General features: G+C 35.8%; 8 protein-coding genes and 1 long non-coding RNA gene across 13 annotated transcripts; 2 read left to right on the top strand and 7 right to left on the bottom strand.

Moving 5' to 3' along the window:
* Positions 1-11,189: 11,189 nt before the first annotated feature.
* Positions 11,190-20,303, top strand: LOC123556649 (uncharacterized). Its single transcript, XM_045347536.2, has 7 exons — positions 11,190-11,325; positions 11,606-11,626; positions 12,591-12,766; positions 12,967-13,062; positions 15,984-16,139; positions 18,616-18,796; positions 20,163-20,303. Exons 2-7 carry the CDS (start codon positions 11,624-11,626, stop codon positions 20,241-20,243), a joined length of 693 nt encoding a protein of 230 aa, XP_045203471.2. The 5' UTR covers positions 11,190-11,325; positions 11,606-11,623; the 3' UTR covers positions 20,244-20,303.
* Positions 20,304-53,976: 33,673 nt separating this feature from the next.
* Positions 53,977-59,564, top strand: LOC123556648 (skin secretory protein xP2-like). The gene is made up of 2 exons (XM_045347535.2): positions 53,977-54,124; positions 58,286-59,564. Exons 1-2 carry the CDS (start codon positions 54,073-54,075, stop codon positions 59,089-59,091), a joined length of 858 nt encoding a protein of 285 aa, XP_045203470.2. The 5' UTR covers positions 53,977-54,072; the 3' UTR covers positions 59,092-59,564.
* Positions 59,565-65,383: 5,819 nt separating this feature from the next.
* LOC123556646 (uncharacterized) lies at positions 65,384-107,894 on the bottom strand. Of its 2 annotated transcripts, none has more exons than XM_045347533.2 (10): positions 107,720-107,894; positions 102,550-102,664; positions 93,915-94,050; positions 92,115-92,724; positions 91,761-91,918; positions 90,236-90,368; positions 89,782-89,968; positions 85,295-85,562; positions 69,383-70,138; positions 65,384-69,108 (listed from the first exon to the last, which is right to left on the bottom strand). In XM_045347533.2, exons 2-10 carry the CDS (start codon positions 102,616-102,618, stop codon positions 68,816-68,818), a joined length of 2,610 nt encoding a protein of 869 aa, XP_045203468.2. In that variant the 5' UTR covers positions 102,619-102,664; positions 107,720-107,894; the 3' UTR covers positions 65,384-68,815. The 2 variants fall into 2 exon arrangements, with proteins under 2 accessions (XP_045203468.2, XP_045203469.2); XM_045347534.2 differs by having other exon boundaries at positions 85,295-85,559; positions 107,720-107,893.
* Positions 107,895-113,248: 5,354 nt separating this feature from the next.
* LOC123556644 (uncharacterized) lies at positions 113,249-156,573 on the bottom strand. Of its 3 annotated transcripts, none has more exons than XM_045347529.2 (18): positions 156,341-156,573; positions 153,106-153,225; positions 150,829-150,964; positions 150,262-150,507; positions 147,220-147,345; positions 143,923-145,201; positions 143,540-143,697; positions 140,237-140,369; positions 139,791-139,983; positions 139,171-139,226; positions 138,705-138,957; positions 135,662-135,760; positions 129,932-130,057; positions 128,892-129,068; positions 124,201-124,744; positions 119,717-119,983; positions 115,937-116,686; positions 113,249-115,636 (listed from the first exon to the last, which is right to left on the bottom strand). In XM_045347529.2, exons 2-18 carry the CDS (start codon positions 153,172-153,174, stop codon positions 115,344-115,346), a joined length of 4,905 nt encoding a protein of 1,634 aa, XP_045203464.2. In that variant the 5' UTR covers positions 153,175-153,225; positions 156,341-156,573; the 3' UTR covers positions 113,249-115,343. The 3 variants fall into 3 exon arrangements, with proteins under 3 accessions (XP_045203464.2, XP_045203465.2, XP_045203466.2); XM_045347530.2 differs by having other exon boundaries at positions 119,717-119,986; positions 124,219-124,744; positions 156,341-156,572; XM_045347531.2 differs by having other exon boundaries at positions 124,219-124,744; positions 156,341-156,572.
* A 3,593-nt stretch (positions 156,574-160,166) lies between these two features.
* On the bottom strand, positions 160,167-184,973 carry LOC123556643 (uncharacterized). The gene is made up of 14 exons (XM_045347528.2): positions 184,106-184,973; positions 176,579-177,629; positions 174,056-174,210; positions 173,420-173,552; positions 172,848-173,028; positions 172,221-172,267; positions 170,523-170,862; positions 170,045-170,143; positions 169,243-169,368; positions 168,167-168,343; positions 165,959-166,412; positions 164,581-164,787; positions 163,549-164,301; positions 160,167-162,301 (listed from the first exon to the last, which is right to left on the bottom strand). Exons 1-14 carry the CDS (start codon positions 184,137-184,139, stop codon positions 162,012-162,014), a joined length of 4,047 nt encoding a protein of 1,348 aa, XP_045203463.2. The 5' UTR covers positions 184,140-184,973; the 3' UTR covers positions 160,167-162,011.
* Positions 184,974-203,932: 18,959 nt separating this feature from the next.
* On the bottom strand, positions 203,933-208,862 carry LOC128556924 (uncharacterized). Its single transcript, XR_008370913.1, has 4 exons — positions 208,123-208,862; positions 207,626-207,726; positions 207,086-207,153; positions 203,933-205,164 (listed from the first exon to the last, which is right to left on the bottom strand). It is a non-coding gene; the product is annotated as an uncharacterized LOC128556924 (long non-coding RNA).
* Positions 208,863-210,914: 2,052 nt separating this feature from the next.
* On the bottom strand, positions 210,915-280,573 carry LOC123556639 (uncharacterized). Of its 2 annotated transcripts, none has more exons than XM_053542906.1 (17): positions 280,240-280,573; positions 272,135-272,270; positions 232,474-232,728; positions 231,509-231,634; positions 227,200-228,250; positions 226,575-226,732; positions 225,031-225,163; positions 223,461-223,656; positions 219,681-219,727; positions 218,761-219,064; positions 218,388-218,486; positions 217,767-217,886; positions 216,457-216,633; positions 215,769-216,105; positions 215,295-215,543; positions 213,814-214,560; positions 210,915-211,883 (listed from the first exon to the last, which is right to left on the bottom strand). In XM_053542906.1, exons 1-17 carry the CDS (start codon positions 280,306-280,308, stop codon positions 211,588-211,590), a joined length of 4,500 nt encoding a protein of 1,499 aa, XP_053398881.1. In that variant the 5' UTR covers positions 280,309-280,573; the 3' UTR covers positions 210,915-211,587. The 2 variants fall into 2 exon arrangements, with proteins under 2 accessions (XP_053398881.1, XP_045203458.2); XM_045347523.2 differs by lacking the exons at positions 272,135-272,270; positions 280,240-280,573 and adding exons at positions 233,008-233,143; positions 238,799-238,958.
* LOC123556640 (uncharacterized) lies at positions 246,853-255,923 on the bottom strand. Its single transcript, XM_053542907.1, has 5 exons — positions 255,724-255,923; positions 251,410-251,728; positions 250,943-251,191; positions 249,067-249,807; positions 246,853-248,319 (listed from the first exon to the last, which is right to left on the bottom strand). Exons 1-5 carry the CDS (start codon positions 255,772-255,774, stop codon positions 248,024-248,026), a joined length of 1,656 nt encoding a protein of 551 aa, XP_053398882.1. The 5' UTR covers positions 255,775-255,923; the 3' UTR covers positions 246,853-248,023.
* A 4,564-nt stretch (positions 280,574-285,137) lies between the features above and the next one.
* On the bottom strand, positions 285,138-285,899 carry LOC128557270 (uncharacterized). The gene has a single exon (XM_053544481.1). The coding sequence runs from the start codon at positions 285,897-285,899 to the stop codon at positions 285,138-285,140; it is 762 nt and encodes a 253-aa protein (XP_053400456.1).
* Positions 285,900-288,358: the final 2,459 nt, after the last annotated feature.

Raw genomic sequence — 288,358 nt, 5'->3', positions numbered from 1 at the left:
TCTTGACCCAAAACAAAATTACATTTTCATTTGGATAACGTCGGATGTTAACATATCAGTCCAATCAATTCGTACAGAAGACACCAAAATACTTCAGAAAATGGGAAAAGCACCAAATTTGACACAGATTTTTATCAAAGCATAAGAAACTGTTTTTTTCATGGGACCCAATTGATATATGTCAAGATGGCCACCAAAACTCAATATCTACCGTACAAAATTCTAATTCTAATAAAAGGTCATTATATTTACATTCGATCACAAAAGGCACCAAAATTTAAATGTATATGATAAATAAATCTTAAATTTGAATCAAAAGCACAAAATAACAATTCAAATGCTGTTATTTTCTTCCTTTTTCCATGGTAACGGCTAAAATATATACTTTGAAACTCAGTTTAATATTATCATAGCAAAAGCTTTGTAATTTCTGTCATATTTTAAAGCTTTTTGTTTTACTATATATAGTTTGTATTATATTACTTGTATTCCCTCCGTGACAGCATATTAAAAATTGTTGTTAATCCACCACCAGTGTTTAGCCGGAGAGGGCTTATGTTTTGCTTTTGACATCTTCCTCGACAGCCTTTTTCTAGGTTGTACCTGCATTTGATACTTGCAGGAGACTGGTGCTAGAGGCAAGAACTACCAATTTATCAAATACAATGTTTACCTCTGGTCAGTCTCATTTATCTTGACTTGGAATCTTACGAAATGGATATTATATCAGACCCCGTATGTGCCCCACCTGATAGGCAACCTTTTCTGGTATGTTGAAGAGGTGTAGCAGACGATGCAGGAATGCATGCTATAGTCCTACTCTTTGCGTGAACAGATGCTTGTGAGCCTCACTGACATCGGCTACTTGACACGTTTTGTTTTCAAGAAGAGTTTCGAAAGGCTCTATCGTAGGCATTTGATCTAAGTTAGGCTCAAGGTTAGAAGAAAAAAAAACAAGAACAGAGGATGCTGCTGTGAAATCAAAGAAACTGGTCAAAGTTTCTCAAACTGGTTTTTTGCCTTGACCACAGATGCCCATGTCTTGTCACAACCTGTGAAGACAAAGCCTTACTCTAAGCGTTCATGAAAACCAAAAATATTGACTTCAAATCTAAGTGTGACAGATCAAAAAAGAAACTTGGGGAAATTGCATTCTATCCGTGACTGACACAAATTTAAAAGTGAGCAATCCTTGGCAACAAATGCACGTTGCATTAATACAATCAGACAACAAGCTGTCACTTGATGTGCATCAAAGACCCTGCCAATATTAGACGCCTGAAGTCTGTTTGTCTGTAGGTTCATGTACAAATACTGTGCTAAATCCGAAATTGTCAAATGAAAGAGTCAATATCTCATAAAAGAAAACAAAATTATATAGCAGCGGTGTTCGATAAATACCCGAAAAAGTGCTCTCATTTATTCACACTTCATCAAAAATGGATGAAACTGTTATAACATGTAGAAATGGGAATTTAGTTGATGTGTAAAAATAGTATTTTCTTTGCACAAAATATAATTGCCCCATGTCAATGTCATGTGACGTCATCCGGCCCACCTTTTTTTGTAATTTCCTATACCGCATTCGCCAAAACATTACTTGCCACTTATTTTTTCAAGCTACATGTTTTTAAATCGGGTGGATATTTATGTGAAATGTAAGTGTTATGCCAAAAAAGTCAATTTATAGATATAGCATATTGTCTATCTTTGCCCGATAAACAGTGTTGAACAGAGGTTTGCAATACAATTTTTTTTTTGTAATGAATCAAGAAAAGAGACAAATGTATTTTTATGCATAAGGTTTTAGTAGGGAGGGGATAACCTAAAGAAAACAACATTTTATCAGTGGTATGGGAGGTAAAAAAAGTTGCTAGGACAGTATCATTGACGGCTCGCAGTTCAGACGTCAGGAAACAACGACGTTCAGTCATATTTTAAAAATTAATGCACTCCTTGATATGGATCGATGTATCAAAGTTCAGTGTCCCATTTCATAAATACCACAGAAATAAAAGTAAAGTAAATGTAAAGTGTTTGTTTATTATAGCGTCAACCCTACTGAAAGGGCCAGCCAAATTAGCTTATGAAACAATTACATACATTGAACAGCAAAACTTGCCGATTGATTTCTTTTTATTGTTTTGATTGATGTTTTTAATGCCAGGCACCAGGCAGGTAGGCAATCGGTAACCATTATTTAACTAGCTGGCGGCTCACCAACCGGTCTCTCTTCAGTAACAAGACCCGCCTCTGACAGGGCTCGAACCTTCGACCTCCCGATTGCGGGGCAGGTGCCTTATCCATAAGGCCACCGCAGTTCGACTATTATTACATGAACAGTTTTCATTTGTTTGTATGAAGGTGTAGAAAATGCATTTAAAAGTTTGATTCACCAGTAATCACGAGTTGTACTGGTTAGTTTTGTTTGACAGGAATGCGTCATTCTTACATTGACCGCTTAATTGGTAGTGACATAGCCTTACAAATGGTAAATAAATACTAGTAATGTTCATGGTCTGAAAAACTGTAGTTTAAGTACTCACATAAAATATGGCCTTATCTATCATATTTTTTATTTCAGCAAAAATGTCCAAAATTAGATATTATGGCACTTTTCTTGGCAGAACTGATGGATTCTGCTTCTAACTTAAAACTGTACATTACTAGTATATGCTAATGAAATTATACTATAAAACTAATGTTATGACAATTTGCTTTAATTTGACAAAAAAGAGAGAATATTACAGGAACATGCAAATGTAAATTTGATTAGGCTGATCTAACGGCAATGACTTTTTCCCAAAGAAATATTGTCTGACGGGGGGATGTTCACATGTACGATGTAGAAGTCACATGCTCTATCGCACAAACATATTTATATATTTTTCTAAGTGTCTTCAATTCTCTTAGTTTAAATAGATTTAATTGAACGCAGAAATACTAACAAAATTCTGAGTCGCGAAAACTAATGACAAAACGAAACATGTCATTTATTCACTAATATACACTATTTAATAAATTTTACAATTGTTGTAAAGTTCTACATAAGACTGTTACCATTTTAAACATTTTTGATATGTCAGTAACCATTGTTTACTTAATTCTAGCTTACATAAATGCATTCCGATTTTTCTTCTGCTTAATAGCAAATTTTTATCAAGGGGAGACTACTTTTTTCACTTTTGTTGTCAGTACAGTATTTTTGATAATAGAATATGTTTGAATTTAAAGAGGTTGTCATGTACTTGAAGAAAGAAACAACACCGAGTGACTAGCTCTAGAGTATATTATATACTGACCAACATGTAGTAAGTGTCCTACATGCTTGGTCAGTATATAATATACTCTAGAGCTAGTCACTCGGTGTTGTTTCTTTCTTCAAGTACATGACATGGTGTCAGAAAAGTAAAAAACTGATTGTTTGTTAATTCACCATTATAAAAAGATGGATGAATATAAAGTGAAAACATCTTCTATCAACTGGGATTCTAGAGACTTAAAAACGGAATTTAAGAAGTTCAAAACGCACTGTAATTTTATGTTTGGTGGACCTTTAAATTCAAAGTCGGAAGAACAAAAAGTCAATTATTTGATGTTATGGGTAGGAGAGAAAGGAAGAGATAATTATTCTACATGAACTCTAAGTAATGATGACAAAAAGAAATTGGAACCCCATTTCACAAAACTAGAAGAATATTGTGAACCAAAGTCGAACGTTATCTATTCACGATATCTGTTGAAATCAAGAGTACAGAAACAAGATGAAAATTTTGAACAATTTGTCACAGATTTGAAATTATTGATAAGAGATTGTGGCTACCCAGAAGACAGATATGATGAAACTGTGCGAGACCACATAGTGTTTGGAGTAAAATCGATTAAAATTAGGGAAATTTTAATTAGGAAAGGTTCAGATTTAAAACTGCAAGATTGTTTGGACATTGCCAGAACTCATGAAATATCTCAAACACAAGTAAAAGAAATGGAGTCGGAAGACAAATCCTTGCATGGAATCAAACGAAAACCTTCAGTATCAAAGAAAAAACCATTTCAACCAAAACAATCAGGAGCAAAATACTTTCAACCAAGGATATGCCTTAAATGTGGATAACAGTATACCACAGCTGCGTGCCCTGCTAATGGAAAAACTTGTAGGAAATGTAAGAAACCCGGACATTTTGAGAAAATGTGTAAATCAAAATCCCACTTCTGACACCATGTCATGTACTTGAAGAAAGAAACAACACCGAGTGACTAGCTCTAGAGTATATTATATACTGACCAAGCATACATACAAACATACAACTATATTATGAGTAGATGTATATACCAACTTATAAGACAATACATCACAGAGTTGATTTTAACTAATTATAGTGATGACTGTAAGTGTTTATATCAGCATTATAGATGATATTAGGTATTTCTTAAAAATATGTACCTGTATGACGGCCATCTTGGATTTTTCTGTCATATTGGATTTTTTTTGGAGTGGGTCTCATGTTCATTTTTTTCGTTTTGCCCTAAAGTAGATATGTACCAAGCTTTGTGCTTTTCCCATTTTCTGAAGTATTCTTACACGATTTTACTGGACTATATGTATCTAATCTCTCTATGTAAAGTCTACAAGAAATGTTACAATGACGAGTTTTAGATACAGTGAATAACAACATGCACAGTAATATTTACGAATATCTCTCTATTGCTCTTCTCTTTTTTAAGGAAAAAAGCTTACTGGGACCGTTACGTATTTCATGAATTCCTCCTTTTTGAAAGTTATAAAACAAATGCAGATTGAAGGAAATGCAAACTTGATAATTAATAAATTTAACTGTATTAAAACATATTTTGCAGGCACGAGACATAAAGAAGTTTATGTATATAATTATGCTAATGCAGACCATGTTGAACAATTCTCCTCTTTGGCGATCTTTAACATCTACGGCACATATTCTGATAAGCCACCAGACATGCAGCGCAACTGATAAATCCTATTCCTAAACTCACATGGATATATATAGGAAAATGATACATTTACTATAGAAAATGTCATAAATTACACATTTCTATTTATTTTATTATACCATCCCTGATATTTCCTTAAAGAACAATTCAATACCTTTACTATGGTATATTTTTTTTCAAAATAAGTCAATATTTGGTTGCTTCTAAATTCGTTTGAAAAAAGTCTCTCAAATTCAATATACTCTCTATATATATTTGGCAGAATTACACGATAACCCTACTTTTACTAATTATTTTTGTTAGAAAAGTTAAAGTTAAATTTCCATCCCTGATATATTTGGAAAGTTTTTGTCATGCACATTTTAGACATATATTTTATAATAAAATAAGTTATTTCTTTCTTGCTTTTAAATTAGTTTAAAAACAGAGTTTCAACGCTTTCTGTATATTGACAAAAAACGTGCTAAGTTTTACAATAAGATAGAGCCGTATCGGAATAGGAATACATGATTGTATAATTATTTAACAGAGTTTAGCATGATTTTTAGGTGCGTTCCGTCTGACAAATGTTCTTTTAAAAGTTTTTTTTTAAGTTATCATGGCATTTTCCTTTGAAAATACTGAGATGTGTTTTACATCTACATACCTTTGCAGTATTACCATTTGAGGTCATAGGCACCCGATAATATATAGGTCCCTTATTTGTATAAATGTACAGTTCTACGCAGCAGGCAGATTTTAAGACAATACAATAATCTAAATATCAAGGTTATGCTAAAATATCTAAAATGAGATTAGAAACACGTGTTACAATAATAATCTCCGAAAGATGTAAATCAAAGAGCGCGCTAATCCGATTTATATACTATCTTTAGGATTTATTGTTGTTCAGTCAAATGAACCATAACCACGGAAAAAAGAGTTCGTGCGATATTTTCAGTTTATTATTTTAACTGTCTTTGGATGAGACAAACTTTCTAGACATGTTTTCGTAAGAATGAAAATATAAAGTACTGGTATATGTACAAGCCCGTCTCTACAATTTAACTACATACAGCCGCCTGCCTCGTAATTTTTCGCCTATGATTGAATAAAGTATTGGAAATTTCAGACAGAACTATTATCTTATATATTTGTAGTTCTTGTGCTGTTTACATAGTGAGCGGCTTTTACCTTTTTTCATTTTCATTCTTGTTTAAAAAACCCTAAGTTATCAGTTATCCTTATACTGCTTCACATTGGCCTTTCTTTGAAGTAATGCCTAAATCCTTTGTACATATACTATCTTAGACGTGGTAGTGTGGAGTAGAGTGATCACTTTGTGTTTAGGCTATAAAATCTGTAAGAAGATCCTTTGGAAGCATAGAATGCAACCAAGCAAAATAATAGCACACTCAATTTGATTGAGTCTGTTCATGAGAGGTAAAGGAAAATGCACATTTTTGTAACAATTAATGATTGCAGTTGAAAAGATAGAAAGCTATTATAAGCACTCGCGTTATTGCCATTTCTTCACCATGCGAAAGATACTATAGAAAGTTTTGTTTAGTTTGTTGGGTTTTCAGTCGCAAGAACGTAATTTAGATCATATGGCGACTTTTTCAGCTTTTGACATTGGAAGAAGACCCCTCCGGGCTATTGTAGAAAGTACCTTTACCGTGGTTTTTGCAAGAGTAAATGCTTGCTTCTGGTAGTCAATTCTTTGAAAATATGTTTTGATAAAATAAGTATTTAACTCTTTAATGCATTTCTACCTTTAATGTTGATATTTCTCCTGACGTATAGTGAAAGAGAACCTGTTATAACCAGTATTGAAGTTCTCTGTACTTAAACTTCAGTTGAATGAACGTACAACAAATGATTTTTAAATCAACATATAATGTAATAACAATTTACAGTTCCTTATATTTTTCTTTTCTTACAATAATTATTTGGGGTTCTTTTACTGTAGACCGATCTTCGTTCACCCCTGTAGAGGTTAGACTTCTTTTTTTCTGTTGTAACATGTCGTCGTTTGAAAGTGATAGAGAATAGGTGAGAGCCCAAAGTGCGACCTTTACGTTCAAGCAAGGGAGCTGGGTAACATCGTTTTACTGAGGTAAACATTTGTATAACATGTTCTAAAATCCCTCAAGGAATAACAAAGTCATGCTCCGGAAAAGGAATATTGCTTTTTCAACCTACGGAATAACGTAAAGATATTTGACAATTTGTCCATGCATGTAGAAATTACAAGTCCGGTTACAAAATACTTGTACTAGTATTTAGCCCTATGTAACAGATTTTGAGCCGAAAATCGGTCCATAGATGTAGAAGTTAGAGCACAGAGAAGGATTTGCATCATATCTAGGTATCTGTAAATGTGCATACTGAATGCATGTGTACACATAGCTGTGCACAAATAAAAGACGAGATAAAAATACAGTCTGAGATATTAGTAGGTTAAACAGATACAAAACATACACAAGAAGGGACACAGTTAGGCATAAAATAACAAGAAGACAGTTTTTAAAACTTGCATACACCTGTTCTCGATAGCCAACTTCCGAGTTCAACGACTGCCACTTGCAAATACTTCTGACCGTTTTTGACAGTTATATTTTTCTACCCATACATGTTAAACGGCTAATATTGTTTTTTTAGAAAGAACGTAGAACCAGGAAATTTCACACAGATGCTCAGAAAAGATACATCTGTCAAACCAAATGATTGAAGTTTTCACAGATTGTTGATAAAAACATTTGCATAAACCTTTGAAATTTTAATAGATTTTTAAGACTTGAGTAATTGTAAGGGAATTTCTAAAACAATAACGATCGTTTTGAGATGCAAGAAACGTCCATGCCAAGTTGAATTGCATGGATTGACTTCCTATCAATAGATATTTTATAATAAAAGAAAAACTCAACCTACTCATTTACAGCGGGGTAATTATTTGTCCAGCGGGCGTCAGGATAGCCGGTAATCCAGTGTTGGAATGTTAGTTTTAAAAATTTGATTGTGATTTTAAAAAGATTTGTTTCGAACGACGCCTTTTTTCTTTTTCATGTTAACGCGGTCGGATCGCACGTTCAGTTTCATTCTAAGGACGGCAGATGTGATCTCTCATGTCAATTATATATAATAAACGTATGTATCATTTGGCAGACTTTTCCACACTCTGACAGCCTCAACCTATTTAATGAATTTTGGCTATCCTGACAGTTTTCACCCTGGGCACTTCTAACGTACTTACATATCTAAAATTGAAAGAAGAATCTTTAACACTGATCAGAGATCTAAACAATTTCTGATGACATATTATATATTAATTTAAATGCTTCTGAACCTATACCGAAATGAATAGATGTCATATGAACTTTGTTTACCATTGCGTCATATGAAGAAGAATAATAATCAAAAACAATCCTACGTGCTCTATATTGAAGGTTTTCCATTTTGTCTGTATTAATTTTGCAACAAAATGTCTAAATTAGAGGACAATAATTAAAGTTGGATTTAATGAATAATAACTAATCTAGTATCCAACAATAAGAAACTATTTATTCTTTGCAGGAATGTTTTGCTGCCTTTTGACATGAATTAAGTAACTGAACATATTTTATTACCGTGTTTGTTTTCCTCCCTTCGCAAAAAGACTGAATTTCTTCTGGATTTGCTTGCATCTAATTAATGTCAAACCACTTTCCGTTTCTAAAGTATTTTTGAAGGTGTGTAGATGTACTTGACTGAAAGACAGGGTACTCACATCTGCATAGTTGTACAAAGTAGACTGATGTACAAAATGAAACAAAGAGTCATTTATGAAAATATTAACAATAAGAGGACCCAGAATTGATCCTTAGCACTCCTATATTGATTTCTGACCAGTCGCTTTTAACATTATTAGTTTTAACTCTATGTCTTCTGTTTGACAAGTAACTATCCATTTATTTGCATGCATTATCTGAAAGAATATATGCTCTTAGCTTTAGTATAATCGCAGTATACTAATTTAGTTCCTTCTTTATTCCATATAAACAATTAAATCTTGAGACCTCATTTTCAATAACTTAGAGCATTTCAATGATATGAAAACCATATACAGCAAGTTAGTATTACATGTCTTCTTACCAAAAAATGAAGAAATTTTAACATGTTATGTTACATATAAGAAAAATCTGTTAAGAAAAACTACACCCTCTGAAGTGTCCAACGAAGTTTGCTTTTAGCAATTACGCGTATGTAGACATTTTCTTTTCTCAATAAATAAAACTAAAACCTGGAAACTCACAATGAAACTGGTTTAGATCTTTTCTCAGTACAATAACCAATCAAACTAAGCCAAATATAAAACTGCCACATCCTTATATATGCCTAATAATACCACATTTTATCAACAACTTGGAACTACATTTTGGACTACTACACATGTAACAGAGTAGTCACTTCCTATGTGGTGTAAATAGTCCTAATTAGACTATGGGACAGACAGTCAACGGCCTTAGACAGATCCATTAGCATCGCTCTCACATATTTGTTCTCATTAAGGGCCTGTTTCAAGTCTTCAACAAGCCGCAGGGGAGTTGTCCGACAGCCAAAGGAAGTTCGAATTGCTGCTATGAAAGGATGAAAGAACTGAAATGATCATTAAGTTGGTTACTTATAATGCTTTCATACAATTTTGGCAGTGTGGACACAACGCTAACGGGTCACTTGAAAGGGGTCACTTGAGCTTGTTTTAATTTTGTTGGGAATCCTCCTTTATCTAAAATTGTGTTCGAAATGGAAGCAAAAGGGGAGGTGAGACTGGCGTTTCCGGTCTTGATTATTTTGGGGCGAATGCCATCGACACTGCATGGTGGCTTTTTAACAGTCTAATTATTTAATGCAGGTTGCAATATCTTTCTCCGTAACCTTAGCCAAATTGAAATTATGTGTACTTATGTTGTCATTAATTGTTTTAATACTAGGATGATCCTTATTTACTGGGGTACTATTGTTCATACCAATGTTTTTGCAATGTAAGCAAAGGGCATTCAATTTGTCTACAACTATGTTTTGATCAGATATAAGTTATTTTGTTCTTGATCTTTAAGGATGATTTGGCTGTCGGACTTCCTGATTTTTGAGATAGGAAAGGCTTGGAAGTCCTTGGACTTCGGGCCACCATCAAACATTTTCCTAATATAAACCGTAATAGATTCGCGTTTTTTTCTTTTAGCATTTCTTAACTGTGTGTTATAAAACTGGTAGTGATTGGATATATGACCATTAGGTTCATTTAGGTTAATGAAAATATTAATTGGTAAATCACAAACATGTTTTCATGACTAATTATATAATCCAGAGGAATATTTATCTTATAATAATCTCGTCAGCTCATTCCCGCGTATAAACAGAAGACATTATAAGTGTTGTATTGGCCCACATAGTTTAACATGTTTCGCATCTGTTACTTTAAATATAAGTAAAGGAACATATGTTACAAAGGATTATATACCAAACTTAATAATTATTCGTTCTTACATCTAGGAGGCGCGACAGAGTTTTGCTATTTAGCTGTTTTTGATACGTGAATACTATCACTGTTTTTTTTGGGCCCTTAATGGTGTTCTTCCTGCTGTTATGTCTTCTGCACAGGCATTGAATACAAACGAAAATGTTTTGAGGTTTGATTTATATATAGTTTAAATATCGTGCATTGTATTTAATGTGTTCTATAACTTTCGAACAGGGTAGAGGTTAAGCGTATCACCGATATGAACTGCCTAGTAGCGTTTTTGCCACGAACCGTTGGAAGGCAATGGTCAACTATATCCCTTCCTTTGTTCGTTTTGCTTGCGGGTTGGTATTGGTGGATTGGCTGTTTTGTCAGACTCTATTATGTACATGTATTTACAAAGAAACTTGGGCATAATTTTTCAATTATTTTGTAACTGTGGCGAGACGGTAATTTATTAAGAACAAAACTTGCATTCATAATTCAGTTTCAAAACTTAAATCGCTTTATACCTTTTATGATTGAAATTTTGAAGAGTTTGGTATATATATTGTACTGGCTGAACAGAAGCAAGACTGTGGATACGAAAATAATGGAATAGTTTGTTGCGAGCGATGCGAATATAATTGATTTGTAAGTTTCGAGGATATCGTTGCTGGAATCGAGGTCAGGTTGTCTATTTACTTTGTCGTCAAGGCCAGATTATTTATTTGAAACTCAGGCTAGAACATTTATGTACTTTTCTGTCAGCCATTACCTCCTGTGAATTATAAACACCCAAGACGAACCTGTATCTCAATCGTGTTGTGAAGATCGTTATATAAAGAGAGAACATAGAGTACTTTCGTCAACGGAGTCTTGTTGACTTAAGGCAGGTAAATATATTCTCTTTTATAAAGATGAAACGAATTTAAGCACATTGTAGTTAATTGCTGTACATTACTCTACTTAAATGTTGGCATTTAATCAAACAGGGAGTTATTCATATTAATTTAAAAACACACCGTTGTAACCTACATTATGATAATTCTTTAAGTGTAATTTACTTTAGCATAATTTTTGAAAACATAATCCGGAAAGAAATATCACATATATTACATGGACAGTTCCACTATACGTAAATGGTGAAATATTAACATGCATGTTTATTTATAGGAAAGAATTGTTATCACCATGGTATGTAACTTTTTAATTATTCAGATAATCTTAACTAGAAAATACTTTTTTGTTACTTCTTCTCTATTTATTTACTATTATCCTAATATATAAGATAGTTCAATCTTAAGACACCAACTATATAACAACTCCCTTTAACATTTTCCGTCTAGTCATCAAGCAATTTAGTTCTGTTGTTTCCATTTTTCTTACAATATTCAATATGATGCCATTAAAACAAAGCAAATAAAAAGGAACACATTTAAAAATTCTCCAATTTCGATATAAGATATACTATTTATGTTTTACTCTGACTGAGAGTCTTCTCTTGTGGAATCAACGATTCTATTCATGAGGGGTAATGAAATCCTCAACACCCCTCACGCTCTACCAACGGCTTAAGTGGAATTCTATAACAAAAGTGATATATCTCATTTAATGAGTTGCCGTTCAATAAAAGCATTGTTTAGAGTTCAGATGCGAAGGAAATATAATCACGGGTGCGCAGTCCGAGTGATGAATAATACGCATCTGAAATACAAATGATTATTCTATTAATAACAATTTTGACTCAATTTCTGAATCGATCTATATTATTACAACAGCCGCGTGACGGCTGTAAAATTTGCTCCATACTTTTCTGATCCGTTGTGTCATTAGAGATCATGTGATTATACTGTGTAACAACTTCTCCTATGATTAGTGTTCGAGCCTCTTACGAACTTTTCGGGCTTGATATTATTTTGCTAGGTTGTGCGGTTTTGCTTGCGACTAGTCAGGAGTTTAACTTTTTCTCCAGTTGCTCAACAAGTATAGTATTTATTCACCATGGAATCATGTAAAATATTTATGAATGCAAATTATCAATTGCAAATACATGTATTTTGTTTAAAGTAAGTAGTTTCTTGTACTACGGCAATCCGTGTCAACAATCAAACGCGTCTTACGTTAGATTGTGTTGAGGTAACATTCTTATCATTTCCAGACAAATCTACTTCTGTTTGCAATTTTACTCCTGGGCGTAGCATCTGCGCAAGAGGTCAAGGAAATCAGTCCTACCTTAACATTGTTGGACCCTACAAAGATTGACCCGTGTTTTCCAAAACCAACGCCGAAGCCTCCATTCCTAGATTGGGACGGAACGTATCTTAGTCAAGAATGGTTTGAACTGTTTACTTGTTCTACACTGATAATTTCCGATATATATTCATACAGCATAGCATAAGCCATTGATAAAATATTTTTTTAATAAATCAGTTCGTTAATGCCCGAACATATTTTGACTCGCATGCACTAATAGTAGATTGTTCAATGAATGCGAGTGAAACTTGATATCATTCTGTTCTGTTTTTGCATGACAGGTGGGAATATGTGAAGCAAACAAAGATATTCAAGAGATCTCGAAGTTTAAAAAGCCGTGCCGTGAAAAGATGTACACAACCATGGAGTCCCTCTAAGTGAGTTATTTTTGTATGAGTTAATTACCCTGAAACAGTTTCAAACCTTCAATGATTTTCTTTTAATTCTTGAACAATATGTTGTATTTATTTCATAGAACTGTGTAATCTATATATATAACTTCAACACAATTTACGGATGATTGATGTAAGCGGTGGCAGATTACTCTTTGTATCGTAAAATTACTTTTATATCGTAAAATTACTCTTTATATCGTAAAATTACTCTTTATGTCGTTAAATTACTCCTTATATTGTAAAAAAGACAATTACAATTCTAGTTTGATATGCAAGACTGCAGTTTACGTTTTGTTTAATGTTATATATTCTTAGAGTTTTAACACAGACTTGCTATTCTACATCCGTTTAAATTTCAGTATTATAATAATATGATGTAGATTGCTGCTGGTTTCGAATAGTACCAATTTATTTTAGAAAAAAGTAAAATAATAACGTACATAATGAATCATGAGAAGTGAACGTCTTAAAAAATGAAATAGATCGAGTCATGCGCATACACTTTTCAGCGTTTCAGACAACTTCATATCCGCTTTGGTAACTTCATTCATGTAGTTCAGTCGAAAATGGATTTTATTGAAAGTGATTATTAATTCAATCATACATTTGCATGTTTTCCAGTTTGAATATGGTCCATCAACATTATAATCACAGAAATGTAAACTGCCCTTAATGTCTTCTTATGAGTTCACAGACTTGAAAATTCCATCAGAAATTATCATTTAATCTATATGTTTTAAAAGGAATGTATTGAGCCGTGCCATGAGAAAACCAACATAGTGGGTTTGCGACCAGCATGGATCCAGACCAGCCTGCGCATCCGCGCAGTCTGGTCAGGACCCATGCTGTTCGCTTTCAAAGCCTATTGCAATTAGAGAAACTGTTAGCGAACAGCATGGATCCAGACCAGACTGCGCGGATGCGCAGGCTGGTCTGGATCCATGCTGGTCGCAAACCCACTATGTTGGTTTTCTCGTGGCATGGCTCATATATTTTCTTCGCAGTTGTCGCAGTTGTCTCTAAATTATGCTTATACATGTAAATATAAAATATTCTGAAATATCTATATCAGCTTTACACAAATGTTATAATGTCGCAACGATGGCAGAAATCTCGTATACTGTGTTAAAAAGTCTCACCACCATAATTGTCATTTGAAATAGTAGAAAATACTTATTTGCAATTTCTTTTTACCCCCAAACTATCTATTGACCACCTTTTTAACGCTTGGGTGGTATTTGGAGCTAGAAACAACCATTTTAGCAGTACAAAATGTTTCGTCTTTCGCACACTGCACTATTATTATACATTCTATTACGCTGTTTCAATAAAACTTCGTAAAAAATGATGCATAGAATTAGATTATTATACAGTTTTAGCATAAATTATAATACATTTAATGTGTTACGATTAATACATATATATTCAGGGGTTCGTAAAATTGTTTTCACTTTTTTGACTTTGGTTGTGACTTCTAAACAAAAGTGTAATTTAAGAGAACATTTCTTTTAATATTCATTTTTCCTAAGTTTTAGCATGTGTATAATGAATTTCAATTATAGTGTGTGTTCGCAGGTGTAAGAAGTCAATCACATTTGTAGCATAAACATTTATTGGAGGGTTGCAATATTAGCATATAAACACAAAACAGTAAAATGAGAAACATGATACTAAAACGAAATACGACATAACAAAGCAAAATTGGAAATACCATGCTTTCACAAAGCAATACACTCGTTTAGAAGACCATAGATATGACTGTCTACAGCAAAATGTGTTATACTCGTTAGATAAAATTATTATTATTATTACCTTTATTATTATTTTGTCAGTATTTTAACCAAGTACACATACACACTTTTGTTGGCATTTTAATCATAAATATTTCTCAGCATTTTAAATAACTGCATTTTTTGGGGGGGAAATGTAGATAATTTATTTTCACAATATAAAATTACTTTGTTGATATTGTATGAGAGCCGCGTACATAGACGATATTTGTTTGTCTCAGCGTCAGTCAGTCTTTAAACCATATCTTCTATGTTCACTCGAAGCGAATACCCTTCACTCGTGAACACAAGATCTTATATTTCCACGGGTGGTGAATACCTTTTCACTGAATAAACACCAGATGTTATATTTTCAGTTCCCCGAATACCATTCAATCGTCTGTGAACACTAGGTATTACATTTTCACTCGAGGTGGATAACCTTGACTAAGTTAATATCAGTTCTTATATGTTTATTCGTGGCGGATATCTTTCTACTGAGTGAAAACCAGATCTTATGTTCACTCATGATGAATATCATTCACTGAGTGAATATCAGAATTTACACGTCATTCTAGGCAGATATCTTTTAATCATGGACATCAGATCTTTTATGTACACTCGTTGCGAATATGTTTTCACTGATTGAAAACCAGATCTTATGTTCACTCGTGGTGAATATTCTATATCTTGGGGATATCATTCAATCATGAACACCAGATACTTTATGTTTACTCTTGGCGAATATGTTTTCACTGAGTGATCCTAGAACTCCAACTCTTATATGTTTACTCTTGATGAATATCTTTCAACAAACGAATCAGATCTTATATGTTCATCCGTAGCGATTTTCTTTTCAGTGACACCAGATTTTCTACATTAAATCAAAGCGGAATACTTTTTACTGAGTGAATGCTGTAGCTCATATGTTCACTCATGGCGAATATCTTTAACCGAGTAAACATCAAATGCAAAAAAAAAATAAATAAATAAATAAATATAGTTTTGGATCAGCCACTGGTAAAAAAATGTAAGATCTTATAAGTTCAAGAGTAAAAGACATTTTGATTTTTTTCATATAGAATGAATTTTATTATTCATCATTCAAATGAAACCAACATTGCATGTTTACAGGGATATGAGACAATATTACTGGCAGATCTCATGCCCGTACCAAGTGTTTTGGCTCAGCAAATTTAGAAGGACAATTCCTAAAAGTCCATCACTGACAGAAACGTGTTATGTTCTCTTCCCATGTTGGGAACAAGTCAGAATAGTCAACTGCACAACGTACGTATTTGTGTTTTTGTCCCAAGCTTCACCATTTTATTGTTCTCTGTCCGTTGTTTGGTATCCTCTGTTTTAAAAATTTTATGGAGAAATCAAACCAGATTGAAAACAACCCTAACATGTAATCTAAACATATACCAGTTTATTAATTAACTACTTGATAAGCTTCTAATGGGCAAAAATATACATAGTTCCAAGGACGTGTTAAGTTTCTAAATATCTAACTACCAAATGTATACAATGTAGTAGGTTTTACATTTTCTTTTGTCATAATACATAACGATTGAAATGTTCACTCTTTTGACGGAAGACCGTGAATACCAACTCCGCTCTTATGTATGGCATAATTAATAGTAAATCATTGAAAACTATTATGGACAAGCGCAGCATAGGATTAGATATTCATTTTGCTCTTTCGGTCATCACAATTGGAATGTACACAACACATTGAATAATCATCTGCTCATTTGTTTATTTTGTACATGCTGATTGAATGGGTGTTCTGTTTTTGCTCTGGTAAAATGACTCATTGCATAGAGTATGATATTGAGGTCTGTTTTTGCTCTGACAAACTGACGCGTTTAATGCAGTCCGTATTTACCATGTCTGTATTTGCTCTGGTTTTGACTCATTGAATAGAGAATAGGATGTTCTGTATTTGCTACAGTGAAAGGATTTTGTTATAGTAATGGGACTTGCTAAATTGTGAACTTTGCTCTTGTAAAATTATTCATTGAATTTGGGAACGGTGTAGTCAGTATTTCCCCTTTTTAAATTGACTATTTGAATAACATGCTCCTATTTGCTCCGGAGAAAGGTCAAATTGAATAGGGAACGGGGTGTGATATATTTTCCCTGTTTAAAGGGATGTGCTGTAATTGTTCTGGTAAAGGATTCTTTAAATGGGGTGTCCATTATCTTCTATCATTAAATGCCTCTGGAAATAATTCATTGAATATGGTATCTGTATTGCTTGGTATAGGATAATTAAAAGGATTAGGTCTGTATTTGTTCTGGTGAAAGAACTAGGTAGTGAGGGGTTCTGTATTTGTTCTGGTGAAAGGACTAATTGAAAAGGGAATGACGTGTTCTGTTTGCTTGGTGAATGATCTAATAAAGGAATGAGTGTTCGTATTGTTTGGTGAAGAACTAAGTAACGGGAATGAAGTGTTTGGTTTGTTCTGGTAAAGGACTAGTTAAAGGAACTACGTGTTCTGTATTGCTCTGTGAAGGATTAATAAAAGGAATAAGTGAAGTGTACTGTATTTGTTCTGGTGAAAGGACTAATTGAAAAGGGAATGACGTGTTCTGTATTTGCTCTGGTGAATGATCTAATTAAAAAGGGAATGAGGTGTTCTGTATTTGTTTTGGTGGAAGAACTAAGTAAAACGGGAATGAAGTGTTTTGGGTTTGTTCTGGTAAAAGGACTAGTTTAAAAGGGAACTACGTGTTCTGTATTTGCTCTGTTGAAAGGATTAATTAAAAATGGAATAAAGTGGAAGTGTACTGTATTTGTTCTTGTGAAAGTTCTAATTAAAAAGGGAATGTGTGTTTTCTGTATTTGCTGGTGAAAGGACTAATTAAAGGGGGAATGAGATGTTCTGTATTTGTCCTGGTGAAAGGATTAGGGAATGAGGGGTTCTGTATTTGCAGTTTTGAAAGGACTAATTAAAACGGGAATGAGGTGTTTTATATTTGTTCTGGTGAAAGGACTTATTAAAAGGGGAATGAGGTGTTCTGTATTTGTCTGGTGAAAGGATTAGTTAAAAGGGGAATGAGGTGTTCTGTATGTGTTCTGGTGAAAGGATTTATTAAAAGGGTAATAAGGTGTTCTATATATGTTCTCTATTTTTTCTGATGAAAGGTCAAATAGAAAAGGGAATTAGGTGTTGTATTTGTTAAGGTGAAAAGTCTTTTTAAAAGTGGAATGAGGTGTTCTGTATTTGTTCTGGTGAAAGAAATTATTAAAAAGGGAATGAGGTGATTTGTATTTGCTATGATTAAAATACTCGTTTAGAAGGGAATTGGATGTTATGTATTTTGGTAAAGGGACACATTGAAAACAGAAATGTAATAAATTTTAATTAGCTACATTTATGGCATTTAATATATGCCCAAATTTAAGAAAAGCCTTTTCTTAATTACTTCTGGGCATACTTGAAAATATCATCGCACACAGTAGACATATGTGAGATGATATTTTATAATTATATCCTATTTCAAAATAATTCGGATTTTACAATCAACATCGCCAAGTGTAACTTTGCGTTAAAAGAAGAAGTCAATATATATAGCCGATTAATGGGTATGAACTTTGCTGACGGTGGATCCACATTGTCTGTTGCTTTTTGACACTACTTGTAACACGTTCCAAAGAATGGCTAAATAGATTATAAACTGTATATGTTTTGATGATTTAACAAATCGATATGATTTTAACACAGACATAGCTCTTTTATTCTTTTATTCCCCAAAGCACTTACTGCTCGATAAGATGCCGAGAACAACATCCTCAGATAGAAAACTCTGTTTGTTTGGAGAACAACCTCCGGGAGTACGAAAATGTTTGGGTGTTCTGCACCCACACCCACAAAAATAGACGCGGCAAGTGGATAGATGTGGACTGTAAGAAGAAACCGCATTGGTGCATAAAAAAAGCAAGTAGATTTTATTGATCAGCTTTATGACAGTGGACCTGTTTTGGCAATTTCCGCCCTATTTCAGTGTTTCGTGGTGGTTAGTACGGAACGCCATGAGATACATAAAGACCGAACAATGCTGATACAATACGTAATCTACGCTTATTGTCGATTGTAGTTACGAACTTTCTGCCATGATAGAATCAGAAATATGCTAATTTAAGCTAAAGACTTTCATAATGAGTGAACAAGTTGTTCCGGTACCAATGAAATAAGTATCTAAAATGATTAAACATCGCTAAACCCTTCACAATATTGTTTTGTAGATTGTATCGTGTATCGAAATAAAACGGTTTATACTTAATCCCAAAAAGGTTAACAAACATTTGTATTTTTTGCGACGCATTCCAATATACATGCATTTCAGTTTTATTCACATCCAGATTACATAGACGGAGGCGCATCGCAATTATTGATTGTTTACACCTTTGTTCGGACAAAAAACGAAAATTCTACACAATGTCATATTTCTGTTAAACACTGTGATTTTAACCATTTGAAATATGCACTATTTTCCGGTGGAAATATTTTAAAAGTTGCGTAAATATAGAATTTATAGTGAGAAGGTACTGACAAAAAGTCTCCGCAAGTTGTTCATTACAATAAATATTTTAATCGGACTGTGGTGGGTAAGAACAGAAGAGAACCGAACATTTCCTTAATCACTTGTCCGTAGTGCATCCCCAAACTTAGTTTTACCAGTGCAAAAGGTAGCATTCAGGTACCTGGGGACTCCTCATGCCTGTATAATGCACTGAACGGTACCTGGGGTCTCCCAATGCCTGTGTAATGCCTCGAACGGTACCTTCCTGCCTTCCCCTGCCAACGGTGCCTGGGGATTACCCATGCCTGTATAATGCCCTGAATGGTACCTGGAGACTCCCCATGCCTGTATAATGCCCTGAGAGGTACCTGGGGACTCCCCATACCTGTATAATGCCCTGAACGGTACCTTAGTTCTCCCCATGTCAGCATGTCAGCGTAATGCATGGAACGGTACCTTGGACCTCCTCATGCCTTCATAATGTCTGTTTGATCTGTGTCTCCCCATGTCAACGTAATGCCTTGAACAGTACCTCTAACCTTCCCTTGCCTGCATATTGCCTGGAACGGTACCTTTATTCTCTCGGTTAGCAATCAATAATAACTATATCAAAACAAACTTGTTACTGTTGACAAAATAAGTTGAACATGATAAACATACATTCAATTCTGAGAAATACAATACGAACAGAAATGAAATATTTAAGCTTATTGATAGACTGTTGTATACACGTTCTGATGGAGCATTAACTTAATAATGAATTTTTGTATATTTGAAAAGGTGACGCTAAATGTACCACAGAGCTGTGAGTGCTGGTCATGCTGGAATATGAAAGTCACGATGCCGGACCGGAAAGGCTAAATGTAAACATGTCTTGAGTGTATTTGACAGATACATTAAATTGAAGTATGTAACATTGGAGTTTTGTATTTTATAATCAAGGTGATTAAGAGTAAATAAGGAAAGAAATTAAAGATGCAACACGGAGATGTACAGTAGCAAAACAAATTGAGTTATGTTGTGTTGACGTATATTTCATTCTTTTTTCATTTCTTGGAATTCTCATCGAAATCTATTGCGAGAATCATACCTTATTACCCCCTATGTATCGACAAAATGCCTTTAGTTAATATTGTTTCTTGAGTATTGTGTAAGAAATGAAAAGTGTAGTTGACAAGATGATGCTATTAAGATCTTCTTTTGATAGTACATGATCTAAGAGCATGGACGCTAAGTAGAATTTTAAGCTAAATATGCACGACATCTCATTATTATTATTATTTATTTGTTCAACTACATTATACAGACAATTATGTCTCTCCCCCACTGGGGGAGACATATTGTTTTTGCCCAGTCCGTCCGTCCTTCCGTCCGTCCATCCGTCACACTTAATTTCCGATCAATAACTTGAGAACCACTTGACCAAGAATGTTAAAACCTCATAGAATGATTGGACATGCAGGGAAGATGACCCTTATTGATTTTGGGGTCACTCTATTCAAGGTCAAAGTCACATGGGCCTTAATTTGAAAAACCATTTCCGGTCAGTAACTTGAGAACCGCTTGATCCAAAATGTTAAAACTTCATAGGATGACTGAACATGCTGAGTAGATGACTTCTATTGATTTTGGGATCACTCTATTAAAGTTCAAGGTCGCAGCAAATAGGAAATGGAAATGAATTTCCGGTCAATAGCTTGAGAACCATTTGACTTAAAACCATCGAACTTCATAGGGTGATAGGACTTACAGAGTAGATGACTCCTATTGTTTTTGGGGTCACTCCATTAAGGTCACAGAGGGCTGAACATAAAACATTCTTTCCAGTCAATAACTCTAGAACAACTTGACCCAAAACCTTGAAACTTCATAGGTTGGTTGGCCATGAAGAGTAGATGACTTCTATTGATTTTAGGTCACTCTATTAAAGGTCAAGGTTGCAGCGGACAGAAAATGGAATTAATTTTCGGTCAATAGCTTGAGAACCATTTGACCTAAACCATCAAACTTTATAGGGCGATAGGACTTACAGAGTAGATAACCCCTATAGACTGAAATTAAACACACTTTCCAGTCAGTAACTTTAGAACCACTTGACCCAGAATGTTGAAACTTAATAGGATGATAGGACTTGCAGAGTAGATGACCCTTACTGTTTTTTGGGTCACTTGATCAAAGGTCACAGGGGCCTTAACATAAACAACCGTTTCCACTTCATAAGTTGAGAACGCACTAGGTCTAGAATGTTGAAACTTCGTAGGATGATTGGACATATACGACTATGCTTTTAGCAAGTTAGAAATAACCCGACTATCACAACCTTTGTATATTTTCAAAAGTTCCGGGCACATTTAAGGCGCTGTTTGCTCCTCAGTGAGCAAATGAGGTACCCATCTGGGGCAAACCTTTCTCAGGTCCAAACGATTTTTCAGAATTGTTTGCACACTGCCTTCTGATATACCAGTACAACTGGCTATATCTTTCACCGACAATCGACAATCGCGCATCTTGTTCGACTACAACTTTTACAGCAGCGATGATTACCTTGGTAACAGAGGTTTTAGGCCTACCAGAACGGGTATAATTTTCGACAGATAATTTCCCAGCTTTAACCCACATAAAAACGTACAGAAATGACCTGAGGTCCATATATACCATATAATTCGTCAAATATCTGCTTTGAATCTATATCAAGCCTAATACGGTATTTAATATAGCTACAAATGTTCGCCCATTTTACAATGTGACAAATGAATTGGTCAGTGTATATGACTGCATGTATTACAATTTAAAATAACTCGGTCATTTGAAAAGCAATTTGCACGAAATAAACGGAATTAGCCATTGAACACACCATTCAAGAACACACCATTCAAGTGCAATGAAGCGTTTTGAAAATATCTGGGACAAAACTACGGAAGCCCATTAGTGACAACGTTTTGCAGGACCCTGGTATAGGTAATTTTAACAATTAACTGACATTTTAGGTAAAAAGGTATAGCAGTCCAACATTAGTACATTTTTGCGTTACATGTGTTTCACTTAATTTATTTGTATAGTCGTGATGGTGGAAACTGTGTTCAAAATTGCTTCATTTAAAAATGTAATCTTAATCTTTTGAAAATTAATACATTGACACTAATGACAAAGGTAAAGTTAAAACAATCCGGCCTCTGATTCAAAACTACAAGCTGATTCCAGCTCTGATTTTCTATAATGAATGTCCCTTGAAGATTTGTTCTATGTACAATCAAGTGACCCCTAGGGCAGGGTCAGTTTTGACCCCGGGGTCATGATTTGAATAAATTTTGTAGAGGTCCACTAGGCAAGCTACATGTCAAATATCTAAGCTCTAGGCCTTCTGGCTTATTTTTAAAAAAAAAATTGAAGATTTTTTCTATGTACAATCAAGAAACCCAATGGGGCGGGGTCAATTTGATCCCGGGGGTCATGATTTGAACAAATTCTGTAGAGGTCTACTAGGCAATGCTACTTGTGAAATATCTAAGCTCTAGACCTTCTGGTTTATTCTTAGAAAATTTTTGAAGATTTTCCTATGTAAAATCAAGTGACCCCTGGGACGGGGTCAATTTTGACCCCAGGGGGTCATGATTTGAAAAAACAAAATTGTAGAGGTCCACTAGGCAATGCTACATGTCAAATATCTAAGCTCTAGGCCTTCTGGTTTATTTTTTAAAAAACTACAAGCTGATTCCAGCTCTGATTATTTTTCTATAATGAATGTCCCTTGTATGTACTTGTTCGACATGGAACAAGTATAAAATTTTGGTTTGAATTTTGCCATACAGTAACTTAAAACTTTGTGAAATATAATAAACTAGGTATTTTTTAGATAATGAAAACTTTACGCGTGTACACTGTTTCACAAAATATGTATTTATTCCGAAATTGCTAAAATAAATAAGATTAACATCCAATTATTGCTATCATTTGAATTTGTGGATGCTGTCAGTAGTACATTTGGAATACATAGACCAAGGATTGAATACTGCCCCATTCTACGGTGCCCCTAAAGTGACATGTTACACACTTTTTTTCCACTTAAGTAATGTGAGACTTTTTTTTCGTTTAAACGAAATCATTTCGTTTTAACGAAATAAGTTTAAACGAAATGATTTCGTTTGAACGACATAACTGTTTCGTTTAAACCAAATGTCATTTCGTTTAAACGAAATCATTTCGTTTTTACGAAATAACTATTTCGTTTAAACGAAATCATTTCGTTTTAACGAAATAAATAAATGTTATTTCATTTAAACGAAATAGTTATTTTGTTCAAACGAAATGATTTCGTTTAAACTTATTTCGTTAAAACGAAATGATTTCGTTGAAACGAAATAGTTATTTCGTTTTAACGAAATGATTTCGTTTAAACGAAATGATTTCGTTTAAACGAAATAACGAAATGATTTTGTTTAAACGAAATAAAAAAGTCTCACATTACCTAAGTGGAAAAAAAGTGTGTAACATGTCACTTTAGGGGCACCGTACCATTCCGTAACTGTAAACGTTTTTTTTTCTTTTTTTTTTCTCGATCTCGTCCACCAACAGGATTTAGAAGATTATAGTAGTCCCCATTTGCAGGAATGAAAGAAACGACACCATTCTAAAGTGGTATGAACTTATTTATCATTCTTAAGAAATATCTTTAATCGTTTTGCGGCCAATAGGAAACTCGCTTCATGAGACTAAATAACACTTTCGAAAACAATTTATTCTTACAAAGCTTTGCTTCCCTTTCAGTTAACTGTAGATAACTATAGAGGTTCAGAGTTTCTTCTTTTTATGCAAGCCCCCACCACCCCCACCCCCTCCCCCGAAGGTGGGCATATCAAAATCGCACTTCTGTCCGTGTGTTTCTGTGCGTGCGTTCGTGTAAATTCTTGTCCGGGCTGTAATTTTAACATGCATTTATGGGGATTTGTAAATAATTTGACACGAATGTTAACCATATTGAGAAGGGGTGTCGCGCTTATGTCCCGCGTCTCTCAGGTCAAGGTTAAGATAAGAAAATGATTTTGTTTCGTGTCCGGTCCATATCGTTTTGGCACATGTAGGACTTCTAATCTAATCCGAAGGGTTAGTCGTGTCAATGACCCGGTTCTCTTAGGCCAAGGTCACAATTTAACATGTCAGTTTTGTGCTGTTTTCGTGCCCGGTCCATATCATTTTGGCACATGGAGGGATATTAAAATAAGTTTACCCATATGTTCATCTAATCCTTATGGTATATTGTGTCAATGACCCGGTTGTCTTGGTTCAAGGTCAAGGTCACAATTTGACATATCGGTTTTTTTTTTGCATTCAGTCATTATTTTTGTTTTTGTTGTATATATATGGATTTAGAAGTCATTTTGTGCAGACAACTTTAGCCTGAGAACAGGTTGTGTGCATGATTCGGGTCTCTCGGGTCAAGGTCAAGGTCATTTTTTAATTCTTTATTTATTTCCTTTCTGGCTCACATCTCTTTTAACCATGAAACAATATTGAAATGACTAATTTTAAATGTTTGTCTAAGCCCAAAGGTATGTAGTGCCTGTGACCTTGGTCTGTCAGGGCAAGGTCGCAATTTGATTTCTGCATTTTGCCGTGTTGGTCCATATCGTTTTTAGCAAATAGAGCATTTTAAAGTGTCATGCTTATTGCTTAAAATTCACACCTACACTATTCTGCCATATTTTGCGCAGACAACTGTAGCATTCTTGGGCACGCTTCGGGGGTGGGTTGTGGTGGTGGTGGGGGGGGGGGGGTGTGCATTTGTCACTAAAAGTAACAGCTCTAATTAATTCAAAAAGACTACAAAAATGGAGCCGAAATTGCAATTAAAAGATAGTGCTTGAATAGGCAGAAATTACGAAGAAATATGCAATATATAAAATGCTTTGATGATAGATTCAAAAATACTTATTTTATATTATTATTACAGTGATTAGCATGCTAAAGCCCTGTTAACTTGTTAAGTAAACGGTGAATAAAGCATTATGAATAATCATGAACGGTCAAGTAATGGTCCTTTTTTGAGCATCTGTCCCTGAACCTGGTAATAATAATCATGATTTTTATTCAGTCTAATCTGACCCTGACCACAAGTCTGTAAACCAAATGGTTTTTTTCTGCACAGCCTCTGCAAGTGTGAGACCAGCTCTGGACATTGGGCACTTGACTTCAAGACAACCATAGCTCTCTGTTGATTTATCGTAAACTTGCCATCAACACTTGCCCCTAGAGAGGGAAACTGTTCGCATATCCGCAATCCCATTTTTTCAACTTCTACTGTTTGCCCAGAGTCTTTCATTTTTTGTTCATATGCCCGGACTGCACTGTCCTCGTGATCTTTCCCATATTTCATCGCGACCGATGAAAAGTTTGTGTGCAGTAATTGCTTAATTACACCGTCAGGATTTTTTTTACATTTAATTACTTTACCCAAGTTTGATGAAGTTAGCATTGTCTTATGGAGGTCATTCCAAAGTTTACATTGTGACTGGTCTTTTGTCCTGGTTTCAATGGCATCTATTACAGAGTTATCAACATTCAGTTTTTTCACATAATCATTTACGGCTGACTCCATTTCCTCACTGTCGATATCGATGTTCTCTGGGACATTAATACCCTCGACTGAAAACATTTTTACCAAATTTTGTTCAATCCTGTCTGTTTTAGCACTGTCACTTTCACAATAATTTAATGCTGCGGTAACCTCAACATTTTCATTAACAAGTATGCTCTCTTCAAGGGTTATCTCCTCATGTTGTATATCTTCTGGGTCATCATGAAAGAGAAAGAAGCCGGATGCTGGCATACAGTCTTCTAAATCATCATACAGAGTCCTCAGTGCAGGAACGTCTACAAAACGGTCAACCGGTGCACGTGGATCATACAAGGTTACGGATGGTTTTGTGTCCTGCCTCTTTCCGTGAACTAGCTTTTTTATTTTCATATCTGGAAGTTCAGCGGAAACTAACTTTCAGGTCTCTGGGCACATTCCAGCTGCTCAGCTTCCCGGTGCATGTTACAGCTTCAGAGGCTTTCTGTAAACGCTTTCTACTGAAATCTTCCACACAAAACAGAAGCCCACCTATATGGTTGCACTTGCCCTCCCCATTTCAAAATAATCTTATTGAAATAAAAACATAGCCCAGAATAAACAGCAGATAGATAGGTAATAAATGTACATAAAAATTTTAATACTGTAGGCACAATTTACGCCTAAGTTTTTAAAACTGTAGGCACAATTTACGCCATATTAAAGTTCCTTCATCTATATTAATACTCCTCGCAATAATTCATCGGTAAAAATGGTATAAATTAAATTTTACGGTATAAGTTAAGGTGAGAAAAACTGCAGATTCTTACCCAGCAGGACATTCACATGCTGCATGAAGCACATCTGCAAGTTCACTGTATACAACAACAACATTGTATTTAACCTTCTTCATTGAAGCAATCACTTTTGCCTTTACTAAAGTTACATTTTTGTTTGTACACACTTTGATGTCACTTATATGTCCTTCGTTATAAAAGTTAAAAGATCTCTGCTTTTTGTACACCGACCCTTTCATTACACTGTCACCAAATTTCTGAGTTTTCACAACCAAGTAATCATACAACTGGTGAAAGTTAACCTCGGGGAGGTTTCTCAAGTCAGACGTCCAAACAGCATCTCCTGCTAAAACTGTCAAATCGCTAAACGTACTTTCCTTCGGAATATTAATGTCAATTTGTCCTTTGTTTACTTCCGCGAGTTTTGGGTCGTCAATTCCACTACTGTTTACTCGGCAAATATGAGCATATAAGCGTGAAACTAAAGACGCTTTCTTTCCAGAAGTACTTTCATTAACAGTCTGGAGTAATTGCTTCAGTTGTTTTACGTTTAATTCCTGTAAATCGTGTGTAGAAAAGCTCAAATATTTATCAATAACACTCGCCATTGTTTATAATGTAAAACAGGAAACTATCACGTCGAGCCTCGTTTTGGATATTTCGGGTCACGTGAAATCTATAAATAGTACGCATAAACGTATTGGGAAACTGGTCTTTTCTAAGATCGTGAAATTAAATTTCTATATCTATGTTTCATGATGACCAATTGATTAAGTAATGCACGTAAATGCATAGGATGGACACCACCCCACCCCATAAAAAGACAACAAAACAAAACGAACCACTCATGAGAAGTGCCTCTATATTTTTAAGGTCTAGCTAAGGGTCTATTATTATTAATATTTTTTTTCATTCTTTTATCAGTGTTCAATTAGAGCTCATCGAAAATAAGATTTGTATGTTATGTATAAAATTTAATGAGTTTTAACCTCTTTAAATAAAAAATTTATTATTATTATTATAAAGGTACATTATTGTAAAAGGTTATTTATCATAAAATTAAGAGCTCTAAACAGACATAACCTCAATTTTCATATCTTACTACCTATGAACTATTAATGAATGCTTGTTTAGAGCATCTGTACCTGAGATAAGATAAAGAAGGTGCTCATGCTGTATCTGTTCTATAAAAAAGTAGTTCTAACTCCTTCACTTAACAATCTTTTTGCATAATTACACTATCATACTTAACCTATTCGAGACATATCTAACAAAGTGTGTATCATATAAAAACCGTGAATGCGTTTAATGTCGGCAATATTTATTAAAAAAGCGCAATAATACAGCCTTGTGTGCTAAAATAAACTTGTGGGCTGAAAATAACCAATACGGAGATTTGACACGAATCGTGTGCTTCTGCTTTTCTATGTAACCGAATTACAATGCTGTTATCCCTTGAAACTATAGGTATCATTACCGTGCATGTGTATTGCAAATTATGCGTTTAGCCGAGACGAATTCTCCAATGCAAGATTGGAAAAAGCCGGTTGTGTTCTATTAACAGAACATATATCAGTTATACCACAATGCAATGCGCGAATTGCTTTCTATATACATGTATCACTCTCAGTAAATTTCGAAGAGTGCTGCCTGACGCACTCGTTAACAGAATAAATAACACGCGGAAACAATAACTAGTTAAATAAATATATTGGAACAAACGTAGAAAATATACAAAATAAATTATACAGATTATTTTAAGGAGACCAAGGTCTTTTCAAACAGCGTAAGCAAATAAAAAAGAAACTTTTAAAAAGTACGTTGCATGCACATTGCACCATATTCTGCAAATGATATTATTAAAATCTAGCATCAGAAGAACAGTTTTAGAATCTTGATATTAACAAAGCACAATACTTTCGGATTCGAAACGCCGAAGAAAAGCACTTGCGGTTAAAACATTTAGTACAAAATACTTTTGATTCACGACTTTCAAGCATATATCAGCACAGTCACAGTCATAACTTCTATTTCATTTTAAACAACTGATTCTCACAACAACAGATGATTGCTGATGTCAGCTGTGGTCGGGGTCCGTCAAACATTTCCTTATTGAAAATACATAATTGTGCATGATTTGATAGAAAAGTATGGTGTTGCATAAGATTAGCAACAACATCCAAAAATTATTACCGAAAGTCAAATATCTACATGTTACACTAAGAGGTCATTTGTAATAAACAGAACATACGTATATCTCAAAGATGCTAATTATTTCAACGAAGAACTGAATATGCGGCCGCAAATAATTATGTATGACAGTATATTTTGAAAGTATACATGTTGTTCAAGACATTTCGAAATATTTCAATAAATTCAAATTATGCGATCATAAGAATTTATTTGCATTTTACAAAATTTATAAGCGTTAAATTCATAAACACGGACACACATTACAAAAAATAATGATGGTATATAACGATTACTAAGAAGAACAATTTGGTTTTTTTGCTGTTCTGTGAATACATTTAACGCTTTCGATCAGTCTCAGTGAGTATATTTTTTTCTAAAACATTTTAGAAAGTGGGATGTGTCACAAAATGAACAGAATGATAGAAAAAACATAATCCATTCATATATTCATGAAAAATCGGTATGTTACTGCTAACATGGATATACAATTTCAAAACTGTACAGTCTACATTTTTAAACAATTTGGCAAAGTGCGTAGTTCAGTATAGATAAAGCGTTTCTCGGTCCAGGTAATAGAAATTAAGGAATGTTTTGTTTGCGATGTGAAGGCTAGAAACTTAAATTTAACGAAATGAATGCAAAATCTATTATTTAATTATGTTTATTTATTTATTTCGTTGGGTTTAACGTCGCACCGACACCATTTTCGGTCATATGGCGACTTCCCGGCTTTGATGGTGGATAAAGACCCCAGATAAATGTGCTATTTTTAGATAGCAGACCTTATCGGTGTCGTCACATTTCCTCAGTATTAATAGATCTACGATCTCGTATTACAGGTTACATTCTACCAATTCAGTTCCTTCTTTATTTCATATAAACAAAGAGCTATAAAAATAAAAAAAAAACAAAAAAACTTTGATATAAACAATAAAATATTCAGACCTCATTTTCCCCACTTTAGAGCATTTTAATGATATGAAAACCATAATGGTCATTTAGTATGACATGTCTTCTTATCAAAAATAGAAAAATATGGACATGTTACGTTACATATAAGAAAAATAATCTGTTCTGAGAAACATCACCCTCTAAAATGCCCCCATGAAAATAGCCGTTTAGCAATTACGCGTATCCTTACAAATGAATTCGACATTTGTGCCATAACTGAAACATGGCTCGGTAGCTCTGTTGACAAAGCGTGCATCGGCGAACTCGTGCCCGACTGTTACAAAATGAAACATGTCCCTCGTAGTGGTAGGCGCGGCGGGGGCGTAGCAATTATTCACAAGAGAGCCATACAAGTGAACATTGTCACATCAAGCAAAGACAACGAATTTTCCCAATTTGAGTATATGGATTGCAATGTAGTTACAGGCGGACACTCCATAGGCCTACGGCTTGCCATTATATACCGGCCACCCCCTTCCAAAGAAAACGGTTTAAACACAAATATTTTCCTGGAGCAAGAATGGCCCAATTTCTTAACTAAATATGCTACAATTGACAAGACCACCATCATTGTAGGGGACCTTAACTTCCATCTTGATTTACCGGAAAATAGTGACACAAAAAAGTTTACAAGCAGTCTAGATGCATGTGGCATGCGTCAACATGTACAAGAACCAACACATGTAGCTGGGCACACGTTGGATGTAGTGATAACCAGAGATAATGATGTCACGGTTTCAAATATCGAGGTCATAGATCCTGGACTCTCTGATTCAAATGGAAAGATGTCACGTGATCATTTTGCTGTGATATTTGACGCTAAAGCTTCCAAACCACCCCCAGTACGAAAAACTGTGTCGTACAGGAAATTACGTTCGATCGACATTGACTCATTTCGAGAAGACATACGAAGAATAGATTTCTTTAACACACAATGCACTCCATCTGATACTGATATCGATGAATTTGTGGAGGAATATTCAAATCAGTTAATTTCTATAGTAGACAAACACGCCCCTTTGACTACCAAGACTATTGTGTTAAGACCTTCATGTCCTTGGTATACCGAGCAACTCCACAAAGCAAAACATCAGAAACGAAAATTAGAACGGAAATGGCGTGAAAGTAAGCTCACAATCGATCACCAAATTTACCGAACACAGTGTGCTGAAGTGAATAAGATGCTAAAACAAGCTCGTGTTGAATACTATACAGGCAAAATTGACTCATGTGGCAGTGATCATAAGAGTTTATCAAAGATTACCAAAAATCTTCTTGGCGATACAAATCAGGTGATTTTACCATCACAATCATCTCCACAGCATCTCGCACAAGATTTCAGTGACTTCTTTATTGGAAAGATCGAAACAATCAGAAACGATATAGCATCTCAAACACAATCTGTATCTGATTTAGATGACATAGAAACTGAATACACAGGTGTCAATTATGTAGAGTTTACTCAAGCCTCAGAAGACGAAGTGAAATCAATTATCAAAAAGTCAGCGAACAAATCATGCGAACTAGATCCTATCCCAACATGGTTATTAAAAGAATGTCTTGACGAACTAACACCAGTGATAACAACAATTATGAATGCATCTCTAGATGCTGCGTATGTGCCCAAAGCGTTCAAACATTCACGAATAAGACCTCTTCTAAAAAAGCCAAGCCTAGATTCTTATGTCCTAAAAAACTATAGACCTGTGTCAAACTTGCCGTTTCTGTCTAAAATCTTAGAAAAAGTGGTAGATGTTCGAATTGAAAATCATCTGAGGAACAACGAACTTCATGAAGTTAATCAATCTGCTTATAAAAAATTCCACTCAACCGAAACCGCCCTATTAAAAGTTCAAAATGACATTCTTCAATCGTTGGATAAGAACAATGTGACTATTCTTGTGATGCTTGATCTCTCTGCAGCATTTGACACTATTGACCACGGGACGTTGATTCATCGCCTTGAACGTCACTTTGGTGTTACAGGCAAGCCACTTGCATGGATGATGTCATACCTCAGTGACCGCTACCAGACCGTATGCATAGATGGCGAGCTATCACAACCAGTGCTAATGAAGTACAGTGTACCCCAAGGGTCTGTCCTGGGGCCAAAGAACTACACAATGTACACAAAACCAGTCGGAGCTATCTGCAGAAAGCACGGACTGAACAATCATTTCTATGCGGACGATTCGCAGTTATATCAATCCTTCAAACCAATAAGTAAAATGTCTATTGAGGAGACCATTCATCGCGTTGAAAGTTGTTTAAAGGATATAGTAAGTTGGATGAATACTAACATGTTGAAACTCAATGCTGAAAAAACAGAATTAATCATATTTTCATCTGAACACAAGACACAATCTGTTTCAAACATATCTGTGAAAGTGGACGGCTCTGAAATCAAACAATCAGGCAGTGTCAGGAACCTCGGTGCTTTCCTGGATTCGAACATGAGGATGGAGCAACATGTGAATAGTGTGTGTAGGAATTCCTATGCACAGTTGCGGCAAATTAGTCACATCAGACAATATATAACCGCAAACGCAACCAAATCTCTAATCAACTCTCTTGTTACATCACGTTTGGATTATTGCAACTCTCTTCTATATGGAATTCCAAAACGGTCAATGAACAAACTGCAATATGTCCAAAACACGGCAGCTAGAATCGTAACCAGAACATCCAGATACGACCATATAACGCCTGTTCTGCGTGAACTCCATTGGCTTCCTGTGCAATGTAGGGTAGAATACAAAATTATAACACATACATATAAGGCACTCAAAGATCAATCACCAGCTTATGTAGCGAACATGCTAGAAATATATACACCATCCAGAAATCTGAGATCGCAGAATAATGCATTAAAACTAGTGGTGCCCAAATGTCGAACAATACGATTTGGTGACAGGAGTTTTCAGACAGCTGCTGCGAGGTTATGGAATGCCCTCCCATCTGGCATAAGAGAGTGCAAGACCGTGCAAAGTTTCAAAAAAGCGCTAAAGACGCATTATTTCATACAATTCTTTGGCAACTAACATCTCACTGATTACCTGATTTATAATGTAGGTACTTTGCCGGCCAATTAATTTCTTTAATTAAGAACTCCAGTGTGACAGAATAATGTTGGAGGTGTTTTTTTTTCTGTGGGATGTATCGTGGATGTTCTCCGGACCGTTTAGGTAGGGATTGACCCAATCATCCGGGACGGTTTGCATGCTGTGATGCATTTCGCAGACATCATACCGTTTAATTCTGTCTGTTCAAAATGTAAGATATCTTCTGTTCTATTCTGCTCTGACCTGTGTCTTTGATAGGTCAGTTAATGTTTTATGATATTGTATTTTTGTTTCATGTTTTGATCTGCCTACCTTCCAATTTAAAATGCTTGGTATCTTATTACCGTAATGTAATTTTAATTTCTTCTATAATAGTTCAATTCCCATTTTTTATTGAACATTATATAAATGTTTTTATGTAAAGCACTTTTGAACGTATTTTTATATGAAAAGAGTGCTATATAAATGTGGTATATAATAATAATAATAATAATAATAATATGTAGACATTTTCTTAAAGAATAAAACTTATTCCAGGAAATTCACAATGACAATGGTCTAGATCTTTTCTCAATACAATAAGCAATAAAACTAAGCCAAAAATATAACTGTCACACCCTTATATGACTCATTATACCAGATTTCATCAATAGCATGGAACTGCATTTTGGACTACTTCACATGTAACACTGAGTAGTCACTTCCTGTTTGGTGTAATCAGTCCTATAGGTTACACTTTACCGATTAGTTTCTTCTTTATTTGATATAAAAAATGAAATCTTGAGATCACATTTTTAGTTCTTTAGAGCATTTCACTGATATGAAAACCATATAATGGTCATTAAGTATGACATGTCTTCTTATCAAAAATAGAAAAATATTGACATTCTATGTTACATATAAGAAAATTAATCTGTTCTGGAAAACATTACCCTCTGAAAATGCTCCCATAAAAATAGCTGTTTACCAATTACGCGTATGTAGACATTTTCTCAAAGAATAAAACTAATGCCTGGAAATTCACAATGACAATGGTCTAGATCTTTTCTCAATACAATAAGCAATAAAACTAAGCCAAAAATATAACTGCCACGTCCTCATATGACTCATTATACCAGATTTCATCAACAGCATGGCACTACATTTTGGACTTCTTCACATGTAACACTGAGTAGTCACTTCCTGTTTGGTGTAATCAGTCTCATATGCTGTTGGTAAGCCGTTGAAATGTTTCTCCGTATCCAAAGGACAATTTCAGTCTTTCAGAAAGCTGTATTTCAGGAACGACAAAAAACCCTAAATCAACAATAATTTTTTATTTTATGCTTGCTGGTGAAATACTGAAAAATATCAGTGATATATTTCTCTGTATCACTCACAGTGCCGAACTTCTTTTTTTTCAGATAAAATTATCTCCCTTGAAATATATTCTTTAATTAACTCCCCTTGTTGCCTTTATAATTGCTGGTATCCTATTATAATCCTAACATTCAAGCCATACAGGAGACATGTACAGCTAGACAATCCTAAATAGGACAAGCTAGCTATAATAAAATTTGCAAAAGAAATAATAATGCTACAGAAATGTTACCTTCAAAGTTGGTTGCTTGCCTTGCCATAGGTATAATAGATACGTTTTTCTTCCACTTTTCACCGGTTCCTCACTATCGTATAGTAGATTTTACTGGCGACAGCACATTTAGTTAGTTGTTGTCTTAGTTTATTATCACAAGACATCAACTCAACCTTGCGTAATATGCCAGCATTTTCGTCGAAATTCTTCCCCACCCAGCCAGTTGTGTTCCAAATTCCATCCTATTGTGAGGCTATTCGTTATGCTATACAGCTCCTAGACCAATAGTTCCATTAAATCCATGATGATATTTAATTCTGCAGCTTGATTTTCCAAGGACTTTCGGATATTCCCCAGTTGTTTACGTTTTTCGGCTTGTTTTTTTTTAATTTGACTCCGCGTTTGTAAACAAAGCAAGCTTCCGGTTATTTAACGAACTGACGGCATTGACCGAAAAAGTTTTAAATATGCATACGTAATTACTGTCTGTTGGCCGCGGATTGTGCATTTCTTTTAACAAAATATTTTAAATGCAGTTTTTGTTTTCAAAAACAAAATGGCGTCGTGTTGATTTCACGGACCTAATGACCAATATTCGATATCAATGTGCCTGAGTGTCCATGGTAATTTAGCGGATGCATCATATGTAACACGGTAGCCTAAACAAATCCTATTATCATCATGAAGTATTGGTCTTATTTGAACATGTAAGCATGTAATAAACAGAAAATTCGTTGATCTGCACCAATTAGCATAAAATAAAAAGAAAATTTGTTTGTTTGCAGTGTGATATCGAAATATATCTTCACCGATAAGGGAGACAATTCTGATATTTTCACTCAGGCTCCGCCTTCGTGAAAATATTCCATTGTCTCCCTTATCGGTGAAGATATATTTCGATATCACACTGCAAACTAACAAATATCCTCTATGTCTTTAGAAAAAAACTATTAGGAATATTTGTAAATGAAAAAAGACACGCAAATTCGCTAGTGTTCAAGTCAGTTTACACAAAATTCATGAATATAATACCATTTAAAAATATCGTTTCATCTGTATAACCATAGCAAAACAATTGCTCCGCCCCATCAGGTTTCTGAAAGCTTTGATTTATTCAATATAACCTAAATGTAAAACATTGTATATACCGTACTGAATTGTTCAGTTTCTCTTCTATATTATTCTAACTGACTAAAATCCTCATCTCAAACTCAAAATTGTAATAATATCTGCATAAAACACTCTTAACAACAATAATCTATTGTTTTCTGAATAAAGTTAATCCTGGCTATGAACTAATTGATACATGGTATGATGAATAGCGGCATACATTTTAAAGTGTAAGAGAAGTTTGAACAAGTAATAACGGAGGTTGACCTTTAATTTTTATCAAATAAAAGCACACGCAGATTGAGTGACATTAATAGCGCGACTCTGGCACGGCTGTCGTAACCACTGCTTGAGGTAATTTTTAGTAGTATCGGTCACGTTTTCCGCGTTGTAAAATGTAAATGGAGTGTTTCTCATACATAATTAAATAGTGATAAATGTTTGCATTTTTGACAGGTGCAATAAAACACGAAGCTGAAGAAGCAACATTTGCATTGTGTGCTGAAAACCTCATTTCCCCACTTAGCTTATTATTATGGTGGCCGGTAGCGTCCATTTTAAAGCCGCGAGAAATTTTACCGTCAGTTTATAAAATGTCGCGGGCAACTTCCAGATCCGCGAGATTTTATGTCGAAATTGTATAAAATATCGCGGCCAAGAGAAATTCTCGAGTTTTTCTGTAACACTCCTGTCGTGAAATGTCGCAGATTAAAGACGAAACCGCGACATTTTCTGTCTACAATGTAGAATAAGCACGCAAACATATTCTGAATTTAGGTAGCCGATTGCAGCCATTTTAATCCGCGATATTTTTTCTGATGCGTACCTTATAAAAAGTCGAGTTTAAATATTTAAACCTCGAGTTTTTATGCCAAGAAACGTCTCATAAAATGTCGCGGCTTCTTTAAAAAAAAGTCGCGGATTTCCTACCCGCGACTTTTTATGAAAATGTGAATGCAAAGCGTGATTCACCCGGAACTAAAACGGGTTTTAAAAGATGTATAGGAAGTTAACATAGCAGTGAGCAGTATCAATTGCAGCATCAAAGGTACAAAATGTGTGCAGTAGCAGCAGTGACAGTAGTATCAGTAGCAGAAGCAACAGTAAAGTGGCTGCAGTAGCAGTTGTAGCAGTTGCAGTAGCAGCAGTAGCAGCAGCGGTAGCAGTAATGGTAATAGCAGTTGTAGCAGAAGCAATAGCACATGTTTTATTACTACTGTTTCTACCACTATTGCTGCTGCGGATTTCATGTATTTGCTACTGCTGCAACTTCTACTACCGCTGCTGCTTCTGATACTGATGGTACTGCTACTGCTACTGCTACTGTTACTGCTACTGCTGCTTCTGATACTGCCGGTACCGCTACTATTACACTGCTACTACGGCTACTGCTGCTGCTACTCCTGCTACTGCTACTACTGCTGCTACTACTCCTACTACGGCTACTATTGCTTCCCTGCTACAGCTTTTCTGCTATTGCTACTGCTTCTACTCATAATACAGCTACTTGTACTACTGCATTTACTACTACTGTTTTAATGCTACTGTTGTTACTGCTACTGCTGCAGCTGTTGCTACTGCTACTGATGCTACTACTGCTAATCCTTCTGCTGCTTCTGTTACTACTGCTACTACTGCTAATCCTACTGCTGCTTCTGCTACTATGGGCCTCCGTGGCCGAGTGGTTAAGGTCGCTGACTTCAAATCACTTGCCCCTCATCGATGTGGGTTCGAGCCTCACTCGGGGCGTTGAATTCTTCATGTCAGGAAGCCATCCAGCTGGCTTACGGAAGGTCGGTGGTTCTACCCAGGTGCCCGCTCGTGATGAAATAATGCACGGACTGGGGTCTTCCTCCACCATTAAAGCAGGAAAGTCGCCACATGACCTATCATGTGTCGGTGCGACGTTAAATAAAAAAAAAAAAATAAACAACTTCTGCTACTATTGCTACTGCTGCTATTCGTACTACTGCTACTGCTACTGTTTCTGTTATTTCTACTACTGCTGCTATTGCTACTGCTGCTACTACTGCTGCTGCTACTGCTGCTATTGCTACTGCTGCTACTACTGCTGCTACTACTGCTGCTATTGCTACTGCTGCTACTACTGCTGCTACTACTGCTGCTGCTACTGCTGCTATTGCTACTGCTGCTACTACTGCTGCTATTGCTACTGCTGCTACTACTGCTGCTACTACTGCTGCTATTGCTACTGCTGCTATTGCTACTGCTGCTACTACTGCTGCTACTACTGCTGCTGCTACTGCTGCTATTGCTACTGCTGCTACTACTGCTGCTACTACTGCTGCTACTACTGCTGCTATTGCTACTGCTGCTACTACTGCTGCTACTACTGCTGCTATTGCTACTGCTGCTACTACTGCTGCTATTACTGCTGCTACTACTGCTGCTATTGCTACTGCTGCTACTACTGCTGCTGCTACTGCATCTACTTCTGCTTCTGCTGCTCCTACTGCTGTCACTGCTACTGCTGCTACTGCCTATTTCACGTTTTTGCTACTGTTGCTTCTGCTACAGCCAACTTCATATCAATTTTAAATGTAAAAAGGACAGGTGTATTCAAATCACTCTGCATTAAATGTCGCAGCTATAAAACTCGCTAGTACTCGCCGCGACATTTTATGAGACCGTTGTTGAGGAACAAAAAGTCGCGGCTTTTAATTTTTACCCTCGACTTTTTGTAGAATTTCTAAAACAAATGCAAAAAATGTCACGGATTTTTTTCTGTTCCTCGACTTTTTATAGGCAAACGAGGGATAAAATGTAGAGTCAAACCATGGACGCTACCGGCCACCGGAGTCAAAATGTTCCTTGCTGTTTCCAACAGCTGTTATAAAATATCGCGGTTTATACGTTCCCCGCGACATTTTGTACGATTTCGACAGAAAAACTCGCGGATTTGTAAGATGCTCGCGACAATTTATGCTCAAATGGTAAAATTTCTCGCGGGTTTAAAATGCCCGCAACCGGCCACCATATATTATAGAGTACAAGTGAAAATCGTCTCTATGCTCCATGTCAATGAGCCCAACACTGTCAAACTTATCACTCTTATTAGGACACATAATTTTTCCATAATATATAAAAACTTCAAAGAAATCTTATTTTAGAGGGCATTGTCTGTCTGTATTGTAATCTATGTTCCAAGTTTATATTTCAAGGAACTAGATCTATTTTTGTATTTGCAAATATTAATAAATTTCTCTTAATAAACTTCTCTTTATCATATGCTTACTATTTAAATTTGATTAATGCTTACCTTTAACAAATTATTCAAGCATCATGTGATTGTTACAAACCTTTTAATCTACATTACAAAATAATTTCCATATACAAATATATCACATTTAATAGTGGCATAGGTCTACTTCTGGGTTTTGAATCAAACTTCTTTTGTTTTCATATCTAGATAATTTTCTCGCCTTTTACCTTGTGGCATTTGTGTTTTTATTGTGCACAATATATGTCAAAGGTTAACGAAATTAAAGGTACAAACTGCAACTTGGTGAAAAAGTCAAACTTGACATTTTTACACAAAACAGGCAATAACGACTATTAGTTTCAAATATTAACAAAATACAACAACTGCTCGCATTCTAAAACGGAACACCTGATCAATCATCCATGTAGATATAACATCATTTAAAAGTAAAGGAATTGTTATGGTAAAAGTATTTTGTGACCGAACGCTTTGTAATGATAGCAGAACAGAACAGAACAGAACAAGCACTTTATTAAACTCACACCATACATAAAGGTATATGAGTATACAAAGCAATTCCAACTTTACAAATCGGATCACGTGACAAAATATCGTGAACATGAAACAAAAAGAAAACAACAACAACAAAAAAAATACACTTGTCATTACAGAAAAAAAAAGAATGAAAAAAATAAAAAGAAAGAAAAAAGGGGGTATCTTGGTGGGGACATTACTACTTCTCGTTGTAAATATTGATTTTACATTTTTGAAAGAAACTATAAGTGAATGTGTATCGACAGTTGACCTTAAAACATTGCTAAAATCTTATTGGTTACTTTGGCACGCATCTGTCTAGAAATAAACTGTGTCAATTTCAATGTGTGCAAAACGTGGGTGACCTTTTATGTGTTATTTGTATTCTTATCGGATTATCTTCATTGATTGTATTGTGCTAATTTCGGCAATTATGTTTTCAAAGTAAGCTTTTATATAAATGTAGATTAATACGTTTGGGGTAGATTCTAAATAATGCTCAAACATGTGCACTTGCGTACACTACTGTGACTGCGTGTAGAATGTCATTGGTTGACAATTAATGTGACAGTTACTTTTGCATATTTTTTGTAAACTGATAATTGTTGTGTTTAAGGTAAAAATGCTGGGTTAACCTGAGGATATGTACAGAATATGTACATTTTAAAAATAGAATACTTATCAGTAAACATTGCATCATGCACTTAAAAAAAAGGGGGGAGGGGGAGATGATATTAACCTCGCACATACACGTCCTTATGTACACATATCCTTATATACACATATACAAACAAACATGCATATAGAGCTCTACATATACAAACATATATACATATACAGTGCAGCTTTTTTCACTTTGTAAATAAAATATGTTTGCTTATAAACATACAATGGCATGAAAAGGTCAAATGTCAAAAAAGTAGTTGTAAACAGATGTAGCAAGGTTTGACAGCAGCAAGATTTAATAAGTAAAAGTATAGCTATTTCAAGTTTTAACAGTTTCGATTAACATTTTCATAAATTTAGAAATGGAACGCAATTTCTTGTTTGACACTGTGGACAAGAGCTCCTTAAATCAAGTTGAGAATATTTGGTCTTCTATAATAATATGGTTTTACATACAATTTTCTAGAATAATCAAAAGTAAGGGTATTTAAGTAAATAATGATATTCATCACTAACATCTAGTGTTGTACAAAGAGAGCAATTCCTCTCATAATTTGGTCTTTGTATCCATCTCCCAGTTTCACATGGGAAAAAGTGGTTACCAGTTCTAAATTTCAACGGAGAATTCTATTCAGTTTTATTTAGATTTAATAGGTAACCTTCTAGAGAGATAGAACTCTTAAAAATTGAATAATTTAGTCCTTTTGTAGAATTCTGAAGGGATGAGTGCCAATTTTGATAACAACAACAACGTCTTGGATATATAATAAAGCTACCTCTCAGGGTAGAATCTGACAACGTACTGTATGACAATACAAAATACGGGCTGTATACAGCTGTATGAAGAGAAGTTACTAAAGAAGTTGGATTTATTTCTGAATGAATAATACGAAATGATGACACTCCAAAGTCTCGAAATCAGTGTATGAAGTTTTTGACCGGTTATTGCTCGAGGCCGCGATCGTTTTTATGAAATTATTAACAATCTTGTGAATACGCATCCTATGCATGTGTTTGGTGTTTAACCCTCATATAGTTGGACGCCCGGATGTCCTCTTTAATTGTGTCTGAGGAATTGACGGTTCTAAAGCCCACCTGGAGTGAAGCGTTTCGATATCTGTCTTCAAACCCTTAAAGGTGTTATTCGCGATGCTCTGTCTTCTTCAAAGGCATCGAGTACATACTTACGTTCTTTAACCTTGCTTTTTACATACATTGAAACGACCATTTTTGTGTTTACCATTGCATAAATCAGGGATTCACTTAGCGGGGGTACCTTTAAGTTACACATTTCCACTGTCTTGTGAACTAACAGGTCGGTTATATTACTGGAAACGATGTCAGAACCTTAAACTAGTTCTAACATAAAGTTTTATTGATGATTTGTAATCTTTAGTTACATATGCAATACAAGAAAAAGTCCACAAAAGAAATTCAAGCCAAACTCTGAAAATGAGGTGCTATTTAATGGCAGATTCCTCGAGATTCTAATTAAACAAAGTGTTGCATTTATTTTGTAAAATAAAATCAGTTACACAATATATCATATATAGATCATTTCTTTATTCATATGGATTCATTACATAATAAAAAGTTCAAGAAGCATTTCATAAATAATTGCTGTGTTTATGAATTTCGAGCACATAATTGCTGATATCTAGTGCATCCATCTATAATAACATTGTGAATACACTTTTCCCTATGAATGTTTATTTCTGGCTTCTGACTTTAAGATACACATATTTGGCGGTCAACCCCTTTTAACTCCAATGCCGACGAGTTTTTATTATTTTAGAAATATGTTCTGTGTTCCGAATTTTGACACCTATGTTCTGAAATTTGACACCCCAATGCTATTTGACAAAGATGATAAAATACTAAGCGTAGCCTACTAGTAATTGCTAGAAATCTCATATATCTTTTTTCTGATATTAAACGCAAACATTTATGCTACAGTATACCAGTAGTAGAACAATACAGCATATGGTACACAGTACCGGCCACAATATGTATTAGACATTACTTCAGTATTCCAGATGCAATATCTCAAAAATGTGCCATAATATTTTGAGGACTTTTTATCTGTGTTTCATTTCTTTACGTACTACTTCTCAAAAAGTTCACGTTGGAATTAGTTCAACACCAAAAGTTAAAATGACCAGTCTACTAGTTAAATTTGAGGTTTTGCGCACAGTTAAGCCTCAGTTCATAACTGCGCTGTCATTTCGTGGTGATACATATTACATAAAAACTTGTCAAATGTAATATCAAATGGGTCGTTATCTGGTTATCTGTAACTGGACGTATATGCCTAGTTAATATGCAAATTAGTGTTTTTACAGAGTGTAAAATGTAATGCAAAATATAATGAGCTAATTCACGTCTTAATTCATGATTCAGACATTGACATTTTAAAATAGCTAATACTAAGTCCGTATTTCTTTTATCCGAATACCTATTTACATACTCTTACATAATATAAATTTGTAAGTACTGCTGAGGTTGAAATCTGTTGCGATCTGAATCAGGTGAATGGCAAGGTACTGGTGATACAATTCGTAAGTACTAACATTAAATGCTTTGAGATTATCGGAATTCTATATTTATGCATGTGAATACCTTGTCTATATGTCAAAGCAAGCCAGGCCCAGTAGTTGATATAAGACGCTATATGTCAATGTGTTGCAAACTGGAATAAAATGTGAAATAGAAACATTTTGCTTCAAACTACAAGCTTTTCCGCATTTTACCTTTAATTTTGATGTCGAATTTGGTTTAAGATACAAGGATATTGTTTTCCTATTACTAAATCATTTTGCGCTTAACAAACCCTTAATGTAGAGTAATGCGATGTTCAGTACAAGTTATCTGATCATGATGCTTTTGGGCGATTCATTATAAACTGCAAATAGCAAGTCATGCAAAAGTTTAAACAGACACTTTCACTCCAAACAAGGCAGTCTGAAAGACAGCTAAATCCCCCGCCACTGCTATGGATAGTGAAAGGGTAAAAGCTTTGATTTTAGCTGTGACCTTGACCTTGAACTGACATGGCTGACTCATGAATTCTGCACAACGTCTTGATGAGGTGATCATTTGACCAAAGTTTCATGAAAATCCTTCAAGGGGTTTAGGAGATACAGAGCTGAAACCTTTGACCTTCAGTTGTGACCTTGACCTTGAATTGACATGGCTGACTCATGAGTTCTTGATGAGGCGATCATATGACCCTAGTTTGATGAAAATCCTTCAAGGGGTTTAGGAGATACAGAACTGAAACCTTTGACCTTCAGTTGTGACCTTGACCATGAACTGACATGGCTGACTCATGAATTCTGCACAACGTCTTGATGAGGTGATCATTTGACCAAAGTTTCATGAAAATCCTTCAAGGGGTTTAGGAGATACAGAGCCGAAACCTTTGACCTTCAGTTGTGACCTTGACCTTGAGTTGACATGGCTGACTCATGAGTTCTTGATGAGGTGATCATTTGACCCAAGTTTGATGAAAATCCTTCAAGGGGTTAAGGAGATACAGAGTGGACACCAAATGGAAGGCTCAAACCTTCGACCCTTAGTTGTGACCTTGACCTTGAGCTGGCATGGTTGACTCATAATTTCTGCACATCGTTCTGATGAGGTAATCATTTGATCCAAGTTTTATAAAATTCCTTCAAGGGGTTTAGGAGATATAGAGCGGACACGAAATGGAAGGCTCAAACCTTTGACCTTCAGTTGTGACCTTGACCTTGAGCCAACAAGGCTGACTTATAAGTTCTGCACATTGCCTTGATGAGGTGATCGTTTGACCCAAGTTTGATGAAAATCCTTCAAGGGGTTTAGGAGATATAGAGCGGACACAAAATGGAAGGTTCAAACCTTTGACCCTAAGTTGTGACCTTGACCTTGAGCCGGCATGACTGACTCATGGGTTCTGCACATCATCATGATGAGGTGATCATTTGACCTAAGTTTTATAAAATTCCTTCAAGGGATTTAAGAGATATAGAGCGGACACAAAATGGAAGGCTCAAACATTTGACCTTGAGTTGTGACCTTGACCTTGAGCCGGCATGGCTGACTCATGGGTTCTGCACATCGTCTTGATGAGGTGATCATTTGACCCAAGTTTTATAAAATTCCTTCAAGAGGTTTAGGAGATATAGAGCGGACACAAAATGGCAGGCTCAAACCTTTGACCTTGAGTTGTGACCTTGACCTTGAACCGACAAGGCTGACTCATGGGTTCTGCACATCGTCTTGATGAGGTGATCATTTGTCCCAAGTTTCATGAAAATCCTTCAAGGGGTTTAGGAGATATGGACCGGATACGATTTTGTTACGGATGGAAGGACGGACGGAAAGACGGACGGAAGGACGGACGCAGACCATTCCTATAATCCCTCCGCCACGGCGGGGGATTAAAAAAGTTTACGGCCGTCTGAGTTGAACATGCATACCGTCGAAAAGACCTACCTGCAAAACCTGATTTCAGTCATTAATGCAAATCCTTTATCTTTTGAAACTACAACAAATATAAAACTATAGTACAAAATTTACGTGGTGTGTATTTTGTCATCGTTTAGTTACAGTAATGATTTATTGTCTTCCGAATAAGTTAAATCCTCGCTATCTAATAATTCAACGACTTTTCCACATAGAAAATATGACAGATATATGATTCATTTTATAGTGAACAATCTAAAACATACATGATTGGTCTATATCAAACATGGTCTATATATTCATTTTAAGGTCCTCTCCAAAATGTGTCAAATGTGTCAAATGGCGGCGCTTGGTCCCTTCAAGGAGCAGCTAACACTAAAAAATACAAATACCTTTAAATGACATCTCAAAAATTGCAGGACGGATCTTCATCAAAGTTGGTATTTGGTATATATACAAAGTCTTCTCCTAAATTTATTTAAATACGGGCACTTGGTCCATTTTAGAGAATGATATAGAACTAATACATTTAAACGACTTCTTCGCATAAACTGCTTTATGGATCTTCGGCAAACTTGGTCTGTGGCTTCATTATTAGGTCTTCTCTAAGACTTCATTTCATTCAAATTGGGGCACTTATCCCTTTTTAGATGCCACTATAGCTAAAATAGTAATACTTTTAAACAATATCTCATGACAAACTTGATGGACCTTCATCAGACATAGTCTGTAGCATTTTAATAAAAGCCCTCTTTTAGTTTTCTTCAAAGGAAGCAACTGGCCTCTTTTAGGGGCCACTGCAGTTACAAAATAGCAATACATTTAAAGGACTTTTCCCTTGAACTACAGATTGGATCTTCATTAAACTTGGGCCATAGTATCCTTGTCCTCTCTCAAGTTTGTTCAAATGGGGTACTTTACATGTCTTATGTACTTTTATACTAAACACAAGTGTTACCATTTATGGTTCAGTGTGTCATACATATATTCAAGGGCCAGATGAGTTACTTAGGGCAACTGTGGTCCTCTTTTTGGTTGTATTTTCGGTAACTTGGGTCAAGGTCATTGTTACTAAATGTCGGAAAACGGTTTTCGATCAATAATTTAGTTTTGAATGAGAAATTGCGTCCAAACTTTGTAGAATATGTAGCTTTCATGGAGACAAAACTTATTTGCATTTTATGTTGGTTTGGTCCAGGTCAAGGACAGAGTTACTTAAAATAGAACAAAATATTTTTGGTAAATAACTTCATTTCATATGGGAATGAGATACAAAACTTGGTACTTAGTATCTTGCACGAAGGCCAAGGTTCAGTTGCATTTCGGTCTAATGGAGTCAATGTCATTCTTATTCATGTACTTAAAATGTTCAACATTTACCCAATATTAAACTTCTATTAGAAATGAGGTACTTCTATAAAAAAACCTGTCAGCTAAATAATTTCAGTAAGATGAAACATTTTTCAAAATGAAAGAAACCATAAATGACCCCTAGCTGGTATAGAAGAACAAACAGCCCTGGGCCCAGTTGTTCGAAACTTTAACCGGCTGTTAAACTAACCGGTGGTTAAATTTTGATTCAAAATATAAATCTTGGTGGGAAACATTACTTTAATGTTTTAATTTTACTGTAAAGACTTTTTAGTGTTCATAATCCTTAACTCGTACATTTATTTTACCATGTCTTCGAACATGTTGGAATATAACCATGAGTTAACGTTAGCTTAATCGCCTGTTAAAATTTTGAACAGCTGGGCCCTGGTAGCTTTTAAACTCAAGTATACAAACTGAAACTTATGTACCTTTGAAAATCCTTTTCGCAACGGTACTGTTATTACATAAATATGTGTAATATCTTTTATTGTTTTTTTTTCAGGCCCCCGTAAGGAGGTAACCCCATTTGTTTTCTCCGTCTCAGGCAAAGAAAAGGTCTGAGAACATTCCATACTTGCTTTACAAAATCACATTCATGCTTTATACTGTGTATTTATTTACCATATTAAATGTACACAACAGGCATTAATATACAAATTCAGTGGAACTAGTCTGATTCTTCACAAACACACTGTAATAAACAATACATATTATTTAATGTTAAATATAACAAATTGTTAATGACCCTATATCTCGCTCCATAGTCTTTTAATTGTTGAGTATGAAAAATGAAAGAACTATATATTAATCTTAATTCTAACACGACCAGCTAATAACCTCAAACTTGTACAGCAAAATCTATCTCGGGTTATTCTGCAATAAACCGACCTTAAAGCCGAAGGCCTCCAAACTCGGGTTATTCTATGATAAACCTTATTTAGATACTTATTATTTCGATTCTAACACGACTTACTTCAAATAACGTTAGACGAGAATCAGAGGACTATTTTCATCAAACGTAAATTACAACTGCGTGCCACACCGCAGCATTTAGCCAAAACACGGTGCGCGCGCAGCATAGTTCAAGGTCGGTTTATTGCAAAACCTAATTTTAATACTTATAATTTCTTAAATAAACGCACGTGAAGAATCAGCCATTGGTATGGTTGTCCTAATCACTGCATGAGGTTTGACACGTTTCCGCGTTGTAAAATCTAATTAACAGTAATTATTCTACAAAATGTCATTAAACAGTAGTAAATATATGCATCGTAGTCGGCATTAAAACGACAATCATATTATATGAATATCATATTTGAATTAATTATGATCTAGCCGGACATATTAACTGTGCATAATGGTAATTAAAATCTAAAATTGCATCTGAAGTTTGAATACGGTCTGTACAGCCAGACAACGTTGACCTACTGTTCTCAAAGTATAGACCTTTTTACTCCGTGCTAATTCCTTAGCAACGGGAAACAATTTTCGCGCATGCGCACTCTACGTAGGGCAAAAAGACATGACTGCAGAATATAAATTAGAGTTATACAGTATTTCAATCTATTCGATCTCAATAATGAGTTTGTTTTATAGTAAATATCTACTGAAAGACATAGGAAAATATATGTAGATCTTTGCAAACCCACAGCTGATATAGTTTAACTAATGCGCATTATCTTTGACGATTTTGGATTAATAAACATGTTTTCAGCAATGTTGTTCTCGACAAATTCAGGCTAAGAAAAATGGGGAAAAAAAGGTATTTTCCATGATTTAATAACGTTTTTCTTCTATTTCCTGATTTCATGATCTCACATAACTTACAACCTGTCGCAATTAGCTTATATGATACTTAAAATATAATTAAATGTCGCAGATGAAAATAACAAAGTTCAGCCTTTGATCTTTTTTTATCCAATCATACTGACCAATTCATTCCGAATTCAAAGAAAAAAATAAAATTAATAAAGAAAATCATAAATATAATAATAATCATTTTAAAACTGTTATTTTTTATTTCTATTGATTCTTCGATTTGAAAGTTTTTATATGACACTGTCGAATTGGTTCGGACGCGGTCAGATTTGATAGAGGGGTGCGTGTAGCGGGGAGGGGTTTTCTACATTTACATTCTCTTCTATTTTTTGCGGAATTCAAGTTTATCATAATTATTCTATTAAATTACGGACAATGACTTCTGCTCACGATACATTTTCGATATGAAAATGACCTAGCATGTAAACATAAGAAATAAAATAATTAGAGATTTATATTAGGTGTATTCCTTCAGTGTGTAGTTATAATCCTGGATTTGATTCATATCTTACGCATTTAGATTTTTTGTAACTACACTTTTATAGTTTTAAATGAAATTGTCCATTTAAGTTCCAAAATATATTCTTATAGAACTTAAAATACCAGGTACCTCATAAAATGTTTATTTTTGATTCACAAAACGGCTCCGCAATGTGATATATTAATCCGAGTGCGTTCTTATATTATGGCATTGATGACCGAATGCATTAAAGTCCATCTCATCAAAGCCATCTTATATGCTTTAGTAAATTTTATGATCCGCTCTAATTAGGGGACGCCCCTGAAAGGATCTTTATTACCACGATGTCCGATGTTTTATCATGTCATTTGTATAATAGTTACGTAACGATTTCCGGTAGATCACTTAAAACAGCAACCTCAGTGACATGGAGCCGCGATCCCCCAGGTATGTAGATATCATTCAGGTCGGAGAAAAATATATACAACAACTATTTGAAGTTGTGGGAAAAATATATATAATGAAAAAATATGACAATTTTAAATGTAAGGAACAAGTTTTATATTAGTATGATGTGTGGAAATGGACTGGAAATGATTGTTCTTTTCTGACGAAAATATGAATAAAGCAGGCTTTTCAGGTAAGATATGATTAAAAACATACATGTCTTTAATCAAAGCATACTGAATAATACATTACTTGACTGAAATCAACCTTGTAGTAGAAAAATAATTCGAAATAAAATGATGATTTTGTGTAGGTTTTCATAGCGTTGAGAGTTGCTTTGCCACACGTAAAGAGCGCATGCGCGTTAAAATCAAAACATACGTGGAATCTGCTTAGTTACCGTAGCTTGGGTAAAAAGGTCTATACTGAACAAAACAATTAAAGTGTCATTTGCCACATTGGAAATATTTTACAAATTCCTGAAACTTTAAATATGTGTTTAAAACGAAGTGATGTAAATAAAATATTAAATTTCCAGAAATATGAAAATTAGGCAAAGCTATATTTTATCCATTTTACTACATCATCCAATTTGTTAAAAAAAGATAGAAAAAAAGAAGAAAAAAAAAGTAAAACGCTAAAATAATGATATATATAAAGGCTGCGTTTTCAGGGAACAAGTGATTACCATTTTATGAATACAGTTCTAAGTGTTACCAACTGATATAAAATTTGACATGAGAACGATATTATATTGTTTTTATAAGGTATAACCCTGCATAACGTCTTTCGGATGAGCTGGGATTCAAATACAAATAACCAGGCGTTTCCATAAATATTCAACCCATTACAACTGGAACCAGCGGCAGTACATGTATTATATGAGGTTCTGCCCAAATACAACGGAACCCTGCACTCTACTGACCTGTGTTCTACGACTAAACATTATATATCCGCGGTTTTATGATTTATGCGTAACGAGTCACATCATCATGAAACTCGTGAGTCACGCGATATTTCCTCTGTGGAAAATGTTCAACACAGAAATTTACAAATGAAATGACAGACATTTCCGATCTACAAAACCAATCACAATTAGCGGAAGCGATCGGAAACTCATCATGTGGAATTACTCCACATTTACGGAGATTGATAGATGTTAAAATCTACATGAATTTGACAATGTAAGTGTTTCTTATGCAGGCCCCTATGTGGATATAACATGTAAATTAAATATTAGGATTTTCATGTGTTATCTGACAATTTTTATTTCATATTCTGAAGTAATATGCAAATCTGGATTTATACTTCTATTCCAATTGTTTATTTATTTTGATAAAATGTTAATTCTTAGGTACAGTATTTTAGGTAATTTTACCCTTGTGGCATTCAGAGCTATGGTCAACGATTCGTCGAATTTATGGTGCGAATCTTTTCCTGCTTACAAGAAGCCAACGTTGTATATGTGAAACAATCGGTATCGTGAAACAGTGTATGAAGTGTCAAACACAGAGACTTTTAAGAGTTTACTACGATTGATAACTGTTGTTATATATATACCATAATGTGTCACCGAGGGCATAACGTTTTATTTTGTAAATAATGTCGTTACTATACAATGTTTACGGCGTTCCGATAGGGCCAGCGCCTGCTCCATGTGAACGCGAAGCGCGAAGGTTCGATAGTACGATGGCGAAGCGCGACTCTACGATGGCAAAGCGCGACAGTACGATGGCAAAAGGTGACAGTACGATGGTGACACTACGATAGCAATGTGTGACAGTGCGATGGCGAAGCGCGACATACGACGGCAAAGCGCGACAGTACGACATACTGTCAACATCGTACTGTCGCGCTTCGCCGCCATCGTACTGTCGTGTTATCGCCATCGTACTGTCGCGCTTCGCCATCGTATTGTCGTACCTTTGCGCTTCGTGTTCACAGGGAGCAGGCGCTGACCCTAACGGAACACCGTTACTGTATTTATTTTTCTACGTTTGCCTTACATTTAGGAAACTTTGTCATACATATACCATATTTCACTTTGATACCTATCAGTGAAGATTTACTTTGGTTTTTTAAAATGTTGTCGTAACATTTGCCTTTAGACTTTCTTTATATTAACGCAGACGCATATCTGGAGATGGGAGAGGGAGAGAGAACTTGTGCGCAGCATTAATATGAATTGTGCCACTATAGAGAGTTAGTTTGATTATTATTTGAAATAGGAGCCTGGAGGTTTAACAAAATTAAGTAATACTGTGTAGGGATGTTTAAATGATCCAGCTTTTTTTTTTTATAAGTGATGCAATGCATGAAGGGATGGTGGAATGATGGGGACCAATCAAAATCCAGGACACAAAGAACGTGATATCAGTGTTATCTGGTCAAATCACAAAAGGGTATGCAGTAGTAAATAAATTCGCTATATGTTCTGTACAAAAATTAACAATCTTCTGAGAGTTGTGACACATAGCCAGGCCCATTTTAAAAAGGAACACTAGTCTTATGTTTTTAAGCGACCTATAAACCATAAAAAAATAGAGCACCGAGAAAAGTAGTGGTCATGTATCTTCTAAGAAATATTTGATTTTTTTGTTTGACAGGTCAACACTATGGAATTTCTTTCAAACTGAAATGAAATGGGTATGAACATAAAAGCAAATACAATCGTTTTGAAAATGCTACTAAAATATCAAGTATAGGTCTGTAATGAAATAAAAAACTTGAACTAGCTTACAAAAACATGAAAGTGCCACTTTTACTGGAAAAAAACTATTATTCTTTCTTTCCACAGAAGCCTAAAAATAATTGTAACATGCTCTAAAGATAGGGTAGGTAGGTCATTATTTTTTTTCCTTTTTTTTCTTTTTTGGTGATGGTTATTAAGTGGGACTTTTCGGAAATCATTTTGTGTCAAAAATGAACACAAATAAGGGGTTATGCCTTTAGAGCATCAGTACGTTGATTTTTAACATCTCTGACCATGTTTAAAGCATAAAAAGTGCAGTTTTGCAACTTTTAATTAAAAAGTTGAGAAAAGGACATTTAGAATCGGGCTAAAAATTTAGGGTAGGTCAGGATACCGGAAACAATCCATTTTTAGGCCTAACACATTATATGCTGTTACACGGACTTAAAAAGTAAGGGCATTTGCGAAGAATTGGTTCAAACAGGGGCTTTAACACAGTTGCCTCCAATAAAACAACGTATAGACCAAAATGGCTTTTTTGGCACTTACAATGCAAACAAATAGTTACTTCGCTCAATACGGAACATTCTAGAAGTTTACCAGTTACTTACTTGTTTTCGAATAAAATTTACTTAAAAACCAGTTAACAAAACAGTAGTCTATGATAATAGAAGCAAGATATTTGAGCATTGTCCTTGAAAACACAAAATTCATGTGCAAATATTCCTAATAAAAATGACCTAAGGCTGTATTACACATATGGTAAATACTGCTTTGTAAAGTGACCGGTGTCTGCATACCAGAAAAATTGTACGTAAAATTTCCAGCTGTTACAATATAATTAGCTTAAGAAGTTGCTTAAATTTGTGTCCTTACATTTATCGTACGAGACGGATAATCAGGCGTCTCCTTAAACACTCAGCCCGTTACACTCCGCATATACATTGGCAATAAAACAACTTGGGGGTTAGCTGTTTTGTTCAGTAGCATTTGAAATAGGTAATTTACACATGTAACTCGGAGGAGAGGAGACAGTAACAACACGAAACTTTCCCCAGATATAAACAGCATGAAAAATGTACGGTGTTCCGTTTGGAAAATCGTGACTTTTTATTTAATACTAAACCGCGATGCACGATGGTACGATGGCGAAAACGCGATGGCGCGATGGCACGATGATGAAACAACGATGGTACGATGGTGAAAACGCGATGGCACGATGATGAAATCGCGATGGTACGATGGTGAAATGTCGATGTAATATCGCGTTTTCATCATCGTACCATCGCGTTTTCACCATCGTATCATCGTACTATCGCGTTTTCATCATCGTACCATCGCATTTTCACCGTCGTACCATCGCATTGGTCATGCGCAGTGGTACAGTATATGTGTCAGTAAAATACAGGCTTGATACAATCTCATTTTCACATTGCACTATCTACCTTCTACATCCTAACAAGAATAAGCTGAGTTTGAATAATACCATATGACTATTACACCCAGCTTTTTATTTACTTTCATGCATACACAAAATACGAAGGACGTGGCCTTGAAGATTTTAGAGTTTTAATGAAATGAGCACTGAACACTTTGTAAAACATTTTGCAAAACAACAGAATCTAAATGGTAAATTTCTTTTCAAAAAATACATTGAGATACATTCATCTATTATTGACAAAAATACAAGTGTACGGGACTACGCATTTCTAACCGGAAGGCGATGGTATGATGGTGAAACCACGATGGTACGATGCTGATAAGGCAATGGCAGATGGTGAAAACGCGATGGTACGATGGTGAACACGCGATGGCACGATGGTACGATGATGAAAACCCGATGGCACGATAGTGCGATGGTGAAAACGCGATGGTACGATGATGAAAACGCGATATTACATCGACATTTCACCATCGTACCATCGCACCATCGCGATTTCATCATCGTGCCATCGTGTTTTCACCATCGTACCATCGTTGTTTCATCATCGTGCCATCGCGCCATCGCGTTTCCGTCATCGTACCATCGTGCATCGCCGTTTAGTATTAAATAAAATGTCACAACGGAACACCGTAAAAATGTCATGACACTTAGACGTTACTTATGTCAAATTCAAGATATTTATGAATAATGCGCAATGCAAAAAGCTATATTTGAACTATGGTATTTTCAGATTAATGTTGAGGCTTACCTGTTATATGAAAGTATGCAGTGTGCTAAGTTGTACAGACAAACTTCTTTCAAAGATCAACAATGATCGCAGTTGCTTTGGGATATTGAGGTTCAGCGTACTCCATCATGCTAAAATGGGGTATCAGTATCAGTATGAGTTTTCTCCCCTTTTAAAGTTCTCTAATCTCCTCGAAGTCAACAAAGTACGACTCTGAAAGAATTTGGGCGATAGACTAGTTGGAGGCCATCACACGAACGTGGTTCATTACAGTTGGTAATTGCGTTTCTATAAACATTGTGCGTTTTGTTCAATAGTTTTATTCATGTTTATGTATGAATATATAAAATAATTTTACCAAACGTTTTGAAAGAGGATGATAATTCATCAGCGTTAATTTTAAGTGAGTTTTAAGTACACGCATAAATAATATGCAATTATACTGCAGTTTTTTGTTATAATTTATGTATTATTTCTTCTTTCCTGTCATGAATGTGACTGAAATGGTAGTAAAACTACAAATTATAAAGTAATGAGAGAGAAATACACTTTAGTTATGATGCTCGTTTAATATTCTATAAATGGCGTAATATGTGTGAAAATAATTCACTATTTTTGAGGACATCATGGAGAAAACAGGGATTATAAGCTTTACTTTCTTGTGTGTTTTCATAGCAGGTAAATTTCTTTCTTCCTTTATTAACATTACCAAAATTTTAAGCTGATGGACTGATTTTAAATTTATAATATAAATTGCAAAGACGCACATCGCATTCCACGAAAATATATATTGAAAACGTTCGTTGAAGTGACTTGGTTTGTTTTGTAAATACATCGGGAAAATAAAAATAGCTTAATCCACAATTTTATCTAAAATTTCTGTTTGAAAGTATTTTCTAAAACGCTTCCATAAAGCAATATCGTTATGTTTGGACTGGAAAGGTTATGGTTTACGTCTTTTTAGAGAAAGAAAGTACGTATCATAGAATTGCGTTTTCCGTTCGCCTGTCAACACATTCGATTTCCAAACTGAAAACGTATCTACAGATTTTTTTCTTTGCATGATGACACAAAGCACCATTTGAGGACGACCGCTATTGTTTTTTGAGTCAATAGATCAAAGGTCAAGGTCATGATATTTTTTTCCGGATTGAACAAGTCATAAAATGTAATAGCTATGGCTTTCAATCTTCATACAATGGCTGAGCACTACTAGAGGAGTACCTCTATTGGCTCAGCGGTAACGGTCACGGAACCCTGACTTTATTTCTGATGTTGTTGTTGTTGTGGTTGTTGTTTTTTGTTTTGTTTTGTTTTTCGTTTTCTGGCTCAACATCATAAATACATTACCTACAACTTTTGAAAATTACAAGATGACTTAGCACCACTCTGGGAGAATTTTAGAGTCAATAGGTCAAAGGTCAAGGTCACAGTGACATACAGACTGACTTAAAGTAAAAAAGAAAGCTTCGGCTTTTAAATTTCACACAATAAGTACTCCTAGAGGATGATCCTGGTTGATTTTGGGGTCATTGGCTTTAACGTCAAGGTCTATGTTTGCATTTTCTGTTGACAAATCATTATATTAATTAAGTCAATGGAATAACAGACCAGGCATGACAGCGGACTTTTAAGCTATTGCTCAAGAGAAAATATGTACATTCGAGTGCGTGTGCATGCATGCGTGCGTTCGTGCGTGTGATACTAAGATATTACAAAAAATGAACTGAACGTAAAGAAAATGTTAAAAGTATAGAGGCAGAAGTGGCGTATATGTGAGGGAAGGGGACTGGGAGTGATGAGGGAGGTGTGCGGGATATGAATGAGGGATTCTAAAATACAATGTCAAAGAACTAAACCGAAATAAAAAAGAGGCTACGGTAGGGGATACCCCTTTGACCTTGACCGCTGAGCCAGTCATCCCAAAATCAATAAGACACTTCCTTTAGTGATTAACTGTAGCTATTAGGTTACAACACACTACATAGCTGTCTTTATTCTATACAAATTTGACATACATGTATTTCCAATGGCTGCAGCAAACATAAGGACCAGTTACTTACATTGTCTTGAAGAATAATGTCAGTGCTGAATAAAAATCGAAAGAAAAATAAAGATTATGTTTGATGCAAGAAAAATACTTTCAGTCAAACCTACAAACTGCACAATTACCTAAAATATGAGACCCCAAATTGGAGAGGTGGTGTATGATTTAAGTTTCCGTGACAAATTCTGTCATGTTATTATTTCATTATGAAAACCTACATGTCAAGCATAGATCCGTCACGTCATTTCAGCAGAAAAATGCAAAGAAAATAAGGAAAATAGCTCTATAGAACAAAAAACCAAAACAACAACAACAACAACAAAAAAGCCTGAGGACTATCTGAATCCGCCATTATGCGGCTACCATTTTTGTTTCGCGCCATTTTCCCTTTTAGTGTCTGTATGTCTGTTACAGCCCGGAAACAAAACAAAACAAACATGTACAGAAAGGAACTAAGGATTCCGTTGCCTTGAGCTATGAGTCACTGACCTCGAAATTGACAAGGATCTTTTTTTAGAACTTGGTCATTATGTAAAGTTGAAAGATGTAGCTACTTATACTGATTTAACCAACAGTCCGCAAAACAATTCAGTCTCCGTATACTGTGACGTTCGCCTTTGACCTATTTATACCAAAAAATATGGACCCTCCTCAAATTGTGTTAAGTCACCATGTAAAGATAAAAAACTACAGCTATTACACTTTTTGTGTTATATCCCGGTAACAAAAACGCTATGAGCTCCGTATGAGTAGGTCTTTAGTCGAATTTTGGCAAACTCGTACGGCGTCCGTACGGACATAACTGACACGTTCGAGCGCCGTACTGATTTTGTGAAGTCGAGGAGAACTTGGGATCACAATGAAATATATTCCACTGAGCTTCCGAGTTCTCTACGAGCTCGTACTGATTTTCAAAGCCGGGAGCAGCTCGCAAGAGTCCCGCATAGGAACCGCACGGGTGCGTACGGATTTTGTAAACTGCGAGGCTTGCCGATGCTCGAACGACTATCGCAGGGGACGTGCACGGTCAACGTACGATGTCCGTACAATATTAAGTACACCATGCAAATAACGTGCGAGTACCGCGCGAACGCCGTACGAACCCACGAGCACCGTACGAGGTACGGCCGAGCTCCTTGCGAGCTCCGCATGACTTGTCTGCGATGTCCTTACGAATATCCTACGATTGCATCATCTAAAGATCTTTCGAGGCCCGTAGGTACTTTGACCAGACGTTACGATTGTATAGAGATCATAATGATTCTGAAATTGTGGACTCGTACCAATTTTTAAAACCACTTATGATACCAACGCTACGAGCCCCGTACGAGTAGGTTTTCAGTCGAATTTTGGCAAACTCTTACGGCGTCCGTACGGACATCGATGACTCCCACGAGCGTCTCACGGACTTTTTTTAGAGGGCTCGGGAACTCGGTGAAAATGTTTTAGCGAGCTCCCGAGTTCTCTACGAGCTTGTAGAAATGTTAGAAGTCGGGAGCAGCTTCCAAGAGCCCCGCACGGGAACCGAACGGGCCCGGAAGAGCTCGTACGGGCGTCACACCAAGTCCGTGTGGATTTTGAAAACTGCGAGGCTTGCCGATGCTCGCACGTCTATCGAAGGGATCAACGTACGATGTCTGTACGATATTAAAGACACCGTGCGGAGAATTTACGATGTCCGCAAGGGGCTCACATGGCGTTACGATAGCCGTATGTGCTTCGTGATTTAAGGTGGTATAAAAATAGGAATATGCGAAGACCGTACAAGTGCCGTGTGAACGCCATACAAACCCACGAGCACCGTAGGAGTACGACCGGGCTCCATGAGAGCTCCGCACGACTTGTCTGCGATGTCCGTGCGGATATCCTACGATTGCATCCTCTAAAGACCGCAAGGGGCCCGTTTGTAATTTGACAAGACACTACGATTGTACAGAGACCATAAGGATTCTAAAATTGGTAAACTCGTACGATCTATTAAAACCGTACGGACATCGTACGGTTTTGTCCCCGAGGCATGAGACATAAGGGTAAATGTTGAGGGACGGACAGAAGACTTATGGACGAATAGAAAACGCGATCTCTGAATCTTATTGTAACACATCTGTGTACTAAAATGAACACAATCTAGACCTCCGTTTAGGAGTTATTACAGGTGCTTGGACGCACGCACCGGCATGATGACTCCGTTTACTTGTTTACGGGGATATCATCATTGCTTGTCTTCAGATGCATTTTGTATTATCACACGGACTGCATCTTCGCGGTAATCAATAGTTGTAATCAACGACACATCACTATTATATATCTTTTTTTGTCTTAAATAATAACGTAATGAACTTAAAGTACCAGAGCTTACACTTTGTGTCATTCTTTTGAAATAGATCCTGTACGTGTCTCAAGGTTTATATAAATGATCTACAAGATAAACATGCTTTGGATTCTCGGTTCGTTGCCAGTTAGAGCTCTTGTACGGTTACAGATATACCTTAACTACCCAGCGTGAAAAGATCTGAGCTCTTTTTACTTGTTTTTATCATGTTGCATTTACTTCGTCTGTGTATTTGTTTGTCAATCTTCTTTATATCTATAAATACTACTATAAATAGGGTCTAATTTCGCAAAGGCTGCGTTCGTGCAAATTGACTATTTCTCTTTGATGTTTATTCTTGCTTTGATATGTCATTAGGATCAAAAGTTCAGGGGTTGAATCCACTACCATTGCCCTACTGAGGTCGAGAGCAAAAGGATGGCTTCAGTGCTATTTCATCAAACCAGTTTTATTTTTGCAGGTACACTTGTGGTAGTTTCAAGCCATCCAGTAGGGAAAAACAATGGTTATCCGCAATACGTGATAAAACAAGCACCAGCAAACAACAAACCGTCACCACCTGTTAACACACCAAAGCCAGCACCAGCTACCAATGCACAAACGCCAGCACCAACTAAAAAAACACCAACGCCAGCACCAACTACCAATGCACCAACGCCAGCACCTTCTACCAAAGCACCAAAGCCAGCACCGACTACCAAAGCACCAAAGCCGGCACCACCTACCAAAACACAAAAGGCAGCACCACCTACCAAAGCACCAACGTCAGCACCACCTACAAATGCACCAAAGCCAGCAACTCCAAAACCTGCACCATCTCCCAATACTAAAGCACCAACCACCCAAGCGGCGGAAGTAACAGAAGCCGCTGAAGTAGAACCACCACAAGAGGGACAACCACCACCTTCCAAAGCACCAGCGCCAGCACCACCTACCAAAGCACCAACGCCAGCACCACCTACCAAAGCACCAAAGCCAGCAACTCCAAAGCCTGCACCATCTCCACCACCAGCCACTCAAGCGCCGGAAGTAACAGAAGCCGCTGAAGTAGAACCACCACCAGAGGGAGAACCAGCAGCGGAAGGAGAACAGCCGGCAGAGGGGACAGCGGAAGCAGGTGCTGAAGCTGAGAATGGTGAGATGGCAGCTGAAGCTGGGGCTGAGGCTGGTGAAGCTGCGGCAGCAGAAGCTGGTGAGGCTGGTGAGGTGGCAGCAGGAGGAGGTGAGGCTGGCGAGGCAGGAGCTGAGGGAGGAGCAGCACCATGAGTAAAGCATCAATACATATTGCCAACTATATGAACATTTCGCATTATTGTCTTTGTTATCCATACCAAAGGATCCATTTGACTGGAAACTGAAGTATGTCAGCTATATCTATTAGGAATTTACACATCATTAGTACACAAACATGTTCTTATCTATAAACGTGTACTTGTACACATAAGAAAAAAACTATAATCTAGGTGAAATCACTAGAAAAAATGCATCCACTTACTCAGAAAGTATGGCTTAATATATTTCTGTTTTGTGTTGAAGATGTTAATCGAAGTTTGTATTTCCCTTTAAACAAAGAACCTATGTGCTTTAAACATTCCATTTGTTTACTGTATTACAATACTGTTGTTTGTGCTATAAATTTCATTTGCATGTTTGCATGTACATATATCAGCATATGCTGTGCTTTATTTAATTCCATTGTAAACAGAATTTATTATTTTTAAATAAAATATTGCTTTGTTCTATGTTTTCAGTTGTCATTGTGAAATGTTCACGCATGTTGCGATTCAAAGTCCTTTTATATACACACAACACTTTTAGAAACGTAACACATTTTTTTGGCTAAATACAAACAACAAAAAAAAAAAAAACAACAACCAAAAACAGCATTGAATATTAGAAGCTGTATTCCGATAACGACATCAACATTGTTAAGTATAATTCCAGATTTTAATTTTGTAATCTCTTTGCGTAGAAAGAAAGTAAATAATTTAGGGTTTTAATAAATGCTGTGGTCAGTGTTTCCAGGGAGTCTGCTTTTGCCTTTAATATTTTCATCATGATTTCCAGTCTGCGATAAATTCGAAACATGTATGAGGTCAATATTCCCGCATTAATACTAAAAGCAAGGAAGAATATTCAACAGGGAAAACCACGTTCCAAAAACACAGCCACCCCAAACGCGCAAACGATCAACACAGGCACAGAAGTCGTCCTAGTTTTAATTAAGTTTTAATGCCGTGAGTGCTTATTTGACTTACAGTTTGTAAATAATTTCACTCCCCAGGTAACTGTGACCGTGGCCACTGACATATTGGCCCTACAATAACAAAAACAATAAGTGGTGGTAGTTCATTAAGTAAAGTTTGAACGCTGTGGCTAACATACTTCTTAATTAGAGCTCGGAAACTAAAAAAAATAATTACCAGAAATTACGTCAGGTCCTTGTCACTTTTACCTTTAAGCAACTCAGATAAAGATCAACCGGGATCTTTGTCCAGTGGTACTAAGCAAGTTTAAGAAGTTGAAAACCTGAAGCTTTTAAATTGTATGAGTCCGGAAACCATTCTTAGTTTCCAGGTCATTGTGACCTTCACTCCTTGACCTACTCACCCAAGAACAACTTGAATCCTCCACAAGTGGTGCGTAGTCGTCATTTAAAATTGAAAAATTGTACTAAATATACTTCATGACTTACAGGCTTGGGACGAAACAAATATCAAAGTTAAGTCAGATCCCATTGACCTTGACCTTTTGATCCATTTACCAAAAGGGTTATAGGGACCTTCATATAGTGGTACTTATTTAATGTATATATGCCATCATTTTGGTTTTTACCATTCAATCAAAATTTATTACTGCTGCTGTACTTTATTTATTAAAAAATCTTTGTTATATTCAGCATATGTTTCAGTTAAGAAATAATACATATGTTCCTATAATTTATCAGTTAATAAAATTTTGAGAAGTATTTATAAACTAGTTATCTCTAGTTAAAAGTCTTCTTATCTGAAAGTTCAAGGCCTAGGGCTTTGATAATTTGCATGTAACATTGCCTGGTGGTCTTCTATTATAATTTGTTAAACCATATCTCTGGGGTAAAAAAGAGCCTCGCACGGGGGTCACACGTATTACATAGACTATATTGGAAAAAGATAACAATTATCTCGTCTTAAACCGCAAGAACAAGGCCTTTGATATTTTGTATGTAGCATTGCTTTGTGGTCCACTAACAAGATTTTTAAATTATGCCCCTTGGGTAAAAAGAGTTCACTTCCTGGGTCACTTGCTTTACATAGATTAAAAAGCCCTTATATCCCGGCAATACTTGGGTCTAGGGCTCTCCAACAAATGAGGTTGGACCTGATGATTAGATGACCCTGAAGTCAAGGGTCAAAGTTTTTGTTACCTTTATTTCCAAAAAAGCTTATAACTCTGCAATGTTTATGACTAGAGCCCTCATACATAGAAGGGATACTGGTCCTGACCAGAAGATGACCCTTAGATCATAGGCAAAGTCACCATTACCTTTTGTACCAAAAATGTCACTGACATTTAACATGGCCTACTGACCTACTTTCTGTATTTGAAGCTGCAGCAATGGAATTTTGATCACTTGTACTCTTTTTGCATAAGAAATGAGTTACAAAAATCTCCTTGGCTCGACCTGAATTTGAAACTTGGACCTTGCGTTCTCTATGTGGACATTCTACCATGTCGCCATTAAAGCTAGCTGATAGGCAAAGTAGTACAAGTGCCGTATTATACTTACACTTCACATAACGGTCTTGCTATATACAGTACCTTGATATCAGAGCAAAACGTATTTTGCCTTTCGGACATATCTATTGCAGTGTGTCATTTAAATGTCATCTTACTTTGTGTCCTGCATATCCTAGACACTACGTTTTGTGCCCCAGCCACTCGATATTAAATTTGGTCTTGTCCTTGCGTGCAATCCTAGGGTTCCACACATTGATGACAAATATTTAAAACAGACATTGCAAACAAAATACAATATGAACATTATATTTTCATACAGAAGTGCCCTAGAAGGAACTTTTGTTATGCTTTAAGTTGTACCTGTTCGATTTGCAAAAACATAACTGAATTACGCATATAAAAGTGTTGTGTAATATAATGAAATAGTACATTACCTTAATTATTGCATTTAAAGTCTTTAATTCTTTAATGCCTTTGCTTAAAATATTGCTGACACATTTTTCGTTATGAATATAAAATATATTTATCTATTGTTTATCTTATTTCCAATAATTGTTTTCCATTATACCTGTCAATGGTGTGAATATTGATGAGTACAGTTGAAAATTTTATTGAATCTATTGTTTTTTTTATTACTTCCCTTTATGGCTCTAACTGAAACAGTTCATGTGCAATATTAGAAGAAACAATTTTCTAACCATGTAATTATGCATGATATCTATTTAGACAGTTGGTCCATCTATTTTAACATAAAATTTGACGCCTTATGGAACTTTAAATGAATAGACAGCACTCCCTCAGCACAAGTTGGATACTATTGAACAGTGAAGAAAACATTTATAATATACCAAACGGTAAAATGTTTACTGCAAAAGGCCTTATTATAATACAAAATTAGCACGATTACCTTACAAGTTAAAAGATCGAACTACTTTTTCTGACGCAGAACATAAATTGATGTTAAAACATAAGACAGATTCTTCCAAAAAGCGAATTTTATACCCCGCCAAGTATTAAGGTAATTTTGAGACTAAGGTAACTATATGCTGAAGAGCGTGTGTTAAGTTTCATGAAGATCCATCCATGGTTTTGTGAATTTTAAAGCAATTAAAGGACAATGACTGTACAGTCATCTAAGACATCCTGATGAAAAATGGGCATGAACCACCGCCATAGAGTAACCTATATTTGTATCAAGTATCATGAAGTCCAACAATAGATAAAGTTGTTATGGCGGAATATATGGATTGTAAAACAACTAATGGGTAATAATTGAAATAAATGAATTGATCCTGACGAATGTCGGGAGTGCAACACCTTCACCTATAGTGACTGATCTACATTTGTGAACAGTTTCAAGAAGATCTATCAAAATTCTACTCCGAACGGTACAAAAAATCTTTTATCAAATCAACTGGAAATTTCTGCTCTTACTTGGTCAAGGAGGATTATACTGTACATGAGCAAAGGTTAGTAGTATGTTCTAATCAATAATCATCCACAGTTTTATGAAACTAGCTAAATACCCTTTGAATTATAAGCATATTCAATTTCAGATGGACAGACGGACGCACACAGGTTACGCATGCAAGTTACGTATTTTGTCTTGTACCTTGGCAGAGGTACTTTCCTTTTTCCTCCTCTTTACATCTCCAATCCATCTCTCGTAATTACTTAGTTAGGTAAGGTGCCCACCTTATAATGGCTAAAGCTCTCAAGTGGTGATTTTGCCATCGGCCGTCCCTGAACGGTGTCCCCTTATGGTTCTTTGTTTGTTTCTTTTTCATAGTTGTGTCTTTGTTTGTTTATTTTGCGAGCCTGCATTGTACGCGCCTATGCCTCCACTATTGTAGTCTTGGGAGGCTGCAGTTTTAGAGCGTGGCGTTGACTATTGAATTATTTAATGTATCTACCATTGACCTCTCCCCTCCCCCGGCCTTGCCGACAACACCGTCCCTACGTTTTTCTTTCATACCATACATTGTAATTGTGGTTTCATTTTTATACAGCTAATCCGGTATATTTCCAATACAGTTTCTACTTGTGGCGGGCCTACTTTGTAATTTGCAGTTCTGGCTGTGTTGGCTTGTCTCTGTTTTCTACCTTGAATCAACCCTTACCGTTTAATTTTGTTTCATTTATGCATACTCTTAGGTTAAGTTCATAGAATCATAGAATTAAGGAAAATGCATCGTTTGTTAGAAAGTCCCGATATTTCCTTTCATATTTTTTTTACCAGTTCATGTTAAAAAGTCAGGCTTATCCATCAAAATATTTTACACGTCATTGTGTTATCTCATCTGAGCAAAAATGCTCATGTTCAGCTTTTAGGATTGGGCGTCCGCCGATCATTCGCCGTATACAATTGCTTAAAAAAAATATCGTACTATATCACTAAGCCATTCTCAACCATGTTCCTCAGAGGTTCCCTTTAAGATTATTCAAATCTAGGTCACCCGTGCTGAATTCGAACTGCTATAACCAGCGAAATGAAACCTTCAAAAGCATGTCTCAAGACCGTTGGTCTGAATTTAAAATGATCCTTTGGTGACCCCCTTTAGTCATTCAGCTTCCTTAAAAGCAAGGCACATAGGGGATAGGGATACTTCTCCCCATACCGTATGACTTAATGAAAAGTATCAAAAATCTTCTCGCCCGAAACTGCTTTCTCCAACAGAAAATAAATTTTTAACAATATTCTACGTGTGACCCTGTATCAAACTCTTTCGAACATTTTGGTACCTTGAAAACACAGCAACCTGATGGTGGGGATAGTTTTTCCCTTAATACTTAACTGAAAACTTCAAAATAAATTGCCAGCAATGTCATTTGGGTGACCCTGTCCCAAATTCATACCATGTGGATTTGTTGAGAATCCTGGCTGCCTGTAGGTGGGTTAGTTTGCTGGTTAGTTTTCTTATAAAGCTGTTTAATCTTCTCTCAAACCGCTGTTCAATTTTCAAATGATATTTACAGCAATAATGGGTGACTCTGTACCGTTTAATTCCTTCAGGCCATGTTGGTTTCTTAAAAACATTGCTTCCGAGGGTTGGAGCTAATTTTCTCTAAATGACTAGATTATATGGAATCTCCTCTGAAGTTATTGACCCAAATTCAAAATAATTTCAAACAAATATTCTTTTAGTGATAATCTACCGCTCAAACCACATCCCCATTCCCTACTACTTTTATATTGTCTCTTAGTATTCTTTGTCATCATTCCCCTCCCGACCCAACATACAGATTACCCCCTCCCCCATATTTTCTAAACACTTATATGAAAACACTAGCTATTTCATAATAATTTCACAGATACTTTCCTTACACAACCATCTGCTGTTCAATCAAGCTATGCAACTCAGGTGAGCGATCTAGGGTCAGCATATCCATCTCGTTTTATTTGTGAGGGATCTGGAAATGGGTAGAATAAGATGCCCCGTTAGGGCCAGCGCCTGTTCCCTTTGAATGCGAAACGCGAACGTACGATGGTACAATGTCATAGCGCGACAGTACGATGTCAATAACACGACAGCTGAATGTCGGGAGTATGTCATACAGTGCGCTTCGCTATCGTATGATTGCGCTTTGCCTTTGTACTGTTGCATTTCTCCATCGTAGTGTCACCATCAAACTGTTGCGTTTCGCCATCGTATTGTCACGCATTGCCATCGCACCTTCGCGCTTCATCATCCTTAATCGCCTTTAAGCTCAGTTGTTTTCAAGTCAATTGAAGTGTATTGAACTGAAAATAGACATTTTTGAGAATACTGAAATTCTTTTTCAAAAATGAATGAACTTTTTTCAAAGGGTAGTTTTCCATGATCATGAAAATGCTACAAATGTTGTATTACTTTACTTTCAGTCTTTTCCTTGTACATACATGAAGCATACAATTGAAATACAATACAATTAAATACAATTCAATTCAAATATTTTATGTCTCCCCATACGTACAGCATAAGTAAAACAATATATATTAAAACAGTATGAAATACGCCTGCATTTCTTTACAGAAATAAAGGAGAAATTTTATTCATTGTTACATAAATAAATGTTAAATAAGATCTAGTATTTAGGTAAAAAAATATATATAGATCTGATAAAAAGAAAAGTTTTGCTTGTAACAACTTCTTTGTTACATATAAAGTGGGTTTATATATAACACCAACAAAATATGATATTCTGTAATCCGCCCGCTCGAGTGTATTTTGAAAATCTGGCTCACACGTAGTGAGGAGGCGCCGAGAGTAATCCGGCCAGGCGAAATCGATGGAGCCGAATATATATAATCCCAGAGCAAGCTTCTGTTACAATGACCCTTTTATTATACACATCCACCTTTCTTTTCTTTTGTTGTATGTCTGTGTTCCCTTTGTCTATCTCTGTTCCGCAAAAAATATTAATTCCGAATCTAAACACTGCTTTAAAGCTTTTTGTTTTAGGTAGATGAAATATCCCACCATTTATCAAATGCAACTGTAAAACTAGAAAATATATTGAAATCAAAAGAAATTTATTATATATTTTACATTGAAGGGAGGTAATTACTAAATTTCATAAAAAGTAACAAAATACAAAAATGTATACATTTCCAATATGAATCTAACTCCATGTATGTGTTCTATTTGTTCCTAAAATATATGAAAACTTAAAAATGTCATTAAATGTTCCAATGTTACTGACAGCCTTTAAGAGGTACATTGGTAAGAGACTTCTCACAGGCCTATCATTTGACTCTAATTGGAGCAGTCAAAATGTGCAGTGTATTAAGCAATACATACTTATATCTAGATTTGCAATGCTTGAACATTTTTTTTCATTTTGTCAATAAGTGATATTGATCTTCTAGCACACATTTGATCGTTAATGACCCCACATGTTCATCGAGATGAGGGTTTTTCCGGACAGTGCTATACTGTCGTTTTAAGCGTGATATGAGCCGCGCCATGGGAAAATCAACATAGTGGCTTTGCGACCAGCATGAATCAAGACCAGGCTGCGCATCCGCGCATATGGTCTTGATCCATGCTGTTCGCTTTTAAAGTCTATTGCAATTAGAGAAACTGTTAGCGAACAGCATGGATCCTGACCAGAATGCGCGGATGCGCAGGCCGGTCTGGATCCATGCTGGTCGCAAAGCCACTGTGTTGGTTTTTTCATGACGCGGCTCATATGTATATTCTAGAGCATTCAAACATGTTTTGCCTATCTCTATACGTGTATATAACAGGGAGAAATCTACAGATAGTGTCAACAATAAGATATCAAAGTCTTTAAATAAATTTTGAAATCCGTAATATTTTTACTTCGGAAGTGGGGAGGGAGACGGGATGTGAAATTATAGTAAAGACCTTTTTTCGTAAATAGCAACTGGTAGATCCCGTCAAAACAAATCATAGCTTAGAGAAAATAAAGTAACGACGGCTTTATATTATTCTAGCAGAACACAACGCGGTCTATTCAATGAATTTAATTGACCTTGTATTTCATGTATGTTTTCATTTATTACAAAATCGTATTTGTAAAGGATTTAAAACGGTTAACGGTTTTAATGGATTTATAATGCTAAATGTACAGAACATGTTATGAAACAGGACAATACTTGTGAAAAGTTTTAACAACAGTATCAATATACAAAGCTATTTCCAACAAACCCAAACACACTTACTTCCCCTTACAGGTAGAGAAGACACGTTAAAACATATTGGTAAACGTGAAGGAGCAATTCTAAAAACTTCCATAAAAATACTTCTATTTTATATGTAAAAGAAAAGAACCTTAGAAAATCCACGGAAACCAGGTTTTCAAACTTAGCATCATGCCATTGTGAGGTTCTGTTTAAAGAAGTCATTTTCAATTATAAATATTTGACTGAATCCAGTCATGCTATTCAGACTTACAGATATACAAGCATTTCATTATCATTCCCGATTCAGATCATTAGTTTACGTTAACAATGTTTTCTATTTTTTATAACGGTGACCTTGGTCTTGACATTAGCGGCACAATTTTCAATCATCAACATTATATCCATCCAAGCTACCTAAATACCAATTATCATAACAACTGGTCGCGTCTAACACAAGTAACTGAGTGGAAACTGGTTTTCTACTTTAGGTTACAGTGACCTAAACCAGGTGACATCTGAAAGACTCCTGTTCAAGCACACAAAAAAGTAAAACGTAAAGCCAAAACTAGGATTTGAACCGCATTCAACAATTCAAAAGATAAATATACCAACACTTCAGCCTACAGCGTAAGGTATGAACTATTAATTATCTTATCTCTAACTAAAGTTATTGAGCAGGCATCTTTTTTCTATTTGTCAGTAGATCTAACGTTGAACTTGACCTTGACCCAAATATATTCCCAACCTTTGTCTTTGATAACAAGCTACTTACACACAATGTTTGCTGACAACAGGTTATCAAAAATTTAAGGTATTAGATGAAACCATTTTTTTAGTAACAGTGACCACAAATACTATCTAAAGCCATTTCTTCATATGAGCTTACTATATAAGCTAACTATATATATGCTTTTAGATATCACAGTTTAAACTAGCAGTTTATTTTCAGTAATTATTGGCATTTACCCTACGGCATTAGAATTACCTTTCTATTTTTTTTTTAAAGTGAGGCCTCGACCATGATTTGAATGACAACCCTTCTGTTCAACATTACAAAATGTAAAGTAGACCAATGCGGTAGACCACTACGTAATGGTGGATTTCTTTGTTATATACACATTAATCAAGTAAAGCTGATCTTGAACCTAAGTGACCCCGTATACATTTCTACCTTGGTATTTTCTGTAAGCTATATTTAGCCCAAGGTCATTTAAAATACATCAATGCAAACTGAAGTTATTGAGCGGAAACCGCCTTTTTTTCTATCTTTGGTAGCAGTGACCGGGACATTAATCCCTATCTCAAACTGGGTCTTTATGCATATAACTAAGTTTTATTAGTATCGGCATCTCCTAATTTAGGTTACTTAGCGGAATACAAAAAATAACCCTACGACATTCGCCAATTCAATAACTAGTTTGTATTCAACAAAATGGTTAAAACAAAATATAACGAGATTTGTTTAGTTTTGGGCAGTTTAAAATATCAGCCAATGATGGATTCCTTAGTGGCGTCAAAATAAACTTTAATGCCTTATCATTTAAATAAATATCAGTATAAATGATTTTCCCAATCACAAAGTTGTATACAATCTCATAAAATATACATGTATAAAAGGCAGTCATGAAGCAGGCGAACTCACTAACGTCTTTCATATGTAATGAGATATTCAGGGTAGCACAAAGCATTGTCATACACCACAAATTCTCTAAACAGCTTCCCATTATCGGCAACAACCGAATCAAACATGTGGCCATACTTATGTCTAGCGTGCTTGGTATCCTTGCAATCATCCTTGTAACACGACGTGCATGGTGGTCGTCGATATTTGGGTGGATTCAGATCATTGCACAAGTACGAATTGCCCAGAACCATCCGTATCAGGAACATGTTCCTTGGAATGCCTTGACCAGCTCTCCTAGCTGTCTTTTCATCTAAAAGGAAGGACAATTTCAGAAACAGATGAAAGTAGGTTTTTCAAATAAAAATCTAAACAGGACTGCACGAGATTAAACTAACATAATTACAAAGTTACTTGGATGCTGGAATTTTGTCCCTGTTAAAACATAATTTGTAGAGAAAAGAATCGTTGTTTATAAAATACCGGTATACGAAAAATATTTTAATGACTTTAAAGTTCAAACGTATTTCTCCTCTCTAGGCAACTGTTATTTAAAAACGCATAACAAAACAATTCAGTATGTGTACCTGCGTACTGGTCTGCTTTTGTTGAGCACTCAGCCCCATAAATTCCAGGCCCAAACATAGCTTTACGACTTCCTAGTCTTTGATCAAGACCACTGGTGCAAATAGTTCCAATATTTTCATCTTTTGTCCCATGAAACAACAGAACTTCATTGATTTCCGTATGCAAATCTTTATCCAACGATGCATTCAAAAACTGACTGGTTTGGATTTGACCATTGCAATCAGGAAGTTCTTCAACCTTTGGAAATCTTTCATCACCAGATTTTAATAACTGGAAAAACACTTTCTGTCTTGCGGAAGTAAATTTTTCATATAACTCAATGTTCTCTATCCTTTGTATGTTCACCACATACAACTGTGAGTAATCTAACTGATCGAGACCTACCGCGTCCTGGCCTTGTCCTATTTTACTGCTGTCGAATGTCGAAGTAACCATTTTAACTATGGTTTTGAATGTGTCACCATTACTGTCAAGCTGAACTTTTTCATACTTTTGTTGTTTGAAAGCTTGTTTGACTTCTTTGGTCAGTATAGATTCTAGTGTCCCATCCGGTTTGTATTTTGACCAGTATGGAGGAATTGTATGAATTTCCTCTACCATGTGCTGAATAAATTCTCTTGTTCCCCTTTTAGCATTTTCTCTGCGTTTTCGTCTTTTGTCTGTGTTGACCTTTTCTTCTAACAAAACTTCTAATATCTTCATACGAGCTCGGACAACGCTTTCTTTATAACCTTTTAATATATATTTATCTTTTTCTGAAAACAAAGTATAAAATGTATCAGAAAATGTTTTACTAATATAAAAGTTTACAGACAAAAGACATTGAAATTCCTCTAAAACGATAGTTTTTATATGTTTACTAACACTTGCTTTGACCTAACAGTGACCGAAACAGAAAGGTAAACCTGGACCGGGATTACAACCATTTCTCGTCCGTCGCTCTTCAAAAATCACAACAGTAAAAAAAAAAACAATAGCCCAACGCATTAGTCCACTGCAATACGGTGGAATTTTCTAAGTATGCACGTTAGATAAATTATGCTGATTTTGAACTTGATTTTACTGACCCCATATGCAGTCCTAACTTTAATTTGTCTACAAGCTACCTATATGCCAAGTTTAATTTCAATATATCGATCAAAACAAAAGTTATTGAGCGGAAACTGTTTCTTTCTTTGTTTCATTTAAAGCAGTGAAGCTGACATTCAATCCCCTGACCTCAATGACAATCCAAACTTTGGTCTTACTTTAAGCTACCTATAGGCCAAGTTTCATTTCTTAATCCACACCAAGGTTATCGAACGGACATCAAATTTTCATGACGATTCTAGCAAAATGTCTTGTTTTAGTAACTGTTACATTGACTTTGACTCAATAAATTTAAAATGATATTTTATCCCAAAGAAACGTTAGGCGCAAAGGGATTTGAACCGCGACCCATCTGTTTCACAGCACAAAATTTAGGTTAGGCCCAATGCTTTAAACCACAGCGCCACAGTGGAATTTCCTAAGTTTAATCAGTCATACTGACCTTGACCTCACTGATCCAGTATGCAATCGCAGCCTTTGGATTTTGGTAATAGTGACATTGACCTTAATTCTAGTGACCCTATATTCAATCCTTACATTGGTCTTACCTAAAGCTACCTTTAGACTAAATTACACTTAAATATCACCAATTCAAAGTTTTTTAATGGACACCAAAGCTTGACGCTGCCAATTCATCCATTCATCCGCCCAACGACATTGCCAGTCTAATACCCAGGTGTTCAACTTTGAAAGATAAAAGCGAAATATTAGTAATATCATGATGAGACTTCCGGCCATTCGAAACGTAAACAATGAAAAACTGCTCTGAATGATTTTACGAAATACTGGAATGATCTAAAGTGTTAGTGAAAAAATTACTTGTCATACTGGATTGGAAAAAATAATGGATATGAAAAGAGTACGTGAACTTGATTCAAAATGTGGTATTTATTGTAAAATTTGAACTTTTCCCTACTGCATTATATTTCAACTGGGAGGAGAGAGGGTCAGTTGGCGTACCGTCCTAGACAGATTTAGCAGTCACGCATGACTGAACCGCTCAACGATTACCGCCACAGGGAATTATAATTATAATTAGCTGGTTATGCACTGATAATAAGCTCAGGGCAAAAACGACAAAAAAAACAAAACGGCCCCGTTCATCAACCAATAGTAAATTAGACATAAGCGCATCAGACAAATACCCAGTTTATCCCGTTTTTAAATGGAAAAAGAAAAAGTTATCTAGTACAAGAAAAGAACAAAAAACTGATCATTATACCGTTGAGAAAAACTCAACAGACGATGGTACAGATGGTGGTACAGACGGTGGTAATGAAAAAATGCCTGCATCTATTACGGGTTCAGAAACTGCTAAGGAAGAGCATCATGCCAGCGAAAACAGTACAAATAAACAGCCGAAATCTCAATTAGATCAAAATATTGAAAAACACCTCTCTGAAATTAGCAAGAAGCTTTCAAAACTTCTATCCAAGGATGATACATCCTTCATAAAAGCATTAATCCGAGACACACTTATTGAAATGAAGGACAGTATACTCAGCTCGGTTAAAAGAAGGACAGAGGTGCTTGAGAGCGATCTACATGATCAGGCAAACACTGTCGAAGTACTGAAAGATAATCTTATGAAAAGGATAAAGAATTACAGAGTCTGACAGATAAAAACCGTATGTTATACGAAAGAACAGAGAAAGACGAAAATTACAAAGATTGGGAATTAAATGAGATCGAACAATATAGCCGTAGGAATAACGTCCGTATCTACAGCATACCGGGTGACGAGAATAAGCAGTCGTCAGAAGCTGTAATGACGAAAGTTATTGAGGAAATCAATAAGAAAACTGTCCATCAAATAGACCCAAGAAGCATTGACATATGTCATATAGACTCGGGCAATACAAAGAGAAGAAACATCGGCCTATTATAGTTAAATTCGTAAGGACACAGTCAAAAATCGACTTGTTCAAAGTGCCAAAAAACTCTCCGAACGCATGGCATTTTTGTCAATGAAGACTTAACCAAATTTAACGCAGAGGCTTTGGCTTCATGTCGAGTCAAAGACAAGTCTGTAATTGAAAGAGCGTGGTCTTTTGAAGGAAAGATATATGTTATGTATACTGGTGAGAGAAAAAAAGCTACAAGGCTTGAGTATAATCAGTATCACTCCTGGTTACGCAAACCTTGGCCAGAAGAGAAGAAAAGGCCTGCTTTAGAACAGCATCCGGTGATCAAAATCCAAATAAAAATCTTAATAAGTAGCTCTAGCTATATGAAACTAATCGAGACTTGTGTGTATTTCTGAAAGTAGCATTAACAAATAAGGTTGTCTTTCTTTTACTGAGCTATTACTCAAATAGTTAAAGATGATGGACGCACAATCATAGGTCAAAAAGACATAATACACGAAACTGCTAATTTTTACGAAAAGTTATACAGATCACCAAAAAAAAAAAAAAAAAAAAAAAAAATAATATTGATGAATTTTGTCACAGGCATTAGATTTACAACAATTTCTAACAAAGAGTCATCCGCCATTGAAGGTAAAATAAGAAGCTTCTGAAGTTCTGAAAAATATGGCAAATAATAAAAGTCTTGGATCATCTGGTTTTTCTGCCGATTTTTACGAAGTGTTTTGGAGTAGAATAGGTGTCTTTGTCTGAAGAGCTCTGGATCATGCATTTATTACTGGGAATTTATCAATAACTCAAACACAAGGTATATAACATGCATTCCTAAAGGAGATAAACCAAAGCAATACTTAAAATGCTGGCGTCCAATAAGGTGACTAAATACTGTTTATAACTCTGGATCTGGCTACATAGCGAATAGAAATAAAATGTACTTAAACAATTTAATTAACAACGACCAAACAGGATTTATTAAAGGAAGATTCATTGGAGAGAACACAAGACTCATTTATGACTTAATAAATTATACTGAGGAAAATAATATTCCTGGTCTACTACTTTTAACAGACTTCGAAAAGGCATTTGACCCGCTGTCGTGGCCCTTTGTTCATAAAACTTTATCCGTTTTCAACTTTGGTTATGATATCATAAGATGGTTTAATATATTTTATAAAGATGGAGTATCCGCAGTTCGTCAAAATGATTTTTTATCATTTTTTTTTCCCGGTTCAGCGTTGTTGTCGTTAGGGTGATCCTTTAAGTTGTTACATCTTTATCTTATGCTGAAATACTGTCTCTTTAAGTTAGGTCTGACGATAAAGTTAAAGGTATAAAAATAAATGACTTAGAACATAAGCTATCACAATTTGCTGACGACACAACTATAATTTTGGATGGATCGGCCTCTTCCTTAAATGAAACGCTAGAAACCTTATCCACATCCACTATTCTTTCGAGCCTTAAAGTAAATTTTGATAAGACAAAAGTTGGCTGGATAGGAAGGGAAAAATACAGTTCAAAGAGTATAAAAACCAAATGGAAATTAAATTGGAACCAGAATAGTTACTAGATTTCACGTTGATCTAAAAAAAATGGCTGATCTTAATTACAAAAAAAAACAAAACAACAACAGGGTCATGATGACCATGAATCGCTCACCTGAGTAATATGAGCCACATGTTTAAAATGGCAAACTGATGCTAAAATATTAGAAAGTAGGTCAGTAGATCACATTCTTGATCACTGAAAGTCAGTTTTAAGATCGGTGTGAAAAACTGTACATGTCATCCAAATTTCAAGTCTGTATCTTAAAAAACAAGAAAGTAGGTCAGTAGGTTAAGGTCACAGTCAAGTGACCCCCTAATCACTTTGGGTCTTCAGGTAATTATAATTAAGGAGTCTAGGAAATATAATCTGCTAATTTTTTAAGTATCTATTTCTGTATAACTCATATAACAAGTAACCCCAGGGGCGGGGCCTCTTTTCACCCTAGAAGGCATAATTTTGGCAATCTTGATAGAAATCCACTAGGTAATTCTACATACCAAATATCAAAGGCCTAGGCCTTGAACTTTCAGACAAGAAGATTTTTTTCCCTATAGATATGTCTATGTTAAATCTGAGACCCCAAGGGCAGGGCCTCTTTTTAAACAAGGGGCATAATTTGAACAATTTGGTAGAGGAACACAAGGCAAGGCAACATACCAAGTATCAAAAGCCTAGGCCTTGCAGTTTCAGACAAGTAGATTTTTAAAGTTTTTTCCTATACATTAAGTCTATGTAAAACTTGAAACCCCCCTGGGCAAGGCCTCTTTTCATCCCAGGGGCATAATTTGAACAATTTTGGTAGAGGACCACAATGCAATGTAACATACCAAGTATCAAAAGCCTAGGCCTTGTAGTTTAAAACAAGAAGATTGTTAAAGTTTTTTCCTAAATAAGTATATGTAAAACTTGAGACCCCCGGGGCAGGGCCTATTTTCACCCAAGGGTTATAATTTGAACAATTTTGATGGAGGACTACAAGGGAATGCTACATACTAATTATCAAAGGCCTAGGTCTTGTAGTTTTAGACAAGAAGTTTTTTAAACTTTTTCCTCTATAAGTCTATGTAAAACTTGTGACCCCCGGGGCGGGGCCTCTTTTCACCCAGGGGCACAATTTGAACAATCTTCATAGAGGACCATTAGATGATGTCACATGCCAACTATCAAGGCTCTATGCCTTGCGGTTTTGGACAAGAAGATTTTAAAGTTTTTCCTTTCGGTTGTCATGGCAACCAGAATTCTTCATGGAATCCAATTCTTTGAAAAGTTTTGAAAGGGGGCTACCCAAAGATCATTCTTGTGAAGTTTGGTGTAATTCTGCCCAGTGGTTTTCAAGAAGAAGATTTTTTTTAGAAAATGTTGACGAACGGACGGACGACGCACGACGGACGACGGACATTGAGCGGTCACAACAGCTCACCATGAGCCTTTGGCTCAGGTGAGCTAAAACACTTACAAAAACGGAGTCTATTTTAAAAAACTGGAAAAGGCGGATCATTACGCCAATTGGTAAAATTCTTGTTATTAAAACTTTCATCCTTTCGCTTTTTAATCATCTTTTCGTTGCATTGCCAGACCCATCAATTACCTATATCAAAAGTATAAATGACCTAATCTACAACTTTGTTTGGCAAGGTCAAAGCAAAATTAAAAAAGACATTTTATAAAAAAAGAAGATGAACTTGGCATGGTTAATTTCTTTTATTTCAGCTTTAAAAATCACTTGGATAAGGCTTATATTAAAACATAATGGAAAATGGCTTGATATCATACACAAATTTTTCAATAAATTGTGGTATTCATTACGCTCAAAATATTGTAAAGACTATTTCCAATATATTTTGGAGAGATACTCTGAACGCTTATATAAAACGTTGCAATTGCCAAGATTTTGACAGTAGAAACTTATTAAATTATCCTTTGTTTTATAATGCAGATATTTTAATTGGCGGTAAGAGTGTTTTTTTAAGTCATGGTTTGATTCTGGGGTCCATTGTATGGAGATTTATTAAATTCGGATGGACATTTTTACAACTTTGACGAGTTCAATCATAAATATATAAGTAGAAACTTATTAAATTATCCTCTGTTTTATAATGCAGATATTTTGATTGGCGGTAGGGTGTTTTTTTAAATCATGGTTTGATTCTGGGGTCCATTGTATGGAGATTTATTAAATTCGGATAGACTTTTTTACAACTTTGACGAGTTCAATCATAAATATAGTGTAAACGCAAATTTTCTGCATTTTAAAGAAATTACACTTGTCGTATCACAATACTAATAATAATAAGAATTATATATTTGAGAAGCAAGTAATCCGACCAGATTTCATTAATATCTTAAAATATACAAAGGGGTCTCAGCCAATGTATAATATTTTAAAGTCAAATATACTTGAACCTTCATGTAAACTGAAATGGGAGCAAAATCTTGAGATTAAAATCGAAAAAGAAGAATGGGAATACATATTTTCTCTCCATTTTAAAATTACCAAAGACACGTCTATACAATGGTTTCAATACAGAAGAGTTCATTTTTTTTTAAATATCAGATTAATTTTTATAGACAAACAGCCTTGGCCTTTGATAATAATTACAATTTCGAAACGAATTGAAAAAAAAAAAAAGAAAAATATATTGAAAAAGCAATTTGAATAATTGGTGTCATAGTGAATGTGGTAGGATATAGAATATAGAATTCTAGACGACTTGTATGTAACAAATGATTTATCTTTTTTCCCGAATACGAAACACAAAGCACTGAAACGAAAGAACCTTTATTGTGTAATAATGACAGGGCCAGTTCGTTTCACTCAACCCGGGTCACGCCGGTCACGTGAGCGGCAAGAAAAAAATCTCGCCGGTTTATTGATAAACGAACGTTTCGGCGTACGCCGGCAACGTTGGCTGCAAATACAAAAAAAAAATCCAATTTATTAAGATTTTCTCTTTTCCAAATAAGTTAGCAAATAGTTCTTGCAGTATGTTTTTACATCTGCTGGTACTAACCCAAATTTCCTAATGTTTACCCGATTTTATATCGCGAAAATATATGATTTGCCGCTTTGCCTATCACGCAAGACCGGCGCACATTGGCGTACGCCGGACAGACCTGGGCAGTGCTGGGAAGCCAAACGAACACCTAGCCGGTTGCAAAAGTGAAACGAAATGGCCCATTACCTGGAGGCCGCAGGTATATTGAAATACAACAAGTAGTGTAGCACATGGGAACTAGGTGATTTCACGTGACTTTTTTCCGATATGCAATTGGCTTATCGCATTTATGGAACGCCGTTTTTGCAATATAGCTGGCTCTCTATATGATATATAGAGAAATATTTGTGACCTGAATTCCTCATTCATTATTTCGTATAAATTATTCAAACTTTCAGCAATAATCAATATTGATACCTAGTTGGGTTTGGTGTTAATTGCTCTTCAATTTCCTGGATTATGGTCCTGTGTTGTCAACGAAGCTCAGGTGAAGGCATGAATCATATTTGTGAAAGCTCTTGTAAAGTATTTTAATATGGTCAAGGCATGTGACCAGTTGAGCTAAAAGTTATGTTATGCATGAAAGGGAAATATGGTTATTTTTGCTCAAACCAATAACTTTCAAAATTAAGAAATACGTATTTCATAGATCTACGTGTAAATAAAATCTGGAAAGTAGATCCCTCGGAAGCATCGAGAACAAGGCAAACAGTGAAAATTGCAGACTCGGTTTGATGGAGTCTGTTCATGAGCAGTAACCATGTAGAATGGAGTAATATTTCCTACATTAAAGCGGAATGGTATAATAAAAACAAGCATAAGTTACTTTTTAGGCTGAGAGGTCACACATACATCCATAACAAACTTCTGGTCTGTATAACTTCTGGCTGCAAGAAATCTTTTGACTTGTAGATTTATCTTGCATAAATTCAGCTTTGTATGAGTGAGAGCGTGAGTGAATGTTTATCTTTTTTCAATTTTCCTACTTATAATCGGTACGATTTAAATATATTAGGTACGAATGATACGCAATTAATTCGAAATACTTGCGGTTATTCCTTTAGTGAATAACCGTTTGTTATTGGAGTTCGATTAAATTCTGTGAGATCATTGGACCGGGTGGAATTTATGGGAACACCGCCTTGCTACTTCCTTTTGCAACTTCGAGAAAAGATAGAAGGTTGGTTTTAAGAACGATCAAGATTTTTTTGAAAAATAATTCAAACAACTTCACCCGATAGCTCTAAACTTCTGAATTTTAACGTTTAAATATTAGTTCAAATTTTGATAGATGTCTTTTATTGAGATGTATTGTATTTAATTGGATAATTTAGGATTTGAAGAATGTTAGACGGACCTGTGTAAATTTGTTGTTTACAATTTCAAGACATAGATAAAATTTACCAATTAGTTTACCCTGTAATTAATTATATTATTTAATTTTACATACTGAAATAATCATGGGGAGAACAAGGAAGCAGAAAAAAGCCGCTGAGACGCCAATCTTAAGCTTGCCAGATGCTGTGGCGGAGAAACGCCGGAGAAAGGGGACGTCGGAAGGTGATGCCACACCAATGACGTTGCAAGAAAGCACGACCCCGGCGGCGTCAGATTTGACTGGACCAAGCCTTGCCCAGGTCATGCCACCAGCACTACCAAGGGTAGAAGCTGACAGACCAAGCATCTCTCAGGCTCAGCCTATGGAACGGGATGTTATGAACGGTATAAATTTTGTTAATTATAACGTTGATGATAATGGCCAGTTGGGTAGCGTTCCGGTCGCTGTTTCAAGTATACATGCTGATTTGGGGTTACATGTCGCCGAAAGTGTTAAAAATAAAATAATATCTGGCCAATATATTGATTTAGGATCACTTTTAGAAATGCAGCCAGGAGAGCAAGAAACGCGAACACTTGAGATGGGGCATTAGGCCAGCTGTTTGTTAAGCCCGTAAAGAAAAATAAGATCAATACAATCGAAATTTGGTCAGATGCATTTCTGGTTTACGCATCTATTTTCTTAGCATTTCATTCGCATAGAACGCAAGAAATTTTAAAATACATGAACGTTATTAGGTTAGCGGCTAAACGTCATCCTGGTTTAGGATGGAAAACCTATGACGAGCAGTTTAGGATGCGACTGGCGGCTGACCCAACTGGCATTTCTTTTGCTCGAATTGATTATGAGCTTTGGTTGTTGTATGTAGGTACCCCGCCTATGCAAAGGGACAACAACAGTGCTAGGAGCAATTTTAGTTTCAAGAAATGCTATGATTTTAATTATAGACAGTGTCAAAAAATGCAATGCACGTATAGACATGCTTGCTTAAATTGTAACGGCTCTCATCCATCTAACATGTGTTCTGTTAACAGGGTGCAAGGTCAAGGATTTACTGGAGCCCGGCCAGGCAGAGCCTCTGCTACCCAGGGCCAGCGTATGGCCGGGCCTCACTCATTCACAGATGTCCGATCAAGAAACTATAACAAAAAATTTTGATTTAACTTTGGGCAAATCTCCTATAAATGTTGATTTGTTGATTTCATATTTAGAAATATATCCAAATAGGAGGGATGCTGAATTATTAAAAGATGGTTTTTTGAATGGTTTCCGGCTTGGTTTTGTAGGGAATAGGGTTGCAGTTGACTCAATTAATCTGAAATCTGCACGTTTAAATTCAGTAATTTTAAAACAAAAGATATGTAATGAAGTTGCGATAGGTAGATTTGCTGGTCCATTTAGAGTTTCACCCTTTAAAAATCTAAAAATCTCACCAGTTGGCTTATTCCCAAAGTCTGATGGGGGTTGGCGACTTATAACTCACTTATCTTTCCCGGAAGGGAAAAGTGTAAATGATGGTATTGATGATAAAATTAGCTCAGTTAATTATACATCATTTGACAGTGTGGCAGATATGATTTTTCGGTTGGGAAGAAACTCGGAAATAGCCAAGCGTGACATTAAATCAGCATTTCGGCTTTTACCTATTTCCCCGGATGATTTCTGTTTACTAGGTTTAAAAGATAATGATGGAAATATTTATATCGATAAGTTTTTACCGATGGGTTGCAAGATATCATGTGCATTGTTTGAAAAGTTTTCAACATTCTTACAATGGTTAGTTCAGTACTTTGCAAAAAGAAATACTATGGATCACTATTTGGATGATTTCATTTTTGCGGGAGCTCGCAATACAAATCATTGCAGAGAGCTTGTTTCGTCATTTTCATCAGTTTGTGCTGCCATTGGGGTTCCTATTGCGGAAGAAAAATCAGTAGGGCCTTGTACAAAGTTGATATTTTTAGGACTGGAACTAGATTCAATTTGCATGATAGTTAGGATTCCCTTGCATAAAGTTGAAGAATTGCGTGAATCTATATTTAATGTTCTGCAGAAAAAGAAGGTTACATTAAAAGAGTTTCAGTCATTGGTTGGCAAGTTGTCCTTTTTTAGCCAGGCTATTCGCTCAAGTAGAGCGTTTTTAAGAAGATGCTATGACGTTATGACAGGTGTAAAAAAGCCACATTACAGGTTACGTATGTCAGTTTCAGTTAAGTTGGATTTAAGTATGTGGTTAACATTTCTTGAGAAGTTCAATGGTATAACATACATACCAGCAGCCGACTGGTTGGACAGTGGTAGTTTGCAGCTATTTACGGATAGCGCAGGTTCTTCTCATCTCGGTTGTGGTTGTTTTTATAGTAATGAGTGGTCGTTTTTTGCATGGCCTAAAAGCTGGTGGTGTGAGGAAATAATGGCTGATATCACATTTTTAGAAATGGTTCCGGTTATTCTTGCTTTGAGTTTGTGGGGAAAACAATTGCAATATAATAAAGTTTTATTGAGAATAGATAATGAAGCGTTAGTAGGGGTTATTAATAAACAGACATCCAAGTCCAAACGTCTCATGCAGCTGGTGCGTCAATTTGTATTATTGGCTATGGAATACGGAATAGTTTTTAAGGCATTACATATTTCCACACACCTAAATTCAATTGCTGATTCTATTTCCCGTAAGCAGTGGGACCGTTTCCGGAATTTAGCGCCAGATGCGAACCAGGAACCTCAACAGATACCAGATCGTTTTCGGTCAATGATTTACAATCTGAAGCTGCACGACTATTAAACGCTTCAATTTCGGATAATACAAATGATGCTTACAGTACGGGCCTTAACTCTTTTGAGCGCTTTAGGAGGTTATATAGTTTGCAAGACTTTTGGCCGCCAACTATAGAGCAAATAGTTATGTTTATTTCTTGGTTGTCGTTACAAGGTTTGGCACACTCTACGGCACGTTTGTACGTCAGTGCCATCGGATTTCAATGTAAGATAAAAAATGTTCTTGATATATCTAGGCATTACATTATTGAAAAAACTTTAGAAGGTGTTAAGAGATCTTTCAGCAGAAAGAATCGGGAACCTAGGTTACCAATAACACCTCATTTATTGCAGAATATTTTGGCAGTTATACCTATAGTGTGCTCAAATTTATATGAAAGTCATTTGTTTTCAGCAGCGTATTGCCTTGCTTTCGCTGCTTTCTTGAGAGTAGGGGAACTTGCTGCAAAAAATACAGTATCACTTTCAAATGTTCTTTTAATATCTGACGTAAATGTTAATGAAAAGGAAGGTTATGTAACAATTGCTATTCGATATTCTAAAACGGACCAATATGGGAAAGGATCAGTTCTGAAAATAAGAAGGACATACTCTAAGATTTGTGCGGTCAATAACATCATTGAGTTTTTAAAGCGACGTCCGAAAGTACGTGGCCCCTTTTTCTGCCATTTGAATGGAAAACCGCTTACACGCTATCAGTTCACATCTGTATTGAAAAAATGTGTAGGTAATTTACAGGTAGATTACGGAAAATTTACATCTCATTCATTTAGAATAGGGGCAGCAACTGCTGCAGCTATGGCAGGTTATCCTGTTGACACAATTAAGCGAGCTGGCCGATGGCGCTCAGAGGCTTATCGTGCCTACCTTAAACCAGAGTCAGTTTACACGCTTCCCATTTTAACATAAATATGTCGAGCTGTGTATATATTCAAAAGGAAGTGTGTAAAATTTATAAATTTAGAAAAATGTCAGATTGTTATAAATTTTCCGTAGTGTAATTTGAACAAAGTTGTTCTAGGTACAACAAAGATTTGGTGTGTTGGATCCTCAATAATCAAGCGGGCCTTTCTTGTTGCAAGACACCGGCCTGGTGGGCTGAATCTGGACTTGGAATCTGCTGAGTTGTGGTGGCAAGGATACGGTGGTCTATCTTTATTAGATGTGATTGGTAAATTGAAAACCTTGCAGAAAGTTGGAGAGGTGCCAGATATTATTCTGTTGCATTGTGGGGGCAATGACCTTGGTCGTATTGCACTTAAAAACATTCGCAATCAAATAGATGAGATAATTAAGTTTATTGATGACAAGTTCCAAGCTAAAATTGTTTGGTCAGAGATACTTCCTCGCTCCTCATGGCGCTATTCTGACAATCATTACGCAATGGAGCAAGCTAGGAAACGAATTAATAGCTATGCTGCTAAAAATGTAATAAGAAACAAGGGTTGTTATATTAAATATCCTGACCTGAGGGAGGTAACTCGAGCTTTATATACAGAAGACGGCGTACATTTATCTTTTCTTGGCAACTGTTTATTTTTAGCACAATTATCTTCTGCATTACAAGCATTCATGTCTGGTAAAACATTTTGTTTTGAATAAGCCGTCGTGCGATTATGATGGTTCTCGTACTCGTCCAGCAATCTGTTGGTGGATATTCGCTGTTCCAAAAGTGTTTTTGTTATCTCTTTTGGCGGTGGCTAACATCTTGTTCCCAGAATATCTGGGATCAGCGATGTTGCCATTTGGCAGACAGCGAAATCCGAACAGAAGTTACTATACTTAGGTTTTTTATTCTAATTATTCAAATCGCTTTGACTGCGAAAGTGAAATAGTATTTTAGCATGTTTGGTCAGGGACATTTGTATGACTTGGTCACTGATTCCCAGGATCAGTCATCAATGTTTATGGCCGAATGGAAAGTTCAGCAGATTTATTAAAAAGTTTCACTGTTTGGGGGCAGGCAATTTATTGAACTTAGCCTTTTGGGGCATTTACTGAATTTACCCTTTTGGGGCAAAATTTTTGTCATGGACATTTGTATGGCTTGGTCACTGATTCCCAGGATCAGTCATCAATGTTTCTGGCAAATGGGAAGTTATCGGATTTATTAAAAAGTTAAACTGATTTGGGGCAATTTATTGTATTTAGCCTTTTGGGGCAGTTTTTGAATTTAGCCTTTTGGGGCATTATTTAAATTAGCCTTTTGTGGCAGTTTTGAATTTAGCCTTTTGGGGCATTAACGGATTGCTGAAAGGTCGCCCTAAAAGACAATTTGTTCGGTGACTGGTTGACCTAGTGGGGTCAACATGACGAGTGCGGGAATCATGTCCAGTATATCCAAACCATAGAGAAGGCAAATACAGTCGTGAAATTTTTGTAAATTTTTATGAATAAATGTGATAAAACTTACAATAGACTTGCTTTAATTAGTGGTCGACTGGATGTGGAACAACGAAATATCCCGAGTGAAAGCATACTACATAAAATGAATATGAATGTCAATCTTTATTCGAATGTCAGTTTTAATTAAAACGCTCATTTGAAACGAAGATACCCACAGGCTTGCTTTCAGTCGGGTGTTGTTGTTTGACAATTAGTTGACCTTGAATCTCCCAATAATTGCGGTTATTCCTTTAGTGAATAACCGTTTGTTATTGGAGTTCGATTAAATTCTGTGAGATCATTGGACCGGGTGGAATTTATGGGAACACCGCCTTGCTACTTCCTTTTGCAACTTCGAGAAAAGATAGAAGGTTGGTTTTAAGAACGATCAAGATTTTTTTGAAAAATAATTCAAACACCCGCCCATCCCACCCAGAATTTATATCAATTTACTTCCACGTATGAATATTAAGGTATGAATTTAGAGTGTTATGTTTGGTGCTGCTGTGTTATTTTGTTTTGCAGTTACGGATATTTCGTTGGAGGATCCCCTCTTGGAGTAGACAAATGGACACCGTTGTCAGAGATAACAGGCATTAACGGCATGGTTTCCAGATATAATGACATTATGTGTTGAATTAATGGCAGACAGCGAAATCCGAACAGAAGTTACTATACTTAGGTTTTTTATTCTAATTATTCAAATCGCTTTGACTGCGAAAGTGAAATAGTATTTTAGCATGTTTGGTCAGGGACATTTGTATGACTTGGTCACTGATTCCCAGGATCAGTCATCAATGTTTATGGCCGAATGGAAAGTTCAGCAGATTTATTAAAAAGTTTCACTGTTTGGGGGCAGGCAATTTATTGAACTTAGCCTTTTGGGGCATTTACTGAATTTACCCTTTTGGGGCAAAATTTTTGTCATGGACATTTGTATGGCTTGGTCACTGATTCCCAGGATCAGTCATCAATGTTTCTGGCAAATGGGAAGTTATCGGATTTATTAAAAAGTTAAACTGATTTGGGGCAATTTATTGTATTTAGCCTTTTGGGGCAGTTTTTGAATTTAGCCTTTTGGGGCATTATTTAAATTAGCCTTTTGTGGCAGTTTTGAATTTAGCCTTTTGGGGCATTAACGGATTGCTGAAAGGTCGCCCTAAAAGACAATTTGTTCGGTGACTGGTTGACCTAGTGGGGTCAACATGACGAGTGCGGGAACCATGTCCAGTACATTTTGTACCTTCTATACGGCACAAACGTATTTGCTTTTGCTTGATATCCTATATATGTTGTCTCTTTGTTTTATGTGCTAAATATTATATAACACCACAGTTTTGACATGTTAGATTTCACGTAGAAACATAATTTATGTTTGGTATAAAATCTTAATATAGATTTATATTGATTTGAAGTGATTCTTGAATATTAATTGCACTAGATGTATGTGTTTGTAAAACCTTTATGTATCGAGAAAGTAAATAAGAGGGGTAACCCTTTTGGGGCCTCAAAAAAAAAGAGAAAAAAACAAAAAGAGTAATATCATGATGGAAATAAGGGACACCCTTTTTCAACATGATGTTATTATAGGTAATAATGTGCGAGACACAGTAACCAGGTTTCATATGCCTTAGCCTCTGTTTGTTTGAATGTATGTCTGTGCAAGTTTGTCTCTGTCTGGCTGTCTACCATTGTCCCAACCTATTTCTAGCATATTCATATATTCCATTAATTTTTCAGAACAATTGCAACCTTAATTGTCACATAAAAGTATGTGTTGATTTATGAATTGGTATGACGTAACATGCAAAAGGCATGAAAAAGATATTACCTCACTGTGACAGAAAACACTGAACTTCTTTCTATAATTACACTTAATACACTACATAAATAAAAACTAAAGCCCACCTTTAATTGACTCAATACTGTGTTGGTCAATTATCGACGCTATTTTACATTTAGCCTCTTCAGATATCTTCTGCCTCTTATCAATGCTGTCCTCGTGCAGAAATTCTTCCTGTATGCGTTTTCCTAGCTGATTCCTTGCTGTCACGCATAGGTCTTTTCTTTTTGCTATAACCACTACTGTAAGATTAGGAACTGGTTTCTTTTCTGGAAAACGGGAGCGGGGAGTCCGCTTCTGTTTTGTCTTTTGACGCTCGCCATAGCCTTTCTGCTTGAATTCAAAAGCAAGCAAACATTAAACAAAGTACACTTTAACAGAAAAAGGTGTATGTTTTTTATTTTGAAGGAACCATCAAGCAGGTTTACAGAAGGTTGGTGGTTCTATCAAGGTGCCCGCCCTTGCCTGAAATTATGTCCGAAAAGGTACATTGTGTCCTCCTCCACCATCAAAAGCTAGACAATCGTAGTATGTCTAAAACATAGTGTTTGTGTCACTTAAAATCCAATAAAACAGTATTAAAACTCCTAAAGCCATTAAAGGTAGTTATAATCATTTATATTTTCTACTCAAAACAAACGAACCGAGAGATAGTAAAAGACAAAAATAGAAACTTCCTTTTAAAGATTATTAATTGGTAGCCAGACAATGCAACAATTAAGAAATGTTACATAGTTACTCTTCTGTATGTTTACGTTCTTAATTCATTGTATCAGGGAAAATTTTGTCTTCTGCGAAGCAATTAGGATAAAGCTTTGAAAATTAGTAAGGGTATGTCACTTAAATACAGCTAGCTTTATCAATACATCAGAACACATATACTCGGAACGACTGCGATGAATCAAATATATTAATCTATAGCCTACGACAATTAAGACAACGTTAATGCCATTACACTAGTCAATTTTGATCAAATAACAAAGGGGAAGAATTCTGTGGTTCTGGCATAACGCCTCTCAATTTCATGTAGCATTGGGTGAAAAGTCAACTTTATCCCTTGAATATTTTTACAGTAATGTTGAGGACATAACAATAAATGGGACAATCAATCTTATGGTTCTTGGACAATGCACTTCCTTTAAGTGCACTCTGCCATTATTCAAAATACCTAATCCCTTGAAGAACCTTTATGTCAAGTGTAACAAGAGGGCCATGATGGCCCTATATCGCTCACCTGAGTACCATTGCTCTTAATGATAAGATCAAGTTTTTGACATAGATCACATAGGCATACACTCTAAATATCATCAGGATAAATATTTTCTTATAACAGTCCCTTTTGACCTATGGGTCCCTTACTAGTCATAGCCAATCTCCATACCAAGTTTGAGGGTCCTTGACTGAAATTTCAGATCAGTATCTTCATTAGTTACGGAGATATACACATTTTAATTTGAAATAAAGGGAGCTAATTTGACATAAAGTCCGTCTAAAGTTATCTACCCTGATCGTCTCAGTCCAACTAATGACAATAATGAAATTTCAAATGAGTCCTATAAATACTTACTGATATATTTAAATCCATTTTGATTAAAATCAGGGGAGGTAGTCAGATATGCAATAACTCCAGAACCTATGATTGGATCTGACAGATTCATCATGGAATCAAAGATTTATTGTTGCTGAAGATATTTTGCAAGTTTGTTTTAAATCAAACCATAAATGGAGTCTCTATATGGCTGCAAAAGCCAAAATAGAATATTTTGGCCCTTTAAGGGGCCATAACTCTGAAACCCATGATGGGATCTGGCCAGTTTTCGAAAGGAACCGAGATATTATACCAATACAAGTTGTGTGCATGTTTGATTAAAGTTGATTGCAAAATGTTGTCACTATCGTGTTCACGAGCCAAAAATAGCAAATTTTGGCCCTTTCAGGGACCATAACTCTGGAATCCATGATGGGATCTGGTCAGTTTTCAAAAAGAACCGAGATATTATGCCCATACAAGTTGAGTGCAAGTGTGATTAAAATCAAGTACAAAATGTGGTCTCTACCGTGTTCACAAGGATATTGTGGACGGACGGACGACGGATGATCACAAAAGCTCACCCTGTCACTACGTGACAAGTGAGCTAATAAAAATATAAACGGTACAACTGAGAATAAAGAGTAATGGTGCTTTCCCTTATCAGTATCTATCCTAGCATGCAGTTCAAATGAATTCCCCTTCAAAACTGTGAGCCTTATACTCCAAGTAACTTAATTCAAAATAATAAGAGCTAATTAAAAATGAGTAAGATAGTGCTATGGCTCTTGCACATGTCACTTTTACTCAGTGTCATCTGTCATAGTATGAATGTTTTAAAAAATCCCTCTGATAGTTTTGACGAAAAATTCTGGACAATTGCTTTCAGTAAAGTTTAGGCATAGGAAATAGAGATCAATATAATTGCACCTTTACTAATCCTACCAGGTGTTCTGTATTACAATCGTGCTTCTGTATTATCTGCACTATTAATTACTCAATGGTATTTCATTTTATTATTGGCTTGTTAAAAGTTAACTTTTTACCATAAGTAAGTTGACAAATCATAAAATCCATGTTTTGAGGGGTAAATCAAACACATATGAATAAATCCTAAATGTTTTTGTTGTGCAAAAATTTATGATATTGTGTCTAAAACAGTTTTCATTTTCCACTCAGTTGTGTAATTGCAAGGGAAGTGAACTAACAGATATCTCTGCTTAAAAGTACTAGTCCAAGGCAAGAGTTGTCACTCTTTGTGGCTCACTTTAAATTAAAAATTAAAACTTCTGTTATTGATATTAACAAAACTATCATAAACTTCACATTTGTAAAATCATTTTTGGTTATTTGAAGGACTTGGAAATAAATTTCTAGACTTTATTTAATGTATAATTATCATTGAAAATTTTAGGGTCTATCTCTATAAAGTTTGGAAATAATTCAACCAATAAGCCGGGTGTAATTGTATACAATCCGCTTTTTGGACGGTTGTCGAAGACAAACCGGCCAGTGCAACCACACCCCCTCTCTCTCCCTCCACACCTTCTCCACCCCTGCACAAAAATTTACATAGGCGATATTTTCCCTTAATCTACTTTTAATCACTTCAAGATCTAGTAAAATTCTGTTGAAATAAAATAGTTCCCTTCATTAGTCGCCTTGAAAAAATGCGAGTCTGCAAAATTAGATCTATTATCAAGATTGATATAGAGCTACCAAAATATTGTAACAAAACAGTTGTATTAAAAGTTGTCCTTTTATTTATTGATTTTGGCCGTAGGAATATGCATTGTGATGCATTTCCGTATTCTCCGAGAAAACGTTAGATATCGAAGTGGTGTATCTATATAAATTTCCAAAGGCCAATAGCCCAGTATTGCTCTAATGCAAAAAGATCGCACCAAAACTGACCACATGACGGGTCACATGACCCCCTTCTTCGCTTCATTGCCGAGGACGACGCCATATTGTTGTCGAAGACATACCGGCCTGTACAAATGCTTCTCCTTCGCAATGTTACCAATGCAACTGGTATTTAACAATACAATATTTACTTTTATGGTTTTAGATATTTTTAGATATGCTTTACAGTTAACTTTGATCAATTAATTTTTTTTTCGGTGATATATGACATTTTGTGTTGGTTGCTGTAAAACCCTACTTATTCATTTTTTATGGAGAGATATTGACTATAAAAAAGTACTACTACTGGCATAGAACAGCTATACTTTATCGTAGATTTATGTTTAGGTTACCTATTTAGCTATATGTTTATATGGCAACTGCTACGGATCGTGTTTTCTTGCACACCGGACTGGCGTTTCCGGTGATTTTACTCATGCCGGCAAAACCCATGTGGCACCCCACATGCAAGCCTCATTACCGCCCAATGCGCAGGTGCCCTCGGGACAGATATTTCTATCCGATTTGTAAACACATGACAGATATTATTAATAATTGGTAGAAAATGTTGTCCTTATTTCTTTACAGCCATAAGCAGCAAACAGATGCCAACCAGAAATATCCAGCAAACATTAATAACTTCCCTTTGCCAGGATTCAGGATTACGCCTGGTCTGTTTTACGCCCGTAATTTTTTACGCCTGGTCTGGTTTACGCCCGTAATTTTTTACGTATGGCGTACTCATTTGCATATTACGCATCAATTTTGCCTTGGTTTACGCCTGGTTTACGCTTGGTTTACGCCTGGTTCATATGATTACTTTGATACTGCAGTTACGCCTGGTTCTTGTAAAGTTTACGCCTGGTTTCCGTGTGGTGACCAGGCATCACACTTCGTACTGGTAGTATTGTTATAAGAGCGCCTTTGCATGCGACAAAAACTGACCATTAAACTGCAAATTAAGAAGAGGACAGCCGGGAAACTCTTTCAAAATATTGAAAAGATTTATTTAATCGTTTTGAAACATTGAAACACATTAGAATAATGGACAAAATTATTCTCCTTACAAATACTATAATAGGAAAAACAGCTGCATTAAAAATGTAAAAGAAAACAGACCATGTCGCCTTGATAGAGGATTCCTTCTTCCTGTTCCTTTTCATATTTTCGTCTTCCAGATAACGGTGCTTCAGTTTGAGCCGAATCTTGCTCATAATCACTGTGGAGAATCTCAAACTCAGAATCTGGCACTGAACGTGTTGCTTGTCTATGAAGATTATCGCCTTCAGTATCATCTGTTTGTACCCTTGTGGACAAAATAACAACATATAAAATGACAGGTGTCACACGTTCTAACATCTCAATACTCAGAAAAATATTAGTATCAAATACTAACGACAGATATGCAAGAAAACTGTCTCTTGAAATAGCTGTTGTTTTAATAACTTGATAGAAGTATCAAGTATTTTATTGATACAATCTTGCTTAAGAAAAGATGAAATACTGGAACAAGTATATTATCAAATAGATATATGCTTCACATTTTCTGACACAACATTGGAATAAGACTCACTTCGGTTTTAGAACTTTAAACTCTCCTTCTTCGGAAAGTTGTATAAAGCAATTGTGTTGTTTTTCGAAGTTTTTGAGGAAATCTTTCCCCAATGAACTGTCGAGTCCTTTCATAATCAGCCACTTATCTATAGCTAAAAGGAAAACGTAGCAGTTAATATGCGTTCAATGTTATCACGCCTTGTCAGTGTAATTGTAATATTATTGATATTTAGCATAAGATAATAAAACCTCTTTTGTTTTTATTCTGGGGGACTGCGGAAAAAGTCTATTATTCGAGGTTTCAAATTATTCATCAAAGTTATTAAATTCAATATTTTCTGCAATAATTTTGCAGGGTTTCATTAAGATATATAGTTACGACATCCTGGAATAAAACTGGTAGTGAATACATTTATCGAATAGATACGTCCTAAAGAAGATGGGTTTGATATCTATGCAAGACGTTCTAATTTTCATTAATTTATTAAAACTGATTTAATATTCAACAAATTAGTTTGCTTTAATGGTTAGTAATCAAAGTATTTACTTGAATGTGCTCCAATGGTTAATGCTTCAAAAGGGGTAACATCAACTACTTTTTTGTTCCGTATATGAATTTACACGTATAAGTAGAAAAGTTATAATTCCCCGAAAACAATGTTTTTCAAATATTTTCTTCTTGTAAAACTGACCCTAACCTAACCCGTGGCTTTGGCCGAAATTGCCACAAAAACAATAACATTACCTTATCTTTCTGTCCTACTACACTACCTACATATTAAGTAAGAACAATTCAAAGCAAGTGTTTCAAACAAACATGCTGTACACTAAGTTAGGTGAGAGTATATCAATCCTAAGTAAAGTTTCCGAGAGGGAAACAACATTTTTTATGATCCCAGCGAGAATAAATCTAGGTTTAGTAACTTGATCTTAACCAAATGGAATCTTAATGGTTTGTTTATCATAAAAACCAAAAACATCAAAACTAAAGCCCGGAACCGTGTTAAGAACCATAAACTGTCCGCTTTCCTTCAGAGTTCTACATTCAGAAAAGTACCAAAGACAAGATGCAGCATCATTCACCAGAAGCTGCCTATAGGCCAGGTGTTATTTTAATATCTTAGCCAAAACTTATTGATCGGAAATATAACTTTTGACGCCGCCCATCCATCAATCAATCCATCCGCTCTCTTGCCCGCCCAACGGCATCGCTAATCCAATAACTAAGATTTTTACAACTTCGGAAACCCTGTTTAAAAATTGATAGCGATATATATCTGTGTGTCATCTAGTAAAAATAAGATCCATTAGGTATCTCATAAATGGGATTTAGTCAAAGGACTGTTTTACATATATGGTACTGTTACTTAAGCAGTTCTCGGGTGCTATATTTCGAGTGATCATGTCTCCAAATCAAACACCCCGAGCCGCCTTTTTCTGACTTGTGGTGGTATTAGGTATAAGACAATCTCCTGAAAAATAATCAAATTCTGTCCGCTAAAAATGAAGACCACGAATTTTCGAATATAAATTGAATACATAACCTTTGTCTGATATTCTATTGAATTCAATTTTCTCGTGCCAAATTTGGTTCACAATGTTGGCCATTTCTTCAATAAGTGACTCTTCTCCTTCCACACATACTCTTATTTTAAGAGGGTCCCAACTTTGCACTTCAACATTTAATTGGCCGTGTCTTTTCCTAAATTAAGAAATGTAAACTATGTCAGTATAGATTAATATATTATTTATCAAAATGTGTAAGACACCCGCAGAAGACAGTATACTTAAAGCTTGTGTTAATTTATAATCAAACTATAATTTTAACGATGTACAGAATGACGGATCAGTGCTGTTTTTTTTCGATTAGTATATTAAGAATCAAAGGTAATGCTTACACAATATATCGCCTAAGTTTCTCCTCAAAACACGACCTGAAGCACATTGCCTTCGCCTGTTCTAAGACAACTTCAACGGTCTTCTTTTGCACATGTTGTTTTAAGTATTCAATGCTGTCAGTTGACATCTGTCTTTGAACGTTTCTAATAACCGGCTTCAAGGCAGCTACTTTTGGAGTTTGGACATTGCTGACTCCATAATTTCTGTCTTTATCTTGATCATGCCAAGCAGTAGATCGTCGCGTATCATATTCCTGTGGATTAAGTGATGCAGCGCGATCGTGTCTTTCGATATGCGTTTCAACAGTTTGGTCCGCAGGGTCATCGGAAATTATTTTTAGTTTTAAGTCGTTGTTTGACGTTTCATGCCCTGCCGATTCAGGTTTAATACGCTCATGTTTGCGATTATAATCATAGTTCGTCTGTTCTGTATTTGCAGAATTTGGACTTGGTGGCATGTTTTCCACTGCCCTACCACAAGTTATCGCTGCCGATTCTTCATTTTCATGCATTAGAGGCTTCTCTTGCCTTTGTCCTAGAGATACATTTCCAGGAGACGTGGTTCGTTCATGAATTATATCCTTTTGTAGTGCTGCAGACATATCCTTTTCTAAAAACACATTTTAACTCAACATAAGTTGACATCAACAAATGCCAAAAGCAAATTTTCAGTATATATCATGGCAAATAACGAAGATATTTTCAACAAAAGGTTAATATAGATACACGTGGTGAAATATATACATATATAAAACATCTCCCTTAATTACGCTAAGAGTATGTAGGCCCATAAAATGGTATTCTGATACACTAGACCTTAAATAACTAGAGCTGAATTTGAAAAATATGCGAGTGCCTCTCCTCTCCTAGAAGATTTCATTTAAATGCAGGGTGAACTGATACATGACCAAATTTCACTAGGTAAAAAGATACTGTGGAGACACAAAGTAATAAAATGCTCGACCCATTATTATATGTCTTTGACAGACATCAAAAATCTTGATTTGCTCATCGTCTTATTATAGTTAACACCTGTGGCAAGTTCCAGGATTAAAAAAATGTTTTGTACCAACCGTAAGACAGATAGATGGAGGGGCAGACTACCAAAAAGTATAGATATTGGTACACGTTATTTGCAAGTCTACTGATATCATAGCTTTGCAATAACAATAACGGCCATTTTAAACGCGGAGATTCGTATATCAAATAAGAAAAGACTATAAACAGCACAACTAAAATATTCCATACGATGTTCCCAAAGTCCATTTCATTTAAGATAGCATTCAATTCTTATATCTATATTTTACGGTAGCTTGCTACAAAAATTAGTGATTTGCTTTCAGGTGTGCCAGAAAATAATAATGAATGTTAGGATCTTTTCGCCATCTAAATAGAACAGCCAAAAAGACCCGCCTTAGTTCAATTGTAACTCGCCTTCCGATAAAAAACAATTTTTAGGTTTTATTTAAAATATTATTAAAATCCAGTGAAAAGTCAAACAGACATGTCGATTCAATTTTGATCTTTACCGTCAGAAAAATAAATCAAAGCTATAATTTAATGTTCTTCTTGAAATTTTATCATCCAATTTTGAACGGATGTTTGGGATCGTGTTTTTGTGAATGACGTTAGATTACGCGTGCGATATCGCAGAAAGGGCCGTCTTGATATTAAAACACCTATGTTGTTTACAAAAATATTCGGTTTTTGTTTTCCATATATAATGTAAATCCACGATTTTAAACGCTATGAAATATCGTCGTTTCCCACGTTTTCACTTATTTACTAATATATTGCTACCTTCAACATCTTTCTCAAATACGGCAATAGCAACACCAGCTCCTCCTACGGGGAAGTGTATGTCCGTCTGTTCCTTTGAACATATTACCTCAAGGTAGTTCTGTAGATTGTCCTTGCGCACATTTTCCTGTAAGTTCTTGTAAAAAGAAATTGTTCTATGTTTAGACATGTAACGGTATTAATAAGAATTTTTTTTATTAAAAAATGAATGCTAATAATAACATATAAGACATTTCTCAAACAATACGATGACGATGTCACATGTTTGTTGGTCAAAAGAAAAATATTCAAAACCAGACTGATTTGTTGGTACAGATTGGGCTGCTGTATAATATGTGAGGTAAGTAAATGTAATTATTATTATCACTTATTAACTATCTTAAGATATTTTTCCTTCCTTAGTTTTATACTTCAATGACTGCTGTTGTATATATTTTGGCGTTTTCTTTACCGGATTATTTCGTGCATTTCTGTCAGTGTATATAGGCTTTTTCGCACTTTATCTTCGCTCCAGGTTAACAATTGGCAGCAAATGCCAAATATAAGTTTACGTCCACTATCCCTCCCACTTACATTTGATAAATTTGTTTGAGGCTTTAAATAAGACGGAACCGCTTTAATCTTCATTTATTTGTCATTATCATCTCCTAATTGTAAAGTGAAATGTCAATATTTTGAGGCTTTCAGAAAGACTGAAGATATTTCCTTCCTTAGTTTTATACTTCAATGATTTTTATTGCATATATTTGGGCAGTTATGCACGAATATTTCGTGTATTTCTGTCAGTATATATAAGCTTTTTACGCGCTTTATCTTCATTCGAGGTTAACATTTTGCAGCAAATATAAGTTAATGTCCACCCTCCCTCTCTGTAACATTTGATAATTTGGTAAATTTGTTTGAGGCTTTCAATAAGAGGGAACCGCTTTAACCTTCATTTATTTATCATTATCATCTCCTAATTGTAAAGTGAAAGGTTATTTTTATTCTATTGTACGTATGTTTGTGTCTGAAGTTCACGAATATTTAAATATCGTTCAAACGTTACTGTCAACTAACAACTTTTATTACATGTAAGTTTGTGTCTGCATTTTTACAAATACATTAGCGTTGGTGCACAATAGATAATAAATAGCTATTTTATTTTACTGCACGTATACTTCAACATGATTTTCACATGTATATTAGTGTCGATGCAGATTTTTACATTCACAGCTGAGCCATGCCAAGCGACGAGGGCAAAGTTGAGGACAACACAAATTTGAAATTTTGTATAGCTGAATATTTACTTCGCGATATTTGCTGCCAAATATATACCTTAAACCTATATATGTTTTTGATTTTATGTTATTAGTTAATTGAGATAAAAGAATAAGTAATTTACACACAGTTTCAGCGTGAGTAAACTTTCTTTTCTATAGTGATCTTTTGTCAAAGATTACTGGAAATTATGCACCTCATAAAATCCATTTCTCAAAAACATAATGACACACAAGTTAACTGAAAAATGTGAAAAATGTTCATGATAGCATCTCGCTCTTTTCTATTTTATATTAATGTGTACACCTCTAAAACTCAAACCCATTAACACACAAATACAAATGAAACACCAAATTCACCAAATCAGCCAACAATTCCATCTGTCAACAAGCAAAGTATCAACCAAAACCAATCAACCGAACACAAAAATAATAACTCAACAAATAAACAATTATGTACACTGAAATTTACGTCACCAATCGGAAACAAATCTTTACATGCGACTTTGTGAACAAAACTGAAGTGCTGTCACAAAATTATATAAAAGTCCAGCGTATCTTTCAACAACTCCCATTTATGACCCAGCGGGCGGGCACCAGGATAGAACCACCGACCTTCCGTAAGCCTGTATATCTGTATTGACTTGTTAGACATTAATTAAACAACTATGAAATCCATTAAAATTAGACCCCCACAAGTATTAATGACTTTGCAGCATATTTCAGCCATATTTCTGCCCTTCTGCTCTGTCAGTATTGATTCAATCAATCACTTTGTATTCATTTAATATCTTGTCAGAGGTAACAGCTGAAAATTTAGTGGGAAACTGAAATGTTCGTTTATATGAATAGATGTATGCATGAAAATAAGAAAAAAATATACCCATTTTGCTTAAAAAATTAAAACTGCATATTTTAGTCAGGCTAGAGAACTGCTTTGCATACATATACATATAATAGTTATGTCTTGGATTGATCGCTTAGAGCATGTTGTTTAAAGATTTTTTAATTTCCATTTAGCTGCTCCTGCAGATAGTTCTACCCATCAAGCTATTGATAAATATTTAATCCCCAATTATAACCTGATTATTGCGGGAAGAACTTATCTAAATGCAGAAAAATTGTAAGATACATGCATATTGTATGACATCAGAATTTTTTTTTAAGGTATTAGATACCTTTTGAAGAGTATTCAATTCTTACCATAAACCTAATTTTTCACATATTTTTCTAGGGGGCACGGTTCAAGCCCCACTTGGGCCATTTTCTATATTCCTTTTTAATAGATTTTACTTTTTTCAAAGACTTATTATTGGTTTATTGTACAACATTTGAAATTGTTGATTTAATAAGCGATTTCTTGCTGTTCAAAGTGAATTTACTGAAACAGAAGTGTGCAGAGTTATACATCTTTAAAAGCAGTAAAAGTTCTCTATTTTGCCTTTACTCTTTAGATTACATATTGTGGAAGAAATGTAGGTAGGATTTACTTCTGCCCCCAAGCTTATTTTTGAATGAAGTGACAAACTTCTAAACAGTCCCACAGACACGACCCTAATTTTTCAATGTTGGAGATAGAAATCTTTCTCATTACATCCTTTTTCTTGAGACACCCTAGAATAAAATGGTACCGACATTATTATTTTGATTTTTATAATTGTTTACCAATAGTTTGACGTTTTTATCATCAAAATTAATGATATAATGAATTTTCTGCAAACATTTTGGGCAATGGCCATCACTTTGAAATTTGTCTCTACTTGAGCTTGAGAATTGTTTTTTTTTTATAAATTATATAAAATTTATAAAAAACGGCACGGTAAAAGTTGTTTAAAAATTGCAACACAGTGCAAAACAAGGTCAACTTTAAGAATATATTCTCAAGTGAATGCCAGTTTTTAAACATTTCTACTTAGTATCTAATACTTTAAGTCTATTAAAATAAATTCAGATCAACTATTTAATCTGAAATTTAGATAAATAAGGAAAAACTATTCAGTATTTACCATGAAAATTAACACTACATTGAAAGTTGTGACATACAGGTGTTTGGATGAACGCAAGGTAGGGTTATTATTTGAGTCATTGAGTGTTCTCTAGTACTATATGTACATATTAGACGTGGTTGACTGTACTTAAATTGAAAATCCGTATATAGCACTAAAGGCTACCTTCCACCCTACTACCCACTCACATTCTTTAATAAAGTTTATTGGTAAAGTGAGTGGATTTGAACAAATGAGTTTACCACTATAGCAATAAATGGATGTCATGTTGACATATCTTGATATCATTTCATGATTCAGACACGCAAGTAAAGAAATTTTGTAATCTTCAAAAAGATTTACCAACTATAATAACAAGTTTTGCACTCATTAAGTTACACTTGCATTGTAATCTAAACACGCTAAATGAAACAATATCTACAATACTGTGGGAAAAATATCTTAAAATGTATTAAGCGTAATGAATGCCGAAACATATTTTTATTACTTTTATTATTTTAGTTGCATGGATCTCATTACTTGATAATATGGGTATAAGTTGCAATGTCATTGAATTTGTAAAATGAAATGGGAATAAAAATTACTAGATAACTCCGCTCGAATACTAGTAATAGAAACAGACAGCAGCCTCATACTGTAAATGAAATGATTTAATGGAAGTTTAACTTTTCAGATGTGAAATTCAAAAGATTGCCGGAAGACAGCGTCTTGTAGAAATGGGAGACGCATTTAGCTGCTTTTATATAATAAAAGACTTAAACTACTCAAACATAAAATTTAAATGAACAAAAGCAAAATTCTTTCGATCAGAGATGTTGAGACTAATTACATGCTTACACTTACCATTAATACATTACATACAATGTCTTGTTCAAGATTGAACGATAATTTTATATGAATAAAAATTTGTAAATTTATCATACTTGAAATGTATATACGTGTATTGCATTTATAGTTTTCATAGCTTTACATTTATTCATAACATTTGTTTCAAACACGTTACTATGTAATTCGTTGTTTATACCTAATTCAAACTTTGATCTTCTTTATTCAGTTTCAAATAAGCTCACTAATTGTAGTTTCAAAGCCTAGGATGAGGGCCAAATGTGTTCATATATCAAATCAATATTGAAGTACTTTCCAATCAAAACAATAGAGTTTCTGCGTTCTTACTCTTTAGCAAACAAATGAGATTATTGCAAAACCTATCTGAAGCAGCCATCAAACGGAGCGACTCAGCTTCAGCAAGAGGACTGTGCATTTTAATTTCTATTTCTATTTCAGACTACATTTGCAGTCAGTAAACAAGGTTTAAAGAAATTCGGTCCATGGGAAAGACTAGGACTTTGCGGTATCATTTTGTCATGTTCATAGTTAAGGACATTTGCAACAGTCTTTATATTGACATGGGACAAACATTTTCTTACAGAAAGAATTTTTGCTTTAAACATTTATTACTGACAGAAAATCAATTCAAAAACAGAAACATGAAATAAAAAAACCATAGGAACACAGCCTTGGTCATGAATTATCTGCCCTTGAAAGTCGGAAAATACTGAAAAAAAACAACTACTTTCAAGGACAGATAATTCAAGATCAAGCCTGGGTACCTATGATTTTTTATACATATTTCCGTTGTAAACTTGATTCTCAGTCAATACACGAAGTTTAAAGAAATTCTGCACGTAGAAACATTTTGCCTTATATACATACAGGCAACTGTTGCATTTACCCTTAAGTTATGTTGACATAGTTTATTTTTTGACTAGCTACTTGATACAGGTGACAGCAGATTTACTCTATACTATCACAATTTAATGGCTTATATTGTTATCGAATGTGTGCAAAAAAGTCTCTATGGAACTTCATTTCTAGCTCGGTTATTCGAAGAATAAGGGGAGCTATCCTTCTCACAACGGCGTCGGCGTTACACCTCGGTTCGGTTTACCACTCCACATTTCGAAGAAAAAAAAAAAGGTTGTCAGACAGGTTTGAAACTTTAAAAAAAAAAAAAAAAAAAAAAAAAAATATATATATATTTGAAATAATCTATTTCAAAGGTAATCAAGAGCGCACTTGGGTATACTCTATATTTTTTTTTCTCTACTTTTATTTTATACAGTGTTAACTTTCTTCTCAATTTAAGCGTCTTATCATGCAAAGTGGATACATTTATTTATCTTTTTTGACATACAAAACGATTTTATAAACAAAACTGAAGGGCAAATAATTGCAATTGTTTTAGGTATCTCAAAGATATTATTTCTGTTTTATTATTATTTAGTAGGTCTGCAGAATTGTACAAAACCATATCCAGCTTTAGGCAAGAGCTCACAATTCTGTCAAGGATTTTGACTGAATTATGGCCCCTTTGAACTTACGAACCTTGGCTAAGTTTTTCGTACCATATTTTGTTTAAACTGTTTGACATACGACTTTGAAACTGTGCTAAAGCCTAAAATAAAAAAATGGTAAAATTTCGAAAGAAGCAATAAACAGAACAGGCGATGGTATGAGGCTAGTGCCAATGTTTGCGCATAAATTAGTAAACTGTATTTTTGTAGATTTATAAATTTCAGATGAAAATACAGGACCGTAGTTAGGCTGATTTCTATGGTCTTAAACACCACATACCTGCACCTCCTCCACACAATAAAAACTGTTACAAATCATTGCGCAAATTGTTTAGATTGCATCTATTTCGGTCTCCTACTTACGAGGACATGTTTGAAGAAATATCAGATCTCGACGTTTCAGTCCTTTAATAAAAATGCTCCACTTTTTAATGCAATTTATTAGCTAGTCCAGTGTTTGATTTCTGACATTTCTGTTGCATATGCATATCTGAAAATCTGGGATTCGGTCAAAATAAATATACTTGAATATAGATTTTGAATTGGACTAATGCAGAATTTGGTACTCCTAGTCTATAGCTTACTAAATATTTTACATTGTGATTCATTTATTAATGCGTATTGTAGACGCGCACTTTTATTTCACTGTAAATGTTCATGCTGGTTTCTATCAACAAAAGTTTGACCCTTACAAAAAGTGGATGCTAGCTTAACATAATTTGATATCCTTTCGTGATCTTTTTCATGATTCCGTAAAGAAATTTTAGTAATCTTCAAAAGGTTTATTAGATATAAAACAGAGTCAAGTTTACCGGTCAAATGTTTATTATATCAAAATGACTGTATATGTTATCAGATACATGTGCATCATAATCTAAACGCCGCTAAATGCAAAAAGTATGTAAAATACTACGGAAAAATATCCGACGAAACTTCTTTTAAATGTAAATAGCGAAATGCATACCACAAGGCAAGTTTTTTTTTGCCTTTTTAAGTTGCTTGGATCTCATTACTTGGTAATATAGGCATAAATCGCTGTGTCATTGCGTTTGTAAAACAAAATAAGAAAAAAGCCCTTAATAACTGCGTTCGGATAACATAAACAGACAAAAACGATAATACTATAAATGTAAAGCAATTCAAAAGATTGCAAGAAAAAACAGTGTCTTAAACCAATGGGAGGCGTATTTAGCTATTATTTAGCGTATTTTATTCCAAGAAGAGTGGCAAAATAAATTTCCGGCAAATCTAGAATTTAAAAGAACAATAGCAAAACTGTTCCGGTCTGATGTGTTGAACCTAATGATAACTTCTTGTTACACGTTTACGCTTACCATTGCTTTAAAATTGCACACGTATTTAATACAAATAAAAAATTATATATTTATCATACTAGAAAAAGTATATTCGTGTAGTACCCCTTAAGTCTTACATTTTTAAACGTATCCATAAAGTCTGTCCCAAACAAATTATGTCAAACATTATAGATAATAGTTACGATCCCCCCACCCCCTTCGAAGAAAGTGGTGTATATTGTTTTGCAGATGTCGGCCGGTCGGTATGTCGATCGATCCGTAGACTAATCGGTTTCCGGATGATAACACGCTTAGGCCTAGGATCATGAAAGCTAAAATGGAGGTTGGCCAGGGCCAGCAAATGAAACCTACAGATTTGAGGTCAGTAGGTCAAAGGTCAAGGGCACATGGACTCAGAACAATTAAACGGTTTCCGGATAATGACTCAAGAACGCTTCAACCTAGGATCATAAACGTTGAAACGGAGGTTGGTCATGCCCTGCAAATGAAACCTATTTACGTTGAAGGTAAAAGGTAGGTTAAAGGTCAAGGTCACAGTGACTCAGAACAGTTAAACGGTTTCAGGATATTAACTCAAGAACGCTTGATCCTAGGATCATAAAAGTTGATACGGAAGTTGGTCATGTCCTGCAAATGACCCCTATTGACTTTGAAGGTAATAGGTCAAAGGTCAAGGTCACAGGTACCCGGAAAACATGATATGTCTGTGTGTATGTTAGTACCCTGAGCTATGTGCCTTTCATATGCATTATAGATTTTTTTACAAGAAGCCACAAGTTCTCTTCCTATTCAAGAATCTTTACCATAGGGGAAAATCAACTGACCCGCTCAAACGGAAAAGGTTTCCCATGCTGAGCAGCTTCACAATTGGTTGTGCTACGTCCTGTGTCCCCTATATATGTAATAAAAAAGGCATGTTATAATAAAAAAGGCATGTTAAACCAACCAAATAGCTATTTCCAATTGATTGCATTGTTCATGCGTGTAACATTCGGAACTGGAATTTAAATTTGCACCCCTCCAATCGTCATTTCGTCCTTGGGGACTTATAACCGGAACAATAATTTACGGAAGATGTATTTATAAGCAATAAAATATGGTTAAATCAAACAGACTCAATCAAACCGAGTCTGCTATCATTCTGCTTGGTTACATTCTATGCTTCCAAAGGATCTTTTTACAGATTTTATTGCAACAGTAACAACTGTCAGCAAATTGAAAGAATAAACTATGTATCATATCCGTCAGTGGCACACTTTTAACTCTTATCAGTATGACCAGCCGTGACCGCTCGTGCAATAACAGAGTAAGAGTAAAAGACTTAGTGTATCATATTTTGATCTGGAATTTTGAGAGAATCGTGGGCATAATTCATGAAATATCGGTAATTGGTATGAGAGTTACGGCCCTTGTATCATCTGATGTGATTAATAAGGAGGAACAGGTATTTGGAGCTTGATGCAACTTATCAAGGAGTAACAGAGATAAAGTGAAAGTACATCAAAATCTCAATCAAAGCCTGACACAGATGTTGACGTGGACGCTGACGCAGACACCGAAGCGAGTAAGATAGCTCTCCATATACATCGTATGGTCGAACTATAACAGCAATAGATATCATGAATATATGTCTCACGTATTATGTCTAAACTGAATTTGGAGCTTTTCCCTTATTATTGATTGTATAATCACTAAATTACCTGAACCACAACAACCCTATTCCCAGACGGATCACGTCTGTATAAATCAAGCAGTATTTTGGACGACATTTCTTGTTATTTACTTAAACATTTTGCGACACACACGAGCCATAATCTGAAACGACACAAAAATTACAGATGAATAATAATTGCTGACAATATTTGTATTTCATTAGAAAAAATACCTTGAAAGTATATTTAAGTGACTCAGTCTCATCCATGGATGATAAGATTAACTTAATCAATTACTAGTTTATTGCAACTTTTGAAAAAGCCATAAGAAACAAGTGAATTAAACATCGCCAAGCAGTACAAAGTCCCCTACTGGAAGGCACCTTATTTTCTCTACTGTTATTTATAGTTACAAGAAAAAGAAGTAAATCCTAAAAAAAATCTTTATTATATAGGTTCTGGGTGTTGTGCATGACGCGTCATCTCATCAAAGGAAACATTTATGCCAAGTAATATTGTAATCCCTTGATGGATGACAAAGCTATGGACCGAACAGAAAAAAACCCTGTTGATATTTGACCTCCAGTTATGACCTTGACCTTTAAGCTAGGGTTTCGGGTTGTGTGCATTTCACGTCGTTTTATCATGGAAAATATTTGTGCCAAGTAATATTAGAATCCCTTAATGAATGACAGAGGTCTGGACCGAACGCGAAACAGACACTGTTTATAACATGTAAACATCTGACTGCCAAGTGTGACCTTGACCTTTAAGCTAGGGATCTGAAGTTATGCATGACACTTCGTCTTATTATGGGCTACATTTGTGCTAAGTAATATTAAATTCTCTTCATGGATAGCAGAGTTATAGACCGGACAGGAAAAAGCCCTTCTGCCATTTGACCACCAATTGTGACCTTGACCTTTAAGCCAGGGGTCCGGATTTGCACAAGACACGTCTTCTTATCATGAGGAACCTTTATGGCATGTAATATGAACATCCCTTCATGAGTTATAGACCGGACACGAAATTACGGACGGACGGACGGACGGAATGACGGGAAAGTGCATTCCTATAGTCCCCGAAACCAGTTTCAACCAGCAGGGGACTAATAATCAGTTGTATCATCTTACAATTATTATCTTTGTATTTGTACAAATAAAAGAAAAGTACACTAATTTGGATTTGATAACTGTCTTAAGATAAGGTAAAATACTGAAATTTTATTAACGAGTGCACAATTAAGATCTGATAGTAAGATAAGGGGGATACAAGTTATTTGATCAGTAAAAGTAGATTACACTCGACATAAAAAGTTATAATGTAGATTAAAGGGAAAGGCAATGTTATTCTTATGTTAAAGTCTAGGATCTCTTTAATCATTTAAAGAAGTGAAAGAATTTTGAAAAATCGGCTTAAAATGAGAAAGTAATGAGCATTTAATAATTTGATCAAAATGGTACATGCAATACAAACTTATGACCTTTTAATGCACTTTAACAAAGTCAAGGGTCATAACTCTGGTCTGACTATGTAAAATCTTAATTAAAACACCACGTGCACAACTTCCCATGCTGAAGGTCTGATGACTATGGCTCAAATACTTTTTCTGAGATATGCGCGACACACATCGCATGGACGGATGGACAATGACAACTCTAAGTGCCCCCTCCCTCCCCTAAAAATGGGGAAGGGGGAGGTCACAAAAACTCAGTATCTACAACTGCTTTAAAATCATCAAGATATGAATAAAAAGGATTAGAAATATACAAGAGAAGTGAAGTGATGTATGATTTGCTGCTAGTGATAACCGTATCAACCACGAGCAAGTGATCTGTAAGGGAAACTTTACGAGAAGCAAGATACAATGAATATGAGGGATATTGAAACATCATACGCATAGTATTTTAAGGAGTAACCTTTCCGCTACTTACTGCAATTATTAAAATGGTATGGCAAACATAGAACAAAATAAGATTATCCAATTACTTAAGTAAAGCACTACCAGACCGTACTGTTCAAGTGATGTCTCCTAAAAAATTTGACGTCAATCAGCCACAGCTTCCGTAAAAAAAGCGTTTTCTCTAGGACAGTCATTGCTCTGGCAAATACCTCTTCAAGAACGTCTAAAAATCTGAGCAATCGTTAAATACACTGACAGAAGCATTAAGACAGTGAATTTTGGTATTTACTAGCTATAGTTTAATAACTATTTCAAGCAAACTTTAACCAATCAATAGCTTGTTTTATGCTTGTCCAAAGAAATAAATGACATTTTGTTTTTATATCTAAATGCATCGCATAAATGATATTTTATGTTATCAGACGTTGATTGTTGCGAATATCGCAAGTACTAAATTTAGACTTCTAGACACTAGATTTAGTCTGTTCCTCCTTTGATACATATATGGTATATCAATGGACACTGAAAGTAAACTCCTAATTTTGTATAAGATTCCTCTCTGTGCTATTTAAAACTTTGCATAGAGCAGCCTGCTGCTCTCATTGCATGCCTTGTTTGCCTTTGTTAAAGCCAACATATAAAAGCATTATTTGTCAATAAGAGTACAAACAAGAAATATCTTTAAAAATGATGGTCGGCGAATTGTAATAAGGAAAGAAGTTTATGAATTTTTCATCTAACATTCATCTTTCATCTAACATTTTTCAAATTGCAAAACTAAACACCGCACTTTAACAATCTAAATGGTTTTCGTAGGGCTGCAATTTTGTTTCGTTTATCCTTAGACGAATGATTACAGCAGTAGTTTGATGAAGATACATGAAGCGGTTCATGAGAAGAGGTCATTAAACGTGTTTATATTTTTAGCTAAATTGGTCCCTATCCCCATTTGTAACAAAATAGCAGGAGACCTTACGATATTGTTACACATCGAGTTTGATAAAAATCCATTACATTTTAGTGGTTAATGCGAAGAAAGGCATATCTACTTTTAGCTATAGTGTTCCCTAATAGGGCCCAAGTTCCTATATAAATAAATTTGGAAGAGGACCTTATAATGATGCTCCAGACCAAGTATGACAAAGATCCACCAAGCTGTTCATGAGACGCTGTATAAAGGCATTTCTAGTTTTAGTTCTAGCAGCCCCTAAAAGGGGTTAAATGTCCCAGCTGAACAAAGTTGGCTGCGGGCCTAATAATGCTACAAATCAAGTTTGATTAGAATACATGAGAAAAAATTAATTAAAGGATTTTTTATTATTTATTTCTAAAATAGGCCAACTGATCCCGCTTTAACAAATCAAAGAAGTATCAAAGCAAACAAGTACTCATTTTAATATGCAACCTGAATAAGTCAAAAAAGCAAGAAACCTTTTCATATACAGACGACAATTGTAACAAGGAAAATCTTTTAAAAAGCACTTCTCTACATAAAAGACTCTTATCACACCCTTATTCATGTGATACGCAGACCGTATTCAGCTCTTTCTTTAATTTGATATAATATGTTTATATTTGAACAGGTTTTTATCATATTTATTAAACTTACTTATCATTTTGAGATATATCAATATTCTTGCTAAATATACTGAGCCAAAGTTAGCTTTAAAACTGTGAACAGCGTCGTTTAGGATAAACGCTTTGTCTACATTTCACTCAGCGTAGCACAATCAACAGAGTGAAAGAAATTGACACTCTCATCCAATCAGGCAGAGTGTTGCATAAATCTTCCATTTTGATAAATTATCTATAATGCGTTATCAAGTAGTTTGATTTGCAAACTGAAGTCACGTGGCATAGGTAACGAAAACGAATTTAGACGGCGTCGCCGAAAAAAAAATCAATTGGATTGGAAAGCAAGTTACTTAAAACTTATATGAGTTCCGCTCCATAAGAACAGAGGTTAGATGAAGAAGGATAACTATAGGCTGTGTAAGTATGTGTGTTGTTTTTGTATGAATCGAAATATGAATGTAAAAAATATATGTATAATACGAAGTGTATTTTTTTTTAGAATGAGGAGTGAAAGAATTAACGAGCATGTTTAACGATAACTTGATGTTTACAAACATGACTATAGATGGATTAAAATGGAATATATGGAATTCAACATTTTTCTAACATTTTAAAATCTAAATATTTCTAGTTTTAGTACCAATTACAAGCATACTGTCCATGTTAAACAGATCTTTTGCTGTGTGAGTTCGAAACACAGCATCGGCATTTTATTTTTATTTCTTTTTTATTTTTTTTTTTGCATAAAAAATTAAGATCCCTTCATGTGCTTTGTTACATGCATACACTTAAGCGAATAATGAACACAATAATATCTTATATAAAGCCATATATGCAAATACAAAACATCAAAGAAAGAAACGAAAATATAAGAACAAAAAGACCCAGTATTCCAATCAATAGTGATTAATAAAATCCAACACTTAAACAATACCCATATCCATTTTAAATTAAAGATTATTAAAGTTTCATTCATGTCACAGTGAGTGTAAATCTAACTAAAATAGTTTGTATCTCCACCCCTCTCTTCCATACCTGCAGTTTTAAATACAATAATCGCCGTATCTGAAAACTATGCGACCCGGGCCTAGGTGGAGCTGTTCTCATGAAATCGGGACCGTGCAGACCTACTCATGTGGCTTATTGGGATGACTAATTTTATTACCTGATATTTGGACAGCGACATTAAAAATTTATCACGCTGTCTTGAAACGTCCTACTATTGGACTAGGGTTCCTGTAGAACGGAGTTAGGGGTAGTGGTTATGAAGTCCAACAACATGATTCATGGGTGGGCCGGTGGACTAGTGGTTCGAATCCCGGTCCAGGCACTGGAAATTTCTGAGATGCTCTTGAGTGTCTCCCACCTAACTAAGAGGCATGTACTGGTTCTTCCCAGGAAAGACGGCTTCGCGTGTATCGGTGCTATACACCGGGCACGTTAAAGAACCAGACTGGCTATTCGCAAAGAGCTACGCAAAGTAAGTCGGACAGGCCTGTATCTAAAAAAAGAATGTCTCTCTTTGTTCTGGGGGCTTTATCTTTATCTCACTCTCTCCCTCTGATCAGATCGCTCTGTGTCTTTACTAGTAGAGGATGAATTTCGCGCCCTGTGTGGCTGCGTTTGTGCTGTGTAAAGCGCCTTTGAAAGTGTTTATCATGAAAAAGGGCGCTATATAAATCTGTTGTAATAATAATGTTAATAATAATATTCAACCAGATAAGATTAAAGTGTACTGACCTGTTAGGAAATGGAAATCCCCTAGCAATATTATTTATTTCCAAGTGTGTTATTGTGTCTTTATTAATAAAATGTTACGAGTTTATATCAATTACGAACTATGTTCTCGAATAGCTGGTATATTCTAGGTCTTCCGAAAAACAAGTTGAAATGCGACAGTATCGGTTAAATAATCACTGCAGCGTGATATAGCAGTCGTAGTAGCAGCTGACTAAACATATGGTTATATTATACTAATTTAGATTCATCTTTATTTCATATAAACAATTATATCTTGAGACATCATTGGTTTCTTTTGAGAGCATTAAAACATAACATTAATGTTCCCACACGCAAGCTGCAATGAATGATACATGGGCCCGTATTCATCAACGTTTAAAGTATAAAATGGGACTGTGCCTCGGAAGGTCCCCGTTCTTCGGAATTTCATCTCTGCCGTCGAAACCCCGTCAATTCACTTGTCAGGAATCGCTCTGACAGCGAGCTGCGTTGAACGAGCTCTGTCCGATTCCATACGAACTCTTTTGCTTGTATGCTGGACGGGGTATTCTCGTCTTTTCGCAGGTGATGTAACACTCGGCGTACGCCCCGTGGTGTACATGTATGATGACTCACGTGCCTAGTTTATGAATGGATGCTTCAATTCATAGGCTACTGTAATAAAAAAGTTCTTAAAAGAAAAATAATATTCTATTTCTTCTATTATTTTATTAATATGGTATGCAAGAAAGACATCTATCGCTGGTAGAAGTATCTGGCTCCCGAGTTACTATTTTTGCGGTAACTCGACAGCTATCCTCGAGGCAGATATTTCAATCTTCACCTTCAACCAGTAAAAGATTCTTATAATACCATAGAAGTTCAGTTACTTATTCGAACTGTATGTCCCTATTTTGAGGCGTACAATTTCAAAACCATGCAATACCGCTTACGTAAAGATTTAATGACAAATATATTTGCACTTGTTTACTTAATTCTTTTCATTTTCCAGTTCCTTTTTCCTTAGTGGACATAAAGATCTTGTCTAGATTTTTATTCTACCTTATAATCTCTGACTTTTTGCTACACTAACTTTCGTAATCGTTTAATTTCCAGGTCCTAATCTGGACTTTGTATTCATATCCACAAGCTTCAAATGACTTGCAATTACTTACAATGCCGGATTTTTCTATTCGTTATTCGACTATGGAACCAGTTCCTTATTTGTCTTTTCGATCTTATATGTTCATCGTATGCTAATATAAGTTTTGAACTGGTTGTAAGGGTCATTTTCTCATTGCTTTTCATCATTCTTTATTTGTAAAAAAAAAAAAATTTTATATCCGCTTTTGGACAAAAGAGTATTCAGATCTCCTGTCATAACGATAAGAAGAGCTTGGCACCCTGCTAGGTTCAAGTTGTTATATTATTAATCAAACATCATTTTCAGAAAGTTTTATTGAATTAGTACGGTTCGTACAATTTAATACAAATATATTCCTTTGGGCCCAGTCACTGACCCAAAAATCGGTAAGAATCTTCGTGTATCAATACTATGTCCTTGTTTTGAGTTTTAAAGCCGTGCGTGCTTCTTTGACTTACAGTTTGGAAATCATTTCAGTCTCCCGATTACTGTAACCGCGGGCGTCAGTGGTTCCGCCAACAATAAGGATCCTTATCAGATGGTGTTAGGGCATTAAGTAAAGTTTTAAACGCTGTGGCTAATACTAGTATACTTTCGTAATTAGAGCTCGGAAACTAAAATTACAATTCATGTCCCTGTGACAAAAACCTTTAAGCAACACACTAAAGATCAACAGGGACCTTCCTCCAGTGGTACTTTGTAACTTTATGAAGTTGAAAACCTGAAAAACAAAGAAAAATATCAAACTGGGAATGCCACGCATAAAAAAGCACAGCCTCCTCAAAACGAACCCCCTAGCACGCAAACGCGTGCACCACACACACACACACACCAAACACTCAAAGCTTACACACCAGGACAAAACGAACAACACACACACACACACACACACACACACACTCAAAGCCAACACATAAGGACAAGACGAACAATAAGCATACACACACGCGCGCACACAAAGTCAATACACAAGGACAAAACGAACAAACAAAGGAACACAGTGGGGCACCGCCTTGGAACGGTCAGTGGCAAAAACATCACTGGGGAGCTTAAACCGGTTTATGGTGCGCAACCAACCTCACTCTTACCCCCACCATGTTCCAAAGACATGGGACAGTGTAAATAAAAGTAATACCCTCCAGGTGAATCTCCAACACACGTTATGGAAATAAAAAGGCATGGCATGTAAAACACAAAAATGCTCGTGTATAAATATATAAAAAGCAAACCTTAAGAACCAAAAACGTATGTACTCAATGCCTTTTCAGAAGACAGAGCAACAAGAGAAACACCCTTAAGGGCCCGACGAAACAGGCCAGAAGCTTTTAAACTGCGAGTACAGAAACCATTGTCTGTCTCCTGGTCATTGTGGTCTTGACTCATTGACCTACTAACACAGAACAAATGGGATCCTCCAGAAGTGGTGCGTAGTAATCATTTAAAAATGAAAAACTGTAGCACACATATTTTATGATTTACTGAACTGTTTTGATATCTGTCTTCTGGTCTGTTTCGTTGGGCCCTTAAGGGTGTTTCATTTGTTGCTCTGTCTTCTGAAAAGGCATTGAGTACATACGGTTTTGGTTCTTAAGGTTTGCTTTTTATATATTTATACACGAGCATTTTTGTGTTTTACATGCCATGACTTTTGTTTCCGTTACGTGTGTTAGTGATTCACCTGGAGGGTATTACTTTTATTTAGGCCTACACTGTCCCGTGTCTTTGGAACATGGTGGGGGTAAGAGTGAGGTTGGGTGCGCATCATAAACCGGTTTAAGCTCCCCAGTGGTGTTTTTGGCGCTGACCGTTCCAAGGTGGTGCCCCACTGTGTTCATTTGTTTGTTCGTTTTGTCCTTTGTGCGAGTTTGCGTGTGTGTGTGTTTGTGGTGTGCACGTCTGCGTGCTGTGGGTTTCGTTTTGGGGAGGCAGCGTTTTCGGTTCGTGGCATTCCCTGTTTGATATTTGTCTTTGTTTTTTTTACAAGCTGGGGGCGAAAAAATACCAGAAGTTGTTAGATCCCTTTAACCTTGACCTTTGACCCAAAAACTTATAGGGATCTTCCTGTGATGGTAATATTTAATGTATTAAGCCGGGCATATTATACTACACATTTTGGTTCATCTTCCAGTTTCAATGTCACTGTGACCTTCACCTTACATATCGACCATAAAAAGAATAGGGACCCTCATCACATTGTGTTTAGCCTTTACACTTTACACGAGTCGGGACACGGGAAATATCGACGGACGGACGGAAAACGTCGTCTCTGTCAAATATCGGTGGATTGTAATAAAATCAACCTCGAACTCGAATTTATTATTATAATTATGTCAATATACTCAGAATGAACTCAATCCAGCCATCCATTCAGGAGTTATCACATACGTACGGACGCACCGGAATACACATCGTTATGGGGATATAATCATCACTTGTCTTTACTTGAGTATTAATGTATTACTCGGGCTGCGCCTTCGTACTAATATGAACTCTTATCAATTATTGTAATCGACCACGAATTACTGTTTGAGATCTACCTTTTCGTAATTGCTTTGCGAAACTAAAGCTTACACTTTGTGTCATTCTACAGTACATGATCTGGTATCAAAGTGACTCAATGTTTATATAAATGGTCATCAAGGTAAACTACCCAACAAACATTACAGTTCTCAGTTCATCGCCAGTTAAAGTCCTTGTACGTTTACATAATATTAAGTAGCCCAGGTCTTGTCAATGAGAGTTCCATTATTTGCTGTTTTTACAAAGTCGTCTAATTGTTTCACCTTGTATTTTTTGCGTCAATTATTTACTCATTTTGTGATTCGAATAGAGAACACAATAGACTTTCGATCAGCAAAAACACAACTGAGAGAGGGAAAGGTGTTTAAACTAGTTTTATGCTGCCAAGTCTTATTCTTTAACCTGAACTATGTTCCTACCACGTTCTTATATTACAAGACAGTATAAATACAAGTACTCCTTGCTAGTTGTATCCCTTACATACATACTTGTAACATTAACCATAGGAACACACTGCAACATACAAAATATGCTCGTGTAAAGATGTATAAATAAAAATCCATGGAACAGTAAACTTATGTTCTCGATTTATTTGCACAAACTAGATCACCAGTGGAAACATAATGAAATGTACGTCGAGGCAGGCTAACCATACTTCCCAAGGGGGGGATTTAGCCCGTCCGCTTAGCTCAGTACTTAGGTAGAGTGTTGGTCTACGGATCGCCGGGTCTTGAGTTCGATCCTCGGGCTGGGCGTATGTTCTCCGTGACTGTTTGATTAACGACATTGTGTCTGACATCATTAGTCCTCCACCTCTGATTCATGTGGGGAAGTTGGCAGTTACTTGCGGAGAACAGGTTTGTACTGGTACAGAATCCAGGAACACTGGTTAGGTTAACTGCCCGCCGTTACATGACTGAAATACTGTTGAAAAACGGCGTTAAACCGAAATGAAACAAACAAAATAAGAGCGGATTTAAAAACTAGTTACGATTGAATCTCAGGTCTGTCTTGTCATCGCACTATCTAAGACGAATGTGCAGTGACCAAATATTAAAAGGTTTATAAGCGCTTTTCTATGAGTTATACGGTCATAGTCTCTTGCAATAAAACTTCTGATAATTTTTATAAACAATGGTCAGAAAATTAATGTCTGTAGCTAAGAATTTTACGAAGGTTGCCAATGACACCTCCATAAAAATTAGGTTGCGAAATACCTTGTCGTAAAAGAGTCTTTAGATTACTTTTGAAATTAAGTACTTATTCTGTTTTAAGGTGATAAATTTTAGTAAACGATTTATGAAGCTTATAAAAACAGCTTGACAGTGTGTCTCGTACCTGGGATCACATAAGTTTTTCGCCTATTTTACAAATTAAATGCCTAGCATCAAAATATTTGATTTTAATAGATCTGAACTCTCCAGGTATGTTTCACATCGCTTGATTATATTTGAACTTAAGTCATAAGAAAGTTAAATGCTTAACGCAGTGCAATAATATTGCAACGGCTTCGTCCTCAACTTAACAAAACTGAAGTTGTGCATGCATGTATTCATCGTACAATTGGTAATATTTTCCAGCAGAAACCTGTTATGAATTACAAGAAGCAAACAGTAAAAGTCTGAATATTTCATTATATGTGACGCATGTCGAAATATATACACTCACTTAATAGTTTTTTCGGTCAACAGTCAAAACTTTTGCCCGATGTCCCATGGAACTTAGGCCTAGTAGCTTTCACAATCGACCAACAAGCCATCCGATAAGTGTTTACATAACATGAAAAATAAATTTCAGTTATGGACATACAGATTACTTCGCATGGCAACGAAAATAATTTCCTGATAAATCCGGATTTAATCTGACAAGTGGCAAAAAAATAAATATTCGCTTTCGTTCAGTTTTTATTCAATCAAATTAAAACATTCATACTGACATATAATAACACAAGCTATTGACCATTGATTTATAGGAATCTTTCATAATAATCAAAATATCTCGAAACCATTCTGCAGACATACGTCCACGCTTTAACAGGCACATTGGTAAAAGGATATTCACAGGACATTAATTTGAGCCATATTCGAGCCCTCAAATATGTATTAAGCAAAACAGATTTATATCTGGACTTTTAAATACTTGGACATCTTTTATTTATTTTGAGTAATATTGATATTCGAGCAAACATCTGATCGTAATGATCTAACATGTTTATTTAGAACTCCTCCTTACCGGCCGAGTAGCCACGTTAAAAATAACGTTTTACATACTAGTATATGATATACGTGTAATTTATTTATTTATTTATTTGGGTTTTACGGCGCACCAACACAGTATAGGTTATATGGCGTCAAACATACGTGTAAGGCGATATTTAAACATTTCATTTCATACATTTATATACAAATAATATTATTATGTATGTAAAACAAGAAACTTGAAAATGCCACGAAAATCAGATTTTCAAACTTTGCACCATCCAATATTCATATTCCGTTGCAAAAAGGGTATTACTAATTTTCTATTTTACATATTTGACTGCACCCAGAAATCAATCCTGATTCAAATCATTAGTTTATATTAACTCTGTTTTCTATTTTTGTACTGATGACATTGACCTTGACCCTAGTGACAATTTTTTCAATCGCCAACATTGTCTCCATGTCAGCTACCTACATACCAATTATCACTACAATTGGTCGCCGCTAACTCAACTCAAGTAACTGAGTGGAAACTTTTTTTATACTTAACCATGAGACATTTGAATGACTCTTGTTCTAGTTCAAAAATGAGGGAAGAGAAGTAAGGTCCGGACCAGAATTTGAACCGCATTCAACATTATAAAAGATGAACAGACCAATACTTCAGCCCCTGCGCAAGGGCGGAACTTTCAAAGTATATAGATTAATCATCTTATTCCTAACTAAAGTTATATTTTTCTTTGATAAAAGTTATCTGCACACCGAGTTTGGTGACAATAGGTGTATCCTAAACTGAAAGTACGGAGTTGAAACCATTTTTCTACTTTTACTAACAGTTAACCCAAATACAATCCAAAGCCATTTTGTCATTTAAGCTTACTATACACCAAGGTTGGTAACAGTAAGTCATCACTTTCTAAAGATATCAACCGAAAACCTATTCTGATGTTCACAGAGGAATTAAGCTTTCTATTTTTAGTAACTGAAACGTTGACCTTGGCCATACGGCATTAAAAAAAGAAAAGGCATGACACAACATATCTGTTCAACTTTACAAAATGTAAAGCCGACCAGTGCTCTAGACCACATCGCCATGGTAGATAGTTTATGTACATTAATCATGTTATGCTGATATGAACTTGAAAAACGTGACCCCGTACACATTCTCAACATTGGTTTTTCCTAAAAGCTACCTAAAGATCAGGTTCATTTATTAATACATTAATACAAACTGAAGTAATTGAGTGGAAACCGTTTTTCCTATTTTTGGTAACAGTGACCGGGACCTTAACCCCTGTTACCTCATATGCGGTCCCAAAATCAGAATCTATGCAAGCTACATAAATATCAAGTTTCATTGCCATCTGTCTCTCCTAGCTGAAGTTACTTAACGGAAACCAAAAGCTGCAGTCAACCGCTCGCACACTTGCACATTCTACGACATTCGCCAATTCATTAACCAGTTTGTTTTGAAAATATGGTTAAAACAAATGACAAGGAGCTTTGTTTAGTTTTGTGCAGTTGAGAATATCAGACAATAATAGGTTTCTTACTGGTGTCAAGTAAATTTAATACTTTATCATTCACTTAAATATCAGATTAAATGATTCTTTCCCAGTACCAATCTAGAATAATCTAGTGCTTACACAATCTACCAGCAACAGAGATTAATAACGATATCATTTTCTTCAATTATTGACTGCCTCAGCTGTTTGCTTTTGTCAAAACAATCTTATATAGTACGCATGTATAACGGGTAGTCATGAGGCAGGAGCACTTATCAACGTCTTTCATACGTAATGAGATATTCAGGGTAGCACAAAGCACTGTCATACACCACAAATTCCCTGAACAGCTTCCCATTATCTCCAACAACCGAATCAAACATGTGGCCATACTTATGTCTAGCATGTTTGGTATCCTTGCAATCATCCTTGTAACACGACGTGCACGGTGGTCGTCGATATTTGTGTGGATTCTGATCACTGCACAAGTACGAATTGCCTAGAACCATCCGTATCAGGAACATTTTCTTCGAAATGCCTTGACCAACTGTCCTAGCTGTCTTGTCATCTAAAAGGAAATATATTTTCGGAAAAAGATGAATGTGGAAAGTGGAATCTTAACATAAAACTAACATAATTCAAATATCTCTTGATATGCGTTCTGAAAAAGTGTGGCTATGCCTACTTGATTTTGGTTCATGTTTTTAGTAAGGTTTGTAGACAAAAGAATTGCTCTTTACAAAATAAAAAAAGAAGAAGAAATATTTCAAATATTTTAAAGTTCGGATGTTTTTCTTCACTTTAGAAAGCTGTCATTTTAAGGAGCTCAACAAAACAATTCACTAAGCAAGAGCAATGACATGTGTACCTGCGTACTGGTCTGCTTTTGTCGAGCACTCAGCCCCATAAATTCCAGGACCAAACATAGCTTTACCGCTTCCTAGTCGTTGATCGAGACCACTGGTGCAAATTGTTCCAATATTTTCATCTTTGGTCCCATGAAACAACAGAACTTCATTTATTTCCGTATGCAAATCCTTATTCAAGGATGCATTCACAAACTGACTGGACTGGATTGGACCACCAGTGCAATTAGGAAGTTGCTCAACCTTTGGAAACTTGACGTCTCCAGATTTTAACAACTGTAAAAACACTTTCTGTCTGGCTGAAGTAAATTTGTCATACAACTCAAGATTCTCTATTCTCTGTATCTTCACTACATATAACTGTGAGTAAGCATTGAGACCTGCGGCATCCTGCCCTTGTCCTACTTTACTGCTGTCAAATGTCGAAGCTACCATTCTTACAATGGTTTTGAATGCATCACCATTACTGTCAAGCGGAACTTTTTCATAATTTTGTTTGGTGAAAGCATGCTTAACCTTAGTCAATATAGATTTTAGTGTTACATCTGGTTTGTATTTTGACCAGTATGAAGGAATTTCAGGTTCTTCCTCTACCATGTACTGAACAAATTCTTTTGTTCCCTTTTTAGCATTTTCTTTACGTTTCCTTCTTTTGTCTGTGTTGTCCCTTTCTTCTAACAGAACTTCTAATATGCCCATACGAGCTCTGGCAACGCTTTCTTTATGACCTCGTAAAATATACTTTTGCTTTTCTGAAAACAACGTATACAATATATCGCATAATGTAAATTGCTAATATAAAAGTTCAAAGTCAAGATACAAGAGCAATATTAGAAATGTCACGATGGAAACAAGTGAATGAAGTATTGCCATGCAATACAAAGTAAGTCCCCTACTGGAAGGCACCTAATTTTCTCTACTGCAGTATAACATTATGATCTAACATCTGTCAATGATGTATAAACAATATTGCACTATATATACAATATGTTATAACACAACACTTGGATTAAAATTTGCATATACAAAAATCTACAGTTGTTGATTGTTTCATAACATATATAAATATAAGAAAGTGTTAGATTTCAATTTTGATAAAATTTCATTTTGAAATTGGTGGGAAAATATGAGCAAAAATGTAAGAAAATCAACATTAGAGGGACGTAATTTTGAAGAAAATACACCAACATTTTTTTAATTGGGTCCATATGACACATGACCTTATATAAAGATAATTTACAGACTGGACAGGAAAAGATCAATGTTGACTTTTGACCTTCAGGTGTGACCTTGACCTTTGTATTAGGGGTCTGGGTATTGCACATGACACATTGTCTCATTATGGGGAACACTTATGTCAAGTTATACTAAAATCCTATAATGGATGACAGAGTTATTGATCATAAAGGTAAAAACCCTATCAACCTTTGACCTCCAAGTGTGACCTTGACCTTTGAGTTAGGGGTTGACACATCGTCTTATCATGGGGTACATTTGCTCCATGTAATATTAAAATCCCTTTAAGGATTGTTGCGTTACAGTCTGTGCAGGAAATAAGTCCTGTTGACCTTTGACTTCCAAGTGTCTCCTGAACCTTTCAGCTAAGGGTTAGGGTTTTGCCCCCGACATGTTGTCTCATCCAAGGGATAATTTGTGCCAACTGATATTTAAATTCTGTATTGCATGACAAAGTTATGAACCGGACAGGAAAAAAAAACCCTACTGAACTTTGATCTCCAAGTATGACCTTGACATTTAAGCTAGGATTCTGGGTTGTCGCATGACACGTCGTCTGATTATGAGGAATATTTATGCCAAATAATATTGTGATCCCTTGATGGATGACAGAGTTCTGGACCGGACACGAAACAGAACCTGTTCATGCCATGTTAACATCTGACTGCCAAGTGTGACCTTGATCTTTAAATCTCTTGATTAATGACAGAGTTATGGACCGGACACGAAACTGCGGACGGACAGACGTTCCTACAAATGGGTATTTATGTGGTTACTCCTTTGTTCTCCCTATTGTTCTTTTAGCCACGTAAAAGAAAAATAGCCACATAAAAGCTTACGTAATTAATTGCATCAAAGAACAAGAGCACCGCAATGCGGAGCAATATACACCGGAAGGTATGACCTTTGTCCCCTAAGTGTGACCGAAGGGTTATATCAGATGATGGGAGCAAAATTTAAAGAACTTGACTGTTGAAGCCCAAAGGACAGGAACAACAAAGGGACTAAATTCCAAAAACAAATGTCTAAGTCCACAGAAAAAAACAATTCTAAGTCGGCAAAAAAATCCTCACCAGGTAAAGATATGTCAAAATACACCTAAAATTTAGAGGTACCATCCATGTTGTACCACAGAAAAGTGGTCTCGGTTTTTCCCTACGGCCAATAATAATAATGTTACAAAATAAGCTATTTATTGTAACATAAAGGGGAAGTTATTCAAAAAATAAATTATGTAAGTGAACAAAAAAGGGATCTGCCAAATAAAAACAAGAGCAACGCAATGCAGAGCAATATACGCGTGAAACAAAGTCATATGATCTTTGACCCATAAGTGTGAAGCGAGCCATCCGAAGCATGCGTTCTGCGAGTTGTCTTGATATGGTGAATATTTGTGCCAAGTTTCTGTGAAATACTTCAAGCAGTTCAAGAGTTACAGAGCGGATACGAAACAAAGTCATATGACATTTGACCCCTGAGTGTGACCTTGACCTTGAAGTGAGCCATCCAGAACATGCGCTCTGTACGTCGTCTCGATGTGGTGAACATTTGTGTCAAGTTTCTTTGAAATCTATCACGAAATTGCTAACGGACGGACGGACGGACACCAGGGGTATAACATAATACGTTCCTTCGGGCGTATAAAAAGTACATTCTAACACGATCCGATTCATTTTCCTATTAAACAATGAAGGCAGAAAACACTGCATTATTATTCAACAAATCACTGTTCTGACGTCACAATTATTACGTCATGGCGTCTAACGGCATAGCGGCGCGCTGGAAAAGAAACCGATTGAAAATGGGCAAATTTTCAATGAATGTCGTCAAGGATGTACTTTAAAATTCTTGGTAACGTGTTAGAATCGAAATAGTATATCTCATTTAGTGATTTGCTCTTGAATAAATCATTGTTTGTCGTTCAGATGCGTAGATCTATTATTATATCACTCGGGCTGCGCCCTCATGATACAATTCCTTCGCATCTGAACTCCAAACAATGATTTATTCAACGACAAATCACTGGATGAGATATATTATTTCTTAAGTAACCTATTGTTCCTATAGCCACCTAAGTATAGAAATGTGGGCTCGGAATGACGGGCGGATGGACGGACGGAAAAGCGCAATCCCATAGTCGCTGAAACTGGCTTTCAACCAGTTGGGGACTAATAAGGAAAAACTTTTTCAGCGTTATCTGTGTTATTATAGGCGATAATGCGTTGGACTCGATGACAAGGTCTCATCGCATTTACCTGACTATGTTTTTCTGTCAGTCTGCCTGTTTGACTCTGTCTAACTTTTTACCTATCCATCTATCAGCAAAGCGTTCCTACCTATTTTTGTATTTTTGCCCACCCATCTATTACATTATTTTATCTGAAGAACCACCTTAATTGTCATATTAAATTAAGAGCCGATTTATGATCTGGTATAATATACTACGCAAAATACATGAAAAGGCATTACATCACAGCATACACTAAACATCTTTCAATATTTATACTTTAGCTTTGGTAAATTATTCAAACAGAAACTAAGCCAACCTTTAATTGACTCGATATTATGTTTGTCAATTATCGACACAATTTTGCGTTTAGCCTCTTCAGATATCTTCTGCCTCTTATCAATGCTGTCCTCGTGCAGGAATTCTGCATGTATGCTTTTCCCTAGCTGATTCCGTGCTACCACGCATAGTTCTTTCTTTTCTGCCACAACCACTACTGTAAGATTAGGTGCTGGTTTCTTTTCTGGAAAACGGGAGCGGGGAGTTCGGGGAGTTTGTTTTGTCTTTGGACGCTCGCCATGTCTGTCTGCTTGAATTCAAAAGCAAGTAAACAAAAATCATTTTAATATCGTACCTTTCTTGCTATTTTAAAAAGTATTACAGTCGGTACAATAACAATATAGAAAATGTTGAAACTCCACAGGTCATGTTACAAGTCAAATCTATATGGTATCTAAGAAAAAAATTGTAACCACTGTTAACATGGTTGTAAATATTTTCCCTGCTGACACTATTGCTAAAATGTTGACACAATAGAGCGAAATTACAAATGACATTTCATTTCGGATGGTTCACATTGGATAACTGAGCAAATAGCACATTACATATACTTTAAGTTTTCTTGTAACCGTCCCTTTTGACCTAGTCAGGGCCAATTTCTATACCAAGTTTGAGGGTCCTAGGCTCAAATGCTGCATTTTTGTACTAGCATGACTCTTCCTTACCCTGGAAGACTTAAATAACATTTAAAACCAATCTCATTAGATGCTGCTGAGATATATTCATTTACATAAAATAAAAGCAGGTAATTTGTCATAAATTCGGTCAAAAGTTATCTACCCTGATTTTCCGAGTCCATCTGATGGCATAAATGACAAAATTTCAAATCAGTATCTTCATTGGTTACTGAGATACACTCATTTTAATTTGAAACGAAGGGAGGTAATTGGACATAAAATCAGTCCATAGCTATCTACCCTGATTGCCTCAGTCCGACTAAAGACAATAATAAAATTTCAAATGAGTTCTATAAATCGAGGGGTTAAAGCCAGAACGGTATAAGTCCACGTTTTACTGAAAATCACTTTTTTAGACTTTTTAATACCATTTTTAAAGCTCCTTCTTTTGCCCTTATCTCTGGCACCATATAAGGTATAAAACCTAAGATATCAAAGGGAACCATATCGCAATAAGTGCTTATCATCAGTATTGTTGTATGCCAGCACGTTATAAGTGCATTAACATGAAAACCAGAAGGATTTAAGTGCACTTAGTTCCTTCTGGCGGTATACATTTTGATATATTATGTAAGGTAAAAAATGTGCCAAAACAATACAAGTGCACTTAAACCATTCTAGAAGTAACACATTTTGTTAATACAGTACAATCGCGGTCCTACGAAAAGCTAAGGGACCGATCGGTTTTTTCGTAATATCGCATTTTCGTTCGAGCGTAGTGTAGGAAATTTCGGTATATAGCACCTTAATATCTACACGTCGTACCCGTGATATTTGAACATGCGATTTTAGTAGCAAAGTACATGTATATCAATTTTATATGTACATCTGGGTTTACCACAAATCTTATTCGAATCTGAACTCAGAATGTATCTAGAATGTATAACGGCTTGTTTTTTTTCTTCACTTTTTATTCACTATAAATAAAATGTATACAGGGTACATTGTTGCACGAGAACAAAAGTCGCAGTTGTATATTCCGATACCCTCAGTTACCCATTACTGTTTCGGAATAATAAATCGACAATATACAGGCGGTCAGGACTTAAATATATTTTCTTTTTATTTTCTTTATGCAGTGATTGCTTGAGACGAATAGATATCGAAGCAAGTGTGACTGATATGCCATCCGATATGATAGAGAAAAAATTAACAACTAACTTGTGTCGTAGTGTTCCGAATTTAATTACTAGGTTTTCACACTTTAAATACTCTTTATGCCCAGCTAAATGATAGTGACACTTTACACTCTAAAGCCTTTTCACGCCGTCATGGAAGGTGTGAAAATTAGACGATACAGGTATTCGTAAAATCGCAACTAAAACAAGTTGTAAACAGGCTTTAAGGGAATAACAATACATTCGTAGGAGCGCATTTTTCGTAAAATTGCATTTTCGTAAAACCGCGATATCGTTACAAAGAAATAAGAAGGAAAGCAGCCGGGACCACAACACCTTTTCGTAGTATACCGGTATTTCGTTAAATTGCGATTCGTAGCATCGCCAATACACTGTAATTCAAGGCGCAAATGAAATATGATCACTTAATACATTCTGGAATTAACACCTTTGGTTAATTAGGAAAGAAAATACTTTCAGAACTTGTATCCACAAAGTAAAGCAAAGTATGAAGTCCAAAAAAAAAGCTTGGATAAAAAGGGACAAAAAGTGGAAAAAAAAACTAAAAGGTTAAAATTTAAAGAAGGTAAACCTGCAAATGAATATGTTTAATACAGTTTCGATGACCTACATTTCTAATGTATAAAACTTAAATCAAGGAAAGAAGCTTCTATAAAATCTGATTTACTGCCGATCCACAATGCAAAACTTCCCATTATACAAAAAAGGAAGGACTTCTTTAGCTTTGTTCTGATGGAACAACATCTTCAGAATTCCATCAGTATTTCAAGAATATTCATTCTGAAAAAGCAGCCAGAGACTGCCTATCAGAACCAAACATGTTGAAAGTAAGTGATTAGTCTGATATTGAATAGTTATTATAAGTACAAGGGTTGTTTTGTTTTAAGAGGTACTATATAGAAAAAGATGGGAAAACGTTCTTTTACTAATATCTAGAATTGATTGTTGAAATTTTGTGTAGTGTAATTTTTATACAATTTGAAACATATTTTGTAATTTTATACACATTTTACTCAACATTTCTATTTGTACTAAGTGCACATATTTCCTTAGTCTTTGTAAATCATGTCATAAGATTGAATAGTTTTGTTATAAGTGCACTTGTGACAGTATGGCATCGAATAAAACAAGCATTATTGCAATATTTTAGAGAACTAAGTGCACTTAACACATTTGAACCCTCAAATTATTTTCCATTTTGTTGTATGCCAGATTGAGTTAAGTACAATTTTAACTATAAAACCAATTTAATTTATGAGTAGTCCTTTTATATTCTTCATACATTATAACAACATTATTGTCTATAATATAACCAAAGCTTACCTAAATATTCTGATTCAGTAAAAAGTTTTATGTGTCTAAAACCTTCTTTTGCGTTTTTCTCCACTATTTGAAAAATGGACTTATACCGTTCTGGCTTTAACCCCTCGAAATATTTACCAAAATTTATCAAAATCAGGGGAGGTAATCATGCATTGGTATACACATGTTGAAGATACAGAGTACACACCTATACAACAATATATTAGAAAAGTATTCATATCGATTAATGTTAAATCAAGAGTTATCTAACATGGCTATTTCTTACCATCGAAGACATAAATAATGTTTCAAACCTATCTCATCAGAAGCTGCTACGGTGTATTCATTTAGATAAAAAAATAAAGGGCGGTAATTTGTCATAGATTCAGTCAATATGTATCTTCACTGATTGTCCAAGTCCATCTGTTGACATAAATGAAATTTCAGATCAGTATCTTCATTAGCTGCGGAGATAAACCCATTTTAATTTGAAATAACGGGAGGAAATTTGACTTAAAATCAGTCCATAGTTATCTACCCTGATTGTCTCAGTCCAACTAATGACAATAATGAAATTTCAAATGAGTCCTATAAGTACTTACCGATATAAATCCATTTTGAATACAATCAGGGGAGGTAATCAGATATAAAATAACTCAGGAACCTTATCATTGGATCTGACAGATTCGTCATGGAATCCAAGATTTATTGTTGTCGAAGATATTTTGCAAGTTTGTATCAAATCAAGCTGCAAAAGCCAGAGTAGCAAATTCTGGCCCTTTAAGGGGCCATAACTCTGGAACCCATGATGGGATCTGGCCAGTTTTCGAAAGGAACTGAGACATTATGCCAATACAACTTGTGTGCAAGTGCAAATTTTGTTAAAGCTGATTGCAAAATGTGGTCTCTATCGTGTTCACAAGCCAAAAAGAGCAAATTTTGGCCCTTTAAGGGGCCATAACTCTTGAACCCATGATGGGATCTGGCCAATTTTTGAAAGGAACTGAGATATGATAATATGCCAATACAACTTGTGTGCAAGTGCAAGTTTGATTAAAGCTGATTGCAAAATGTGGTCTCCATCGTGTTCACAAGCCATAAATAGTAAATTTTGGCCCTTTAAGGGGCCATAACTCTGGAACCCATGATCGGATCTGACCAGTTTTCGAAAGGAACCGAGATATTATGCCAATACAAGTTGTGTGCAAGTTTGATTAAAATTGGTGCAAATTGTGGTCTCTATCGTGTTCACAAAAATTGTGGACGGACGACGGACGGACGGACAACGGGCGATCACAAAAGCTCACCTTGTCACTACGTGACAGGTGAGCAAAAAAACAACCCACAAGTAATATCAGTTGTACCTTGTTCCATTCTATAATTTCCATGGCGGTGATCTCTCTCCGATATGACACGTGACCTTCCACTTGACATTCTATCTGGCTTCCGGTCTGATGAGTGTTGACGTATTGCTGATCTGGGTACTTTTGACGCTGTTTGGACTCTGTCACGTAGTCTCCTTTGTTGTTTCAACTGATCAAATCGTGAGTCTGGAGCCTGCCTACTTACTCCACCTGTATTGACAGAGGACAAACTTGGTTGCGGCTTACTTCTTTGAGCAAATGCAGCTGGCATTAGCCGTGCAGCATTTGGTGATACCTGTTGTAGCATTTTTTGACGTAGCATTTGTTGCTGAGCAAGTCGATTTGAATTCTGGGCTATATGTGGTTGATACTGATTCTGTACTGCTGGTATCGGAAACGGATTTTGATTGAAGTACTGGCGAACTGGCACAGCCGAGTATCTGTTTACCAAACGTTCATCAAATGACTGGAATGCCTTCTCAAAAACCGCATAGGTAGCATCATCGTAGACGACAACAGTAACTTGCTATAAAAGAGAAAGAGAAGGACTCATTTACCTGACCTTATCTTACGGTACACGCTTTAATGATACAAATATTAACATACTGTAACCCTAGAAACGTTAGCAAACACTATATTTCGCGTGATTATTATGACAAGATTTGCGGACTACATCGGACGCGAAAACTTAATAGTTTAAGTACATAATAACAAACAGTTGCAGGCAACATTAAAGGTAAGACTGGTTATAACTTGTGCAAATGAGTGATCACTTATCCTAAACACATTTTTCAATCTATCACGCTCTGTGATTGTGAGAGAAATTCACGTTCCACAATACAATGTTGGCAATCACAAATCCCTGTATAATAGTGCATGAAATTATATAGAAATAAGTCTAATATGTCAATACGGGATTTTGTTACGCCAACAAAAAGGATGACAAGGCAGTCTGAAAGACAGCTAAATCCCCCGCCACTGTTATGGATAGTGAAAGGGTAAACATTTGATCTTAAGCTGTGACCTTGACCTTGAACTGACATGGCTGACTCATGACTTCTGCACATTGTCTTGATGAGGTGATCATTTGACCCAAGTTTCATGAAAATCCTTCAAGGCGTTTAGGAGATACAGAGCTCAAACCTTTGACCTTGAGTTGTGACCTTGACCTAGAGTTGACATGGCTGACTCATGAATTCTTGATGAGGTGATCATTTGACCCAAGTTTGATGAAAATCCTTCAAGGTGTTTAGAAGATACAGAGTGGACACAAAATGGAAGGCTTAAACCTTTGATCCTAAGTTGTGACCTTGACCTACAGCCGGCAAGGCTGACTCATGAGTTCTGCACATTGTCTTGATGAGGTGATCATTTGACCCAGGTTTGAGTCCTTCAAGGGGATTAGGAGATAAAGATCGGACACAAAATGGAAGGCTCAAACCTTCGACCCTGAGTTGTGACCTTGACCTTGAGCCAACATGGCTGACTCTTAAGTTCTGCACATCGTCTTGATGAGGTGATTATTTTACCCAAGTACCATGAAATTCCTTCAAGGAGTTTAGCAGATACAGAGTAGACACAAAATGAAATGCTCAAACCTTTGACCCCAAGTTGTGACCTTGACCTACAGCCGGCATGGCTGACTCATAAGTTCTGCACATCATCTTGATGAGGTGATCATTTGACCCAAGCTTTATAAAATTCCTTCAAGGGGTTTAGGAGATATAGAGAGGACACAAAATGGAAGGCTAAAACCTTTGACCTTGAGTTGTGACCTTGACCTTGAGCCAACATGGCTGACTCATAAGTTCTGCACATCGTCTTGATGAGGTGATCATTTGACCCAAGTTTCATGAAAATCCTTCAAGGGGTTTAGGAGATACAGAGCGGACACAAAATGGAAGGCTCAAACCTTTGACCCTAAGTTGTGACCTTGACCTTGAGCCGGCATGGCTGACTCATAAGTTCTGCATATCGTCTTGATAAGATGATCATTTGACCAAAGCTTTATAAAATTCCTTCAAGGGGTTTAGGAGATATAGAGCGGACACGCCGATGAGTTTTGCACATCGTCTTGATGGGGTGATCATTTGACCCAAGTTTCATGAAAATCCTTCAAGAGGTTTAGGAGATATGGAGCGGACACGAGTGTTACGGACGGACGGACGGAAGGAAGGACGGACGGAGACCATTCCTATAACCCTCCACCACTCGTGGCGGGGGATTAAAAATACAAGCAGTGCAAAAGGTGATCATATTAACCATCGACATGTGAGGCTGACGGTTACATCTATTCTGCAAAGGCGGCAGGTGTAAACTGAAAAGGGAATCTGTGTACATTACGGTGACGAGACAAGAGCTAAAGTTTCAAAACCTGACCAGCTTTCTGAAAGCTAAAATGAAAAGGGAATCATGCAAAACCTGACCAACTTTCTAATAGCTATTTAAAATTACATATTCCATCATTTTGGTTTTTACCTTTCAATCAAAATTAACTACTGCTGCTGCTCTTTATTTATCCAGATTTTATGGGATTTTGTAACGAGTTTGTAAATGATATATCTAAATGAAATTAATAAACATGATTGAACCTTTTTTTTAAAAATAATTACTAGGATACAGACATTCGTATATCGGGGAGAAGCTTTGCAGCTAACTACATATGAAAATTTCAAACTTTCGCGTTCTCGCGGTAGCTGGTAATTTCGCGACTACAAAATTTCGCGGAGACACATCGATCGCGAAAGTCGTTATCTTAAATAGTGCAAAACCATTTCTAGGTTTACAGTATAACAAAATGAATGAAAACAACAGAAAAAAATAAAATCCTAAGTACATCAGAAGTAAGATACAAACGTACACAAAATACAAATCATCATTATTATTTCGTAATCACTTTCACATTGATGGTTGATCAACCTTTTTTTTTTGTTTAATTGACAATAATTTTCTTTCATTTACATACATCACGCAAGACCAGCGGAATGAAAATATAATACATTGTGTAGCTCTGAACACCTAAATGTAAACATGTTTCTTATTGTAGAAAGACAGAAAGACAACACTGGAGTTCAATATTAATTCCAGAGGTCTAGAAACAGTTTATATTGTTTAAATCTCGTAAGGTGCCTTCCGATTCAATGATCAACATTTTGTATGTAGAGAATAAATAAGGTACTTGCTTAAACTATAAATACGTTTTCGCATACTAGTATACGTCTTAATAACAAAAATGGAGAGACTGACTTTGAAAGAAAATGTTGTAGTTTTAATTCTTCAGCTTTTTAACATTCTGTTTGCAGTTTAGAATCGTTTTATATTTAACATAACAAGAGGGTCATGATGACCCTGGATCGCTTACCTGAGTAATATGAGCTACATGTTTCAAATGTCAAACTGATGCTAAAATATTAAGAAAGTAGGTCAGTAGTTCACATTTATGGTCACTGAAAGTCAGTTTTAAGACCGGTGTGCAAAACTGTACATTTCATCAAAATTTCAAGGCTGTATCTTAAAACAAGAAAGTAGGTCAGTAGGTCAAGGTCACAGTCAGGTGACCCCTTATCCCCTTGGGGTCATCAGGTAATTATAATTAAACAGTCTAGGAAATATGATCAGATAATTTTTGAAGTATATTTTCCTATATGACTCATATAACAGAGATCCCCGCGGCGGAGCCTCTTTTCGCCCGAGAAGCATAATTTGAACAATCTTGTTAAGAGAACAACTCGGCAATGCTACACACCAAATATCAAAGGCCTAGGCCTTGATCTTTCAGACAAGAATATTTTTAAAGATTTTTATCTATACAAGTCTATGTAAAACTTGGGACCCCAGGACAGGGCCTCTATTCACCCAAGGGGCATAATTTGAACGATTTTGGTAGAAGACCTCTAGGAAATGCAACATGCCAAATTTCAAAAGCCTAGGCTTTGCAGTTTCAGGCAAGAAAATTTTTAAAGCTTTTTCCTATATAAGTCAATGTAAAACTTAGGAACCCCGGGGCGGGGCCTCTTTTCCCCCAAGGGGCATAATTTGAACAATAAAGAGGACCATTTGATAATGTCACATGCAAAATATCGCGTCTCTACGCCTTGCGTTTTTGGACAAGTATATTTTCCTTTCGGTTGCCATGGCAACCGGAGCTCTGTGTGGAATTCAATTTTTGAACAACTTTAAAAGGGGACTACCCAATGAACATCCAGACCAAGTTTCATCAAATTCCACCAAATGGTTTCAGAGTAGATGTTGTTTAAAGTATAGTGTGTACGGACGGACAACGGACGGACGGACGGACGCCGGACGGTGAGCGATCACGATAGCTCATACCGAGCACTTTGTGCTCAGGTGAGTTAAAAATAAGGCCATGCCTATTTTAGTACAGCAAGTACAAGTCTTATACTTTGTAACACAAAGTTGTATCATAACATGCATGTCCATGTACAGTGTAGCCTAGAAAGAGCAAATACCGTTGGATATACATGATATACTGAAGTGTATTTGTTGTACAAGGTTTATTGCTCAGTTAATTTGTCCTGGAACAAATTGTTAGTTATCTACTCTGTCGACGTGCCTTCAATAGAGGTCATACTTCGTTACATTTAGCATATGCCTTAATAATAAAATATTTCAATCTATTTACACTTATTCTGTATATATTTCAATCTATTTACATTTATTCTGTATGTTCCGTTTTGAAGCAGTATGCATATTTCTGCTAGCATTCTCTCAGCAACAATTTCCGGTGGATATTTGTACATCCTTCCAACTCCGAGTGGTGGAAAGGCCACGCTAGTATAACCATCATTTTCACATTCTTCAAAAACCTCCGATATAACTTCATTGATCATCTGAAAATTCAAAGTATGCGCAAATAATAAATTCACCTTTATTTTTCTCTTTGATGTATAAAGCATATACCTCCCACATGATGAGATTTTTACAGATTTGTATCTACATCGCCTTAAACAAGAAAACCAACTTCGGAATATCTTTCTAACAACACATTCTCAAATAATTCTACGGATATTGAAAATAATCATAAATGTGTTCCAAAATCAGGGGAAAAAACATCATGAAAGGAAGCATGAATGTATTTTTGTCGACTTGCAGTGTCGCGTTGTGAAAGAAATACTGCATGTTAAAAAGGAATTGGTGCAGATGTATTTATCTATATAATATATCTTATATATATATATATATACGAATTCATTTAGCCGGTAAATCATTATGCTTCCGAAACTCATTTCGTAAGGAAAAATCTTTATTGAACGGCATGATAAATTGAGGATATTACACGAGTGCCTTTTCATGTTTAATTTAGAAAACGAGTTGATTCAAATAATATAACGTGAAGCGGCTTTGCCGAACATTTTTTCAATTTCATTCAACGAGTTTAACAAATTCAATTTTGGACGGTGACGTAGCTTAAATTATAAGACAGCCTGGTCGAATTGACTAAGTCTATACATGTTTGTGTAATAGGTTACGAAAGAAGAAAATTAAATGTTCCGTAGAAAGTGCTAATACTTGACTAAAAGAATATTACATTGATGTCGTTCCACACTGATTATGATTTAAAAAACCCGTTCAAAAACTGATAAAATGCTACGCAGTGCTTCAGATTTTATTATTTTATTCAGCAGGTTTCATTAATTAATCATGCAATATTCTCTTTCTATCAGTATAAACAATTATCATCAAAGAAACTTGCCTTCTGGCAGTACTTCTCTCCTTTTTGAAGAGTAACATGAAAAACCGATGAACAATGAAGACGACGACCGCAGGAGTCTGTTTTCACAACAGTACCATTAGAGAAACTTCTTGCATCATCGTACATCTGTTAAAGGCAGAAGTAAACATAATAAGCATCTGATTTAGGTTTTAAAGTATTATTAGAGATATCTACATGTATAGCTCTTTTATACGGCATGTTGTGGGAATAAAAAGTACATGACTTTATAATGTCACGAAAAAGTTTTCTTTTCTTGTTTTTGTTGGATTTAACGTCGCACCGACACAATGTTAGGTCATATGGCGACTTTCCAGCTTTGATGGTGGAGGAAACCCCTAGGCGCCCCTCCGTGCATTATTTCATCACGAGGGGGCACCTGGGTAGAACTACCGACCTTCCGTAAGCCAGCTGGATGGCGTCACGAAAGAGACAATACCAAATTTGAAGCTATGCAAATAATACAATTTTAAAGATCTCTCATAACATTATTTACTAAAACTAGACGTTTGTCAATAGGACACTGGTGCCACCTACTCCTGTCACTGTATATAGTTTCATGACTCTAGGTGAAATATTTTTAAGTCTTTAAGTGTATTTTTCACTAACTGAAGGGCCATCACTTAAGCCTAGCTGAATGAAATCCAAAGAGAAGACACAGGTACACAACGTCTAATGCTATATAACAATCCCCTAATATTTTATGATTCTTAAGTCAAACACTTTTTGAGATATATGCGACACAATCTTGTATCCCATAAATGCATACTGCTGATAATCAAGGTTTGACAATAAAGGGCCATAGCTCTGGTCTGACTGATAGAAATCCGTAACTCCCAGGTGCAAAACTAAATAATATTTCTATGAAAATTTATGACCCTACATTATTAATTTAATAATATTAATAATCAAAATTCTGTCCATATAAGATAACTCCTATAGTTTTTCAGGTCCAGTCACTTGTCCCTCATCGCTGTGGGTTCGAAACTTTGTCTGTGTATATTTTTAATGTGAGGAAACCATCCAGCTAGCTTATTGAAGGTTAGAGAGTCGCTGTATGTCTAAAACGTTTGTGTCTGTGTAATTTAAAATCCAACAAAACGATAACAAAAAAAAACCTCCTTAGGCCATAAACTTGTATATAACCATTTCTCTTTTCTACTCAAGCACACAAACACACGTGACTAGATAGAATTTGTTGATGTACCGGTAGCAAAAGAATAAAACAGTAATATCCTTAAAAGATTATTTGTTGGTAGCCAGGAAAAGGCAACAATTACGAAATGTCACAGAGTTCCTCTTCTGTTTGTTTATAATCTTCATTCTTTGTATCCGTGAAAATGTATGTCTTCTGCCGAACAGTTAGGATAAAGCTTTGAAACTTAGGAAGGGTATGTAGCTTAAACATAGTTAGCATTTTCAATACACTAGAACATCAGTAATCGGAGGACGCCGAAGAATCAAAACATTTTAATCCATAATTGTTGTCTAATAGCCTATTGTAGTTGAAGACAATGCTCAAAACCACAGCCATTACACGAGTCAAGTTCGAAAAATATAACAAAGGGGAATAATTCTGTAAAAAATAGTTATGGTTCCTGCATATTCCATTTCCTCTCAATGTCTGACTCATATATCACTGTGTGAAAAGTCAACATTATCCCTCGAGTATTTTTTCAGTTATGTTGAGGACGAGCATGACAAAATATAATAATGGGAAAAATTAAAAATGAGACGATATCATGGTTCTTAGACAATGCATTTCTCTAAGTGCAATCTGCCATTGTGCAAAATACAAACCTAATCCTTATGACGAGTGTGAAAAAGGATACAAAGGAATGAAATTGAAAAGAAAGTGGAGTAATGGTTCTTTCCATTCTAGTATGCAGTCCAAACAAACCCTTCAAAACATTGAAAGTTATGCACTAAGTAAGTAAATTTAATGAAGGGAAACAACTAAGCATAAGTAAGGTAGTGCTATGGCTCTTGTACATTTCACTTTCAATGTCATCTGTTATTGTGTGAAAGTTCAAGAAATTCACTTTGTGTTGAGGATAATCTCCTCTGGACGATTGTTATAGGTTAATATTATTAAACAGTAAGCCAGGTGTAATAACGCATTTGTTTGTTAATGTCCTCTATCTTTGTATACAGTGTGAATAAATTATCTGCAGTGCTTTTAGAGTTAGAGATTGTTCAAGAAGTATGGTAGAGTTATGGTTCTTGTACAATGCACTTCCACTGTCCTCTGTCACAGCTTGGAAGTTCAACAAAGTCCCCCCCTCTTAGTTTTAGAAAAAATATACGGACAAAAGTGTAACGAGTAAGTTTAATAAAGGGACATAATAAGAGGGCCAAGATGGCCCTAGGTCGCTCACCTGAGAAACACATCATAACACACCATAACAGTGTAAACATGTTTGACCTAGTGATTTCATGGAAAAAATATTCTGACCAATTATCATTAAAATTGGAGCAAACATCTTGTGTATAAACAAGTATTTTCTTTGATTTGACCTAGTGACCTAGTTTTTGATTCCAGATGGCCCATATTCGAATTTGACCTAGATTTCATCAAGACTATCATTCTGACCAAATTTCAGGAAGATCAATTGAAAAATACAGCCTCTATCGCATTCACAAAGTTTTTCTTTGATTTGACCTAGTGACCTAATTTTTGACCCAAGATGACACAAGACCTCTTGGAGGACATGAAACCTTGTTACTAAAACCAGTTAAAATAATGAACATAGACATAAACAAGTACAAAAGGGGCAACACTTTTAATTCATAGAACTTTCCACCTTATGACGCTAATGAGATAACAGATAACAACAAAAAATTGCTAAGTCAAAAAGGGGCATAACTTTAGTCTAAAAGCGGAGCAGAGTGAAACCTTTGCATTGCATGCCAAATCCTAACAGTGAACAAGTATGTGAAGTTTAACTCCATTTCGACAAGTGGTTACTGAGACACCAGCTAACATATAAAAATCTGAACAAAATATTTTCATGATTTCAAAACGAGTTATGGAAACTGCGCATTGCTTGTCAAAACAACACAGTGAACACGTGTGTGAAGTTTCAATCAAGTGGTTACTGAGATACCACTTATATACAATAACTTAACCAAACATAGCAAAGTAAACAAGAGGGCCAAGATGGCCCTAGGTCGCTCACCTGAGAAACACACCATAACATACCATAAGTGTAAACATGTTTGACCTTGTGATTTCATGGAAAAAAATATTCTGACAAATTATCATTAAAATTGGAGCAAAAATCTGAGTATAAAAAAGTATTTTCTTTGATTTGACCTACTGACCTAGTTTTTGACCCCAGATGACCCATATTCGAACTTAGATTTTATCAAGGCTATCATTCTGACCAAATTTCGTGAAGATTAATTGAAAAATACAGCCTCTATCGCACACACAAGGTTTTTCTTCGATTTGACCTAGTTACCTAGTTTTTGACCCCAGACTACCCATATTCAAGTTTAACCTAGATTTTATCAAGGAAACCATTCTGACCAAATTTGATGAAAATCCAGTGTAAAATGCAGCCCCTATTACATACACAAGGGTTTTCCTTGATTTGACCTAGTGACCTAGTTTTTGAACCCTGTTAACCCATATTCGAACTTGATCTAGACTTCATTAAGGCTATCATTCTGACAAAATTTCATGAAGATCAGTTGAAAAATAGAGCCTCTATCGCATACACAAGGTTTTCTTTGATTTAACCTAGTGACCTACATTTTGACCGTAGATGACCCATATTCAAATCTGATCTAGATCTCATCAATGCAATCATTCTGACTAAATTTCATGAAGATCAATTGAAAAATACAGTCTCTATCGCATACACAAGATTTTTCTTTGATTTGACCTAGTAACCTACTTTTTGAACCAAGATGAACCATTTTCAAACTCGGCCTAGATTTATCAAGGTTATCATTCTGACTTAATTTCAGGAAGATCAATTGAAAAATACAGCCTCTATCGCATACACAAGGTTTTCCTTTGATTTGACCTAGTGACCTTCTTTTTTATCCCAGATGACCTATATTCAAATTGACCTAGATTTCATCAAGGCAATCATTCTGACCAAAATTCATGAAGATTAATTGAAAAATACAGCCTCTATCGCATACACATGGTTTTCCTTTGATTTGACCTAGTGACCTAGATTTTGATCCCAGATGACCCACTTTCAAGCTAGGCCTAGATTTCATCAAGGTTACCATTCTGACCGAAATTCATGAAGACTTATTGAAAAATACAGCCTCTATCGCATACACAAGGTTTTTCTTTGATTTGACCTAGTGACCTAGTTTTTGATCCCAGATGACCCATTTTCGAACTCGGTCTAGATTTAATCACAGACGACAGAAAGACGACGGGACGGACGCCGGACTTCGAATGATCAGAAGGGAGAAGTTGCACTGCAATTGAAATTATCACAGTAAATTAGAAGAAACGTGTGAAGTTTCAGTCCATTCCCACTAGTGGTTATAGAGATACGACCTTACATACAAAAACAATCAGGCGTGAACGCGGACGTGTGAACACAATTACGAACAGTCTGTGTATGCAGTCTGAAATAGCCTTTCAGCACTTTAAAGAGTTATACCCCGGCAACTAAATTCAATAAATGCAGATAATTCAAAGTGAGTAAGATAGAGTTATGATTCTTGTACACTGCACTTCCTCCAAACACCTCCCGCTGAACACACTGGACTTTATATTGTGTATGCAGTTTGATTCGAATTGCGTTTCACAGCGCGCCAACACAGTACAGGTTATATGCCGCTAAACTTGACCAAAAATGTGGTTCACATATAATGTACACATAAAAATATATGGTACGGAAGCAAAACTTTCATACCTGCTGGAACCACAGAAGAACAGCATAGCCGAGTGTTCAGACCCTATGCTCTGTCCGTCTCTTATGATCATGCAAGGATTAGGCATTTCATACACAAGTTGTCGTCCTATCCCCAAATGGCATGGTTTATAGTTTGACCAGATTTCCTCTAGCGCATTAAGCTCTATGGCTCTATAACCCTTACCCCACTCCCTTTTTATACTTTGTGTATGATTAAAATGCACTTGTTGCTGGATGTTTGAAGCAACCCGTCTATATTTTTCCGTTACAGCTTCTTTTTTGTTGTGGACCTACTTTGCGATGCGTGGCGTTTGGCTGTGTTTGGGGTGTTCTGCACTACTTGCCGTTTATCTTGGACAACTATATGTAAAAGAGTTTTGTTTGTTTTGGGCTTAGCATGGTTTTTCAATTATGTAACATTGGCCTTTACCTAACGAGTGTTCTTGGATTTTATACTGGTACTAACATGTTCTCCGCAAGTAATTGTCACCTCCTCCATATGCATCAGAGGCGGAGGACGAAATTACTTCGGACACAATGCTTTTTATCAAATGATATACCTCGTCTGCGGATCAAACTCACGACCGCGTGACCCGAAGATCTGTTCTCTTTCAATGATGCTAAGCTAATAGAGATTGTGCAAAAGCAAGAATGACAAAGTAATTGTTCTTGCCAACTGCATCTCCTCTGATCGTCATAGTGAGAAACTTAACAAAATTCCTTGAATGTTTAGGGCAAGGTGTCTGGACTCGGAAAAACAGCGCAATAACTATAGGCTCTGCCAAAAGGAGGTGCCTTAATCAAAGTAAACATTCGTATATACCTGAATAATCTGTGGACCTGCCCTTTTCACAAAAGCTTTAGAAACAACACTTTCTGTTAAACTGTGATTTGGTGACACAATATTGACAAGTACATCAGCCTGTAAAAAGAAAGTGATTAATGCCTCAAAGAAAGTTCGATATAAGGATATACTAAAATAAGCAATATCTTTTTATACAGTCCATTTCCGGTCTTAAAAATATAAATAGTTAAATCATTGTAAATAGTTAAGTTATACCACCCTCGAAACAGAAGGACAGAAAATCATTTACAAAGTATATGTTCAACACTTCGCTCATTTGTAACAGCACGATATCCCGCCCTGTACATTACACTGTCTGGATTTTCCTAGCAACTTAATAAAATATAAATGTCAATATTTGACTTCCATTTATAAATGTAACGTTTGAGTGCAACCCTATTATATTATACCAGATTTTTTTTCTGTTAACATAATTCGAGCAAAAATAATGATAACAAAGACTTTATTTTACGGGAAAACTCATTTTAACAATATGTCAATATTCCATGAGGTCATAAACAAGAATCGACATTTTTCAAGCATCTGTAGATTACCATGGAAGTACTGTCTCAAATACATTGTCTCAGTGCTGTTTTGGGAGATATAGCTGCAGAATAGGTCATACCAGCAATATGGGATGACACAGTTCATTATCTTTACTGGTACTATTAGCTAATACCCCAGTCACACATACGGCGCGGATAGCTACGTCTAGCCACGGATAGAAACGTAGTAATCCGTATCGATCCGTACCTGAGCCGTACCTTAAAGTAGTAACCCGTATCAGTCCGTACCAATCCGTACGGCTCAGGTACGGATCGGTACGAATTACTACGTTTCTATCCGTAGCTAAACGTAGCTATCCGCGCCGTATGTGTGACTGCGGTATAAGTAAACATAAAATGTCGCTTTTAACAATGAGTTTAAGTGGTGTATGAAAAAGCATAAGTCATGATATATACCAAGATGTATAAACAGTCCTTAGCTTTCAAATTTAATTGTTGCCCTCACAGCATCGGCGAGCAAAGTGTTCAATATCAAGATGGCGTCCAATATGGCGTAGTGTGAGGAATGGTGTCATTCGATGAACAATATTTCAGGGCCCTTTGTGATTAAAAGTTCGTTTTTCAAATTAATTGCATTGGCTTTGGGTTGTAATATGCCTCTATATGCTTTGTTTTTGTTTTTGTTGGGTCATATGGCGACTTTCCAATCCTATTTCTCATATGGAATCATACACGCCTAAATACATAACATGATATAAACAAAATAACGAAACGAACATAAACACAACAGTCACATCGGATCTAAGATACAAGTATATTTTAAAAAAACAGATACTAGTAAAAGGGAAACTGGTTAGTGGTCATCAAATAATATTTTGGAATTTAAACAGCGTGGTTGCAATTTTTTTACTTAGATAAGCGATTAATGTCACTAACTGCATTATGTGCTGGCGTATATGAAATAAAGCCTTTTATGTAATTATGATTGTGTTCATTATACTGCGAAACAAGACTTGAAGAATAGGATTCTAATCTATTCATCTTTTCTGATATGATAAGTTTGGCCGAAGTACAGTTTCCGTTAAATGCACATCAAACGATACTAGTACAGTTACTACCGTCAATGATAGTGTTACAATGAGTACATCGACGTCTGTTACACTTAGGAACATTATGGACATATTTTTAATATCAACTCGTGCTCTTCTCGGTAGTTCCGAATAAAAAAATATTTTCACACAAAGCACATCAGATTGTTAGCAAAGGCGTCTGGCTTCCTAAAGTAAATTTCTGCAAGCGAGGATTTAAATGCAAGGCACATTTCAAAATAACAATTATAAATGTAATTCATAGACACTTTAAATATATTCTACCCTTATACTTAACCTCTTGCAACTTAAGTTCTATTTAATGACATACTGTGCATACCTGCCGGGTATACGTCGTTCTTCAGCGGAAGAATAATGCGCTCCTAAAGTCGCGCAATATTTCCGCTGAAGAACTCGTGCATATTTCCCAATACAAAGCTAATAACCTATAAATATGCACGAGTTCTTCAGCGGAAATATTGCGCGACTTTAGGAGCGCAATATTCTTCCGCTAAAGAACGAGTGCATATTTCCCGATGCAAAGATAATAACCTTTTTATTACATACTCATCTACACGTATAAATATAATGTAAATATCATAAATATGTGCAATAGCCTGAATAGGATTGACAATACTGAACTAAATAGAAAAAAGTAGTGCAACAACACATACTGAATTACGTCACACACCCGATATGAAACTCAGGCGTCAGTGTATGGAAAAATATTGACGTTTCCGGTACCAGTGTAACTTAACGGGGAATAGAAACGAGTATGTAATAAGGTGGGATACAGGCTTAAATATATATTTACAATGTTTGCTGTATACATGTAATTTCAATAGTGAATTACTACACCATCATCATTATCATTTCATTATAATTATTACCATATTTACACACTACTTTTCTCATGTATTATACACGCTCAGAATACATTCCAAAATTAGAAACGATTAGAAATCTGAAAAAAAAATGCGATATAAAGTTTCTGAACACAACTATTTAATACAGATATAATAAAACATTAGGAGACTTATACGATAAAATACAGTTTTTAAAGATTTGTAAAAAGAAGCGGGGTTTAAGGCTATTTATATCCACTTCTTTAATACTGGTAGACAGTTCTTGAGTTTGTGAGCAGTGTACGCAAAGCTACGACATCCATACATCATACTTCGTATCTTTGAAAAATCTTACGCTATATCTAACTTGATTTACAGAATTATGTGATAGATTTGAAGAGTAGCTGAAGCATATCACAACACCTAGCCATTGAACCATATTGGTTATGTATTGTGTGTATCATACTACACACAAACTGTGGTTAATACTGGCGCTCCGCATGAATTTGCGCACTAACTGCTACAAGGTATTTTGGACCTGTGCTCGCATAACTATTAAATAAAGTAAACCAGTGTTCCTTACCCGCTGGCTTACAATTTCACCCTGAATAAGTGTAACTGTTGTTTGCAACATCTGGATACTTTCGGTTTTGGTAACTGAAAACTGATTCTTGAATACAGGAGAGGAAGCAGACTTTCGTAGATTTCTGTGTGGCGCTCTTCTTTCCAAATACCGTCTCTCGTCTATGTCGCCTTCACTTTGTTGCCTGTGTGCGAATCGTAAACCCGACCTTTCATCATCGTCATCGTCGTCAGTCATTTCAAGGCGGGGTAAACTAACATAGATTTGAACGGTGGAAATAAATATTTATATCAAAATGACTGCGTTATGAGATGAAAACACAATTATTTGAAAACAGTGTAGATGGCTGATAAATATTTAGAAATTATATAAAGTATTGTAGAGATACATTAACAACTGCTAAGATTGTGACCAAGCAGATAACTAGAATGGAATCGAGCGCAGGATTATATTAGGTTCAACTTACAAATCTAGGTTTTCGGTTGAATTCTGAATAGCTTGTGCCAACGCTTCATCATAGTCCTAGTGAAATGTAACATATATATTAAAAAATCATATGAGCCGCGCCATGAGAAAACCAACATAGTGGGTATGCGACCAGCATGGATCCAGACCAGCCTGCGCATCCGCGCAGTCTGGTCAGGCTCCATGCTGTTCGCTAACAGTTTCTCCAATTCCAATAGGCTTTAAAAGCGAACAGCATGGAGCCTGACCAGACTGCGCGGATGCGCAGGCTGGTCTGGATCCATGCTGGTCGCATACCCACTATGTTGGTTTTCTCATGGCACGGCTCATATAAAGAAGTCGATACCTGTAACAAAAACATTGGATTAATTTGTCAAACAGGTTATGATATTGCCATGCATGCTATTAGTATCATTTTAGAAAGTCTGCAAAACAAAAATCATTGAATGCGCTAAAGACTAGTTAAACTATTGCAAATTAAGTAACAGACAGACTGGAAAAGCTATTAAATTCTTCAAAAAAAATATTTTGAAACACACTGAAGAAATGGACACAGTTATTCTCTTTACTAATACAATTAAGCGTAAAAAAGCTGCGGTAAAAATATAACAGAAAACAGACCATGCCGCCTTGATAGAGGATTCCTCTTTCCTTTTGTTTTTCATATTTTCGTCTTTCATAAAACCGTGCTTCAATCTGTTCAGATTCTTGCTCAAAGTCATTATGGAGAACCTCAAACTCAGAATCTGATGTTGAGCGTGTATCACTTGCTTGTCTATGAAGATCGTCGCCTCCAGCATCCTCTATTTGTATCCTTAAAAACAGTTACAATAGGTAAAACGACAGGTTTCACACATTCCGCCATCACCATCTTAGTACTTTGTTAAATATTAGTATCAAATACTAATGTTAGATATACTAGAAAACTGTCTCTTCAAATAACTGTTGTTTTAATATCAGGATAGGAGTATAAAGTACTGTACCGATTCAGTCTTGCTCGAGACAAAATGAAAAATTGGAACATATACCGTTCAAACTTTCTTAAACAATATTGGAGTAAGACTCACTTAGGTTTTGGGATTTTGAAGTCCCCATCTTTAGAAACTTGTATAAAGCAATTGTGGTGTTTTTCGAAGTTTTTGAGGAAATCTGTTCCCAATGAACTGTCGAGTCCTTTCATCATCAGCCACTTATCTATAGCTAAAAGAAAAGCGAAGAAGTCAATATGCGTTCAGTGTTTTCACGCCTATGTAGTGCCAGTATTACTGTTGTTTAGCATACAGTATTAAAACATCTTTGGTTTTATTTTGGGGGACCACAGAAAAGGTCTATTATTTATGGCTTCATACGATTCATCAAAATAACTGAATTTGATATCATCTGTAATAAATGCAGGGTTTTATTTGAAATTCTTAATAAACAATGTCATATCATAAGACATCCAGGAATGAAGCGGTATACGTTTATGGAATTGATACGTCATAAAGAAAAGGGGTTTGATATATTTGCAAGTCTTGAGAATTCTCATAGAACTTTATTTAAAATTTAACAAATTCGATTGCTTTAATGCTGGTTAAATTAAATCATTCGGAAAAAATTGACATTTGCAGGTAAATATTAAACAAGAGGGCCATGAAGGACCTGTATCGCTCACCTGACCTACTGACCTAAAGATCATCAAGATACATTTGTAGTTTCATTAAGATATGGTCATAAATGTGGCCTCTAAAGTGTTTACTAACTTTTCCTTTGATTTGACCTGGTGACCTAGTTTTTGAACCCACATGACCTAGATTCGAACTTGGCCTAAAACTCATCAAGATTAACATTCTGACTAAGTTTCATGAAGATACAGTCATAAATGTGGCCTCTAGAGTGTTAACAAGCTTTTCCTTTGATTTGACCTGGTGACCTAGTTTTTAACCCCACATGACCCAGATTCGAACCTGACCTAAAAATCATCAAGATTAACATTCTGACTAAGTTTCATGAAGATACAGTCATAAATGTGTCCACTAGAGTGTTAACAAGCTTTTCCTTTGATTTGACCTGGTGACCTAGTTTTTGACCCCACCTGACCCAGATTTGAGCATGACCTATAGATCATCAAGATTAATATTCTGACCAAGTTCATTAAGATATGGTCATAAATGTGGATCATCATGAGAAACATTCTGACCAAGTTTCATGAAGATACAGTCATAAATGTGGCCTCTACAGTGTTCACAAGCTGTTCCTTTGATTTGACCTTGTGACCTAGTTTTTGACCCCAGATGACCCAATATCGAATTCATCCAAGATTGTATTGAGGGTAACATTCTGACCAAGTTTCATTAATATTGGGCCAAAAATGTGACCTCTAGAGTGTTAACAAGCTTTTCCTTTGATTTGACCTGGTGACCTAGTTTTTAACCCTAGATGACCCAATATTGAACATGTCCAAGATTTTATTGAGGGTAACATTCTGACCAAGTTTCATTAAGATTGAGTCAAAAATGTGACCTCTAGAGTGTTAACAAGCTTTTCTTTTGATTTGACCTGTTGACCTAGTTTTTGACCCCAGATGACCCAATATCAAACTCGTCCAAGACTTTTACGAGGGTAACATTCTGACCAAGTTTCATTAAGATTAGGCCAAAATTGTGACCTCTAGAGTGTTAACAGTCAAATTGTTGACGACGGACGGACGGACGACGGACGACGGACACAGGGCGATCACAAAAGCTCACCTTGAGCACTTTGTGCTCAGGTGAGCTAACAATGGGAGCTTAAATCAAACGTTAATTGTTCCGAATATCAATTTACAAGTAGATCTATAAAAAACTCAGAAGAAATGACACGTTTCAAACATATTTTTTCTAGCAAACTGACTTTAACCTAACAGGGACTCTGACCAAAGTGGCCACAAAACAATAACCTTACCTTTCTGTCCTACTAAACTAACTACATATAACTTTCCAAAGTAATACCTCGTTCCTAATGAGTGTTACTGAGCGGATATCATTTTTCTAATTTTTGGAAGATCAATCTCAAGTACAATTCAAAGCAAGTGAGGTATACACTAAATTTGGTGACCGTATGTCAATCCTAAGTTAAGCAACCTTTGATGATCCAAACGAAAAAAAATCTAGTTTTACTAACTGTGACCTTAACTTTTCGAGGGACCTTCGTGGCCGCGTGGTTAAGGTCGTTGACTTCGAATAACTTACTCTTCACGGATGAAGGTTCGAACCTTACTCGGGGCGTTGAGTTTTTCATGTAAGGAAGCCACCCAGCCGGCTTGTGTAAGGATAGTGGTTATACCTATGTGCCCACCGATGATGAAATAATGCACGAAGGGGCAGCTGGGCTCTTCCTCCACCATCAAAATCTGGAAAGTTGGCAGATGACTTAATATGTGTCGGTGCGAGTTAAACCCAACAAAAATAAATAAACTTAACCCTGTGGAATCGAAATGGCTTCATATCATTAAAATAACAGAAACAAAAGTTGAAGCCCGGGACCGGGTTAAGAACCATAAGTCGTCCGCTTTCCTCCAGACTGCTACATCAAAAAATGTATCAACGACAAGATGAAACATCAGTCACTAAAAGCTTCTTGTAAACTAAGCTTCATCTTAATACCTTAGCCGAAACTTATTGAACAGAAATGTAACTTTTGACGCCGCCAATCTATCCAACAATCCATCTGCTCATTCGCCAACCCAGCGGCATCGCAAATATATTACATAAGTTTTCAACTTTGAAATTCCTGCCTAAAATTGATAGTGATATATCTGCGTATCATATGATACCTCTTAAACACGACACATTTACATCGGTTAAACATAAATTGTCGTTAAAAGTTTCAGATCAACTAAGACAGTTTTAGTCATTTGCTGTTTAATAGCCCTAATTAAATTCAAATTCAAAATGAAACACACGTTAGTTTCTAGTGCGCACCTCCGCTAGTTAAATTTTGCCATAATATTTTGAAAACATTACGTGATTATTTGATATGTACATATATCAATACAGTAATGCGTAATGAAAAGCTACATTTGAATGCTCAGGAAACTGCATATCGTTGTGCATGTAATTCGAATCATAATATATTTTTTTGGATATTGAAGTATATTATTTTCATGCAAATACAAAAAGTGGAACAGAGTCGAGTATAGTCAAATCAGTCAGGTTAAAGGCTGTGTGCAGTGTCACTTCCTTTCTTTCATATGATATGTTTCGAGTTATAATACCACAGAATCAAGTACCGCAAGCCTATTTCTGACTTATGGTGGTCTTAGATATAAGTAATTTCCTGTAAAAAAATACAATTCTGTCGGCTAGAAAAATGAAGACCACGTATGTACGAATACAGATTGAATACTCAACCTTTGTCTGATATTCTACTGAAATCAATTTTCTCGTGCCAAATTTGGTTCACCATTCTGGTCAATTCTTCAGTGAGTGACTCTTCTCCTTCTACACATATCCGTATTTTTAGCGGCGTTCTACTTTGCTCTTTAACTTCAAATTGGCCGTGTCTTTTCCTAAATTCAGAAACAATGTCATTACCGATTAATCTATTAAATTTGCTGGGATAAGCATACAATATGTATCAAAATGTGAACGACATCCGCAGAAGATACAATTTTTAATACATGATAATTCGTATACATTAAATCATACTTTTTACAGTGTACAAAATGACGGATTAGTGCCATTTTTCTTTCGATTTGTACAAATGTTTATTAAGAATCTGAGGTAATGCTTACTCAACATTTCGTCTAAGTTTCTCCTCAAAACATGACTTGAAGCATTTTGCCTTCGCCTCTTCTAAGACAACTTCGCCGGTCTTCTTCGGCACATGTTGTTTCAAGTATTCAATGATTTTTCTGTTGGCATCTTTTGCTTTTGTGTCGACAAAACTTTCAATTAAGACCATTTTATTTGCCGATTCATCTAGATATATCGTTGTTAAGCCGCTATCTAGTACCTCAATCATTCTATTCCAGTCTTCGTCATTTAGAAACTGCTCTTGTCCTGGTCGTAATTGAATCCTTGACACAAATATTTCATCCTTCACAAGCTGTAAGCCTTTCTCTGCATCTTCTACAGAAAACGCATGTGATTTAAGTATACTCTTCGACTCATCAACTTCAAATGCAGCCCTGACTTTTTGTTTGATACATCTTGCTCTAAGGCAGTCGCGACAGGCTTGCCGTGATAAAAACATACACTTCATACGGGAAAGAGATTCCGTACAACAGACAATTTGCTCTACACATTCGTGCACTTTCAACTTTGCATCCGTTATATCTTCATCCGAGCTACCGTTTAGAATCAATTTACCTTCTTTTTCTTTAAAAATTACTTTTAAAGTGTCTGTCTGTGTTTTCTTCTGAAATCTAAAGATAATCAACATGATGATCTTTACAGGGGATAATCGGATTTCTGCTTCACAACACAAAGACCTTTGTTTTTCATTAACCTTTGAAGTACGTTTTCGCCTTCCGTTTTTAGCACGAGAACTGCCATCCTCGCTGTCATTTGACACCTGTCTTTGAACGTTTCTTACAACCGGCTTCACAGCAGCTACATTTGGAGTTTGGACATTGCTGACTCCATAATTTCTGTCTTTATCTTGATCATGCCAAGCAGTAGATCGTCGAGTATCATATTCCTGTGGATTTGGTAATGCAACACGATCAGGCCTGTTGATAGGTGTTTCAACTTCTTGGTCCGCAGTGTCATCAGAAATTATTTTTAGTTTGAAGTCGTTGTCTGACGTTTCATGCCCTGCCGATTTGAGTTTAATACGCTCATGTATGGGGTTACTGTCATAGTTTGTCTGTTCTGTGCTTACAGAATTCGGACTTTGTGACATGTGCTCAAATGCTCTGGCATGAGTTATCGCTGACGATTCTTCATTTTCTTGCATAGGGGAACTTACTCTCAAAGGCTTCAATTGCTGTTGTCTTGGAGATACAGTTGCAAGAGGAGTGGTTTGTTCATACATAATATCCCTTTGTGGTACAGCAGACATACCAGTTTCTAAAATACATTTCAACTCAACATTACTCGTCATCAACAAAGGCCAAATGTTTTCATATAACAAGGCATATACCGCCGTTTTTTTTATCAAGAAGTACAGATTATGTTAGATACACGTTGTGAAAAATATATAACATAACATCTCAACTGTGCTACGGAAATGAAGGTTCATTACATGATATTTCAATACACAAATCCACCTTAAATAACTAGAGGTTGCTTTTGAAAAAGATGAGCATGTTTCCCTTCACGCAAAAGCCTTCATTTAAATTGAGGTTGAATAGATACATGACCAAATGTCACTGGGTAAAAAAGATACTGTCACTAAATACTTAAATATTTGACCTTATACTCTCACAATGAGCTCTTCAAAAGACATCAAAAGTTGTATTTTGCTCATTGTCTTATTATAGTTAACATTTGTAACTTCCGGGAATTAAACAAGAGGACCATGATGGTCCTGAATCGCTCACCTATCCCCACATGACCCAGTGTTGAACTGAGTATGACATCGTTATTTCTATTATTTGACATAGTGACCTAGTTTTTTGAGCAATTGTGACCTAGATATCATCAAGATTAAAAATTCTGACCAATTTTCATGAAGATCCATTGAAAATATGACCTCTAGAGAGGTCACAAGGTTTTTCATTATCTGACCTAATGACCTAGTTTTTGAAGGCAAGGACCTACTTTTGAACTTGACCTAGATATCATCAAGATGAACATTCTCACCAATTTTCATGAATATCTCATGAAAAATATGGCCTCTAGAGAGGTCACAAGGTTTTTCATATTTTTTGACCTACTGACCTAGTTTTTGACCGCACATGACCAGTTATGAACTTGACCTAGATATCATCAAGCTGAACACTCATCACCATTTTCATGAGATCCATTAGAAATATGGCCTCAGAGACGTCACAAGGTTTTTCTATTTTAGACCTACTGACCTAGTTTTTGACCGCACCTGACCCAGTTTCGAAACTGACCTAGATATCTATCAAGATGAACATTTGATCCAATTTTCATGAAGATCTCTTGAAAAATATGGCTCTAGAGAGGTCACAGGGTTTTTTCTATTTTTAGATCTACTGACCTAGTTATTGACCGCACGTGACCCAGTTTCGATCTAGACCTAAATACAATCAAGGTAAACATTCTCAGCAATTTTCATAAAGATCCCATGAAAATATTGCCTCTAGAGAGGGCAAAAGTTTTTCTATTTCAGACCTACTGACCTAGTTTTTGAATGCACGTGACCCAGTTTCAAACTTAACTAGATATCATCAAGGTGAACATTCTGACCAATTTTCATGAAGATCCATTGAGAAATATGGCCTCTAGAGAGGTCACAAGGTTTTTCTATTTTTAGACCTACTGACCTAGTTTTTGATCCCATGTGACCCATTTTCGAATTTGACCTAGATATCATCAAGGTGAACATTCTCACCAATTTTCATGAAGATCCATTGAGAAATATGGCCTCTAGAGAGGTCACAAGGTTTTTCTATTTTTAGATCTACTGACCTAGTTTTTGACCCCACGTGACCCAGTTTCGAACTTGACCTAGATATCATCAAGGTAAACACTCTGACCAATTTTCATTAAGATCTCATGAAAAATATGGCCTCTAGAGAGGTCACAAGGTTTTTCTATTTTTAGACCTACTGACGTAGTTTTCGACCGCATATGACCCAGTTTCGAACTTGACCTAGATATCATCAAGATGAACATTCTGACCAACTTTCATAAAGATCCCATGAAAAATGTGACCTCTAGAGTGGTCACAAGCAAAAGTTTACGCACGCACGGACGGACTAACGCACGGACGGACGACGGACGACGGACGCCACGCGATCACAAAAGCTCACCTTGTCACTTTGTGACAGGTGAGCTAAAAAGATACAGAACGTACAAGTTTGTTTTAACCGACCAATATACAGACAGATGGAGGGACAGACGACCAAAATTATGGATAATGGTACACGTTATTTGCATGTCAACAGATATCTTACCTTTGCATCCTTGTCTTGGTTTTAAAGTTTCCGTGAAATGTCTGTGCACAGAACGATAGTAAGGTTCTATTATGACAGCATTGTTTCTCAGCTGATGTGTCTGTTTGAATAGTACTGACTTTATGGCTGGAAGAAATTTAAAGTGTCTGTATGTCAGTACAGAAAAATATTATGCATAATAAGCAGCTATTATATATAGTAAATTATCCAGAATAGCGACTTGTAAGATATGTCGTATTTACTCCTCTAAAGTAACAAAACATATTTCGAAAGATGGACAAAACCTTACCAACCTATTCACTTGTCATAGCCACTGAAAAGAATGGTCGACTGATCTTATCCATGAAAAAAAAACTATCAAGGGCAAAAGCACAGGTAAAGTCACATTTAAACAAAAGCATCGCCTTGCGGGTGCAGACACTCATCTGATTTTTTTGTCTCTGTGTAATAGAAATATTGTCCTACCCATAATTTTCTAAGTCCAAAAGGGGCCATAATTCTTGCAAAAGCAATGTAGAGTTACAGTACTTGCTGTGAAGACTCGACTTTTAATGGCGAATAACTGCCAAAAGTTTTAAAGCAATAGCTTCGATTGTTAAGGAGAAAAGTTGACCTAAACATAAAACTTAACCAATGAATCTAAATCAAAAGGGGCCATAATTCTTGCAAAAAGCAGGATGGAGTTAGTTATATTTCTTGCTGTGCAGAGTCAGCTTTTGATGGTGAACAAGTGTTGCAAGTTTAAAGCAATAATTTTGATACTTTATGGGAAAAGCCGACCTAAACACAAAACTTAACCAAGAAATCTGATTTTCTAAGTCCAAAAGGGGCCATAATTCTTGCAAAAAGCAGTATGGAGTTATGTTTCTTGTTGTACAGAGTCATATCCTGATGGTAAACAAGTGTTGCAAGTTTCAAAGCAATAGCTTTGATAGTTGAGGAGAAAAGGTGACCTAAACATAAACCTTAACCAAGAAATCTGATATTTTCTAAGTCCAAAAGGGCCATAATTCTTGCAAAAAGCAGGATGGAGTTATGTTTCTTGCTGCACAGAGTCAGCTATTGATGGTGAACAAGTGTTGCAAGTTTCAAAGCAATAGCTTTAGGAGAAAAGCTGATCTAAACATAAAACTTAACCTGGCAATGTCAACGCCAACGCTAACGCCGACGCCGACGCCGATCAAGTGATGACAATAACTCATCATTTTTTTTCAAGAAATCAGATGAGCTAAAAACGCAGTTAGACGAACATATAATTGCACACAGGTGCATGCCATCTGAGCACATGTACATGCATAACACTTATGAATGTAATGACAAGAGGGCTATGATGGCCCTATATCGCTCACCTTAGTTTACTTGCTTGCTTGAACAAATTTCTTTGCTAAAGCTTCAAAAACAAAAAAATAAAACTAGGTGAGAAGGTCATGGTAAAGATTCTTCAAGATAAGTACTGAAATCTGTTAAAAAAATATTCAGATCTCTTTGCTGTAGCTTAAAAAACAAGAAAGTAGGTTAGTAGGTCAGGGCTAAGAACATTAAAGATAAGTATTGAAATATTTATCGAAAGTTACTGACGTGGTCAAAATTTCTATGCTGTTATGATCGGTGTGCAAAACTGTACATGTCATCCAAATTTTAAGGCTGTATCTTAAAAAAACAAGAAAGTAGGTCAGTAGGTTAAGGACACACTTGGGGTCATCAGGTAATTATAATTAAACAATGTAGGAAATATGATCAGATAATTTTTGAAGTATTTTTTCTATATAACTCATATACAAGTGACCCCCGGGGCGGGGCCTCTTTTCACCAAAGGGGCATAATTTAAAAACTCTTGTTAAAGAACTACTAGGCAATGCTACATACCAAATATCAAAGGCCTATATCTTGTGGTTTCAGACAAGGAGATTTTTAAAGTCTTTTCTATATAAGTCTATGTAAAACTTAGGATCCCCGGGGTGGGCCTCTTTTAACCCCAGGGTTTTAATTTGAACAATTTTGGTAGAGGACCATAAAGCAATGCTACATACCAAATATCATAGGCCTGGTCTTGTGGTTTCAGACAAGAAGATTTTTAAAGTTTTTTTTTCTATATAAGTCTATATAAAATTGGGACCCCCGGGGCGGGGCCTCTTTTCACCCAAGAGGTATAATTCGAACAATCTTGGTAGAGGACCACTAGATGATGTCACACTAATATCAAAGCCCTATGCCCTGTGTTTTTTTACAAGAAGATTATCAAAGTTTTTTTTTCCTATATATGTCGATATAAACCATGTGACCCCCAGGGCGGGGTCATATTTGATCCTAGGGGGATTATTTGAACAATCGTGGTAGAGGACCACTAGGTGATGTTACATACCAAATATCAAAGCCCTAGGCCCTGTAGTTTTGGACAAGAAGATTTTCAGTTTTTCCCGATATAAATCTATGTAAATCATGTGATCACCCCTCCCCCCCCCCACGGGCGGGGCCATATTTGACCCTAAGGGGATAATTTGAACAACCTTGGTAAAGGACCATTAGATGGTGCTACCTACCAAATATCTAAGCCCTAGCTACTGTGGTTTTGGACAAGAAGATTTTTAAAGTTTTTGCTTTCGGTGGCCACGGCAACCAGAGTTCTGTATGGAATTCATTTCTTTGACTAATATCAAAGAACCAAGTGTTCACGGAGGTTTATGTCCTCAACATAATAAAACTTGTAAGCTATAAAATACACACTCCATTAGATACTGTAGGGCTAAACTCCTTCAAGGGGAAGGAAATCAAAAGATCTTTGTCATATATTTATGTCCGTATAGTACGACTTTTTTCCAGGCGATCTTGTGAGACGTTACTCCAATCATCGTCTTCGTCAAAAGTGTGATACGGGTTTGGGAATTTCTGTCAATTCGTCTTACAATATCAAATGATATCCCATATAATAATAAACAGACTAAATAAACCAAAATTTTCTTCATATGATTTACATGAGCACATTTCTCTTCGGCCATATTCAAAAGAGAAGACGTTGGTTTCATACGAAAATATTATTGTTACCTGTGTCACTCGATATTTCAATAATAGCGTGTTTGGCAGAGCCAGCATCAACAATTTGTACATTTTGGACCGTGTCTTCTTCCCCTCCGGATCTTTTACTTTCGAAGTAAAGGCTTAGATATTCCTCACTTATTTGCCCAGGTATATCTGCTATAAAAATACCAACTGGCTCACACAGTAGTTGCAGGTTAAGGGATGATCCTTCAAACCTCCTCTTTGAGGCTTTCTCCTGCCACTGGTCAATCTCTGCAAATATAGACTGTAGCTTAAAAAACAATAACTATAGCAAACAGCATCTAAAAGATAGAGTTTGCATCCATTTTTACGGCAAATACTAGCACTAACAATGTTGATTTTTCTGCCATAAACAATTAGAAACGCAGTCAATTGAAACGCGGAGATTCGTATAATAAATAAGAAAAGACAGTACCGTGCTTATACAGCACATCGAAAATATTTTATACGATATTCCTACAGTGCATTATATACGATCTTAAAAGACTAAGAACTACCGTCATCTCCCACGTATACCTTCCACATTTCACTTCTTTACTAATATATAACTACCTTCCACATCTTTTTCAAATACGGCAATAGCAACACCAGCTCCTTCTACGGGGAAGTATATGTCCGTCAGTTCTTCTGAACATATCACCTCAAGGTAGTTCTGTAAATTGTCCTTCCGCACATTTTCCTTTAAGTTCTTGTAATAAGAAATTGTTCTTTGTTCAGACATTTAACAGAATTGATACAAACAAATGAATGCAGATGTTGACATTGTAGACACGTTTTAAAACAGTAGGGTCAAATATCTGTTGACCAAAAGAGAAATGATTTGTTTGAACAGAACGAGCTGCTGTATAATGTATGAGGAAAGTAAAACATTTTGTCACAGATTCCCTTTTATTGCATATTAAGTATCTCAACAGTTCTATTTCTCAAAAAAAAAAACATAACAGGGAAGAGATGATACACAAATAAACTAAAGAATGTGGAAGAATTTCATGATAACATTTCCCCGCTTTTGTTTGTTTAATATTCTGTTCATCTTGTGATTGAATTGGTAATGTCTTGAACATGTAATAACGTTAAGGTACTGCTCAATAACATTTTTCTTTTCGTTTGGTTAACGTTGCACCGATACTGTTATGTCATATGACGAGTTTGGTGGAGGAAGACGCAAACCATAAGGTGCCCCTCCGTGCATTGAAACCATGTAGGTTTTACACTTATAATACGACTGAAGTTTATAATACGACTGAGGTTTATCTATGTATCTATGTATTAAACGTACCACACTATTTTACTGACGCGGTATGTATGAACTTCCAAACTTTACAAACGTGTTATACTGATATACTTAACTGATTATACTGATAGATAAATTTCAAAGTGCACGCGTTCTTTTTTATATCCTGTGTTCTGTTTTAAATACAATATGACGACTGACTAAACATTTTTCCAAAAATAAGTTTTATGAAGCTTGTATAAACAGATAAACGAGTCTTGTCATGACTACAGTCCATACATATTCCCAATACTATCTTTATTAATCAATACTTAAATCACCGGCTTCTATTTATATATAATTTGACTCATCAAGTAGTACATGCATTAAAATATTTTCTGAATCGTAATGTTCTACTTTTTTCTTTTCGATGTTTGAGGAATCTGGCGATTAATAGCCCCTGATGTTTGTTTGTTTTGGGTTTAACGCCGTTTTTCAACCTTCGAGTATTTCAGTTATGTAACGGCGGGCAGTTAACATAACCAGGGTTCCTGGATTCAGAACCAGTATAAACCTATGCTGCGCAACTAACTGTCAACTTCCCCACAAGAAGCAGGGGTAGAGGACGGATGTTATCAGACACAATGTCTTTTATCAAATCGTCACGAAAAACATACGCCTCGCCCAGGGCTCGAACTCACGTAACAGCGATCCGTAGGTCTGCGCTCTCCCTACTGAGCTAAGCGGGCGGACTAGTCTCTAATGTTGATGGTGACTTTTAGCAACTGTACAAATCCATTTAGTAATAACAGAGGTAAGAGTGAAAGACTTAGCGTATCATATTTATAATCTGGAATGTTGAGTAAAACGTTGGCATAATTTATGAAATATTGGTGCGAGAGTAACGGTTCTTGTATCATCTGATGTGTGTGATGATGAGGCAATCTGACTTAAGTACTTGATCTTCTAAACGAAGATCTGAGAACGACCCATTTACATACGTCTTCTGTATATTTTGGATTTCCAGTATTGCTATTTTTATCTTAATCAATCTGACGACTTTTTCGAATGTCAAAGAGTAAGAAAATGTGCAGTCTTTCCAGGGCTCGAACCCGGGAGCCTACCGACTGAGCTAACAGGCTATCTGACACCTTACGACATAAGAATTGTAAATATCAAAAGTCAAGGCTACAGGTAGATTTGCAAAATGTTGTAAGTTAAGCTCTGATTTGCTAGCGAAAGGGTCGTCAGAACGAGGCTATGAATAGGTCGTTTTCAGATCCTATGCGTAGTACTTTAGTCAGACTGGATGATGAGGAACAAGTACTTGGAGCTTGAAACAAATTATCAAGAAGAGACCTCAGTGAAAAGACTAAAAGACTGACACAGACGTTGACATGGACACTAACGCGGATAACGGAGACATTAAGTAGCTCTCCATATACATCTATACTGTAACTTTTAACAACAATAGTTTAGTAACATGAATATTTGTCTTAAGTATTACGTCTAAACTGACTTGGTTAAATACATGCAGATATTTTTCTCAACGTGAACGTGTGATGCTTTTGCTTTTATGAATAAATTCATGATTTCTTGAAAAATAACTTAATTACCTGAACCACAACAGCCCTGTTCCCAGTCGGATCACGCCTGTATAATTCACGCAGTATTTTGGACGACATTTCTTGTTATTTTCTCAAACTTTTTTGTGGCACAGATTCAAGTGCCATAATCTGAAATGGCACAAAAATAACAGATGAACACTATATAATTAATTATTGTTGACAATAATTTAATTTCTTTTAAAAAAGTTCAGTTTGACTGTTTATTTTAGTGACTCAAATCTAATCGATGTATACACGATAAGCATCGTTGCATTGCCTATCGGTAAAAAGCTGTGAGAAACATTCAATAAAAATCATGTAACATCAAATATCTGAGCCGTGCCATGACATGAAAAAACCAACATAGTGGCTTTGCGACCAGCATTGATCCAGACCAGCCTGCGCCTCCGCAGGGGAGGGTGTGTGTGTGTAGGGGGGGGGGGGGGGGGGGGCAATATTTTGACCGATTATGGTAATTATCTTAGCAATTAATTATTTTTTTGACAGCCAGTCCATTTTAGCTGAGACCTGTCACCAGACATGCAGTTTTATAATAATTATTGTATTGTTAACCTTATTACAAATAAGCTTTGATAATGTGGCAGTTGAGTCCAATAAGTCCAGGGGTGTTCAAGGACAATCCGTCACAGATCTATTGTAAAGCAATTTTAGGATTTACCTGTGTTGGAAAATAAACAGTGTCGATTGTATTGAGGTCAACTGTCACATTATCAAAGTTTATTAGTAGTGTCAAATCAAAACAGAAAACATATAAAAATGATAAAAAAAGCCTTTGAAAAGCGTTTCTTGTCGGACCCAATCCCGATCCCGAGAAAAGGGTGAGGGGTTTTATACTATACTGTATTCATTCGAAATGTCAAAACATGCCCAGAGGTATATTGTACATAAAATTGCAGTGGTATTTTAAGTGTTCTTAAATGCTCCCAAAATGACCAAGAATGCAGGAAATGAAGCGCCGAATTTCAAAATTTTCAGGGGGAGCATGCCGCCGGACCCCCTAGCTAGTCCCCTACCTCTTTTTAGTAGGCTGATTTTATTGCGTGCACCCCCCCCCCCCCCCCCCCCACACACACACACACTCCGGACTTTTGGCCTAGATTCTGTAGGAGTCGGGCACAGAGCAAAATTTCGCTGAAAAGATGACATTGAATATCAAAGGGCACATATTAAATGCACAGACACTAGGGGTCTGGAACCCCCGACCCCTCCAGCCCAAACTACTACGCACCTGTATATATTTTTATCATCATCATTGTATATCCAGGCACAGACTATAATCACACAAGCAATGTTAAACTTATTTGAACTAATTTGAAAATATAATCTCCCACTAGCTTAAAAATGTTTAAGCTAGTGGGAGATTATATATATTTTCAAATTAGTTCAAATAAGTTTAATATAGTCTGTGTCTGGATATACAATGATGATGATAAAAAATATATACAGGTGCGTAGTGGTTTGGGCTGGAGGGTTGGGTGTTCCAGACCCCAAGCGTCTGTGATTAAATGCAGGATATTTAGTTTTTAGCAAGAAATCAAAGGCCTGAATGGCCTGAGTCGGCTAATGATTGATGTACTGACAGTATAGTCTACCAGTTTCAGTTTGTTTTTAGTTTTTTTCTTAAAATTTCATAACACAGCTCGATATTTACCCAAAATATTATATCCGGATACGATTACACTTTTCTCCAGTTTGAACAATATATCTAACAAATTGTGATGATACGAAGACATTTAGCAGCAATTGGCAGTATCTGACATTGAAGTTTACGGTTAAATTACCTCTTATTTAAATATTTTCATAAAAAAAGTTGTTTCGTTTCGCCAAACATAGACGATCTACTTTCGATTTCAAAAACTACAAGAAAATACAATTTAATGTTTTGCCGATTTGTTTATTTCTCGAAAAATAAGAATTAAAATCATTTTTAATATCAATAGTAACTAAACAAACCAGTAAGAGCTTCTTCTTCCGATAATTTATCCGTTTACTGACTGCAAAATTCAACCCACGCAAAGTTTATAGAAATCATACGATGCGTGTTTACGTTCAATGTGGGAGAATTAAGGCTGATCGGCTATGTTACCTAACGCATCCAGACGATTCAGATTTTGTTTTTAAAAAAGCATTGTGTGCCTTTCTGTAATTTTATATACGTTTTTATACGCTTAGAAATTATTAGACATGCGTATTTGCATTATTTCTATATGTAATTTACGCTAATACGCATCTTATCTGGAGCCCTGCTCGAACTATTTTTTGTCTTTCGCTGGATGTTACCCAAGCTTTGTAAGCCTGCGCAATTCTTAAAATGCACATTTATGTTTAATGAGTTACATTCGAGAATTGCACAATTACAAGTCATAAATATGACAGATTACATCGTATATTGGTCATAGCAAAGGGAATTGACACAACTTAACTTATTCATGCAGTGAACTGTTTGAAATTTGAGAAATCTAATGGAACTACATCCCTTCACATGTTATTCGGTCCGTTTAGAGAATCGTTGGATAGCAAGGACTCGTCAAAAGGCTTTCAGCCTTTAGCCGACTCAAAAACGAAAGTAGGCATAAACTTCTTCCCCCGTTGCGTACCTCGCTTAGCCTATAGATGAATGAGTGTTGGATGGTTTTAACTGTAGTCAGTGTCTCGGGCTGTACGCGGTTTCGCTCACACGGCAAATTCATATTATCTTCGTGCAAATAAAGCAGAAAACAATTCTCTATTATTTCACAGTACCGAGTTATTCCCAACATAATTTGACGACCCGGGTCTACGAGGAGCTATGAATATATTATCATGAAATCCACAGACACTTGGGGGGTCAGAACCTGTCCCCCCTCCCAAACCGCCCCTGCTAACCTTCAGCCAATCATACAACAACTTCTGTTAGCCTACCATTTCAATGTTTAAAAAATCTCCCATACACTATCAATGATAAGAGTATGAGAATTTTTTAAACATGTTGAAATGGTAACAGAATTCGTTGGATGATTGAGGCATGTGCTCAGTTTGTTTTAAAAAACGAAAATATATTGACTGAGGGTTGTCAGGGGCGACCTGGGGGGGGGGGGGGGTGCTGACCCCCAAGTGTCTGTGATGAAATCGGCTTCCTGTTGGTGGGGGCCGACAGTACAGGAGGTTGGTGGGGTGGTTATGAAGCAAAACAAAATGATGCATTATTAATCAGTTATAAAGGTTTAGATAAAAGATTACTGACCTGTTAGAAAATGGAAATAACCTGTCCACCACCAGGCACAGCTCTTCAGGCACAGTCTCTTATTTATCCCGAAGTCCGCGGTGCTATGCAGTGCCTTTATTCATAAGATGTTAGGTTTCAGTTTAAACAAGTAAACATCAATAAACTATCCATAATATCAAAGATAAAACAATAACCCGCTCACGATTATAGCTATCTGGGTTTTCCGAAAATAAAGTTATCTACTTTCGTTTTCTCGCTGATACACGCGATCGAACACGTTACATAAACACTGTGTGCAATGCGCTACAGAGGTTATCTTTCGGTACGAGTAATACACTGTTTATGCTAAATAGTAAAATCATACTATGACCTTCAACGCACGTTCATGGCTTTCATTATATTCTATTCCGCCTATGTAGTATTAACATGAAAGTCAGAAACATATTTTGACAGGTCAAAGCAATAGTAGATCTACAATAATTCAGTTATTTCCCTGATAACAATTTTAGCATTTAAGTGAAATGAAAAACATAACATGGACGTTTCCAGACACTAAATTTTCATGTTGCCCTATCGTTGCTGAAGTAGTACAGATTTTAGTGAAACTGCATGAATTGAATGTAAATTCTGAATTTATAAACCGTTCAGCAAGTGTGATAATAGAACAAAGATAAGACAATTCTTCAGTCTTCGTTAAATGCTGGAGAACACGGACAAACTACCCATTCGCCAGATGCGAGCTCCAGAAAGGGCTGCCCCGTAAGGGTCCCGTCTTCGGATTTACGACTCTATCGGCAAAGCTGTCTTTGACTACAATTGTCGAGCTCGGTCCCATTTCATATGAACTCCTCATCTGACACTATCGTCTCACAGAAGTACCTCTTATTCGAACTGAATTCTCATGTACTGAGAATCACAATTTCAAAACCTTGGAAAATATCACTTACAGTCGTAAAGATTTAATGACATGAATGGAATCCTACTTTTTTGGAAAAAAAAGTTTTAATGAATTTCAATTATTTTTCTTTTCCAGTTCATTATTCCTCGTTTGAAATTCAGATTTTATCTAAATATTGTCAATACCTCTTTTGATTCTACTTTATATTATCTGACTATTTTTGCTACAGTCACTTTCGGCATTGTTTCCGTGTTGTATTCATATTCACAAGCTTTAAATGACATGCATTTTCTTACATTTTCGGATTGTTTCTTTTCTATATACGACTTCTGAAACAGACTCAGGGATCCGGTTTCTTATTCCATATTAATTTAGTCATTTCAGTCTCACTTGCCGTTTGTAAGGATCATTTTCTCACTTTTCCTGTAGGCCTATAGGAATTGGGAGTTAATTTCTTACTGGAAAAAGGAGTATTCAGACTTCGTGAGATTCTCGGTTCGAAGAAATTATCTTAGTTCAGCAGGCTCCTTTATAGTGACAACATAAACGCAGATGTATACACAGGAACAAAAAATACAACAGTTTGACTCAGAATATATTAGTGTTTAATGTTTTGGAAAAAATATCATATATCATTTTCTAGCTTTTCTTAGTAGCGCTTTCAATGTTTGTACAAAAGTAATAAACTACATTTTAAATATGACATAAAGCAATGATTAATTAAAACATACAATGCAAACGTTATATAATGAAGGGAGGTATTACATTTGGTAAAATATGAGATGCTATGTTAAAAAATTACATTGAAAATGATTTATTCCCAGATTTTAAACAGATAACAAAGAAATTTCATATTTTTAAATTTGACCCGGATCTGACAGTATCAGAAATTAATGTTGATCTACGATATGAACAGTTTTGAATGTTGGTTTAAACAGTATTTTATTGATATAATTATAACTGTTACAGTAACTTGTTGAATGTACAAACATAGAGGATTGAGTAGAAAGCTATAAGCTTTTATCGATTTTAGAAACTCTCTCCCTAGATTTTGAATGTCAATTTGCGATTGCTGACTTGCTGTCTACATTTAATGTTGATCTACGACATGGACATCTTTGAATGTTGGTCTACAACCTTGACTATTTTTTATGTTTATCTGCGATATGTTTATCGATCTACGATTTAAACATTTCTAAATGTAGATCTGCGACCTGGGCTTTTCTTAATACTTATCTGCGACTGCAGATCCTGGTCTACACTGAATATTAATCTACGATCAGAAAAAAAAAAGAGTGTTGATCTTCGATTGCAAACCCGGATCTATATGTTATGTCGATCTACGACCTGCACAGTTTTGGAAATTGAATATACATCTACGATTGTTGATCTCAAAGCTTCATGCAACTTTAATTATCTTTATTACAGACTCACTTCGCATGTACAACAAACAAAATAATTGCAATAATATCATGCAAACATTTCTAATCAGAACAGAGTTATACTTTGGATAGATGTGTGTTCGTAGTACACTTGACCCAAAATTTCCTGTCACTAAACAGTTATTGTTGCCTGTTAACAGTGCAAGACCACATAACATTTAATGTTACCTGGGGTCGGATGTGAGTCATCGGGGGTGGGGGAATTGGTACTATAAAACATACTCGAAATACAAGAAATACTCGATAAAAGAAACTGAAAGAGTAATTTGTTTGTGGGACAGGAAAAGGCTAAGACGAGGAAAGGGGGTATATTTTTTAATAAATCTCATTGTATACAATTTTACATGTTTAATAACATTTTTATAAAGTTTAATGACTCTTGGGCAAATACGCTTTGGGGTAAGTGTGACACAAACTTTGAGTCCCCTAATGCACATATATTTGTTTACGATAAAGGCAATAAATCCGGTCTAGCAGAGTTAAATCCAAAACAAAATCCCAGGTGCACACATTCTTAGTCATGCGAAAAATTATTCCCATAATGTTTCATCTCTATGAATAACAACTAAACTATAATACGTTTCGAGATATGAACAACACAAAGGCGACGTACGGACAAACAGATAACGGACAAAGGTAAATCTAAGTAAAAGACAATTGCCAGGGAAAGGATCCAACTCCCAAAGTTAAATCTTACAAACAATGTTAGACGTATTATGAAATAACTGTTCAGTTTTAGAAACTAATAAAATTGAATATCTAAATAATTTAGAGAGCCTGTTATAAAAACACACTCGTTTATGCAGATTGGATATATACAATAAAAGCAATTCCTTCTTATCGATATTCTCAAGGTTAAAGCTACTTTTAACAGTTCCTCTCTCGATATCAATGTTAAAGTTACTGTTTTAGAGTTTCTCCGTCCAAGTCGCAAGGTTATATAACTACTCTTTTCTTTCTCAGTCTCTGGGCTAAAGCTCTCTTACTGTTTCTCTCCCATTCTCAAGGACAAAGCTTGTCTTTTATAGTTTCTCTCTCACCCTCAAGGTTAAATCATCTTTAAACCAGTTTGTTTCTCATTCTCTATGTTAAAGCTATGCTCTTTAAACGTTTCTGTCTCACTCTTAAGAATAAAACTACGGTTTAACAGTTTCTCCACCACTCTCAAGATTAATGTTTCTCTATTACAATTTATCCATCATTCACAAAAGGTTTAAGATTCTCTTTATCAGTTTCTCTCTAACTCTGTACATTATTAAAGCTACTGTTTAACAGTCTCTCTTTCGCTCTCAAGATTAATGTTTCTCTATTACAATTTATCCATCATTCACAAAAGGTTTAAGATTCTCTTTATCAGTTCTCTCTAACTCTGTACATTATTAAAGCTACTGTTTAACAGTCTCTCTTTCGCTCTCAAGATTAATGTTTCTCTATTACAATTTATCCTCATTCACAAAAGGTTAAGATTCTCTTTAATCGTTTCTCTCTAACTCTGTAACATTATTAAAGCTACTGTTTAACAGTCTCTCTTTCGCTCTCAAGATTAATGTTTCTCTATTACAATTTATCCATCATTCACAAAAGGTTTAAGATTCTCTTTATCAGTTTCTCTCTAACTCTGTACATTATTAAAGCTACTGTTTAACAGTCTCTCTTTCGCTCTCAAGATTAATGTTTCTCTATTACAATTTATCCATCATTCACAAAAGGTTTAAGATTCTCTTTATCAGTTTCTCTCTAACTCTGTACATTATTAAAGCTACTGTTTAACAGTCTCTCTTTCGCTCTCAAGATTAATGTTTCTCTATTACAATTTATCCATCATTCACAAAAGGTTTAAGATTCTCTTTATCAGTTTCTCTCTAACTCTGTACATTATTAAAGCTACTGTTTAACAGTCTCTCTTTCGCTCTCAAGATTAATGTTTCTCTATTACAATTTATCCATCATTCACAAAAGGTTTAAGATTCTCTTTATCAGTTTCTCTCTAACTCTGTACATTATTAAAGCTACTGTTTAACAGTCTCTCTTTCGCTCTCAAGATTAATGTTTCTCTATTACAATTTATCCATCATTCACAAAAGGTTTAAGATTCTCTTTATCAGTTTCTCTCTAACTCTGTACATTATTAAAGCTACTGTTTAACAGTCTCTCTTTCGCTCTCAAGATTAATGTTTCTCTATTACAATTTATCCATCATTCACAAAAGGTTTAAGATTCTCTTTATCAGTTTCTCTCTAACTCTGTACATTATTAAAGCTACTGTTTAACAGTCTCTCTTTCGCTCTCAAGATTAATGTTTCTCTATTACAATTTATCCATCATTCACAAAAGGTTTAAGATTCTCTTTATCAGTTTCTCTCTAACTCTGTACATTATTAAAGCTACTGTTTAACAGTCTCTCTTTCGCTCTCAAGATTAATGTTTCTCTATTACAATTTATCCATCATTCACAAAAGGTTTAAGATTCTCTTTATCAGTTTCTCTCTAACTCTGTACATTATTAAAGCTACTGTTTAACAGTCTCTCTTTCGCTCTCAAGATTAATGTTTCTCTATTACAATTTATCCATCATTCACAAAAGGTTTAAGATTCTCTTTATCAGTTTCTCTCTAACTCTGTACATTATTAAAGCTACTGTTTAACAGTCTCTCTTTCGCTCTCAAGATTAATGTTTCTCTATTACAATTTATCCATCATTCACAAAAGGTTTAAGATTCTCTTTATCAGTTTCTCTCTAACTCTGTAGATTATTAAAGCTACTGTTTAACAGTCTCTCTTTCACTCTCAAGATGAAAGTTTCTTTTTAACAGTTTATCTCCCACTCCCAATGTTAAAGTGTCTCTTTCACTTTCAAGGCTTAAGCTAAGGTTAAAGCTTAGCTTTAATAGTTTTTCTCCCACTTTCAAGGTAAAAGCTATTCTTTAACAGTTTCACTACTACTCTCTCAAGGTTAAAGAATACTCTTTTAACACTTTCTCTCCCACTCTCAAGGTTAAGGCTTTTTTCTCTTTAATTGTTCCTCTCACACTCTTGTTAGAGCTAATCTTTAGCAGTTCTTCCATCACTCTCAAGGTTAAAGTTATTTTTTCCACAGTTCCTGTCAAGATTACTATCATGGTTAAAGCTTCTTTTTAACAATTTGGGTAAAAATAGAGCATCCTCCTTTTTACACAGACCTTACACATGACCTTTCTATACCGATTCTGTGTAAAAAGGAGGACGCTCTATTTTTACCCAGAATCGGTATAGAAAGGTCATGTGACACTGAGAAGCAAAAACTGACAATTATGCATAAAACCAGTTTTAAACGATAGCATTTGTACCCAAATAGTTTGAACGAGTCACTTTAACGTCTCTCATACGTTATCAAGTATTCCGGGTAACATAAACTGCTGTCATAAACGATAAATTCTCGGAACAGCTTCTTGTTGTCACCCACTACAGAATCGTAGGCATGTCCAAATTTCCCAGCATGTCCTGCATTCTTGCAGTCATCCTTGATGCACGTTGTACATGGTGGTCTCCGAAATTTGTTTGGATTTTTCTTAGTGCAGATGTGACTGTTACCTAGAACCATACGTATGAGGAACATCTTTTTGGTGTTACCCTTTCCTGCTGAGCGCCGTCCTTTATCATCTACAATGAGACAAGTAGAAAATGTAAACTTATTTATTCCATTCATTAGAGGTAAATGAGATTTCCTTCAAAATATATCGACTAATAAATTGTTGTTGCTTACGTGTGCTTCAATTATCTTAGTTATATTTACATTTTACATGAAGAAATATTGCACCCTCCCCACCCCCACACACACCGTCGTCACCACTCATGACAAACATCCTTAACCTTTTGCCGGATATATTCTTTGCCATTCCTCACCACAAACCCATTCGGCGGGGATATCAATTCATCGAATTTGCTTGTTCTATCAAATTATGTTATATCAATAATTCTACAAGAAGGTCCTAAAATAATCTATTTATTGAGCAGACAAGTTGTCAATTATCTCAAATTTGCCTAATTCAAAGGTGGCCATGACTACACCACAGCGATAAAGACTATGCCACTGTTATCCACTCTGATCGAGATAACACCCCTATCAACATTCTGATAAAATATGGCGAACAGTGCGTAAGGACTGCTTAAATCATGATTCGATGGCCGTAAGTGAATAGTGACTGGAAGTATCCATTTGTTACCAAACCTGTTCAAAAATTATGCCTATACACATTGTGACCACGTTTGGTAAACATTTGGTAAGAACTACAGTAACTCAAGTTAGATAGCGGACAATGTCAATTTTTCGAAATATTTAGTCATTAAAGGGCTATAACTCCAGAGCCAAGAGATATCATGATCATAAATATTGTTTCCAAATATGGTGAACATTTGAAACGAACTAGCCTCAAGTTAGGCAGCAGGCACTAAACAATTTCGTAATGTTTGGTAATTCAAGGGCCATATCTTCGGAAAGACTTGGAGGATCCAGATGGTTTTTGAACTTGATCCACATATTATGCTCATGAACAAGATGACTAAGTTTAATGAACTTTGAATCAGAACTAGTCTCAAATTAGACAGCGGACTCTGTTAATTTTCACAATTTATAGTAATGTTAGGACCATAACTTTTGAGGCACTGAGTCAATACAGCTGGTTTTCGACCTTATCTGAGATATTAGAACCAAAGTTGGTTTCTTGCCGCCGAAGGTGATCACACAATACGTCGCATTTTACAAGTGCACAAAAAGAAAATTCAGAATGATCTGATGTGTATGTCAATATGTAGAAATTCAGTTAAATGCAATTACGTTTTCCATTAAAAGATACAAGAACAATGTCATGACACTTATATAACAGATTTATATAGGAAATCATGCATACCTGCATATTGGTCAGCTTTTGTCGCACTTTCAGCTGCATATATACCTGGCCCAAACATAGAGTCCCCATTGCTAATTCTTGGATCAAGGCCATCATTGCAAATAGTTATCACATTTTCTTCCTTGGTGCCATGAAAAAGCAGGAATTCGTTTATCTCGGAGTGTACATCTTGATCCAAAGCAGGATGTACATAACTGGAAATTGCTATGCTACCAGAGCATTTCGGCATATCTTCTATTTTTGGAAACCTCAGGTCTCCGGATTTGTACAGCCGGCGATAAAATGTCTGACGCTTTCTCGAGAACACCTCATACAAATCAAGGTTTTCTACCCTTTCAATTTTCAATACAAACAGTTTCTTGTACTCAAATCCATCGAGCCCCTCTGCATCTTTACCTTGTCCCACTAAACTGGGATCAAATGTTGCATTTATCATTTTAATAATAGAAGAAAATGCGTGTCTGCCGGGTCCTAGCTCGACTAACTCGAACTTACTTCTAGTTACAAAATGTTTCGCTGAAACAAGTAACGACGATAACGATTTTCCCTGTTTGTAATTCATCCAATATTTTGGTACTTCTGGTTCATAATCCATCATGGCTTCAATGTATTCATGTGTGTCTCTTTGTATGCCGCTATGTCTTGTCTTTCCCCCGAGCATACTACTATTCTCCTCTATAACTATTTTTCGAATTTCTGTACACGCTTTTCTTACCATTCCTTCATGTCCTCTCAATATGTAATAGTCTTTCCCTTAAAGTGAAAAGTAACTTTTGTAATAGCAGGAAAAACCAGTAGAAACTATTCTTAATAACACATTTTAACGATTTTGTCTTTCTATGTTTAAAGATTTCAGATATGATTATCTTCGTATATAAAAATACAATTTACACTCCATACTACTAAACTGGACCATTACACATTAAGTGTAAAACGTTCTGGCCGAAACGTAAACAAAATTAATAAACTCTGCTTCTTTCACCAGTGTCGAACAATTGAAACATGTAAAGCAGTAATTGAAAGCTACAGTACCTTCTATGGATTTTATGTCGTTTGTTGTTACAATCTCCCCAATGACATGTTTTGCCTTGTCACTTAAATTATGTTTCTTTTCAACTATTTCTTCATGGAGAAATTCCTCTTTTACTCTGTTTTCAAACGCTTCTCTTGCTTTCATACAGATATCCTTGTTTTCAGCAGTAATGGTTACGTTCAAGCAAGGTGTTGGGTCATCGACATCTATGAATATTTAAGAGATGCAAAATGGTAGTAATTAAGGGTAGTTTTTTTTCTTCTTCTTTTTGTGTGGCACACAGAAGACCTGTTTTTTAATTATTTCCATTAACATTTCAATTATGCCTAAAAAGTGGAGGTATTTTAGATACCGGGTAAGCATAAGATAGCACATATTGCAAAACAGAACTTTTACATGATCATATCTTGTAAGCATCTTTAGAAATAAGAATTTCAACTGACTAAAACATATTTTGTATTTGTTGTAGCAAAAGTCTCATTTCTGGTCGACAAGTCTTGTTTGTTTGGATTTACTGTCTTTTTTAATCTTAAAAATATTTCAAGTTCTGCATCAACGGTAAGTCAACACAACAAAACAAAAGTTTGCAACAGTTCTAACAACATATCCACACCACGCACAGGTGTGAGAGGCATATCCACACCACGCACAGATATGGGAGGCATATCCACACCACGCACAGGTGTTGGAGGTATATTCACACCATGCACAGATGTGGGAGGCATATCCACACCACGCACAGGTATGAGAGGCATATCCACACCACGCACACGTGTGAGAAGCATATCCACACCACGCACAGGTGTGGGAGGCATATCCACACCACGCACAAGTGTGGGAGGCATATCCACACCACGCACATGTGTGGGAGGCATCTCCACACCACGCACAGATGTGGGAGGCATATCCACACCACGCATAGGTGTGGGAGGCATATCCACACCACGCACAGGTGTGGGAGGCATATCCACACCACGCAAAGGTGTGCAAGGCATATCTACACCACACACTGGAATGGGAGGCGTATCCACACCACTCACAGGTGTGGAAGGCGTATCCACACCACGCACAGGTGTGGGAGGAAAGCTTTAAGACACGCTGTCTCCTGAAAGATCCTCAAGAAGACAGACATATGCTCTAACTTTATAGATGCTCGTTTGGGCTTCGACGCAGGTCATGTGCATATCCAGTCGGATATTTTTCCATGTTTTTATCGAGAAGAAATTTGCTTAATCAAATATAACTTAAAACAGAAATAGATACTAGTAAAATGTAAAATACACAATGTATTACCTTAATATCAAGCGCTTGTGTCTCAACAACGGACGAATTAAGTGAAACAGCACATACCCCATGTTTGAAAAAATGCATAAATACCTTCAGCGTCCCTATTACACACTCCTGACATGTCCAGGACATTAGTTTCTTCGGAAAGTTGTTTCAACCTTCTGGCTGTGTCATGTCTTTTCTTTCCCTTGTGGTGAATATTATGCCTGACTGCATTGCCCGATCTTCTATCATGTGCCTTGGAATCACGTGCCTTGGAACCAGTCCTTCTAGTATTAGATCTGTTATCACATGTCCTGCCTTTCGATGATACATTGGTCGATTTATGTTTCAACAAAACTGTCCGGTCAGGAAAAGTGTTTGAGACTGATATATAATCGCTGAATTGGGAACCAGAAGATTTCTCTTTTCTCTTTGATGTAATATCTTTTGAGTTTTGCTGAAACGCTTGTTGATTGTCGTACACAGACGATTGCTTGTATGTTTGGATAACTTCGTCAAATACCATGTACGTTGCGTCATCATTCACCACCAGCAAAATGGTCTGAAACAATAAATATAATTTGGAAAGGCTTGTATATTATTATTTTACCAGATTTATATTGCGCCGGAGTACAAAAAAAGGAAACAAACTGTGATATTGTACGAGTCATGATGTCACGCAAGGGATAAAGGAATGCAGAATACCGCCATCATGTGTCGAATCTCTTAGTTGCCGATATGTAGCTTTAGACTCGTAGGAAAATTAATTTACCACATGGGAGATCAGATAGGTATCATGGTTGACGTGCGAGGCGAAACCTCGGACACTGAGGGAGAATGTGAAGCGGAGTTTCGACTGCACCACATTTGCAGAGATTAGATTCAACTATATTTCTATGGTGAAGCTCAAAATTTAGAGAACTGCATCCGAGTCGTAGGCGGGTATGTTGAATTTGGTACTTTCGTATCCCGACGTTAACAAATGGTTTGGAGTTATTCTTACAAATGGAAGGTTCGTTATTAAATTGGGAAAGCTAACAGGCGTTTTAGACATCTGGAGAGCGCGTTCCACTGACGGATTGATATGGGTAAAAAAAACTTGCATAAGATTGGTTGTTTGTATGGATCAGAATAGGACAAAGTTGGTAAGGTTGATTAGTACGGCTAGGAATGAGATTTCGTGGAAACCTAGAAGTAAGGTTGTTTTTCATCTTATAAATCTGTATTAGCCGATGTTTTCTCTTTCATTCAGACAAAGTTTCCATGTTTAATTTTTTCAAGAGACGATCTGTGTTGCAATATTGCGTTGCCCCTGTAATGATTCTTCGTGCTGATATCTGTATCGCTTCTAGATCGTTTTTAGTTCGTTTCTGCAATTATCCCAAACGATGTCTCGGTATTTTAAGATTGGTCCTATGAAAGAAATATACATTTTCTCAAGACTAGATCTTGATGTGTTAGATTAAAGCGATCGGAGAACTCCAATGCTCTGCTATACCTTGTTAACACACGATGAAGGATGGGAAAACCATTTGGCGTCGTTAGACAAAGTGAGACCAAGATGTTGGAGTGATTTTATCATGTTTATTGGAGTTTGGTCCATAAAAAGGATTGGATGGAAAGTTTTGTTTCGTTTCCGTGAGAAAACAATAGATTCTGTTTTGGCTGGAATTAAGGTTAAGCAGTATATCACAAAACAACAGAAATTTTTAATAAACAAACAACATCTGTATAAACAACCCATCTGTCCAGTACATTTTTTCCTTTCTGTCCCGTAGAATTGGATACTTGAAATATTCTTAAAGTTGTCCCCATTAAAGAGAATGCCATACGTAAAGAAATAAATTTAAAGTAAACAATTGTCAAAAACGATGTTTAACCTAGTTGTGTAAAGTTTAAGCACTTGTACATTGTTGCAAATGCAGTAAAATGAAGACATGTAACAGCTTTTTAAAAATGGTGAGTTTTTAAATGTCTTTAATATGTTACTAAGAAGAGAAGAGGGCCGAAGATAGATCCTTGTGGGACACAGGCATTTACTGAAGACCATTTAGGTGAAGCATTACGAACTACTCGTTCTTTTCTATCTGATAAATAAGATCCAAACCAGTTCAAAAGATTACCTTCTACTCCAATAGATGATAGTTTGGTTAAGAGTCCCCGATGCCACACTCAATCGAATGCTTTAGAGATGTGGCAGAAAACAGCACGTCGATTGTTTACCTTTGTTACAGCAGCATATATAATATTATTACTCAGCGGAAGATAATTTCGAGAATAAGACTTCACGCCATGAAGCAAGGAATGAAATCCTACCTTTATTTTACTGTTTCCAACTTGCAGTTGTTGACCTATCTCTGTTAGCATTGTTTCAGCGACATCAGCTGGAGGGTATCTGCACACCTTATCGACACCAATCGGTGGCATGGCTACAGATTTACAATCCCAGTTTCCACATTCATCAAAAATTTCGGAAACTGCCTGACATACCATCTATAAAGAATAAATATGGCCACGTTCAATAACGTACGGAAAAGCAAATGTATGCCTTTTTCATACAGAATTTACCAAACGAGCTAAATGCATTAATAAAATGCGGGCATTTGCCGTAACATAGGCTTCCCGGTATTCCGTATCTATTCCGTGACTACAACAAGATAACACCAATCTCAATATGCTCTTTCTTTTGAGTTATGTGTAGTTACACTGTAGCATTTTAATGTAAAATCGATTTTCTCGAGCTCGTTTTGAGATTTCGTGTTATTTCATATTATCAAATATCGGCGTTAATTAACGGATTTTTAAGGCGACAACACTAGATAAAATAACGTATAACTGGTCCCAAAACAGTTTTCTTTGCCCGCTTTCGAAAAATTTATACTCTCGAAAATGGTACCAAAATTATGATTTTTCCACTGACTTTAGTTCTGAAAACCTTCTAAAATGTCTAGCGAAAAATTAAATACATTAATTTATCTTTTTGTTTGCCAAATTTCCAAAATGCATTCTGAAGTAATGAAAAGTAAGGATCTAAGTTAATTCTATATTATAAAGAAAAAAAGTTGATCCGGACGTGCAGTTACGTTAATTCTGATAATTTTATGTAAAATAGCGGGTGTTTTTGTATTTGCTTTTATTTTATTGATCGCAATCAGTTTAGTAGCTTTTGTATTCCCTGAAACTTAATGTCGAATAGGCTGATTGTATTATTATACTTTTATTTGGGAATACTGAAAACATTATTCTCGTGATTGGTTCGATTTTAACTGCCACTGACTAAATACCATTTACTTTTCATTTAGTATTTCATCTAATTTAAAACATTTTCACAGCCTTGCTTTATCAGGAATATTTGTAACAGCTTCTATGAATAATTACAAAAAAAATCATACCTTTTTATAAGGGATATCATTCTTCAATTTTACATGGAATATTGTTGAACATTTATGCTGAAGTTGTCCTGATGAACATGTTACTACAACAGCGCCTGTGGATGTAGACTCGACACATTCATACATCTGTAAGGAGAAAAAAGATGAATGGTTTTGAAATATACAAGGATTTTATACCTTGTCACGGAAACACAATTTACAATTCCGTTTTTCACCATGATACGTCATCACAGAGTGTTCTCAATGTAACTATTTAATGACTGAATAACATATATATATATATATATCCAAAGTCGATAATCATGTGATGTCGAGACTGGTTGTTTGTTTGGTTTAACGTTACACCCACACAATTTGGTAACTTTGTTTCAGGTTGTACGTACAGCATTCAATAAATATAAAAATGAACGGCTAGGGCAGACACTAAACAAGATACAAGCACGAAAACCTAAATTTTGCTGGCGTAAATTGCCACTCTGTCGGTACAGGGTATCATAAACTGCCACAATGTTGGTAAAGCATGGCGTAAATGCCACTGTGTCGTTATAGGATAGCGTAAATTGCCACTCCGTTGGTATAGGATAGCGTAAATTGCCACTCTGTCGGTATGTCATGGCATAAGATACCTCTCTATTGTAATAGGATAGTGTAAATTGCAACTCCGCTGGGGTAGGACAGTATAAATTGCAACAGAATAGCATAAAATGCCACTCTACACTTCAAGCTGTTGTAGAATGTATCTTAACAATCCTTGTTCAGTTAAATGTCATTTCAATCGTAGTCTTATTTTGAAAAAACATACCTGCAACAACATTTCACCGCCTGCGTCCAAAAATGATTTAGGAATAGAACCATCAAAAGAGCTCTCTGTCCAACTCATCACGTTTACCAATGCATCTGCCTAAATAATAAAAATACTTGTTTGAATTACTATTCAAGTTCAACTAACTTGAGTTAATTAGTTTGTTTGATTTCGGTTTTATGGTATTTGTTCAAGAGTATTGTAGGTATGCAGCCGCCAACAAGTCTTCCATTTTGTGACACTATTACCTTTTTCTGAAAAGAAACTTGCAGTCTAAATATAACTGATGTTTCCATAAAATAAAGTAGAAGTACATTAGTAAAATGTTTATGAACATACTGAAATGTAAGAATGTCGCTTTTTTTTGGCAAAAGTACAAAGTCTTGCTCAAGTTTTCAACACTTTGTGTATTTTTTTTTCGATTATGCCTTTGTAGCGTTTGGACATCCTTATCATGCTGATTTTCTATAATACTTACCTGCTGTTGTATAATTTGACCTTGAATGAGCTGAACCTTCGTTCTGAACATGTAAAGATTTCTCGACATTCGTTCGGATTTGAAATTATCTGGCGTTTTATCTAGGCATTCTTGACTTCTGGTTTGCGGTGCCGCATTACAAGTACTTGTCGATGGTTTGGTTTCACACGCAGGAGTACATTCATTCAAATATACACTGCGGTTATCTACTTCTCCATATTTAAAGGTGTAAACAGCACGAAAACCTGGCTGTAACATCGCTGTATTGTTTTCAACGCTGGTATTCCAGTCAGGCCGGACGTTTCCAGTGTCTTTTATATCGCATTCTTCCATATTTGCACTATAGACAATAACATTAAATATATATTTGATTCAGTCGTCGTTTAAAATTGTTTCAGGCAGTCAGTTTGGTTTCGAATTACACCTTTAAATATATTTGCTTTTTGAAAGCAAGACTACTGTCCTACGTCACGTACAGGAAGAGTCATATGTCATATTTGTTGCCAAAGGAACCGCATTGTTTACAACAGCAAAATTTAAGAACCTGCATATTCTCGTAAAATTACTTATCGTATATCAATTAGGAATGGTGAAGAATTCCGTCTTCTTTGAAAGTTATAAAAAGATCATTTTTTTGTGGCTGACGAATAGAGAGACAGACAGACAGACAGACAGACAGGCGAACGAACGGGCAGATAAAGACACAAAATAATTCGTCTGTATTTCCTACAAATTGCTTTTCTATCTATGTACCAGGTTTTATGAAAAATACCGTGCACCTTAAAGATATAACAGAATCCACCATCTATAACTAAGAGAAGGACAGATAGATGGATGAACGGATGGGAAAATGAAGAAAATAAACACACTGTGCATGTTTTCCTAATTGTCTTCTACATATTTAGTAAATTTAGTGAAAATAAGTCTTTTGTACAAAACTGACATTTTTGACATATCTTTTAAGTATTTGTTACCATATCAACTACAGCAAAATAAACGGATGTGAGAACTACCCATATTTTCATCTATATCCATGTATCAAGTTTCATGAAAAAAGTATATTATACTTTTAAAGTTATGACAAAATCCACAATTTGTGAACGACGGGCAAAATGATGGACAAACGAACAAAATAAAATAATTTGAATTTTCTCCACATTGTCTTCTACATGTGAATAAAATTTCATATTAAAATCTCTTGTACTTTTACAGTTAACGCAGAATCCATTTATTTGTCGTACTATTGAATTATTTGTTGCCATAGCAACCATATTTGTTGCCACAACAGCAAAATAAACGGACGCACATATTTTCCATATTGCCCTGTACCAATGTATCAATGAAAAATATATTGTACTTTTTTAAGGTTATTGTAGATCCCCACTTTGCCACTTTATGTCATATTTTTGCAGTATTTGTTGCCATAGCAACCACATTTTTGTCAAAGCAACGGAATAAAATGGTCGTGGATATTCTCTATTTTGCCATTTATCAATTTACTAAGTTTCATAAGAAAATATTTTGTACTTATAAAGTTACGACAGTGCCTCACTTTAGGTGACGGTCGGACTGATTGACGGACGGATGGGGAAGCAAATCATAAGTCCCCTCAGGTGAAACACCCTATAAGGGACTATTAAGGAAGTAATACTAGTTATTGGTGATGAAATGATATATTATAATAATATTATACCATACCTCTGAACTGACTGCTCAAGCGCCATCTGTAGGGCTTCCTCCTCGCTCTACAAAGTAACAACGGTAACAAATCACTCAAATATATATTATTTATATATTATTATATATTGAAGAGTAAATTATGATGCCCTATGAGTCAAGAAATAGGTTTGGAGCATGTGTCATGTTTTGAAACGACACAGTATAACATAGAACATGTAGCTTTGGTACAGAAGTATCTGCATGTTTGTGTATGCATGCAAGTGATTTACATAAATTACATATCATGATGCTGTATTTACTTTGCCCCAATCCTGTCAGAAACGTGTACAAGTGATCAATCTAATTGACAAAGCAGGGACATGCCATGGCCTTTGCTGAGAACTACGCTTATATGCAAACTGTGAAATGTTGTATGTTTACAAGGATACGTCGCAGTATGCCACTTCAGGTAGTATGTCTTTTTTGCCAAATAAGACATCCTACAAATATGTGGAAGTCGCTGTAGTTTGCCATATGATTAGTTTACATGGTTTCGGATTGACTATGTTAGTACTTAAGTTGTTTGAGAGTATGAAACAAGACAGTTACAAGCCATGGCAGCTACGCAGCTTGGCAAAAACTACAAACGTTTTCTGGTATACGTACCATTCCGGCTTGATAGTGTCGAAATTTCGCTCCTTCGGATTTTCCTCTACTGCGGTTATTAACTCTCTCAGAATATTTGAATTTCTCAGGTATATGTGTATTGCATGTGACATCAGACAAAGTGAAGGTGTCATCTTGAAAGACTTGTTCGTCATAATCATTAAAATCATCAATAGTACCGCTTAAAATATGTAACACAAAAATCGAGTCATGTGACAATACACATCGAGTCATGTGAAAATAAATCGAGTCATGTGACACATAACAAAAAGTCTAGACAATGAATGAGGGTACAATGTATGAACTTCAAAGCGCCATTTTACAAGTATAATTATGTACATTGGATCGCTTTTTATTTTGGTTCAGAAAAGTATTGTGAATTTGTCCGTAATTTATGAAATTGCAGTGTTCACTAATTAAATGTTGTTAAATCTTATTTATGAAGACACATCTAAAATGACTGTAACTTAACAACAACATTAAAATATGTTATGTATATGTATAAATAAGAATTGCTACGACATGTATTTCTAGTTTCAAGCGAAAAAGTTAATCCAGTCAGATCAACTTACCATGAATTCCAGCCTAAATTCTCTTCAACAACAGACACATCCACAAAGCACGCGTGTGTTTGTTCGAATCTTGACACAAATTCTTTCCCTGTAAGACTTTCGAGCCCCTTCGTTAGAAGCCAGACATCGTCGGCTAGAAGAGATAATTTATATTATTTCAAATTGTTACTCTTAAACCGCATGTACTAAAGGGCAAACGGCACATCTGAACCACATATACTCAGATGGCACATTTCACAAGAAAACCAAGTGCTATAAGGGGTTATACACCTCAAATTTGAACAGCATGCTCTAAGGGGACAAACCTCACATTTTAACCGCATGCACTAAGGGGACACAACTCACATTTTAACAACATGCACTGAGGGGACAAACCGCACATTTTAGCAGCATGTACTAAGGGGACAAACCTCACAAATTAAATTATATTCATATAACAGTCAAATAATGTTATGTACATGAAGAAATGCATTGATCAACCCTACGACAAGATTTGATTTATTTTTATGTTTATGTATATCTGAAGGCATGTCCCTTCAGGTACTTAAAGTACACCGTTTAAAATGGTAAATATTGTGAACAATCCTGTGTTATTCTTATTGTTTGTACGTATGTTTGTGTTTAATTATTACAAACCTTGAGATGAAATGCTCCTTATATCAATGTTTTCCTGCCAAATTAGAGCAACAACTTGGTTTAATTCGTCGGCGATAGATTCTTCTTCCACCGAAACTTGCAGTTTCAAAGGACCTTCTGACAATGTAACAACGTCAAGTTTTCCCCCTTTCATTCTAGTTATAAAGAACATAACTATGTATGTTTGGTAATGTTTATGTACATTTCATAATCATATATTCAGTATGTATTGCATTTGTATGTTTGCTTACCCTATACACATCAAACAGTATGTATCATTTGTACCAGACGAGATTCTCTGTCATCAGACATTGTATATATGTCTTAACGTACACCTATTTAACAACAATACCCAATTCCATTATACATTGTCGTAAAGCGGTTTTAGAAATTCTCTTTAAACATGATTGAAAGTCGTTAATAAACCATTGGTTTTAGATAATCATAATTTCTGTTACAAAGACTTTTTTAAAAGAATGTACCCAAATTGTTTCAAAACTATTCTTATTACTTCGGAACTCTGTTTTTCATATCCTGTCATTGCACATCGCCAAATCATTACAAAACGATAGTAAGATAGTAAAATAGTATGGTGGTTGGATAGCGCTAGCACGATATGGCGACGGTAGGATATCGATTGTAGGATACAGAGATAGCAGTAGCAGGATATGGCGACGGTAGGATATCGATAGAAGGATAGAGAGATAGCAGTAGCAGGATATGGTGACGGTAGGATATCGATAGTAGGATAGAGAGATAGCTATAGCAGTATATGGTGACGGTAGGATATCGGTAGTAGGATAGAGAGATAGCGGTAGCAGGATATGGCGACGGTACGATATCGATAGTAGGATAGAGAGATAGCTATAGCAGTATATGGTGACGGTAGGATATCGATAGTAGGATAGAGAGATAGCGATAGCAGGATATGGCGACGGTAGGATATCGATAGTAGGATAGAGAGTTAGCAATAGCAGAATATGGTAACTGTATAATATCGATAGTAGGATAGAGAGATAGCGATAGCAGGATATGGCGACGGTAGGATATCGATAGTAAGATAGAGAGACAGCGATAGCAGGAAATGGCGACGGTAGGATATCGATAGTAGGATAGAGAGGTAGCGATAGCAGTATATGGTGACGGTAGGATATCGACAGTAGGATAGAGCGATAGAGATAGCAGGTTATGGCGACGGTAGGATATCGATAGTAGGATAGAGAGATAGCGAAAGCAGGATATGGCGACGGTAGGATATCGATAGTAGGATAGAAAGATAAGGGTAACAGTATATGGCTACGGTCGGAAATAGTAAGATAGAGAGATAGCGATAGCAGGATATGGCGACGGTAGGATATCGATTGTAGGATAGAGAGATAGCAATAGCAGGATACGGTGACGGTAGGATATCGATAGTAGTATAGAGAGATAGCGAAAGCAGGATATGGCGACGTTAGGATATCGATAGTAGGATAGAAAGATAAGGGTAACAGTATATGGCTACGGTCGGAAATAGTAAGATAGAGAGATAGCGATAGCAGGAAATGGCGACGGTAGGATATCGACAGTAGGATAGAGAGATAGCGTTAGCAGGATATGGTGACGGTAGGATATCGACAGTAGGATAGAGAGATAGCGATAGCAGGAAATGGTGTCGGTAGGATATCGATAGTAGGATAGAAAGATAGCGATAGCAGGATATGGCGACGGTAGGAATTTGATAGTAGTATAGAGAGATAGCGAAAGCAGGATATGGCGACGGTAGGATATCGATAGTAGGATAGAGAGATAGCGATAGCAGGAAATGGTGTCGGTAGGATATCGATAGTAGGATAGAAAGATAGCGATAGCAGGATATGGCGACGGTAGGAATTTGATAGTAGGATAGAGAGATAGCGAAAGCAGGATATGGCGACGGTAGGATATCGATAGTAGGATAGAGAGATAACGGTAGCTTGATATGGCTATGGTCGGAAATAGTAGGACAGAGAGATAGTGGTAGCAGGATATGGCGACGTTAGGATATCGATTGTAGGATAGAGAAATAGCGATAGCGGGATATGGCGACGGTAGAATGGCGATAGTAGGATAAAAAGATAGTGACAGCAGAATATGGCGATGGTAGGATGGCAATAGTAGGATAGAGAGGTAGCAATAGCAGGATATGGCGACGGTAGAATGGCGATGGTAGGACAGAGAGATAGCGATAGCAGAATATGACTAGCATACCATCACCAACCTTCCATCGCCACTTTACTATCGTACCACCGTTTTCCAGTTATCGTATCATCCAACAATCCTACCGTTTCCATCATACCACCCTACTGTCATACCATCCTACCATCGCCAATGTTTCATCATACAATTCAATATTTAGGCATGCATGATGTTAACAAAAGAGGATTCCGCAATATGCAGAATATTCCGTATAATTCAGCTTCCACTTTTTGTTGTGCTTGTTTAGATACATATCGGGAACAACTGACCACCACATGAAATAATATATCGCGAAAAAATACTCACTGCATTTTGTGGCGTAATTTGTTCTCAAATCGTGTTTGAAAACATCTGGCTTTTGATGACTCCAAAATGGTTGAAACTTGTTTGACTTTCATGTTGTCTTTCAGGTATCGAATAATGACATGATATGCTGTTGTCGCCTCCTGTTCTATCAGACCCTCAACCACAATGGTCTCCCCATTTTCAGCTACAAACACGCTCGTCAAGTCAACGTCTAAATACTTCTTTAAAGATATCCAGGTAGTGTTACTAAGGCACTGGAGTTGGGAAGGCTTTATATGTATCTTTAATTGTGTAATCTCTTCTTCGAGAAGTTGAATACCTTTACGAGCCTCTCTTTCAGTGAATGCAAAACATCTAATAGCTTTTCTGTTTTTGTCACATTGATATAACACCCTTATATTTTCCAGTTCTTCACTCTTTGATTGTATGTTTCCTAGACAGTTGGGACGACAAAGGAGTTGATAACGTTGTTCAGTCAATGTCTTTACGTCAGACACGACTCTGTCTAGACACTCGTACATTTTAAGCTTGAGTACTTTCAGTTCGTCAAAAGACCTTGTCTTGAAAATGACTTTCTTTTCATTTCTGTTATAAGATATTTGTGTGTTTTCTGTTTCGTGTTTGGCGTTAAATCTACCCAGTACAAGCAGGTCAATCTTGATACAAGGCAATGCTATTTCATCTTTAAACTCCCGGTCGCAATGTCTTATATTGCGCCGCTCTGAAGATGGCTGTCCGTCTTCCATATTGTTTTGGTTTTCCCTATCAACACTTTCTGTTCTTACAACTGGCTTGATCGCAGCAACAGTCTGTTTAGATTGCACGTTACTGTCAAAAACTTTCAGCTGCCGTTTGTTCCCAGATAATAATGAAACTGACTGTCTGGTGTCACAATGCATGTTTGGCTTCATACGTACTTCTCCGGCAATGTCTTGTTTTGTGTCTATATCAGTACTTGTTTCGAAATAATTCTGGAATTGTGTCGGCTGTACATCTTGCAGTATCTGAAGTTTGGAGTTTTTTTTCGCAGCGCCAAGATCTTGGGTGCTTTCTGTAAAAGATTTAATTTATTGTTTCAACAAATCTAGACTGCTATTTGCATTGTAAACTCGAATGTTTTTTTTACGACGTTAAAATTCAGACGAATATAAACTTGACCACTAGATAAGAACTGCAAGTGTAGATGTGTTTCTTACTGCTTTTGATCAAAGAGCATTCGTATCTTAGCAGATTGTGGAAATAAGAAATACACATACTAAAGTACTACCAATACTCTTTCAGGCCTCATCAAACTAAAAACACATTTCCTGATAGTCTGCCTATATATCCAAAAAAAGAGGCCTAAAAATTGCCTTTGATGGCATTTTTTGTTAATGCCCGACAGCCATGTTCATTGTTAACTTTATAAAAAATGGAAAAATTTCAGGGGGCTGCCTTCTGAGGGTCATAGTAAGGTCACAGCACAAGGTCAAAGGTCAATAAGTGCATTTTTGGTAGGGATGGCAACGAATATTCGAATATTCGTTCATGACACGAATATTCGAATACTGTTTCACTATTTGAATATTCGGAAAAAAATATAAGATGATAAGAAATAAACGAAAACCAAATGAAAGATCCAGTATTTTCGTTTATCTAATTTACCAAACTCCGCTTTCATGTAGATACGCCCGAAAATGGCTTCTGTCACTGTCAGACATGTCACTTTGTATATAAGCGGGCCAAGATTGTACATCGTACCCTATAGTTAGTACCGCTAATTGCTTACCTTTAGAAATTCGATTGGTCTCTAATTGATGTAAATCCGTTACAAATCGCCTAGTTTTCGGTAGGTGCGAACCGCATGTAATTAAAAATCATTAGAAAGCACATGAACTAATGACTTGGTTTTCATTCCAAGTCGATTTAAGATGTATTTGAGTAAAGAAAAGTACCGAAAAGTGTTGACAACAAGTAAAATGTGATGAATGTTATTTTAATAAAAAAAAAAGTTTAGGTTTTTGAAACTTTTTTATTATTTTAATGAAAACGGATCATCCTCTTGATAATAAATGCATTTTGTATGGAAAAAAATATAGTATAATCTACTCAATATTCAGACAAAGGGTAAAGCTAAGCAAAATACATCTTTTATTAGACACCCCCACAATCTTAATTTTACACTTCGTTTAATTGAAAATATTGTGCTAAATTACGTGAATCTACTGTCAAAATTCAAGCAATGCCGCCTTTCTTTTAAAGTAATTCACGCAATCATCCGATAGGGTGTCGACTACGTGTAATATCTGTGGAGAGAACCTTACTTACGGGAGGGCTACATCCATGTAAAAATAAGTAAAAACTATGTAAATTATATGTAAATGAAGGAACAAATATTTTATATTCAAAAAGGTGAACAAGAGCTGAGAACGATTAGTCAGTTTTATTTCGTCAATGTCTGAATTACTTCCGGTGTAAACGAAAGTAGAATTAATGCAGATCACTGCTAATTAAGATACGATAAATTTATAAGATTTTGAGTTTATTAGTTGATCATTTGATGACCGAATGTTCGAATATTCGTTCGGAAGGTTGACCGAATATTCGAATACCAAAATTGCTATTCGTTGCCATCCCTAATTTTTGGTTATAAACTTCAGATTTTCGCCATTTTTGCTACTTTTTAATGTTAAAGTGGCATTATGCGCATCTTAATGCACATAGTGTGTTTTTGGTGAGTGTTCTATAAAAGCAAGTTTCGGTTGTTGTGAATTTAAATGTGATAAATTAACGATAATGCCGCATAAGTATTTGAAGTTAATGCTAATCAGGCTAATGAAATAATAGAGCTTTTCTTCAGTCTTCTGCGCAATGATCTCCCTTACCTAAAGATAGAGATTTCTGAAGTAAAAGGGAAGCAACTCCTGCATGTAGTTCGACTTTTCTTAAAAAGACTGCCCCACTCAAAATAAGAAAAATTATATTTGGAAACATCATTTCGTACTGGTAACGGAAAGAGTTTGGTATGTTGGGTTAAAAGCTATAATTTCCTCCATCCCTTTTTACACACACTTCTATTTCAGCTGGATTTTTACTTGAAAATGCATATAATTCCACTTTAACTTTAATTTTTCGGTGATAATTATGAATTTGAGAAGTAAAATAAATTACTTCGTGTAGATTTATTGCATTTGAGACTGGCAAAATTCAAAACGATTAAAGTTGATTCTATAGAATGAGCTTAACTTTACGTTACTGATATTTTGTTCATTTATGAAAGCTATCTTTCTTATGTTTCTAAAACTTCAGTTTCCAGGATAACAATTTTCAAAAAGCTGGTTGATTACCTGTATGATTGTCTGTATGAACAGTACAGGTAGAAAAATCTATGGCGCGTATTTTATAAAGACTAGTACAGTCAAACTTCGTTTGCTTGAATTCGGATTATTCGCTTACTACTCTTGGCTCGAACTCATCGTAGGGTCTATATAATGTATACTTCACGTTGGCTTGTACTACTGATATCGCGAACACATTTTGCTTGTCCCGTCGAGCTCTGGCGAACACAGTTTGACTGTACTAACTGTTGACAGATCTAAAGATTCCTTCGGAAGCATAGAACTCAAGGACGTAAAAAATAGCAAACTCGGTTTGATTAGGTATGTTTGTGTGATAGTATGAAATGTGCAAATTCTCTAAAGCATTATCTAAAATGGTCTATGCTGTCAATTAAAACTCTATTCCAGTGGTTTACGCACGTGCTGTAGTAATTTCAGGAATGTGTGGGCGTTTAGAAATACTATGTACAAAAATTAAGCGATATCAAAGTTTAAATATAGATATTAGATAACCGCAAATGTTAAGATTGTTTTTGTTTTTTTCATTCCATTAGCATGAAAATGGTACTCTTCATATTTTTGAATCAGCTAAAAAAATATTTCTTTGCGCATTAACATTAGGCTATTATAAGAGCTGGTAACCACTCTTCAAGTGTTTTCAATATCTACAATTTTGTAACTATTTGTTTATGTTGGTTCTATGGATGGCATAACTTCAAAAAAGGCTTAATAATTGTCAGTGAATTTGAAAGTATATCGAATGTTATTAGTATGATCTTTATGACTGTGAATATAGGGGTAAAGCATGTTTGTTTTCCTGTTACAATACCTTTAGATTTCCGAGTGGTTGGTTGGTGATAGAACCGGGTAGAACAAACGTACAAATGTATCACGAAGGAATCTACTGATGTTATAAAATGAAACAAATGTGAGCTAACGCTATTGTATCCTTAAACGTGTAAAAATAAATATATTGTCAATTAAATTCCGTGTGGAATGCTAGAATGAACTACCCTTATATAAAAATAACTTCTTACGCTTATATAAAAATGAATAAACCCCATAATAGTCCCACTTAACAAGCTATAGACGTCTTAGCCTGACATATTCAATCGGCAGTATTTGTTTATTATAAATCCATCGTTTTGAAATTCAAATCTCTTCTTATGCTCTTCTCATCGTGCAGGAAGTTATTTTACGCATTGTATATCTTAGTTACTATTGAACCACCATATTTCACCATTTTGATTAGCTGAACCATCATCTATCAGTAATCATGAAAATATCGGAAGGTAAAACTTGATGTTTTTGTATCTTTATTTTTACATTTTATTTGTAAATTATCTGAATGACTAATGTTTCAGTGTCAAGATACTAGCTTTGTTTTCGCAATGTTATCAAGGACATCATGCCTGAAAGCAAGTGCAAGTGTCAGATGTGTAAATTGTTACGATCTGATTCGTTTTCAACTTTTGTTTTGAACAGGAAGTGAGAGTGTAGAAGCAAAGCCAAAATTTATAAGGATCGAAACAGAAATAGCGCGCTGAATTTTCAGAATAAAATAATGCAAATATCGCATTAAGAGCTTCGGTGACATGGAAGTTCTTGAAATGTGCTACTTAATTACAAATACATAAAATATGATGATAAGTGTCTGACCGATAGTAGAACAAAAGAAAGAAATTACAGCAAATCAAAGAAGTAGTGTACAGATTAACTAGTTGAAATCCTACAGATCTGTTCTGTTTTGTTTATTACCGTACATGTACTGTGTACACCTATAATGTGACCAATCTTACAGTTATTCCTCTAAAATGGTCCTATTTAACCATCACCGCGTGGACAAATTATCATATATATATATATCACATGTATATATATATGTGTGTGTGTGTGTGTGTGTGTGTGTGTTATGAATCATCACCAGTATTGAAGTCATTTCTTTAGGAGCTGGAGAAGCATTTCATTTTATATGTTATGTTACTTTCAACAGTATTTCAATCATGAAACGCTCAATTAACCTAATCAGTGTGTCTGGAGTCTCTACGAGTACTAGCCTTTTCCCCGCAAGTAACTGCCAACTTCTCCATATAATTCAGAAGTGAAGGACGAAATTACTCCTGACAATGTCTATAATCAAATCATGGAGAACATGCACCTCTCTCGGGGATCGAACTCACGACCCCGCGATCCTTAGATCTACGCTCTCCTTATTGAGCTAAAAGTACTTGGTTGTATACATGACAGTAAAGTGATTTTAACAATTTATGTGAGAATTTTTATATATTTATATGTAATTCATTTACCGTTGTAGTCTTCTTCCTCAAAACCTACCATATTTTCTCTTTCTAAAAAGGTGTACGGAATGTAAATATTCTTTTTATAGTCAGTTCAAAGCTTAAATTAAAATTTCATTGCTGCCTGAAGTGCAAGAAATGCATTTGTAGTGTCATTTTATAACCATTTACTCAACCTTTCCACACATGACTTTTGTTTTTATCTCTGCCAAAGTTTGACAGATTTGAATGAAAATTGGACACATTGTTGATTGACCAGTTCAATTAAATAAAGATAAATGTATGGTGGCTGATTTCTGCCATCTCGTTCTGGCGTGTTGGCGCGTTTGCAGGGCGCCAGAACGCCAGGACGCCAGGACGACAATTATACGCGCCAAGACGACAAACAAAGCATTTGTCGTTCTGGCGGGGGCGCCAACACGCTAAATTGGGAAGTTGTCGTCCTGGCGTTCTGGCGCCTTAGCGCGTTTGCAGGGCGCAAAGACGCCAACACGCCAGGACGACAATTATACGCGTCATATTTGTCGTTTTGGCGCGTTCACTTGTCGTCTTGGCGTGTTGGCGTCTTGGCGCCCCCGCCAACGCGCCAAGACGACAAGTGAACGCGCCAAAACGGCGGGGGCGCCAAGACGCCAAGACGGCAAATGAACGCGCCAAAACGACAAGTATGAATTTTGTCTTCTTGGCGCGTATAATTTGTCGTCCTGGTGTGTTGGCGCCCTGCAAACGCGCCAAGACGCCAGAACGCCATGACGACAACTTCCCAATTTAGCGTGTTGGCGCCCCCGCCAGAACGATAAATGCCTTGTTTGTCGTCTTGGCGTGTATAATTGTCGTCCTGGCGTTCTGGCGCCCTGCAAACGCGCCAACACGCCAGAACGAGATGGCAGAAATCAGCCACCATATAAAAGCGATATCAACTGTGCGTACATTCGTTGAGCCATGACAGTTCAAATAAGGTAACCCAAAAATAAAAAGTCACAGAATGAATGCAACTTGGTACTGGTCTTTATGCGGCAAGTACTGCCATCTGCGGGATTAAGCAATTTTGTCATTAATGTGGTGTCATTAATGACGTCATAAACCTAATTGAAATTAACATGTTCATATTGAAAATATTGACGGATGTTCCATTTCAACTAAACATATTTGAACATTCATTTCATTAAATTCATAGGATCAAAGTGTATTGGTGTGATCTGGAATTTACTAATTATGTGACTTTTAATTTAAGGGTTACCTTATTGTTACCGTTCGGTTAAATGAATTAAAATCAGTTTATAATCGTTTTTATGTTTTATTATAATAAAATAATCATTAAACATTGTGTAAAACATTCATTCAAATCTGTCAAAATTTTTGCGATAAAAGGGGAAAACAGGTGTGGAGTTAGAAAACTTGTTGAGTATATTATTTTCAAAAGTTCAGGTTTGACCTTGACATGTCAGTGACCTTGAAATTACATTAAAATAACCCTTGGATACGACAGTACCAAAATATTTCTGCAGTTGATCCACATATAAAAGATTAGAAACATGTCAAGTACATTGTATAACACACTTTGCCATCGTATGCCACTTTTCCCAGATATATATTATTCTATATAATATAATATATATTCTATATATTTTTTTCATATTATCATCAGTTTTATTTACAAAATACTAAAGAGCGTTGAGACCTTTGATCCCATGATACTGTAATGAGGAACCCTAGAAGGCGACAGCTCCTTTAAAATTTCATGTATGATCCTAAGTAACATTTTTATACTAATATCCGAGCAGCAACAAAAAATGCCATCAGAAGTCACATTTTCCTAAGATATTGGCAGACTATGAGAAAAAAAAATGAAAACAAACAAAATGTCATATCTTCCACTATATAATATTTAGTAAAACATACAGAGCTCTTACCTTGCCTTGTTCCATCGTTTACGGCAGTTTCCATTATATATCAGATAAACAGAAAAACTTCGCGAATTTCGTTATACGTCAAATTGGTATAATAACACGATTACCGATATAATAGTTTCTCCATAATGATAGTAAACCGGTAAATAATAAAATGCTCTATCGTGAGTTAACATTAAGATGAGAAACCGAAAGATATAGCAATTTCCTTGTTAAAAGAGTTTTTATATTCAACTGAAGTGGTACGCTTCATAATGTCTGAGTCATTCCCGAATAACTGGTATATAGGGTATATCCACCTATGCGAAATAACACAGCGTCATGGGGTGACAAATGATATATGTTCATCAATGTGAAATAACTCAACGTCAAAAGGTGACATGTGATTGGAATCTTTGGTATATTCATCTATCTGACATAACATAACGTCACACAGTGACATATTACTACGATCTGGCTGCAGATAAGATTATCTGGTTCGAGGGCTACTTTTTGTGGTAACTGGTTGCATCTACAAACAGTGGTAGACTATTTTTCTTGCATGCCAGATTTTATGAATAATATTTTAAATAAAGTCAAACAAAATACTTTATCTGTAGCACTCTTTCGTACAGAAGCGTATTAAAACAAGGCGCAGGAAACTAACATCCGTAGCTCGAAATGACGTCATGACGATTCAGTGACGCACAAAAATGAAATAAAAACATAACGTCACAGAGTGACAGACGATTGGTATCTAAGGTATAGTTCATTTATGTAATTAACATAACGTCACAGAAGGATTAATATTTGGTTTCTATGAAATATTTATCTATTTGAACCGTAAACATGTAATACCAAACATTGAATGTTCACTGCCAGGTTGTTTGTCTATGTAGTTCAAATAAAGTTCAAATTTCTAATGCTGGTATTTTTATGTTGAAACAGATGAAGCGTGCAGCTGCATGATTGGTTAGATAGCACTACTTTCAATGTTGTACATACACTAATACTTCCAGAGCCAAAAAAGGGGGTAATCAATGGATAAATATTCAAACAAATGACAAATATATTTATGAGATAACAATTACCAACAATGGGAAATAACAAGAAATTTACATATTCAATGTGCATAACAATAATGTTACAGCCATCCCATAACCAAAACCATTAATGTCCTGTAATTCAATTTTCATTGTGTTACTGTCCACATTATATCCTGTTAAATGATACAATGCTCCAAAGCAGCCAGTATAAAACATGCTTACAGTGGTTTTAGATCTGTGAATAAACACTCGAGAAACAAAATAATGCGAAGGGGAATATAACACCAAAAAAGGAAATAAAATGTTCTACTCTTCATTGGTACAAGTATTTAGATAAACCCTGAACGTTTTTTTTCTGCGGTCGCAAATGAATCATCTTAAGTAAAATTCAAGTGAGAAGTATGGAATCCTGTTTATGCCAGTTGTAATGTCGTCCGTCTTACAGGGCGACATGCGACAATGCGAAGTAATATCGCGACAATGCGATACGAAACACGACAATGTCAAACGACGCTCGACAATGCCAAACAACGGACGACAATGTGAGTGGATAATGTCGCGATGTCGTATTGTTTTGTCGCGGGTCAATAGCACGATATATCGCAATGTCACATCGCGTTGCATTGCGTCGAATCGCATTGCCGCTTTGTCAAATCGCACTGTCGTGTGTAGTGCTGTCTTTCTGATGACCGCGACACACGACAATGCGACACGACGCACGGCAAACTAGACAACGCGAAGTGACATTTTCCTAATATCATGTTGCATTGTCGTCTGTCTAACGATGAAAGGGAGAGATTTTACAATTTCAACGTGTACCGGTGACGTAAACACTTCGTAAAAGCGTAGTCTCGTCTGCAGGTAAAGTTTTACGGAGTGTTTACGTCACCGGAATCATTCCCTTTCACCGGTAGACGGACGACAAGCCAGTACAATATTACGAAAATGTTAAACGCATTATCGAGCGTCGCATTGCTTTTTTTAGCATCGTGCGTTGTGCTATAGACGTAGACACGATACATGATAATGCGACAGAAAGAAAATGTCACTTCGCATTATCGAGTGTCGCTTCGCTTGTCGTGCGTCGTATCGCATTGTCGTGGGTCTGTCGCATTTTTGTGTGACGCGGTCATCAAAGAGACAGAGCACAACACACGTTAATGCGAAGTGACATCGCGACAATGCAATGCGACTGAAAACAACGCGAAGCGACATTGCGATTTATTATATATCTATTGATAAATTCTGTAAAACATACAGCTTTCATTTAACAAGGCTGAAAGAAACTCCGTATTGTACTTTCCAAAAATCCCGTATTGTATCTCCGTATTGAACGTGCATGATCTGGCGCAGTTATATAAATAGCGCACACAAAATCATCACTCATTTCATTTTAACATCAACAAACATTTAAGATTTCATTTGATTACAAGTGAAAAATAAAAAGGTGGAGGTATATAATAAAAGGACATTACAACAGTAGCTAGATCTGGGATTTTGTATTCGACTCCCAAGGGTTTTGCAAGGACGGATAACACTGTGCATTCGAGCCGACTACATCCCAGATCGAGCTACTGTTACAATACCCTTATTATATCGTGCTCTTGACACGCGACAGTTCAATACGACATCGCGACATTATCCACTCACATTGTCGTCCGTCGTTTGGCATTGTTGTGTGTCGTATCGCATTGTCACCATGTCATTTCGCATTGTCTTGTGTCGCCCTAAATGCGCAACGGACGACATTACAACTGGCGTGAACAGGATTCCGTAGAAAATTGAACATGCAAAGCTCGGGTATTCAAAAGCCTTTCAGTAAAACAAGTTGAAATGCATAAATACGTACAAGAAAATTTTGAGATGTAGAACTTTCTCCCTTAATAAAATGATAAAATAAACCAAGTATTGTTAATAGGAAAAAGAGAAATAACTTTGTGAACAAGCAAAACAGAGAGATGAGACTTGTGCATTGTATGTCATATCATCACTGTGAGCAATTATGTGAAGTTTCACTCTATTTCCATCTGTGAATACTGAGATGCCAGCTTACGCACAAAACTTTACCCAAAAATGCTAACTAGGGGAAAAGGGATACTTCTTTATAAAACTGAAAAATAGAGTGATGAAACCTGTGCACTGCACGTAGCTCATCACAGAGGACCAGAGTGAAGTTTTTATCTATTCCCATTTGTGAGTTCTGAGCTATCTGCTTACATGTACGTACAAATCTTGATAAAAATTGCGAAGACGAAAAAGGGATGAAACTTTGTAAAATTACAAACCTGTTCAGTGCATGTATTCAGATCATCACAATGAATACGTGTGTGAAGTTTCAATCAGTTCCCGCAAGTGGTTACTGAAATCAGCTTATATGCAAAACAAAACCAAATCCGGGCACGGAAGCTATTCCTGCTCTCGAATAGTCAGCTAACAATCAAATAGTTTTACTGGTACCATATATATCTGGTTTCTCGTGCCACCGCAAGTGTTTGTATTTTACCTCAAAACAGGATGTTTTAATTTTTGCGTTTTGTTTCTTTGATAGTACCTCTAGTGAGAATTTTTTTCGCACTGTTTCAATGCCATAGCAAATAAATACACACACATTCAGGCGACTCAAAATGCGCTTGATTTGCTTTGTGTATTCAAAGCTGGATACTGTATACATGTAGTAAGGTAGCAAGGTACACATAGATGCGAAAATTTTGGGCACGGACGGTCTTACATGTAGCGAGTCGCAATATTGCACTTCCACTATGAGCAAAATTTGGGTGGCTATTTTATAAATTGCGTGCATGTTTTGTGCTTTTAATTAATGGCAAGATCAGGATTCTCATACAAGAATAAAGAAAGTTATCAAAGCGAAAGGTTTACATCATCCATGAAAAATAGCGTGCCAAAATCATCAATTTTGCACCTTTTGAATAATCTACAATGATCCCGCTGCAAGAACACTGTCCAATTTTATTGCATTACCCTTCCGTGAATTGAATTTTTCCGCGAAATGGTGTCTCATTGATCATACAAAGCTACCAGCAGTTAGTTTTCCAACTGACATCAGAATTTTACATGTATCGGCTGTATAAATTTTCTAAAGAATTAATAATCATTATCTCTCACCTTAATTTACAGACATCCAAAATCACGATGTTCTCTTTATAACAAATATTGACGGGGGCCAAAATTCGAAAGTGTACCCTGCTACCTTAAGATTTTTCAGTTAATGAACAAAAGAGGGTTTTACTTGTTCTGAACTTTTATATGTCTTTCGCCAATGCAACCAAATAAAAATGTTTTCAATAGCATGAAACGAAGTCTATATGAGAGACTCTAAACTTGCCCACCCCTAATGCACAAATTTAGCCAAAATTTACAAATCGTTGCTACGAGACAAAGAACGTACAATACATCCGTTTTTAGCATTTTCTGACATGATTTAACGTATTTTGTCATTAGGAATGATATAAGGGCAATTCTGCACCATTTTGCGAAAATAAAATGTCTCCACCCCTTATTTTCTTATTTCATCGGGTCCCCATCGTCCGACCATCCCCCTGATTGACGAACTGCATAGCTGATGGGCCAAATATGCGCTGTGTGGATTAATAACGATAAAAATGATGGGTTTACTGTACCAGAACCTTGTTACTGGAGCTAGAATCCAAAAAAAATCGTATGCGTGTATATTGACTTTTATGCTTTTATGTGTCCTCACCGTAACATTTTTGAGCTGCTGTGCCGTCAGGTAGCGTTTTAAGTGCCCGGAAAGTTTAGAATATCGAAGAAGAGGTTCTAAACTATTTGAAACCGCAAAATTTAAGAGTTCTTTCAAAATTTAATTTTTGCAGATTTTCCTTAAGTTAGCAAGGTACACTTAGATGCGAAAATTTTGGGCACGGACAGTCTTACATGTAGCGAGTCGCAATATTGCACTTCCCCTATGAGCAAAATTTGGGTGGCTATTTTATAAATTGCGTGCATGTTTTGTGCTTTTAATTAATGGCAAGATCAGGATTCTCATACAAGAATAAAGAAAGTTATCAAAGCGAAAGGTTTACATCATCCATGAAAAAACAAAAAACAGAAAGCTATTAAATCAAAAAATGTGTCTGATTGGAACGAATACCTAAAATTACGTAATAAAGAAAGTAATTTAATAACACATGCAAAACAGAAATTTTTCAATAATTTAGAATTTACTCTCTTCGAAACAAGTTCTAGCAACCCGAGATTTTATTGGAAAATGGTTAAATTATTAGTGAAACAATGCAAAGGTAGCGAAGTTATTCCTCCACTTGAAGTAAATGAAAATGGCAATGTTTCTCATTTTATTTCTGATAAAGAAAAAGCAGACTGTCTTAATGATTACTTTGTTTCAATTTCAACGGCTGACTCTAGATCTAACCTTCCATCATGCATAATGAAGAGTAGGAACATCCTGAATGAATTTTTAATTAATGAACAAGAGATCACTGATATTCTATCGTCTTTGCTGATTAATAAAGCCTCGGGTCCAGATGAAATTAGCCACAGAATGTTAAAAGAATGTAAAAATTCAATTTGTAAACCATTGTGTATACTTTTTAATAGATCTTTGACTGTTTGTGAATATCCAGATATATGGAAATCAGCCACTGTCATGCCTCTATATAAAAAAGGAAATGGAAATACTCCGTCAAATTACAGGCCTATTTCTCTGATTAGTTGTGTAGGAAAAGTTATGGAAAGGGTCATGTTCAAACATTTTTACAACCATTTGTATTCAAACGATTTAATATTTTCAAAGCAGTCGGGTTTCTTACCAGGTCATTCTACTGTGTATCAATTATTAGATATTTATCACCAAATATGTTCGTCTTACGATAATAAAATACCAACATGTATGGTTTTCTGTGATATATCAAAGGCGTTCGATCGAGTATGGCATGAAGGTCTAATTTTCAAATTAAAACAAAACGGAATCGGTGGAAATCTTTTGCAGTGGACCAAAAGTTACCTTTCTAATCGTAATCAAAAAGTGTTTATCGGATCGTCTTTCTCAGATTTAAAATTTGTATCGGCCGGTGTCCCTCAAGGCTCGGTCCTTGGTCCTCTATTCTTTTTAGTATATGTTAATGACATTACTGATAATCTATTAAGTGAAGCTCGTCTTTTTGCTGATGATAGTTCCTTAGCTGTCTCATCTTCAGATATAGATTTCATGCAACGCACTTTAAATAATGATCTTCAGATAATTAGTGACTGGTCTCTGCAATGGCTCGTAGAATTTAATCCTAATAAAACAGAAGTAGTATTTTTTACATTAGTGTCAGAACGTAAACCTGCATTGATATTTAATAATGTTAGTCTTGACTTCGTCGAAAGTCATAAACATTTAGGAGTAACATTTAGATCTGATGGAAAATGGCATGATCATATTAATAATATTATGTCATCCGCTTCGAAAGTCCTTGGATCAATGAGATCACTGAAATTTAAAATTAATCGTAATTCATTGAATCAGATATACATATCTTATTTAAGGCCCTTATTAGAATATGCATCTGTTGTATGGGGTGGATGTGCCGACTATGAGAAACAAGCTTTAGAAAAGATTCAGTACGAAGCAGCACGAATTGTAACTGGCTTAACCAGATCAGTCTCAATTGAACGGTTAAGGAGGTAGGTTACCTTAAGGAGGTAGGTTACCTTGTTACCAGGGTAAATTCAAATTAGTTGAACCGCAGCAATTTTTTGTAATTTGTGTAATATGATGTTTTAACAGCTACAATCTCAATTTCGTTTTTCTCTGGCCCTTCAAGTTCAATTTTTATCCAGGTTTAAAGAACATGACCCTCCAAAGGTATTTTATATTGAAAGAAGAAGGAAAATACGGATATTTAACACTTTTCAGTGTATTTTAGTTTCACTGATATCCGTAGAAGTCTGCATAATTGATAATTTTACTAGTATGCGCGTTAGCTTTCTAATATAAGCTTAAAATGTATATGTCGCGGGGCTCGTGTTTCCATGGTAACGCATTTTCTCTCATTTTTAAACACTTATGTATAAAAACGGGGTTTTCGACGGCTTCAGTGCCATTCTGTTAATGACCAACATGGAATATTTGGGTTATATATTAGCAAAATACCAAGCACTTTACATGGTACCCTATTTTTCTTAAAGTTTAAAGTAACCATGGCAACAGAGATGTTTAAAATAGCTTATATTTTGCTTTTTGTCGCAATTTCTTATAAAAAATATGAATAAAATTATATTCTTGTTAATGTAGCTTCAAAACATATTATTTAAAACGTAAGTTATATTTTCGTGTTATTTGTATTTATTCAAACAAATTTCACAGCTTAAAATACTTGCAGCAGTACCCTTCGTCTTGCATTTTCATGGAAAAATCGTTCAGCATCTGCTATTATCTCATGGATGTTGTTGTAATGAAAATAAAAAGCCGAAGCTGTGTTCCTTACATAGACCAGTGTCAACGCTTTTGAATTTTACATTTAGATATATAGGTCACGGGCTTCGTTTCCATGGTAACATCAATTCAATTCAAGAAATCACAATTTTCTACTGAAATTTGAACAATTTTAGAGCTTAGTTTTAGTATATAACTAACAAATTATCAATGAAAACTGAAAAATAGGTATTACAAATCAAACTGCAAGTTTTTTATTTGAAAATGGCCGTAACAAGTAACCTTTCATCCAACTATATTCCAAATAACATCGGTTACCATCATCCATTTTCTTACATTCCGCATAACATTTCAATATAACTACATAAAAGAAGCAAATATTGATTGTTATTCAGAGCAAAAGACTCATAAAAAATGTTTCAGCAAATAATAGCTGTTTGAAAATAGTTCAAATAAAGAAAATGCACAGAATTACGTACTTTCAAAATAAAAGCTATTAATTTTGCGCGGTAACTGACACGTAACGTCATGACGTCAATGACGTCATTTTAAGGCAACATTGTTTTGAAGCGTTTCTGCGGCAATTTATTCATTATTTCTGCATTATTAAACCATAAAGCATCAGATCGGAGACAGGTTCATGATTTGTTTTCAGAAGAATGAATATACAAACACATTTAGTTTGTCGTAAACGTCGTCGTAAATCGTCACGTTAGCTTCCGGTTGGACATGCGCACATACAAATATGAAGGTAACCTACCTCCTTAATATTTGTATGTGCGCATGTCCAACCGGAAGCTAACGTGACGATTTACGACGACGTTTACGACAAACTAAATGTGTTTGTATATCCATTCTTCTGAAAACAAATCATGAACCCGTCTCCGATCTGATGCTTTATGGTTTAATAATGCAGAAATAATGAATAAATTGCCACAGAAACGCTTCAAAACAATGTTGCCTTAAAATGACGTCATTGACGTCATGACATTACGTGTCAGTTACCGCGCAAAATTAATAGCTTTTAGTTTGAAAGTACGTAATTCTGTGCATTTTCTTTATTTGAACTATTTTCAAACAGCTATTATTTGCTGAAATATTTTTTATGAGTCTTTTGCTCTGAATAACAATCAATATTTTGCTTCTTTTATGTAGTTATATTGAATTGTTATGCAGAATGTAAGAAAATGGATGATGGTAACCGATGTTATTTGGAATATAGTTGGGTGAAAGGTTACTTGTTATGGCCATTTTCAAATAAAAACTTGCAGTTTGATTTGTAATACCTATTTTCAGTTTTCATTGATAATTTGTTAGTTATATAGTAAAACTAGGCTCTAAAATTGTTCAAATTTCAGTAGAAAATTGTGATTTCTTGAATTGAATTGATGTTACCATGGAAACGAAGCCCGTGACCTATATATCTAAATGTAAAATTCAAAAGCGTTGACACTGGTCTATTTAAGGAACACAGCTTCGGCTTTTTATTTTCATTTCAACAACATCCGTGAAAATAATAGCACATACTGAACGATTTTCCATGTAAAATGCAAGACGAAGGGTACTGCTGTAAGTATTTTAAGCTGTGAAATTTGTTTGAATAAATACAAATAACACGAAAATATAACTTACGTTTGAAATAATATGTTTTGAAGCTACATTAACAAGAAAGATAATTTTATTCAATATTTTTTGTAAGAAATTGCGACAAAAAGCAAGATATAAGCTATTTTAAACATCTCTGTTGCCATGGTTATTTTAAACTTTAAGAAAAAGAGGGTACCATGTAATGTGCTTGGTATTTTGCTAATAATATTACCCAAATATTCCATGTTAATCATTAACAGAATGGCACTGAAGCCGTCGAAAACCCCGTTTTTATACATAGTTGTTTAAAAATGAGCGAAAATGCGTTACTATGGAAACACGAGCCCCGCGACATATACATTTTAAGCTTATATTAGAAAGCTAACGCGCATACTAGTAAAATTATCAATTATGCAGACTTCTACGGATATCAGTTAAACTAAAATACACTGCAAAGTGTTAAATATCCGTATTTTCCTTCTTCTTTCAATATAAAATACCTCTGGAGGGTCATGTTCTTTAAACCTGGATAAAAATTGAATTTGAAGGGCCAGAGAAAAACGAAATTGAGATTGTAGCTGTTAAAACATCATATTACACAAAATACAAAAAATTGCTGCGGTTCAACTAATTTGAATTTACCCTGGTAACAAGGTAACCTACCTCCTTAATGAAGGAAATAGGTTGGGTTTCATTAAAAGACAGGCGCACTATTCAAAAACTTGTAACTGTTTATAAAGCAAGACAAGGAAACTTGCCAAATTATCTAGCAGATATATTTCCTGCAACTGTTTCTGAAACTACTCCCTATCCTCTTCGTAATAATAACGACTATGAAACATTAGCCCGTCGTACTCAGATATACAGTTCCTCTTTTATTCCGTCAGCCACTTCTCTCTGGAACAATCTTGAACTAGACATAAGAAACTCGGAATCAATTAATATTTTCAAAACTAAATTAAGGACAAAATTTAAAGCGCGCAACATTCCTAAATACTACTGCGCAGGTGACAGACAAATTTCGGTATATCATGCACGCATGCGTAATTATTGTAGTAACCTAAATGGTGATCTCTTTCGTAATCATCTTCGTAATAATCCTATGTGTGAATGTGGTCATCCAAATGAGGACGCAGAACATTTTTTCTTCAACTGTACTTATTTCCAAACTCAAAGAATTAACTTATTTCGCGATACTCGTATGTTTCATCCGCTAAATTTAGAAACTCTGCTCTGTGGTAGCGATAGATATACGGATGAGGAGAATAATTTTATATTCTTACAGGTTCAAAAATACATAAAACAGACTGCAAGATTCAAACATTAATATACGATATTATGAATGAGAACATAATGTTGAGAATACTGGAATGTCTTATATATAAGAATGACTTCCCAAGGAGCTGGACCCCATCCCCCCCCCCTCTCTCTCTCTCTCTCTCTCTCTCTCATAAAATATATACATGCTTTATTTCATTTTCAAATTTACAAAGCCTTTAATTTTCCCGCCAATTTGTTTCGTGTTATATCTGTTGGGGAGAGCCGTCATCTGATGTTGTAAGAACTTGTGGCCCGACCCATTTGCTTATTTGTTTGTGTTTGTAAAAAATGTTGTATATGCTTGTAAATATTGAATGAGCAATAAAATATGTTTAAACTAAATCCATGAAAAATAGCGTGCCAAAATCATCAATTTTGCACCTTTTGAATAGTCTACAATGATCCCGCTGCAAGAACACTGTCCAATTTTATTGCATTTCTTAATTTAAAAGTCCTTACTGAACGTCAGGACATAAACGGAATGGGGGCCCATCCAGCTCGTTTTTTTGGAAAATAACGAAAATGTTCCTGAGTATCAATAAACAAGCACAGAACCCTTCCGTGAATTGAATTTTTCCGCGAAATGGTGTCTCATTGATCATACAAAGCTACCAGCAGTTAGTTTTCCAACTGACATCAGAATTTTACATGTATCGGCTGTATAAATTTTCTAAAGAATTAATAATCATTATCTCTCACCTTAATTTACAGACATCCAAAATCACGATGTTCTTTTTATAACAAATATTGACGGGGGCCAAAATTCGAAAGTGTACCCTCCTGTACGAAATTTTACAGCTGTAAAAGACCTGTATTTTTGTTCAAAATAACAGTCATGCTTATTCCAAATTTACACCTGTAGATTTTATATAACAACATTGATTTTATAGCTGTAGATTTCAATTTACAGCTGTCAAACGACTGTAAAACAGTTCGAAATATGCAAATGAGCTACACCTGTAAAAAAAAGTTACAGCTGTAAAAATGAAAAAAGTTACAGCTGTAGAAATATTATAGGTGTTGGAAAAGAGGGCATTATTTTAAGGGACGAAAGTAGAGGTACAAAAGTTTTTGGATGAATTGCAATTCTCTAGATAAGGTAGCAATAACTATGAAAATGGCAAAAAATGGTCTAGTACGTAAAGTATATGTAGTATGATTACAGTATAGCAACAGCAAAATTCAAGAGTAGGATACAAAGTAGAACATATGCAGATCTTGTTTATAAAACATTCTTTGTCAGTCATGAAAACATATGGCAATCTTGTAATTATTTCTTTTAAACTTATCGGCTTCCAGTATAGAGTAAATAGTGAATGTTTGTACTTATACATGTCCTTTTACAACTATTATAGATAATTAAACATCTGTACTTACCCTATAACGCTTTAAATTCCAAAATTTTACATGATGTGAAGTCTGTGTGAATTTCAGTTATATCCCGCCAAAATGCATTAAAAATGGCTGCCAATACTCATGTTTCCCTCCAAAAATATTACAGCTGTAATTTTGAGACATGACCATTTTACAGCTGTAACTTTCAACAGTAAAATTTTTACAGCTGTAAATTGAGACCTTCATATTTTACACCTGAAAATTTTAACTGTATTTCTGATCAGTTTTTCACTTACAGGTCTTTTACAGTTGTAATTTCAAAATACAGGTCTTTTACTTTTACAGTTGTAATTTCAAAATACAGGTCTTTTACAGACGTTTTACAGCTGTAAAACAGGTCATTTTTTCGTACAGGATGCTACCTAATGTATAAAACCGATCCTCACTAAGGATACAGGTGTAAGCGATGAAAATTGCGTTGATGAGGCTATTAACGGACAACTCTAGTTTTACAAAATGTATATTTTCATCCTAAATATTGCTTGTTTAGCTATCAGAGATAAAATCTGAAGTACATTAAAGTGCTTTGTTTGCAAATTAAATTAAAGAAAAATATTCTAATTATGGCAAAACTAAGCTTCTGTCAGAAAATCTGGATATAAAATTATATCGTGTCAGCTATTTCGGAGGGATTTTGACATGCTAACATGCCTTATTGGAATTTTAACAATACCTTGAAACTGGTCATATTGAGTTTTCAAATAAATAAGTAGCTTGCACAATTCGAATTAAATTGGTACTACCACAAAAGTGAAAATTTCCTTAAAGGTCTGTTTACACTAAACAGAACGTGACTACGCATTGTTACATGTGCAATAGTCTAAAGTAAAGTTATACAATATAATGATAAAATAAATGATGATGTGATGATTATATTACAATTGCTAATTGCTCTGAGAAAATTACGTGTTGGTAATGTACACTGACATGAAAACGCTCGACAACATTTTGCAGAGTCAATTTTTTTTTTGATAATTAAGTTTCTAATATAACACAGCATCGTTTTTTGTGTGTTTTTTTTTCAAACGACGATATCTTATGATAACTGACTATATATTCTGTATGGTTGTCACTGAAATGCTAAGGAGTGGTGTATTTGTAAACGTCTGAAGACTTAAATGTTTATATGAATTATACAAGGAAATTAATTAGTATAATGTAACTTATTTAATCGAGATAAATGCGTAAGAGGCTATCGTTTGTGGTTTGTGAAATGTTTTCCTTGACGGAAGAAAATACAGCAGAAATAAAACCAAACACTGAAACATGTTACGTGTTTTGCGACACACGTTACATGTCTTACATCACACGAGCGTCTTCAGTGACACATGTAACGTGTTCTGTCACAAACGTAACGTGTTCTACAACTCGTGCAAACGTATTCTTCGACATATGCACTAAATACACATGGGAATACAAAATCAAATGTTCACTGGAATTGCAACACTGTGAAAGAATAAGACATTGCCAGTACAACTGTTTTTACTGGAATGGTCTTACCCAGTAAACACCTGACGTCGTACCGACGTTGGTTAGACGTTGGATTTTGGTTGCGACGTCGGCGACCTGAATCCAACGTCTAACCAACGTCATAACCACGACGTCTAATAGACGTCAGACTTAGACGTCTAGGAGACGTTGGAATTAGGTTGGTTAGAAAGTCTGTTTAAATGTTTTCATTTATGAAATTAACTGGTGCAATTTTGCTAGTATAGTTTAAAGATAGTTATGCCTGAACATGCGCTTATAAATAATAGGTCATTCGCACATCAAACATTATCATTTATTATGTTACAAAATCGCATTAGATTGTCTATTTTCGGAAACGGATTTCTTTTTTACCAATTTAAAACTGTTTAGGAAAAAATTGCATTCTATACGTGTACATGTATAAATTATTCTAAATTCACCTAAGGATCTTCTTCTACACATGTTGTTTTATTAGTCATGCCTTTGCGAGATAAGCCTGCATCGGTTTACACAAGTCTTCCGGTAATTTGATATTTTGTGGGATAAGATAGAGCAAATTTATAAATACTTTACACAAAGGGATCCGCAACGTGAGTAGCAGATTTTTGAAAATTGTACTTAGTTTAATAGTTATTCTTTTTAGTGTGATGCATTATGTTTATTACTTTAAAAATCAATTGCGTTTAACATAAAACTTCATTACATTTTATGAGGTTATAGAGATTTCTTTTAGAATTTAAACTAAAACATGTTTGTTTTGCACGTAGCAATTATGTTTTTTAGTAATAGCTCTAGCATACTTGTATAAGTTTTCAAATTTTATGAAATGATGAAACTGTCAAATTTTATACATTTCAGACGGGAATTTTAACGGAGTTGAAGAATCATGCAGACATGACTAAACTTGAAAGTTTCAATTACTGGATTACCTTTTTTGAATTTATGACATTAGACTTATGTCGCTATCATGTGAAAGAAAGATGATAAAATACATGTGTTGATTACTTGTTTGATTGCAAATTCTGTTGAAAATTTGGTCAGATTTTGGTTGGAAAGTGGTTAGAGTTTGGTTGGAAAATGGTCGGATTGCGAGGTCTAGCCAACGTCGGGATCCGACGTCTAAACGGTTTGCAAACCCAACCAAAATCCAACGTTAATCTGACGTCGGGGTTCGACGTCTATACGACGTCTAACCGACGTCAAATGCCTACTGGGTATGATTTATACACGTTTGTATCCCGGCAAATATAGGAAGGTCATAGACAATTTAGAAACGTATTTTTTCACCAGTTAGATACAAAACCATTTTATGCTCTATGTTCAACAAATATACAGCATTTACATCTTTCAGTATCGTGTGTTTTATTGTTGGCTGTGACGACTGCATTTCACGCGTTGGTAAGAACATGTAAAGCAAAAACGGAAGAATTGGAAGTACATGTAAGTAAAAGCGGTATTGCTCATTACATAATAAAAAGTCATTGTTTACGTGGTATGTCCTTTTACTTAACTGATCAAAGTAAATACAATCAATTATCATCGTTTAACAACAATTTAAAAGTGTTGAATATAATTCTGCAGAGATACCAGTTGAAATATCTAATAATTCCTAATAGAAAAAACAGGGACCATTGACTCCACCACTTTATATTGAGAGATCAAAACCGCTTTTATCATACTGATAGATAAGGCTTAAAAAATTCTTTGTTTCCGGTAATATGCTAAAAAAATTGGGGTAGGTAGGTCGGAAAATTATTTTTATGTCAAAAAAATGAATATGAATAAGGGGGTTATGCCTTTACAGCATCAGTAAGTTGATTTCTAACATCACTGACCATGTTTAAAGCATAAAAAGTGCAGTTTTGCAACTTTTGTTAAAAAGTTGAAAAACATATTCTCCAAGGCCATTAAAAAATTTAGGGTAGGTCGGGATACCGGAAACAAACATTTTTTACGCCTAAGCAACCAACACTAGTTTCTATGTAATTATTTCAATAGCAGGCCACTCCTTTCTGAGCAGGAAGATAAATTTTAACCAAAGCTATTAGTATTTCATACAACAGATATGAAAACAAACTTTAGTTCAGAAAAGCAGACATATAAAATTGTACAGACGAATTAAACAGTGGCACAATTTTGATTCCACTCAATTCAAAAATATCAAACCATTTTCTAATATTAGTAATTCCTAAGACTGGCTTTAGGCCATCCGTCCAGGCATGACATTGCAAAAAAACATAAAAGCGTTCAAAGGTAGGCAGTTTTAACTTTTAACAATGTTTTGATTCGACTTTTCTTAGTGCTTGAATTAGAGCTTTGCCAGAAAAAAACTTGATAAAACTTTAATCAAAAATTCTAAGTTAAAAAGGGGCATAACTCTGTCAAAACTAAAACAGAATTATGGGAATTGTTTCATCTGGTGTAGACTTTAATTGTGAATAACTATTTCAAGTTTCAGGTAAAAAGCTCTGATAGTATCAGAGATATTTGACTTAAGGTATTAGGCCCCTAATAGTAATGTTTAAAAAATGGCATTTGCTTGGTATATTCTTACAGCTGACCGTGCTTCGCACTTTGTTGCAAATTTTTAAAACCTTTTACCGTGCCGTTTTTTTTTTTTTTATAAATTTTGCATAATTTATGGTATTTCCCCAAGCTCAAGTAGAGACAAATTTCAAAGTGGCGACCTTTATCCAAAACATTTGCAGAGAATTCATTATACCATTATTTTTTATGAAAGAATCATCAAACTATTGGTAAACAATTATAAAACTAAAAAGTAAAAGTGTCAGTATCATTGTTTCTAGGGTGCCTCAAGTAAACGGATTTAATGAAACAGAACTCTATCTCCACATTGAAAAATTAAGGTCGAATCCTGTGGGTTGCTCACTTCATTCAAAAATAACTGTAGGGCAGAAGTAAAACATACCTACATTTCTTTCACAATATGTAATTTAAAGAATGTAGGCAAAATAGAGAACTTTTACCGCACGTAACTCAGTATTTTTAAAGATGTCTAACTCTCCTTCTATTATAGAGGTAAATTCACTTTGAACAGCAAGAAATCGCTTATCAAATGGATATTTTCCACTTCTGTACAATAAATCAATAACAAGCCCTGAAAGAAGTAAAAACTTACAAGAAAAAAAGGAAAATAAGGAAAAACAAAATTTGGTCCCAGTGGGGCTTGAACCTACGACCCCCACTGAACATTGCAGTCAAAGTAGGTTTATGTAATTGAATACTCTTCAAAAAGGAGATACTCTATTATGGGCCTAATACCTTAAAAACATCTTTAACCTAAAAATGTAAAATGGGGCATAATTCTGTAATAATTCAACTCACAGTTATGGGGATTGTTTCTCCTGGTGTAGACTTTGATAGTAAATAACTTTTTTAAGTTTCAAGTCAATAGCTTTGATAGTAACAGAGATGTTTGACTTTATCAAAAACTTAAACTTACTGCGACGCCGACGCAGGGCGAGTGCAATAGCTCTACTGTCGAGCTGAAAAATGTGTTCTTCAGGCACGTGCACTGAGCATTCAGCTTCGGACTTTTGGAAGAAGAAACATTTCCTTGTGTCAATAGGCGTATAAGCAACTGTGGACCACAACGTTTCGCACATTGTAACAAATGTAAAGACTGGCTGCTTGCTTTTATGCAATTTGAAATAAAAACGATTTCTACTTTTGTTTCGGCTAGCTGATTGGTGCTGTAAGGATGAAAATCAACGAGTAAAATGGAAAACAAGAATTATTTCCCGTCTGGAGCAGCGAATACGAATTATTTAGCGGCCGTGCATTATACACAGACAATCTGACAACTGCACGAGGACTGATGTTTTATTGAGCCAGTTTTACATAGGTACATGTGTTAGTCGACATACAAACATATTTTCTGACAATTAATCAGTCTTTGATAACGCCGAGGCTAAATTTTGAAGAGTGGGTATGCTCCAATGTGGGCGAACGCAAGAACAAGTCGCTAGATGTTTTAATGTCTCCCGTTCGACCACTATTCGTCGGGCCCTTAAGGGTGTTTCTCTTGTTGCTCTGTCTTCTGAAAAGGCATTGAGTACATACGTTTTTGGTTCTAAAGGTTTGCTTTTTATATTTTTATACACGAGCATTTTTGTGTTTTACATGCCATGCCTTTTTGTTTCCATTACGTGTGTTAGAGATTCACCTGGAGGGGATTACTTTTATTTACACTGTCCCGTGTCTTTGGAACATGGTGGGGGTAAGAGCGAGGTTGGGTGCGCACCATAAACCGGTTTAAGCTCCCCAGTGGTGTTTTTGCCACTGACCGTTCCAAGGAGGTGCCCCACTGTGTTCCTTTGTTTGTTCATTTTGTCCTCTTGTGTAGGCTTTGTGTGTGTGCGCATGTTTGTTTGTGTGTTCCTTTGTTCGTTTTGTCCTCGTGTGTTGGCTTTGTGTGTGTGCACGTGTATGTGTGTGTGTTTGTGGTGTGCACGTCTGCGTGCTGTAGGTTTCGTTTTGGGGAGGCTGCGATTTTGGTACGTGGTATTCCCTGTTTGATGTTTGTCTTTGTTTTTAACACATGCCCTACGCGGCCTAGTCACCGTCACCGTCTAATTTGGGCCCGCAACCATCGCTGTCAGCCTTGGCAGAACGTACTGTTTAGTGATGAATAATGTTTCAACTTTTTGAACGCCAACGGACGTATCCGTGTCTAAAGACGACGTCAGGGACGCTACGCTAACAACTGCGTTCTGCAGCACAGTCCTTACTGTGGGGTGGAGTTATGGTATAGGTTTAAGTCCTAACTCGTCGTGTGCCAAGGTAATCTCACAACCAGGCGTTACATCGACCAGATATTACGTCCTGAAGTTGACCCTATTTTTCCGTCAACGTTAAGTCTTTCAGCACGGCAACGTGCGACCTTATGTTGCATGTTTCTCAAGGAAATGTTACAGACAAGAAACATAAACGTTTTGCCTTGGCCGGAGTGCTCACTGGGCAGCAATCTAATAGAACACGCCTGGGATTACCTTGGACGGTAGTTATGTCAACGTCACCGCAGCTTAGCAACATCCAGGAACTGATAGCAGCTCTCCACCAGGAGTGGGCCCGAATCCAACGATATCTGCTACGTAACTAGTGCGGGTCCATTGGACGACGCATTGCTGCTGTGGTTGCCAGCAGAGGTGACAGCACGCGCTACTGATACGACCATTCTATTGAAATTCAAGATTTGAAGCATAATCCGACCATGAAATACTGTCTAATTACCCATCAATTCTTTTAAATCATCCGATTTGCAAATGGAATTTGAAACATGGTGAACAAAATATTGTACAATGAGATTGAATGAGGCGTTTCTTTCCCCGTCAGTGTACATCACATGTTCTTTTTGTTGGGTTTAACGTCGCACCGAAACAATTATAGGTCATATGGCAACTTTCCAGCTTTTAGAGGCGGAGGAAGACCCCAGGTGCCCCTCCGTGCATTATTTCATCACGAGCGGGCACCTGGGTAGAACCACCGACCTTCCGTAAGCCGGCTGGGTGGACATCACATGTATGGAGAGCTGTGGATTCCAGCGTAATGCAGGTAAGTTGTAGAACAAAGTTTTGTCTTTTAGTTTATTATGTTTTTTGTAAACAATAAATAAGATTATTGTCCAATCAAGTTCACGGTTAACGCCGTTTTTCAACAGTATTTCAGCCAAGTAACGGCGGGCAGTTAACCTAATCAGTGTTCCTGGATTCTGTACCAGTACAAACCTTTCTCCGCAAGTATCTATCAACTTTCCCACATGAATCAGAAGTGGAGGAGGAATGATTTCAGACACAATGTCTTTTATCAAATCGTCACGAACATACGCCCCGCCCGTGGATCGAACTCATAACCCCGCGATCCGTAGACCGACGCTCACCCTATTGAGCTAAGCGGGCAGGTGCTTGATACTGGGTAAAGTAGTTAGAAGCATTACCTGAAGGTTAGTACACACATTAAAGATATTTTTTTAAACCCTTCTCTTTGTTCCATTAAAGGCATTCTGTTTATGTTCTACCATATAATATATGATACAAACTTTACATAGGATTATGATAAAAAACGTCAATGTTAACACTTGTTATTGAACTGTCTTGCTGTTTCTGTTTTCAGGCAGATTTCGAAAGAGGTGAGATTGGGTGAACCAAAATGAACGACATATTTCATATTAATCAAGGTTTGGCATTGTGACTCTGGGTTGTGTTTTCTGTGCTCGGTGCTTCCTACGCATGCATGTATTTGGGATTAAGAAGAAAAATAACTCCGTCATATAATAGACATTGTAACTAAAAAATTAAAACCGGAATTTTTAACATTTTGACTCCAAATATATATTGCTAAGTGCATTAGATAATATATATACAATATTAAAATGCTGTGTGTTATTTTTTAAAAGATATATTTACTCCAAAAAATTTAGTCCCCATAGCATTTTTGCAAATAGGATAGACAACTCCTGAATGACTATCTCATCAAATTTGCTGATATAAAAATAAACTTAGGTATTTTCCCAGGATACCCTCAATAAAGTCTGTTTCTTCATTTCATTCAGACATGGAGTGTAAACAAATACAGGAACAATTTAACAGTACAAGGACATCAAACAACCTATTTTATTTTCCTTCAGGACAGGTACACATGTTAGGTCATACTTGTAGTTAATAAACCAAAATGTAAAACAATTAATTAGCTCATCAAAGAAATGAAGACTAATAACTTCACAATATTTTATTACCTCCCTTCATTTCATTTATCATCTACATTCCACATATTTTTTTATGGAATTACCTCCCTTTATCTCAAATAAGCTTTCTTATATTGCAATTTATTTAGTCAGTATTTTTACCTTAATTTTCAGACAAGTAAATATATATTTTTTTAATCTATGGTAAGATGAAAAGCATAAATTATATTAAAGAATACCATAAAAGCATTTATCACACATGAATGCAAGGTATACACAACAAATAATTTTGAGCCTTGTTGCCAATGACAATGTTGAAAAATATTAAAGCTCAGATGGCATAACAGTGAGATAAAATCGTTTTAAGTTAAGTTAATAATTCCCATATTAACTTATGACTACAAAAATTTAAAGTATGTTGTTATTCCCATTTCAGTCCAACATATCTAAAGAAGTAAATACTACAAAGACTGTATATCAAATTTTTGAAAATAAAATTCCACCAACATATTTTGTTCTTATTTCTTTTATCTTGATTATGTAGTGTACTTATCTGGAATGATGAGATATTTTGAAATGTACATTTCTTTATTCTCCTGGATGGAAAAAAATAAAATATATAAACAAAACAACCATTTATACCAACCAAATTTTAAAATACTTAAGTTTCTTTGATGTTAGTAATTATATGTTGAGACATGAAAACAACATAAAATATCAACATAAAATATAACTAAAAAATTGTGGAACATCATATGTAGATTAGATTAGACTGTATTATACAAATATTTATATGAAAATATGTGACAACTCTGGTTAAATAGAATATTAGTTAACTTATGGTAAAATGTTGAACTGCTTTAACATTAATCTACAAGTGATAAATGAGTTCATCTTACCATAACTTTGACATTTAATGTATTATTAAGAAAACTATAACATACAAGAAATGACACACAGACAGTATAAGTTGCTGAATGACTGGGTCAGTCTCCACCACAAATACTATGAAACTTAAAAAGTCATATTTATTATATGGGTCCATCTCAGTTTACAGCTGGTGCATGGCTGTCTTGCACTTGAATATACATCTTGCAGCACTGTTGGGGTAAATTCCATTTCACATGACAACACACTTGTAGCACTTCTGGAAATACAAATGTAAAACTTTATTACATAAAGAGAATAAAACATCATAGTTTTTAAAACAATTATAACATCATTTTAGACATTTGCAGATATTCTAATCTTAGAAATATATTATCAAGCAGCAAGTCAGGTAACTCTACAAATTGACATTTTGTCTAATTTCAACTTGTCTAAGGAATTACCTGTTTAAAGCAGCAAGATTGTGTTGCTACTTTGCTTGCTGCTTTATTTAAATTTTACATATACTTAGATCCACTAAATGACAAGCTATTTAATAGGACTGTCTGAAAAGATTGCATATTTTATAACATTCAATGTACATATTCAATAAAATGGTGAAAAAATAAACAGATAAATCTGATGATGTTCACCTATGATCTCACCTAAAAGCTCCAACAACAACCTACAGCCTCTGATTAGTATATGATGTAATAATGATAAACTACCTAAAGTGTTTTTATATAGCATGCAAAAACAATGAACTTGAGAACTGCCAAAACTTCACCTTATGAGTAATATATGTTCACTTTTTCCCATGTTGAAAATGTTGTTTTTCTTAAAGCATTTGAAATCATAGATATTATAAGTACAATGCAACCTCTGTAGAGCAATACCCTGTGGGATATACAAATATTTTAGTTATTCTGAGGTTGTTGTTCTGGAGAAATAAATTTGATAGTTATATTTCAGCTTAGGGAAATTCTCATGATGTTGTTATAGAGAGGTTTTTGCTTCATAGTGAGCTACTCTGGAGAGGTTGTATTGTGAAAATTGCTTCAAACTTCATCTCCTTCAACTGAGCTAAATGAAGAAAAACAACAAAGAATTTTCCAAATTTAGAATTTCATTGTTTACAATCTGACATTTAAGGTATTAGGTCACTAATAGTAATGTTTACAAAATGGCCTTTGCTTGGTATATTCTGAAAGGTAACCGTGTTTTGCACTATTTTGCAAATTTTAAACAACTTTTACCGTGCCGTTTTTTATAAATTTTGAGTAACTTATGGTATCTCCTCGAGCTCAAGTAGAGACAAATTTCAAAGTGATAGCCACTATCCAAAACGTTTGCAGAGAACTCATTTTACCATTAATTTCAATAGAAGAAACATCAATCTATTGGAAAACAATTATAAAACACAAAATAAAAATGTCAATATCATTTTTTCTATGGTGCCTCAAGTAAACGGATTTAATGAGACAGAATTCATACTTCAACATTGAAAAAATAAGGTCGAATGATGTGTTTCTGTTTTGGATTTTGCTTACTCCATTTAAAAATAACCTTAGGGAGGATGTAAAACCTACCTAAATTTCTTCCACAATATATAATCTAAAAGTGAAAGCAAAACAGAGAACTTTCACCGCGTGTAACTCAATATTTTTAAAGATGTGTAACTCTACCCCTTCTGTTTAAGTAGTAAATTCACTTTGAACACCAAGAAATCGCTTATAAGATTCATCTTTTTCCATTTTTGTACAAATAATCAATAATAAGTCTTGAAAGAAGTAAAAACGTACTAGTAAAAAAGGAATATAAGGAAAAAAAATGTTGGTCCCAGTAGGGCTTGAACCTACGCACCTCTAAGAACTGCAGTAAAAGTAGGTTTATTGTAGGAATTAAATACTCTTCAAAAAGAAGGTTCTCTATTAGTGATCTAATACCTTAATGTTAGGCAACTATGCAGACATATTTTTATGTGACACAATGCCGCCTTTAACTATCTTATTCCAATGAACAATTCGTCAGTCTTGACAAAATCATGTGAAAAAAGATCACAGTAAAAAAAATTAATCCTAATCATTTTATATATATTGCAAAATCATTTTTACAGAACTCATAAGTGACAAAAAATTAAATTCAAATATTGCCTTTGTGATGTGCAGCACTGGCCATGTCTTTTTATCACAATAGTTTACCTTATTTATATCTGTTTCTTTTGTCATAACTTTTATGTCCCTTCTGCACTAACAATTGTCTTCAAGTTCTGAAATATTGTAAAACATTAATTCACACACATTCTAGGAAATCAACATAAAATCAGTGTCAAAGCACTTGAATATAATTGTTTTAATTATCTTAATACAAAGATACAAATGTACTTCATGTTTTTGCTGACTGATACAATATACTGAAATTTGTATTTCAATATTTATTATCAAAGTACATGTTCATTCTATTTTTGAAATGCTGGCATTACAAAGCTATCACACATTTATTACTAAACCATATCTATTATCATTATTTTTAATGGAGATATGTACTTAGTAAATTGAGGGATACACAAAGCTACAGGAAAGAAATGTTTATGTCAGGCTGACATAAAGTCCAGAAGGTTCACATCTTGTCAGGAATGTCAGTCTTATAGCTGTCTTGTACAGTTATTTCAGGAGCAAGAATGTAGCCATACAGCATATAAATGCTTTGAGACCTTTGTTTAACATACAAAAGCATAATACCTCCTGCATTTTTCATAATATTAACATCTTCTTGGACTGCCACAGGGTAAGACAGGTCAAACAACTGTACTTGTACATACTCAAACTTTTCCCTACCAAAACTGAAAATGAAAATTATACAACATTTTTTTTCCCTTTATTTTTGTACTAAAGATGACCTATGCATTTAAAACAGACTTTTTACATTTATTAATCTTAATATATTAAAATTAATAAAATATCTCATAACTCATTGTATGATTAAAATTATAATCATTAATAAACTATATCAAACATGAACCTGAAGTGTTCTAATTTATAAAGCTGCAATTAATATTGAAAAAAATGCAACTATTGTATACAATGTATATTAAAAAAGTATCATGAACCTGATTATAAAACAGTCTCAGTTCAAATGTAATAACACATGACTGTCAGAAAATCAATGTATGTTGTACTTTAATGATATCATCATGACATGAATGTCATCAATAAACTTCATATATAACAAACTATACCACTATGTCAGCCTCTTTCTTGTTATTTCTACAGCTTCCAAAGACAGACTGCAACTACATGTATCAGACACTGTAAGTAAAATATACAAATAATCATTACACAAGAGAATTTTTCATGTTAAATAAAGGGAGTTAATTAAATGCAATCTGAGAATTTTTGCTAAACATAAAGGGAGGTAATTATCAATAAAATGAATGAAGAAAAATGCATATATAAGGGAGGTAATTTAGAAAAAAACAACAACTTCAAATGTCAGTATAATGATAGTGGACATTGACAATGACCTATATCAAGTATGCACAACATAAGAAACAGCAAGCACTTGAAAATGCATTATATTTCCTTGCAATATCAAGAATATTTGACTGTATGTAAGGGTTCTCTACATGCTGTTATACTGAAAAAACTTTAGTCTAAATATAGCTTAGATCTATTTATATCTTCAAAAAAGGAAGTCCCAACTTTCCACAGCTATTCACAGGCTGAAAATTTTAGGTACTAATATCAGCAAACAGGTTGATATCTATACTTTTTAATAACTATCGTCAAAGGTAGGGAAAAACTTACTGGAAAGGCATAAACTTCTGATCTAGTCATTTCAATACATTTTCAGCTCATTTGCATATAAGAAGAAATTTACAGAATTCCCCCTGTTTCTCTTCATTTTCAAAAAAATCTGTAAGATGAATATAAACCAAAGCATTCTCCTATGTGTCAGCTATCAGATATATATTTCAACAAAAACTGTCAACTTACCTTGTTTTTAGAAGAAGACAAAATTCCATGGCAACTTTCGCTCGGGTAAGGCTATTTTCCATAGGGCAAACGAACCACTGTGGCCATAGTCGACCTAACCCTAACCTCTAGTCAGTATATTAGAGTCAGTATATTAGTGGTGCAAAGCCTGGACTATGGCCGACAAAACTATAGAAAGTAGTGTTTCCCCTTTCGCTTCCCCGCAAAACTGTACCGGTGCACACATAAAAAAATCTCAACTGTGATTTTCAAAATAATACTGTCAGACCACAATTATTTCCCTTGAAAATAAAATGCTCTAGGTAAATGCCTACATATATTTTCCATGGCTTCTTCTTTCGGGTATTACAGTTCCATGGGTTCCTGAGAATTTATTCGTAAACTTATCCTGCTGTCCACATCTAGTGAATAATTTTCTTCTACAGTGCTAAACCTATGGCTATGTGTTTCATTTTTGTCTTACAGTTTTTTTAGTCGTGCCCTTAAAAGTTAGGCTCTTGTTGCTCTGACTTCAGACAAGTTGTTGATTACTTTGGTGTAATTATACCTTAGATTTATGTTAATTTTATGTTTTTCTTTATTTATCTGTTATTTTTGCTCTAATATTAGAGCCTTTCTCAGCGGAGATTTTATTTAAATTATGTTGTCTAACTTGTTGAAATTAGGGTAAAAGCGAGAATGGCATGCCCTAAACGCATTTAAACCCTTAGTTACCTTTATATAGGTTACTTACCGTTCCGAGGCGGTGCCCCTATTTCCAACTTAGTTTTCCCTCCGTCCCGTATTTTATGTTGAGTATGTTAAGTAAAGTGGAAGGGGATGCAAAAAATGCAAGGGAAAGGAGGAGGCAAAAGGGGTAGTGAGGAGGAGGAAACAACGCTTACAACAATCGTTTTCTTTGTTATTCAGTTAGTCGTGGTTGTGTGTTTATCTTTGGTACATGAGTGTCTGCGCTATTGTGGTTTGCGTTGTGTGTGACTGTTATTAAGGAACGTGGCATTCCCTTTGTATATTCGTCCTTGATCAACTTTTCCCTTGGTGTTCCTTCCCCCTTCCCCTCGGCCCAATTTTGCCCCTTACCATTTCCTTCCCCTCCATCTATATTTAGCATAAATTAATATGTACTTGTTAGATGTTTGAAACAACCCGTCTGAAATATATTTCCATTACAGCTTCTTTTTGTTGTGGGTCTACTACGCAAAATGCGTGGCTCTGGGGCTGTATTTTTAGTGCTCTGTGCATCCGAGAAATCTAGCCTTACCTATTATCTTTTATTGCAAGTTTTGTTTTGTTGAAGTTAACGTCGCATCTATGGAATTGTGGGTCATGTGGCGACTTTCCGGTTTTGATGGTACAGGAAGGCTCCGGCTACCCTTCCGTCCTTTGTTTCATCACGAGCGGGTGCCTGGGTGGAACCACCGACATTCCGAGGGCCGGCTTGATGGCTTCCTCACACTGGGAATTCAGCGCTCCGAGTGGGGGTTTGAGCCCACATCGGTGATTAGCGGGCGATTCTAAGTCAGTGACCTTAACCACTAGGCCACGGAGGTTTTATCGTCAGAATGAAGTCACCAATAACTGAATAATTATGCAGTATTTCTGCTCTTTAAACATTTGATTTGTTTAGATCTTTGTGTTTGCAGCTTCTACATCCTCTCGGCGTAGACGTTGCGCTGTTGATGTTTATATACTGGAGCTAAGGGCGTAGCACTGTCGATTCAAACAGTACACTGGAAGTGGCGAGGTGGCATGGGAAACAGCCGAATCAAAAAGTACACTGCGGCATGACCTGGGTTGAGTTGTTTCACCTTAGACTGGTGCAATAAAGAAGGGGCTTTCTTAAAAGGGTCAGCAAAAGCTACTAAGCAAATTTATTAGTTGATTTGTTGAAACATAATGGCTGGATTGTTAACTACTTGATTTACCAAGATTACTTCCTGACCTATCAGTTTGGGGAAAAGTAGCCACTGCAGAGTATTGGAAACATTTGCTTTCGGTTCATGTAAGTAAGACAATAGAAATAACACTGGTCAAATATAGCTTATCATAGTTTTTATTGTCACCTTTGAAATTACATAAGGCGAAAAATATCTAATTACATTAACGAAACGAATGTACCAGCTTGCATGCGGTTTTTCATGTAAGTAGATAAGTAGTATAATATTCACTGGACTTTTATTCTATAATGTATTTGCTCAACACAATTTGTGCATTTCGGTACATGATCATTAGCATGATTTAAGTCATCAGAGATAATATCATCATCATTTTGCTGAAAATTCGTTAATCATTTAGCCTCGTATTGTCTGTAGCTGGACTTGCCTAGCATTTTGCATTCTCTATGCAGTATAGTGCATGTGTGCTTATCATGATAACTTTAGCAGCATTATATCTAAGCGTTGCCTATTTTGTTCCTATGCATTTTAGCTAGAAACTGTCATTTCCCCCTTATTATATATATATATATATATATATATATATATATATATATATATATACACACACTTGTATTTCGTACAATATGCCACAGTATTTTAATTTTCTGTAATAATCTCATAATATTAAAGTCACGGCCTTATCAACAATTGTTACGTATTTTCATTAGTCAGAATCTACTGACATATGGTTAAAATATAGGTAATTTTTCAAAATTATTAGTTTCTTTGTTCCCTGGTAATGGGGCTTTTTGATGTACTACATGTAATCGTTTACACTCGTCTTTCGTATGTTATCAAATATTCCGGATAGCATAGACTGTTGTCATATACTACAAATTCACGAAATAATTTTGAATTGTCTCCAACAACCGAATCGAAAAAATGACCAAATTTTCCTTTCTCATGGTTGGGTTTTGAACAATCGTCTCTGAAACAGCGTGTACAAGGCGGCCTCCGGTACTTGTAAGGGTTCGGTTCACTGCAAAGGAATGCGTTGCCAAGCACCATCCGTATCAGAAACATTTTCTTCGGATTGTCAGGTCCTGCAGACCTTTTATCTTTCTCATCTGTAACAACAGGTTGTGTGTAATATTGTTAATACATCTATATCATAATAACATCAGGAACAGTAAAGCATTTATAGTTTAAATTGATGAATACAAACATTATTCTTGTATTATAACTAAGCGTTCATAATTACGTAATTTTAAGTATTTTTTAATAGTATGATATTTCCATTTCATGAATTTGTAACTCATGTAAACTCCTTTGAATTTGACTGGTAGAAAATTGAGACTAAATTGTACATACGTATCCAGTACTACCAAATACGATTTCAAGAAAGCTTCATATAGATGTTATGATAATTTACTTTTGCTAAAATTAGTCTTTCATATGCAGTATATTGCTATATATTAAAGTATTGCTATATTAATAAAATATGACTCCTTATAAAACAACGCCTTCTGAAAGACAGCTAAATCCCCCGCCACTGTTATGGATAGTGAAAGGGTAAACCTTTGACCTTTAGCTGTGACCTGACCTTGAACTGACATGGCTGACTCATGAATTCTGCACAACGTCTTGATGAGGTGATCATTTGACCCAAGTTTCCTGAAAATCCTTCAAGGGGTTTGGGAGATACAGTGCTCAAACCTTTGACCTTGAGTTGTGACCCTGACCTTGAGCTGACATGGCTGACTAATGAATTCTTGATGAGATGATCATTTGACCCAAGTTTGATAAAAATTCTTCAAGGGGTTTAGGAGATACAGAGTGGACACAAAATGGAAGGCACAAACCTTTGACCCTAAGTTGTGACCTTTACCTTGAGCCGGCATGACTGACTCAAAAGTTATGCACATCATTTTGAAGAGGTGATCATTTGACCTAAGCTTTATAAAATTCCTTCAAGGGGTTTAGGAGATACAGAGCGGACACAAAATGGAAGGCTCAAACCTTTGACTCATGGGTTCTGCACATCGTCTTGATGAGGTGATCATTTGACCAAAGTTTTATAAATTACCTTCAAGGGGTTTAGGAGATATAGAGCGGACACAAAATGGAAGACTCAAACCTTTGACCTTGAGTTGTGATCTTGACCTTGAGCCGACTCATGAGATCTGCACATCATCTTGATGAGGTGATCATTTGACCCAAGCTTCATGAAAATCCTTCAAGGGGTTTAGGAGATATGGAGCGGACCCGAAAATGTTACGGACAGACGGACGGAAGGATGGACGGAAGGACGGAAGGACGGACGGAGACCATTCCTATGACCCCCACAACTTGTGGCGGGGAATTAAAAAACACTGGTCCATAGTTTGTATCAATGACCAGCCTTTACTTAAACACATGCTTGCTGAACATTTATTCATTATATCATGTAATCAAATACTCCATAGTCAAATACTCCATTGTTGTTTTTCTTTCAGTGGAAGACAAAAAGAGCTGTCGGAGGACAACAACACTCGACTATTCAACAGCCTAAACTGTCACTAAAGCTATTCTAATGAATACGAAAGTGGTAAAGGGGCCATAACTTCGTAGAAAGGTAAAACAGGTTTTTGGAAATTGTGCAATACATATAAAATCACAGTTGACAAGTGTAGGAAGTTTCAATCATTCACATTAGTGGGTACTAAGATATCAGCTTACATACAAAACCTTAACCTAAATAATGCAATGTCGAAAAAGGCGCATAATGTTATGAAAAAGCAATACAGGTATAGAAACTGTGCAGTGTAAGTCAGTTCTTCACAGTGAATGAGTGTGCATTCCCAGTGGTTACAGAGATACTAGCTTACATATAAAACCTTAATCAAATCGGGACAATGATACAATTAAAAACCAATAAATATATAATTCACCGCGACCGTAATCCGTTATCGCAAATTTTATGGTACTAATCTAACAGATTCACTCGTAATGGAAAACTAATTCAGAAAATAAAACATCAAAACCTGTCAAAATATATAATATATAGATATCACCTACCTGCATATTGATCTGCCTTTGTTGACTTTTCCGCTCCATATATACCTGGCCCGAACATAGCAGTTCCACTTCCAAGTCTTGGATCAAATCCATCGTTGCAAATAACACTAACACGTTCTGGCTTAGTAGAATGGAAAAGCAAATACTCATTTATTTCAGGATGTATGTCTTTATTCAAATGTGGATGAACGTATTGGGTAGTAGCAATAGCGCCAGTGCATTTCTGTAGTTTTTCTATCTTTGGAAATCTGACTTCATGTGATGGTGATGCGTACAACCGTCGATATAATGTTTGTCTTTTCTTCGCAAACTTTTCAAACAAGCCGAAGTTTTCTATTCTTTCTACCTTCAGTACAATGAGTTTTGTGTACCCTAATGCGTCTAGGCCAACTGCGTCTTTACCTTGTCCTACTACGCGGGCATCAAATGTAGCATTGACCATCTTAAGAATGGATTTGAATTGCTGGCTGTCTTTATTTAATTCAACCTTTTCAAACTTCTTACCAATAACGAAACGTTTAAATGACTGAACCAAAGTCTCCCCTTCTTTGTAGTTCTTCCAGTAACATGGCGCTTCAGGTTCATCACTGACCATTGCTTCAACAAACTCACGCGTTTCTCTATTCGGCTTTGCTTTCCGTTTCCGTATTGGCTCTGTACTTTTTTCGTCCAAAAGAACCTTCAAGATCTCTGAATGAGCTTTACTGACATTTCCCTTCAGTCCCCTTAGTCTATATTTATCTTTTTCTGGAAATATATCATATAATACCCACTTTAAATCGAAATCTCTGCTTCGTTTAAATTTCTAATTTAATCTTTTCATTGGACAATAATATTTTGCGTAATGCTATATGAAAATACTGTTAAACGAATTTAATTAAGATTACTAGTATATAAAAGAAAACATACAACATAATTAAATGTATATCTGTATAATATGTGCTACACCAGAAACTATCGTTATAATTTGCAACGTAAGTTTGAAAACGAATGTATCCCCATGACGGACTGTCACAAGTAATTGACTTTTTTTTGCTAAAGTCGCCGTGTCCTTGGAACTTAAACCTTAAACAACAGAGGACATCTTGTGACAACAGGTAATATTATTTTGCAGTCTGCGTACACTAAAACGTTTTCTAGTAATTTTCCATTTTTATAATGCCAGTTTTGACCTTTATATATAGACCGACGCGTTCTCTAGTTCTCAATTTCATTCTCAGCGTCACTTTGACACAATCCTTAGCAATTACTGACACTTTCTCCGGCCCCCAACCTGAAACTTTATTTAGTATCACTTACCAGCCATATTTAATTATCCTTTCTAGTAGCGAGCGTTTTATAGTCAGAATCAGTTTCGAGACCATTGGGGCATTGTACTTGTACCAACTGACATTCAAAACAGCATAACCTTTCCTGTCTTCTATGAACAGGTATAAAAAAACAGTATGCACTTCATCTTTATCAAAAGAAACATTACTCACCTTTGATAGATTTGATGTCACTCGCAGAAATTATATTTACTATTTTCCGTTTCGAGGATGCTGAAATTTTCTGCTTCTTCTCAATAATTTCCTCGTAAAGAAATTTGTCCTTGACCTTTTTGCAAAACGCAGTCATTGCCTTTGTACATTCTTCCTTATTTTCAGCTATAATTTTCACACTGAAATTAGGAACTTTCTCTTGGAAAAGACTTTGGCTGCTTTTTATCTTCCCACTTGAACGATCGTCATCTGATGGCAGAACAGAACACAAAAATAAAGTAAGTTTTGATAAAATTTAGTGACAGCATTGTAAAAGAGATATGAAAAGTAAATTTTTAGTACAAAGCTGGTCATTAGAAAACAGGATATTACTTTCAGCAATTTCTCCTAGACATTCTTGATCTAACTAACAGAATAGAATCTCAGAACCAGTAAAAGTTTATTTTATTTCCTTCAACAATGTTAAAGCATTACCTTGTTTATTTCTGCCACCCGTATTTCGGTCCGAAGAGCCACGTGAATTACCAGAAGAGCTAGAGGAAGAGCGAGCTCCACGATGATGAGATGCAACATAAGTCGATCTGCCCCTGGGAGGCCTTCTTCCGGAATACTGTTGACCACCTGTATTTTGTCGTTCATATTTGTTGGAACCAGACGGAGGCTGATGGCTGGCACCAGATGGCGGCAGACTACTAACTGACTTTTGGTGGTGCGGGTTCTGTCTAGTATTACCAGATTCCTGATTAAAAGCTTGAAACTCTTTGTCAAATATTTCATACGGCTCACCACCATATATAACCAACGAAATTTTCTGAAAACGAAAACAATAGAACACAAATATTACAATAATGTACGGTATGTTAAATAATTCTTTTTATCATCATACATATCTGGTCATCTTTGCTGGCAGCTCTCGTTATCTAGAGAAACATTTTCGCTCTAAGACTTTTTGATACAATCAAATCCCAATCCTTATAAATCTATTATCAGTTGTTACTCATTTTGCAATTTCATATTTATATTCTTTTTATAAAGAGCAGTACTAGCCTATCTTATTTTCGTAATAAAATAGGCATAACATTGACCTTTTTATTTATACTTTAGTGACATTTTTTCTGTCAGTGAGGCTGTCTGTTTTGAAACTGAAAACTATCTAGTTTACCTCCAGATTATTCCTTCCAGATGAAAGTTGACGACTTAGTTCTGACAGCATTGTCCTGGCAACTTGGTCGGGTGGATACCTGAACATCCTGCCAACTCCCAGTGGTGGGAAAGCAACGATTCGAGCACCATGTTTCTTGCATCTACCAAGAACGTCCGCCACGGCACTTCTCACTATCTATACACAGGGAAGAAAGGTATAAGTGAGAGAAAGCGGTGCAAAACATTTCTGTGTAATTCACACGCTGTAATATTCATCCACTGTAATGGTTTCAACACATTTACGCTTGCACGCACAAGACATTATAAACGCTTAATAAAGAGTCACAAAACTAATCAACAATCAAATTATTATGGTTTAATATACAAATCATGTTACTCGTAGATACCTGGTGATAATATCGACATACATATCTATTTCAACACTGCAATTCATTAACACTATGTGAACCTAAATGGTTTCTTTTACACGCAAAGAGAATATGTCAAATGTCCCAAACCTACGCGTCGTAGCTTCAATACCAGGCAAAAGAAATCATCTGTATGAATTGTCAAGAACTGTTTTTTGACGTAAGATTTAACTGAAAGACGTCGACCTGGAGATTTTGTTCTGTAGAATGTCTCCTAATGCTGATCATTTACACATCTTAGCGAAAAGTAAAACTATGTTAAATGGACATGAAATGTAGACTAAGATTTTACATAAGATTTATCGTGTAAGTTACTTCAGCACATCCTCTCGATGAGTGGCACACCTATACATGTTCAAAGATTTAAAAAGGTAGAGTTGTCACAAAAAATATTGAGCCAAAACAGATGTGCTCAATTCATCTAGACACGCAACGTTTTTACCATCGATTTTTATACTTTCCTTGTACATGTATATTTGAATTTTGTATAGTAGTATTGTAAAATCGTTAAAAACCTGACAATCATCCAAAACGGAAACTACAAAAAAATCAAGTAATTGCAGTTTTCTTGTCAATTATCGGGTTAAAAAATATTGACTGTAGACCAAGTGTTGCGTTTCCAGATGTACTCAGTATATATTCTGCGTTTTATACTTGTGCCAACGTCTTTGAATATACTGCAAAGGGTTAACGTTTTTGAGCGGGCACTACCTAACATAACAGAAAGTGGTGCTATGCGCGTCGTCTGAGTATGTAAAAGATACAAGGAGGAGAAAAATATACAAAGTGGATATGTTACGACCGGATCAAATGTAAAACGTCTCCCAGAAGTTTTGACTGATTCATTGTTTTTAAATATTCCTCTACGCTTTAAGACTGCGTTAAAAATGCATTCAAGTACCTTTTCCCAGTGGTCAGATTTCTTAAGCTTGACGTGCAGCACTATAGAACATTTAAGCTGACCGGAGGACTTTGTGACCACAACATGACCTGGCGAGTCATCGTCTGCTTCGTCGTACATCTGTAAGAACATAAATGTATGATTTGTACTTTTCGTGGTCCTTTATCCCGTTTCAGAAAAGATAAAGATACGCTATGGTAAGTAAATTAATACTACAATATTTTACAGATGATAAGTGAAGACACTCTACATGGAACGTAAGTTAATACTGAATGGCCTAAATGTTATACCGATAATTTAATAGTCAAGAAGAACGATGATTTATAACAATTTGGACAATGAAGACAAAAGACATATTTTATATGGCTGTTTAGTGTAAACCTGTTTTGTACGTTCCCACAATTTCAATGATTCAAATCCGGAGTCCGAGAGCCCGACCCTCTATCCTTGAACAGCTGTGCCTATGGCTGTTTTGGAAGATTAAATGTAGTCTATACCAGTACATTCTAAATACTTACACATAAAGACCACAAAAGATGCATTTACATATATTTGACAAATTCTAGTGCGTAATTCGTGACGATTTTCAATATACATGTAAATAAAAATCAAATACATAACCTGCATCAATTCTTGACCGCCCATGTCCAAGAATGATTTTGCAACCACACCTTCAAAAGGACTCTGTGACGTTGATATCACATTAACCAACGCATCAGCCTTTAATATTGCAAAAATAAAATAAAACTAATGTTAAACTATACTTATTTGTCGATTGTACTGGCAAAATAACGGACACTTTCATAACCAGTATTTTTCAAGAGCACAGCAGTTACACGGTAATAAAATATTGTTTCAAAACCATTTTGACTGTGTTATATATAAGACAATGACATAAATCAGGTATAATCATAACGACAGTACGAATAACATGTTCATACATGCTGAAAGAACACTGCTTTTTTAATTATGGCAAAGAAGTTTTTTGTCTCACCTTCTGCTTTGCAATGGGGCCTTTCACAAGCGTCACAGTGGTTCCTGAGATATTCATGCTTCTAGAGTAATGACTCCTGTCGCCACGCTGCGCTCTATGCGGTTTGTAGTCTCTATATTCTTTCTTTGGCATATCTTCAGCTGCGTAAGCCTTAGCAGAATCTGTGAAAGTGTCTTCTTCTACTATTTCTTGTTGATCATTTTCACATTCTGCCAGATCTCTGAGAGATTCACTTTCACTGTCAGAGTCACTGTCTGGTTGTACAACTTCACATTGTCTACTACTACATTCTTCAGTTAGTGAACTGAATATAAATAAAAATTAGATCACTTTATATACTTGTGTTGCAGCAACATAAAATCTATTACTTAGAAACCTAAAAGAATACAACAGTTGGAAACAGAAAAACAAACGTAATTACTACAGCATGACCGGTGTAAAACAGAATGAACACTGTGAATGAAGTGTTTTTGTAATAAAAGAATTGAGAAGTAATGCTTTGAAATAAAACAAATAACTCGATTTTAGTTCAACAAACTTTAATAAATAAAGACTCTATATGCCGAGTCACTGACGAGATAATATACAAATCACTTTCAGAACGAACTTGAAGACTGTCAAAACCTACAATCTTGTCCCATGGTCCTCAAAGCTTGTTTTAAGTTTTCAAATTAAATCTGTATTATACTAAGAAATTTACGTTAAACATTTCGGGACAGTTTAACAGGACATTTTTGAAGCGCAAAAAGGTAAATAAGTGTCAAAAAGAAAGTCAGGAGTTACGGAACCTGGTCTGTGATCTGGTGTCATGATCTTAAAGCGTGTTTTAGGTTTCAAAGTACATGTAATATTTGAATCAATTCCGGTGATATTCAAGGAAAACAAATCGGGGTATAATAAATATGAAAATGCAAACATACTCCTGCATGGATAGCAGCATTACTTTCTTCATGGCTTCTTCCTCACTCTGAAAGTATCAAATATGTTTGTAGTACAGTAATAGTTGTTAACTGGCATCCACAATTCTACTGTTTGCTCATCCACGAAATTATTTTATGAACAGTTATGAAGTTTTTCCGACGTGCTACATGGTGTTTTTTTGTTAGTCAGCTTTACGCATAGAAATAAGACATACACACTTATACCAATTCTGACTAAGCTTTTCATACAAACTCTCCCCAATCCTGATTAAGCTATCTCATTTACGCTTACAAATCCTGCAAGAACTAAGTCATACAAACACTTACAAATCCTGCAAGAACTAAGTCATACAAACACTTACAAATCCTGCAAGAACTAAGTCATACAAACGCTTACAAATCCTGCAAGAACTAAGTCATACAAACACTTACAAATCCTGCATGAACTAAGTCATACAAACGCTTACAAATCCTGCATGAACTAAGTCATACAAACACTTACAAATCGTGCAAGAACTAAGTCATACAAACGCTTACAAATCCTGCATGAACTAAGTCATACAAACGCTTACAAATCCTGCAAGAACTAAGTCATACAAACACTTACAAATCCTGCATGAACTAAGTCATACAAACCCTTACAAATCCTGCATGAACTAAGTCATACAAACGCTTACAAATCCTGCATGAACAAAGTCATACAAACACTTACAAATCCTGCAAGAACTAAGTCATACAAACGCTTACAAATCCTGCAAGAACTAAGTCATACAAACACTTACAACACCTGCAAGAACTAAGTTACATATCTTGCAAGAACTAAGTCATACAAACACTTACAAATCTTGCAAGAACTAAGTTATACAAACACTTACAAATCCTGCAAGAACTAAGTCATACAAACACTTACAAATCCTGCAAGAACTAAGTCGTACAAACGCTTACAAATCCTGCAAGAACTAAGTCGTACAAACACTTACATATCCTGTCAGAACTAAGTTATACAAACGCTTACAAATCCTGCAAGAATTAAGTCATACAAACGCTTACAAATCCTGCATGAACTAAGTCATACAAACGCTTACAAATCCTGCAAGAACTAAGTCATACAAACACTTAAAAATCCTGCAAGAACTAAGTCATACAAACACTTACATATCCTGCAAGAACTAAGTCATACAAACACTTACAAATCCTGCAAGAACTAAGTCATACAAACGCTTACAAATCCTGCAATAACTAAGTCATACAAACGCTTGCAAATCCTGCAAGAACTAAGTCATACAAACGCTTACAAATCCTGCATGAACTAAGTCATACAAACGCTTACAAATCCTGCAAGAACTAAGTCATACAAACACTTACATATCCTCCAAGAACTAAGTCATACAAACACTTACAACACCTGCAAGAACTAAGTCATACAAACGCTTACAAATCCTGCATGAATTAAGTCATACAAACGCTTACAAATCCTGCAAGAACTAAGTCATACAAACGCTTACAAATCCTGCAAGAACTAAGTCATACAAACACTTACATATCCTGCAAGAAGTAAGTTATACAAACACTTACAAATCCTGCAAGAACTAAGTCATTCAAACACTTACAAATCCTGCAAGAACTAAGTTATACAAACACTTACAAATCCTGCATGAACTAAGTCATACAAACACTTACAAATCCTGCAAGAACTATGTCATACAAACCCTTACATATCCTCCAAGAACTAAGTCATACAAACACTTACAACACCTGCATGAACTAAGTCATACAAACACTTACAAATCCTGCATGAACTAAGTCATACAAACACTTACAAATCCTTCATGAACTTAGTCATACAAACGCTTACAAATCCTGCAAGAACTAAGTCATACAAACACTTACAAATCCTGCAAGAACTAAGTCATACAAACACTTACATATCCTGCAAAAACTAAGTCATACAAACACTTAAAAATCCTGCAAGAACTAAGTCATACAAACACTTACAAATCCTGCATGAACTAAGTCATACAAACGCTTACAAATCCTGCAAGAACTAAGTCATACAAACGCTTACAAATCCTGCATGAACTAAGTCATACAAACGCTTACAAATCCTGCAAGAACTAAGTCATACAAACGCTTACAAATCCTGCAAGAACTAAGTCATACAAACACTTACATATCCTGCAAGAACTAAGTCATACAAACACTTACAAATCCTGCAATAACTAAGTCATACAAACACTTACAAATCCTGCAAGAACTAAGTCATACAAACACTTACAAATCCTGCAATAACTAAGTCATACAAACACTTACAAATCCTGCAAGAACTAAGTCATACAAACACTTACATATCCTGTCAGAACTAAGTTATACAAACGCTTACAAATCCTGCAAGAATTAAGTCATACAAACACTTACAAATCCTGCATGAACTAAGTCATACAAACGCTTACAAATCCTGCAAGAACTAAGTCATACAAACACTTACAAATCCTGCAAGAACTAAGTCATACAAACACTTACATATCCTGCAAGAACTAAGTCATACAAACGCTTACAAATCCTGCAAGAACTAAGTCATACAAACACTTACATATCCTGCAAGAACTAAGTTATACAAACGCTTACAAATCCTGCAATAACTAAGTCATACAAACGCTTTCAAATCCTGCAAGAACTAAGTCATACAAACACTTACAAATCCTGCATGAACTAAGTCATACAAACGCTTACAAATCCTGCAAGAACTAAGTCATACAAACACTTACATATCCTCCAAGAACTAAGTTATACAAACACTTACAACACCTGCAAGAACTAAGTCATACAAACACTTACAAATCCTGCATGAATTAAGTCATACAATCGCTTACAAATCCTGCAAGAACTAAGTCATACAAACGCTTACAAATCCTGCAAGAACTAAGTCATACAAACACTTACATATCCTGCAAAAACTAAGTTATACAAACACTCACAAATCCTGCATGAACTAAGTCATACAAACACTTACAAATCCTGCAAGAACTAAGTTATACAAACACTTACAAATCCTGCATGAACTAAGTCATACAAACACTAACAAATCCTGCAAGAACTATGTCATACAAACACTTACATATCCTCCAAGAACTAAGTTATACAAACACTTACAACACCTGCATGAACTAAGTCATACAAACACTTACATATCTTGCAAGAACTAAGTCATACAAACGCTTACAAATCCTGCATGAACTAAGTCATACAAACGCTTACAAATACTGCAAGAACTAAGTCATACAAACGCTTACAAATCCTGCAAGAACTAAGTCATACAAACACTTACATATCCTGCAAGAACTAAGTCATACAAACACTTACAAATCCTGCAAGAACTAAGTCATACAAACACTTACAAATCCTGCAAGAACTAAGTCATACAAACACTTACAAATCCTGCAAGAACTAAGTCATACAAACACCTACATATCCTGTCAGAACTAAGTTATACAAACACTTACAAATCCTAAAAGAACTAAGTCATACAAACACTTACAAATCCTGCATGAACTAAGTCATACAAACACTTACATATCCTAAAAGAACTAAGTCATACAAACACTTACATATCCTGCATGAACTAAGTCATACAAACACTTACAAATCCTGCATGAACTAAGTCATACAAACACTTACAAATCCTGCATGAACTAAGTCATAGAAACACTTACAAATCCTGCAAGAACTAAGTCATACAAACACTTACATATCCTGTCAGTACTAAGTTATACATCCACTTACCAATCCTGACTGTAGTTCATGAATTCTTCCTCCTCTGTACCTTCTTTTACCCGACTTTTCACCTCTAGATGATTGAGGTCTATGGGATTCATCCCTTGAGTCACCAATTCCATCGTCATTTAGCACATCCATACCAGTTGCTGATTCTTCAACAGGTTCTTCGTCGGATGAATCAAATACATCTTTTACTCTCACACTGAAAACATGCAAAACTGATATGTGTCCCGAGGTTTTTAAATACAGTCAACTTTTTTATTGAAATAGGATAGGGGAATGAGTATTTTCCCTGTTCATGTGGATGTTAAGCCAACTGAAGCAAGGGTATTTAGCGGCATTCATTCCAGAACCAAGAAAGACAACAAACACAGGAAGGAAAATGTTTTTCTTATAAATTTGATTTTCGCTAACTTTTATGCATTTCTCCAGAAACTGAGTGAGATTCAAACAAACAGCAGTTTGCCTATACTCTTTTAAAGACAACTCAGATACTCGCACAGAAGCAGGACCATACTTTCCTAAAGACAGCTCGGACACTTGCACAGCAGTGCGGCTATATTTTTCTGAAGATAACTTGGACACTCACATAGCAGTACGGCTATAGTTTTCGGAAGACAACTTGGACACTCACACAAAAGTACGGCCAAATTGTACTAGAGACAACTCGGACATACGCTCAGCAGTATGGCTATACATTTCTAAAGACAACTTTGACACTCTCAAAGCAGTATGGCTATAATTTTCTAAAGAAAACTTGGGCACTCACACAGACGTAGGGCTATATTTATTCAAGACAACATAGACACTCGCACAGCGGTAGGGCAATTCCTTTTTCTAAAGACAACTTCGACATTCACACAGCAGATCGGCTATACTTTTCTGAGGACGACTTGGACACTAGCTGTACGGCTATATTTTTCTGAAGATAACTTGGACACTCACACAAAAGTACGGCTATATTGTACTAAAGACAACTCGGGCATTTACACTGCAGTAGGGCTATACTTTTCTCTCAAAGCAGTACGGCTATACTTTTCTAAAGACAATTTGGACACTCACACTGAAGTAGGGCTATATTTTTCTCAAGACAACTTGGACACTAGCACAGCGGTAGGGCTATACTTTTTCTAAATACAACTTCGACATTCACACAGCAGTACGGCTATACTTTTCCGAAGACACCTTGGACTCTCACATAGCTGTAAGGCTATATTTTTCTGAAGACAACTTTGACACTCACGCAAAAGTAGGGCTCAACCGCACTCATACAACAGTTGGGCTATATTTTTCTAAACCAAGAATTTCACAGAGCAGTACGGCTATACTTTTCAAAAGACAACTTGGACAGTCACACAGCAGAAAGATTATTTTTGTCTTGAAGACAACCTGGACACTCACACAGAAGTAGGGCTCAATTTCACTCACACAGCAGTTGGGCTATACCCTCCAGAAGACAACTTAGACACTCGTATCTACATTCAAGAAGATATTTTCAAAACAGCAAAGACACAAACATATATCGGTACAGATAATATACAGGCAAGTGAAAATACTGGTTTACTGGTATACGTACTGTGCTCTCTGTATTGTAACTTCTTCTTTTGTAGACATTTCTAAGAAACAGTTATGTTTCTGTTCGAATTTGCCGACAAAGTCCTTTTCTATCTCCCCCTTCAGCGCTTTCATTATGAGACATTTATCTTCAACTAAAACAAAATAATTATGATTTTTTATGAATTAACGCAGTGACTTCTATACAATAGAATATCACACATCGCTTTTTACAAGTTTACAAACTGTACTGTCATAAAATTTAGTGTAGGAGGGAAGAACTTTCGAATCTTGAACAACAAGACAAAATGACTGATAAATTGATTTTCTAAGTACCTCATGTTATCAATGATTTACCTTACATACTTGTAGTATGTAGATATTAATTATGCATTTGTTGGTTTTAACGTCGCATCAACACAATTCAGGTCATTTGGCGACATTTAGATCTGACGGTGGAGAAAGACCCTAGATGCCCCTCCGTGCATTATTTTGTCACGTGCGGGCACTTGGGTAGAACAACCGACATTTAGTAAGCCAGTTGGATGGCTTCCTCACATGAAGATTTCGACGCCCTGAGTGAGGCTCGAACCCATATTAATGAGAGGCAAGTGATTTGAAGTCAGCGACCTTAACCACTCAGCCTCGGAGGCCGCTGTATTTTGTAGACGTTTCACTTACAATTATGACATAATTCTTTAAACTGATCGCAAAGAAAAACAATGTCAGGTAGGTATTTATCAGGTACTTGTAGGTATCAATGCTGCATCTGTCTACTGGTTTATATAGACTATGTGAAATTATATTGAGGACATACACTTTTAGTATAAACTTTTTAAATTCGATACATTTGTCCGCGTATGGACCACTTGTTCATCAGAGATATAGATATTTCTGTGAGCTTATTTTATACAGTACACTTATAATACAGGTAAATATAAGTAATATGTCAATTTAACGCGTGCATTCGCTTAAAGTCAGTCACTTGTCCACTCAATTAGTCGGCCATTCAGACCTCCAACATTTCAGTCACTCCACCATTCAGTCACTCGGCCATTCAGTCACTCGGCAGTTCGGTCACTCGGCCCTTCAGACATTCAAAAGCTCAGTTACACGGCCATTTACACAGCACTCACTCGACCATTTAGTTTCTCGACCAATCCGATATTCATTCCCTTGGCCATTCAATCACTCGGTAATCCAGTGACTTGGCCATTCAGTTGCTCTGTCATTCGATTACTCGTCCATTCATTCATTCAGCAGATCAGTCACCCCGCCATTCAGTCACTCGGGGCTATTTAGTTACCCGGCTATTTAGACATATCTTCAGTCAATATAACATCCAGTTACTCAGCCTTTCAGACACGGCCATTCAGTCAATCGGCCATTCAATTACTCGGCCATTCAGTCACTCGGTCGTACAGTCAATCGGTCATTCAGTGGCTCGGCTATTTAGTCACTCCGTCCTTCGGCCACTCGGCTATTTAGTCACTTCTTGATCATTCAGTCAACCGGCCACTGACTAAAACAAAGAGGGAAACACATAATTACGAAATACATAATGACCTGATGTCGACAGCTTGGTAAAATCTACACTTTCGTGCCATATTCGCTGTACAGCTTTAGTCAATTCGTCGGTAACACACTCCGGACCTTCACATGACAGCTGTAGCTTCAGTGGACTTTTGCTTTGTTGCTCGACATACAATACACCATTTTTCTTTCTGAAAAGAAACACAACAACAACAATACACAAATAATTTTTTACGATGACAGAATTTCTGATAAATGACAAAACATTTTACCAAATATGTATACAACAGACACAGGTTTTGAAATATACCAAAAGAGGTCTAAGCAGCTACTCTACTTCTTACACTGAAACTTCTGCAATTCATGGAAGGCATCACTGATCGAGTTGTTAGCGTTGTGAAACTTTAACAAATGTTACAGGCCTTCCTTTCAGATACCAGAACAAAGCATGGTATTAATTCTTGGAATTCAATAATCTCAGTAATAAATGCTTTGAGAAACAGCACAAATAAAACCTATCTCATACATATACGTTAAGGAAACAGATAGTATTAACGAAAGCGAACGTTTTATTGACATTTAACAATGCAATGTAAATGTGACACCCATGTACTAATACACATTTCCTTACGACTTTAATACAAAGTATACGACTTACTGTATTTCTTGTCGAAGTTTATCTTCAATGCATGCCTTAAAACATCTAGCTTTTGCCGCTTCAAGAGTTACCGTGGCTAACTTCTTATTCACACTATCTTTACTTAGGTACTGAATGACCTTTTGTTTTGCCTCTCTTGCTTTGTTATCGATCAAGCTCTCTATACATATACATGTTCCATTTTCTGTCACGTAAACAGACGTCATATCGTTGTCTAATGATTTCTTTAACGTTGACCATGCATGATTACGCAAGCAAATCTGTTGTTCTGGTCTAACCCTTACTGTTGTCGCAGTGACACCTTCCAGAAGCTGAATGCCTCTGCTTGTTTCTTTTTCGGAAAAAGAATGGCATATTATCTCTTTTCTGTTATCGTCAGTAACAAACACAACTCTTATATTTGTCGTCTCACATTTAGACCGTATCCAAGAGAGGCATTGTTTACGAGACAATAGTGCATATCTGGCGTCACTTAGTTTTTTTCCGTCAGCAACGACGCTATCCAAGCAGTCATACATATCTACTCTCACAGCTTTGAACTCTTCAAAAGACGTCGCTTTAAATGCCACTTTTCCTTCTTTTTGTTTGATAGATATTTTCAAACGTTCGCTCTCATGCTTCTCTTGAAATCTACATAAAACAAGTAATTCTATTTTATAATCAGGCAAATCTATATCTTGTTCAAATTCATGGCGCTCTTCCTGCGGTTTTGAAGAATACTGTCCCACAGCTAACACTTTTTGAACCTCGTGTGTATCCACCTGCTGTCTGAACACCGGCTTAACGGTAGCTACGTTTGGATTGAAGCGTTCCCCTTTGCCACCAAATAATTGGATCTGTCTACCTGCAAATGGTAGTGGAGATACGTCACAGCTTCTTTCACTGTTAAATGATACACCAGGATTAAAATTTTCATTCTCGTCGGAACTGTCACTACGTGTTTCTAATTCGGGCTGACGACCAGAACTCATGTCGAAATCTGTTGGTTTAAGAAACTGGTTAACTTCTTGTTCCACGGGTTGAATTTCAGCTTGTGCAATCGATGTGACTTCTGTAAACAGAATTTACAGACACAAAGATAATGAAAAATAAATGCAGTTGTTGAAAAGTAGCTGTTTTGTATCAGTGTCATATCATAATTATGTTAATATTAAGAGTTTGTAAAATAACAGAAAATATTTGCATGCAATTAAACCTCAGGCAAAGGACGTGTACAACTAACTTATCGCATTTTCCAGATAAATACTTTGTCATAATAAAATAAAACTAGAATGTGTCTGTAGGACACAGGGTGTGCCCCCACCCCCCACCCCACTGGTACATTTGTCACAAAAGAGGGGCAATAGTTCAAATGTTTGCAGTCTTAATGGGGTATAGCCTCAACAAACATTTTATGAAAAGGATTCATTATTCTAGGCCTTAAACTTTTTGAGCTATGAGCATCAAAACAAAAAATCCACTACTTTGGCTATTTCAAGGGCCATAACTCTGTAATAAGAGCTAAGATTCTCAAGAAGAATACCTGTGCAAGGTCACATGACGATAAAGACTCCAGCAAGGTTTCCTAAATTTACATCTAATACTTTTTGAGCTAGGCACATAATTAGGTGAAAAGGTGCATTTTTTACTGTTTCAGGGGCCATATCTTTAACAGGAGGGCCATGAAGGCCCTGTATCGCTCACCTGACCTTTTGATCTAAAGATCATCAAGATTAACATTCTGACCAAGTTTCGTTAAGATATGGTCATAAATGTGGCCTCTAAAGTGCTAAATAGCTATTCCTTTGATTTGACCCTGTGACCTAGTTTTTGACTCCACATTATCAAGATTCGAACTTGACTTAAAGATCACCAAGATTAACATTCTGACTAAGTTTCATGAAGATACAGTCATAAATGTGGCCTCTAGAGTGTTAACAAGCTTTTCCTTTGAATGACCTAGTGACCTAGTTTTTGATCCCACCTGACCCAGATTTGACCTTGATCTACAGATAATCAAGCTTAATGTTCTGACGAAGTCTCATTAAGATACAGTCATAAATGTGGCCTCTACAGTGTAAACTAGCTTTTCCTTTGATTTGACCCTGTGACCTAGTTTTTGACCCCACATAACCAAGATTCGAACTTGACCTAAAGGTCATCAGGATTAACATTCTGACTAAGATTCATGAAGATATAGTCATAAATGTGGCCTCTAGAGTGTTAACAAGCTTTTCCTTTGAAATGACCTAGTGACCTAGTTTTTAAACCCATCTAAACCAGATTTGAATTTGACCTATAGATAATCAAGCTTAATGTTCTGACTAAGTTTCATTAAGATACGTTCATAAATGTGGCCTCTACAGTGTAAACTAGCTTTTCCTTTGATTTGACCCTGTGACCTAGTTTTTGACCCAACATGACCAAGATTCGAACTTGACCTAAAGATTATCAAGATTAACATTCTGACTAAGATTCATGAAGATATAGTCATAAATGTGGCCTCTAGAGTGTTAACAAACTTTTCCTTTGAAATGACCTAGTGACCTAGTTTTTAAACCCATCTAAACCAGATTTGAATTTGACCTATAGATAATCAAGCTTAATGTTTTGACCAAGTTTCATTAAGATACGTTCATAAATGTGGCCTCTACAGTGTAAACTAGCTTTTCCTTTGATTTGACCCTGTGACCTAGTTTTTGACCCAACATGACCAAGATTCGAACTTGACCTAAAGATTATCAAGATTAACATTCTGACTAAGTTTCATAAAGATATAGTCTTAAATGTGGCCTCTACAGTGTTAACAAGTTTTTCCTTTGATTTGACCTGGTGACCTAGTTTTTGACCCCGGATGACCCAATATCAAACTCGTCCAAGACTTTATTGACGGTAACATTCTGACCAAGTTTTATTAAGATTGGGCCAAAATTGTGACCTCTAGAGTGTTAACAAGCTTTTCCTTTGATTTGACCTGGTGACCTAGTTTTTGACCCCAAATGACCCAATATCGAACACTCTGCGCTCAGGTGAGCTAAAAATAGGGGGTGGAGCCAGCCAAAAAATCGTGCAAATTTATATCATGCACACGTCCAAAAAGGTGTGCAAATTTTTATCATGAGAAAGACTTATGCAAGTTTTCAACCATTTATATTAATACTTATGGAGCTAGGTGCGTCACAATGTGAACATGTGCATTTTTTACTATTTCAGGGGCCATAACACTAAAAATTGGGGGCGGACCCAAATGAAAAATAGGAGGTGCGCAAGTTCATATCAAGATTAAGACTCGTGCAAGGTTTCATGAAACTATATCAAATACTTTTTGAGCTAGGCATGTCACAAGGTGAAAATGGGCATTTTTGACTATTTCAGGGGCCATAACTCCGAAAATAGGGTGCTGACCCAATGAAAAATAGGAGGTGCGCAAGTTCATATCATGATTAAGACTCATGGAAGGTTTCATGAATTTATATCAAACACTTTTTGAGCTAGGTGTGTCACAAGGTGAAAATATGCATTTTTGACTATTTCAGGGGCCATAACTCTGAAAATAGGGGGCGGAGCCAGATAAAAAATAGAAGGTGCGCAAGTCCATATCATGATTTAGACTCATGGAAGGTTTCATGAATCTATATCAAATACTTTTTGAGCTAGGCATGTCACAAGGTGAAAATGTGCATTTTTGACTATTTCAGGGGCCATAACTCTGAAAATAGTGGGCGGAGCCAGATGAAAAATAGGAGATGCGCAAGTTCATATCATGATTAAGACTCATGCAAGGTTTCATGAATCTATATCAAATACTTTCTAAGCTAGGCGTGTCACAAGGTGAAAATGTGCATTTTTGACTATTTCAGAGGCCATAACTCTGAAAATAGGGGGCGGAGCCAGATGAAAAATAGGAGGTGCACAAGTTCACATCATGATAAAGACTCATGCAAGGTTTCATCAATTTATATCAAATACTTTTCAAGCTAGGCGCGTCACGAACTTCGGACGGACGGACGCACGGACGGATGCACGGACAAGACCAAATCTATATGCCCCCACCACTCATGGGAGGGGGGGGGGCACAAATATGCTTCAAACATAGCTGTAGATTATTTTCCGTATGTCTAATGGACGTGGAAAATACGTTATTGCTTGCGAAACACTATACATTTTGGGATAGCATTAACAAAAGAAATCTGCCGCGACAGTGGTGTTATTTTAATGAATGATATATCTTTTCACAGCTAGGGCATGTATTTAAACTACAGTGCTACATTTATCGAAGTATTGATATCTGATTTGTAAACGTTCTATATAGTATCAAGGTACAACTTACCACACTCGGTTCCTCGTGATTTTAGAGTTTCTAGTATATGCCGATGGACGGATGGATAGAACGGTCCAACTTCTAGATCAATATCCTTAAGTCCGTGATTTTGTTTTGATAAGATAGATTCCAAAGCTTAAACAGAAAAACAACAACAGATATTGTTGTACCAGTATTTATCTTACAACTTATACAAACAAGGTCCCATGTCATCCATCCGAGCTAAATTCTATCCAGATGGCTCAGTTACCAATTTGACCTAAATCTCACCATGAGAAAAATTCTGACCATGTTTTATGTAGATCGGGTGGAACATATTGCCTCTGCAGTATTTCTAGGGTATTTCTGTGATTAGGCCAAGTGATCTAGTCTTGCCCCCAGATGACCTAGTTTCAAACTTGTCTTAAACTTTATACAGACAAAGATTTTAATCAAGTTTCATGCCGATCGTGTAGAAATTGTTGCCTCTAGAGTGTTAAGTTTTTCTATGATTTGACCTTTTCTATTTCAGATAACCCAGTTTCGAATTAGACCTAGATTTCATAAAATCAAATACTTTGACAAAGTTTCATGAAGATCAGAAAGAATAATGTGCATCTACAGTGTTCAATTTCTTTCTATTATTTGCCTTATAGACCAGAGTTGACGACGCAAGATGAACATAATGACGGTTGATTATATCAGATCACCTTGAATACAAAGTGCTCGAAGCTAGAATAATAACCGGAAATTATACAGAGAAAGACCACAAGAAACCGGAAGATATATAATCGAGAAAAGAACAAAACATTACATCCTTACGTTAAGAGTGTAAGAGCATGAAATTCTTCCCATGATTGGACAACTGACTTTAGATGTAATATTCTGACAACCGCAGTAAGCAAAGGGCAACTGGGGAAATTTATTTCTATTAAGAGCCACTTTAAACTGGTATCAAAAAAAGAAGAGAAAGAGTTACTTAAACAATGACAAACCTTGCCCATTTTCTATCGTAATAACTGCATACTTCTTTTCCTCAATAGTGCCTAGTTCCACCGGCTCGACCACTGTGCCCTCAATGCCTCCTGATTTCCCACTTTCAAAATACAGCTGAAGAAGTTCATCGCTTACACCTGCAGGTACCTGTGGTATAAAGACGCCTGTGGGACTTCCCAGTAACTCCAAGGTAGGATAACAGCCACCTACAGGCCTACTGAATGCCTTCTCTTGCCATTTCTGTATCCTTGTGTCTACAATAGTAAAATAACGTTCGTAATGACAGCCTTGAAAACAACAACTTTAGATCACAACATATTTGATTTTTGAGTGGTAATGTAATGATGAACGTTTCTATTCTAGAGATAGCAGAAGACTCAACGAGATAATTTCTTAAGTTTGCTTGATTTTGATATGCCTTTCCTCTCATTGTATTTTAAAAAGAATGTTTAAGCGCTAATGATATTAATTAAATTTATTATGAAAAGCGATAAACATTTCAGTTATTCAATTATATAATTGGAAGACTGTACCATATACAATGTCACCAAAAATAACAACTGCCACGTCACAACGCGCGGCAGGAATACACACGGCGTTGACGTCGGCTCTGGTTATAACTTCCAGGTAATTTTGCACGTCTGTCTCGTGCCATTCTACTGGGAAATGCTGTAAGTAAAACAGAAAATAGCTAACTCGTACATTATCTAACAATAAATTACCGGTAATTCAATATGTCTTTCTCTCTATACAGAATGAGAGAATATGTTATAAGCGTGTAAATGGGAAATAAACAATACTGTTCTAGTCTTTATTAAGAAGATTCACGAATAAAACTAATACAAAGAACGGCGCACAAGTTCTTAGGGTCGGGTGGGTAGGAAAAAAACACGACCATGAATAACCGAAAAGGATACGGACAATTAACACGCCGCCTTCGGACGGTCAATTACCTTGAATGAGGGAACTAGGGTTCAAATTGAGTTAATTGGACTACAGTGTGCAACTAAAGGTATTCCTCGACGGGCTTAGCTCTCACAAAAGTGACCAAACTTATTGTTTAAGATTCACAGATTTAGCAAAAGTAAGAAAAACACTGTCTGGCGAAGTTAAAGGTCGTGAATTCTAGCTAGTTAACGCACCTCCAACTGAAATGTGTTAACATGCGAAAAGGGTCCCGTGTATGAAACCGTTATATTTAACATACTAAAGAACTTGGAAAGCTTCTGGAATCGGAGCGTCTTCTGTATCTTCCACAACCGACTAATATTATAAACAATGTTCAGTGGCCAGTGACAACTATAAATTTGCTGAGATGAAACGAATGGTTTCTAACCAGCCTCAAGTGTTTTACATCCCTCCCGCCCTAACCCCCAAACCCAACAACTTGCGCCCTTTTCTTTATATTTTCTTTATTTCCCTATGACAAGATGTCTACGGGCGATCTTAAAGACATTTGAAAATAGATATAGTCAAACCTCGATATCTGATCTCGCTTATCACACAGTTTCAGATTTCAAGTCCCCGTCCCATAAACAGGCGCACACAATATCATTTTAACTAGAATTTCGGTTATCCCGAATAATGTAACAAAAGTTACTGCTACTACGCGGGTCGTAAATGCTTGGAATAGGCTAAAGGATGGGTGGGTTGTGCGACTTCCAGTGCTGGTGTTGTGCATCAGGATACAATATCGAGGTAGGTATATTTTTGTTTTTGTTAATAATGACTCATTTACGAATGTTTTCAAAAAATACAACATAGAAATGAATAAAGGGCATATGTGTGAAATATCTGCTTTGTAATTTAAGAACTGGGTCTGTTATCGTGAAACTATGCTGGCATTAACCGTCAAAAAAAAAAGAGTAAAATTAAGAAAAAAAAACGCAAATGTCCTTCTTTCTGGAAATGTGACGGTTCTGATGATCAAACACGTGTAATATCCATTGGAATGGCGACCTATGCAATGTTTGCAACAAGATACAATCAACGAGAACACTAGTTTGCTGTTCATATTGAGGTTAAAAACAAATGTAACATTTGCCACAAGGAATTTGGCTTTCAATGGTCTTAATCACCACGAGAGCAGGAAACACTGTGTTGGCGTTTTTAACGTTTGGGTTTAGCCCCATTTTCCACTGTATTTCAGTTATGCTTGATGGGCAAATTAAATTAGCTTCTCCGCATGAATCAGAGGTGGAGAACAAATAGTTTTGCAGTCACATACGTGGTACGAAAGTTTGACATTAAAATGTATACGAGTAAATTCATTCCCGATATTTTTGTCAGTTCTAAGCAGGATTTGAAGCAAATAATTGTGATATTCGGCACCGTGTTTTAGTGTAGTTGCTTTATCATAAAAAGTGTTATTTAAATGATGTAATGACTAGAATGGGCTTTAGTTTCAGTTTAATATGTAGTCACTGGCATTTTCAACATTTTAAGACTTTTTTTCATCGGACAGCCTAATATCTACGAACTCGAGGACGCTTAACATAACTAAAATTTGATGTGGCCTGAATATATACTGTTCTACACGTTCATGATTACATATGTTGTAAAAGGAAATATCTAAGATTTTATCGTGAAGTGCCAAACACATCGTTCAAAAGTCTGTGGTATTTCAATATTGACATATCAGAAACTACTTTAAACATCCAATCAGCAAAAAGATTGTCATTATTGTTATTTTGTCGGGTTACACAGTACGTATGAAGTGAAATATTTAAGTGGGTGATTTAGTAGGCAAATATGAGCATTATGAATAATTACGTACAGTTTTTTTTCGTGTAAGATAACCTTATAATGAATAAACTTTTATTAAGTTATTGTTTTCACTCCGCTGCTCTTTTCGTTACAACAAAGAAGGTCAATAAATAATCTATAACATATACTAAAAACGTGCTTTAATCGCGGCATGGCACGCCCGTCTACTAGTTTATCTGTAATATGACTATTAAGGAAGCTTTCATACATATTTAACTTCCTAAGATATGAATCAAGTATTGGCATAGCTTAATAGTATTTTACCACAACTATTACATCAATGATAACAAAATAATTTGTTCTAGTATGTTTATATACAGCGCGAATGGGTAAAATAATAGCAGAAAACGTACAATTATGAACATAAAAATGAGAAATCGAAATTTGAAAAGAAAGCGACAGATATGAAAAATGTCCCTCAACGATGCCGAACCCAGGAATAAATATCACGGGCGTTTGAAGCTCTATCAATTAATGTATGTATTATCATATCCCATCATGAAATTTTAATATACAAAGGAAGAAATGGTGATCTTCCAACATATTTACTAGATTTATTTCCATCGATCGTGAATGACTCAAACCAGTACAATTTAAGAAACAATGCCGATTTTGAAACTTTAGCTAGGCGTATTGAAATTTACTCCCAATCTACTATTCCCTCTACAATAAAGTTATGGAATGATCTGAACATTGAGACTCGTCAACAACCAATTCTTTCGGCTTTCAAAAGTAAACTTAAAGAAATTTTCATGCCTCCACAATTCCCTACTTTTTACTTAATTGGTGACAGACGATACTCTGTGTTTCACGCTAGGATACGAAACAAGTGTAGTTATCTAAACGCCGACTTGTTTAATAATCACATCAGAGAAAATCCAAACTGCGACTGCGGATCCGAAACGGAAGACGCAGAACACTATTTCTTTAAATGCACTCGTTTTTCACATCAAAGAAGAGAACTTTTTACTAAAACAAGATTATTTCACCCACTAAGTGTCAATAAGCTTTTATATGGCAATGATAATATTTCTATAGAAGATAACACTACTCTTTTCACAGAAGTTCAAAACTATATCAAACATACAAGACGTTTCGACAGTACATAATGTATTTCTCATGTCCTCTTGTCATTATTACGTTACTTTGGGACAGGATGTTTGTGATTACTGGGTAGACACTCGGGGATATAGAGCAGCATATATTTCTTTTTCTTTTCTTCTCTAGCTCAACTATAATGATTACAACCATAACTTGACTAATACTAAAATTTATTAATTATCATTGTGTAATTATTATCATAAATACTATTATTGTTATCATTTTGTTACTACATCATCGTGTAATTATTATCATAAATACTATTATTGTTATCATTTTGTTACTACATCATCGTGTAATTATTATCATAAATACTATTAGGGTTATCATTTTGTTACTACATTGATATCATCATCATAATATTTCCCTTCTTCTTCTATTTCTTCTCCTTCATCTTTTTATCTTTGTAGTTATTATCACTATCATATATCTTTGTATAAGGAATGCTTAATTAAACTAATACACTCGTTCATTTTTCATTTGCTATGAATGTTACGCACTTGGGAAGGGTTGACTTCTAATGTTGCAATAACTTGTAGCCCAACCCATTTGCTTTTGTTACTTATTATGTATATGTGCTATGTATTATGTGTTCAGAAGCAATAAAATATGTGCTATGTATTATGTGTTCAGAAGCAATAAAATATGATTAAAAAAAATGAAATGGTACTGGGTCTTTTTCACAGATCTACGATATCTTAAAGATATCTGACCAGCATATACATGTTTATTGGTTCCCTTTTATAATAACGTCAAAGTTTGCGAAACGTATTTAGAGTGAAAGGAAATATGTATTTAATACTTAATGCGCTTTCGTTTTGCATAGATTACAACATTTAAAAGCGTATACATTGTACTTGGGTATTTTGAACCAGTTTTCAGAAAACTAACATGGGATTAATGCTTAGTCATGTACAAACTCGTTTTCAAGTATAACTGAATGACATTATGCGACCTATGAAATGTTGTTTACATTTCCTAATTTTTAAATTTCTACGGGCTATTTCGAGACATTTGAATCACTATTGCTTTTAATCATCTCTGCCTGTACATATCTATCTAGTGAAATGGACTTCGGAATGCTATGATAATGTCATCATTATAATCGTTCACATTAGGCGTAAAAAAATTGTTTGTTTCCGGTATCCCGACCTACCCTAAATTTTTGGCCCGACCCTAAATGTTTTTATGGCCTTTGAGAATACTTTTTTCAACTTTTTGACAAAAAGTTGAAAAACTGCACTTTTTATGTTTAAAACATGGCCAGTGATGTTAGAAAACAACTTACTGATGCTCTAAAGGCATAACCTCCTTATTTGTATCCATTTTTGACACACAAAAAAATTCCGAAAAGTCTCCCTTAATAAAAAAAAATTAAAAAAAAAAAATTATTTTCCGACCTACCTACCCTAATTTTTTTGAGCATGTTACCGGAAACAAGGAATTTTTTTTAGGCCTTATACAAAACACAAAGTTTAGTCAAAATGAAAGCTGTAATCTTTTTACCTGATTTTATTAGCTGTTATTTAATGTAACACGGAGTAGCATGTAAATGGTCAATACTAGCTGGGCACTAGTTCAAGGTTTCTTTTCAAATGAACTGGGCAAATTTGGTAATATTTCGCGCGAGGAAAGAGAATTAAAGACATGAGTTGTAAATGTACCGTTATAGTGTATAGAATAGAACTAAGCCTACCAGAACAAAAAGATGATGATTTGGAATACCCTATATCTAATGATTTTTGTTTATACAAACTTTTTTGTCACAAATGTTTCAAATTCTATATACTTTATATTGTATGATAGGTACCCTATATTATGTACATAATATCTATGTAGTATTTTATTTCTCTACATCACCAGCGTATTTCGGTATTCGGCAAACATTAGCATCTCGAGTCAATATACGATATTCTAAATATACTGCGTTTAACGCTTGAAGAAATAAGTAAATTTTATAGCCTTAGCTAGGTTGTTAAATGTGGACACATACTTAAAGATTACAAAAATATCGGTTTTTAATTTCTTGTCAAATATTTGTTTAGAGTGACCCACATACGCTACGGACATTTTGATCAATACATGATATAAGAAATCCACGCCTAAACTTCATTATCAGTTTCAGTAAGATATGAGAGATCAACGAAAGGTTTAAGTATGTTTGCTCATTTTCACTGTCATCCAATGATAATACACACTGTCGATGTGGAAATTGAAATATTTCTGTCATATAGTAATATCAATCATTCAATGCTATAAGACCAAAAGAAATTTCAATACACTACTTTTTATAGATAATGTAATCTAAATTCAGACCGAGGAAATGACTTTAGAAACTACGCCGCATAACACTAAAACAAAATCACAGGCTGACAGGAAGTGAGCCATTACCAGTGCAATAATTATACAATTACTAAGTAAGAAAAGTTATAAAAAATGAATAAAATAGAATGTTACCTTAAAAACAAGACCGTGGGAGAAATCTTCGTCTTTGTTGAAGACAGACAGAAGACTGTTAACCGCCATATCCCGATCGTCAATCGTATTGTACACGGAGATTATTCATACAGGGTTTTTCCAAAATCTACTTTCGGTTTCGTTTTCAATTTTTTGAAAATCGTCTGAAGTACATAGCATAAAGTGAATGAATAACTTATTATAAACTATATATTAACAAGTTAAAACATACAAAAAGTTCCTTCTAGTGCACATCTATATAAATATATAATGATCATCTTGTAAAATTTTGGTTGCAATGTCTGATTGATACACTAGTTATTATTTAAACATAAATTGTTAAATCCAACAACAAATTAAATCTGTTACCACTTTCAGCTGAATAAATATGGCAATAAGACATTGACCCGGTCAATCCGTTATGATTCGATGCGTTAATTTGTTGCACATAATTAAAGGGTCGCAATAGGGTTTGTTTTCACATATTACAAGGCCGTCGCGGGCGGTCCGGCCGGTCCGGCCATGGCCGGACCACTTTTTTGGCCGAGCATGACCAGTTCTTTTTTCGCATAAAATTTCAGCTTTTGCTTAGATTGAAAGTGCCTTGCTAATTATCCGCAACGAGCGGTATCTGTCATAATTGCCCGCGGGGTGTGAAAACTTCGGCACACTTCGTGTCAAAAGTATCGACCCTGCTTGATTGGATTAATCATAATTAAACGCTTATCTGATATATCTTTAATCCGATATGATCTAAAGGGCATTTTTTTATAATCTATAATAATTGTTTTGATGAAGAAAAAAATAGTCGTATGTTTAAAAAAATTAGAAAAGATGTGTTTTTCGTGGTATAATAAAACAAAACTAACCGAAAGCTAATTTCTTCTAATTATTTTGAATAATCTTAAATAATTGCTTTAAATCAAATAAAATGCTTACGTACATCTCAACTATATAAAATAATATAAACTTCGTTTCTATCTTCTCTAAATTCTGAAACCGTATGCTTAACTCGTTGCTTAACGTATTGCTGCAAAATGGACATACCTGAAATTCCAAAACAACCTAAGACATTTAAATTTCCGAAACGCACCTTTGGTCGGAAAAATCCGGTGAACAGAAGTTTTCAGCCTTTGTGGTTCACTAATAGATCGTGGTTGCATTACGATGAAACTAATGACCTTGCTTACTGTCATGTGTGTATGTTTGCTCACATAGACGGCAAGTTGTCAAGTTCGAATCTTGATAAAGCCTTCATTATTAATGCCACCGCCTGATGAGACTCACAGAGGGGTCAACATTCATTGGGCAAATGTCGGATAGTTATCCTTGAAAACTGCTATAAAATTGCCACTGCCTGATGAGACTCACAGAGGGGCAACATTCATTGGGCAAATGTCGGATAGTTATCCTTGAAAACTGTTATAAAATTGACTGAAAATCTTAATGGAAAATGCTTTCAAGATGCAAGGAAAACGTACTTACGGGCATCCCATATCTTAAAATTTTCTCGGGGGAGACCCCCCAAACCCCCCTTACGAGAGGGGGAAACCCCCTCTCCTGCTCTCCCCACTCTCCTGCCGTCGGCACTCGCGGGACGCCTTCGACGTCCCATGGCCGGACCACTTTTTCGAACCCGGCGACGGCCCTGTATTAACCATGCATTTGAAAATAACGATAATATTTAGTTGTTAACATGTAATTTGCTGATATATGTCTATCTATTTGTACATATGTTATGTTCTTCAAGAATGGAGGAAATAAAAGAATCAGTCAACGATCCTCGGGTTTAGTAATATATAATCCACGGACGCGTTCAGTCAGAGAGTCACCTCAATTAGAAAAGAATAGTTTTAACGTGAGAGAGCTTTTCCGTCACGGAGCCTGACTGGCCGGCTTGTAATGACAACAGTTTTCGATATCAGTAGCTCAGTCAAGCATGACTAACCAAACTATATAGAGGATATTTGTTTGTTTGCAGTGAGATATCGAAATATATCATCACAGATAAGGGAGACAATTGAATATTTTCACGAAGGCGGAGCCTGAGTGAAAATATCAGAATTGTCTCCCTTATCGGTGATGATATATTTCGATATTTCACTGCAAACAAACAAATTTTCTTTTTATTTTATGCTAGTTTGTGAAGATCAACGAATTTTCTGTTTATTACGTGCATAAATGTTCATATAAATCCAATATTTCATGACGAAATTCGGATTTATTTAAGCTACCGTGTTACATATGATACATCCGCTAAATTACCATGGACACTTAGGCACATTATTATCGAATATTGGTGATAAGGTTCATTAAAGGCCTAACTAAACTAAAGGAACCAGCGTGGGAGCCATCTGGTCTAGTCGCGTAATGGCTGCCAGGAATTTGAACACTAATTTTTCACTTGGCATGGCAACAGAGATCTAAATTGAGGCTAGTTTTTGTTTAAATTTCATTGTGGATGTATTGTTGACATTTTGGTAGGAAAAATGGGAGAGCAGGTTGTGTTTGGTGAAGTCAAGCTCCATTTTAGTATGAGTAGTACTTCCAGGTCACAGCAGTGTGATTTTGATGTCAGTTTACAGTAAGTAAATGTGACCAGAGAAATCTTTCTTAGAAGATACATGACCCCTACTTTTCTCTTCATTTTATATCAGTTTTATCATAACTCTTTAAAATGAAGTAAGGATTTGTTCTCTGAAATGGGTCTAGCTATGTTTGGTAGCTCTTTGAAACAGGTCAGTTTTATATAGAATATATAGGGGAAACTATTTAGGCTATTGTGACCTAAATCAACACGACGCCATTTTGTTTTTAAAAACAAAAACTGCATTTAAATATTTTTTGTAAAAAGTACACAGTCCGCGGCTAACAAAGACATTGACAAATGCCGGTATTTAAGTAGAAGCATATTAAAACTTTTCGGATCAACCAGACAGTTCGTTGAATAACCGGAAGCATGCTTTGTTTACCAAAATACACGCTGAACGTCAGATTAAAAAACAACACGAAAAATCTAAACAGCTGTGGAATATGCGTAAAATCAAGCTGCAGAATTAAATATCATCATGGATTCAACAGAAATAGCTAGGAAATATTAATCTAGGAGCTGCATAGCATAACAAAATGGATGGAAGTTGGAAAACAACTGGCTGGGCTTGGAGTTGGAGTGGGAAAGTGCTGGCATATTACGTAAGGTTGAGTTGATGTCTTGTGATAATTAACTAAGACAACAACCAACTTAATGTGCTGTCGCCAGTAAAATCAATCTTACTAAAGTACATCTCCTATTACGCTACGCATAGGATCTGACAACGACCTATTGATGGCCTCGTTCTGACAACCCTTCCGCTAGCCAATCAAAAGTTAACTTACAACATTCTGCAAGCTTTAAAATGCCTTGGTATTTGATATTAACAATTTTCATGTAGAAGAATGTCAGACAGCCGTTTAGCTCAGTCGGTAGTGCACTTGCTTTGTAAGCGAGAGGTCCCGGGTTCGAGCCCTGGAATAACTGCAAATTTTTCTTACTCTTTAACATTCGAACAAGTTGTCTGATTGGTTCAAACAAAAATAGATTTGCGAAAATAAAAATAGCAATCTTGGAAATCCAAAATATACAGAAGACGAATGTGAATGGGTCGTTCTCAGATCTTCGTTTAGAGGATCAAGTATTAGCAATTAGGAGTGACCTGTCGCTTTTATTTTTAGATTTGGATTTTCCAGATTTTTCCATTTATTAAATAAGGGTTTGAAAGATATTTGACGTTTCAAAAACTATAAATATATTTTAAATTATGTACAGATTAAAATTGCATCGGTAGCTCAGTTGGTACAATTGAGGAATCTTGTTAGTGATTTAACTTTTGCGATTAGGAGGCTGTGAGTTCGAATCCCACACAGGGCGATTTGTTTTATTTACATTTTTCATGTTTTTTTTTTATTTCATTTTATTTCATCATTTCATTTTTAATTTCTTTCGTACAATTTCAATAATTTCAATACATTTCAAACACGCGCGTCCAATGAAGCATCTTCACACTCGCTGGCGGTGTTAGTTTCTTCCGAATCAGTGTCATCAGCTAATTGAAATGACCAAATTTTCAAGTGCTGTATCAACCATGTTTAATAATTCACAATCAAGAAGATATTTGAAAATCTCTGTTATATGCGAAAATAGCAAAGAATACAAGTAATGCGGCTCAAATACATGTTTAACATTATCATCATTTTAAAGTGTATGTTAGCAAAATATTACTTGAAAAAAAAAATGAAAAAAATATATTGATCTCCGTTGGAATTCGAACTCACAAAAGCTAATTTCTAGAGCCGTCACGCTTACCACTGCACCACTGCGTCTAATTGTCGAAGAAGGCAGTCATTTAAATATTTATTATAAAAATAAGTTATAAAAAGGTAGGGTACCCCTTTACTGAAGTGGTTTATTCCAGTAACCTTTCAAATCTATTAATAAAAGCGACAGGTCACTCCTAAATGCTAGTACTTTAGTCAGATTGCCAGTAAAATCTACCACACGATAGTGAACCAATGGGCAAAAAGTAGAGGAAACACACATATGTAGCTACACATGATTCATGAATGGCAAGGCCTAGCAACCAAGCTGACAAAAGTAACATTATTTCTTTTGCAAATTTAATTATAGCTAGCCTGTTCTATATAGGATTGTCTAGCAGTTCATGACTCGTGTATGGCTTGAGTATTAGTATAATCCAGTAATTTTAAAGGCAGCAAAGGGAGGTAATTAAAGAATATATTTCAAGGGAGATAATTTATCTGGTGAAAAAAGAAGTTCGACACTGTGAGTGATATCGATTTATATCTCACTGCTATTTTCCAGTATTTCACCAATAAGCATAAAATAAAATAATAATAATTACGTGTTTTAATTCAGTTCATTTTATGTATTTCATAGGCATAGGAGCCGGGGGAGGGGCTGGCCCCCTCGAAGCTAGGACGGGGGTGGGGGCGAACTATAGTGTGTGCCCCCACCCCAATATTTTGGAAAAGAGATATAACGTGCAGTCAAATATATAAATATAACATTTACTTAGTATCATACATTCTTTTCAACCTGATTTCTGGTTGGATTTGACGTTTCCTTAAATATTTCAATGACCTTGACCTTCATTGTAAACAAATATGGCGGCCGCCGATTGAAAATAGAAAGTGCCGCTCGCTTGAAAATTCATAGATACACCCGTGTTTTTTTTCGGTGGAAATGACATGTTCTTTAAGAACAAATTCGGCGGTGAAACTTTGCTTTTGCCTAGTAACATAGAAAGTTAGAAATAATTTTCATTTTTCGTAAAAATAGCAGCAAACAAAAAGAAATGTCTACAGATGATGCATTACAATGCAAATACTTCATTATTGCAGAAATAAAATCATTTTCTACTCTCATTTACAAGCGATTTGCCTCAAAATCTTCTAATCAAAAGTGCTCATTGCGCATGCGCTACGGAAGTTATCAAAATCTTTAGGAGAAGCAATTATTCATTTTCTGTTACTAGCACCACTAAAGGGGAAGTAACTAAAACACTGCTAATTATGCATTTTGAAACTTATCCCTTTGTTGGAAGAAGTGGTTCCCCTTTTGTTTACATTTTTCTTGCATCAAAAGTGAAAAAATAGGAGAAACATTTGCTTGGAGTATACCTTTTTGTTATCAATTCAATTAATTTCATTACAGTTTTTGAATGACATTGCTTTAAGAAATAAAGTAGCAATGAATTTATTTAAAAAAAAATGCCATTTAAATAGCTACTTTCCTTGCATTCTGACTTCAGCATTCTTTGTTCTCGCAATTATCTAACTAATCCGGAAGTGCTGTTTTGTTTACCTATTTTTGTTTTTGTTTGTTTTGGGTTTAACGCCGTTTTTCAACAGTGTTTCTGTCATATAACGGCGGGAAGTTAACCTAACCAGTGTTGCTTGATTCTCTACCAGTACAAACCTGTTCTCCGCAAGTAACTGCCAACTTCCCCACATGAAACAGAGGTGAAGGACTAATGATATCAGACACAATGTCGTTTATCAAATATTCACGGAGAATATACGCCCCGCCCGAGGATCGAACTCGCGACCCCGAGATCCGTAGACCAACGCTCTTACCTACTGAGCTAAGCGGGCGGGCCTGTTTACCTATTTAGTACTATTCAACCTTTAAGTCAGCGTTAGGTTTCACTATGCTAAAAGTATCAGGAGGGGTGGCACTGCTATAGAAATAAAACATTGACTTCAAAAACCTATTCCACTTCATTTTAAGTTGTGTAGAGTTAAGTATATCATGATTTACATGTTTATAAATCTTATAAAGATATGAATCTCGTAAGTCCTGGAAAAGGGCTTGAAAAGTTCTAGAATTTCGTATTGGCAGATCCGTATTGACTTTGCGTTCCTGTATCCAGTGCCTGGTGGAGGTATTACTCACTTTCAGTGATAGCTCTAGTGTTTTTTTTTTAAGATGTCAAATTGTTCAACATTTGAAATAGAAATAAAATATGGAGGTATACTGTGAGAGTACACTAAGTCTTATTATTTTACTACCCATTTTATTATAGATAATCAAAAGATTATATTATATAGTTACTTATCAAGTACATATCTTAAACAAAAATAAGTCCAGCTCATAAAATAGTATTTTTTCTTTTGTGTGTTTGCAATGCCTTAGTCTAACTTAATGATAAACTGGATAGCATTAGACTTGTTTATGGATGTTTTTAAAAAGGTGCTCGCAGAAGTGGCATACACGTTTTTGGTGCATTCTTTTATTTCTTGTTCAGTACCTGAAAAACTTTACTAGGACCTGCGAAAGCAGCCACATTTTTTATTTAAAATAGTATCCTCTTTAGATCCTTCCATTATGACTGTTTAAAATGGTTCAGTGAGATTTCTAAACTGTTTTTTTTATGTATATAATCTATAACATTTGTTTCTTATCAAATCTTAAAATAAAACAAACTAGCTAAAAATCATTCAGAGCGTAATGATGTATGTAACATTATAAAACAATTATTTAAACATTATTCTCCAGGTGGCTGTAATTGAAAAAATAAAGTTTGTCACGGATATGCTTCACCTCTCTATCTACTTTTTAAGCACCAGTGCACTTTACGAGTTGGACTGTTTTACCTCCCGGTGTACTTTATGACCTGATGCAGTTTACGTCCCGGGACGTATTCTGCACTCTGCATTCCTCTTACTGTACATTATGACCTGATGCATTTTACGTCCTGGGACATATTGTGCACTCTACATTCCTGACTACTCAAGTGTTGATGGTCAACACGCTCAATCCTCACATGTACAAGAAATACAGACTGGTATCATCGCCAACTTGTCTGTGTGGTGAAGATCAGACTGCGGGCCATATACTTCAGAGATGTAACAAGGCATGACCAGGAGAGAGCTGCGACTTGGCCGATAGATACCTCAATCTACCAGAAACTGTATGGAGGCATTGAGGATCTGCGGCAGACCACAAGTTTCATTGAGGCAACTGGTCTGACAGTGTAGTCGCGAACGACAAGAAGAAGAACTTGGCCAAGATATTATGCCCAAAAACATTGTTAGCACGTTTGGTGAAGATTGAGTGACAACTTTCTACTTAGAGAGCGGACAAGGCTAAATCGCTGTTTTTCAAGTAATTCAAGGGCCCTTATCCAAGAGTGCCTTGGACGATTTGGCTGGTTATCGAACTTGGCCGAAATATTATGCCCACAACATTGGTGAAGATCTGATGAAAACTGTTCGACATAGAGAGCGGACATAATTTGGACGCCGCCCGCCCGCCCGCAGCCAGCCGCCGCTACGGGTATCCACATTATACGTCCCGCTCTTTCAGAGACGGGTGAATAAAATTATTAGTTGATCTGTTCAAACATACCTAATGGCTTGATTGTTAACTACTTGATTTACCAAGATTACTTCCAGACATATCAGTTCACATTAAGTAAAAAGTAGTCACTGCATAGCATTGGAAACATTTGCTTTCGGTGGATGCAAGTAAAACAAGAGAAATAACTCTGGTCAAATATAGTTGATTATAGTTTTTATTGTCACCTTTGAAAATATATATGGCGAAAACTTCTAATATAATTATTAATGAAACGAGTGTAACAGCTTGCATGTGGGGTTTTTTTTATGCAAGTAGATACAATATTTGCTGGACAAATTTTTATTCTATAAACTATTTGGTGACCCTCAACAAATTATGCATTTCGGTACGGCATATGATATTGTGTACATAATCTGTAACATGGTTTTAGTCACCAGAGGTAATATCATCATCATTATGCTGAAAATTCGTTGAGCATTTAGCCCCGGATTTCTGTATCTGGACTGATTAGTGCATGTGTGCTTATCATGATAGCTTTCGCAGCACAGCGTTGTCTATTTTGTTTCTATGTATTTTAGCTAGAAACTATCATTTCCTGCTTCATTACATACTTATATTTCGTACAATATGCCATAACATTATTGTACCCCCCAAACAACGAAGTTGTTAGGTGGTTGGTGGGTATACTGGTTTCAGGTTGTCTGTCTGTCTGTCCGTAGACACAATCTTGTGCACACTTTATCTTCTCATCCCCTTCAGATAAACTATACTATATACATAGTCTGCATTTGTAATCTTGTGCGGGCTTAATCTCCCGAATCATTGCACAAAATTTAATGAAACTTCACACAAATGATCAGTACCAACCTTACTTGTGCATGGCGCATGTTAGGTTCTCTAACAAATATTCTGTAGAGTTATGGGACTTTAATTTGTGTTACTATATAATAAACATAGATTGTATATACTTACAGTCCACATAATTATGCAATCTTGTGTGCGTTAAATTGCAATGTACAGTTTCAGCGCATGCGGGGAGTGCGGCACATTCATCAACTTCAGTGATAGCTCTAGTTTTGTGATTTTTCTGTCATATAATAATAAAGTCACGGCCTTATCAACAATTGTTACATATTTCAAATGGAGGCTACAGATATATGGTTAAAATCTAGGTCATTTCTCATCGTGGTTTAAACAAGATTCCTTAAGAAATGAGAGTCTGTCGCTTCTTATATTCGTGTCCTACTAATAAAATATTAAGTAAATCTACAATATGTTTAGCTGTCGTCCTAAAATATTAGTTTCAAAATTATTAGTTTCTTTGTTCCCTGGTAATGGGGCTTTTTTGATGTACAAGATGTAATCGTTCACACTCGTCTTTCGTATGTAATCAAATATTCCGGATAGCATAGACTGTTGTCATATACTACAAATTCACGAAATAATTTTGAATTGTCTCCTACAACCGAATCGAAATAATGACCAAATTTTCCTTTCTCATGTTTGGGGTTTGAACAGTCGTCTCTGTAACAGCGTGTACAAGGTGGCCGCCGATACTTGTAAGGGTTCTTGTCACTACAAAGGAATGCGTTGCCAAGCACCATCCGTATCAGGAACATCTTTTTTGGATTTTTGGGTCCTGCAGACCTATTATCTCTCTCATCTATAAAAACAGGAAGTGAGCATTATTGTTAATACAGCTATATCATAATAAAATTTCTAATAACATGCTAAGGAACAGAACAGCATTCATAGTTTAAACGATAATTACAAACAATGTCATTATCCTTATATCAAACTTAGGCGTTCATAATTACGTGATTTGCCGTATTTTCGGCAGTATAATAATTCAATTTCACGAATTTGTAACTCATGTCAACTCCAAGTGAATTTGCTGGTAGAAAATTGGAACTAAATTGAACATACGTCTCCAGCACTATCAAATGCGAATGGAAAACTCAGCCTTCCATAAGCAGAATTGCTATATATCATAATACGACTCATCATATAAATCACTAGTCCATACTTTGTGCCAATGACCAGCCTGTACTTTAACACAGGCTTGCTGGACTTTTATTCATAATGTCATGTTATCAAACACTCAATAGCCAAACTCTGGTTTAAAATTTCCAGAGTTTGTTTCGTATCAATGGAAGACAAGTCAACTTTTTTTAAAGCATTTCAGATGGTGGAGCTTCCATCAATGGAAAATATCCAGTAAATACATGTATATAATTCACCGCGGCTGTAATCCGATTATAGTCATGTTTATCCGTTATATATATGTACGAGTATACATGTACGCCCTTTTATTTCGCAAAATGAATGGTACAACTCTAACGGATTTACCCGTTTAGGCAATAAAGCAATTAAACCTTTCAAAATGTAATAATGTAGAGATGTCACCTACCTGCGTATTGATCTGCCTTTGTCGCCTTTTCCGCTCCATATATACCTGCCCCAAACATAGCAGTTCCACTTCCAAGTCTCGGATCAAATCCATCGTTGCAAATAACATTTACAAGTTCCGGTTTAGTAGAATGGAAAAGTAAACACTCATTTATTTCAGGATGTACGTCTTTATCTAAATGTGGATGAACAAATTTGGTAGTAACAATAGCGCCAGTGCATTTCTGTAGGTTTTCTATCTTTGGAAATCTGACTTCAGGTGACGCGTACAGTCGTCGATATAATGACTGCCTTGTCTTCGTAAACTTTTCATACAAGCCAAAGTTTTCTATTCTTTCTACCTTCAGTACAAAGAGTTTTGTGTACCCCAGTGCATCCAGGCCAACTGCGTCTTTACCTTGTCCTACTAAGTGGGCTTCAAATGTAGCATTGACCATCCTAAAAATGGATTTGAATTGCTGGCTGTCTTTGTTCAATGGAACCTTTTCAAACTTCTTACCCATAAAGAAACGTTTAGCTGACTGAACCAACGTCTCCCCTTCCTTGTAGTTCTTCCAGTAATCTGGCGCTTCAGGTTCATCACTGACCATAACTTCAACAAACTGACGCGTTTCTCTCTTAGGTTTTGTTTTCCGTTTCCGTATTGTCTCTGTACTTTTTTCGTCCAAAAGAACTTTCAAGATCTCTGAATGAGCTTTACTGACATTTCCCTTCAGTCCCCTCAGTCTATATTTATCTTTTTCTGGAATATATCATATAATACCTACTTTAAATCTAAATCTCTGCTACATTTTAATCTTTAATTTAATATTTTCATTGGACAATAATATTTTGCGTAATGCTATATGAAATTACTGTTAAACTACACTATCGTTATAATTTGCAACATGTTTGAAAATGAATGTATCCCCATGACGAACTGTCAAAAGTAATTGACTATTTTTGGTTGCAGGTTATCCCGCTGCCAAAGTTAAGTGTATTTCTGACACTCATGTAGTATCTTTATTTGATTCCAAATCACATCCAAAGAAAGGATGTTCATGTGCTGCACAAAGTAGTCCCATTCAAGAACAATGCGGATGAATTATCAATGATCAAGTAGTTCTTATTCATCCTCAATCCATTCACACTGGCCATTTAGATTATATAAGATCTGCCAATGATTCTAAAGGTATTCTAGTCCATTGTTACATCACTGACTTCCAGCTGTTCATGTAAGGTCAGGCAGAGTTTATCTTAGATATGAGGCACATTAGCATTTAATTGTTTCTTATACATGTATATTTATAGATTTGCATTTTAAATGAAAATAATTCTAGCAAAACCCGTAACCACCAGACATCTCAAGGCTTTGATTTGCTAAAGTCGCTGTGCCCTTGGACCTTAAACCTAAAACAGCATCGGTCATCTACTGACAACAGGTAATGTTATTTGCAGTTTGCGTACACTAAAATGTTTTATAGTAATTTTCCGTTTTGATCATTCCCGTTTTGACCTTTGGCAAACTGACTTAAATATAATGGGGGATAATCGATTGATCATACACAGCACAAAACAAAAGTATACATGTAAAAGCCACAGACCGACGCGTTCCCTAGTTTTCAATTTCATTCCAATACGTCATTTTGACACTGATCTAGAAATTACTGACACTTTCTCAGGTCCCCATACATGAAACTTTTAGGTATCACTTACTAGCCATATTTAATGATCCTTTCCAGTAGCGAGCTTTTTATAGTCAGAATCCGTTTAGAGACCATTGGGGCATTGTATTTGTAATAACTGACGTCCAAACAGAATGACCTTTCCTGTCTTCTATGAACAGGTATAAAAAACAGTATGCTCTTCATTTTTATCAGAAAGCAAACATTACTCACCTTTGATACATTTGATGTCGCTCGCAGAAATTATATTTACTATTTTCCGTTTCGAGGACGCTGAAATTTTCTGCTTCTTCTCAATAATTTCTTCGTATAGAAATTTGTCCTTGACCTTCTTGCAAAACGCAGTCATTGCCTTTGTACATTCTCCCTTGTTTTCAGCTATAATTTTCGCACTGAAATTAGGAACTTTCTCTTGAAAAAAACTTTGGCTGTTGTTTTTCTTCCCACTTGAACGATCGTCATCTGATTGCAGAACATAACACAAAAATAAAGTAAGCTTTGATAAAATTTAATGACAGCATTGTAAAAGATATTAAAAGTAAATGTTTAGTACAAAGCTGGTCATTAGAAAACAGGATATTACTTTCAGCAATCTAGACATTCTTGATCTAACTAACAGAATAGAATCTCAGAACAAGTAAAAGTTTATTTTATTTCCTTCAACAATATTAAAGCATTACCTTGTTTATTTCTGCTACCCGTATTTCGGTCCGAAGAGCCACGTGAATTACCAGAAGAGTGATCTCCACGATGATGAGATGCAACATTAGCCGACCTGCCCCTGGGAGGCCTTCCTCCGGAATACTGTTGACCACCCGTATGTTGTCGTTCATATCTGTTGGAACCAGATGGAGGTTGATGTCTGACACCAGATGGCGGTAAACTGTAATTTTGGTGATTCGGGTTCTGTCTAGTATTACCAGGTGCCTGATTAAAAGCTTGAAACTCTTTGTCAAATATTTCATACGGCTCACCACCATATATAACCAACGAAATTGTCTGAAAACGAAAACAATAGTACACAAATATTACATAATTCTTTTTATTATCATACATATTTGGTCATCTTTGCTGTCATCTCTCGTTATTTAGAGAAACATTTTCGCTCTAAGACTTTTTGATAAAATCAAATCCCAATCCTTATAGATCTATTATCAATTGTTAAGCATTTTGCAATATCATATTTGTATTCTTTAAATAAAGAGCAGTAGCCTTACTTTCGTAATAAAATATGCATAAGGTCAGTATTTTTTAATTTTCTGGTTTACGGGAGCGCCGATCCTATTTTTGGACAAAACAAAATAAAAATAAAACACATAATGACATATCCAGTAATAAATGTTTTTTTCGGACTCATAACCTCCAAGTCCCATCTCAGTGAAGAGTCTTATAAATCTCCGAAACTGTTGTTTGAATATTAACCGATAAGGTTGTTACTTTGTACACATTTTAACTGAACGAAAATTCAGACTGATTCGCCTCGTTGTACAATATAGGTGGCACTGACAATCGGCAAAATATAAAACAATATTCAAGCCACTAAAACTTAACCTAAGCAATTTAATTTTAAAAAGTCAGTGTGCATAATTTTTATTAATTCGTAACTTTGGCTTTATATTATGACAATGCCTGTCTTTTAAGACTTTGCATCTCCGACCAGTTAATATGCATGTACACTCAACAAAATTCCTAATCGGTCAGTTTTTATTGTATTACTATTTTGTTAATAATGCGAGTATTTACACGAATTTTCACATACCGACATTTAAATAGGTACTGCAGCTAATTATTGATTTTTTTTTTACCGACTCACCACCAAAGTAACCGCTTTAGGCGTTTTGGTCAATTTAGCATATTTTGCACGTGCATGGCATGTGCACCAATATGCACGTGTTAACAAACACTTTTGGCATTACTGACGAAAGTCATACTAGAAAAACACATATTGTTGTTAAATTGACAAAAGAGCAACGCACCCGGGCTGTCGGAATTATACAACAAAATTCAAAATCGGTCATTTCAATGAATTGTACTTGGTTAAATTTCGAAAAGGTAGATAACCAACGAGCCATGGTCCTTTTAAATGGAAATAAGCTTATCAATGGAAATAACCGTCAAAGTAACAGTTACAAAGAAATAACATCAAAATTCTAATGAAATTGTAAAAACAATAACACACTTGCCGTAAATGTGTCTCAGCTAGCAACACTCCGACAGCTCGATCCCATTGCTCTTGTGTCAAATTCACCATAATATGTGTTTTTCTAGTCTAGTTGGACTTTCGTCAGTAATGCCAAAATTGTAAACAAACTCGTGCAAGTTTGGTACACATGCACTGCACATGCAAAATATCCAATATTAGACAAAACGCCTAATGCGGTTACTTTAGCCATGAGTCACCAAAATAAATTAATAATTAGCTGCAGTACATATTTAAATGTCGGCATGTGTAATTTCGTGTAAATACTCGCATTTTCACATACCGACATTTAAATAGGTACTGCAGCTAATTATTGATTTTTTTTACCGACTCACCACCAAAGTAACCGCTTTAGGCGTTTTGGTCAATTTAGCATATTTTGCACGTGCATGGCATGTGCACCAATATGCACGTGTTAATGAACACTTTTGGCATTACTAACGAAAGTCCTACTAGAAAAACACATATTATTGTTAAATTGACAAAAGAGCAACGCACCCGGGCTGTCGGAATTATACAACAAAATTCAAAATCGGTCATTTCAATGAATTGTACTTGGTTAAATTTCGAAAAGGTAGATAACCAACGAGCCATTGTCCTTTTAAATGGAAATAAGCTTATCAATGGAAATAACCGTCAAAGTAACAGTTACAAAGAAATAACATCAAAATTCTAATGAAATTGTAAAAACAATAACACACTTGCCGTAAATGTGTCCCAGCTAGCAACACTCCGACAGCTCGATCCCATTGCTCTTGTGTCAAATTCACCAAAATATGTGTTTTTCTAGTCTAGTTGGACTTTCGTCAGTAATGCCAAAATTGTAAACAAACTCGTGCAAGTTTGGTACACATGCACTGCACATGCAAAATATCCAATATTAGGCAAAACGCCTAATGCGGTTACTTTAGCCATGAGTCACCAAAATAAATTAATAATTAGCTGCAGTACATATTTAAATGTCGGCATGTGTAATTTCGTGTAAATGTCTGCATTATTGACAAAATAGTAATACAAATATAAACTGACCGATTAGGAATTTTGTTGAGTGTATGTAGGATGCGGACCTAAAGTAGTCATTGCATATCCCTATTTTAATAGCAGTTTCCCCTATTTTAATAGCAGTTTTTATTCATGTTTATATAATAAACATTACGCAATTTTCTTAAGATATGTCAACTGTAGTATCTGTATAGTTTATAATGTAGGGATAACGCATGTTTTTTCGTGTTATAACGTCTGAAGAATCCCGAGGGATTCTGCAGGTGTTATTACATGAAATGAACATGCGCTAACGCTATTCTAGCATAAAACGTGGAAAAAATACTAATTAATGAATACATCCTACCTCCACGTAATCAAATTTCCATGAAATGCGCGGGAATTTCTGAGTTGTTTTTTTACCTTGACGTCATTTTGTTTTGAATTATCCGTTATGGGGCCGAATGACGTTTACGCTTTGCCAAGGAACTCGCATATTTAAAAAGGTGCTATAACAGCATGTGAGCGCGAGAATCTCTCTGTTAACACACGTTTTCTCTCCTGTTAAAACACTCCCGAAATGTGACAAGAACAGCAGTTTTATAATTTATGCTAGAATGAAAATTGTTTCCACAAGTCTACTTTTCACACAGTTTGTAAAGCAATTACATGGAATTAATTCTAATTGCCTTTTTAATTTAAGGCGGACATTTTAAGACCAATTTATTTCCAATTAAAGATGTGACTTAAAGTCTGCCAATTCAAAAAAGTTTTACTTTTAATCATAATAATAAATAAATAAATAAATAAATAAAGTGCTTAAATAGATATGCAACACATTGATAAGCATTGCCCTGTGCCGTCGTACCGTTAAGTAAATATTTGTGAAAAGCGTGCTCAAGATTGCGATTACTTCATTTTCAAATTAAAATGGAAGCAATTTGTCATAATTCAATTTTAAAATAAAAAATACCCAGACAATGTTCAGACAATGGAGAATATTTCATGAGGTTATAAAATAATGTCATTTTGATAGAAAATGTTTTTATAGCCTTTTAAAACCTGACATAACCGATCTTTTCAAACTTTCTATATAGAAAAACATAGAAACCATAGTCATCAACTTCAAACAAAAATGGAAGCAATAAGTTTTTGTATCACATCAATAAAAAATATATTGAAATAAAGGGCAAAAAATGAAGATTACTTCACGAGGTTATAAAATTTTGTTAAATAACGATAAAAATACGTTTTTAATGTTTGAAATATATTTTCCTATACAAATCTATAGTAAAATTGCTTATCGATAAACGTTATCGGGTCCGCGATCCGTGTATATTCAAGGGAGACTACTTTTGCCAAACTACTGGTCAGTGTATTGGAATGTTGGCCATGCTACAAAATAGATACATACAAATTCACCTTGGTGACTTTAAAAATGGCATTATTCATACGCATAAAGAAAACAACAGTATACTGAGATGATGAGATATAAACCAGTTCAGAATAGATAATTTGTGAGTGTATGCAATTTAAGCTTGCAAGCTTTTGTTGTCTGTGGTGTACAAAAAATTTAAAAAAAATTGTACCATTTTGGACGTTTTAGTTTTACTTATTTGGTCGACTGCTCAAAATTTGAATTTTTATTTGTGTTTGTCCGCCCCCATAACACCAAAACTTTTTGAAAAATCTCCCGTAAACCAGAAAATAAAAAAATGCTGACCTAACATTGACTTTTTTATTTGTACTTTTAAATTAGAGGCATTTTTTCTGTCAGTGAGTCTGTTTTGAAACTGCAAAATACCCAGTTTACCTCCAGATTATTCCTTCCTGATAAAAGCTGACGACTAAGTTCTGACAGCATTGTCCTGGCAACTTGGTTGGGTGGATATCCGAACAATCTGCCAACTCCCAGCGGTGGGAAAGCAACGATTCGAGCACCATGTTTCCTGCATCTACCAAGCACGTCAGCCACGGCACTTCTCACTATCTATACACAGGGAAGAAAAATATAACTGAGAGAAAGCGGTGCAAAACATTTCTGTGCAATTCACACGCTATGATAATCATCCAGTCTTATGGTTTGAACATATTTACGCTTGCACACACAAGACATTATAAACGCTTAATTCAGAGTCACAAAACTATCAACAATCCAATCATTAAGGTTATAAAAATCATGTTCCTCGTAGATACCTGGTAAATAATATCGACATACATATTTATTTTAACATTGCAATTCGTTAACACTATCTGGGCCGAGATGGTTGCTTTTTCACGCAAAAAGAATATGTCAAATGCCCCAAACCAACGCGTCTTAGCTTCAATACCAGACAAAAGAAATAATCTGTATGAATTGTCTTTTTTTGACGTAAGATTTAACTGAAAGACGTCGACCTGGAGATTTTTTCTGTAAACTGTCTCATAATGCTGATCATTTTCACATCTTAGCGAAAAGTAAAACTATGTTAAATGGGCATGAAATGTAGACTAAGATTTTACATAAGATTCGTCGTGTAAGTTACTTCAGCACATCCTCTCGTTGAGTGGCACACATATACAGGTTAAAAGATTTCAAAAAGATAAAGTTGTCACAAAAGAACTTTAGTCTACGCAAAAGTGCTTTAACTTGAGCCAAAACAGATATGCTGAGTTTATCCAGACACGCAACGTTTTTACCATTGATTTTTTTATACTTTCCTTGTACATGTGTATTTGAATTATGTATAGTAGTATTGTAAAATGTATAAAACTGACATCTTTCAAAAGCAAACCAAACATTAATAAATCAATAATGCAGTTTCTTGTCAAATATTGGTCTAAGCATGATGAGCCCAAGTTTGCTTTCTAGATGTACTCAGAATATAGTATGCTTTTATTTGTGTCAACGCTGATTACGCAGGTTAACGTTTTGGCGGCAATCTAATGACTGCAAGGGAAACTGAACTAACCACATAACAGCAAGTGTTATGCGTCGTTCGTAGATATGTAAATAAGGTCAAGAGAGGAAAAATACAAGTGGTATGTTACAACCCGATCAATGTAAACGACTGCAGCATTTTGGACTGATCATTGTTTGAAATGAAGAATAATCTCTAACTTTAAGACTGCTTTAAAAGTACATTAAGTACTTTCCCATGGACATGACCTTTAGTTGAGTGCACACATAGAACATAAGTTACGGAGGACTTGGACCACAACATCACCTGGCGACTCACCGTCTGCATCTTTATACATCTGTAAGAACAAAAGTGTATTATTTCTATTTTTTCGTGGTCCTTTATCCCGTTTAAAAAAATGATAAAGTTACACCATAATTAAGTTAATCAGTATTCTATACAATATTATTTTACATAAGATACGCGAAGACACTATACACGGAACCTAAGTTAATAGGCCTACTGAATGACCTAAACGTTATACCGATAATGAAATCGTCAGGATGAATGATAATTTGTAACAATTTGGACAATGAAGACAATAGACGAGGCATTTTCATATATTCTATTTAGTGTAAACCTGTTTTTGTACGTTCCCACAATTGCTATGATTCAAACCCGGAGTCCGAGAGCCTGACACGCGATCTTTGAACAGCCGTGTCTATGACTGTTGTGGGAGATTAAATGTAAAGATCACAAAAGATGCATTTACGTAATTATGTTTGACAAATTCAAATGTGTGATTCATGACGATTTCCATAATACCTGTAAATAAAAATCAAATACTAAACCTGTATCAATTTGTGACCACCCATGTCCAAGAATGATTTTGCAACCACACCTTCGAAGGGGCTTTGTGACGCTGATATCACATTAACCAACGCATCAGCCTTTAATAATAAAACTGATGTTAAACTATAGATATTTGTCGATTGTACTGGCATAATAATGCACACTGTTATAATCATTGTTTCAAAATCATTTTGACCGTGTTATGTATAAGAAAGTATAATTATAACAATAATATAACATTTTCATACATTTTGGACGAACACTTGCTTTTTAATTATGGCAAAAAGTTATTTTTGTCTCACCCTCTCCTTTGCAACAGGGCCTTTCACAAGCTTCACAGTGGTTCCTGAGAAATTCATGCTTCTTGTGTAATGACTCCTAATATCACGCTGCGCTCTATGCGGTTTTGGCCTATCTTTAGCTGTGTAAGCCTTAGGAAAATCTGTAAAGTCGTCTTGTTCTACTTCTTCTACTTGATCATTTTCATATTCTGTTAGATCAGTGAGAGATTCACTTTCACTGTCAGAGCCATTGTCTTGATGTACACCTGCATTTTGTCTAAATGGAAAGTGGTTCACTTTATACTTATGTTGGAGCAATTATAAAATCTATAACTTTGTAACCTTCAACAATACAACAACTGAAAACAGAATTTTAAACGTAATTGCTGCAGCATGACCAGTGTAAACAATTTGAGCACTGTGAAAGAAGTATTTTCAGCACAAATAATCGAGAAGAAATACTTTGGACATGTTGAAAGAAAACATGTTTTAAGCGCAGCAAACTTAAATGGTTTAATAAATAAAGTTCTTGCTCTCTATAATATGTCGTGTCACTAACGAGATAATATACAAATCACTCTTAGAACGAACTTAAAGACAAACTGTACAATAGTTAGTGTGTGAATTTGCTGCATAGTCCTTAAAGCTTATTTCAAGTTTTCAAAGGAAACTCTGTATCGATTGTTGAGAAATCGGTAAAAAGAAACGCTTCGGGACGGATAAACAACACATTTTTGAAGCGCTAAAAGGTAAATACAAAAAGAACATCGGGATTTATGAAACCTTGTGTGTGAATTTGTGTCACGTTTAAAGTTTCAAAGCACATGTAATACTTGAATCAATGCGAGTGATACTGAAATCTGTGGGGAATCACATGATAAAAATAACCTCTAAACCAAAATAAATTTATGAATAAAACGGGATAATATTGAATAAACTTTTGCTGTTAATCTTAAATAAAGCCTATCATATGGCAACATAGATGTATCCTAAAACTGTAATTATTTCAGTCACAACAAGCTTCTGACTATCTGAAGCGCTTCAAGAAACTGGAAATTCTTATTTTCCTTAGTGTTTGTAATTACAGTTGTCAACTACATGTACTTAATAATTTCACAATTTTCATTAGGCTTTCGTATCAGATCATGGTAGGAAATTTATTACAACTTTCGTTTAGAGATTATTTTGATCATGTGATCGCCCACAGTGTTCAAGGAAAACAACTCGGGGTACAATAAATATTATATAAAAATTCAAACATACTCCTGCATGGATAGCTGCATTGCTTTCTTCATGGCTTCTTCCTCACTCTGAAAGTATCAAATATATTTGTAGCATAGTTATAGTGATAAAACTAGCATGCACAATTCTAACCGTTTAAAGACGATTTATTTCTCTTCGGCATTTTTTCATGAACAGCTACGAAATTTTGCTGACTGAAAGACCTCTAACGTCTAACATTAGTATTATGCAACATTGCGTTTTTTGTTAGTCTGCTTTACGCATACAATTAAATCATACACACTCTAATCAATCCTCACTTAACTATGTCATAAACACACTTATCAATCCAAACTGACTTATGTCAAATACACCCTTATCAGTCCTAACAACTTATTGAGCTATGTCATACACACACTTACCTAATCCTAACTGCGCTATGTCATATACACGCTTATTAACCATAACTGAGCTATGACATACACCCACTTACTAGTCCTGACTGAGCTATATCATATACAAACTTACCAATGCTAACTGAGTTATGTTATACACACTTACTTATCCCGACTGAGCTATGTCATACACACACTTACCAATATTGACTGAGCTAGGTCACCTACACAATTATCAATCCTAACTGAGCTATGTCATACACACACTTATCAATCCCAACTGGGTTATGTCATAAATACACTAACCAATCCTAACTGAGCTATTACGTACAAACACTTACCAGTTCTGACTGAGCTATGTCATACACACACTTATCAATCCTAACTGAGCAATGTCATATACCCACTTATCAAGCCTAACTGAGCTATGTCATATACATATTCACCAAACCTGACTGAGCTATATCATATACACACTTATCAATCCCAACTGAGCTATGTCATAAACACACTAACCAGTCCTAACTGATAAATGTCGTATAAACACTTACCAATTCTGACTGAGCTATGTCATACACACACTTATCAGTCTTAACTGAGCAATGTCATATACCTACTTATCAATCCTAACTGAGCTATAACATATGCACAATTATCAATCCTAACTGAGCTATGTGATATACATACTTACAAAACCTGACTGTGCTATATCATTACCACACTTACCAATCCTAACAAATCTATGTAATATACACGCTTACCAATCCTGACTTAGCTATGTCATATACACACTTACCAATCCTGGCTGAGCTATTTCATACACTCACTTACCAATACTGATGAACTATGTAATATACACACTAAACAATCCTGATTAAGCTGTATCATACACACTTACCAATCGTAACTGAGCTATGTCAAAAACACACTTACCAATCCTTACTGAGCTTAGTCATACTCACACATACCAATCCTGACTGAGCAATGTCATACGCACTCTAACCGACCCTGTCTGGGCCATGTCATACACCCGCTTACCAATCCCGACTGAGCTATGTCATACATACACTTTCCCATCCCAACTGAGCTTGGTCATACACACACTCACCAATCCTGACTGAGCTGTGTGCTACACCTACTTACCAATCCTAAATGAGCTAAATCATACACACACTTACCAGTCCTAACTGATCTATGTCATACACACACTGACTGATCATAACTGTTATATGTCATACACACACTTACCAAGCTATGTCATATATACGCTTATTAATCCTAACTGAGCTATGGCATACACACACTTACCAGTCCTGACTGAGCTATATCATATACAAACTTACCAATGCTAACTGAGCTATGTCATATACACACTTATCAATCCCAACTGAGCTATGTCGTATAAACACTTACCAATTCTGACTGAGCTATGTCATACACACACTTATCAGTCCTAACTGAGCAATGTCATATACCTACTTATCAATCCTAACTGAGCTATACTATATGCACAATTACCAATCCCAACTGAGCTATGTGATATACATACTTACCAAACCTGACTGAGCTATATCATTACCACACTTACCAATCCTAACTGATCCATGTAATATACACACTTACCAATCCTGACTAAGCTATGTCATACACACACTTAGCAACCCTGGCTGAGCTATTTCATACACTCATTTACCAGTACTGATGAAGTATGTCATATACACACTAACCAATCCTGACTGAGCTATATCATACACACACTTACCAATCATAACTGAGCTATGTCATATACACACTTACCAATCCTTACTGAGCTAAGTCATACTCACACTTACCAATCCTGACTGAGCAATGTCATACACACTCTAACCAACCCTGTCTGGGCCATGTCATACACCCACTTACCCATCCTGACTGAGCTATGTCATACATACACTTATCAATCCTGACTGAGCTGTGTGTTACACATACTTACCAATCCTAAATGAGCTATATCATACACACACTTACCAATCCTAACTGATCTATGTCATACATACACTGACTGATCATAACTGAGTTATGTCATACACACGCTTACCAATCCTACCGCCTCGGTAGCCTTGTGGTAAAGCGTCCGCTTCGAGTGCGGATGGTCGGGGGTTCGATCCCCGGCCGCGTCATATCAAAGACTTAAAAAATGGTACTAGCAGCTTCCTCGCTTGGTGCTCAGCATTAAGGGGATAGTGCTAGGACTGGTCAGCCCGGTGTCAGTATAATGTGACTGGGTGGGGTATCATGCCATGTGTCTGTCTACGGCGTGATATTCCAGTGAGGCAGCACTATAAAGTTGGGCATTGAGCTCACTGCTACAAGTAGACACCGTCGTTTATATGACTGAAAAAATGTTGAAAAGACGTTAAACCCAAACACAAACACACACCAATCCTAACTGAACTATGTGATATACACGCTTATTAATCCTAACTGAGCTATGGCATACACCAACTAACTAGTCCTGACTGAGCTATATCATATACACACTTACCAAACCTGACTGAGCTATATCATATACACACTAACCAATCCTAACTAAGCAATGTCATATGCCCACTTATCAATCTTAACTGAGCTATGTCATATACACACTTATCAATCTCAACTGAGCTATGTTATAAACATACTAGTTAATCCTGACCTATGTCGTATAAACACTTACCAATTCTGACTAAGCTATGTCATACACACACTTATCAGTCCTAACTAAGCAATGTCATATGCCCACTTATCAATCTTAACTGAGCTATGTCATATACACACTTATCAATCTCAACTGAGCTATGTTATAAACATACTAGCTAATCTTGACCTATGTCGTATAAACACTTACCAATTCTGACTAAGCTAAATCATACACACACTTATCAGTCCTAACTAAGCAATGTCATATACCCACTTATCAATCCCAACTGAGCTATGTGATATACATACTTACTAAACCTGACTGAGCTATATAATTACCACACTTACCAATCCATGTAATATACACACTTACCAATCCTGACTAAGCTATGTCATACACACACTTATCAATCCTGGCTGAGATGTTTCATACACTCACTTACCCATACTGATGAACTATGTCATATACACACTAACCAATCCGGACTGAGCTATATCATACCACACTTACCAATCCTTACTGAGCTAAGCCATATACACACTTGCCAATCCTGACTGAGCAATGTCATACACACTCTAGCCAACCCTGTCTGAGCTTTGTCATACATACACTTACCAATTCCAACTGAGCTTTGTCATACACACACTCACCAATCCTGACTGAGCTGTGTCATACATACACTTACCAATCCTACATGAGCTATATCATACACACACTTACCAATCCTTACTGATCTATGTCATACACAAACTGACCGATCATATCTGAGCTTCGTCATACACACACTGACCAATACGTACTGAGCTATGTCATACACATGCTTACCAATCCTGACTGAGCTTTTTCATACAAACTCTCCCCAACCTGACTGAATTATGTCATATACTCTCACCAGTTGTTACTGAGCCATGTCACGTTCCTGCTAAAACTAAGTCATACATACACTTACCAATCCTGACTGTAGCTCATGGATTTTTCCTCTTCTGTACCTTCTGTTCTCCGACTTTTCAACTCTAGATGATTGAGGTTTACGGGATTCATCCCTTGAGTCACCAATTCCATTGCCATTTAGCACATCTATACCAGTTGCTGATTCCTCAATAGCTTCTTCCTCAGATGAATCAAATACATCTTCTACTCTTACACTGGAAAATGCAAAACTGATTTATTTACCGATGTGTTTAAATACAGTCATCTTTTTTCCTCATTTAAATCTTATTAACATAGGATAGGGGAATGAGTATTTTTCCTATTCATATGGATATTTAGTCAGCCAACTGAGGAATGGTATTTAGCGGCATTCTAGAACCAAGAAAGACAACAAACAAAGGAAGGCAACTGCTTCTCTTATAGATTGAATTTTCGCTCACTTTCATGTATTTCTCTAGATTCAAACAGACAGCGGTTTACCTATACTCTTCTAAATACAACTCGGATACTCACACAGAGGTATAGCTAGCTACACTTTCCTAAAGATAGTTCGGACACTAGCATAACAGTAGGGCTATACGTTTTTGAAAATAACTTGGACACTCACATAGCAGCACGGCTACAACCTCCGCGCAGGAATATTGTCAAACAATCATATCTACTGTACCGATAAGAGGAAGTAACACTGTGTTGGAGTTTGGCACGGCTACGGTTTTCAGAAGACAACTTGGAATCTCAAACAGAAGTACGGCTATAATGTAATAGAGACATCTGGGACCTTCACACAGCTGTAGGGCTATACTTTCCAAAAGACAACTTTGACACTTTCAAAGCAGTATGGCTTTACTTTTCTAAACACTCGAACAGCGGAAGGGTAATACGTTTTTTTAAAGACAACTTCGACATTCACAAAGATGTACGGCCATATTTTTCCAAAGACAACTTGGACACTCACAAAAAAGTACGGCTGAAGACAACTCGGACATTCATACAGCAGTATGGCTTTACCTTTCTAAAGACAACTTTTACATTCCCAAAGCTGTACGGCCATAGTTTTCCAAAGACAATTTGGACACTCACACAGGAGAAGGCCTATATTTTTCTCAAGACAGCCTGCAAAACTGCAGGGTAATACTTTTTCTAAAGACAACTCCGACATTCATACGGCAGTGCGGCAATGCTTTTCCGAAGACAATTTGGACACTCACACAGCTGTTAGGCTATATTTTTCTGCAAACAACTTTGAAACTCACGCAGAAGTACGGCTCAACCGCTGGGCTATATTTTTTCTAAAGACAACTTGGACTTTCGCATAGCAGTACATCTATACTTTTCTAAAGACAACTTGGTCACTCACACAGCAGAACGACTATATTTGCCTCGAAGACACTCTCACAGATGTAGGGCTTAACTTCACTCACACAGCAATTGGGCTATATCCTCCAGAAGACAACATAGACATTGCATCAACACTCAAAAAGATATTTTCAAAACAGCAAAGACACAAACATACATCGGTATAGATAATATACAGGCAAGTGAAAATACTTGTTTACTGGTATACGTACTGTGCTCTCTGTATTGAAACTTCTCCTTTTGTCGACATTTCTAGGAAACAGTTATATTTCTGTTCGAATTTGCTGACGAAGTACTTTTCCATCTCCGTCTTCAGCGCTTTCATTATGAGACATTTATCTTCAACTAAAACAAATTAATTATGTTTTTTATGAATTAACGCAGTGACTTCTATACCGAGGAATATTACATATCGCTTTTTACAAGTTTACAAACTGTACTGTCATAAAATTTAGTGTAGGAGGGAAGAACTTTCGAATCATGAACAACAGGACAAAATGACTGTTAAATTGATTTTCTAAGTACCTCATGTTGTCAATTATTTACGTTGCACACTTGTATAATGTAGATATTAACTAGAAATTGCTTTTGTAAAGAAGCGCATGTCTCCCTGAATGCAAAGTCCTATAGGCAAGAAGTCAATAGGGGTCAGGAGCGAAAGTCAAAGAGACACTGGAACCCGCCCGCTTAGCTCAGTAGGTAGAGCGTCGATCTACGGATCGTTGGGTCGCGAGTTCGATCCTCGGGCGGGGCGTATGTTCTCCGTGACTATTTGATAAACGACATTGTGTCTGCAATCATTAGTCCTCCACCTCTGATAATTCATGTGGGGAAGTTGGCAGTTACTTGCGGAGAACAGGTTTGTACTGGTACAGAATCCAGGAACACTGGTTAGGTTACCTGCCCGCCGTTACATGACTGAAATACTGTTGTAAAACGGCGTTAAACCCAACACAAACAAACAAACAAAACAAAGAGACACTGATGGTTGGCTGCAATAGCAATCATCTACTTGGCATGTCCAGTCATCCCGCTGAATTTCAACACTCTTGGCCTAGTGGTTCTCAAGTCACTGTTCAGGCTCCTGTGACCTTGACCTTTGAACAAGTGACCTCAAAATAAATAGGGGTCCTCTACTCCGCATGTCCAATCATCCTATTAAGTTTCAACATCCTAGGTCAAGTGGTTCTCAAGTTATTTCCAAAAAATGATTTTACATGACCAGGCCCCTGTGACCTTGACCTTTATAGACTGACCCCAAAATCAATAGGGGTCATCTACTCTGCATGTTCAATCATCCTATGAAGTTTCAACATTCTGGGTTAAGTGGTTCTCAAGCTATTGATCGGAACTGGTTATCAATGTTCAGGCCCCTGTGACCTTGACCTTTAAAGGAGTGACCCCAAAAAACAATAGGGGTCATTTACTCTGCATGAACAATCATCTTATGAAGTTTCATCATTCTGGGTCGAGAGGTTCTCAAGTTATTGATTGGAAATGGTTTTCCATGTTCAGGCTCCTGTGACCTTGACCTTTAACAGAGTGACCCCAAAATCGTTAGGGGTCATCTACTCTGCATGACAAATCATCCTATGAAGTTTCATCATTCTGGGTCAAGTGGTTCTCAAGTTACTGACCGGAAATGGTTTTCAATGTTCGGGCCCCTGTGACCTTGACTTTTAACAGAGTGACCCCAAAATCGTTAAGGGTCATCTACTCTGGATGTCCAATCATCCTATTAAGTTTCAACATTCTGGGTCAAGTGGTTCTCAAGTTACAGACCGGAAATGGTTTTCAATGTTCAGGCCCCTGTGACCTTGACCTTTAACAGAGTGACCCCAAAATCGATAGGGGTCATCTAATGTGCATGTACAATCATCCTATGAAGTTTCAATATTCTGGGTCAACTGGTACTCAAGTTAATGATTGGAAATGGTTTTCAATGTTCAGGCCCCTGTGACATTGACCTTTGACAGAGTGACCCCAAAATCAATAGGAGTCATCTACTCTTCATGATTAATCATCCTATGAAGTTTCAACATTCTGGGTCAAGTGGTTCTCTAGTTATTGATCGGAAATTGTTTTCAATGTTCAGGCGCCTGTGACCTTGATCTTTGACAGAGTGACCCCAAAATCGATAGGGGTCATCTACTCTTCATGATTAATCATATTATGAAGTTTCAACTTTCTGGGTCAAGTGGTTCTCTAGTTATTGATCGGAAATGGTTTTCAATATTCAGGCCCCTGTGACCTTCACCTTTGACGGAGTGACCCCAAAATCAATAGGGGTCATCTACTCTTCATGATTAATCATCCTATGAAGTTTCATTATTCTGGGTCAAGTGGTTCTCAAGTTATTGATCGGAAATGGTTTTGAATGTTCAGGCTCCTGTGACCTTGACCTTTGACAGAGTGACGCCAAAATCAATAAGGGTCATCTTCTCTTCATGATTAATTATCCTATGAAGTTTCAACATTCTGGGTCAATTGTTTCTCTAGTTATTGATCGGAAATGGTTTTCAATGTTCAGGCTCCTGTGACCTTGACCTTTGACGGAATGACCCCAAATATAATAGGGGTCGTCTACTCAAGCAGCCCTACAACTCTATGAAGTTTGAAGGTTCTAGGTAAAATGGTTCTCTAATTATTGCTCGGAAATGAAGTGTGACGTACGGACGGACGGGCGGACGGACGGACAGGGCAAAAACAATATGTCTCCCCCAGAGGGGGGGGGGGGGGGGGAGACATAATTATGCATTTGTTGGTTTTAACGTCGCATCAACACAATTCGGGTCATTTGGCGACATTTACTAGTAGATATGATGGTGGAGAAAGACCCTAAGTGCCTCTCCGTGCATTATTTTGTCACAAGCGGGCACCTGGGTAGAACCACTAACATTCAGTAAGCCAGTTGGATGGCTTCCTCACATGAAGAATTCGACGCCCTGAGCGAGGCTCGAACCCATATTAATAAGAGGCAAGTGACTTGAAGTCAGCGACCTTAACCACTCGGCCTCTTTGTAGACGTTTCACTTACAATTATGACATAGTTAAACTGATCACAAAGAAAAACAATGTCAGGTAGGTATTTATCAGGTACTTGTAGGTATCAATGCTCTATTTGTCTATTGGTTTATATAGAGTATGGGGAATTGTATTTGAGGACATACACTTTAAATTTTAGTATAAACATTTTTAATTAGATACATTTGTCCGTGTATGGACCACTTGTTCATCAGAGATACAGATATTTCTGTGAGCATGTTTTATACAGTACATTTATAATACAGGTAAATATAAGTAATATGTCAATTCAACGCGTGTATTTACTTAAAGTCATTCACTTGTCCACTCAATTAGTCGGCCATTCAGACATTCAACATTTCAGTCACCTCACCATTCAGTCACTCGGCCATTCAGTCACTCAGCAGTTCTGTCACTCAGTCCTTCAGACATCCAGAAGCTCAGTTAATCGGCCATTTACACAGCACTCTCTCGACAATTCAGTTTCTCGGCCATTCAGATATTCATTTGGCCATTTGCTCTGTTAATTCGATTACTCGTCCATTCAGATATTCAGCAGATCAGTCACCCTGCCATTCAGTCACTCGGGCCTATTGAGTTACTCGGCTATTTAGACATATCTTTAGTCAATATAACATCCAGTCACTCAGCCTCTCAGACACGGCCATTCAGTCAATCGGCCATTCAATTACTCGGACATTCAGTCAATCGGTCATTCAGTGGCTCGGCCATTTAGTCACTCCGTCCTTCGGCAATTCGGTTATTTAGTCACTTCTTGATCATTCTTGATCATTCAGTCAACCGGCCACTGACTAAAACAAAGAGGGAAACACATAATTACGAAATACATAATGACCTGATGTCGACAGCTTGGTAAAATCTACACTTTCGTGCCATATTCGCTCTACAGCTTTAGTCAATTCGTCGGTAACACACTCCGGACCTTCACATGACAGCTGTAGCTTCAGTGGGCTTTCGGTTTGTTGCTCGACATGCAATACGCCATTTCTCTTTCTGAAAAGAACCACAATTACAACTATACACAAATAAATTTATGATGACATAATTTCGGATAAATGATAAAATATTTTACCACATATGTATACAACAGTTACAGGTTTTCAAACATACCAGAGGTCTAAGCAGCTGCTCTACTTCTTACACTGAAACTTCTGCAATTCAGGGAAGGCATCACCGATCGATCTATCAGCGTTGTGAAACTTTAATAAATATCACAGGTTTTCTTTGTTGATACCAGAACAACGCACGGTATTGATTCTTGGAATTCAAAAATCTCAGTAATAAATGCTTTGACAAACAAAACAAATTAAAACTATCCTATACTTTTACGACAAGGTAACAGATAGTATTAACGAAAGCGAACAACGTTTTATTGACATTTAACAATGCAATGTAAATGTGACACACATGTACTAATACACTTTTCCTTATGACTTTAATACAAAGGATACGACTTACTGTATTTCTTGTCGAAGTTTATCTTCAATGCATGCCTTAAAACATCTAGCTTTTGCCGCTTCGAGAGTTACCGTGGCTACTTTCTTATTCACATTATCTTTACTTAGGTACTGAATGACCTTTTGTTTTGCCTCTCTTGCTTTGTTATCGATCAAGCTATCTATACATATACATATTCCATTTTCTGTTACGTAAACACACGTCATATCGTTGTCTAATGATTTCTTTAACGTTAACCATGCATGATTACGTAAGCATAACTGTTGTTCTGGTCTAACCCTTACTGTTATCGCAGTGATACCTTCTTCCAGAAGGCGAATGCCTCTGGTTGCTTCTTTTTCGGAAAAAGAATGACATATTATCTCTTTTCTGTTCTCGTCAGTAACAAACACAACTCTTATATTCGTCCTCTCACATTTGGATCGTATCCAAGAGAGGCATTGTTTACGAGACAGAAGTGCATATCTGGCGTCATTTAGTTTCTTTACGTTAGTAACGACATTATCCAAGCAGTTGTACATATCTACTCTCACAGCTTTGAACTCTTTAAAACACGTCGCTTTAAATTCTACTTTCCCTTCTTTATGTTTGATAGATATTTTCAAACGTTCGCTCTCATGCTTTTCTTGAAATCTACATAAAACAAGTAATTCTATTTTATAATCAGGCAAATCTATATCTTGTTCAAATTCATGGCGCTTGTCATGCGGTTGTGAAGAATACTGTCCCACTGCTACCACTTGCTGGACCTCATGTATATCCATCTCCTGTCTGAACACCGGTTTAACGGTAGCTACGTTTGTATTGGAGCGTTCCCCTTTCCCGCCAAAAAACTGGATCGGTCTATTTGCATATGGTGGGGATACGTCACCGCCTCTTTTACTGTTAAATGATACTCCAGGATTAAAACTTTCGTTCTCGTCAGAACTGTCACTACGTGTTTCCAATTCGGGCTGACGACCAGTACTCATGTCAGAATCTGTTGGTTTTGGAGACCGGTCAACTACTTGTTCCACGGATTGACTTTCAGTTTGTACAGCCGGTGTAACCTCTGTAAAAAGAATTCACGGACACAGATAATGAAAATTAAATGCGACTGTCAAAAAGTAGCTATTTTGTATAAAGTGCCATGCCGCAGGCAGAGTACGCTAACAACTAACTTTTTTAAATCATGTCTATAGAATATTTGAGCCGTGCCATGGGAAAAGCAACACAGTGGGTTTGCTGCCAGCATGGATCCAGACCAGTCAGCTCATCCGCGCAGTCTGGTCAGGATCCATGCTGTTCGCTGTCAAAGCCTATAGCAATTAGACAAAACCATTAGCGAACGGCATGGAACCTGATCAGACTGCGCGGATGCGCTGGCTGGTCTAGATCCATGCTGGTCGCAAACCCACTATGTTGATTTTCTCATGGCACGGCTCATTTATACTTCGAACACAGCAATATATTATTTCGATTGTCCATATGTCTGTGGACGTCGAAAAAACGTTACCACTTTTTAAACACTATACATGTTATGATAGGTTGTCGTTGACAAAAGTAGTCTGAAACGTCAGTAGTGTTATTTTAATGAATGGTCTATCTAATTGAAATGTCAGTGCTACAATTAGTAAAATACTGAACTCCGATTTGTTCATGTTCTGTATAGTATAATGGTCTAGGCACAACTTACCACACTCGGTTTCTCGAGCTTTCAGCGTTTCTAGTATATACCGATGGACGGATGGATAGAACGGTCCTACTTCTAGATCAACATCTTTTACTCCGTGGTTTTCTTTTGATAAAATAGATTCCAAAGCTTAAACAGAAAAACAACAGATATTTAAACTTATCTTACAAGTTATACAAACTAAGCCCCATGCCACCCATCCGTGCTAAATTTTATCCAGATGGCCCAGTTACCAATTTGGTCTAAATCTATGAACATGTTTCATGTAGATAGGTAGAAAATAAAAATATGTGTGTTTCTAAGGTGTTTCTGTGATTTGGTCAAGTGATCTAGTATTTGCCTCCAGATGAACTACTTGTAATTTAAAACCCGAATTATACTTTATATAAAGATTTTAATCACGTTTCATGCCGACCGAGTACAAATTGTGACCTCTGGACAGTGTTTCCATGATTTGACCTCGCGACATATTTTTCAATTTCAGATATCCCATACCAAAATTTCATAAAAACAATAACTGTGACAAAATTTCATGAAGATCAGAAAAAATATTGTGCATCTAGAGTGTTTCTTTCTAGTATTTGCCTTAATGACTTAATTACCTAGTGCTGACAACGGAAGATGGACGTATGACGGACGATGAACACTGGTTCCATTAGATCACCTTGAATACAAAGTGCTCGGACTGTGCTCGGTTGAGCTAGAATATTACAGGTAATTATACTGAACTAAGCCACATGAAACAGGTAAATAGAATATAATCGAGAAATAATCAATGACATTCTTACGTTAAATGAAATTTCATCCCATGATTGGACAACTGACTTTATATGTAATATTCTGACCAGCGCAATAAACAAAGCTGAACTGAGGAAATTTATTTGTGTTAAGAGCTTGAAACTGGTATCAAAAACGGAAAGAGTTACTGAAACAATGACCAACCTTGCCCATTTTCTATCGTTATAACTGCATACTTCTTTTCCTCAATAGTGCCTAGTTCCACGGGCTCGACCACTGTGCCCTCAATGCCTCCTGATTTCCCACTTTCAAAATACAGCTGAAGAAGTTCATCGCTTACACCTGCAGGTACCTGTGGAATAAAGACGCCTGTGGGACTTCCCAGTAACTCCAAGGTAGGGTAACAGTCACCTACAGGCCTATTGAATGCCTTCTCTTGCCAGTTCTGTATCCTTGTGTCTACAATGGTAAAATAACGATCTTTATGACAGTACTAATTTTTGCTTCACAGAAAACAATAACTTAGGAACAACATATTTTATTTTAGCTGTTTTTTTGTAATAATGAACGTTTCGTTTAGATTCAGCAATATACTTTCTGTAAGTCTGCTTGTCTCTTATATAACTTTCCTCACATTATATTTCAAGAGGCGAGTTTAAACATTGATGATAATAATTAAATTGCTTATGAAAAGCAATAAACCTTTGAGTGGTTAAATTAGACATTGGAAGACTTTACCATATACAATGTCGTCGAAAATAGCAACTGCTACGTCACAACGCGCAGCTGGAATACACATGGCGTTGACGTCTGCTCTGGTTATAATTTCCAAATAATTTTGCACGTCTGTCTCGCGCCATTCTACTGGAAAATGCTGTAAATAAAACAGAAAATACCTAACTTGTGCACTATTTAACAATACATTGATTCAATACTTCCTTCTCTGTATTCAAAATGTGAGAAATCACATTAGCGTGTAAATGGGAAATGAAATTGTTAATTCTATCTATACTGTTCTAGTTCAAAATAAAAAAAAATCCTTATCAAGAATATTCAGAAAGAAAACTGATTAAAAAAGAACGGCGCGCAAGTTGTTAGGGTCAGGTGGGTAGGACAAAACACAACCATGAAAAACTAAAAAAGTACTGACAACTAAAGTGCCGCCTTCGGACGGTCAGTCACCTTGAATAAGGGAACTGGGGTTCAAAACGAGTTAAATGGCCTACAGTGTGCAGCTAAAACTATTCCTCGATGAGGTTAGCTCTCACAAAAGTGACAAACTTGCTGTTTACGATTTATCAGATTTAGCAAAAGTATGAAAAGCACTATCTCAGTGTCTGGCGAAGTCAATGGTCGTGAATTCCAATCACCGCTCCTCCAGCTGTAATGTGTTAACATGCAGAAAAGGGTCACGTGTATGAAACAATTACATTTAACTAAAGAACTAGGAAAGCTTCCTAATATAATAAACAGTGTTCAGAGACCGGTGACGACTATAAATTTGCTGAGATGAAACAAAAGGTTTCTAACCGGCCTCAAGTGTTTTTACATTCCTCCCACCCTAACCTCCAACTCCAGCAACTCGCACCCCTTTCTTTGTATTGATTCCCCTATGATAAAATGTTGCGATCATGAAGACATGTAAAAACTAATACTGATAAAACTCTATATCTCGGACAAGCTTATCTGAGCCGCGCCATTAGAAAACCAACATAGTGGCTTTGCGACCAGCATGGATCCAGACCAGCCTGCGCATCCACCCAGTCTGGTCAGGATCCATGCTGTTCGCTAATGGTTTCTCTCATTGCAATAGGCTTTGAAAGCGAACAGCATGCATCCTGACCAGACTGCGCGGATGCGCAGGCTGGTATGGGTCCATGCTGGTCGCAAAGCTATTATGTTACTTTGTCATGGCGCGGTTGATTTCAAATTTCTCAGAGACATTTTCAAGTCCCCGTCCCATTAACAGGCGCACAAAATATCATTTTAACTAGAATTTTGGTTATCTCGAATTACGTAAACCAAAAGTTACTGTTACTACACGGTTAGGAATATGCTAAAGAATGGGTTGCGCGTCTTCCAGTGCTGGTGTTGAGCATCACGATATAAAATATCGAGGTAGGTATATTTTTTTTAATAATGACACATATACAAATGTTTTCAAAAAATGCAAAATATAAATGAATAAAGGTCATATGTGTGAAATATCTAATTTAAGAATCGCGGTTGTTGTCATGAAACTATACTGGCATTAACCGTCAAAAAGGAGTAGAAGTAAGGAAAACAATGCTTATTTCCTACATTTCTGAAATGTGACGCTTCTAATGATCAACACGTAAAATCATCGGGAATGGGGTTGCACCCCGGGGATGTAGTCAAAATAATATACACTTAAAGATCATATATTGGAATGGCGACCTATGCAATGTTTGCAACAAGATACAACCGACGCATATACTAGTTTGCTATCAATATTGAGGTTAAAAACACAATTATATAATATTTGCCACTAGAAATTTGACTTTCTATGGTCTTTATCACCACAACAGCAGAAAACATGGTGTTGACGCTTTTAGCCTTCGAGGTTAGTGACGTTTTCAACTTTATACATAGTGGGCCAGTCAAATAAGCCGGAGACTTGGTACCCGTGTAACCCTGTTTTCCGTAAGTGCCATTTCTCCACATGAATCGGAGGTGGTGGACAAATAATTTCAGCCACGTCTTTTTCACAGCAGAGACTACTTGTCTCGCAAAATGATAGGGCTCATGACACGTAAAGGTACATTTGCGCTCTCCCTATTTTTGCTGATACAAACACGCACGACCTGTATAGAAGCACTTCAGCAGAAAGATATTTGAATTGTTTGCAAGAACAATACTGCGACAGAAAAGTGTCACAAATACAGAGAAACATTACTTGTAGCACTCCGCAACGAAGAAATATTAAACTTGTGTAAATGCAGTCAACGGCATTTGGTCAATTTAGTCCAGCATTGTGAAAGTTTTGTTTTTCTAATGATTGTCTTATAATTATGCAAAAGGTGTACTCAAAGATAACAGTTCAGTTTAATTAAGTAGTAGATCTAATTATGCATGTTTTCTTCATGACCATATTTACAATTTAATCAAAATAACATAATTTCTGAGATCTACTTGACCAGTTGATACGGACAGTGATATAATACGGGTGATTGTGTTTACTGGTGACTCATGGTCTGATTCTTTTCGAAATAATTTAGGCAATTATATCCATTGAAATAATACAGTACTAAGTAACTATGTGAGTGCAAACTGCTTTTGCAGTCACATACGTGACAGGAAAGGTTGACATTAAAATGTATACGAGTATTAATGGATCGCGATAATTTTATTCTAAAGGTATTTGGTAAAATCCAAAAACAGGTAAAGCAGGTGTATTATCCGATAAGTGGTGTTAATTCATATATTGTACTATTCTTAGCTCTAAATACAATGCGTTATTCTATAACAGACTTCTACTCTATTGGGTAGTATGTCGGATCTTGTATATCCTTTTTATATCGTTTTTTTGTAGTTTGTTTTCATTTATTCCTTTTTATTTTCCTTGCAAGAGTTTTTTGTTTTCATTTTGCAATGTTAATAGATACAACATCTATTCTATTATGAGATCCTCAGAAAAATGTCAATAAACTTTTAGAATAAGTGCACCATAAAATCATGATACAAACAGTTTTACCCGTATTCCTTATCCAGGTAAAAACATACTGTAATATAAAAAAGTAGCTCGTCCTGTTTTAAACCAGCCCTGTAAGCTTATAAATCATACGTGTTAACCATCAGACCACGCCGCTACTCGCATCTGTCTTGCGATATTATATAAATATCATATGGCAGCGTGTGTGACATTGATATTGTCAACCCGAGGGCAGAATGTCACTCGAGGCGAATGCCGAGTGGTGACATTCTGTTTCGAGGGTTGACAATATCAATGTCAGACTCGCTGTCATATGATATTTATTTTATTATACCGAACAAAATTAAGCACATAAAAATAAGCACATAAAAAAGTTTTTACAATGTTTTTAATTAATTTAATTCAACAGTTGCATCTTTAGCGCGGCAATCACCTGTGTACACATTGAATAGTGACGTCATTACAATATGACATTGTGTACAAGGGAGGAAATCTTTTGGTTAAAAATTTGAAGCAGTTATTTGCCCTTATATGATATTCAAAATATCAGCGCGGTCACATGACCTGACAGTCATTTTCGCTTGGTCACGTGTCAAAAAGATTGGAAATGTTTTTGATAGTCAAAATATCACTTTTTCGGGTAATGGGATTTTACCATTGTAGACAAAAGTAAGGTATAATAAAAGATATTTGTCATATAGTGTGTCCATCTGATTCCCTATTTCATTGTTATGGGTTGATCCGGTATTAGTAAATAAAGGCCACAGCTACAGTCGGCGGACGATAATAAAAATGGCGCGAAAATGTCAGGCGAGTCTAAGACAGATAATTTAGGTTGGTCTGTTATCACGGTAAATAAGATAGGCATTCTTATGATACTTGTGAAATAAAAATTAACACATACTTGAATGGCGAAATAGCTCAGGTGGCTAAGCTGTCGGTTTTCAAATGCAGTGCGAAAAATAACACGTGTTCGAAACTCGCAAGAGGTTTATTTTCTAAGAAATGTTATTATGTAGCCCTGCTATATTTTTGTTTTATCTCAGTTTGATTCTCAGTTTGTCCTCTCTTTTTTATTTTTTCGTATTATGTGCATTACTTTTTTCTTTTTTTCTATTTTCTTTTTCTTTTTTTTATATCAATGAAATTTTAATCAATACAATTGATTGATATATATCTCTGGCAACATCCTGTCGCCTCCACCCTTTTCACATGTTCGCAGCATGACTTCCAGTCGATGGGTGTTATCAGTTGGAAAACTTCCTCAACAAGAGAAGAGACTTCTTTTAAATTAAACTTGAATTTTTGAACTGCAACCTGTCGTTTCACGTTAGCCCAGATCAACTCAATAACGGTTAGATCTGCGTGATACGTTATGAAGAACAAGTTTTAAAAAAGTTTACTTCAACCATGTATCGAACTCCGGATCTCGGGTGTCATACCAAGCGGCCTAACACACTGCGCTAATACAGTACTTTGTTCATCTAGTCTCAGTTTGAGATACTAATCCGTATCGTCTATATGTGATTGACATAAAGTGGTAAATAATACGGTAGACTGCTTTTGTTTACAAATATCAAATTATCGTTCGATTACTGTATCGCGTTTTGTTAATAACTCCATTAATATTCCCGATGATAATTTTTGTCAATTCTAAGAAGGATTTGAAGTAAATAAATGTGATATTCGGCACCGTGTTACAGTTGGTTTATCATAAAAAGTGTTATTTAATTGGTGTAATGACTAGAGTGGGCTTTAGTTTTTATGTTTAATATTTTAAACATTTTGAGACTTTTCTTTCATCGGACAGCATAAAATCTACGAGCCCGAGGACGCTTAACATAACTTAAATTTGATGTGGCCTGAATATATACTTAATATACATCATGAAATGGTAATGGATCTCCTTCACATATCTACGGTATCTTCGAGAGATCTGACCTGCATATAGAATCTACATGTTCATTGACTCCCTTTTATAATAATGTCAAAGTTTACGAAATGTATTTAGAGGGATTAAATGGATTAGATATTTAAGTCTTAATGCGCTTTCGTTTTGCACTGATTAAGGTAACTTGACAGGGAAAACCAAGATGGCGTCACGAAATTAGGGTTGGTCACATTATTTACTCTTATAGACTATATGCTGCTACAGAGGTCTAAAGATGCATTTTAATCATTCAACACACACATAAACACTTGTAAAAATGCATTTAATTTATAAAAATATAAAATCAAATGTTCTGAAACTCACCATGAAATCTAGTCAATTTTTGTGCGTATTTTGCGGAAAAGTTATGTATCCAAACTGAAAATAATTTATATCCTCATATGTTTAGATGTGTTCTTCAGGTGCTCCACCTATGAACAAAATAACTTATCCACTGAGTTTTATGCTGTTTGCTCTGGAATTTCATCAGTAAATTATAAATTTCTATATTTTACACCCGAAAATGTTGAAACCTGCTGGCAGTATGAGGGACGTTAAAAAAATTTAAAGTACATGTAAGTTTACTTTGTCCTTATTTCTGAGACTTTACATCCTCACATATTAAGAGTTTTGAGTGATGTGTTCATTTCTTAGTAATCTACATTGTTTCCATTTAAATTTTATAAAACATTTACAATCTTTTCAATCTGTGTCCTAGTTCAAATGTGTTTGCTACTGTTTGAATAACCCTCAATGTCAAAACTTTACTGACTTGCATGGAAATCTCATGGAAAGCATGTATCTTAGGCCATACTAAATTAATATATGTTTAATGTAATTGATAAAGTACATATTCTTGATTTTCTGTTGCTTCCCAAAAATATAGAGACAGTTTAGATAAGGATTTCTTCATTTGAACATGAAGAGTCATAAAAAAATAATGTAATATACCCAAAATCAGCTATGTTTTGGTTTATTTTCCATTCATAGGACTGGGTGAGTTTTACAATAAACATATTTTTGAAATTGCATAGCCCCTTGTTACTGAATTTATTTGCAACAAAATATTGAAATTTATAATTTACTGATGAAATTCCAGAGCAAACAGCATAAAACTCAGAGGATAAATTCTTTTGTTCATAGGTGGAGCATCTGAAGGAAATATTCAAACATATGATGATATAAATTATTTTCAGTTTGGATACATAACTTTTCCGCAAAATGCGCACAAAAATTGACTACTTTTCATGGTGAGTTTCAAAACATTTGATTTTATAATTTTAAAAATTAAATGCATTTTTACAATTGTTTATGTGTGTGTTAAATGATTAAAATGCATCTTTAGACCTCTGTAGCAGCATATTGTCTATAGAGGTAAATAATGTGACCAACCCTAATTTCGTGACGCCATCTTGGTTGTTCATGTCAAGTTACCTTAAGCTTTTAAAAGCGTATACATTGTACTTGGGTATTTTGAACCAGTTTTCAGAAAACTAAAATGGGATTAATGCTTTCTCATGTAAATACTCGTTTTCAAACATAATTGAATGACACTATACGACCTATAATCCCCGGACTATTTCGAGACATTTGAATCACTATTGCTTTTATTCATTTCTAGTGTAATGGACTTCGGAATGCTATGTCAACATTACACAAAACACAAAGTTTAGTCATAATTAAAGGTGTAATCTTTTTACTGATATTATGTAATAGTTATAGTATGTGTGAGAGTGTGTTACCAGGATATATCAGAGCTAGGGGTACATCGAGGGTATTTTTCTCTGCACATATCGTCGAGGCCGGTAGGCCGAGACAGATATGTGAAGAGAAAAATAACGAGATGTACACCTAGCTCTGATATATCCTGGTAACACACGAGCACTACATATTATAACTGTTTTATCGCATAGTTTATCATTAAAATTTATATATCATTTTCATTTAAATTTGTTTATTATTATTTTTACTATTTTGATTCCCTTTCTGCGCCTCGCTGACTGAAACACTAAAACTTCTGTTTTAGAAAATGTGTTCCCCAGATAAAAGTACCCAACAAATTTCTGCATTGGTTTTAAATCTTTGCATTTCATTGGCCAGACATTGTAAAACTTGTTGTTTTGTTTGTAAAAAAAATCAAAGAAAAAGAAACATTTGAGAAATCTCAGAATTTCATATATTTCATGTATTTCTGAATTTGGCAATAACTATCAAGTTTTTGAAATATTCTAGTTTATTTATTCTGTTACTTTATAAATGTAGGTGTTTGTGACAATTCTTTCTCTGTGAACTGTAAATTGGAGCTAAAATCATCTTTTCTTTGAAAGGAAAAAATTATACTCCCTTGATAGGACCTCAATAGAGAAAAAGTGTTCCGATATATATCGGAACAGTTTTACTGTGCTGATATATATCGGAACACTTTTTTTCTTATGAAACTCCATAGAGATTTCCGTGTTGATATATATCGCAACAGTTTTGTAAGATATCAGCACAGTTTTGTAGTAATAATGTGTGTTACTATGTATAACATGCTGCAAAGATCAAAGGAAAATTGCCGCACTATGCGATAATAGCTGTTATCAAATGTAACACGGAGTAGCATGTAAATGGTCAATACTAGCTGAGCACTAGTTCAAAGGAACTGGGCAAAATTGGTAATATTTCGCGTGAGGAAAGAGAATTAAAGGCATGAGTTGTAAATGTACCGTTATAGTGTATAGAATAGAACTAAGCAGAAAAACAGAAAAAAGATGGTGATTCGGAATACCCTATATGTAATGATTTTTGTTTATACAAACTTTTTTGTCACAGATGTTTCAAATTTTATATACTTTAAATAAATTGTGTGATAGGTACCCTATATAATGTACATAATATCTATGTAGTATTTTATTTCCCTACATCACCATTCACCAGCGTATTTCGGTATATTTTATGCAAATATTAGCATCTCGAGTCAATATACGACATTCTAAATATACCACAGACACTTGGGGGTCAGCACCCCTCCCCCTCCCATGCCGCCCCTGACAACCTTCAGTCAATACATTTTTGTTTTTTAAAACAAACTGAGCACATGTCTTGATCATCCAACGACTTCTGTTAACATTTTAACATATTTGAAAATTTCCAATACTCTATCAATGCTCAAAAAAACTATTACCAGTGCGATAATTATACAATTAGAATCTACTAAGTAAGAAAAGTTATAAAAAAATGAATAAAGTAGAATCTTACCTTAAAAACAAGACCGTGGGAGAAATCTTCGTCTTTGTTGAAGACAGACAGAAGACTGTTAACCGCCATATTCCGATCGTCAATGGTATTGCACACGGAGATATTTATTATTCATACCGGGTTTTTCCAAAATCTGCTTTCGGTTTCGCTTTCAATTTTTTGAAAATCGTCTGAAGTGAAATGAATAACTTATTATAAACATTATATCTAATTACGTGTTTAATCCAGTTCATTGCCTGTATTAATAATTAAAAAAAAATGTTTATGTATGTGTACAAACTCCTACGCATCAGTGATCATCAATGAGAGCGAAATCACTGTGTAGGAGTTGGAATATGTGGTGAGGTTATTTCCCTTAGTGTGCATCCAGCCGGCAGGGGCGTAGCTGAACCGGATTGAAGAAAACGCATGCTCCCTTGGGATCTTTTATAGCCGGAGGTTTGTTTTAGTGCATTTTTCGTCCATTCTACAGATAGAGGAGCAACTTGGACAGTAAAAATGTGCCCGCATTTGATGTTTTTAAATATAACCAGAGTATACAAATTAAATATTTTAGTTAACTATCGACAATTGTTCGATCGTCATTTCATTGATTTTGCAAAGATAGCTGTAAATCAGCGACAGATACGTTACACAGCGAATTTTCATTCAAAAAATATTTCAGTATAACACATAAGAATATCTGTGTCCGTTATTTACCTCAAACTAAATTCTCTTTATAGTTTATTAAGAAATGAAGTTATTTATATATTACGATTGATAAAATAAATTAAACTGTATGGAAAAATAACGCAATTCACACAAATATCAGTTGCTTTTCCTGCTATTGCTGCTACTCCTGCGACCGCTCACTGCAACTGCTGCTGTTTGTACTGCTGCTACTTGTACTTGTTCATTGTTACTGCTCACGTTAACTGCTTAGTACTGCTTTTGTTCATTTGCTTTTTATTTCCAGAAAACTTTAGGCTATTGTGATAGTATTCAGAAAAGTTCGAAAGATCAAGATAATTGCTCAAAGATAGCTGTCTTACTGATATTGAGATACTAATGTAAATTTTCCAACAGTTTTCATCGTGAAATATACGAGAACCGTGTGGCAACGTTAAATGTCGCAACGCCGCTAAATGTCGCAACCACCGTTATATGTCGCAAGGTTGACGTTAAATGTCGCAGCCACCGTTTAAATGTCGCAGAATCGTCTGCCGCTAAATGTCGCACATTTAACGTTAAATGTCGCAAAAATTTGCAGATCGTTATATGTCGCAACATCAACGCTAAATGTCGCACTTCCTATTTGACACTTTGAATATCAGTTCCTTGAGTATATTTACTTTTTTGAGGGAAAAAAAATTAACAGGTTTATGTAATACAAATAATTATCTTAATGATAAGTGTTGTTACGTGTAGCAACAAGCGGACCTTGTTGGTCCTAGATCGCTCACCTGAGTTCCACACTTTACTTGAACAGTCACGCAAGAAAAATATTTATTATTCTGTAATAGGACCAGTACTACTAGTGTTTTAGGACAGAAATATTCTGATGTTTCTTCTAACTAAATACGATTTGGTAATGATGTTGTATGTTTGTGGGGGTTGGGTATGGTTTGGGAACGGGGTGAATAACGACACAGAAATCTAAGACACAAACACACAGCACCAAGACAATTAATAGAAAATATAAATATTTACATTTCTGGAGTGTATGTGTGTGTGTGTGTGTAGGTGGGGGTGGGGAGAGAGAGAGGGGGTTATGTGTGGGTAGGCGGAAATGTAGGTTAATTAGGGGAATGAGACTAAACAAAACAATTTTAAGAGACTAAAAGTAAAATAATATCAAAATTCCCGCTTTACCTAAAAAGTTGTACAGAGGGCCACATAGGATCTTTCTCCGCCATTGAAGCTTAATAGTTACCTTATGACTTTAAATGTAAACCTCCAAACAAAGAAATAGAATCCATGGCTGATTAATAGAAAATCTTCGCACGGTGTCGCGTAGTTAAACATCCTGTTGTGTAAACATCCTGTTGTGTAACAGGCCCGGATCGCGGCCCGAGCCGATCCCCCACCCCCAACCCCACCCTTGTTGGCTAAGTAGTGACTTATACTCATCTAGGTTGCACCCGACTATTTTGGAAATAATATTTTCTCAAAATGTAGACCAAAAACGCCCCAGAGGCGAACATTTTACACTTATATTTCAAAATTCCCCAGGGGGGAAGAACCCTTGACCCCTTAAAATGAGAGGAGTACCCCTCCAGTACCTTAAAATTAAGACCAAAAATGCACCAGAGGCAACCATTTTATACCTGTTTTTCAAACTTTCCCTCCCATAACCCCTCCCATGCACCGAAATTTTGAACAAAAAATGCAATAAAAGTCCAGCATTCCATACCTGTATTGTAAACGGGAAAAGACCCTAACCACCTAAAATAAGGGGAGTGCCCCTCTAGTACGTATCTCAAAAAATTGACTAAAATATGCACCATAGGCCAGCATTTCATACCTGTACATAAAAAACTCTCCCACAAATACGGATAGAGGAACCCTATACCTACCGCACGTCGCCGGTGACGCTTTTGTTTTTAACTGGTGCCCCCTCCTCCATCAACAATTTCTGGCCCCCGGGCTGTTGTGTAACGAAATTCAGGTCGACTCAAGACATGCGATACAACGCGCGACAATACGGAGTGCGAGCTTAATATCTCATGAGCTAAACAGGACTCCATATAATTACATAGTTCATACCTGAAATAAATTTAGTACTGTGGCGATTTCTACGTTAGTGCTCAAACCTTTATATATAGAAGATATAACGTATGTATGGTGCGGGACCACTGAAAAGCAAACGTGCAGATTAGAGTGAAAGGTCATTTCAGCCCTTCCAAAATCAACACATTGCATACTGATGCATGCAAGCATGCATTACCCAAACTTATCTCTAAGTTGTAAAGACTGCTTAACTTACCTTATTCTGCTGTGCGACATTTAGCGTTGGAGTTGCGACATATAACGGTGGGCAAATTTTTGCGACATTTAACGTTAAAGGTGCGACATTTAGCGGCAGACGATTTTGCGACATTTAACGTCAACCTTGCGACATATAACGGTGGTTGCGACATTTAGCGGCGTTGCGACATTAAACGTTATCACAAACCGCAACTCTTGTCGGTATTGATATTTTGTCTTGTGTGCCGTAATTGGTGTTTCCCTTTACACTAAAATATCGATAAACCTATAGGTAAACTCGGCTGCAACGCATCTTGGTCAGATAGAAGCAGAATATAACACATCTTTAAGCTACTGTAATTAATTGTATTTTATGGACTTTGCTAGATGCCGACATTGTTCCATGAGTTATAAATAATTATATATTAAACAATAAGTAAAATTACATGTTCATCCTGCGTATGTAATGTTTATTTTCTGCCATGTATATGCTGGATGAAGTTATAAGTTTCGTTGAATGCATGGACCAAAAATACAAAAAATAAAAAATGCCACTTTTTAGTGGTAAAGGATATACATAAAACATCACACAAAACAATTCCTTTTCTTTCAATTCCCTTTTGAAAGCTTTCACCCTTTTTGCTGTGAAGCGTAATGTTGTAAAATTATTTATCGCCCTGAAAGATTTTGACAATGACTGTAAGTGTTTTACGCGTGATGTTTTATGGACATTTGCGAATACACCGGATGGAGACAAGATAAACACCCCAGGCTATGCTAATTACCCACAAAATATGTCTGTAATAAAAATCATCAACTGATACATAAAGTAGAGATGTTCTGTCATATACAGTCCATGGAACAAGCCCAGGAAAGGCAAAAATACTACAAAATTTCTTTCCTTCTCACACCAAGGTGTTAATTAGGTTCTTACTGAGGGCATATGATTGCTAGCAATTAGTTTGATTATAAAGTCTGCACCACTGCAACTATACTAATTATTCGATCTTATCTTATGTTATCACACTGTACAGGCTGCCTTTCATTCTGTGTATGTATCAATAACCACAATCAGCGAAATGAAAAAGATTAGATTTTATATATAAAAAACACGGTCAAAACGTTTTTTAAAAGAGATAAATTTGATACCTGGTCACGTGATTAGATAGTGAACGCACTTTGCGTTGCTCTGCAAAATATGGACAAAATATGTGTTTTAAAAGCATTTTTTTGAAAATTTTGGATGTAATAATGGATATATGCACCAATATTATAATCATGGCCTAAACGGCCGTTGGCGATTCGTAATCCCGTGGCTTTACAGAGTTCTAATAATTTAACTCCACGGTTATTGCACGTACTGTCGAGTGAGGTTCTGGGGAGGTTCTGGTCAGGTGTATAATTTAAATCATCAGTAAAATTTATCACTGAGTCACAAAGAATGTAATCAGGCCTAATTCCCACTCGACAGTTCCAGTCACCTGCTATCATAGTACAACCAATTTTATCAAAATAGTTAATATCTTGCATGAGTAAATCGAACAAATTTGCATCAACAATATGTGAAGCCGGTGATTCGTCCGACCATAGGTACAACCCACACACAGGTATACATCTTTATCAAAGTTAAAAAATTGAGCATTTAACTTGAGCCAAATTATCGTGTCAAAGTGATTTTTAACAACAGATACACCATTTTTTAGCGAATTTCTCAAAAATATTGTAATTCCTCCGCTATTTCTCCTAGCTTTCTTATGCCTAAATTTCCTGTAAAAATTAAAAGTAGTAAATCCATCAATATCAATAGAAGAGTTTTTATCTGTCCATGACTCACCCAGAATAATAATGTCATTGCTTGTTATGAAAGAAACAAATTCTTGGTCAGATAATTTGCTGTCAGTTAAACCGTTACAATTCCAAACTAAGATTTTTGGTCCATTCTCCGACCAGTCCTAGTTACACTTTACCGGTTTACCTTCGATGTACAGGGTGTCATATACCAGCCAGGCTCTCTTGTTGTCCTTGATAGCTTCCTTTAGCTGTGGCATCAATTTCCGGCGTCGAGCAGCAATTTCCGGCGGGAATTGCTCATGAAGGAGAAACCCCGTTTCTTTTAAGAGATGTTTTTGCCGGCGAACAAGCTCTCTGTCTGAGAAAAATGTAAATTTCACAACGAAGTTACGTTTCCGCTGGGATCCGTCGGAACTCGGAACCCCCATCCGATGAATTCGCTCTAGCTTCATCGAGTCTACAATGTTTTGTGCTAGTTTAAGATCTTTAACTAAAAACTTGCGAAACTTATCTTCCAAATTTTCACCAGATTCTTCAGGGAAACCTCCAAATACAAGATTGTTTCGCATGCTTTGCGACTCTAAGTATGTAACTTTGTCTTTCAAATTTAAATTTTCTCTTTCAAGCTCGTCAATACGTGATTGGTATTCAGCTGATATGAACTCAAACCTGTTTACTCTTTCGTCAATATCAGTCATTCTTTGGTCAAATCCCTTGTTGCTATCGTGAACTTGCACAGTCAAAAGTTTAAGATCTTTTTCGAAAGAAAGAACTTTCTTCTCTACTAAATCAAGCTTTTGTAGACGAGATTCAACCTTGTCTAATTTTACTTCCAGACATTTAAGAACGCTCATAATGTCACTGTTCGAGGGAGTGTGATGCGCCGGCGAGGTTGCAGTTGATGAACCGGGCGCAGACGCCATCTTGATATTATCTTCAGGCGTGATGTTGTGGTTAGACAACGAACAATCCGACGAATTAATATCTTCAAAAACGTTATTTGAACTATTGAATAATATACTGTTAGTTTCGTTCAAGATTTCACTTACAGATTTGTTTTGATCTTTCGATTTTGAATCCTGTGACGGGCCTCCGACGATATACACTTTACTTAGATTTACAAATTCATCTCCACTACTGCTTCCTTTTTACGTTTTTATTTTCTTTTTGCCCGATGAACTCATAGTGTATTAATACATTTTTTAACCGTAATTCAAGTAGCGTGATTGATTACCTTTTGTTGAAAGAGACAGATTTTTATGCTATAAATTCTTTTCAGGTATTACCATTTAATATGTTTAGCGACCATGCCGCCTTATCGTTTTGTATCGATGGATTTGAGCCGTGGCGCGAAAATGAAGGGTCACAGTTTTCAGACACGCATAGTTATTATAAGTGGAATGCCGACAATAAAGAAAAATTTAGAAGTAATATTATCGGTAGACTACAGGAATTTAATAATATAATTTTAAATGAAACCTTAGAAATTGATTCTATGGTTAATGCATTTTCTCGTGTAATACTTCAAACGGCAGAACCGTTATTTAAGAATGAGTTCAAACAAAACGGCTCCAAATCGAGGCGTACTTTTTACGACAACGACGGTTGGTTCGATGCGGAATGCGTTACGGTAAAGTCTGAATATAAGAATGCCTCATTTACCTGATGAATTAAGAAATGCCCCGTCCTTGAATATATTCAAGAACCTTCTAAGTAATATAAATAAGCCGCCACAAGTCCCCTCTTACTTCTTTCTCGGTCCAAGAAAACTTCAAATTCTCCATACCCGCTTGCGTACCGAATGTAGCGCATTGAATGCGCATCTATTTGCCATGAATATTGTGGATTCACCGCAATGCCAATGCGGAAGTGAGGAATCGAATTTTCATTACTTTCTCTCTTGTCCGTTTTACATTGATGAAAGAAATATTCTACTGGATGGTGTAAATTCAGTTGCTTCGGATATTGATATTACTACTGATTTATTACTCTATGGCAGTTCCTACCTAACAGATGATACAAACACTACAATATTTAAATTAGTCTATAGGTTCATTGAGGCTTCTAAACTATTTGAATAATACTTGAAATTAACCATCTGCCCATTCTCGTCAAGTCTTCATGTCTCACACTTATTATTTTCACTTTTTTTCACAGTTATAATAATTGTTATTACTTCATGACATTTATGAAAAATTGACTATTAGTAATTTCATATACTACCCTGAATGTGTAACTGTTTCATACAGGAAAAGATCTATATAAGCCTTAGGCTTTCGATCCTATCCTAAGCGTTTTTGTGAATTCTGTTGATTGTATATGTATTTTGTAAACTATCTCGCTAATAAAATATGTTTAAACCATGAGCATTTCTTACTAGGAATTCAAATGATGTTAGTTAACTTAGGCTTGAATTCCTAGTAAGAAATTCTCACCTACCTTCACCTTACTTAAAGGTACCACTTCACTGTAAAAGAATATTTATTGATTTAACAAGGTACTTGTATGCCGAGGTTATATCCTGGAGTCGTTTACCCTTGTTGCTCCTTTTTTTCACTGGTGTCTGTGCGTCTGATAGTGTCGTTATCTTCTTCCTCTGTACCTTCCTGTTCTGACTGCTTATCTTTTGGTTTGTCCAGTTGTGTGTCAAGTTGGTCAAAAGTTTCCGTATTTTCGTTATCTGAGAATATAGCTCGTACCCGTTTTCGTTGTGGAGTTCGAATATTGTCATCTGAGACATCCAGAATATTCGTGCTTGTGTGTCTTGTTTTGTCATTATTTGTTCTGCCTTCGTCTTCTGAATGCTGATCAACAGTTTCCGTATCTTCATCATCAGAAAATATAAGCTGTACACGTTTCCTTTGTGGGTTATGAACACTGTCATCCGAAACGTCCAACCGACTGCGTCTAGTTTTACTTTCAATTTTCTTTTGATTTGATTTGTCAGCAGAAAACCCCATACCTTCAGTTGATAACGTTTGGAGTTCGGGACTAATCGGCACTTTATCTTTAGATGGAGACAATGAATCAACGACGTTTTCCGATTCCACATTTTGTAAATTAACATCCTGGCGCTTTTCGGCTGATTTTCTTCTAGGTGTTCTGCAGATTTTTTGGATATCATCAAGTGTTAAATGATTCACAACGGGGTTCTTCGCTCGCATTCCGTTCATTTGATTTGATTTCTCATACACAGGGATCTGCATTCGTAATAAGCACGTGGCTACATCCCGGTAGCTGTTTGGATATTCTTCTTTGAGGTTATCAATGTCAGCTGACTGCATACCAACAACTTTAATTCTTTCTGTCTCCTTTATATTCATGAAGTTATGCTCTTCGGGAGTCCGGTTAGCTGCATATGCTCTGAGATGTTCAAGTAACC

Source organism: Mercenaria mercenaria, chromosome 5, assembly GCF_021730395.1.
Source record: "Mercenaria mercenaria strain notata chromosome 5, MADL_Memer_1, whole genome shotgun sequence".
In the NCBI taxonomy this organism is placed as follows: Eukaryota; Metazoa; Mollusca; class Bivalvia; order Venerida; family Veneridae; genus Mercenaria; species Mercenaria mercenaria.
The sequence above is the reverse complement of the archived record's forward strand: the minus strand, read 5'-3'. Positions and strand labels throughout refer to the sequence as shown.

Bases quoted from the DNA above. Each gene is read 5' to 3' on its own strand.
- LOC123556649 (XM_045347536.2), top strand. The intron at 12,767-12,966 runs GTTTGAACTGTT...TTTGCATGACAG, and splicing joins ACGTATCTTAGTCAAGAATG to GTGGGAATATGTGAAGCAAA. The intron at 16,140-18,615 runs GTACGTATTTGT...TATTCCCCAAAG, and splicing joins AGAATAGTCAACTGCACAAC to CACTTACTGCTCGATAAGAT.
- LOC123556648 (XM_045347535.2), top strand. From the start codon at position 54,073: ATGGAGAAAACAGGGATTATAAGCTTTACTTTCTTGTGTGTTTTCATA. The intron at 54,125-58,285 runs GTAAATTTCTTT...TTATTTTTGCAG, and splicing joins CTTGTGTGTTTTCATAGCAG to GTACACTTGTGGTAGTTTCA.
- LOC123556646 (XM_045347533.2), bottom strand. From the start codon at position 102,618: ATGTCGTCCAAAATACTGCTTGATTTATACAGACGTGATCCGTCTGGG. The intron at 90,369-91,760 runs GTTATGTATTCA...TTTTCCTTTTAG, and splicing joins CAATAGAATATCAGACAAAG to CTATAGATAAGTGGCTGATT. The intron at 69,109-69,382 runs GTACACATACTG...CCTTCCTTTTAG, and splicing joins AAAAGCAGACCAGTACGCAG to ATGAAAAGACAGCTAGGAGA.
- LOC123556644 (XM_045347529.2), bottom strand. From the start codon at position 153,174: ATGTCGTCCAAAATACTGCGTGAATTATACAGGCGTGATCCGACTGGG. The intron at 147,346-150,261 runs GTAACAATAATA...AATTTCTTCCAG, and splicing joins TGAAATATCGAGTGACACAG to CCATAAAGTCAGTACTATTC. The intron at 138,958-139,170 runs GTAAGTTGAACC...AATCTATGTTAG, and splicing joins TCAACCGAAAACCTAGATTT to TTTACCCCGCCTTGAAATGA.
- LOC123556643 (XM_045347528.2), bottom strand. From the start codon at position 184,139: ATGGAAACTGCCGTAAACGATGGAACAAGGCAAG. The intron at 177,630-184,105 runs GTAAGAGCTCTG...AATCTTTTACAG, and splicing joins AAACGATGGAACAAGGCAAG to AAAGCACCCAAGATCTTGGC. The intron at 164,788-165,958 runs GTATTTATGCAT...AAATATTCATAG, and splicing joins GTGTAATAGGGACGCTGAAG to ATGTCGATGACCCAACACCT.
- LOC123556640 (XM_053542907.1), bottom strand. From the start codon at position 255,774: ATGCTGTCAGAACTTAGTCGTCAGCTTTTATCAGGAAGGAATAATCTG. The intron at 251,729-255,723 runs GTAAACTGGGTA...TTTCGTTTTCAG, and splicing joins CAGGAAGGAATAATCTGGAG to ACAATTTCGTTGGTTATATA. The intron at 249,808-250,942 runs GTGAGTAATGTT...GATATATTCCAG, and splicing joins CGACATCAAATGTATCAAAG to AAAAAGATAAATATAGACTG.
- LOC123556639 (XM_053542906.1), bottom strand. From the start codon at position 280,308: ATGGCGGTTAACAGTCTTCTGTCTGTCTTCAACAAAGACGAAGATTTC. The intron at 216,634-217,766 runs GTACTTGAATGC...CCCTGTGTATAG, and splicing joins AATCTGACCACTGGGAAAAG to ATAGTGAGAAGTGCCGTGGC. The intron at 216,106-216,456 runs GTAAACTAGATA...TTTCGTTTTCAG, and splicing joins CTGGAAGGAATAATCTGGAG to AAAATTTCGTTGGTTATATA.
- LOC128557270 (XM_053544481.1), bottom strand. From the start codon at position 285,899: ATGGCGTCTGCGCCCGGTTCATCAACTGCAACCTCGCCGGCGCATCAC.